General features: G+C 38.8%; 6 protein-coding genes and 1 long non-coding RNA gene across 20 annotated transcripts in view; 3 read left to right on the forward strand and 4 right to left on the reverse strand.

Annotated features, from left to right (window-relative positions):
• Positions 1–706: 706 nt before the first annotated feature.
• nrg1 (neuregulin 1) lies at positions 707–140,707 on the reverse strand. 9 transcript variants are annotated; one of them, XM_037547493.1, is made up of 11 exons: positions 140,248–140,707; positions 62,308–62,476; positions 58,331–58,455; positions 17,043–17,181; positions 13,649–13,716; positions 10,447–10,470; positions 7,331–7,433; positions 7,051–7,183; positions 5,540–5,670; positions 4,558–4,761; positions 707–3,898 (listed from the first exon to the last, which is right to left on the reverse strand). In XM_037547493.1, the coding sequence occupies exons 1-11, from the start codon at positions 140,588–140,590 to the stop codon at positions 3,217–3,219; spliced, it is 2,121 nt and encodes a 706-aa protein (XP_037403390.1). In that variant the 5' UTR covers positions 140,591–140,707; the 3' UTR covers positions 707–3,216. The 9 variants fall into 9 exon arrangements, with proteins under 9 accessions (XP_037403390.1, XP_017552769.2, XP_017552768.2 ...); XM_017697280.2 differs by lacking the exons at positions 13,649–13,716; positions 58,331–58,455; positions 62,308–62,476; positions 140,248–140,707 and adding exons at positions 12,967–13,025; positions 43,975–45,376 and having other exon boundaries at positions 7,331–7,430; XM_017697279.2 differs by lacking the exons at positions 13,649–13,716; positions 58,331–58,455; positions 62,308–62,476; positions 140,248–140,707 and adding exons at positions 12,967–13,025; positions 43,975–45,376.
• A 5,954-nt stretch (positions 140,708–146,661) lies between these two features.
• wrn (WRN RecQ like helicase) lies at positions 146,662–179,989 on the reverse strand. The gene is made up of 35 exons (XM_017697278.2): positions 179,498–179,989; positions 177,718–177,830; positions 177,231–177,376; positions 176,997–177,145; positions 173,804–173,953; positions 173,535–173,580; positions 173,335–173,440; positions 170,935–171,310; positions 170,541–170,621; positions 169,575–169,683; positions 167,429–167,504; positions 167,066–167,133; positions 165,965–166,073; positions 164,780–164,848; positions 164,611–164,693; positions 164,415–164,521; positions 163,703–163,890; positions 163,436–163,610; positions 162,051–162,232; positions 161,844–161,945; positions 161,334–161,426; positions 160,974–161,115; positions 159,698–159,868; positions 158,959–159,053; positions 157,325–157,385; positions 157,134–157,210; positions 156,944–157,022; positions 156,715–156,827; positions 155,376–155,490; positions 155,013–155,147; positions 154,352–154,514; positions 153,416–153,573; positions 151,448–151,591; positions 150,588–150,743; positions 146,662–146,897 (listed from the first exon to the last, which is right to left on the reverse strand). Exons 1-35 carry the CDS (start codon positions 179,564–179,566, stop codon positions 146,772–146,774), a joined length of 4,332 nt encoding a protein of 1,443 aa, XP_017552767.1. The 5' UTR covers positions 179,567–179,989; the 3' UTR covers positions 146,662–146,771.
• On the forward strand, positions 173,435–219,033 carry LOC108410412 (testis expressed 15, meiosis and synapsis associated). 5 transcript variants are annotated; one of them, XM_037547365.1, is made up of 11 exons: positions 173,435–173,641; positions 177,120–177,163; positions 177,318–177,422; positions 207,652–207,793; positions 208,012–208,177; positions 208,753–208,990; positions 209,109–209,252; positions 209,338–209,500; positions 211,311–216,634; positions 216,733–216,785; positions 217,719–219,033. In XM_037547365.1, exons 4-11 carry the CDS (start codon positions 207,676–207,678, stop codon positions 218,362–218,364), a joined length of 6,852 nt encoding a protein of 2,283 aa, XP_037403262.1. In that variant the 5' UTR covers positions 173,435–173,641; positions 177,120–177,163; positions 177,318–177,422; positions 207,652–207,675; the 3' UTR covers positions 218,365–219,033. The 5 variants fall into 5 exon arrangements, with proteins under 5 accessions (XP_037403262.1, XP_037403263.1, XP_017536957.2 ...); XM_017681469.2 differs by lacking the exons at positions 173,435–173,641; positions 177,120–177,163; positions 177,318–177,422 and adding exons at positions 206,315–206,363; positions 207,025–207,170; XM_037547366.1 differs by lacking the exons at positions 173,435–173,641; positions 177,120–177,163; positions 177,318–177,422 and adding an exon at positions 179,367–179,468.
• Positions 190,570–192,032, forward strand: purg (purine-rich element binding protein G). Its single transcript, XM_017681464.2, has one exon. The coding sequence runs from the start codon at positions 190,955–190,957 to the stop codon at positions 192,002–192,004; it is 1,050 nt and encodes a 349-aa protein (XP_017536953.1). The 5' UTR covers positions 190,570–190,954; the 3' UTR covers positions 192,005–192,032.
• A 4,122-nt stretch (positions 219,034–223,155) lies between the features above and the next one.
• Positions 223,156–228,837, forward strand: ppp2cb (protein phosphatase 2, catalytic subunit, beta isozyme). Its single transcript, XM_017681471.2, has 7 exons — positions 223,156–223,701; positions 226,488–226,697; positions 226,874–227,047; positions 227,183–227,272; positions 227,385–227,546; positions 227,673–227,791; positions 228,094–228,837. Exons 1-7 carry the CDS (start codon positions 223,600–223,602, stop codon positions 228,164–228,166), a joined length of 930 nt encoding a protein of 309 aa, XP_017536960.1. The 5' UTR covers positions 223,156–223,599; the 3' UTR covers positions 228,167–228,837.
• A 5,674-nt stretch (positions 228,838–234,511) lies between these two features.
• On the reverse strand, positions 234,512–242,839 carry ubxn8 (UBX domain protein 8). Of its 2 annotated transcripts, none has more exons than XM_017681477.2 (8): positions 242,743–242,839; positions 242,348–242,476; positions 241,131–241,207; positions 240,873–240,998; positions 239,858–239,989; positions 236,987–237,028; positions 236,808–236,882; positions 234,512–236,733 (listed from the first exon to the last, which is right to left on the reverse strand). In XM_017681477.2, the coding sequence occupies exons 1-8, from the start codon at positions 242,825–242,827 to the stop codon at positions 236,563–236,565; spliced, it is 837 nt and encodes a 278-aa protein (XP_017536966.1). In that variant the 5' UTR covers positions 242,828–242,839; the 3' UTR covers positions 234,512–236,562. The 2 variants fall into 2 exon arrangements, with proteins under 2 accessions (XP_017536966.1, XP_017536965.1); XM_017681476.2 differs by having other exon boundaries at positions 234,512–236,752.
• Positions 242,840–257,677: 14,838 nt separating this feature from the next.
• LOC108410410 overlaps positions 257,678–258,597 on the reverse strand; it is a 3,909-nt gene continuing 2,989 nt past the window's right edge. Inside the window, exon 7 of the long non-coding RNA XR_001856484.2 lies at positions 257,678–258,566. This is a non-coding gene — a long non-coding RNA (uncharacterized LOC108410410). The remainder of the gene's footprint in view (positions 258,567–258,597) is intronic.

Consider the following 258,597-nt stretch of genomic DNA (forward strand, 5'->3'; position numbering starts at 1 on the left):
GGGAAATACAGGGGACATTAATGCTCTTCCCTTAGCACGAACACAGCTGATTCTCATTAGAGAACACTCTTAATTACTAGATATTATGCAGTTTGGATAAATCTGAAACTTGTTGGAGACAGAGAAGCTTGAGGTGGAATGATTTTCTCTGACTGTCAGTGAATCTGAATTGCTTAAAGTAAAAGCGAGTGGTAGAAAAGCTCCTAATTGGCCCTCTTCACTGTCCCCACTGTCCACTCTACTGCACAAGCCTCAGTGTTCAGCAGGCAGACTAAAAGGAGTAGAGCTAATGGAGTGGATATCAAGATTATTTCTGCAGTGCATGTTTGTCTCATTTTTCTTTTTCATTATATAATTGTTAAAAACTTTCATATTTAAAATATCCAAGCAAATTTTCGTACAATGATTATGAAGTTGAAATATTCTACTTCTTCTACCTGACTGTTATTGCTGTCCCAAGAAAATGGCTATTCTGCAATGGTACATTTATAGGAAAAGAAACTTTTTTTTCACTTACACTAAAGAGTTTTTTCTACTTGTTTCTAGTTGTGCTATATTCATGAATTTTTCACACAATGTAGAGGGTAGCCAGATTTTCAAATGGTGTAAAAAAAAAAAGAAGAAGTAAAAAATAGTTTTTTTTTATATTCCAGTGACAATATACTTACATAATTGAATACTATTAAATATATCAGACAGTAGTGGATTGAAATGAATAGTTCTTTAATGAAACTCATGAAAGTGAGCTGTGACTGATGTGATGGGCTAGACTGATCAGTGCATGCCAGCATTTTTCATTGTGTGTGCCCAGGAAGCTACTGGAACCCCCCTTTTTTGCATTGTTTCATTGCTTTCAGTTGCTTTTCTTCCTTACTCCTGTAATCTCAAACAGTGTTCAAGCTAGCTATGGCCACACAGAGACCCAGCAAAATTTTCTTTTTTATCAAAACCTTGATTTTTGTATGTAATTAGATATTGTTAATGTCACAAAAGTGCCATTATTGAGAAACAATAATAAAACAAGGTATTAAAGTGGGCCCTGGAAACACAAATCCTGTTTAATTTAAAGAACTGTATTTTGGAGGCATATTTACAGAGGCTGGATGACACTCCTTGGTTTGAAAGCAATGCATCATGGGGTATTTTCAAGATGGATTCCACAGACAACTGTATCTCTAGCTGTAACAATGTAGTATGATATAACTGTACACGCATGACATTCATCAGTTGTAAATTTATTTATGTTGCATGATAGACTAGGCCTCACACAAAACAACGTGTAGGAATATAATGGAACGGTGAAAAAGTGAAACAAATCTTAAATGTCTTGATGTTTTTTATATATTTAATTATTTGTATTTGACGCTATTAAAATATAGATTGTAGCAGAGATTATAGGAGGCCAAAACAATAAATAAATAAATAAATAATAAATAGACAAAATAAATACTATAAAATGACAGAGAATGTGAATTTTAGATTATCAGAGTTAGAAACCTGAAGGAAAAAAAAAGGCTTTTCACCACAGAGCTAATCACTCGGCAACAAGCTGTCATTTTTTTTAAAGAATGCATTCTTGGTTTATCTTTCCAGCAAGCTAAATAGATAGTTAAACATTTATTTTCCAGGATTCAACAGCATTTTCTGAGTTATTCTGCTTAAATGAATGAGCTTTCATTCTGCATCTTTTGTCCAACTCCCAAATATATCATTTGAATGTAACAAAATACTGTACAAGAAAAGTTACATTATCTGTACATATACACAAGGATCTGGATAAGGCAATGCAAACTCAAAGACTTGTTTAACGGACATCTTTCTTGTAAAAAAATATAGACCAATTGAACTACAACAATACAATCTGAGCTGCATTAATATCACAAGTTCTTTCCTTCACCAAACTCTACCTGTGTTGACCTATAAAATGCTTAATATGTACAGTACAATTATGTATGAACTGAGTGCTCACAAGCATTTTAACACAGAATCAATATTGATAAATTTAGTGTCTGGATTCCTGTCTTTCTTCAAGGACCAGTGAAACATGGCTGCATTTGCATGATTTGTTTGTCTTGCAACTGTTACGGAGAACAGAGAAAAAGTGGAGTGATGGGATCCGTTAAACAAGTATTCATATTTGTATGGCCTGAACGGAAATAACACATCACACCAAGGAACACTTTGGAGTTCAGGTAACGTTCTAAATGGACAGTGAAGGACAAATGCTTGGTTTTGGACATAACTAAAATGTTTAAAAAAAGAAAAATGTATTTACTGTACAATGTGGAGTCCAGGTGATAATTATACTTTCCCCACAATGCATTACTTGTGAAGCCAATGGATGTGTTACTGACAGTGAGCCATATATTCAGTCATTCATACAGTATGAAAAATATAATAATAACCAAATGATTTAACAGTCAAACATGACATGAATAATTAAATGCACACATTGGCATTTTGTTTACGTGTCACTATTATTTTAAATTTTGCTTTGTAGCTTTATTTTTTTAATTTTCAAACTTTCACCCTAAAGTGACTGAGAAAAAAACAACAATAATGTTAACATTAATATGGTTATAGTTCATATTATTGTTGACACTATCATTAATTAATTACATAATAGTCTTTATAATTGTATTCATATTATATTTTTGTAACTATACTATAAATACCATAATAATGAATTTATATTTTTAATATTGCAGACAGTATAAATACACAGTTAAGGATCGATTTTTTTTCCTATAGTTCAAGGATAATTTTCCTATGGTTTGCACAACAGCTGGCTTTTATTGTTCATATGCCAATTATAATAATATATATCAATGCTGGATTCTAGTTGAGTCCCAGTAAATCTTTTGCTGTCTGAAAGGCATGAATATATGGCCCTTTGTAATAATGCAGTTTCCTTTAGTTTTCCATGCTGAAATTAAAGGCACCATTGATATTTTTTTCCGCCCTTGAAATACTGTGACCAGTGCTACATAGTGAATGGCACTTTCTTTCATGATGCAAACACATTTTATACACATTTAATTTATAAAAGACTTTGTTTCACTACATCACTAAAATAAAAGTTATAGTTTATTTAATTATTTCCCTCAAATACTTAATTTATAGAAAATAAAGGTTTAGTGTTGGCTCTGTATATTTTTTAGTATCTGATGTTTTTTTTTTTCATTCTTTTTTAAGCATTGGTTGGTATGTTCACTTTTACACAGCAATAGGATTTTGGTTGGCCATTACGCTGGCTAGTCTGGTCTGCAGGTCATCTTGTGGGGAGAGGTGGAGGGCGGGGTTAGTCCTGCTGCTGTCCAAGCCGTCTAGGCTAAGTGGCCCCGTGCTTGTGGCCCCAGGGTTCTGTATGCTGAGGAAGGGTGTGTCCTCGCTCACTCGCTCATCCTCTGTCTCACTCTCAAGGCTGTTGCCCTGTGAACTGCCTCCACTGGCTGGCTCCTGCTCTGGCTGGCTGGCCTGGGCTGCGGGCTTTGTTCTTTTAGAGCCGTGGCTGGCTGCAGGGCTTTGAGAGTCAGAGGCAGGTGCAGCAGCAGGTGTGCTGTTACACTCCTGTGTACTCTCATATTGGTCATCCTCAATAATGTGCAGTGGGCTGGGTGGGGGGCTGGGGGACTCCAGACCGTGGTTATAGTGGGCGGAGTTACGCAACTGCTGGGACCTATTGGGCTCCTGCTCTGCCTTCTCACGGAGCCGTGGGGGTGTGAGGAACAGCAGGGGGCGCTCTTCCTCACCCGAAGGGCTGGTTGCCATGGAAGGGACGGAGGTTGCTAGACTAGAGAGAGGTGCCGACATCTCAGAGGGAGGAGAGGAGGGCGTTGCTGGGGAGAGCAGTTTCACAGGCGACAAGTGGGTCGGTGTTGTCATGGTCGAGACATACCTAACATAAAGAGAATAGATTTTTGTCTTTTTGTGTGTCGTCTTTGAGTATGGGGAAATGTCTACTTCAAGTATTAGCAGCTTTTATACTTTGTTTTTTTAAAGGGCCCATGTTGTACATTTTGCTATTTTACTTTTTTCTCTTGCTTTCTTTTAAATGACCAGTTTCTAGCTTGTCCTTTCAGCTGACTGCTTCAAACATTCAAAAGAGCAGCTCCGTTGGAATTTTACAGAACAGCTCATTTCAGACGGACTTCCTCAGTGAGGAAAAATAAACTTCAGCCATTCGTTCCAGATGTCTGGATCTTTAGCATGGTTGCACTGACACATTTGTTTCCCAAAAGTCAGGCATAACATTTAATTTTACCCACATCTTCTACTCCAGTAACTCTGCTGCAGACTGTAAACTGTTCGCCTTTTTCACTTGAATGTATGGGCTAAACTGCTGTAGTTGAATGAGCATTTATACGTATATGTGTGCATGCTTGTGACACTGCATAATTTGGACTGTATGCACTGGAGAGTGAACATTTAAAAATCTTTATATACTCCATCCAGCTTATATTTGAAAAAGGCGTACATTTTAATTTCCTATGCGATGGGCCCTTTAAACACTGTGTTTTTAATGACAAATCACAAAACATCAAGATATTACTGTACCTCTCACTGTATGGAGAGTCTTTGCAGGAATCCACTGTTTCTCTTGAATTTTTCAGGTAGTTTTTCAGGAGTTCTTGGGCTCCACCAGTGGCATTCAGACGTCCACGCTGAGTAGGTGTACCATTCTGGCTGTTCTGGACCCGTAACATTACTAGGGCAGCATGACTGTCTGACATGATGCTGTCCGTCTTTCCATTACTCCAGCTGTGACATTAGAGCACAATACTCAGAGGGACTACCAGTACAGCAGTACAAACAAGTTTCATAAAAATATATTATTTACAAGCTACTATTACTATTTATTAGCAGCTATTATTATTATTAAGAAAACAAAAAGTGTACACTAGTGTATTTTGTAATTCAAAGAAAAATCACAGTCATATTGAACACTCCTGTTGAAGTTTGCACTAGCTTCTATGACTCAGGCTTATTATGCAAGCTCCTCTGTTGGACATGAAGGACATCCCCTAAACCACAGTTTATCTCTTCAAATCATTCATGTGCTCATTGTCCTCCGCTTGGAATCTCTACTAGTGCATTTCTTATGCCAGCCATCATCACACTGCTTCTTTCTATATAAAATACTTTTGTTAGTATTCAATAATTGGAGCATCAGAGGAATTCCCAGAATTTCTCCACAACCATGAAGTGTTTGCTGCCAAGCTCATCATCAATGAAGTGAGCAGACATAACTAATCAGCTATTGTAAACCCAGCCTTTGATGATGTTGGTAAGAGAAAGATGTGTGGGATGACAGCAAGAAAACAACTTTAATCCCAAAAGTGATGCCTAGCAAAACAGTGACGCATTCTGCCAACTCTGACTCGTGAAGCAGGAAAGGAATGTATTATATAATTGGCTGTTGCTTTGACTGTGCTAAAGCTCTAGTATTAAGCTATGTTTTGCACTGCCTGTGCAGTGATCCTGGCCGAGCAGTTTTGACCATCCAGGAGCTGTAGGAGAAAGGAAAAAGATGCTGTACCAGTGGCTGGAGGTGTGTGTAACTGCAGTGGATGGTTGAGTGGACGATGTGTACTGGCTTGTGGAAAATGATGTTTCTGTTTCCTTCTCGATAACATGCTGAGCAGGGAGGGCATTTTTCAGTGCATACTGCTGAAATCAGAAGAAACCAATAGAGCATTAACACAGGGCGAAAACTTCCTCGTACATGCTTCCTGAGTTATGGGTTTACTTACTTACAAATTACATTTCTTACATATTACATACAAATGACATACCCTCAAGAAATTGTGTTAATTCACAACACTTTTGTTTTTGATCTAGAATTTTCAGCTGCTAACAGCTTGATACTGATAGGGAAAGCCTACTTACTTTGGTTCTTGTTGCATTATTGTGATTAATTTTGTATATAAATTTTACATGAAATGCTGAATGAACTATATTTTCAGAGTCCTTACAGGAAAAAAAAGCTAAGCACTTTATGAGGACCACTACTAATACTGGGTAGGGCCTCCCTTTGCTCTCAAAACAGCCTCAGTTCTTCATGGCATAGATTCCGCAAGATCTTGGACACATTCCTTTGAGATTCTATTGCATGATGACAGGACTGCATCATGTACCTCCAGCAAATTTTTCAGCTGCACTTTCATGCTGTGAATCTCCCATTCTGTCACATCCCAAAGATGTTCTATTGGATTCAAATCCAGTGACTGGGAAAACCACTGAAGAAAACTGAATTCATTATCATGTTCATGAAACAGTTTGAGATGACTTTTGCTTTGTGATATGGTGCATTGTCACCCTGGAAGTAGCCATTGGATGATGGGTAAATTGTGGCCTTGAAGAGATGCACATTGTCAGCAACAGTAGGCTGTGGCACTCAAGCAATGATTGGTATTAACACGCCAAAAGTGCACCAAGAAAACACTCCCCCCACCATTATATGACTTGTCAAAACACGGCAGGTTGGGTCCATGGAATCATGCTGTTGGCAGCAAACAATGACACGTCACCAGGCTATGGTTTTTCAAACATCACCTATCCAGTTTTTGTGAGTCTAGACACTTGTGTGAAAAAATCCCAGGAGATCAGGAGTTATTAGGTATCAGGAGTTACAGGAAATATTGATGCACAATATTGATATTGATGGTTGATTTGAACATTAACTGAAGCTGCTGGCCTTTATTTACATGATTTTATGCAGTTCACTGCTGCCACACAATTGGCTAATTAGGTAATTGCATGATTGAGTAGGTATACAGATGTTCCTAATAAAGTGTTTAGTGAGTGTATTTCTAGTTATTTAATGGTGTTTTGGACATAAAATATTGGATGAATGATATGCATTAAGCAGGTACACACATATTAACTTTCTTTTGGGACAGAATATAGTTTGCTTGTTATCTAAACTCAATAGATGTTTGATGTCACCTTGAAAAATACTGTTCTGAGAACTGACTGACTAGATTGAAATGATGTTCTGCCTTTTGTTAAATCAGCAGTCACTTACATTAACCTAATGCAGTCACTTACATTAACGAGCTGCAGGTTTTCCGGCGGTGGATGTGAGTTTTGGGGGTGCAGCGGACCATTGGCCATACTGGCCATGGCATTGCGCTCTCGTAAACTCTGCCTCAAGCGATCATGCAGCTTTTTCCTCTGCTTCCTGTATACACAAAAAACAGTGCTGTATAAAGCCATGTTCACTCATGCCTTTCATCTCGTAAGAATCATTTGTGCATAGTTTAGTTTGGTTCACAAAGTGCCAACAAATATTTTGTGACATTAAAAACAGAAAAAATAGGGGAATTACTTTGTTTTGCAGTAGGCCACCACACACATGATGCCCACAACTAGGAGAGCAATGCAGATGCCTGTTATTGTTATTACGCGTTTCTGATACAGCTCCTCAGCTTCTGGAAAAGAGGACAGGACACTTTTTTACCACTCTGCAAAAAACACATTTTAGCAACACAAAGCTGTATTCAACCTTGAGTACTTGGGCAAATGATTAGAGGTAATATTGGGTCGTTAACAATATTTTCACTTGCACAAATCTTCAAGATTGAACAGGATCATTTTATAGCACATTTCCAGTCAAGCTGCTTTTTATTAGCGGGTATTTTCTGTTACTGGGAAAACAGAGATGCATCTTGATGTATATTGATCTCAGGATGCAGTTTTGCTGAGTAGGGAGGGAACACAAGGCGGTGTTAATTCAAGGTCGGTTTTGAAATCATGTCATAACAAACGACTATAAATGCATCCTTTGCAATGCATTCAAACCAGTCCATAGACTACCACTACAAGTGACAATCTTTAACATACTATATGTACATGCATTTAGGTTATTTCATTACACTGTTAAGATTAAGACATTAGGTGACATTTTTAAGTTTGACCTCCAGTATGTGAAATACTTTTGAACCTCTGAAAAACCAAGAGCGCAGTAGTAAAGTGTTTTAGTATTTACTCGCCAAATTGTTTTGGCTTGCAGGTGCTCCAGTCTTGCACATACCTGAGGCTTTAGGGAATGGGCCTGAAAACACACCAACACTTGGTCACAGGGCCTAAAGTATCGATATTTGATTCATGTAAACATGCCAGCCTTTACAGCATGTGATAGAATATTCATGTTCACGTCAGGTTAGTAGTAAAAGGAAATTGGAACTACTGCATGTATTGAAAATATTAGATGTCCTGTGAGCAAATGCTGTTGCAATATTGTTTTTACCCTGGTTGAATGATTTAGATCAGTTTAGGGCTGTCACTATTGATTATATCAGTAATTAAGTACATGATTAGTTAAAGTAATGAAAGGTTTTATAAAAGGTCAAACAATAAAAATAGCTTGACTAGGCCTGGGCGATATAATTGGATATCACTGATGTCTGACATATAACCAGATGGGGCTGCGTGAAAGACGATAATCACCTTGTTGGAAGGAGAACCAGGTAGCCGTAAAGTAAAGAGGACTTATTTATTATTACTATATTTCCAAAAGTATTCACTCACCCATCCAAATCATTGAATTCAGGTGAATTATAACAAAGTGGAGGTGATTGGGAACAAAAGCAACTCGGCCAAGAAAGTGGTAGGCTATGTAAAATGTCAGAGTGGGATCAGCGGATGCTGAGGCACATAGTGCGCAGAGATCGCCAACTTGTTGCAGAGTCAATTGCTTCAGACCTCCAAACCTCATGTGGCCTTCAGATTGGCTCAAGAATGTAGAGAGCTTCATAGAATGGGTTTCCATGGCCGAGCAGCTGCATCCAAGCCTTATATCACCAAGCGCAATGCAAAGCGTCAAATGCAGTGGTGTAAAGTGCTGAGACTGGACTCTAGAGCAGCGATGATGTGTTCTCTTGAGTTACGAAATGCACTTCTCCGCCTCGAGTCTGTGTTTGGCGGTTACCAGGAGAACGGCACTTGTCTGACTGCATTGTGCCAAGGGTAAATTTTGATGGAGGGCGGATTATGGTGTGGGGTTGTTTTTCAGGAGCTGGGCTCGGCCCCTTAATGCTTAAGCAGACCAAAAGATTTTGGACAGTTTCATGCTCCGATCTTTGTGGGAACACTTTGGGGACGGCCCCTTCCTGTTCCAACATGACTACACACCAGTGCACAAAGCAAGGTCCATAAAGAGATGGATGAGCAATTAATTAGAGCGGAGACTGCGAGCCAGACCTTCTCATCCAACATCAGTGTCTGACCTTACAAACGTGTTTCTTGGAAGAATGGTCAAAAATGCCCATAAACACACCCCTAAACCTGGTGGAAAGCCTTCCCGGAAGAGCTGTTATAGCTGCAAAGGGTGGGCCGACATCGTATTAAACCCTATGGATTAAGAATGGGATGTCACAAGTTCATATGCATGGGAAGGCAGATGAGCGAATACGGGGTTAACAGATAGGACTTTTTTTTAAAACTAGAAGGTATTAGATATCGCTCAGGCCTAGTCTTAACTGAAAAATAATGCCAACCATATCCTTTCAAAGATTCCAAAATGCTTTAATGGAAAGAGTAAAGGAATACTTATATATATATATATATATATATATATATATATATATATATATATATAAATAATTCACTATGTGAATATGGTAAAAATAAATGTCGACAAAGCTCCTTCTCACTCTAAAAGAGACCAGTATGATCATTTAAAATACACATTTTATGGTGAAAACTGCCAACTAGTTGTTGCCTATTTGCTGAAAAGGCATTGAGTTTAATCAAGTAATCGTGACAGCCCTAGTTCAGTTTAAAGATAATAAACATCCTCTCAAACAGGAACACAACACAACTGCCACTGTAATGTAGAGAAAAACATAAAAGACATTGAGTAAGGAAGAGAGGACTGATGGAAGACAAAAAATGAACAAGAAACAGGAGGAAAGAGATGAACTGATGTAAGGATGACAGAAAGTGATCAGGATAACTGGCGCAGCATGCTAAAGGATGAAGGGATGCAGAGGAGGAGAGCAAAGCAAAGACTGAAGGGATCAACACATACAGCATAACTGCTGAACAATCCGGCTAATACTGGAAGGCTAATGTGTAGGTCTGATTGTGCTTTGTGTAGCTGTGGGTGTGTGCTTTGAATGGAACATGTTAGAGGTCCACATACATAATTGAGGACATCCTTCACTGCCATACAGGCTGTTGTGCCAAGGTGTGTTGCAGTGTTTTAAGCTTTAAACAATGAAAATGTCCAGAGAAATTGGACTGAAAAGGCCTCATTCTTTAAACAACTGGACTGGAGTAAAAATACTTGATTCAATAAAGCTGTGTGGAACGAAATCACATTGTTATGGCTGTATGATCCCTTCATTAGCAAAAGGAAACCGGCTTGAGTTGAAGGAAAAAAGGCTCAAGCTACTAGTCCTACAAAAAGTCTGCAAACTAGGAGGAAGGAACAATTCATACCCATAAATTCAATCCCATGATGTTCTGCCGAGGCAGAAAAGATGACAAAAAGAAAGAAAGTACAGTTGGTTGGAGGTTTGAGCGATAACTAAGCAAACATTTTATGACCACGTCATTGCAAAGCACTACTGTGTATGAAAAAGCAACTAAATAACGAAATAAACCATACATCTGAGTATCTCTGTTCTTAGCTGGTGATAACAATACATTTAAAAAGGCACACATCAATGAGTATTAGTTTAGTTCAGTACATTTCATGGCTGCCTAACATTATGGTAATACAGTAGCATGCACATGCAAACATCACTGTGCTTGCATCATTAGGCAGACTGACCCTATTGTTTGAAACACGAGCAGAACCCGTGATATTCAACCGGCAACACCACCACATATGTTTCAGATAAACATGCTGTTAGGGACATGCACCTGTCACTCAGCTACACTGTTTCAACACCTGAGTGAGCTGACACCACAATTTATGCCAAAATCAAACCCCAAAGCTCCCTGCTAACAGCCATGCTAGCTAAATACATTAACATATAGGGCTACATACAGACCACACAGCAAGTATTTATTAGTGCCATGTATGTACATACCATTTTGTTATCAAAAAGTGAATGCTGCATCTACAACAAGACTTGGTAATTATCGGAAGTAACTAAATAAATTTAAATAACTATATAACTTGTGTCATACTGTTTCAGTAGTTTAATAAAAATGTTCCATTAGATATGTCAGATGGGTTGGGAAAAAGCAGTTTTTGGAAATGGTCATTAAAAAAAATAAAAAAATAAAAAATATTGTTGCAGTCTTTCTGCAACAGAAATCTACGTGTTTTGTGTACATTTTTATTTCAATTATGAGATGTAATAAAGTGTCTAAAATAATATAGTTTTTGAACAATGGGGAAATGAGCCTCTAAGCATTCTTAGAGGTTTTGTTTTCTGTTAATTTGCTCCTTTTTTCCCATATGTCCTCTTTACATAAAGTTTTTCTTTGAAATAACATTAGAAAAAAGCAATGAAACTCAGGCAACTTAAATATCAGTGCACTATCAGCAGGATTTTTGCTGACAATGTTGAATCAGTAAAATCTTCGGTAGATTATATTGGCCAACCCAATATCAGTTGGGCCCTGTTGCCGAGTATCTCGGTAGTTTTGCAGCAAGCTGCTTTACTGGATTATTGCACTGTCCTCCAGCAGAGTCCCTGAAGTCACTAGTGTAAATAACATTTAAGAGATGTTAATTGATAACCACTCCAATCTTACTGATGTTTATTGACATCAAAGTCCTCATTTCTAAATGATACCTTTTTGTGTACAGTGTCTGTTGACCTGACTAAGTCAGTGAACTTCTGATGGTGAGTCAAAGACATGGAGCTAATACAGCACTAAGAGTTGCTGAGAGTGACCCGTCTAGGCAGATAGTAAATAAATCTCTACTGCCATGCTGATGCAGCAGATCTGTCTGTCCCCTATGGCCTGTATCTCATTCTCAGGGTGGTAAAGAGAAAGGAAAATTTATGCTCTAGCTGTGGGAGAGGCACAACATAAAAAAAAAATTAAAAAGTTTTTGCTCCTTGTGGGAGAAAAGACAATAGCTGCATGTTAAAAAATCAACTGACAGAACATGGAAGTGTGTAATGTCCACCAAGTGATTTATTTGCTAGGTGATGGATGTGATGTCACAGAACTACAAAGCTCTTGGAATCTGTTCACAATACTACACACTTAATCATTTACTTTTGGGAAATGAAGCTTGGCTTAGTATTAAAAAAAGACTTTCTGGCTCCCCAGAGCAAAAGCCACATGTAACCTATCTCAGATTCATACCACCCCTGCCCCCCACCCCACCCTCCCCACATTGTGTGAAGTTGTTTGCCTGGTGAGAAAGCTCACTAGGAATCCTGCTTTGTAGAGTCCCTCTCTGATCTCTATAGAAACAATGTAAAATATCTGTTCTATTATTTGTGTTCTGACTCTTTTACAATGTTTCCAGTAGAATTTTTTAGTTCTAGTTGTTAATATTGGAAGGGGTTATGTTGCTGGACCTCCAGCAATGTTTCAGTGGACACTAGACTACAGAAGCCACTGAAAGTTGCTAAACTGTCGTCAAGCTACAGCTGGAGATAGGACTGTTGTCTTATACACCATGTAGTTGGGCCTGTTGGATTCATACGAAAAGTCAGTTCCTGCACCACAACACCCTGTGAAATGGCATAATTTATTTAAAATGTATTCAAATTATTTTCTGAAAATAGTCAATATTTCTTCATCTGTGTCCAATGAATATTTCTGTCCACTGTCTATCCAGATCAATAATCCAGTATAACAAAACTAGATAAAAAAATGCTAAACATGCGAGGAGTAGGCATGGTAAAAGATGCACAACAGAACCCCAAAAGGGCACAGAAAACTCCCTGATCTGCCTACAAAGAAAACAAAAACGAAGCAATAGGAAGTAGCGCTGATTGAGCATGCTCCAATCCAAGCACAGACAGGAAAAGGAAATAGACGTACTGTAGAAACTGGGCGTAACGTAGGTTTGGCAGCGATCACCAGTAAAGTCATTTGGGCACCTGAGAGGGAAACAAAAAAGTCACAGAGAGAAGAGAGAAGAGAGAGAGAGAGAGAGGAAGTGAGTTGATACCCATAAGTTTCCCCGTGCCCATGAGCATCTCTGGTGTTGTCTGCAAAACGTCTCACAAACATTGACCATGTTTGTTAAATCACACTCCTCCCAGCTAGCATCTAAATCACAGTCACAAAGTAACAATTTTATAGGGTGGGATTAATTTCCAAGCAATTGGATTAAATTTCAGGCAGTTGGAACCCACTCCCCCACCCCCAAACAAAAAACACTCAATTGTAGGATTAAACAAATTAGAATGCAGTGTCATCACCATGCGGACAAAATTGTGCAATCATCAACTGTTCCGAATCTCCATTGACAGCATCCCAGCTTTGAAGAGCTTTAATGTTCACTTCAATTTAGCAAGAGCAGTGATTAGTGGCTTGGACAGCCTTGTGCCACACACATTCTCACACCTGTCCACATCTAATGGGAGGGACAGATGGAGAAGCCTGGTGGGTTTGGACCTATGGAGACTGTGATTAGGGAAACGAGCGGGAAGAGAGAGGGAAAGCGGAAAACACCAGCTATGCAGCATGCGCTTGGGGGATTTTCAGTGACTGCACATACGTTTTTGGTCTATGAGTCTCACAGGCTCTGTGTTTTGACAGCGGTCCCCTGAGAATCCTGCGGGGCACCTGAGAAAGGGGGTGGGAAGTGGTAGAGGGATGAGCACAGGACACAAACGCACACTGAACACATATCACAACACAAACACATTTAACAGCACAACATGACAATACAACAATTAGGATCGTAGTGTATGGCTGTTATTTATTTTATACATGTTGTTAATTCATGTTAATTAATTTTACTATTATTCATATTTAGCCTTTCATGGACAATTCAGTATTAGCCATAATTGTGTTACTTACACTACACTTTTTGGAAGGACCCTGAAGAACCTTTCAATAGATTATTCTTTAAAGGGTAAGTTATGCAAGTGAAATGCACGTGTTAGGAACCCTTATTTTTGATAGTATGGCACAGATTTTGACAACAACAAACCTTAAGTAGTCACTCTTCATAATGACAACACTTTTGATTTTGTAATACATCAAAGGGCCCTTTAATATAAGCTGTTTCTGTGCAACATGATTTTCCTCAGACACTTTCAGGATTCACCCAGGCTTATTGTCTGACTTCCTCTGTCTTTTTAAGCTCCAGCTGACCACTGGCTCAATTTGGCGTGCATTGGCCTTTCTTGTCCAGCTATTACATTACCATGTTCATAAGAGGGTCATTTTTGTGCATGATCTGAAAGCCTAAAGAACAGGACATGGTTGGTATTGAGGGAATAGTTGTAGTTCCAGGTCTGTGGTCCTCTTTTAAGTTTTAGTGGGCATTAAAGAAGAAAGTTTGGGGCCAAGAATGACTTGTTCTGATCCGGAGCTTTCAACAGGCCATCTGCTTTCCGATGACAGAGGACGGGGGCTTTCTAAAGCTCCAATGAAGTGGATCTAGTGGCGTGACAGGCATGGCCTCCGAGCCTTTACAGCTGTGGCTCTTAGAGGGTTATAACAGCTGGGACAGCTGAGTCTCTCTACAGAGAGAAAGAATATAAAGGTTGAGAGCTGAGAGAGAATGCGTTAAGATCTGAGTGACTTAAAGTCATCACTTAGGTGGGATGGAACATATGCAACATAAATGTTGAACACTGAAAGAGACAAGACTTCTTGATCTTTCTTATGAAAATACTTCAAGATGTTTGTGATGACACAATCACAGCCACACAAAGGCGGTTCACTGTCTGGGTAAGAGGAGTGTGCCTTTCTCTACACATCCTGTGTGTCAGGGTTCATCTCCAGACATGTCTGTTTCAGACTACTGATATACTCTCAGCTCTCTTTCTGATCCCTGGAGACCCAGTCAGCCTGCCTGCTGCTTCCGTACAGTATAGACACACAGGGGGGAGAGAGAAAGGGAGAGCAAGAGAGAGAGAATATGGATGGGCAATATGGCAAACATACAAGTATCACAACATTTAGTTTTTCATAGGTTCATGAACATAGAAGAACAAACCAGAAAATAGCAGTAGTACCATGGTTAAAAAACAGGCATATAATAATTTTTAAATATTTTTTTGTTAATCAATTTAAAAAGCTCCAGGATAATGGTATAATCAATTACTTGTTACTATGCCATTTCTGTAGTTACTCTACACTGCCTGTTCTTCATAAGTTCCTTATCTATATATCTATTCTTTTTCTGGTCAAATATGAAACCATTTACATCAAATCAGATTTTGTTGGAATTTATAAGTTGTAACCACTACGACAGATAATTTGATGGTGTTCTACAGTATGAAGTTTTCTAATATCAATCTACAAATTCCTTACATAAATGAATGTGTTAAGTAAGCTGGCAAAACAGTGAGCCTTAACAGTACCTAATGACATTATCTAGTTTAGATGACATTAGGGTAGACCAGCTTGGTTGGGGCAGAGGCCACCACAATCATAACCTCGATGTTCTTTATTGTAAAGAATTTCCATTCTCAAAGCAACACCTGACTTTTTATTGTACATGCAATATATTTAACAAGCATTACTATGGCCACAAATTTTAAGTTTTGGTCACAAGATTGATTAGTTTGGTGGCCTGAGTGGCCAGTACAAATGTTTATATCTCTTCTCCCCCTGCATGCAATTTTTCAGTGTTCTGGGAGTACATGTGATATACTAAGAAAAGCAAACTGTTTCATGATCAATATGTTCATTAGTTTTAACAGAAGAAAACAGTTTGATTTTACCATGATAATGGTAATTTATCACCACCCCTAGGAAGGAATGACAAGGAAAGGCACATTTCCCTGGTGTGGTTATGTCCTGCAGTGCTTGCGGAATTGTAGCACAGACAGCAGCAGTGCTTTTCTGCTTAGTCACTGAAGTATTTAAGACGAAACTCAATCTCTCTGTGGATGCTAAAAGTCCATTTTATGTATTGGTTGGCTCTGAGCCAAAGTGTCTCCTTGGCAATGTCAGTAGAGGTGCTGTACAGGGCTGCAGTCATCAAAGCTTTTCCTTAATGATGCTAATGGCCCCACTCTTCTGCAGATTACTGATAAAGCAGAATGTGCGAAAAGCTGAGGAATCAGTCTCGCGTACCTCCATGTGCAAGATATTCTACGTGATGAATCATGTTTGGATCAGATAGTCTTAGTTCCATGGTATGGTTCTTGAAGCTTCTTGATACAGTAGACACAATTAGGTGGCCTTAACAGATATCACAAACAGTTTGGTGTTCAGAGGACTTGCATCTGTTATGGATGCAGTATTTTTTCCTGACTAAAGCTGCGAAAGAGACTGACAGGCACTGCTAATGAAACTATGTTCCACCTGTTCACTTCCTTTTATTATTCACCCATTCACAGACTTTCACCTTTCATTTTACTGCAGAGCTTTCACTTTGTTGTTAACAGTCTTATGTCTGTACTCTCAAACACAGCATGCCACATTTCTACAACCGTGATGATCTCTCAGCTTAGTGGGGTGCTTTTGTTAAAGAGATGTTTTGTTTGGAAAAAAAAGCCAACCAGCAGCTGGGCTCTGAATACTCCACTTCCGAGTGATTTGCGCAAAGACGGTGCTTTTGCTTCTGCCGGATGCTATAATTCTCTGCAGAGGAGGGTATCTAAGATTACATGTTGAGCTTTGAAAGAGCTCAATGATATTAGGCTTCACAAAATATTTGTTACTGAAATCACAGAGGATAATAGTATGAAGAGTAATAACTCATTTCATTCTAACTTGATTTTAAATAAGTGAGAAATCTCTAAGCAAGCTATTTCTAACACACCTAAACCCTTGAACTCATGGCTTATTATTCGACTTTTAAGCTACAGTTAAACTGCTATGAATTATTTAGTAGTAACTATTAAACTAATTTGTTAGTCTTATAGTTATGAGTGTGAAACTTTCGCAGCTTATTACAGTTTAATGGGTTGCTGTTTGTAATATCCTACCTGCAGAGGCGTTTGATGCTGTTGGGTGTAACCTCCAAAGTAAAGCACTCTCCTCCATTCACACAGTAGGCTCTCTCCTCTTCACTGCAGGGGGTCACGTGACTGGATGTCTTGGCCGAGGGTGTGGTGCTGGTGGCAGCTGAGGGAAGAAACAGGGTAGATTAGTGTATAACGAACAATTCAGATCAATTTAAAGTGGATATACAGAAGCTTACAGTAACTTTTTAACAAAGAAAATTTGCACTAGCAAACCGATTGAGGAATAACTTCTGGAATGTTGTGCTTTGCTCTCCATTGTTCAATTCAGTACTGAAGTAAGCTAAGGCCAGTCTGGGGCCTGGAGCACTAGTTTTATGGGATATATTTATACAGAGGCTGATGTCCTACACACTTCTACACCAGACCTGCTGTCTCCTCTGCAGCGACATTGCACAGTTGATACCCACTCTCTGTTTGATCCCAGTGTCCTTCATTGTTGCTAAATACCAGTGGACTATCAGAGAAATATGAGACAGCACACGCCACATGGACAAGGCATTTTGGTTTGTTGATGGAGCCAGAATCAATGCACACTGCTCACCTTGAATCCTAAAGCCCTGCCTGGAATAATGTATTATTTCTATCCTAAGTTGAAAAGCTAGCAACTGGGAAACAACAAAGCACATTATGACTGCATGGCAGAACCTATGTCAAATGTTGCACAGAATGCACAAAAAATACTAAATCAGATGCTGTCATAACAGCAATACACAAAGCTAATCAGCAGGAATGAGCTGAAATTATCTTTGACTTTCCAGAAAGTCATCTCAGAAGACTTATTTTACATAGGAAAACAGTTAGAAAGCACTGAGAAATGCATATAAAACTCATATAAAATGACTCTACCACAGCAGGTAACTTCATACTATACTTTAAAGTTTATGCCAGTCTAAACACACAAGAAATATTTAAAGCCTGCCGGTCTAAACACACAAGAAATATTTAAAGCCTGCCGGTCTAAACACACAAGAAATATTTAAAGCCAAGAGAAAGAAAATCAGAATTATGGCACTACCTGTGATGTTTCGATTATGTCTGGACATGTGGAGCCGCATGTCTCTGCTGCCCACTGCTATGCGGTCAGGATCAATAGTCCAGCGCACTCTGTCTTCTTCACTGCTACCTGCCCTCGCCCAGTGCAAACTCGATGCTCATCAACATTTTTAAACAAGCCCTTTCTGCCTCTGGCTCTCCACCTCACTTCACACGTCACACCTTGCACGCTGAAACACCGCCAGTGCAGCTGTGCGCCAGCAGAGACGTCACAGAGTGCATCCCAGGGAAATGAGTTTGCACCTCAGCCATTAAAAAGGACAAATATTTATGCATGGAGCAACAGTGCTGGACATCTGGCCTTTGATTTCCAAGCCCACTTCCTGTCATGATACACACGCACATACACGTTCCTTCTCAAAATGGACATGATTAGGGACTAGAAAATGACACGCTGCAGCCGTAAGCAGATGTTGAATCCACCCACTTGATCATCAGCTGTGTGACTCCACATAGTAATTGATCGATTAAGCACTGTTTTTAAGATGGGACTAATTCCAGTAGGATCTGGGAGTGAGAACATTGATACCCATCAGTAAGGGTCTCTTTCATCATGTTCTGTCCATCCATTGCATGCGACCACATCTGACAACCCATGGCCCTGTCTTCCATTTCCCAATCATTAGAGATTCGTGACCTGAAATTCAGTGGTTTAGATTGCAGACAGTAGGGGTGGACAAAGCAACAATATGTATATATTAACAAATATATATGTATGAATATGAAATATGAAAGTAATATGAAAAATTATATTACAATAGGGTTGTAATAATTCATATTTTTCATGTTAAAGTCACAATTTGAAAGGTGCGATTTTCAAATTGGAAGAGCTGCAATTTTAATGATTCAATGTTGTCTAATTTTAAATGAGGAGATTAACCTAAAAGAGTGAACTGTGAACTGTCAGTCTGGCACACTGCATTCAGCATTCTAAGCCGCAAGTCTGAAAAATGGGTATGCTACTTGAAATTCGATAATGTCTGCAAATCATTCAGACCTACATCACAATATGTTTCTCTGAGCATATTGTGGGTATTGTAAGTGTTTAATGAATGCTGACCCTCTACAGGTTTCATTTAAAATAGATTTAAAATAGATTACATTTAAATTTCATTTAAATATGAGAGATTCCCAAGGAGTATTGCTGTCTAAGGCTTCGTCCCTATCTGGAAATTACAAGTTTGTCCCTTCTAACTTTTTTGTAAACCTCAGAAAAACTGAATAATGTGAATCAGACACCATGGTACATTTTGCCATACTGCCCACCTACACTTTGTGTAGATGCCTGGTAAGCGGAACACCGTAAGAGCCAATTCGATTCGCTCAGAGAATACTATTGCAGTGCTGCAGTGAAACAATAGGTCAGGGACCCCATCAGGTAACTGGTGAGGTGGGAAAGACATGGCCATTCAGTCCAAAGAAATTCAATCTCTATGGTCCACACCGCTGTTTTGCTAGACAATCAACGTTTAGTTGAATAATTGACAGTGCAACTGATTGCTTTTGTCTCCATAACCTAATTATTGTGTTTCTCTCCCATTAAACCTACTGGATCAGAGATCAGAGGCTGTCATGGATCATCAGTCAGGGCCCAACAGCTTTCTATGGCTCCAGAAGAAAAAAAGACTCGAAATAGATTAGCATATGGCCAAATCAAAACAACACACAAAAAGAGAGCCCACAATAAGACTGCTTACAAACAGCATTGAAGTAACGGGTGGAGTGACAAGCTAAGAAGTCTAAAACAAAGACTATTCAGTTCATGCTATGCTTTTGGCAACTCATCTCTCAACTGATAGACACTTAAACAAAGTCAAACTGCCACCATAACAGCAGGGGATGTGGAGTCTTTTCAAGGTGAGGGACAGAGCATCCAAACCATTCATCTCACATATGAATGTGTCTCAATGCGGTCAAAGCAAAACCGCCTCCCCTGAAGATGCCACTGCTACATATGAGTGATGGCTCAAAAGGAGAAAGGTGAAACATCAGATTCCACTGTTAAACTCTTACTTATTTGGCCAGTTCTTTATAAATGTTGTCTGTACAAGTTTAACTATGGCCAGTAAAGCAGAAGATAAAGATATTTTTCACCTGAGTAAGTACACTGTATATAATTTTAACTGGTTTTAAGAATGAACATTTGTGAACCAACACTAGAATCAAAACAGACTTTAATTCAAAGATGAGGAGAGATGTTTGTGGGAGGTAGGTCCAGGCTAAATTTGAGGCAGGTTTTGGATTTCAGTGCAGCAGAGCTGAGCTCCACTCTTTTTTTTCCCCAAATTCTAGATGGAGGTTGCTGGCTAGTTTGATCGATTTGGGTCCATTTCATTTTTTTGCTGGTGGAAAGAAACACAAGAGCAGACAGCGCATGATGGTGCAAAGCCAACAGTCTCTGGCTTCCTCCTCCTCCTCTCCCACGTTTGCTAGGGCAGCATTTTCCTGCAGTGTTCTGCTTGTGCAAACGCAGCCTGGCCTGAGAGCACTCAAGGGCAAAGCCAGCACTGCGGCGGATGACTGAGTACCAGACTCACTCCACTGGGACAGAAATCCATCACTGAACAGCCAGACCATGTTCAGCCTAACAGAGCCAAGACTGGGGTAGTGCATTCACTTCAAGTCACTGTGGGACTGGGACCAAGACAACACCATTAGATCAAAACTAGTGAAAAAATGGCTCCAGCAGTAGGAGGGCATGAAATGCTACAACTAGGCCTGTAGACAGCAGTGGAGATGAATTACAAGCCAAATTCTTAATTAAATCCTAATATTCAAATTCTTTTTTCAAGCCAAAAAGTATAGAAAAAAGATTTTATAGATAAAAGTAAGACTACTTTCAATATTAAATTGAAAATAAAATCTGCACAATAACCACATATATCACTGGCCATTGTGAATAAGCTGTAAAGGGAGCTTGGTTTTATAACCAATAGTTAACTCAATAATAGTTGTTTTTTATATACTAGTTTAATACACTAGTTGACAGGTTAGGATTAATTGTGCTGCCTTAACTGCAGCTACACATTTTCTGAAAACTAGAATAAAAAAACCAATCAGGAGAAAAAAAAGGAAGTAGGTCTGTTTTTTTGTACATAGTAACCTAAGTTGAATATAAACCTGAGAATTTATGTTGTTGAGCTTGGTGCATCACACATTACTATTCTATTCACAACCATCCACCCAGAGTGGTGGCCTCATGTTGATCAATTATAATTCATTTTGCTCCTTTAAGATTGCCTCTAAGCTAAAAACGTACTGCAATATTGTCCAAGTATCATACTGAATCATTATACCATAAATCATTAGTGCTGCTGTTTTTGCAGTTCTGCACCCAACAGTGTTGTAAGTTTTAATGATGACTCATGGCAAATTGAAAATATTGCTGACAAATGTGACACTGATAACGTACATTATATAAAGCAATTGGCAGGATGCAGACAAAAGTGACTGCTTCATCACTAAATACAGCTTATCTTATGGACCTGGAGAAACTGAAAAGATTAGTGTGAATCTCTTTGACACAAATATAGTCATCTTATTTGCAAGCTGAAATGATCAGTGAACAGTTTTTAAACAATCTTATTAAAGGTAAAACAGGTAAATTGGTAAGTATAAGTAAATAAAAAAGTATTTTTAGGTACTACTTCATCTTACAACACCATGTATGTTCCTCTTTAAGTAATAGCTTTCAGTGAGGTAGTTTTTAGAGGCAAACACTTCAGATATCTGGTTCCTATCACCAAGGTTCATCAGTTGGGAGAGCTGCTCTGCAGACCAGCCACTACTATGCAGCCAGCCAGGGACGTCAGATGATTAATTTCACACGTCTGCAGGAAGAGTCCACAGCATCTGTTTGTGTGCGAAACCATGGAGACTAAGTACGCCCTCTTCCCAGTACAGCCACCAGGTGGGAAAGGTGTGCTTCGCACAGCTCTTGAGCAATTGCAGGCACGTGTCAGGAACTGCACCACAGGCTGCAGGCCGTAGAATGAGTGGGCACTGCTCAGTGGAAAGGCGTGCTTGTTTTCAAAGCCAAGTAAGGAAGTAACTTCCTGTAGAGCCGGTGGGCCTGGAGGCTACATCCTCCATTTCACTAAATTGCTCCAATAAGCAATATAATTCTGTGTTGGCTTGCATTTGGAAGTGCAACCACGGGAAGCAAACCACAGTCACTTTTGATCCTCGTAAAAAGGCACTTCAAACACCCAGGGCGTCCTCTGATTATGCTAAAAAATCCCTAAAACTATTCCAGACTTTGTTTGCATATGCTTATTCTCCACAAGTCTCATACCATAAATAGTGGTGACATGGAAAGACTAAATGCCAAATGCTACCTGCCTAGCTAGATTAGCATTAAAAGTATTCCTAAGTATGTTTAAATAGAGGTTGGGTGACTTGGCAAAAATGTAATACTGTGGTAACTGAAAACATCATTCATGATATATATGCACTAAGATGTTTAGTTTTTTCTGAGGTTTGCTAATAAGTTGTAGCATACAAAATTCACCAGCAAAACAGTAGTGTCAAATCTGAAAACGTTTTTTTCTTTAACGGAATAGGAAGAGGAAATACAAACAAAAAAAAATCTTGTCACTATGCTTTTTTTAATTTGAGACCACTGGTTTTTGATTACAAGGTTCCTACAACTGGTCCAAATCTCTATTTTCCAGTGTGGAAATTTTCATTATTGTGATAGTGAGATCATATTGCCTACCTCTAAATGTAATGGCAAATGGCCTGCCATTTCACTGCATATGGCCTCAGCACCAGGCCATGAGTAGAGTAGCATGACTAACATGTATATTTATCGATTTAGTAGGTAATTTCATAACTTCTTTACAACAAAATGTAGGACTCCCATCAGTCTTAACAACAACCCCACAAGTATTTCTTAACTAGATAACAGGAAAACTTTAGTAGGACAAGCTATGGCACATAACAGAATATATCTTTACAAGCTTTAAATGTTATCAGCTTCCACATGAAGCAGATAAAAGTGCAAAAAGCACATGATTTTATACTAGAGGGACAGAGTCTGGGCCCTGGAGTGCTTCAACCCCAATTACATGCTTGCTAGAGTAGGCAAAGAGAGAGTGCGTTTGATCCCACATTCTGACAGGGGATACTGGAGGGTACAGGTTATAACCAGAGGGGAGGCAGGCGGAGGAAGCATCTGTTTTAATCAGGACACTCATATAAACTGCTAATTAGTCTCCCCAGTCTGCTCCGTGTACCATGGTCACAGTGGACGCACAATGCAGCACTGGACTGCTGGGGGGACCCTGTGACAGTTGGTGTCAGGGAATTGCTTGTCCACAGTATCTACTCTTATTTATTTATTTGCTCAGGGGGGAGTAATTTAATAATCCAAGTTCATGTACAATAATAGTTCAGTCTGGATGTATATGATGTGCTAATGTGCTTAAAAATAAAAACAATTTAGTAAGTAACAGAAACTTTGTTACAGAAATTTGCTGAATTTAACATGTCTGAAAAAATAACACACAAAATGAGGCCTGTGCAAAAACCTTTGCATATGACTGTACCATTAGGGCTGCATCGTTACTTGCAGTTGTGTAATAATGGCCTTTGTAAAACCAATATTGTAATACAATATCATTGTTGTATCTCTAACACTTAGAGTGCACCTTGACCAATCACTGTTCCAGATGAGTGGTTCTGTCAGTGTTCAAACTCTTCCTGCAATCCAAAAAATGTAATTATTTCAGTTAAAATAATGCAGGCTGTTCTTCAATGACGGCACATTATTCATTCAACCCATACTTTTATTTTAATATATTGCTAAATCTTCATTAAAATATTAGCATTTTGTCCATATTATGCAGCTTTATCTAGCACAGACAAACAAAATGTTCTCAAAATTTACTTTTTTCCATTTCCACCGAGACTGATGGTTTGGCAACGCTGCCATCCCCCTGGCCAGAGGAGGAGCCTCCAGAGCCAGCTCTCCCTACAGCAATCTGCTTTGTCATTAGTGATGAATTGAACTGCTCTCCCTAGTTCCGCCTTCAGGTAGCCTTCAGCACTCTCCTTCCTGCTCTGAAATCATACTGATATGCCAGTTTGTGCACAACTTTCAGATGCTGAGTTGTCTGTGCTCTGTGCTTATGTGAGCAAAGCTTGAACTTTGAATTAACACCTGGAATATATTTCATTAACCTATGAACATTTACTATTCAGTTAATAATCTGTCTACCTTTTTTGATATTGTCAAAGATTGTCAAAGATTTTGTGAAGTGAACTTGAGTTTCCAAAAGGCGATGTGAATTAAACACATTATTATTATGATGACAAATAAATGCTTTGAAACTAATAGGCGAGTGTGGGGTTAAGCAGATATTGAGAACTTTTAAAACAAACAAACCAACCAAACCAAGTCATAATATTCCACTTCACCAATTGCTAGCCTTCAGCCTAGGCTTGAGCTAATAATTGATCATATGAAAAATTATGATGCTTTAAATAAGTGCTTATATTATGCAAATGTTCTTTTGTTCTCTTTCACTTGCCACACGATTTCTTTTATTGCTTACCCTTTATTTAACCATTCCTGTTGAACAACTGTTCTAATCTACGGTACGTCTAAAAAACGTAAACATTTGAAAAGATTGAATTTAATCAGTGGCAACTCCTGATTCATTTTCTTCTCTCTCACTGAACACAGCTACAGATGCTTTCCTTTCTTCACTCTCATCTACAATTAACTTTCTGTTTCCTCTCTCCTAAAAGGCCAGCAATATCTTCCCCACCTGCCCCCTGGCTGACAGATGTTCTGCACAGTAAATGGCAAGAACTAAGGAAGACTGAGAGAAGGTGGAGGAAATCCCAACTCGACTTGGATCTTCACTCCTACCAATCTCTGCTTTCCAAGTTCTCACTCTAAGTCACTGCTGCAAAGTCATCTTTCTACAGAGGGAAACTGGAAGCATTAGAATCTGATCCATGCAAGCTCTTCAGCACTCTCCTCTCTCCTCAACCCTCTTCTCTCACCCCTGAGGACTTTGTCACCTTCTTTGAGAAGGTTGATAGAATCCATCAGTCTTTTCCCTCTGTCCCCACTCCTTCCACTAGACCTCCTCCTCTCGTTCTCAATCCCTTAAACTGTTTTTCTTCTCTTTACATAGATGCTATCCTCCAACTGATCAATTCCAGTAACCCAACCACCTGCCCACTGGATCCAGTCAATCTCCAAGGACCTACTGCCCTTCATCACTTTTCAAATTAACAAGTCCTTGTCATCAGGTGAAGTTCCATGAACTTTCAAGACTGCAAGAGTACTTCTCATCCTGAAGAAACCCATGCTTGACAGCTCTGATATCAACAATTTCCTTTAAAAAATTCTTGAGCATGCAGTCTATAATCAACTGTCTCACACAGACCCAGCTCCAGGACCCCAACCAGTCTGGCTTCAAACCAGCACACTCAACAGAAACTGCTCTTATAGCAGTGACCAAGAAGCTCCAGTCAGTGAGATCAGCTAAACTGTCATTTGTTCTGATTCTTCTTGACCTCTCAACAGCTTTTGACACCATCAACCATATAATCCTTTGCTATTCATCCCTGCAACTACAAGTCCTCATCATGATCTTGCCATCTCATTCAAGAACTCTCTGATTGTTCTGTCTGTAGAGGCAAGAAGTCTTGGTGTTATTCTGGATGGCCAGTTATTGTCCTCGACTCACATCACAAGCATAACTCGGTCAAGCAGATTTCTACTGTACAAAATCAGGAGGATCCGACCCTTTCTCACTCCAGAGACCGTCCAGGTGCTAGTGCAGTCTCTTGTCATCTCATCTTGTTTCTAATAGTATCTGAGCTCAGGACTAGCAAATATACTTTCTCTAGATAGACAAAGCACTTCTTGTAAGTCGCTCTGGATAGGAGCGTCTGCTACATGCGGTAAATGTAAATCTTCTCTCTGGTAGACAATAAAATGGACAAGCTTGTACAGAAGAAGGATGTCAACACACCAGTTTGACAATATTTAAGTTACTAACCATACAAACATGAAGAAGCAACTTGATGTTAACAGTGCCATCTATGCAGAATATAGTTATTATATGTCGTTAAGTGTCATTATATGACACTGGCCAGCTGGTAATTGTAAGGTAAAAATATAAAAACATCAGGGAAAATGCAGGCTATAGAGTAAGACTGAAATATTCACATGTGGTACTTCATAACTTAATTCAGGTCACAATTATATATTTTACTGTGATACTCCTGCAGATGATAATTATCCACATGTACATTATTCAAGATTACATTAGCCATTAATTTAATTAACAGTTTTTTTTCCAACCATAAATGATGATAGATAGCCTGTAGACTGATGTATTCATTTGTAAGAACAGAAGATAGACCTGCACTACAGTCAACTGCATAATTATAGTCCTGTGGTAAATTACACAGCAGTGTAGCGGTAAGTGTTCTGTCATTTCACAAAGCAGCAAAATAAAGAACTCTTTGAAGATCTAATAATTAAAATGTGTGCAGCAAAAAAGCTAGCCCTTTGATGTGTATTGATTAACCTTAAAATATTCCTTCCTTATTGGTGTGAGTGAGCAACTTTGCAGCATAAATGAATCAAAGTAGTCGACGCAGACAAAAAGAGCATATCCATTACGGCAAAAATCACTAATGCACTGCAAATGGAAATCCGTGCTGTCACTTTAGTCTGGCTCTTTCTATCTCCGCCTGCCATTTGAGTCGTGGCCACTGCAGTGTTCAATCCCCTGCGCAGAGCGAAGAGGATTGTGGGAAATCGCTCTGAGACAGCTGCTCGGAGGCGCACAGTGAGCTTGCCGGCGGGAAGTGGGTGAATGGCTCTAACCCGATCAGGTGAGAGACGGAGACACACGCTCTGGTTATCTGCCTCTGCTGCTGCTGCCTCATATTCACAATCTCAGCCCACAGCCTCGGGTACCTTCAGACGGCTTATGCTGAAGAGAAGCCCTGAGAGGCCTGGGCTGTTGTTAACCTCGTAGATTAAAGAGGCATGCGGCAGGATCTAAGGGTTTGCACTCAACAGGATTTGCTCTTTTCCTGCCCATTTTCACCCACACTCTGACTGACAGCTCTTCTGATCACACAGGGGCAAAGAGGGTAACCAGCACATGCTTAGAAGCAGCATCAGATAAAACAAAGATACAATCCCACTTTATGATGGTCCATTGAATTGGCCTACCCATGGTCTGCCCACAAATGTATTTTTGCTTAAGCACTGTTGGCAAAACGCTAATTTAAACAAACGAGAAATTATAGTTGTTGTATAGTACTCAAAATGCATAAAACATTCACAATAGACAAGTATGATGTTTGTTTACAGTCACCACATAATGCTGGGTTTCCAGTATAGTATGCTACTCTTCCAAGCTGCATTATATTACTGTAGATTTAATCAAAACTTAGCAGGTTGAAAACAATAGCCTCACAAGCCTTCAAACTATCATTAGAAAGTCTGATGCATTTCATCCATTAAAGTGGCCAAAAAACATACTTCAACAAGAACAGGCAATTTGGCTAATGCACAAAATAATCAACTAAATATCACTGTAAAACTGGGTAGTATAACAGTATGTATCATTATCAGGATAAATCAAGGTGTTGATATCATCAGTATGTTTAGAACACAGGCCAACTGCATGGTTCATTACAAGAGCATAATTAGTCCTGTTAAATTAAATGTTGTGCAGGTCAGTATGTGTACATTAAAAATATTTGTACTTAATGGTTTTGATAGTATTTTCTAAATGTAGTGCTACTGCACTACACCACTTTGCCTGTTACTACATACCACATCAGAAAAAAAACAAGTACTGTGACATATTGTATATTCTAAACACTTCCTGAAATGCTACGCTCTGAAACTTCCAAACTTCAGCAGCTATCTTGCACCTAAAGCTCAATCGGAACAGGTTACTGCTTGTAAACTTAATCAGAGCAATAAAACTTGCTGCATGAAAATGCCCATACATGGGATCTGCAGAGAGCCAACACATGGCTGGCTTAACACAAAACGTCAGACACTCCATGTGGGTCTGGATGGAGCATCTGAGGCTGAGACTAGAAACAACATGTAGAACTTGCTACCACGCTAATGTTAGCTTGATCCCTTAAGAGAAAACTACATCTGGTCTGTTATAGCAGTGTGACCTTTCTACATGTACAAAATAAACATTTCAAATGAAAAATGACTCTAAATTTACAGATTTAGACAAAACTTTGTCAGCTACAATTGCTCATAAGGTTGAATAGGATTTTTTGCCATTCTACACAGCAACTAGGCAGATTCTACAGAAGATCACATCTAAGAGTGGATAGATTAATCAGTTGTTGTGGTCAAATGATCTTTCACTACTTCAATTTTAACAGTTTATAGTTATGGGACACTGCAGAAATGCTCTTGTTAGGTGAAAGCTGGCTTATGTATGTAAGGTTAACCAAAGATAACTGACCAAATAAACCAAATAAAGCTCATGCAGTTGCTAACCTTTTAATGTCAAACAGCTGGTTTCAGATGGAATATATACTAGTCCTGGACTAAGCTGCAATGCCAATGGCCATTCACAATTTAAAATTCTTTTTCATCCAGGTCTGGAAAATGGGTCTGTGTGTACACACTTTAATTCCTCACTCTCATATCTGTTAGTTACTGAATAATTCATAGTAGGCATTGAATAAATCTCTCAAGATTGTAAGGGCATTCAAGACCTCCATTAGTAACATCCCATAAAAGGCGCTTTAGGTCCATTTATTTTAGGATTAAAACTAATCTAAGCCCTCATTAACACATAACACTTAATACATATTTAATGCTCAACTCCAAAGAAACAGGAGGAAAGAAAGGGGAAAGTGTGACACTGAGAAAGGATTAGTTGATGAAAGAGTTCCAAACAATGGAGATTAAATCACTGCATGCGCTGAACTGCACTAGTAGCACCACATTAATGGAGCCGAGCCTTCAGCAGAGAGGAGTCTCCAGAACATCTTGAACAACACAAAGCTCTGGCATAGGTTGGATACCGATGCGTATAAAGGCGTTGAACTCACTGGGCATGCCATGTATGCTATTTAAGAAAGCATGAAAGGAAAATTTGTTTATAGGCAGGATTGAATGTGGAAGATCAACATAATCTGAGGGATAATACAGCAGGAGAGCATAAGAACATTATCTAAGAATGACACAGCAAGTAGAACTAAATATGGAAACAGTCAGTGGCCTGCTGCTTTCAGCTCCAGCAGTAGAGGTACAATCACACGCCTTGACCTGAAACTGTCATCAGTGTCATTACACTCACTGGAGTAACGAACATTTTTCCATCCAGAGGTTTTATCCATCCCAAATACTGCAAGCTTTAGTCTTAAGTGCATGTAACATTATTCTGTATTATAATATGATGCGTAACAGGTCACAATAATTTTTCAGCTATATAAATCCTATATATAATCCTTTTTTTCATACGCTCATCTCTGAGTCTAATGCAATTATTATACACTGCTATTGTAGGCAGGCAGCTGAATTCAATATGTCAACCATGACAGTAAACAGATATGAATGCAACGTTTGTCAAAAGTGTTAGCTTGTATGAGAAACAATGCTAAATTAGTCCTCTGGCAATTTTTCTATCCAAGCTCCACCCACAAATGTGTACTTTCATAAATACAGTTTTAGGTTGAATGAGCTTTAAAGAATCCTGGTCAACGTCCTATTAAATAAAATAAGAAAATGCCAATCGTGCATCATGGTATATTTGCCATATTGCCCACACCTACATGGAAGTCTTTGTCATAATTTCCAGCCCGTCCTGTTTTGATTATCTCCAACACAGGATTGTTGATTCTATGGGGGGTGGAGGCCTAGGGGGTCTAGGTCAATTCACTTGAAAGCATTCCAAAATTTCAGCTCAGAAAAAGAACCCAAGGGCCAATGAAAATGTTACAAAATGTAATTCATTTTGTGCTCTTGTAAGTTCTTGCGCGCTCTTGCCCGTCTTCTGCTTTAAGTGAATATGAGAATAACAAAGCTCAAAAGTCATCAACAAATTTTCTGTGGATGCTATGACCATGGGAAGGTATACACAGGTGCATGGTGCCATTGATCACCATCAATCATTTACACCACTACCAGCATGTAGCAACTCCAATAAAGGATTATTACACCTGTAATTATTACACTACAATTTGCCAACATAATTTTTTTGCTAAAAAAGAACACAGAAGGTGGTGTACTGTATGCTCTCCACTTCATGACATTCATGACTTCATAAAAATTCATTCTGAGGATATTTTAAGCTACTCTGTAATGGAGTAGCCGCATTAATTCTGTAATGTGAAACTTTAACTGTGAATATGGCCCAGATGTGTGTGTTCTAATGTGTGTGTGTGTGTGTGATTCAGACAGAGAAGTTGGGGCGTGGAGGTCTTTTGGGGCCCAGTTTCTCACTCAGACTCATTGAGGCAGAAAGGACAAACAGAAACGCCACAGAAACCCATCTATAATGACCACCTGAATGCCACTCACTTCAATCCCCATGAGCTGTACTGGTCCATCACTGGAACACACAATGATAATTGCCTTCTTTCCCAAACAGCAAGTAAACATCTCTCTTCCACTCCACTGAAGACTGTGCCAAGTACTTCTTAAAGAATTTCAACAGCAAAAAACAACAACAAAAACCTCACAGAAATTTCTCAGAGTCCTCAAACAGAAACAATAAATACATAGTTTATCTAGTTTAATCCATTGTGCATTAGTTTCTGTCAACCTTAAAAAAAATCAAATAAACATAAGAAAATAAATAAAAATATTTTAAAAATCATTAAAGCAAGTGGCATATCACATCTTTTCCATCTGGTGTTCTGCTCTGGGTATGGTATGACTAAGCATGACGCACTGTAGCTTTCCACATTTCAAAAGAGAGCCACATTGTCAGACAGCCCTCTCTTATATTATGCCTGCAAAGGGCCCTGAGTTGCATGCCAGCCTGTCTCTCCTTATTAGAACATTATTAAAGATCCATAAAGGATCAGGAGGCACAGACAAATGTGTTGTTCAGAGCTGGCACAGAGCCCTCCTTTCAAATGAGGCAGGAAGTTTGAGTGAAGAATAAAATATAAATCACAAATTTGTGCTGTAAGCGGCAAGTGGGTTTAAAACTCGAGCGCACTGAATCAGGCCATGGTTATATTCAGATCGATGTGTATCAACAGTAGCAAACAGAAAAGAGTGATGCATTCCCGTCATTTCATGATTACTGTTTCTGTTATTACAAAATTTCATAATACTTTTGATATTTTTATCTTTTTATACAATTTAAAAACAGCCGCAGCTCTTTAAATTTGTGTTATCATTTCATAATGAGTGGGCTGATAGAAATGAACTGAAATTACTCTGAATAACGTTGTGTTACAAGACTTTATTCAGAATAATTAGCTGTTGTAACAATGTGCAGTTAGTCTTAATAGTTAAGCTGCCAAATGATGTTGTGTTAGGGGCAGTTTAAAAATGGCTCTGAGAAAGTAAGTGCTAGCCTTTAGCCTTCCAGCTGGTTCCAGCTCCTCCTGGTGATTTAGGAGACTAGCAGGTGAAACAGGACATGACTAAATTGGGGATAAAAATGTAGGATTACAAAACCCAAACCAAAGCATTAAATATGCTTTCACTGTGTAATGAAAGACGATGATTAAACAAAGCATAGAGCAAATACTGCTGCGACTCACAACAAATAAGTGTAGCTGTGCGCACTGAGAGGAGAAAACCAGCACAAATGAGCTCATGCCTAAACTAGCGCACGTCCTCAGGCCCTCAGGACAATAAAATGTTCGATTTGCCAACTGAGTAAAAAACGCAAACATGCACAGGAAACCAAAAGAGGAAAAAAAGGAGATAACAACAAAAGGAAAGGCTCAAAGGAGGCACTGAGGGGAAGTCCTTTATCTTCATGTTTTCTAAGCAGGTGCTGTACGTACTGAGCCAGTCCGGTGTGGGGAAATTAAACAAGAACTCATCGCATTCCCTGGGGGAAACCACACACAGCGCAATCCAGAGAGATGGGCAGACAGCGTGGGCGGACTGCGCTGAGCCTACAGGATTAACCTTGACTGGACGTCCTGTCCCACAGGAGCCCAAACAACAGCAGCATATAAAAACTACTGCAGTGCAGTGACCTGTTACAGAGAAACCTACAGCAGAGAAGGTGAAAGACGGTGGTGAAAGACTGAAAGGATATACAGCAAGAGGGTGAGATAAGCCAAGTAGTTTATCATTGATGCGACAAGAGACGAGGAATAGTGCAAAGAGGTAAATGCATACCCTGCTAGGTGTGGCAGAGAGAGAGAGAGATGGATAGATCAGAGAAGGAAAGAGCAAAAGAAGAGAATGAATGAACAGAAGGGTGAGAGAGGGCTAGAAAGAGAGGGAGAGGGAAGGACACTGAATGAAATAGCATGGATGGGGAGAGAGAATAAAAAGAAAAAAACTGAGACAGAAAGAGGGAGAGGGAAAAACAGTGAATAAAAGTTTTGGATGGAGAGAGATACCAAGTAAGACAGAGAGACATATACAGGAGTCTATGGAAGAAGAGAAGAGAAGATTAAAAAGTCAGAAAAGAGAGGGAATCAGAAACAAGAAGAGAGAGTAAGAATGTGATAAGGAAAGATAAGTGAGTGAAGGATGAGAAAGAGAATGAACAGAGAGAGAAAAGATAGTAAGAGTGAGCTGCACTGAAGGTGTCTGCTTCCACTGCTGCACTGTAATCACTGCTAATGTTCCTGTGCATGCTGCCTCTGCCCATGCATACTTATTGGCATTTTAACATGCTGCCTTTTTCACGGTGGATGAGGCAGCAGATGCATGCTCATTGATATTTTAACAACTCTTTTGTCAGCCAGAGCTTTTCCTGGCCCTGAGAGAGATTTTCTCGCGGAAGCAGAGTGGAGGCTCTGGTTAGGCTGAGTGCTCTGTGCTTCACCAAATACAACACTCCACTGTGGCCCAACAGTCCAGGAGCAGCGCTAAAACCACTCGTGCTCTTTACTGAGAGGAAGATCACCTGTATGAGCAAAAAAACCTGACATGATGGAATAGACCAGAGTCCAGAATAAAACAAAGCACACAGCACTCTGAGTTACTGGACCACAGCAGACACAATGAGCAGGAGCGCAACTCTATTTATATAGTGCCTTTTGTACTATGAAAGAATAACTAGGCAGCTTTATGTAATATTAAACATCAAAGAAACATCTTAACAGACAAAAGACAATAATTGTGTATGTCACTGTCATATCAAAATATGGGTCCCACCTTATGTGGATAGCCCGCTATAGATCATCTACAAATGTTCAGATTGTTACCAAACTAATGTGGTGAAATTTAACAGCATTAGGGTTAGGATTAGGATTAGCATCAAGGTAAGGTTTTAGTGTTAGAGTGAGAGAATGTGATAAAGGTCTAAAGGAAATTTAGTGAAATGTAAAATAAGCATTTATAAAGAATCTAAACGGGATATCCAATTAAAGTCTTACCAGAATATGCCCTTTTAGTGGTGTGAACACTTTGTGTTGAATCAGCCAACAGAAATAAATGGTCCAAAATACATGGAATAAAACCTTCTTACATAAATATAAAGACATTAAGTTCTAATTTCAGAGGTTTGGTTATGACTGATCATGTATGTAAAAAACTAAAAATAAAATAAAGATATAAAAATGAAAGATACCCAGTAATTAAATGATACCATACTAAAGGGTATGTTTTAGCCTAAACTGAAACCATATTACAGTATCTGAATTTCAAACACTAGTAAATTGGTAACTGGTAAATAAAATCATTTATACCATATTTGAAGATGTCTGGATGAAAATGCCTTTTCTATTGCTCTAGTTATTACAGAATGATTTCCCAATATATTGCTCATATCCAGATTTATGATATGAGATTTTGCACTACAAAATGACCTGAAAACATTTTATATAATAACAGTGTACAGTTTTTTTTAAGAATAAAACAATTTGGTCACAATAACAATTAATCCTAACATTATCCAAAGCACAGATGTTTTCTTTTAATTTAGTGTCAAATATGCAAATAGATAATGTCTTATTTGCATATCTAAATGCAGTTGTTTCCAAACCTTCCTGTACAAAAATATTATAGTAATTAGCCATCAAAAGGTTTCATCGAGATAGCTATTGTTTAAAAAATGACCTTATTCACCTTAAGTAGATACTAAACCATGTATTACTTTCTCTGTCAGCAGCAGAACTTTGTTATCAATACAAAATACATCAACGGAGCCGGTGCAGGTTGCGCAAAACAGGTTCTAGAACCTAGAAAAGAAAACAGGGCTGCTGAACCAGAATGCTTACAGTGACCACTTCATACCAGCGCCATTTGTCATTCAAGTGTAACGTGGAGCATTTGGGAATGAGAATGAAAACAAAAGAGACTTTAACGGGCACTAGGGCGTCACCCTGCTTAAAGGTGTGCCTCAGCCGTTGTAGCGCATGCTGCCTGAGCTCGGCCAGGGGTGGCAGACACACATATGCTCTACACACCATCATGTCTCTTTACAGTTGCAATGATAAGAGTTACAATCCACTTAACGTGCTGCCTTTTTCATTTGTCTTATTGACTAATGTGAAATGCAGATGCCAGGTAAATATGTACTGGTAAATGTATGGTAAATATATGTACTAAAACTTGTTAAGCTACTAATGCATGAATAAGTAAAGCTGATTTGTGTGACTGATTACCGCAGTATTGCAGCATACTGAAAGCAGGGACTTGCATTAGAATATTAAGGGCACATTCACACATAGGAAACGTGCTGAGGCAGTGCATCTCATCTCTGGTGACCTTGCCTGCCTGTGCTGTAATATAAGACTGATGTGCATCCCGACAATATCACTGCACAGCAAAAGCTCTAGGGGATCTGCTTTTCCGGTGCAGTATCATATAATCACTCTGAACAATTTGCACCCTTATCATTCTGTTCAAATAAAGAATTTTGCAAAAAAAGAAAAAAAGGCACAAAGAGAATTCATTCATATAATGGCAAAACAGGATGCTCTGTTATTTATATGTTTTAGGGGTGTGAATTCTGGCAAACTTTTACACTGAAGCCTTCATAAGAGGAATACATTTGAAAACATTTTATTATTCATAAATAACCAAGGAAAATCAGTTGTTGGTGAGTAGGCTGAGCTGGCTTTTCAAATGAGCTTATATAACCAGCATAAAGAATGCTGATGCATATCGTCTTCTAGGTCTTTCCTCCTCAGTGGACAATGTGCCAACGTGTTGGTTCATCAGAGCAATACCTTTTCAATGTTTCTGAACCTAGCTGACTTCAGCTAAAGTAGTTAGCTCAGTTAGCAAATATATAGCCGTGCTACCTCTGACTTCACAATCACGCCCCTAACAACACATCCTTGACAACCTGCTAACGTTAAGGTAGTTTCATAGTAGAAAATTATAATACATTAAACGTACTTGCAAATATGAGGAAACGTATCACATTTCACAGTCCTGTTAAAACATAAAATCTGAATTAAATCCTCCATATTTAAATAACCCTAAAGCCATAAGTAATCTATATTATTACAAAGACAGCAATATCAGTCTCTATAATTTTGACTTCAGACTGTCTGCATGTATATACCGTTCAATGTGGAAGAATAAGGCAGAATAAGGATATTCAGGGTTAAAAGGTGATCATTTTTACACTTTTTCAATTTCAAATGTGATAATCAAGGCATCTCCACCCGTAGGGGGCCTGCATAAAGGGGTAAATCAACAAAAACTTTTAACTGATGAAATAGTGTGATGAGACCAGTAAATCCACTACAGACACAAAAAAGAACAAGAACAATGTTGGGTAAAGTACAGGTATTTTGTATAACAGGGCTAAATAATGTGACACTCCTCTATTGCTCCTATTCTTAGGGAGGCCGAATGGACACGTCCTTCACATAATGGGCTTTTCCTGTCAGACACTGTCGATTCTTATCTCTAACTTCTCTGTAGATTAATCATTGCATGGAGAGACAGGCACATTTTTCATCCTAAGCCATGGAGAATAAAAAGATTCTAAATCTCATGGCCAAAAAGACAAGCAACCTCGGCGCCTTATGTGAGACACAGTATATCATTAGGTAATGGGCTTTATCTGACAAATAGCGCAGAAGCACTTTCATCATCAACTAAACATATTCAATTCATCTCAGCATCACAGGCTAAATGAATAAAAAAAGAATTACTCAAGAGGATGATGAATGAGGAAAATCTTTTGTTCTTAAAAATAATATTAAGGATTTTCTAAGATTGCACCAAAAGCCTTTTGGTAAAATACTATGATGGATGGATGACAAGAGAAGGAAAAGGTTAATCATATATTATTGCAAAGACTTAGAGAAAGGACTGCCTGCACCGCTGACTCACTAGTGCAAGACAAAAGATTGAACACAAAGAGCCATTAGAGTAATCCACTTTGAATGGCAAAGATCTAACGGCATCTACCTTCAGCGATGGCATAACTGCCAGATGTCACTTTGTTGCAATCTAATTAAATTAGAGACGCTCGCCTCAGCTGGCCTTTCCCCATAAGGATAATGAATTCGTTAACCCACTGCCCTCATCTGGGGGTCTGACCCCTCCAAACATTTGAAGTGCTAATCCTGTTGACTCATGCTCATGCCACCTTAACTCCATGAATTCCATGCTCATCATTAGTTATGTGGGTCAAAGGATTGTAATCAAAAAGCACAGCAAATTCCCTCCAAATAAAATTGCTTCTGTCAGAACAAAGCCCAGAGAGGCGAACAGTTTCAAAAAGGTGCCAGAAAAGACGGCTCGTCATCTTGATCAGGAGTCTTGATCAGTGGACGACTTCTTCTTCTAGTCATTCAATTTGCATTTGCATTGAATGCACCTGTCAGCGGCACAATACGTCACCATCTGATCAAAGGTGTGGAAGCTAATCTGCACTTCAGATTCACAAACATGTGTGGCTTGTGCTTCTAGCACACGACTGGGGTCCCTCTCAGTGAGGTGACAGTGAGATCAAGGGAGATGGGAACTATTCTGGTCAGATGTTTAGAATGCCTCAAAGGCATAATGTAGCATGATGTAAGTTATGGTGCTGGCAGCTAATTGGCAAGACAGATGGGGGTTGCGTTAGGCAGCCAGATGAGGTGGGCAGGAGCCATACTGATGAAGACAGTGGCTGCTGGACCACATGTACAGTGAGAGGGACTTTATGGGCAATAAAGCAGCTCAGGCACACACACCCAGACAGAAAGCCAGTGAGCGAAAGAGGGAGACAGAGAGAGAGAGAGCACGGGGACAGCTCATAAACCATGATCTATGCAAACATCAAATAGCATACATGCCTTTAGCATACACAGCAATTGGTTACTTAACCACTTTGTTCTTTGTGTGTTCTAACAAATGTACAAACAATATACATGCAATGAAAGGCACATTCTGGCTCAAATTTGTAAATTAATGCCATTCAGACCTCTTCAGCATGTACCTGTCATGGTGTTTTGCACTTAAATTGTGTTTTCCTTTTATAATTAATTCCAAGGTTCAGAACTGCTGTGACTGATTTGAAGAATACAAGCTCCAGTTAGCCTGCAGAAATCAACTTAACTGGCCCTAGCGTGACAAATTATGGAGACCAGCATTAATTAAATAATGAGAAATATGCCACATTGGTTTACTTCACGTGAAAGAAATGGTATGCTATTCCCAAGCTGCACAGAATCAAACCATAAACAGCCCTAAGATTTGATGCACCTTGTAAAAGAGTATTATAGGTGAGAGGTGGCTGTGATGGCCAATTCTCATTTGCTAAGTATGTGACATGACCTCTTCTTGAACCTAATTATCTCAGAACAACAGCTGAACGAACAAGAGAGAGAAGAAGGGGGGAAGAGTGCTGGATGAATATATCATTTACAGGACCAGGCATAACTTCAAAGATAATTTGGCTAAAAAGATAAAAAGGAATTGACAAGCATGTCTAAAGCCCTTTTGGAGCTAGATGACTTTTACCTGGGGAGGCGCTGTAATGTGAGTGATTACCAAAGAGATCTGTGTATAATGTCGGAATCTGCCATGTCTGCAGTTTTTACAAGTCAGCTAAGCGATAATTCTGGAGTGAATTACCTTTTGTAATTTGCCCAACTTTAAGCTCCCTTGGTAACAGTAGCGCTGTTCAAACTGACATCATGGTAAAACCTGCTAATAGACAACAGGACCTCTGTGTTTTTGGCATGACAATGTTAACCGCTCTTTTATCCTCAAGGCCATATCTGGACTATTATAATCTACAACATTTTTGCTGATGGCCTATTCAGAAGAATAAAAATGAAATATCTTGAAAGGACCTTTAACAGGGGAGTAAACTTTCTGTCTGTTGGCATTTGTTGAATGAGCCTCCTTTACTGGCCTAATGCTATTCAATATGACATTCAAACTCAAAGTTAGCATTTGTTGTTTTGTTTCATTTTAGTCCAAATGTTGAAGTGAACGTCTGACATTTCAATCTGGGCTGCCTGAGGTAAGTCTAGGGAAATTCCACAGATTCTTCATCATATGGTAGTTGTTCCATCAAAACCATTATAAATGACATTACTAGACCTCTGGTTAAACTAATCCACCTCAAATTGGGGCTTAAGATACAAAATCAGTTATTACCATTACAACATTAAAAATATTAATGCACTTGAACCTACACAATTCAATGGAAGAAAGTTTGAAGTGTGGACTGACAAGGAGACACCTTTGGGAGGCTTGTGAGACAGACTGTGGCAATCAATAAAGCCATCAGCACAGCAGTGTATGGGAAGTCGTGTATACATTATTAAGTATGTGTATAGGCTCTTACAGTTAAATAACTCCATGCTGTGAGATAGTGACCTACAGGATTACCATTATGGATTGTACGGGCAGTTTTTAAAGTTGTGATAAATATTTCAACATGATTTGCCAAAGGCAGTCATCTGTTCCCACAAAACAGGTTGTGATGAATATATTTTGATATACACTGCAATTTTAATGAAAAAGGTGATTCACTGCAAGGTTTCTGGATCTTCCCGTCTAACAGGTATTAGAAATGTTTACTTGGAACAGATAAACTAAAACAAATCAATAACTGAGCAGCATTCACTGGGGAACTGTCTATAAGCAAGGCCCAGCAGAATCACATCAAAGGAAGTATTGTTCATAAATCCTAAGTTGGAGGGAAAACCGGAGAAGGAAGAGTCAAGAGGAAGAAGATCAATACAGCTATGAGGGCAATAACAGCTCCATCTCAAGTACTCAACACAAACCCAGCTCCCCAAAGAGCTTGCAAGAGTCGTGCCATAAAAGGAGCAGAATGAAAAATGACTGAGATAACTGCAGTTAGCTGAGCTAAAGCACATGACAGCCTTTTCCCTGCGTAGGTCAATGTATTAATGCCCGAATCTACATAACAGGTCTGAGACAGAGAAGCAGTTTATTATTATTTTTAGTTTTCACACCAGAAAGAGGCCATTTTTTGTTAGATGGATAAACTCTTTCACTTACTACCATCTGTTTTTTTTTTTAAAGTCAACCATAACTAGGTCCACGTGTTGAAAGTAGAGATGGCACCAACCCACTATCAATATCAATACCTGCATAAGATCAGAGGAATCTGGTTTGATTTTAAAAATCTAGCCTGAGATAACTGAAGAAAGTAAGAAAAAGTGGGAGAGCACAGTAGCATGGCAAATGGCAATGAAATACCTGAACCTGGAAACAAACAATGGCATCCTACTTTTTCAGCAACTGGGAGACAAGGCTAACTGCTAAATTGCACATTACAAAAAGTAATCTGAATCTCTGTTGAGACAGAAATCAGAAACACTACTAAGATATACCAGTAAGAGTCACTAGGCAAGACTCTGAAAATTACATTCACCATTGTACAATGCTGTTGGTAAAAGGAAAAAGCCTATTCTGAATGATTTATTGTTTCTCACCTCTACGTCTGGCTGCTACCAATAAGATCTTCTGTATCTGTATCAGTATCGGAAAAGAAAAAGTGGTATTTTACCATCTCTGGCTAAAAGTGTCCTTAACTCTTCTTAGCTTTAACTTTAAGCTCACATAAGGCCTACCGTATCCACCCTAAGTAATGTCATCATAACATCACTGTCTGAAAATTATTGCTCAAAAGAGGCCGCTGAACCACAGAGAACTGAAGCCCTACTTATGACATAACCATAATCTCACACTTAACCAGCTGTAAATTATGGCCTCCAACTCGTTCCTATGACGAGCAAGAAGCAATCCCATTCAACAAAGACTGATGCTTTAAAAAAGCTTTAAACACTAAAAAATGTCTCTGTCGCTCAAATCACTGTGATTTGGCCTTGTACAGAGCGGCATGTGGTGCGTTGCTAGTGTGGCAGTCCCTCAGCCAGGCAGAAATAAATGTTTTTTTGACTAATGGAGCTGTGTTGACAGTGTTGCCTGAAGACAGGTAGAATGCAAGTGTACCATTAGTTGAAAAACTGTGTGTGTGTGTGTGTGTGTGTGTGTGTGTGTGTGCACATATGTATTATTAGGCAAAACCAGACTTTAGGCTACTCTACATGGTGACTTCACTCTGAAGCAAACTTGCTGAGACAAGAATAAGGGTCCTAAAATATCAGTAATTAAGCTTATTTTGTTATAAAATAGTTTAGACCAACTGCCATGGGAAATACAAGAACAAATGAAACAGGTAAGCGGACACTTTTTATTACTGCATTTGAAATTAATATAGAAGAACAGGCATGGAGGTGAATTAGAATGTAGATTTTATTAAGAAATTAATGAAGCAGGTCTGAACAATTTTCAGATTTTGAAAAGTACTCACATACTCATTCTCTCCTTTAAAACAACAATATTTAAAGTGTTTTAGTTGCTGACAAAACAAATATGCTTCCAGTTTAGTCTATATTTCAGCTCACATCAGCTACACTAGATGCACATCTGTTCATCAAAACGCAAATGTATGATTTTCACGTTTGTGCAAGTGAAGAGCAGACGTCCAGTAAAATCAGACACTTTCAACTATACTTAAATTATAAATGTACTTAAATGTGAAATTATTCATGTAGTAATTGCAGAGCAGCTCCTGTGCTGTACTAATACTGTGTGGAGGCTCACTGTGTACTCTGATCAGATTCAGTGGTAAAAACTTGTGATTAGGATTTAGTCAAAATAAATCATTCTGCTGTTTTTGCTGTTAAGATTTAAACCTGCTTAAGACTGTTTAATTGGAAAAGAAGGGAAGAAAATGCTGACATTCCTGCCAAAATTGATGATGGAGCTGAGTCTGAGGATGTATGGATTGGACGCATGCCGGAACTTGGATAAGGCTCACTATACATACATATATGAGATGGTTTTTCAAACTTGTCATGTCTCCACGGTATACCAATCTCTTTTCACAATATGTAATGTAATGTAATTAGCCAATAAGATTAAGTGCTCCCACAAATGTAATTCTTTGTCATCTTTGTTCTTGCAGCTTCAATGGCCATGCATGTGTGGATTCTTGGTATGAATTTATTATTCAACAAAGCCAGCTATAATTTATTTATTTTAAACATTTTCCATATAATGGTTCTATCTAAAGGCATTTGCTGATGTAATGTATTTTAGGCTGCAATTTTTGTGGCTTAAAACAAGACAATGTGTCTGTATATCACATAAATGAATACTCAAGTATTCACATTATTTAGGCCAGCTGTAATAGAAAAAATTATGTTGCAGAAAACAGCTCCACATATGTTGACACCGGTTCTCTGGTTACACTGGTTTTCCAATACACAAATTTATGCAATGCTTAAATCCTTATCAAGTTTTTATGTGGCAGAGTGTCAGAACATACGTATGAAATAACATACGCAAATCTTATTGACGTATTTGCTTTTGTGAGTACTTGTGTTCAGTTCTCTTGTCTCTGATAATTAGTCAGTGCGTGTCCAGCAAGATCAGGATCACTATCGCTTTCACTGGGCTTCCTGCTGTAGCAGCTGACCTGCTCTCTGCATGTATTGATTTAGACTGAGATTACCGACGAAAGCGATCGCATTTCCATTCCGGACCTGGACAATTGATCACACTGCTCAAAAAGGGAAGGGCTTTTAGCTTTGCAGCAGCCTCTGATTCAGGTAATATATGCATATGCACGTGAACTGAACCGGCATACTGATAAATCTTTTTAACTGAATCCGGTTGGCCAGGGAATGAGCTGACCATCAGATGCAGATTAAGATTGTGGAACCACACTTTAAACTTGCCAGGATTACTTACTTTAAGAAACAGGATATGTTATATTGTAGGATCCTGCTGTGCAATAAGCACAAATCAAGGCTCTCCATTATCTTGGTCCAAACGCTTAGCTCTCTCTGTTCCACACTTTTACCTAATCTCTGTTCTCACCGAGGAATACAGCTAAGCTTCCCTGCACAACTGCTCAATGTGCTGCATATGCAACAGTCTCAGTCACCGTCTGAGTGTGAGCAAGAATGATATGATCTAGTCTCTTTTCAGAAGGGTTTAAGCAAACAATGTAACTTCAAACTGAGACTGGAAGGGAATGAATAATAATACATGAACAGTACATCTGCTTCGTTTCAGAGGAATACACAGAAGGAAGCAGTGATAAGCAGGGTGCTGGAACAGCTATTGAGGTCTTTAAAAACTCTTTCTTGGCCTATCTCTTTGTCTCTGACAGGACAGCTGGCTCCACACACTGCACCACCCCACATTGCAACCATGCTTCATAGGTGGAAACCATGGGGGAAAAAAAGGAAAAGGAAATGTGGAGGTGGGTGAGGGAGGGAACGGAGGTAGGGACCACAGCAATAAAGAGTTTGGCAGCCCTCCAGCCGTTATAATTCTTTCAGCTTTCAAAGTCATGGAGGAGAGCAGTTAGGCAGGCAGATAGCATTACTGGTATAGTCTTTCTGTGTGGCTGGGCGATGGATGGGAATCAATTAGCCCTCTGTAGACTGACCTTGAAATGGAGCAGAACACCCAGAGGAGGACGTCTCCTCACGCCACAGCATGTGGATTAGAGGAAACTGTGCTGTTACAGAAATGAATCCCAAATGAATGCAAATGAATCAGTGAGCTAGCAAATTCTTCACTCTCGCTAAAAGGATGTTAGCGTGGTGTTTTATAGCTGCCTACTGAGGAGTGAAGTAATTTATGTGGTATGGTGTCTGCTAATCCTGTTTAGGTTAAAGAGTAGTAACTGTCTGTTGCGGTCACAAAGGGGGGTGTGCATTATACTCAATCTTCAGGTAAAGTTGTCCATTCTTGGGAGGCTTAGTCACAGCTGTTTGTGACACTGCTGACAAGATACAACACGTCTGCTACAAGGCAGAGTATGCAAGCAAGAGGAACTTCCTTCTAGTGCAGTTTCCCAATATGACACTGGAATAGTGCAAGCAAATTAAACCAAACCATGGAAATAATATTAATTTATTATGTTGATGTTTGTTAAAATTAATTATTGAATATATCTAAGTGGAATATGCCATAGGATTTTCACTTAAAGTCAAGCATTTGGATGCATATTTTTCTAAAAAAATCATACTAAACAGAAGTAAAAAGATGCAAAAGCAAATATACTAAAGAACTACCATAATAATATTATATACACAGGAAAACTGTGAGAGGATACATTCCCCTCCTCTCCATAAGGGCACTTCCAAGCCAAAAGTGTACAAACCAATCTGTGAGTCATAACTGAGGCTTTAAGTAAATGGCAAGTGTACTTACAGGTTTTAGTGATAATGTTGTTAGATTCCACACCGGGATGCTGACTAGGTGCGCTGTTCCTGTCAGGTTCAGGGGTGGTGCTGGGGAGGGGCTGAGAGGCAGGGATTTTGTAGATAGTCACTGTTGAGGTGGGGGTAAAGAGGGACACTTTGGGTGAGGCAGGGGCAAAAGGACCAGCCGTAGAATCTCCCTCCACAAAAACAGCAGGCTGTCCAGGGTTAGCAGTAGTAGCGGTAGTTGGTGGGAGAATGGCAGGTGGTGAGTTGGGTTGTGAAAATGATATAGGTAGTCCCAATGTAGGGTCTGCGTCAATAATGATGGGGTCCTGGCCTATACGCTTGGGATCCAGGTGGGTGGGTGGCTCGTACTCAAAGATCTTGTCCACAAAGACCCACTTGAGTCCGGCAGTACAGAGCGCTAAACTCAGCAAGCAAGCTAAAATGGGTAAGATGCAAATCTTTTCAGAGCGCACACAGTTGCGTACCTGCTCCAGCTCAACACACACGCAACAGGAAGCGGCAGCCAAGCCCAGGCATCGCAGAGGTCCACGCTCTTCCTCACTCTCCCCAACCACCTCCTCCTCTTCTTCAGGTGTTTCTTCTTCAGGTGACTCCTCGGGGCCAGTTTCTGCAGGACCTTCAGAAGACTGGCCCAAGGGAGATGAGGATCCAGGAGTCTTGCAGAATCCTACTGAAGAATCCTCCACTCCTGCCGACTCCATTCCCCCCTTTATTTGTCTCTTCTTTCCGTCCTTTTCCTGTTGCTCTCCTTCTTGGTTCGTACAGGAGGGTGTCCTCGGATGCCTGGCTTCTAGCTCAGAGTATTACACAGGCTGAAGAAGCACCAGTTTTTTCAGCATCACGCACTCTGGCTTGTAAAGTGCGTTGTCCATTATCGGATCACTGGGGGGGAAGGGAGCAAGAGAACAGAGATGGTCTTCGGTACTGGCAGAGTAACCTTGTTAACATCTGGGAAGCAGCTCAGACTTCCGTGCCAAAAAGGACTTTTTTTCAAGGCATCCTCCCTTAGTAGAGTGAAGGGAAAAACACGCAACAACAGAAAAGTCTATAAATAACGGCCTCAGAAGGCAGAAGCAGAGCGGGGCGGCCCAGAGGCGGATCACTCCCTCACGAGACTCTGTTGCGGCGTGGCTCAGAGAACTCCAGCGGCAGGGCAGTGTGTACCTGAGGGAAGGGCAGGGGGAGGAGGAGGCTGGAATTGCAGCAGAGGCAGGGGCTCGGCCAACGGGAGAGCCATGCTGTTATGCTCCAGCGGCTGAGAGTGGCTGAATCATCTTGGAGCAGCAGGTGCCCGTCCACTCCTGAGAGCCGGCGAACAAGAGCAGGAGCTGATCGCTAACGCCTCGCAACACAACACGGAAGGATGGGCAACTGAGGATTACACACACACACCCCCTCCCTCACTCTTACCCCTCCTCTTCTCTCTCTCTCTCTCTCTCTCTCTCTCTCTCCAGTACACATGCGTAGCTGCTTTCTCCCTCTTTCTCTCACTCTTATAATCTTTTTCTTCCTCCCTCTCCTTTTCTTTTCATTTTCATGCACACACAACCATTATTTTGCTCTGTTTTTGTCTCTCTAACCCCTTTGCTTTCTCTCTTTTCCTGTTTGGTATGTCCACAATCCCCTCTCTGGCTGCTCTGGCTCTGCCCTCTGAACACAATGCGTGAAGCTAGGCAAGTCTGCACTTGATCCAATTAGGCAGGATGGCAACGAATGAAAGGCGAGCAAGGCAGACGGTCCCAGCCTCTCTCTCTCTCTCGCTCTCTCTCTCACTTTTTCATTCACTCATTCACTTGTCCACCTCCTCTAGACCACTGATTATGCTAATACAAAAGGGGTTTTTTTATGAGCGGGAAGAGCTACACCAGTGATGGCGACACATGATACTCCTCATGGGACTTATGCTATTGTTTTAAATGGGCTCAGGCAGCTAACAGAATACCACCTATATTGGCCACCATGCAAGAGAAGGATAAAACATGAATGAAAACATCTGATTATCCCAGATGAGGATTGATACCATAAACCTGATTTGTAAAGAGTAAATAGATTTTGCTCTCATTTATGTCCCTTTCTCCTTGGCTGACACTTACTATGCATGCAGTCCCCCCTTTCGCGTTCCATAATCACATTTGTCTGTACCTGGTACTATATCGCTGACTCAGGGGATGGGGGGAGGGGGGAGGCAGTCCGGAAGCTCCAGCACTGCACATAAATACTGGATGAAGAACAGACTCCTTTTGGAGTATCACAGTCACTCCAGACGCCTGGCCATTTAATAACAAAATACGCGGTCCCAATCACACTTGTCGTCTATTACCAAGTAATGGACTGACTTTTATTAGCACAGTAATCAGTGTTAGCGGCAGACTTAAATTAACATTCTGAACCAAATCTATGATATAATTAATCAGAGCTAACGGACAGAGTAAGAACAAAGGCATTTTTCACCAGTAGGGGGATGAAGGACCAGTAAGCATAGCACTTAGCACTGCAAGTACAACACTGCTACAGCACTCACTTTATGCACTTCACTAATTGATCTCAGGTTGTACAGCATGACATGTTTATATGAACTGTATCATCTTAGTGCGATTTAATATATATTCAAGTATATGTTCCACGCAATATTGATGGCTTTAAACAGTTGAAAAACATTTCCAAACTAGTTTGTGTTCAATGTGAGATTAAATATTCTCTATAGGGTTTAATGAACAGGTGAAAGCCATCAGTAAAAACATTATATTTTGTATACTACAAAATCACTAAAGCATTGATAAATGCAACATGGTTACACCTGAATCTAAGCATGTGAATAAACACTTGTACTTAATTCAGTTTAATGACTAATGTGTTCACTGTGTTCACAGTAAAATCCTAACTAAAAGTTCAGTGCAGGTTTAACTCCTTTAGACACTAGACATCTGCTTATCAGATTAGTCAGCCATATCCACTGTCATTGTCTGTGCATGTGTAATGGAAAAGGATGTGGATTTGAATGGCTGCTTAAACAATTCCACAAAAAGTTTGATATAAGTGAAACTGGTGACTAATTAAAAAACCTTAATCTTAGACAATGTGAATCATTGTAAGGTAATACACATTATTGATGGTGTAAAACATAAAACCAGGGGGTTTTGCGAGTGCACTCATTCCAGCAGATAAAGTACTTCAGTTTTCTATAATAATCTTTAACAAACTCAGGTTTCTCTAATAACCTAAAAACTGAAACCAAAAAATAGATTCATAACAGAGGGGATGGACTTTGATATGCTGCTTGAGTCATGATAGCCTTTATTCTGTTCATTTTCACACTGATACAAAAATCCTTAATCTTAGATACATAATACATGATACATAATCATTTGAGTAAAATAATCAAGTTTGCGATGAATAATCCAGTTCACTTTGAGGCACACCTTCCCTCAAACTTGTCTCTGCAGCCATGCTACAGCAGCACAGTAACACATATCCACCTTTGATTTCTCCCAAGCTTGGGCTATTCCATCTAGTCTGCCCCAACATTACAGGAGCTGAGATTACCAGCCCCAAAATCTGTGCTCCGCATGGCCGGCTTTGAGCAAAAGCTCCTTGCTGAAATGAGTGAGACAGATAGCAGGTGTTAAGCTCTTCCCCGCCTGGTGCTAATGGGCTGGAAGTCAAATCCGGACCAGGCCAGAATGTACATGAGGTAAAAAACACAGGAGTGGGGTCTTAGGGTCAGGTCAGTGGGAGTAACATGCTGACCCACCCACCCAACCCCACTTATGCAATCCTATCTGCTAGAGTTAATGCAATGCGTTTAAAGCAGAGAGGGATACAAACTGGGCTGCCTGTGAGTCCCATTGTGTTTAATCACTGTAGGATAATCCATATATAGAGGGTGTACTACATAAGACCAGGGGGCACTGCAGATGCACTCCATCCAGTCTAAAAAGTACTTTAGTTTTCTACATCAATCTTTAACAAACTCAGATTTTCTCTAATAACCTAAAAACTGGAATAGATTCATAACAGAGGGGATGAGCATAGATACTTTGCTTGAGCCATGATAGTCTTTATTCACAGGTTTTGGAAGGACAACACACATGACAACTATAATGATTACCAGTGTTAATATTTTTGGCAGTTTATTTTATGTAGGGGTGCTCATTTCACCATGACTGAATCTTATTCATCTTAAGTCTGACATTATAGCTCTTCAGGTAATGGTCTCTATAGACACATTATGATTAAAATCTTAAAAATGTAAAGCGATCAGACAGATTTTCTCCAGCAATATTTTCTCCAAAAATTTGAAAAAAGTGTTGAAAAGTCTACTACATTGTTCAGCACTTCTCAAGTCAACCAATGGAAAGCCTATTTTAAGTGAACATACAGTGAAAATAATAGGATATCCACTGGAGAAAGGCTTCCATAGGTGCCATATGAAAAATACAGAAGAGAAGCTTTAATTGCTGAATACTGATCACAAGGACTATACAAAGCACCTTAAATACAGTAGAAGTAGGCTAGTTGTCGTAAGTAACTACTTTCAGCCTACTGAAGACTGTTGAAAAACCTTTAAATTTATAGGAACAGCACTGAGAGTGGATTAATGAATTGGACTGACTCCTGTTATTGAAGGTCGTTGGCTCTTACATGCAGGAGAGGATGCCAAAAACATTGCCAAAGCCAGTCAATGTCTGAGACTAATACACTATGCAGGTTTGTCACAGACACAGCAATGACAAAGAGCCTTTTCAGGTCATTGAGCGTTCTGCCTTCCTTCAAAAAGTCACTATGCTACAGCCTGTCAAGTATGAACTTCACAGGAGATCCACAACTGAAATGCTCAGAACGACTTCACCTGCAGCTCTCTGGACACGTATAGAATTACATCACAGATACATCACATCCATGACCTGGTTGAAGCCATCTTGCTAGGAAACATGATGAAGGAGTTTGATCCCTATGAAGTAAACACAGAATAAAAGGATACGCTTGTGGTAATTATTTGACTAGCAAAATGGGAAAAAATTAATTTGCTTATTGCATATCTGCAGCCCTTTTATAGCAAGTCAAAGGAATTAATTATGGTCGAGAAAGACAAAAAGGTTGAGAGAGAGAGAGAATGAAGGAGAGAGAAGAGAAAGAGAGTGGGTCTGTCTAAGGGACCTGACCTAGAAAAATGTGCAGAGTCTAAATGTGAGCAGGAAAGGCTGCCTATTGGCAGACAGAAGGTTATTGGTGCATTAGAAGATGAGGCGCATTTTTGTGCCAAAAAGTACCAATACGGTATGAGGTCTGAAAAAGGCAGGCTCGAATTCAATAATGTTGCAATTCTCTGCTGATGTATGGACAATGAGAGGCTTTTAGAGAAATAAGAGGAGCCCTTTTCATCCTTCTTAAGCGCAAGATCTTTGCCAGGACAGGACAGCATTTGTGAGTAAAGCTCTCCCTCCTGCTGGCAGTATGGGGAGGGGGTGAGGCGACTGGTGCTTCAGCCTGTATTCCAATCTACAGACTCTATTCCAGGCTTTGGCTGTGACTGAAGAAAAGTGGTACAGTCATTGTCCATGCCGTACAGAATTAAGTGGCCAGTCTTGTGTGTATCTATGTGTGTGCCAGTGCTCTCACCTCTGTCGGCCCGCCTGGCTGGTGCCTGCACCACAGGCTCATCCATCTCCTGCAAAGACTCTTGCTGACACACACACATAGGCATACAGGCTGTGGCTGGTGTCCCAGTTGTGTATGTAATGGAGATTTGGGCAGGGAGCAAGTTGTTCAGCTGATGAAAGAGTGTGTGTGCGTGTTGGAGGAAGGTTTAGAAAGAACACCCCCACTATCATTTAGGCTAGGTGCTTACTAGCTCATTCTTTAGTTCTTTCAGTGGTGGTTTTAAGCAGCGCAGGAGAGAAGAAAGGGGGGTGGCGGGGTGTCTGGGTTCAGCACCACTATGCTGGACAGCTCCTGTCTGATACATATGAATTTGCCTCAGGACATAACGTGTTTCAGCAGAATGTTTTTCACTTACCCAGCTCCAGCACAAAGAGATAGCACAAATTTGAAGCCTATAGGAGCTACGTCCTTCACTCGAGGTTATCTGTCCAAAAGCTAAATTAAGAGCCACAGTGCCACCATGAAAGAGTATATAGTATGTAGGACATGACTCAATACCAGTTCAACCCATGTCCTCTAGGGCTGAACAAAGGCATATCAAAGATAATGGAAAGCAGAAAGAGAGGACAACATGTTTACTCATCCTGTTAGTGGATCTACAATAATCTAGACTGGGATGCGTCAGTTTTGTGTAAGTTTATATTTAAGTTTGGGCTTAGTCCTTAGTTACACTAATTAGTTTCAAACTTATACTAAAATTGGTTGTCCACAAGTCATGTCTAAACTAGTAACAAGCAACTAATGCATACATCACTTTAACATCACAAAAGCGTATTCAGAACAGATCCACGGAAACCACAGAAACACAACAGCAGCTTGCTCTGACTGTTCCAGTGGAAAAAATATCCAGCGTAGATGTGTACAAGTTAAGATGAGTAAAGCTGGTTATCTATAGTCATTGTCTGTTCATTCTTTAATATTTCCTTAAGACAACTAAATATTCAGCTTTTTAAATGATGGTTTCTTGCTAACAGATACAACAGCAGCCTCAGTTTAGATGTCTGGGCAGAGTCTCACTGAGCTGGAGCTGCAGGAGTTAAAATGTGGGTGATAATTAGAGCTATAAGTACAATCACAGCACACAGTGCTAAGAATTTTTAGCTTAGTTAACAAAAAAAGTCATGATTTTGGTCTTTTTGTGCTTTCTATGTGGTTTCTAGTGGTTTCCCCAAAACTTACACCTAAGCTCAATGTTAAAACTACTTGGTTTGATTTAGCAATCCATAAACCTCAACGTAGTAAACACTTAAGTCACAGCATTTGAACATATGCTGGATGGTATTAATACAATTAAAAATTACAATATTTTGCAGATATATCACAGCATTATATTTACATTTATGCGTTTGTTACATTCTTACCAAGGAAGTTAGCAGAGGTAAAATGTTACAGTGTTTTGGAATGTTTTGTTAGGAGTCTTGCCAGTGAACCATATTGGTGTAGTGTGCTCACCTTCCTTCCTGGGCTGGGATTCGAACATCAGCCTGCAACGTGGTGGGACCATGTTGCAAACCATGCTTCCAGAGTACTGCTACTCTATGCTAAAACATATGTATTATAAGCCTGAAATAGCTTTTTTTGATTGGACTGTTTTATTAAAATTATACAGAATTATTATTTAGACAGAAACCAGATTTAATGAAAGGAAAATTATTCCTCAGTTTGTTCTTTCAAAACAATCTGAGGCAACCAGCAAATGGCATCCACTGCAGTTAACTGTGTTTTTATCAATAACACTAATACTAAAATATCTGTGTACTGCTACAGATGATACACTGCCCACTAATATTGTAGGGTAACAGTAAAACATATTAAGAAAGAGAGCTTGGAAGCTTTGTGCAGTTTTTAGAATTTTTACTAAAATTATTGAAGACACAAATGAAGACCATGAAAGCTCAAGAAAAGGTTATAATATCCTTATTCTTGCTCACTCATAGTGATAGTGATCCATTTCCTTAGATCCTCTTCGTGTTCATCCCTAGTGGCAGGTTAAAGGTGCATTAGGAAGTTTCTCATTGTAAAAGTGAGGGCCTCTGAAATCTAAGATATTATAATCTGGCTCTTAATGGCGCTCTGCTGGAGGTGCAGGGCTGAAAGTGCCACATGCTCACTCAGAGTGCTGTAATAATTAATGCTGTGGCAGAGGTACAGTGTGTTCTCTGCTTCAGAGCCTTTTCCCAAATGGCTCCCGTACGGAAGTCAGTGGCGTGTCTAGGAATATGCTGAACTTGAGTATGAGGCCATGAGGAAGGAATTTTACAATTTATACTCTGCCTGCAGCTATGAAAGCCCTTTATATTAAAGGAGCGGAAGTAAAAGTTTTCGAAAAGAGATGCTGGAATAATTTCTCTCAGTAATATCCATCACAATGAACTGCGGATCACAAAAAGCAACTCTAAATGTTTCCTTCCTAGTAATGTCACTGTCAAGATGAAAGAAGTATCCAGTGGCACTAAAGTAAACAGCAAGTTGGGCTTTACTGAAAGGCTCAGGTTAGGGAAATGTTCCCCAAATGACTTCCCCTACTGTCACATCTCATCATCTAAATCAGAAGAATAAATCTAAATCTAAAAATCTTTCACAGCAGCACAGGCCACTAATGTCTTGCAAAGGCAAATTAAATCCCTGATGAAAGATAATACAATCTGTCAAAAGAGAGCCCCCCGGATCCCTGCATGACGTAAGCAGAATATCGCTCTGTTAGAGAAAAAAAAAGCAAAGAAGAGCCTTTAGAGTTTTTCCATGTACTTCAGGCAGTTCTTTGGATCTGCATAAGCCTATTGTAACATTGACAATCTAGGCGAAGAGAACTGCACCCCAGTTTGGCAGCAAAGGCTCACTCGGGCATGTACAGCAGGAGAGCCCATCACATTAAAGAAGAGAAACATAAACAAACAAATAAATAAATAAAAGCAGAAGGCTAAGCTGGGAAGTGTAAAGCTGCTGGCCCCAGATCTTAAAGAACAAATGAAAACAAAGAAGATGTATACGCTGCTAGTGGGATTTGCAGCTTCAAAGTGCAAATTCCTATGGTGAATACTCACAGGCACTGATGTGAAAAATAGATCAAAAACAAGAAAGGAAAACTCTAAATATCTTAGCCAGTTTTCCTGGTATAACTAAGGGCTATTAAGAGCGTTTCTGGAAGCTCTTCAACTTTCTACTGTCTCTCTCAGAAGAAAACGAGGAGAGACAAAACATTGTCAACTGTAGCCATAACATGCAGCCATATTAGGCTCACAAGTAAAAGATGTAAAGATCCAGTCACTTTTCTCTTTTTCTGACCGGGTTAATATTTACCCATGAGAATCCCAGAGCCAATGTATATTATCTTATGGGTTCTGCAAAAACAAACACCATATTCCATAGCATTTCTTTAAAATAAGTGTTGGTAAAAACTAAAATAGACTAAACTGAATCCCGAGCTCCGGGATTTGATAGCCCTTTCACATGGTCAGAGGAAGCACAGTTACCAGATTCAGATCATGTTCCCCAGCAGACATTATTCTTGTCTAGACATTTATTCATGTTCTCCACTTGAAATGGAGCCAATTCAGATAACAGCTTATAAAAACAATTTGACATTTGCACGGAACTTAATTAATGGTATTAGGTCCAAATACCACACGTATTACATCTTGCCTTTGCCTTGCAGACAGGACCCAACACTGACATATTATCCTTCCCTACAGCTGGACATTTTTTACAGGCTGGAGGTACAAAAGCAGTTAAAAGTCCTGTCTAGGGTCCTGACCACTGGCCCCAATCCTAAGCACCACATGAGACATATCTGCTAGATGACCTCATGACTTCAGCTGGAATTCTGTGGAAGACATTACAAACTAATAATTCCTAAAAATGACTGAGTTTGTTCATGTGATGCATGAATAACTGCAGATGAATCAGCAGATCAGCACAAACACTCAACTGGGGAAATGGACTAAATACTTTTTGATTAAAGAAAATGCTCCCTTAACCTTTACTTCACCCTACTTTCAAAATAAGTTGACATTATTTTAGGGCTGTTAAGACGCAAATGACTCAAAGGGTGCAGGTAATTCTTAGGCCAGGGTAAGAAATGAACACACTCACTTAAGGGCCATCCATTTTCCACCCATTGCAATATCATCCTCCTTTAAAAGCTGCCCACCTCTTGGCAAAATGAAGCGCTGTGCTGGGAGAACTCAAATCAATAGCCATCAATTTTGTGGACATCTAGTTTTATGAAAGAGAGGCTCTTGATCTTAGTGTGAAGACATTGCTTGATACACTAACTGTATTATACTTATTACTGTTACAAAGAGCTTTTCTAGTGAAGTGAGGCTTTCAAGCACCAAACAGTAAAGGCACTTCAATGGCCAGTTTACATGACATCCTTAATCTACAAAAAAACACAGCCAGTTTTGGGACATTGTTGCATATTTTCCCTGCTTATTAAGTAATCACAGAAGTCTAAATACTACAGTGCGCATTTACCAAATCTCAATCCAACTAATTATTGGCTTAATTAAGGATACTTTAACTACTGAGTAAATAATGTACAAGTTTAGACCCTCTGCCTAAGCTGTTTGAACAATCGGGACACAGCAGGCCAATGCCGGTCATTACATCAATAGAATGGAGAGAAACGACTTCCCTTAAATGGATCAAATGAAAAGCTCTGATGAATATGGGGGAGGTCTTCATGGGGGAGCTAATGATTGCCTGTGGTCTCAAGTTGCAAGGAAATGCTACTTATATGGTGAACCTTGGGGGGAAACTACTCAGACAAAATACCACAAATCAATGAGAAGTGGTGGGCAATACGACAATGTGATCTCGTTTTCACAATAAATTATATTAGCATAATCTTTTTAGAGAATATTGTAGGTACTGTCAGTAAGTCCCTAGGATAATAAATATATTCTTATGCTGTCAATATATTTCAAAATATAAAAAGCACATTTCCAACATATTACTTGAGATGGTTGGTGTGAAAGTAGAGGAGGCAATGGATAGGGCCAGATGGAGGCAGATGATCTACTGTGGCGACCCCTAAAGGGAGCAGCCGAAAGAAGAAGAAGAAGAAAACACTGACCAAGTGTTTCATAAAACTTTGAAAATTTTGAAAACACTGTCAAGTGACACAGCTGGCTAGGGTTTTGCCTGTTGTCAGTGGGCTGTGCATTTGAATACTTAAGAGATGCCCGAGACCAAGAGTATTATTTGTCTTGTTAAACTGGATATACAGCACTGTTTGAAAGTTTTAGGCATCTAAGCAAATTTTTAAACAATTTATCTCAGCAGTGAGTTTATCACAATATACACTAGAATATAAAAAGTCATATTCAAGAATTTTTCCTTGACACCTTCACAGCCACCACAGAGACTTGTTAATATCATTAATTACATCATGAGCACAATTTACTGAAGCACTGATTGGTCAAACCAGGAGCTGCTTTTTAACTACATGTAATACTGGACTTCCTCGAGGAGAGGTTTGAAAATGGTTAAACAAACACACTAACATCCAGAAAATCACTATATATAAAAAATCATTATTAATATTGTATAAATTTTGTTTATTCAAATATTTACACTTTTCGCAGCAAATAAACACATACTACACAAATAAATAGATTTTGAAAATGTCCTGGGTACCTAAGACTTTTGCACAGTACTGTAGTGTCGCACGGTTAAACTATGAATATAAAGAATTTGTTGTACTATCACATCTAGCTAGGGCATTTTATAGTTTGATGTATTACTATTACTATTAATACTACTAGTATACTTGTGCATTATGTCAGTTCCAGAACAATGAATTATCATGACTTTACGTATTGTGATATTACACATTTTTGCCATATTGCACACCCTATAAATGAGGTGTTCAATCCAGATATTTTTAAAAACAGCAAAAGTAAACATATTCAGTCACACAGTTAGAAAAATGTAGAGCATTCATGGCATGTTTAGACCTGAAGACTGAAAGCTCCAATTAAAAAGCTGTCTCCCTCACACCCCACCATCTTTCTCTTTCCATATACAGCACATCAAGTTCATCCATAGTCACGAATGGTACCCACGGGAACTTGGCTGCTGACCACCATCGCAGCAGGCAGTTCCATTACACCACTGCACAACACCAGCTTCATCACTCACTGTGCCAGCAGTGTCCTCTCCTCCACAGCAGCCCTACAAATGCAGCATCATTACAGTGTCTACTGCTACAGCACCAAGGTTAGTCCTGAATAATGGAACATAAAACAGTCACCTTAAAATTAATGAATGGGGAAAACTATGCAAACCTGAAAATAACTAACGTCTCTTAGTAAAGCCCATGCTTCTGTTAAAGGCAAACAGGGTGTGTGCTTTATTATTTAATGCCCTTCACATGTAATATGTAATACCATGACGATATAAAGGTTAATGTTCACTAGGATCATTATTTTCCTTTCATGAAGTTACAGCTATGAGGTAATTTGAAAAAGCTAAAGTAACATAAGTAGCTTTGGGCAATGTTCATTTTGCATATGTACTAAGGCCCTACTATAAAATAAACTCATGCAAAAGTAAGCTACTTTAGCGCAGCCTGACTTGGAGAAAGAAAGAATGTAGGATTCATGCATGTCTGCAGTCACAATTTGATCACAATTTTTATGTATATGATATTTACGGCCTAAATCCATACTGAACATACCCTGTGTAAGAACATGGATTTGTTTAACAACCACCTTGTCTAACGGGTTAATCTTAAAGCTACATTATTCAAGTTTGGGAATTTGGACACCTCTCTGGTGGAAATGTAAAATTGCTTGCAAAGGTGTGGAAGAACATTTTGTAATGCTGGTTGTGTTTTAGACCCCTTCGCTCAGTGGATTAATTTGGGCTAAGATAACATGATAGATACTGGAAAACAAATCATAATGCATCCTGTAGAACAAGGCGCATGAATTGGTTTATAATCATGCCTAGAACAGTGGTTCTCAAACCGGTCCTAAGTATCCCAGACATTTTTGCTCAACTCACAATGCATAGCAAAAAATGTGGAACACCTGAGGACTCTAATGAGTACTATGCTTTAATTAAAGAAACCAGACTAGGGCCTTGTCTTTAACTATAACTGAGCTAATAACACCAAGGCCAACTCTGACTGGGTCAAGAGGCATGAAAGTGTAGTGAGGACTATCGGCAGTCCTTCAACACTGATGGAATCATGCCAGACCCTGAAGCATAAAAAAATCTCAAGTGAAAAAAAAAAACAGATCAGATCTTGACACTGTGCTCTGTCTGCGAAGTGTCAATACTGAGGCAGGGTAACCGATTCTATAGGGCAGAGCTCGTCCTTGCTATTCTAACAATGCCTGGGCAAAGATGTGGATGAAACAGCTTTTTTCTCTTTTGGCAGACATTCAGAGAGGTACTACTCTCTAATTGAAGAAGTGATTAAGTGGCCAGATTAAACAGCACAGGATACAGATTCCTCTTTCAGTGCTGCCTCAAGAGTACATAGTAGGCAAAAGGAACACCATATTCTTGTCTGGAATATTAATGGCCTGCAAAGTTTTTTGGAAACTCTTAGCCTGTGTATTCATCAACATCAGTACTCAGGTTGGGTTTTGCAGAGCAAAAGCATCCTGAGAAGCTGTGCCAACTAGAGCTGAGTATTGGTAGCAACTTCACAATACAATATGTACTGTCATACAAGCACGACTATACAATATTATATGACACAGAACAACATACAAAGCACGCAACACAACTGACGTCGTTTTATGCTCAGTTGACATAAGGGCTTGCAAAACTAATGATGAGAGCTTGCATGACTGGGATGATGCCTAGATATATAATCCTAAAGTCGCTGTGTCGCTGAAGCATTTTACCTGAGATCTCAGTTTTTTGCAGATGGTACCACAGTGTCAGCATTGGGCAGCTACTCCACCATGTTAAGGTGTTTTTAATTATTAAACTGTCAATTTATTAACATCTTACTCTCAGATTTAAATGCTTTTATTGGCAGAGAACATTTACTGCACATGAAAGGTATTGAAACCTAAGGTTTTTCACATCCTCATTTGCCCTTTACAAAAATCTGAAGAACCATTCACTGAAATGTTTCTCAGGGAAACATAGGTGGTTCTTCAATAGTCACTTCACCGAGATCTTTCTGGCATCTTTATTTTTAAGATTTTAAGAGTGTACATGCCCTGTGTAAAAGTACATCAACTGGTGTATCGCCAACAGTTCATTCATAATGCTTTACCCTACTGATATTTTGAACATGGCCTAAGGATGAAGGCATGTGTCATAACATAAGCTTAAAGTGGGAAAAGCTTTTGGTTTCAATAGATCTTTATAGCATTCAGGAAAGCAGTCTAGAAGGAGAGCTCAGAGAAATCTAAAGCTGAAAAACTCTGGAGATCCTCACAACATCCCAATTATTCTGATCAGTTCAATAATGAAACGACTTTCTTTATTTCTGACTTACCTGTTGAGCATACAGGACACAAGTATATGTGTATGTTACTGTACTACATGTGTTAGAAAGCTACAGTTCAGATCAGTGTCGGTCACCTTAACATAATAATCATTCCAAATGTCTATTATTCACCACATTTTACAAGCACTCCTAACTTCATATTTAATAGGTGGCTGGCAAAGTTGGTTTAAAGCATGGAGTTTTCTCATCTTACCTTTGTTGACAATCACATCGGCATGCGCGGAATCTTCACCTTGATCATTGACAGCCTTGCATGTGTATTTACCACCATCAGACTCTGTAGCTTTCATTAATGTAAGCTCTGATATAGTCCGTCTGCTAGAAACAGAAGACAATAGTTAATTCATTATAGTGCTTTTACAATCATTACAGCACAAAAGCTTGCATGCATTTCAGTAAATACATTATTTACTGAACACTATACTTAATAAGAACGCTGATAAATTCAAACTGTTTTAGCACCAGCAAAATCCACAGTGAAAATGTCAGCTGTGAGGAAATACTTCAAGGTTTCTACAAAGGACATTAGATAAGAGATGTCAAGTATCAATTGGGAGACTCACATCTCCATAACAGGAGAAGGCTTGACTTAACTTGAAAACATGACACCACACTCAAATACCTTAAATACAGCCAAATAGGAGTGGAAAGGAAAAGCCTCGTAAACTCCTTAATTCATACAAAAATTTTCCAATGTACTGATGGAATGTTTTTCTGCACTCCATTACACAGTAAATATAAAATAGAAATCTTATTAGAATATAAGATGCATATATGCTGTATTTTCCATATACTGCATGAATACATGTTTGCTGTTGTTACTAGTGAAAAATACTGAGCATCAGAAAAGAGGAAGTGTTTATTCTTTTTATCAATGATGGCACATATATAAAATATTTATAAAAATATTTTAGACATTTCCAGATATAGTTTACATTTAGCAACATTTGTATTGATGTGATATTTTATTTATGTACATATTTCAATCACTTGATTTCAATGCTTTTTTCCCAGTGTACTACCAGCCCTGTAGAATTTCTGGAAAATTTCTGTGAAGCACACTGCGTCACAGACATGCTTCTAAACATGCTTTGACACTCCTAGCTGGGTAGAAATCCTCGCTGAAGCTTTCAATTATGGGCAGGTCTTAGACAAAGTCTTACACAATCCAGAACCTGCCTGAGAAAGTGTGCAGCGTTATATTTAACTTAACAACAGCACAGACTTGATCAACAACACACTGTTGCCAATTAAACTTTACAAAAGGATCTCAAGTCAGCTCAAGTTCTGATATTTGATTTTATATGATGTGTAATTTAAAGTGGTTAAAAAGGCCTATACTGATGAGTAACATAAAAATTCCAAAGCTGTATTTTTCCCATAATGACAGACAAATAACTGCACATTAGGGGTGGCCAATATGAAAAGGTTTTCATTGTTGTGATAAATTACATCACAATGACTCTCTGAGTTTGTCATGGATGTTATCAGAACTTAAAAAATGAAGTCTTATTAAAAAGAGAACATAATCTGTCCTTTATAATAGGATTTAGTGCAGTGTATGCTGTGAAATGCTAAATAAAAAACATTATACTCAGTTTTTAACATTTTTAAGGGTCCACAACTGGGCCTTTCTGATACAAATCTTAGAAAAATAGAATGTCATGATGTGAGAAAAGTCAGACATCAGTTAATTTATGCATTAAATTCCCAATCAAAATGGCCTTTAGTTACAAGTTAATTTAGGTTAGAATTTAATCTCCTCAACAAAATAAGCAAAAGTAAAATAAATATGCAAAGACACCCCTCCCTAAAAACTGTGCAAGACCTGGTAGTCCAGCAAAACTGTCACCATCAGATAAACACAAGAGAGAGAGGAGAAAACCAAGCTCCACTCTTGCTTCAGATCTGAAAAAATCTCCATATGTTTCTGTCCATCCTTCCACTGTTAGAAGACGACTGAAAGGATGTTGTCAATAAGTCGTAACTGAGAAAAGAAAATGGATAAAAAAGAACTGCAAATCAAACAAAGAAACTGTTGGTGTTCTCAGGACAAATAAGTGGTCACCCATGAGTCTAGACATCACTGAATGATTGGGGTTACTTGAAAGATGAGAACTTTGAAGACTGAATTTTGTAGAAAAGATATGACTTTTTCCAAAAGTCATAAAAAGATTTGTTTTTCCAAAAACTGAGAGCACATTTCCCAAAAAGAATGTAAGCTGTAATAAGGACAAAATGTAGACAAACTAAAAAAGTGTTCTTTTTATTTAGTTGTTGAGGCTTCTGTGTAATGCTGTGTTAAATACATGTCTCCTACTTTTTTCCTGATGCTACTATTTGTACTTTATGGCAGTTTTGACTGGCCATTATGTAAGTGAACAGGGGTCTCTGACTTTTGTCCAGTAGAGATTATCATGCAAATGTTTGTAAATGTCATAATATTATATTTTTACTCACTTCTAGTAAATAATAACTCCAGCTGAGACATAATATGAATAGCAGGCATAGAACACTGAGTCATTTCCATTATGCATTAATGTTTATCCCACTGAAGAGAACATTATGTTTTTACTTGAGAAATAAAAATACCTAAACCAGTCATAGATTTAATCTCATCTGAATGTTTATGCCATTACTCAGCCCCAGTGAGGAAGACTTTGTCACTGCCAGAGCCCTGTATTGATATATTTTACATTTTGTGGCTTTTATGATTATGATCACTTTCTCTGTTCACATTAGGCTATTTTATTTCCTTTATGCATGGCGGAATGGAAAATCCCTTATTTGCTATTAGTCAATAATGTAAATATTAATGCAAAACTGGAATCTGCCAGTAATAGCTAGAGTGACAGTACTCCTCCCGGCAATATGATTCCAAAATTCCAGAGCTAAATAGGGTTAATAATGAGGTTTATTAGCCAGGCTACAAACCTTTGGGGTGGAAAGTATTCCAGGAACTGGAATTGCGGGACAGTAAATAAAGATGATAATGCAAATACATACAAATGGATTAAGTCATACAAGTACTTTACAACTGTTTTCCTTATGTTTTACATGTCAACATCAAGGCATGCAAAGAATAAGAGGCTTTTGACGAATGATGCACAGTGCTTAAGGTCCCACTGGATCTCTTCTTTATACTTTTTTCTGGCAAATATTATTTTAAAGTGGAAAAAAGTCTGCTAACCGATGTAGGTGTATTTTTTAGATTTTACATTTACATTTTTCATCACAGTAGTTTTATTTAACCAGTGCTGTACTGACTGATCTGATGTGAAATTTAACTGTCACATTTCCTAACTTCATAAATCTTAAATAATAGAAATATTATTGAAATAATATAAATGTGAAATAATATAAAGGTGTTTTGTATTCAAATTCACCAGATCAGACTATACTGCTCTCATGTTGTTAAAGAGGAGTGCCTTATATTAGACCTTCAGTGGCACAGCCTTTGTACATGAAATTCACAGGGGAATAAAAATGATCGCATGAAAAACAGCTGTATTTGAAATCATGTGAAATTATGTTCACATGTGAAAAACATGTGATTACATGTGGTTTTTGCATACTTCACTTTTCTGTAAGAGTATTATCGGGAGGTCACAAGTTCAAATCCCCAATCTAATTATTAACAATATTTTCCTGACACTAATACAACTGTGGTCATCTGTGCTGGTCAATATTGTCTGCCAACTAATATATTGGTCAGAATCTATACCAGACCAAGATAAACTGGAAGTATCTCATCAAACAAAGTTCATCCACTTCTTATATTCACTAGTCTAAAATGTCTTGTTTTATGATTTTAACAGTGTTAACTTACAGAATGTCATATATCTGCTTATTCAAATACATGATAATCGAGTAAGGTAAAGAATACAGCTCTACTAGTTCTAAAAGAATAGGTGACTGAGAAAAGTTCATGTCAAGTTGTAAACCTTGATAAGAATCAGCCCACACAGACTTGTAATGTGGACAAATGTTTAGAGTAGACCCTCATGCCTCAAGGTATTCAGCAGGCAGTGAAAATAACTTTTCCACCACTTTCAGCAGGCTGGATAAATCATTAACTCATGACTCAATGTTTCTTGGAGGCATCATTCCGCTTGAAGCAACAGAATCAACATGAAGACTTCTTTATAGTAGATGTTACATAATACTTGCCTTTTTTTCTTCATCTTGATCTGTCTGGTCGGATTATTGTCTATCTTTTTGCCATTTAAGTACCACTCGATTTTGGTCTGTTTGCCGCCAGCAAACAGCTCACACTTCAGTACGGTCTTCTGGCCCTCTGGCACAGTAATGTTCTTCAGTGCCTTTAATTTGGGCACAGCTGAAAAACAGACAAAATAAGCAGGTCAACCCTCACAAGCCAGGAGTTATTTCTTTCTAACATTCCTTCAATGGTTTCAATGTCAAGAAATGACAAAAATGTAAGGGTGTTTTTAAGGCTGAACGATTTGAAGAAAATGTATAACTGTGATTTTTCTTACCAATTTTATCACTGTTTCTATTGTCAGTATTGTCAGTTTTTTAATTATTTTCTATAAATTAGGATCCAGGCCTGTAATTTTCCCAAGGAGACCAACAGATCCCATTTTTTCTGAATGCTGAATATACCGTGCCAATCAATTTAATCAAACATCAGGTAAATCAATTTCAAATCAAAATAAATATTTTCTCTTCTACTTGAACACAGATGAGGTGACTGAACATTTGATACCGTAATCTATATATTTTTTTGACTCTCTTAAACTATTTGTGGTCTGTGTTTGTCTTATACAGTCTCACAACACAGACTCCTTTGAACTCTCCAGCCCCCCCATTGAAAAGAAACCATGACTGATTGCCAGGCTTAGTTGGAAGGAGAGAAAAAGAGAAATGGACATTTGTTCACTGTGTGCCAACAGACCTGCCTGAAGCTCTTTGCATTACTGTGCTGTGTTGTGAAACTCATTATACCCAACCGTCTTTTCAACAGAACCCAGCCATTACACAATCCCAGGAGAACACCCGACGCCTTCAGCCCCATCTCCCCCCCAAAAAAACACAGCTTCACTCCATGGAGGGTCGCAAATTCTCAAGAAAGTAGCTCCTCCAGTTACAGGCAAAGCAAGAATAATCACCCCCTCTTTCTCATTCGAGACAATCCACGTCGTCTCCATCAAACTGTCGAGTTAAATGCAAAGTTCTGCCTTTAACAGAGCACTTTGGAGGAAACTTTATTGTGCAAAACGGCAATCAGTACAGCACATCAACTGTTTCAACCTCTTACAGCAGAAGAACCTTATGGAGCACACTTATGGGGTTGGTAGGAGGGTATTCTCCATGAACAAACTCGGCTTCAAAGGCTTCGCATTCCCCACAGGCTCTTTTGCAGGCTGGGAATCAACAATAGCTACTGACAAGTAATGAATAGTGTGCACACAGATTCACACTGCCTGCATGCCACCCAGATATGTGATGACAGTTTGTCAGTTAACAAACATGGAAGCTCAATGACAAAGAAAGTTTGAGAAAGCCATTAGAGGCACATACACTGCTGAGGACAATCTGTGGCCTTATAAAATATGTATCAGAGGGTTGACTGACACACCACAGAAACATGCAAGGAAAGGCACATGTTGGGAGGAGAGAAAATGGAAGAGAAAACGAGAGAAAGAGAGAGAAAGAGAGACTTGCATTTGCTGCAATTTGCATTCAGGAGCTCATAAACATAATGCTGGCACATCACAAGTAGAAATACTTCTATTGCTGAAATGTGTATGAACTACTATGAATGTAACACCAATACCAAGTGTAGTATATAACCATGCTCAAGGCTTGTGAGCTGAAGGGGCTGCAGCACCCCCTCATTTTTAAACTGTTTAACTGCAACTGTTAAAATAATTTTAAAATATAAGTTTTTGTTTTTATGTTGTATTTATACATTTCCTATATCTGCTGTGGCTATGCAATGTTAACATTAGTTGACTGTTAACCGTAAAAGATAACTGAATTTTCGTTATAGAGCCAAACTGCTTCCCTCACCAACTGCTGGCTGATTTGAGAGCATGTCGCTAAAACACACGTGGGTTTAGGTGTCCACAATAAAAGTGGATATCAAGTTGTGGCCTAAAACAGCCTAATATTCTTTTCTAAACTAATGCAATAATGTTCCATGTTTTGAACATGTTATTTTGTTCCAACCATTTTATCTTGTGCTCGGTGTAAGTTTAAGGCTTGAATCTTAGCATGTATCTTGCCTATGGGCGTCACACAATCGGTTACAACACCACACATTAACAATCTGATTGGTCCCTGCTCAGCTCATTAGCATAACGTTTGTCCAGAAGGAAAGACAACAGGCAGAGCAGGGTGTACAGCAGCAGTTGATGTGTCAATTATATGTGTATGCTGTCATCTAGAGACTGATAATGGCAAATTATGACATACTGTATTTGATCAGTTTTATAAGGAATACAAATGGAAGAAGTACATTTCAATTTTCATGACGTGAAATGAGTACACAATATAGTCTAAACCTGTGTAAAACAAGCATAAATAAAGTATAAAAATAAACTTAATGAACTCTACTTTTCCTAATGATATACTAATGCCTGATCTTCTGCAATATATATATATATATATATAAAATGTATACCAATAAATTGTTCACCACAACGTAGTATTGAAAAAGTGTTGCACTACTGCTATATCATATGAATGTTACACAATGCACTTCAACGGCCAACAGAGCTCACTCAGAATTTAATATTCAAATAACCAAGAAAATGTAAAAGATCTAATATTTGGTATGCAGTTTATCCTCTTTATACATCCTCACATTTAAGAACCATGAGATGTCGTAACTTTATACTCTTTATACTCGCATCTTACCTGTTTAATCCAATGAAGCAAACACAGAATTACTACTGCAGAAGGCTACTGCGCACAGGGCAAGGAGCTTCGCACTGGCTATAAGATAGTACAAAGCACAGCTATAGCAGACCGATCACAGAAAAGCTCAAAATAAACAAGAAGCTCAACTTCATTGTACGTATTAAATGGAATAAAACTATCAACATCATTAGCAGGATTGGCATACACTGACTAATGTGTTGGTTTTGGGCTAAAAGGTAAGAAATACAATGTGACTAGGTTAGTAATGTTAGCTGAAGTGAAAACAGACGACTAGCAATTGTCCAGTCATCTTAAAAACGAAGTGACTCTGGTGTTAATTACATGCTAGGATAAGCCTACTATGGATCTGCGGTCTGTATTTTTTTGTTTTTTTTAGCATATTAAAGTTATAGTAAAATGCTGAATAATGTCTGCTCAAATGAGTAGCAGCTCGTAGCATCAAGAGTCCTATGTGAATGCCTTTTTTAATATTGTCTTAAAAATGTAAATATTAACATTTACCTGGAAAGCATTTCCCTAACAGATGCTTATTCTTGTTCATACATGACCAAATTGAGAAACGCCTCCCCTTGAAGCTGTTGATGACTGAAGAAACAAGAAATAAGGAGAAATGTCTCACCAGTAAAAGACCTGTGAAAAAACATTAAAACAAACAAATCTGGCAATTGGAATGCTGGGACTGGGGCGTGGGCATGTGAAATAGAGAGAAAGACAAGGTAATGAATGTGTTTTAATCATCACTGCTCATGTACGGTGAGAATGGTGGTTTTACCAAAAGTATGAAACTGATGATGATGGAGAGGAATGCATCTGCAGTTACTATACATGGGCTAGTGCTGAGGTATGTGATGAATGAATATGAGGATTTGTAGCTTACACAAGAGCTATGTCAATATTTAAACCAATGTAGAACATATGACGGTATTAGAGACACACCTCTGAAACAAATGCTGTGATTTCCATGGAAATCTGATATGATCAGCAAACTGGCAGTGCAAAAGACTAGAGAGAGTAACACTGGATAATCTGAGCTGTCTTGTTGCCTTAAGGAGCTGTAGTGGTTCCTTCAGTTCAGGCACCATGACTATGCACTTGTTGATTTAATAAACTACTAGCTTAAGTTAGCAAGATTTAGCTGGTGAAACGTGTTCATATACTGAATTTATGAATAGGACAATTGGCTACCAATACTAGGGCTGTCACTACTGATTATATTAGTAATAGAACAAACTACTAAATAGCTTGACAACTAAAATGAGTGCAATAAATACAGACTTAAGCAGACAATAACAAACCAAGCATAGCCTTTCAAATGATTTCAAAATGCTTTCTTTAAAAGAAACAAAACAATGAAGCCTTTAAAATGTTTATTTTATACTGTAAGAGAAACCAAAAAGCATTGCCATGTGTAGAATGGCAATTAATCACTGACAATTCACTGAGAAGCTGAATTTTAGTTGTTGATTTTGAGTAATCAATGATTCACGACAGCCCTATAGGATATAAATACAAATTTGACCCCTTAATGGCTATAACAATGACTATTTCTAGGTTTTAATCTAATCTTCTGTATTAGTAAAGTGGTTTCTCAATGCTGTTTTTGCATGTTTAAAGAGCATGAGCTGATTCATGCTTTTTGTTTTGTTGAAAACTACCATTTTGAACAAGCCCACAAATAAACAAGGATGTGCTTTACACTGAGGAAACAAATCAATAATAAGCCTTTGATGATCTAAATGTGTATGCACGCCAAAGGTTGTGAAGATGCACATAATTGTACCTATGTTCCACACAGTGAAGGGCTATCTACGGAAACGGGAAACGGGGCTCACAGAGACCAGAAAGCACATGTCTCCAGAATCTCATCATATGCATTATGCGAGTCTGTGGAGCTTGTGTCTAGTGAATGCTGAGTGGCTCTCCAGTTGTGTTGAGGACGGGGCGAGACCTAACTAATGCAAAATCAAATGCAGCAGTTTGAGTATTAGCTGGCAGACAAGGTGCAACATTACAAACATACCCAACACCACCCAACCATATCACAAAAACAGTGAAGTGCGTCTTCTTTCTTGTAGAAAGAGAGGCAATATACAAGACTTTCATCTTTGTTTTCTGTTCCTCTGGTTTGGACACTGCTCCCTAGTTCTCACGAGTAAGTATGGCGACAGACACCTTCGCAAACACCCGTACTCTTTCACAGATGACGCAGAAGTATAAGTCGGCCTATAATAGCACATCTAACAATAAAGGTAGTATTGTACTTCTTTTACACAGTGATACAAAACAGTGCCACAGGGAAAGCTCCAATTACACATGCTGGTCCATTTTAGTATGGCCACTGTGGGCATGCATGTTGCCCAACCATACTTGAGGCAGGCTTAAAGGAGTTAAATATTCTGAAAATATAGCTGACAAGATGTTAGGTTTGATGGGGTTAATCAATAAACACCCAGTAGAATTCCTTAAATAAGTAATTCAACAGTTTAAAGCACTCAAACTCCTCCATGTGGGCCAGAGGTGAGACTTATTGTGTCACAGACATGCTTCCATACTTGCAGGCCTCTTCTTTCAGTCTTTCATCTCTGGGCAGGTTTGGCATTACACAAAGCATTGTGAAATCCTGAACTCACAATACCTGAACAGGCAAAGCTTAGGAGAGTTGTGCACAGTTTTAGTTTGCCCTGAAAAGAAATGGGCTTATTCACAGCTGTTACTTTCACTCCTAATCACCTCAGGGGAATGGTGCCCAACCCAAACCGGAACACTTCTCTCTCATTCAGAAAAAAAGCAAGTATCTGATAAGAGGTTGAATTCCTTAGCTAAGTAGATGTAATTCAATGCTACTTTCAAAACAAGGGAATTGTTCTTTGACTGCTTCAACCCACAGATTCTGTGGGTTGCCATACGTTAACTCCAAATGACATTAGAGAACATTTTTCAGTCTTTAGTCAAATAAGAATGAACATATTATCAATGCAGATATGCCTGTGCTATTAAATTGCTGGGAAAATGTTAAAATTTAAAAACTGAACATATTTCAAAAATCTCAAAGGATGAAACAACCAGCTACTCTTAACTTATACAATTTTATTATGAATGGACAACTAGAACTGGTCCAAAATGACATGGAATAAAATCTTGTTACATTATCTTTAGTGATGGCATACTGGTGTCAACATAGTAGTGGATGGTATGGCCAAAAATGTATATTACAGTACAATTAAGATTTCTGATGGTTTCGCTATGTATCATGGTGTGGTGTATTTATGTGTAAATATGTCCATTTTGGATGGGGCCATTTTAAGTAAAGCTATTTTGTAGATTAACAATGGCATATTATTCAAGGATGTCCCTTCACTTTTAATAAGAACCATATTTAACAATTGATGTAAATCTAAAACATTTTTATTGGGCAAAATAAAACAGAATAAAAACAGAAACTGACAGTACATAGACAGATGCCAGTACTGCTTTCCATAGGTGATGTGCATGGAAACCAGTGAGCTAGTCGCTCTCAGGAGCTCAGTTAATTCCAGCATGGTACCGTGATAGGATGCTACCTGTGTAACAAGTACAGTCGTGAAATTTCCTCGCTACTAAATATTCCCAGTCAACTGCCAGTGGTATTATAACCAAGTGGAAGTGACTGGAAATGACAGCAACTCAGCCATTAAGTGGTATTTCACATAAAATGACAGAGCGGGGTCAGCGGATGCTGAGACGCATAGTGTGCAGAGGTTGCCTACTTTCTGTAGAGTCAATCGCAACAGACCTTCAAACTTCATGATTATGAAGATTATGAAATGGCCTTCAGATTACCTCAAGAACAGTGTAGAGAGCCTCATGGAATGGGTTTCCATGGCCCAGCAGCTGCATCCAAGCCTTACAACACCAGGCACAATGAAAGCATCGAATGCAGTGGTGTAAAATGCTGCCACTGGACTCTAGAGCATTGGAGACGTGTTCTCTGGAGTGAGGACTCACGCTTCTCCGTCTGGCAATCTGATGGATGAGTCTGGGTTTGGCGGTTGCCAGGAGAACGGTACTCATCTGACTGCATTGTGCCAAGGGTAAAGTTTGGTGGAGGTGGGATTATGGTGTGGGATTGCTTTTCAGGTGTTGGGCTTGGCACCTTAGTTCCAGTGAAAGGAACTCTTAATGCTTCAGCAGACCAAGAGATTTTGGACAATTTCATGCTCCCAACTTTGTGGGAACAGTTTGGGGACGGCCCCTTCCTGTTCCAACATGACCGCGCACCAGTGCACAAAGCAGGGTCCATAAAGACATAGATGAGCGAGTTTGGTGTGGAAGAACTTGACTGGCCTGCACAAAGTCCTGACCTCAACCCGACAGAACACCTTTGGGATGAATTAGAGCAGATACTGCGAGCTAGGTCTTCTCGTCCAATATCAGTGTCTGACCTCACAAATGCGCTTCTGGAAGAATGGTCAAAAATTCCCATAAACAAACTCTAAACCCTAAACCTGGTGGAAAGCCTTCCCAGAACAGCTGAAACTGTTATAGCTGTAAAGGGTGGGTCGACATTATAATAAACCCTATGAATTAAGCATGGAATCTCACTCAACTTTGATATGTTCTTACACATTATCAATCCCTTACTCTGTATTAACTTGGCAACATTGCAAATGAGACTAAATAAAGGTTAATTGATTGATTGATTGATATGCATGTGAAATACTAAATATAGTGTACATCCAAAGTTTAGAATATTTTTTCCATCTCCTCAGATATGAGGTTTGATTCAACTGTGACAATATACAAACAATGAGAGAGAATGTGTTTATCTGAGTAAGATTGTTAAGAGTGACTTTCATTTTCCCTTTCGACGAAGATGGCCTTCAGTACAAATGATGTAAGCAAGCAACTGAGCAACACCTTAAACATAAACTACTGCACTCATGACAATAAAATGGTGAAACCAATTCCAAACAACACTCCCATTAACCAAGTAAACTGATCAACAGTGGTACTGTCTCAACGACCCACCGCTACAGTATACAGATGTTCGCTATAGCATCGGATAGCGCTTCCAGAGTGTAGAGTGGACAGTCCGAACTATTTTCCATTCAGATCAGTTCACAGTGAATAGGGTGGCCATAAGGACAGTCCTAATGTAAGAGAGATAACTTCATTTACGGCTTATCTCTTTGTTTTCTCAGGGCCCACGGCGTCGGTGGGCCCAAGCTGCTTCACCAGCTGTTTCTTTGTGTCACGGAGGAGCTCCCTTTGGGGAAACTCCTACGCCGATTTTTCAGGCCACAAAATTTACACGGATCAGGGTCCACATTCCAGCCCTCACTGCTCTGCTGAGCGAGGAATTCCATGATCTAATACAGGGTCGAGACACAAGCGCATGGTCCAGCCATCTTCCGCCAATAGTCCCTGGACTCTGATGACTTGAATTGTAACTAATGGCAAATACCAGTTCCTCTACTCAATGACTGGCCTTGATATTGTCAATGGGGGACAAAATATCTCTCCAAAATCAGAGCTAGAATCATTCAATTTAAATCAACCCCTCCATTAAACTAAACCTACTATACTTAATTGCTATCTATAAGTACTTAATTCCCTCAATTATCTGTTTACACTTAATCCCTTAAAATCCCAGACATATTACATGCTAAGGCTTATTATTCAGTGACTACATGAACTACAATATGAACTGGTTGAGCTAGTCTTAGGTTGTAGAAGTGCGTAATAAAACCTTGGACCTGCTGACAGGTCCTGGTCGTTAAGGGGTAATGTCTTTCAAGAACTGACTCTGCATGGATGCCAAAAAATATTAGATCATTCAATAAAAAGAATCAGATGAGGAGAAACAAACATGTTCTCTTTCAGTTTCCAATATCTGCATATTTTCAGTACATGTCACTATTAGTGTGTATATTATACTATCAAAAAACATGTTAAAACCACCAAGATTAAAAGAAATTCAGAGTCCATCCTACAATAGACACCGACAATAGAGCAGGTTTTCAGGTTGGCTTAACTCAAATAAAGAATTCAGCAAATGAGACTTTGCCATTCACTGCAATCTGAACCCTTACAAAGCAAATGAACTTTGATCAACCCTTCTGTTTACAGCGGTCCACATCAAAACCCTCTCGGAATTCCCTGCTTATGACACTAGACTGACACCTGTCACTGATTCACTAAAACCCTTGAATGAATGAGCTCATCTTCCAACCAGAGTTATGAAATGACATATTTCACAAACACTTTCATTGTAATGTCTTCAGACAACAGTGTTCAGAAAGTTTCATTCCAAAATGATTTATATCCATAGTGTTTAAAAAGAATATTAACTGACGTAAAAAAGAAAACTATTTTTATTTCTTGGAAAAAAGGTGGTATTACTGATAATATGGCTTTGATATATCTTGTGCATACAGTCTGGTCCCAACAACATATATACCACAAAACTTGTTCTGCATATCTAAAACTCAATGTTTTATATTTTATAAGGTCATTTTTTAAATTAAATCTGGATTTTTATTATTTAGGAAAACATCAACAGTCTCAGTAAATTTACTAAGAAAATTTAGTAAGACTATGAGTAAATTAGCAAGATAATTTAAGTGATAACTCATTGTTTACCTATATAGGTTGATCAAACTGGAAAATATCCTCACTGGGACCAAAGAAAATGTAAAAATTCATATACGGACATTACTGAGTTAATTTTACACATCAGGTCAGCATGTATGCCTGTTTCAACATCTATAATTTACTGTTTCCCACTATTAGTCAAACGTAAAAATGAGAAACTACCGCCAATGTCACCTTCATTATTTGACTTCAGGGTCTTCAGCTTCAGCCAGAATTTAGTGTGAGCAGAGCTGAAACATCTCCTTAAACAGTACTTTAACCAGTTTTTGATTTCTATTTTATTATTATTATTATTAATAATATTATTATTCCTACCTTTTAAATGTAGTTTTTTTAATAAAGTGTAAAGAAAGTGGTGTGATATGAAATCGTTCTAGACAAACTTAAGTCAGAACTTGTGTGTCTAAAAGCTACCTCACATTCATGGTGGAGAGGTACATGCAGAGCGCTGTGAGGCTAAAAAGTACCCAAATGAACCTTTTTTGGAGGATTTATCAAAATTTTACCATTATCAAACAGAAAATTCATGGGGGTTCAATATTTATTCTGAAATATGAAGCAGCCATATTTGTGTTGTAGACGAGGCGACCCCTGGTTCCCATCAGCACCACTGTAAAGTTTCTCTACAGTGCACCATTTCATAACAAACCACTCTGAATGACTGTCTCAATTGAATCATGCAGACAATTTGAAATGTCGGTGGAGTTCCCCTTCAACTGTCACACTGAAATTTCTCGCTATTCAGCCAGAGGGCGCTCTATCAACTCCACGCAGTCCACCCCCATGGCCCCAACTTTCTGTCAGCTAGTTTAACTCGTCCGAAGAGCCGTCTCCCGTTCATCTTCTCTGAAAGCCCGACTCGCCTCGGGCAAAAAGAGCTTTTATTTACAGAAAGCTTGATTCATGAAGGTCCTCAACCGCCGAAACGCGCTGCTGAATGGAGGGCGCAGCGCTGTTAGCTCCTCTCACACTCAGTACACCTGTGCTCCACCAAACTGAGCCGAAACTCAGAAACTACATTCAGACACAAAACACACTCTTCCTCCAAAAACACACACACACACTTTTCCTCAGTAGTTTTGTCAGTCCTCCCTGTATTTAAGACAGTATAGTATTTTATGAAATCACCACACCTCACCAGCCACCTTGCCCTGATAAGTAACTCACTCACACACCTGGGGCATCGTTCTTTCCAGCTTTCTGTCCATTTTTTCCGCCTTTGCCGCCCTTTCCACCTTTTCCGCCTTTTCCAGACATCCTTAATTCCGTCCTCGTGTCTTCAGGTTCAGCTGGAGCTGTTTCAGTAGTAGCTGGCTGTGAGGGAGTTCCTCAGGGTGGGAGCTCTGCACTTACTCCGGCTAACTGCTCTCCGGCAGCCCTGCTCCCGCGGCATTTGTTTTACAGCCCAAAAAGAGAGGCGGGATCTCAGGAACCACTGCAACAGGTCAAATTACTTTATGCGGGAGCCCACACTGCCCACTGCCCACTCCACAAATGACCTACTCACAATTACAGATGAGCATTTTTAGACTGTGGCTCATAACTGAAGCAACTACACTGTAATTATTTCTAAGCGTCCGAGCAGCGCGTGGGTGAACAAACCTCTGAGGAGAAGCAGCTCACCAGCAATCAAAACCTCCCTATTACATCATAATAATAATAATAATAATAATAATAACACCAATGACAACAACTATTACTATACTATATAGTAATATACTATACTACTATACGATTATAGTAAGATAATAATTAATAATTATAATAATAATATCACACGTATGTATATATATATCCAAAAAAACCTAAATTTTTTGCCATTTTTAATTTCCTGCTTAATTAAAGTTATATATATATATACACACACATACTATAAGTGTATATATATATATAGGGTTAGTATATATATATATATATATATATATATATATATATATATATATATATATATATATATATATAAAAAAAACTTTAATTAAGCAGGAAATTAAAAATGGCAAAAAAATGTTTTTTGTTTGGTTTTTTTTTGGACAGCACATATATGTATAATTCATGCCTGAAAACATACAGTACAGTCTTCATTGCTACTATGTTATTTGTTTGCTTTTAATATTAAATCATATAAATTTGTCAGGGAACAATATTTTTCATTTCATGTTTTAATTCTTCTACTGCATATCTTATAATCAGCATGTGTCTAGAGTTTAATTATGTAGCTACTATACAAAGGCTCACTTCATTAGGACAAGTGGAAAAAACAATGTTATTTAATATGCAGATAACCTGTATGAATATGAATAATGAGTAAACCTTCAATATGTCAATGTTTTCTAAAATCTTTAGGTTTTATTTGGACATGTTGATACATGTCCCATATTTGAAAATGACCAATTCCAAGTAAGTTGACATGTATGTCCATATGTGACCAATATAAGTTGAATATAAGGGAAATCCATATATGATTGTATATGTCATATATTCGAAACCCATATATTGCCATATATCAGATTTCTGTATGGGTGCTATGACACAAATGCAATATTACTAAGAAACAGGTAACATTTTATTTAAAAGCTAAAAAGGAACAGCTTATGTTTTAGTATTGGTAAGATGACATCAGATGGTTTAGGAAGTAAAAAACACTTTACGGCCTTAATCTAAAGTGAGAGACATTTGTTCCATTTATTTAACACTTATCACTAATATCTAATACACAGCAAGGATTGTCAGTTCTATGAAATGGGAATTCATAGAAGTAATACAGTGCTGTACCACATTAGCTCTAGTTTTAGTTTGAAGAGGCAGGATCCTTTACTCACCCAACAAAAAAAAACTACCGACTATCAGTGGCCTTTTTCAATGCAAATGTATTTTAAATGTATTCCTCTACTCGTGATTCGATTTTTGTGCCTCTTAATGCCAGAGCTTTCATCTGAAAGAGCAACTCTCTAGTTCAAGCCTTACATTAATTTCACATTACATTCATACAGAAGAAAACCTCGTATCTCCATTTTTGTAATTTTTCAGTTTTTGACATAATTTCAAAGGACCTGTTGCCCTTTACATTGTGTGTAAATTTCATGATGAACGGAGCAAGATACGGCCCAAAATGACTTGGAAATATGTCTGGTTCTTTTGACTTACATTAAAACTACAGTATGTTTTTTCTTTCTCCTGTAAAGTTCTAATTTTGGAGATACAAGCTTTTCTTTGGACAACAGTGATTTACTTGCGGACACTCAAATATATTAGCCAGAATGTACATCCCAATTTGAAACCAACCTACCTTCTTTATTTATATACTGTTTTTTCTGTTTGGCCCGCCGTAAACTTTTGCACTTTGGCCCTCCAAAACAAAGTTTAGTCATCCCTACTTCTATAGGTATGTTCTCCATCAATGACCTTGACTCTTTAAACCACCTGCTCGATGTGTAAGGCACTGTCTTTGTAACAAAAAGCTGTATTAACGATCATGGCTTAGATGAAGACCAGATTCCTCAGAGCTTCATATGTACTGGGTTCTGTTTACTTACACAGGTATTTTACAGTACGTTGTGTAGTTCCCATCAACTACAGCTATCACAGAATGCCACTTTCAGCATAGTTCTACATGATCAAGATGTCCTTAGCCTGGCTGTCTAATCTCCCATTTCCCTTGTATTTCACAATGTAAAACTAGTGAAAAACTAGTGAAGCCATGAAAGTGGATGACATTGTTCTTTTTATGCTGAGATTGAGTTGTTGAGTCATATCCCTTTTTCCATTTGACGACAGCACTTAACAAGATCAGACCTGCTATCAGAAACCCAGGTAGTGATACCGGACACTTCATGTTTTCACTGAGATCACTAGGCTGTGCTGAACTGAACTCTATATTTTACAGTTTCCCAAACAGTTTTCTTCCATTTATCATACAAAAGGCTCAGGTGGGTTAAGGAGTGTCACAAACACTCAAAAAGACTAGCTGACTCCAAAAAAAAAGGTGCTGATTCATTATTTGTTCATCTAATTCAAGGCAGAGCACGAGCAGAGCACATAATCTGTGTTCACAAATGATTTATGTATGAATTCATGCATATTTTCACTATCAGTAATTCTGCACACAGTCGCCTAGCTTCAGATTTAACCCTCAGTCTTTTCATCGGAGCAAGCAGTGGCATGTTAGACAAAGTCATGAGAAAACAGCTACTCTTTCAAACTGCCTGCAATTCCTGGTTCTGCTTTAATCTTCCTGTTCAGTTTCACTCCGTGGGTGTTTACTGAAACCTGGAGCGAATGATAAACGAGGCGCTACCAGGTAGATTGTGGAAATGGACAACACATGGGGTGGGGGTGGGAGCAGGGGGTGGGAGGGGGGTGTAGGCTTGAGGAGATCCCAACCCCATTCAGAGAATCCTTCTTCTTTGGCAAACGGCGATGTGTCACAAAGGAACGTAGGTAGGTGATTTCAGAGTGAGCCAAGCCTCAGGAATGTGCGGGCTCACAGAGGGCGCTGGGGACGAGCGCGCAGCAGAGCTGGGCTCAGGCGTGAAGGGCAACAGGGCATGTGTTAACAAAACCAGAGCATGGTTGCCTCCCAAAGCCTACAAAGAGAGCGCAGGTTACATGGGAGGAAAGACTGTTACTGAAGGACACTGATGGGATTAAAGGAAAAGTCCTGCAATTTCTAACCTAATCTATACTGGCCATCTCTGTACTGTACATTACACGGACAAGTTTGTTCACAGTGGTGCTAATAAGTACCAGACTTTGTTTCATGCCTGTAATGGTGGTTTGTAACATGAAGTAGTCATGAATGTGTTGCCTGATGCGTCAGACAGTTTTTAGAATAATTTTGAGAAAATTTTGGCCTAAAACATGTTTTCTAAAAGCACTCATGTCGCACAGATATAGGCAAGGTGTTATAAGACCAAAAATAAAACTTTCTTACAATGACTATCAACAATACATGTAAAAATCTGGAAACTTTGTTGTTCTGAGGAATAGATGAAATGGCTATATTTGCATAGTATTTGCAACACTGGTTCCTGTCCCCATTTCTGTAATCTGAGTCAGTTCGTTTCTCTACAGTGCACTATTCACACCAAACCACGCAGATTGACTCTGTTTGCATCTCAATGATTGAACTAAAATTTGTAAGAATCAGTGGAAGTCTCCTTTAATTCCTTTTCTGGTAAATCAGCCTGTATATTAATGCTAAAGCACCATGACAAATGCATGAAGGTATACTGAAGGACAGTGATGGATTAATGTGGTAAACCACAGGAACTTAAAGGAATAACTGCTAACAAATGTAGGCTGCAGGTGGTCTGAAGCACCTTTTTCTTTGGTAAATTGACCCCTATGGTGAATGCATGAGGAAAGCTTCCTGAAGGATATGATGGGATTAATAAGGCAAAACTTCTAAAGGAACTTCTGACATCTAAAGGAAAACGATTGAGAAATGTAAGTTAAGGATGATCTGCAGCAACATGTTCACTCTTTCTTTTTGGTAAATAACCCCCTAAAGTACTGGCAAATGGATTCACTTAAAGTGCCATAACAAACGGAAAGCTGACCAAAGGATATTGATGCGATTAATGAGGCACAACATTCAAAGAATAAACTAAGTAGAAATGCAAGTTAACCCTATCGATCCTAACAAGTTAACCCTGCAAGTTAACCATATCGATCCTAACAAGTTAACCCTGCAAGTTAACCATATCGATCCTAACATCTTGCCAGCGATACATTCAGAGGCTTCATCTTTGTCTTCTTTAAATCTGCTAAGAGTTGCTATGAAGCATGCATATCCTGCTCGATCAATAAGCGTTTATTTTTTAATTAACATTATTAGTTTCATGAGAATAACAATGAAAAAGGGCAAAGTGACTGATGTGTGAAGTATCTTCCTATTCATACATTTCCTAGTGTAAAATTGCGGATTACAGTTTAGCTTGGTTTGATCACATAAATGCAACAACAGCACTAAAACGTCACAATAATTAACAGGAAAAGTAGACTAAATAGCAGAAATAGCTTTTTGTATCAACGAAGGCTTATTAAGAGTGATATGCCGTCATGTTTCTTTCTTCCCCTATTACTTCACTATATTACTATACTAACAGTATGAGGAAAGTTTACTGAATGGAAAAACTTTTTGGAAGGCACAACTTTAAATGTATGACATTTAAACAAATTAACTTAATGGTAGTTTATGTTAACATCATTCATTTTTTTCATAAATCAGCCACTATAGTACGGCAAGTGCAGGATGCAGGCTTTTCTTCCATATAGATTATGATATGTGACAGATAATGTTGGAGTGTGTGACACTGATCGAATTCTGTTTCATTTTGCTGTACTGTAAAAAACCAAACTCATTTAAAAACTTTACTTAGGCTTCCATTCATAGATGATGTTTACACCATGATGCTTTCAGTGAACATCCTAATTAAGTCCTTAAAGCACATGCTTATTCAGTTATTAATGTTAAGTCTTATTATGTAGTTACTCTTCTAAATAATTCAGTATCTCCTACAAGTTATTATTAAGTTACTTTTATAAATGGGTTGTTGTATTTTCTATTCACCAAGGTATTTTATCTCCTTTATCTTGTGCTTGTGTTTATTATCACTGTTTTATTGTATTGCTTTGAGTGGAGTAGAGAGACAAGGACGGGCCTTTAGGGAAAAGGGTGTAGGAAACCAAACAAGGAGCTGGCCTGTATTAGTTTATACTGTACTACGCTGTTATTGTTGAACATTACAAAATAAAAAAACAGAATGTTAAAAAAAAATAATAATAAATGGGTTGTTGTGGGAACAAAAGCTCATATCATCAAAAAAGTTACCGAAGTTACAGGAGAGAAAAAAACCCTGTAACCTTTAAAGTAAGTTAATGTAACAATTGTATTTTAAGTCATTTCCATTGCTTGTCATGAATTTTAATACAGTGTACATGGCAGCTGGTATTTTCAAATTACAGTAAAAAATTCTGACTATTAGAGGTGTACAAACGCATCAAAGCATCATGATGATCTGAAGGGAACGATCAACTTCAATTTTAAATAATTGTAATGAACATGTCAATATATCTGCTCAGAATAAAATCAGGCTTTTTTTTAAAGGAGGAGCTGAGTGCATTACTTTTAATAGAGATGCATGATGATTTCAGAGGCATATCTGACAGATTACTTAAAACAGATTATCAGTATCAGACAGATGTTTAGATTTGACCAATATTTCAACCAACATTTCAACTCGATATTTGATGTATTTATTTTATTATTATCATTTAGGTAATGATGGATTATTGTGCTAAAATATCAGCATTTTATATATTTAATTGTGTTTGTAGCCCTACTCAAATAAAAGTTATATTTCTCCATATTGCTAATCGATGTAGTCCCAATTTCTACGTTTTATAAACGTTCATGTATGAGTACTAATGTCAGCAGATATGCACATGAAAACTATTGGATGTTTGCATCAACCTACAATTTCCATATCGGTGCATCCCCGGTTTTTCATAGTTTGCTCCATTTCTTATGCTAATTCTGCAACTCAGGATTTTTCTACATTTCCCAAGACAGAAAATGTTCTTATGATCAGCCTTAATGGTAAGACAGTGAAACGTTCTATTTTGTTCCAATCAAGCCACTGTAAACATTTTCTCAAAACAGTAAACACTTTCTTCCTGTGCTACCTTAAAACGTCAGTGTTTGCATGAGAGCGAGCGAGTGAGACGGTTTAGTTACATGACATCAGTGGCCTTGTAAGATCTGCATTCAGGACGGTTCGACAGATCCCATCAGAGAAAGCAATTCAGAGGAAGCGCTGAAGGGGAAAAAGGGGGGGATTACTCTTTAAACTCACAGGATGAAGGAGGAAGTGAATGAATGTGCAGAATATGCATACAGGACTGACAACACTGGCAGAAACTGGCAGAGACACGGTGTAGACATAAGTGCTTAGAACTCAATCAGCACAAACAGCTGAGAAAGTGGTCTCACCCATTTTCACTGTTAATTAGGGATGCACGATAATAAAGTCGTGTGCAAGTGTATGTAAGTTTGGACACCCCAATGCAAATTCCATATTTTGTTGAATATAAATTCTCCATGCTCTACAGAGACATAGACCTCTGAATGTGGTATTTTCTGCAAATGTTCATGTGCAGTTTTTACTTATTTTCTGAGAAAGAAATTAAAATTTTTCACAGTCCACATTATTACTCTGTAATGCTGATGTAGGTGAATGTTCTGTCAATTTTGTACATTTTAGATAGATGGGTGGATGGATGGATGAATGGATGGATAGATACATAGATAGATAGTCAGGGAAAATACCTTGTATCTCCAAAATGGTAACTTTACAGGAGAAGGAAAAAACATACCTTACTTTTTAATGTAAGTCAATGAAACCAGAATGTTTACCGAGTCATTTTGGGATGTTTCATGATATTTAAATATAGAAATATATATATAAACTCAGCGAATAAACAGAAGTTATAAAATAAAATGAACAGGAAAATTTCATATTTCAATTTGTTCTCTGTGATTATAGGTATGCTGTATAATGTTTCTCTTGTCACCTGCGTCTAATATTTCTGTAGTACTGTCTTACAGTAGCCAAATCATTTTAAAAGTATTCAAGCAAAATGATGTGCTCAAGAACCCCTCACAGCTCTGCTGCAAATGAAAAGGTTGTTTTTTATTTATGTACCATTTGTGAATAATTTGTGAGCACTAATGTTACAGCTTACCCATGGGTGGGGTTACCTGTAACAGAGTGAGGGGCCACCAGTAACAGTTGGTAAAAAGTCTGGTGGTTCAGTGAAACAATTAACTCTGTACAGATCTATGTTGTTTAAACTAGACAAACTTTTCAAACTGAATACAAAATAAATACTTAGTATTAATTAATAAAACAAGTGTCTAATGTCACAAATGCATTTTTGACTACAAAGTAGAACAGCAAATAGCACAGTACAACTGAAATGTATTTTATTTCCACAGTGTGTCTTGGATGGATCTTGGATGGAAAATGTTATAAGACAGACAACAAGATGGTAATTGAATAAGATGGTATAACAACAGTCTTCAGATTGAATCTCAAGAAATACATGTTTGATTGCTGTAAATATTTGCAGAAGTAGTTATGAGGATACAAGAATATCACCAAAATCATGTCCTACTGGAACCTGTTTAACATGAAATATCTACTACATTTTACCACATATGACGTTATTCTCAGCTCTTCGCTATTACTACACATCTCCCTAATAACAATGTGAAAAGACCATATTGCTCTATTGGTCATTGTGTTTTAAAAGCTTCTTCAGAAAAAACTAAGAAAACTTTAGGCTGTATAGAGAAATGGATGTGTTGCTTATTGTCATCATTTCCTTCAGGCAATAATTGAACAGGATAGTGCGTAAATGGTGACTCTTTTTCAACTGCGCCGAGTCCTCTCATACAAACAGTTTATAATAGTGAGTTCAGGGCACTTAGGGGAACCTAAAGTTTCCAGAGGACTTTTCGGAGAAATTGCAGGCTTTTTAGGAGTGCAGATGGTACAAACATGACGCCTACATGTGGGGCCTACCACCCATCCCCATCACACAAAAAACAAGAGTTAACCTTAATTTCACTTGTATCTTTGACTGGGAACAGGTATCGACAACTCTCCAATGACTTTCCAATGACTTATTTTACAAAAGTGGGCAATAAGTGTACTGATTTATTAATGCATTGCATTCATGCAGAAATGATGTACACCTTTGAATCAAGTTTATTACATCTTTTCAATATGTATGTGTACTGTACTGTCCAACTGACACTCATCAATTCTTGCTTGTCTTTTAGAGGTGTTAACAATGATAAAATTACACAGGGTAAAATTAGACACTGACAGATTCATCTTTATGCTGTAGCCTTCATAAAACTGAATGTTATGTTTTGCTTCATCTTTTCCTGTAGTTTCTAGGAGGGGCAATTCTTTCATCTCCATTTAGACATTTCCTTCTCCATATAAAGCCTGTTTGAACTTGAACAGACAATAAGAGCCATATCCCTCTCAGACTACCTGCACTTATTTGACGTTGACTCCACCTTAACGTTTTAATTCCCCTGAAGTGGGATCATGCAGGGAATTCATTCAGAAGAGCACTGATGCACAAAAAAACCTGTGAGACACAAGCCGAAACAGAAGATGTCAAGTACCTTCCATTGAACTGCTATCAAAACTGGAAAAGATTCACTTCATTTTTTGGAATTTGTATCCAGATGTGCTGATTTTTGTGTTAGATAAAGGTTTATAATAAAGAATGAAACTAACGCTAATCCTACATTAGTTTACAATCCAATATAGTGCAATGTTTTCAAATGATTTTTAAAGCTCTTAACTGAAGACTATAGATTGTACAGACTGAGGTCTGTTTCTCTGCATACTTTCTTAGCCCCCTTTTACCCTGTTCTTCAGCGGTCAGGACCCCCACAGGTCCACCACAGAGCAGGTATTATTTGGGTGGTGGATCATTCTCAGCACTGTAGTAACACTGATGTGGTGGTGTGTTAGTCCGTGTTGCGCAGCTCTAAGTGGATCAGATACAGCAGTGCTGGTGGAGTTTTTAAACAAAAATATCCAAAAGTACGTTGGGCAGCGTCCTGTGACCACTGATGAAGGACTAGAGGATGACCAACACAAACTGTGCAGCAGCAGATGAGCTATTATCTACATCTACAAGGTGTACAAACAAGAGTGTGTAACAAGAGTGGACAGCGAGTGGACACAGTATTTAAAAACTCCAGCACTGCTGTGTGTAAGGGGGAGCGAGGAGGCGGACGCACACGCTGAGATAAGCGAGATTTATTATGGGCAAATCCAGGGTCACAGTCAAAGTGGTCCAAGGTCAAAGAGCCAACACGGACAGAACGAGGGTAAGACATGATAGACGGCAGAATACAACTGTTAACACAGACATACACATTCAACAGAGACCGGTATAATCATACAAAGACTGGCAAACACAAGGGGCAAACCCAGGGCTTAAATACATGGAACAATGAGGGACAGGTGAACACAATCAGGGGCGGAGCAACCAAAGAGGGGGCAGGACTTAAACCAAAACAAAAAGGCACATGGAGTGGGAGGAGCCAATCGTGACACTGTGTTTGATCCACTCGTACCAGCACAACACACACTAACACACCACCACCACATCAGAGTCACTGCAGTGCTGAGAATGATCCACCACCCAAATAATACCTGCTCTGTGGTGGTCCTGTGGGGGTCCTGACCACTGAAGAACAGGCTAAAAGGTGGCCAATAAAGTATGCAGAGAAATAGATGGACTACAGTCTGTAACTGTAGAACTACAAGGTGCTCCTATATATTAAGTGGAGCTGATAAAATGAACAATGAGTGTAGAAACAAGGAGGTGTACTTAATGAAATAGCTGACTGATGTGTATGTAGAATAATTTATTTGTAGTATTTAGTGTGTCCACACTTTACATTTATTAGAACAAGGGTTCACAACTCTGGTCCTGAAAGACACAATTTGGTAATTCCCTTCACAAGCACCCCACCCCTGTATTAGAGCTTCCATCCTTTTCTTGAGAGTTGCTTTCAGTTTTAGAGAAATCTGCAGGGATGTTTTACACCTACAAAGTTCAGTCTTAGAAGTTGGTTGCATTTTCAGCTTCTTACGATCCAAGTAATCCCGAGCACATGCAGTGATGTTGATGTCTGGGTTCTGGGGTTGTCAGTCTATTGTTCTGAGAATACCAGCACCTGATTTGAACATTTGATTTTCCCGCTTTCTTCAGTTTTGTATACTTCCTTTTCATTGTAACAGCTTCTTGACAGCTACACATGCTTTCAGACTTACAGTGTGAGGTAGCCATCATGAAACAAGAAGCATGATAAGAGCTTGTTATTCTCTCCAAGATGAAAGCTTTAAGCACTGTTTAGCTGATTGTGAGTTTTTGTGTTCTAACAGGTCTTGGATGGTTGTTTGGATTTGCATCTTCTCTGTATCCCTCGATCATTTTTTGAACTCCAGTTTTGGAAATTCCTGTTTTTTTCACATATTTCCTTAGACTTTCCACTTCCTTTCGTAAGTTGGTTGTTTTATATCCAATTTCCTCAGAAACATTTTACATGTACTCTGACTTTTGTACAGTACAGTATTACAGCATACAAAGCCAGCAGTAATGATGAGAATTTTAACAATGAAAGTAACGTTACTTTACAAACTCACAGCAAACTAAACTGGAATGAGGTTTCAACCACAGATGTTTACTTATATATAGTTACAGTTTTGTTTTAGATGTTGCACTGTGGTTTTGACAATGTATTTAAGGTCACTATCATGTATAGCAGTACAGAGAATTCTCAATCCCGCTGGTCAATTTACATGATTTGTGAAAACATGTTAACACATCCTCCACAGGGAACTTAAAAAATTACAAAGTTAACATATTGGCAAAAAAATTTATGTACAGAATGTGCCATAACCTTTCCATTTTTATGGTTTATTTTCTACAAAGTAATTGCATATTAAAATGTGCAAAAATGTATTTTGTGTGGATGTATTAACTTATTTTCAACCAATGGTGCCCAAGCTTTTGCATACAACTATGTGTGCTAAAAAAAGAGAACTTAACATGAAGAATAACTTCAATGTTACAGTTGGACCAGGATGAAGTTTAAAAGGATTGTATTAAGTGTGGAGAAACAGCCCAAATCATATATATTGACATTAATAAATCAAAACAGTTGCTATCTGTAGGCGACACACACATACTAATATTCAAATATAATATTTTTAATATTACATCTTTTGTTAAATTCTCTAAAAATTTCTTTGTTTTCTTTTTTAATTTTGATTTTGTGTATTTCTTTCTAAAGCACTTTGAGCTGTATAATATATATATATATATATATATATATATATATATATATATATATATTACAGTTATTTTAAAAAGACAGGCAGTTAATTTAAAAAGACCCTACATTGATCACGGTAGAAACTGCTCCATTTTATGGGTCGACTCATGATGAGCCCATTTTTGGATTACTCACTGTGTTATTTTGTTGCTGAAAAATACACCAGCTTTGATAAAGTAAATATTTTCCCAACCTTGCGGCCTGTGAGTGGGAGCTAAACCCAGTGAAAATGTTTCGCAGGTGTATGTTTTTATCTCCATAAAAGGTCAATGCGACCAAAAAATGAATGACAAAGACCACAATTAAAGTATCGTATTGTAAATATTATGAGCTGGATGGAGGATAGCATTAAACACAGCACGTCTGCTGCGCTGTGCTAGAGCATTTACTCAGATGAAAAGAGTGGACAGCACAGGCATCAAAGCTGCATGCTTTTTTTTTTCACACAAAAAGCCAGATGTCGAGCATGATGTGTGTACTTGCCGTAATGGACTGTTTTCACAAAACGTTGTTGAAAGTGAGGTTGTTTTAGATTGTTTAATAAACACAGTATAGTTTAAGGAAAAGCGTACTCAACAAAGCCTGTGACATATGGCGCTTTCGGCCAACGCACAATATGTGAGCTGCTGCGAAACATCTTCACATGTATAGTCTTGAGTAACTATGGGGTAGCGTTAAGGCCTGCCTGTCTCATGATGCAGGATTTATCACTTAGTCAGCTAACTTTAAACTTAGTTTGAATCTAAGCCAGAACTTTGCCTCATAATGATGCGTCACATTTTATCAGGTTACAACATCTTATTCTGCACACCTCTCAAGATCCACAGCAGGTTAAATTCGAAGTCACAGATCGACAACCGCTAGTGGACCAATCAGGACTGAGCTTCTGACGGTGGTGGACCCCTCCGTCCTTTCACATCATCAGATATTCATTTGCTTTATATAGATAAAATCAAGCCACTAAAAGAAGATTGGCACAGCAGCTTCTCATCTACCCCTCTGAACAGCCAAGGGCATGAAAAATGTAGAACAAAAAGATCTAAAAAATAAAGCATAAACAGCATAAAGCAGTGCTGTTGACAAGCTGGCAAAAGAGACTTTCTTCATGGAATTGCGTGTCACACATTTGGCTGTTCATTATAAATGTCATACAGACGGCTGGACAGATGGGCCACAGTGCAGATGGCCTCACAGTTCAGGATGGAAAAACCTACCAAAATTTGAACCTCAGATTAAAAAAAAAAAGATTATTATACAAGTTTAATGAAAAATGTGCAAATACAAAGCAGAGGTCATTTCAGAAAGAGAATGAAATAAATAACTTCCAGCTATCTGTTGTAACCGCAGTGAAATATGACTTAGCCTGCTCTGCACGTTCTGCCTTTGTTCCTTCATACATCTTTCTCAACTGATGTGTAGTGAAATGTGTTGTTCTTAGAATTTCACACCAACTCAAGCACATCAGAAACCCTCATTTTCTACAACTGGAAATGGATGTGCATATGAATAAAACTGTGAAAGTCTGTGAAACCGAAACTGTGCAAGGCACTATGTAAATAAAATCTATTATTATCTAATGTAATGCATCAACCTAGGTCTTTTGTTATGCTTAAGCACAGTCACAATTATAGAAGAACTGGAGGTACATCACATGCACCATTAGTCGAACCGTAGACTGCCGAACTACAGATTTCGGTTTCTGTTCAGAACCGTTACATCAGTAACAAAGAAACTGACAGACAGAGTTTCTCTCTTCAGTGTTTCTCGGCCTGGTTCCTGGAGGCCCACTGCCCTGTGCTTTTCAGTGTTTTCCCTGCTGCCAACACACCTGATCCAAATCAGCTCATTAACAGTCCATTAAGAAGATAAAGTGGGTGTGTTAAAGGAGTAAAAGCTGTAAAATGTGAAGGGCAATGGGCCTTCAGGATCACCAGAGCCTTGAGAAACACTGAGCTAGCTAAAACCTTCACATAATGTGAAGATTCTACACCACAATCTTTCCCACACACAGGCTATTAAAGTATATTAATAGTCAACCAAGTTTCCCATTTTTACCAATATTCAATTTCCATTTCTTACCATTTTAACAAATTAGAAACAAACAAATAAACAAGGGCACACAGTGTCACTGATGCAAAGCATCACTTTTTTCCATGTGGTTATTTCCATGACCTAAACCTTCACATCTAAAAACAAAAATCATGCCTTACTCAAATAACTGAATATGTAAACAAAAGCTATGATGAGTTTGGATTTCCATATAGTTAAATAACCTCCCTCATCCTCCCTGTTATGCCCCACTGAGACCTGCATGAAACACTGACACCAATGTAAGGGTTCTTCCTAGAACATTATGTGGAAATTTGCAAGGTTTTTCACACTCACATCTCATTTACAATAACAATTCTCTAAAGAATCGTTCATTGAAAAGGTCTTTAGAGAACCAAAAGTGGTTTTTGGGATCTTTTTTACAAAGTGGAGATACAGTTGTATCAGACAGAAACTACAAGTAACTTCAAGCTGTTTCAGTAGACAGACCCCAAGTTCAGACTGGAAATGTTTTGTTTACTGTGAGTAATGAATATGAACTTGCAATATTCAGGGTAAATTTCCAGTCCACACTTTTCCAGTAAAGTTCTACACAGGTTTGGAGAAATATTAATAAATTTCTTTCCGATGGAAATTCACATGGAGCATTTCCCAAGTCAGCAGGTGTACTGTCCTGCTGCAGTGCTCCTGAAACTTTGAGTTTATGAAGGAGAACAAAAGCAGCATGCAGGTCAGCCACTGCCTCATGTGCTTTCTGCTGCTCCACTAAATTCTAATGGCAGAATTATGATAATTGGTGCAATGAATCCAGTCATAATTCAGGGTCATAACCTCCCCCTCCCAATGGCATCAGCGTTTCTACTGGGCACTCAGCTGCCATGCACTACCAAGGCCTACAGGTCAGACACTGGCAGGTCTACACCAAGAGTGGATGCTCTTATTTTATGTTGTCCTTCTACATACAATCATCAACTGAATGCCCACAATACTAGCGTCACTATGGAGTGTCCATTTATCTGGAATAAATTTACACAAATAAACAGCAGCTCAGGAGTCACAGGGGAGTCAGCGAGCCATCAGCGTAAGCACAGATGAATCATCCGTTTGTGGCGTAATTCTGATCATATTCTCAAGGTAAAGTATAAACATGCATATACAGCACAGAACCTTTAACATTATACAAACCTGCTTTTTTACATCATGTCAGCACTTCACAAGGTGTAAACCTCTGATGAATAATTTATATGGAAAAGTAAAAATAATGCTGACAAAAAGGCTTTATTTTGGAGTGATGTCATAGAGCAACCACTTCTGCCTCCCTAAAGAATCTTCCAGTGGATGGTTCTTCAAAGATCTGTTTTTTGTAAATGAGATGTGAGAATAAGAGGAACCTCATTATGGTTATAAAAAACCTCCACATAATGCAAAGCCTCTATACCAATTAAAAGTTTTTCCATGTAGGAAGTTTTAAGAATGTATTTATACAACTCACACAGTATATCATGTATCAACACAGTATATGAGCAAAACCTTATATCTCCAAAATAGTAACTTTCCAGGAGAAGGAAAAAAAGGTTCTTTACTTATTATGGAATTTAATTTATCCACATATCAAGCGATTTTGGACAATTCATCATGAAATTTTAACACAAAGCAAAGAGAAACTAGACTTTTCCAATTATGCAGAAAAAAGAAAAGATGGAGATACAAGGACAGACACAATATACATCATATAGTGTCCCCAGAAATATTTGGACTAACAACTAACAGTTAATTTTTTTTCTATTTTAGCAAACCATCATTCCATATTTACACATTTACAAATATCCAGCGTTAATAAGAAAACAGCTGTTTCACTCTCCTGCAGGAGATCCAGAGCCTGCTGAGTCAGACAGGAAACTAACTGCATCAAATCAGATCAGAATTCACCAAATGTACCATTAACATTCCCACCATGATACCGTAGCTAATGTACCAGCATGTAACAACATATCTCTAGAGCATTTTTTCATAGCCTGCTACAATGGCTGCTTTATTAGTGTAGAGCAGTGTTTAACACCTTGGCCTTGTATGCTGTAGACCAGGGTTCAATCCACTGCTTGGTCCTACACTATACCAATAAGAGTCATTGGGCAAGACTCCTAACACTACCTTCGCCCACCTGTAGAAAATGATCAAATTGTAAGTCGCTCTGGATAAGAGTATCTGCCATTACATAAATGTACATGTATTAAAATAAAGTTTTACTGACAGTGGCAGCAGTGACAATGAAAAAGGGTCCGATAACAATGATGACTATTAAAAACAATTACTTTAAAAGTTCAAAGTCAGGTTTGAGAAAGAATTTGTATAGTTGGAGTTTTGTTGGGAGATTTTGAGAAGCATATGATGTTCTGTCATTTGATCAGTTTACTCAACAGGCAGACTAGAGGTGGGCAATATATTTTATCACTATTGTGATAATCTGTTTTCTGTGCATTTTGCACATATCATCACTGTTTAAAAAGACTGATCACATACAGTACTGTGAGAAAGTTTTTCTCTTTTTCAGACCATTCTCTGTAAACCCTAGAGATGGTTGTGCATGAAAATCCCCGTAGATCAGCAGTTTCTGAAATACACAGACCAGCCTGTCCGGCACCAACAACCATGCCACGCTCAAAGTCACTTAAATCACCTTTATTCCTCATTCTGATGCTCGGTCTGCACTTCAGCAAGTTGGCTTGACCACCTCTACATACCAAGCTGCGGCCATGTGATTGGCTGATTAGCTATTTGTGTTAACAAGCAATTGAACAGGTGTACCTAATAAAGTAGCCGGTGAGTGTGTGTGTGTGTGTATATGTATGTATACATATATATATATATATATATATATATATATATATATATATATATATATACATAAAAATCATTATTAATATTCTATGAATTTTGTTTAATCAAATATTAACACTTTTCTCAGCAAATAAACACATACTACACAAATAAATAGATTTTGAAAATGTGTCTTGGGTGCCTAAGACTTTCGCCCAGTACTATATATGCTCTATTACAAGGGAAGTAGTAACGTAGCATGTTCAAGCAATGTGTATATGTTTATTCTGGATTATTTGTTCTACAACTATTACAGTTATTCTCTGGGCTTATTCTGATAAAGGACTCTTATTGTGAAAGCGGGGCTAGCCTTCTTTGGGGAAATATATTTGTTAGAACAAGAAAAACTGGGTCAGACAGAGCTGAAAGCAAAAGAGCGGACGTGAGTTGAGTGTAGAGCCAACTGTTAGCTGAAAGCCTTGCTTACTGTGTAGCCGACTACTAGCTACGTGTAGCTGTTTCTATTTTTGAGGCAGCAAATTCTTAACTTTGGACACCAGATTCACTGGCTAGTTGGCCCAAGTGGCCAGTTCAAGTGTGTCAACACAAGCACTGTTACAGAGAAAATGAACGTCAGAGAGGCTGACTCATCAAAGTTTGATGATGATTAAGACATGTCAGTGAGATTAAATGATAAAAATCTTCAGTCTGGCTACCTATTGAGAAAAACAATCACACCATTCCCTGGTTTAACTGGTCTAATGAAAAACATATTGAGTGAATGTGGAGCAGCAACACCTAACTGGGTTTGGTACTGAAGTTGTTAAATGTAAATACAACATACAGGGTGAGTCAAAAGTCACAGGACACTGCTTTATTTTATTTTATTTTATTTTTTATGCTGTCACAAGCCTCCATGATGCGGTGCTGAAGGTGGTGTTTGTTGCAGATTTTCTCAGCATACACAGTTTGTTTGAGATGACCCCAGAGACAAAAGTCAATAATAAAATAAAAAATAAAATAAAATAAAACCTGTCCTGTGACCTTAGGCTCACCCTGTAAACATACACATGTGATAAACATGTTTCTATAATGGAGGCCACAAATTCTTAATTTTGGAGAGGAGATTCATTGGTTTGGCCAGTGCAAATGTTTATATGTATCTACCCCTGCATACAGTGACACAGGAAATAGAGGTGCTAAGGGGGCTGCAGCTGAAATTGATATAACCAATACCAGAAAAACAACATAATACGTTTTGAGAAAAGAGCCATGCATGCTTTCTATAATGTGGAGTTTGTATTTTCTTTTTGTCGTGTTTATCAACTGGTACAAATCAGGTTTCTTGCCTTATATGAACAATCTGTTGGGACTAAGTTTGTTCGGCATGAGGGAGCAGAGGCAGCAGGGTGTGCATCAGCTGGGGTCGGTGTGCTGGTTGTATGTGCACAGCATCTTGCACATCTTGACATTTCTCTTCAAATAATAATAAAAAAATATAGAAACAGAAAACACGCAGTATTTACCGTTACATCACCATGTTTATCATATATATGCTGCTAAAAAATTCAGCATTCGCTACTTAAAACAACTTTAAAACCTTTTGGTGCCACTGTGCATTTCAGAGTAGTAAGTGTATGATCATGAATAACTACATAGTATTTAAATATTTAACATTTTTGAAATCTGACTTTAATGGCTTGAACTAACTTGGTTTGGCTTATAAAACATTAATTAACTAAGTGTTTTTTGGATATCTTCATTATTAAGTATTAAGTATTATGAGTTTTCTTTTGAGTGACGGTTTAGTGACATTAGAGCCATTTCTGATTTTAATACCTGTCTGATTTGTGTTTAATGTCATAACAATAATGACTACACCACAGCAATTAGAATAGAGAGAACAGGGCACTAAAACATCACAGACACAATATAAATGGAGCATAAAGCAGGCGTCTGCTGAATTTCTCATCTCCTCCATTAGTGCCTTCAGAATTTATAGCTCAATAGAGTCTGCTGTACAGATTCACAGGATGAGATGGTTTCTACCTGCCAAGACAGCATCACTGTTTGTCAGTACCTCTTAATGTTTGGACACAAACAGCCCACAGGGTGAGTGATGTAGAAATACAACCTCTAGATACTTATAATGAAGCATGATTTTTTTTTTTCATATTTATTTTTCTGAGGTATGGCAACATGAATGAAAGAAAAAATATCATAGTAGTGACATATTTAAAGTATTTAAAGAATTCTCTGCAATGAATATACATATATATATATATATATATATATATATATATTCATGCATGCATTAGCTAGCTATGCCTGGATTGAATAGCATTGCTCAACTCTTAATTGAAAACAGAACAAAGAAGGGATATTTAATATTTTATCTTATCACTGTGATTGATTTTGATTCCATATTTGATGCCTGCAACAGGTTATAATCATAAATGCTTGTTTTGGAACTTTTCAAATGTGAACAGGTAAACAGGTAAAATTTAGGGATTTCACCATCTCAAGTCCATAACATTATTGAAAGATCCAAAATGTAGCAGCTATATAAGAACAACATCCAGAAACACCGCCGACTTCTCTGGGCTCAAGTTCAAGAAAAATGGAAATGTGTGCTGTTGTCTGACTAATCCACCTTTCAAAGTGTCTTTGGAAACAATTGATGCTGTGCTCTCTGGGCCAAAGAGGAAAATGCCAATGGCATGAGTAACTTACACATGTGTGAAAGAAGGGGTACATACTTGTTTCATCAAGACAATGCCAAGCCACACTCTGCACATGTCACAACAGCGTTGCTTCGTAGTAAAAGAGTAAAGGTGCTAGACTAGCTAGCCTGCAGTCCAGACTGCTTGGCACTGTAAATGTGTGGTGCATTATGAAATGCAATTTATGACAACAAAGACCCAGCACTGTTGAGCAGCTGAAGTGGGGACGGGAATAAAAGTCTATTTTCATTACAAAAATTGCTGTCCTCACACATATATATAAAACTTGAAATATGCCAAAACTCAAGTTCTATTTATTTGATGTTTAAAAAAAGCATAAAATATAAAATGTGCCCTTACATATGTTTAATTTTTACCAATTTATTACATTCGGCAAATTAACAGTTGTGCATAAAAACGTGCAGAAGTGTGTTCTGTAGAGGATGTGTACTTATATTCACTTCAAAGAAAATGAACAAAACATAATTTGATCAGGGACGCCCACACAGGGACTGTATGTATTTGAAACAGAGATTTAATAATGCTATGACGACCTACACTTACTGTGGATCCTGAATCCAGGACACAGTTTATAGTCTACATACATTACCTGCATATTAGTGTCAAGGAAACTAGTGCTCAGCAATAAAGCAGAGAGCAGGCCTAGAATAGACTGAGAAGTGTAAGCTTGAAAATGATGTCCGGATTACATTTAAATTACACAGTGCAGCACAATAATGGTACTACCATCACTGCCACACCACAGAACAGTGGAACAAGAACGATGTCTTATTATGAGCTCTAAAATGTGATCAGAAAGGCACTGCAGCCATAGTACATGTATATGTTATGTATACTGGCAGAACCAGTGACTCTGGCTTACATTATTAATGGTGGTGTAACCATTAGACCTGTCACAATTACTACATAATCGCCTGATTTGAGATGAGTGCAGTTATTTACACTGATACTGATTATTTCCCACAGTTGTTAGACTTCACTGTCCTGTGTTTATGTTGTAACAAACAAAATGTGAATTGGGTGCATTTTCAAACATTGCATCGAGGCAAATGCCAGTATATAAAAGAAGGCAGAACACATCATGAGATTAAGAAAACAATAAAAGTTCTTTAAAAGCAATCTTCTGACTGGTGCTGTAAAATATTTAGAGGATAACAGTGAGAAATGTTTTTATTTATTTAATGTTTATTATAACACATTTAGATAGCAGTGTTGAAAAATGGTTTTTGTTTGTTAATAACACCTTTAGAGGGCAGCAGTGAGTAAAATTTGTTTATTAGATATTCAAACCTTAATTTTCGTTTACGAGGTCAAGATTCAGTTCGTATTAAATGTATTTAAACATATGTATTTAAACAAACAAAATGGCACTAATTTTTCAACAACACTCCTTATCCCTTCAATGTGGATGGATTAACTAAAATTGTGTAGGCTGAATGGGTGGTCATATGGGACTGTTTCCCAAGGGACTGTTTTTACTGTTTAATTTTAGTTTGAATACTCTCTTACAAATTATGTTTTTTCATTTATTAAGTATCTCTGCAGGAAAAAAAATATATGGCATTTTTCTGCAAATTTCAGTTTACAGTTTCTATTTATTTTCCGAGTTCAACATATTTGAAAAGAACAAAACACAAAATATAAAATGTTCTGTAACTTTTGCAAAGTTTTTTCATCCCCAATCAGTTTAATTTAGTTTAATTTAATTTAGTAAACAAACAGTAGCTGTGCAGTAAAATGTGCAGAAGTGTGTCTCTGTAGAAGATGTTTTATTTTTTTCACTTAGAAAAGCAGCATAACATGCAATTTGCCCAGAGAAGCCCATATATACTGCTCAAAAAAATAAAGGGAACACTCAAATAACACATCCTAGATCTGAATGAATGAAATATTCTCATTGAATACTTTGTTCTGTACAAAGTTGAATGCGCTGACAACAAAATCACACAAAAATCATCAATGGAAATCAAATTTATTAACCAATGGAGGTCTGGATTTGGAGTCACACACAAAATTAAAGTGGAAAAACACACGACAGGCTGATCTAACTTTGATGTAATGTCTTTAAAACAAGTCAAAATGAGGCTCAGTATTGTGTGTGGCCTCCATGTGCCTGTATGACCTCCCTACAATGCCTGGTCATGCTCCTGATGGTGGCGGATGGTCTCCTGAGGGATCTCCTCCCAGACCTGGACTAAAGCATCCGCCAACTCCTGGACAGTCTGTGGTGCAACGTGGCTTTGGTGGATGGAGCGAGACATGATGTCCCAGATATGCTCAATCGGATTCAGGTCTGGGGAACGGGCGGGTCAGTCCATAGCTTCAATGCCTTCATCTTGCAGGAACTGCTGACACATTCCAGCCACATGAGGTCTAGCATTGTCCTGCATTAGGAGGAACCCAGGGCCAACCGCACCAGCATATGATCTCACAAGTGGTCTGAGGATCTCATCTCGGTACCTAATGACAGTCAGGCTACCTCTGGCGAGCACATGGAGGGCTGTGTGGCCCTCCAAATAAATGCCACCCCACACCATTACTGACCCACTGCCAAACCGGTCATGCTGAAGGATGTTGCAGGCAGCAGATCGCTCTCCACGGCGTCTCCAGACTCTGTCACGTCTGTCCCATGTGCTCAGTGTGAACCTGCTTTCATCTGTGAAGAGCACAGGGCGCCAGTGGCGAATTTGCCAATCCTGGTGTTCTCTGGCAAATGCCAAGCGTCCTGGACGGTGTTGGGCTGTGAGCACAACCCCCATCTGTGGACATCGGGCCCTCATACCATCCTCATGGAGTCGGTTTCTAACCGTTTGTGCAGACACGTGCACATTTGTGGCCTGCTGGAGGTCATTTTGCAGGGCTCTGGGAGTGCTCCTCCTGTACCTCCTTACACAAAGGCGAAGGTAGCGTTCCTGCTGCTGGGTTGTTGGCCTCCTACGGCCTCCCTCCACGTCTCCTGGTGTACTGGCCTGTCTCCTAGTAGCGCCTCCAGCCTCTGGACACTACGCTGACAGACACAGCAAACCTTCTTGTCACAACTCGCATTGATGTGCCATCCTGGATGAGCTGCACTACCTGAGCCACTTGTGTGGGTTGTAGAGTTCGTCTCATGCTACCACGAGTGTGAAAGCACCACCAACATTCAAAAGTGACCAATACATCAGCCAGAAATCAGAAAGGTACTGAGAAGTGGTCTGTGGTCCCCACCTGCAGAACCACTCCTTTATTGAGTGTGTCTTGCTAATTGGCAATAATTTCCACCTGTTGTCTGTTCCATTTGCACAACAGCTGTGAAATTGATTGTCAATCAGTGTTGCTTCCTAAGTGGACAGTTTGATTTCACAGAAGTTTGATTTACTTGGAGTTATATTGTGTTGTTTAAGTGTTCCCTTTATTTTTTTGAGCAATATATATATATATATATATATATATATATATATATATATGTGTGTGTGTGTGTGTGTGTGTGTGTGTGTGTGTGTGTGTATGTGCATTGACATCCTCTAAAACACATTCCATTTTATTAGATTTGTACACAGTGACGTCTAAATACCACTATTCATCAATACGTTTGGTCTACAAGTTTTTTAAATGTCAAGAAACGAGTATAACTGGGAGTTCTGTATATTGCTGTCTACTCCACTTAGACCCAAACCCATTTTTTATTTTTATCCCTACCCCTTGTTTTCGAGTGTCACTTTGCCCCTTCAAACTGAGTTATGAGGGGTAGTGGCTCAAATCATTCATTGTTCAGTTATTTATTATCGCAGTGATATGAAGCTGAAGTCAGCTTCTCACCAGCACAAAACAGAGCGGTAGGGTCTAAGTGGTAGGGACGAGGGGTGAAACAGGATTGGGCCTTAAACTCCAATGGGCAGAATTCCAGCATATCTACAGTTAGGACAAGTCTGTCATGGCAAGGATGCTAACATATCATCTAAGCCTAGACCACACTTGTTAGTCACTCATCCAAAAAGACCTGGAAGTTGTAATTACACTTAAAGTGCTCTTTATTCATTGTTACAGGAAAACCAACCGAATACTGAGGCAGTCAGCTTGTTTCAGTTAATAATTCTTTGAAAAGAGAATTACTCGCATGGAACAAATAATTCTTTGTTTAAGTTTGACCATGTGAGTTGCCCACAGATGAGCATGTGTCAACTGTAATACAGTGTAATATGGAAATGTTAAAGGAAATGATAAATGAAAATGTGTGAATATATTTGCAAATGACGGACATAAAAGTGTGTCAAGTAAAATGTTGTAAGAGTGTTTTTTATAGATGCAAATTCAACATAACACATGTTCATTCAACACCATAGATGTTTATTTACAACCGTAGATCTTCTTTAACCACAGCAGATGTTCATTAAGAACTGCAGACATTCATACACACTGTAGAAATGTATTAATTCAACAATTGCATATTTCCTTCAAACAGTGTTCATCTTCGTAAAAGACTGCAGATGTTTATTAAAGACTGCAGATGTTTATTAAAGACTGTAGATGTTCAATTTAATTCTTTAGATATTTCTTAAAAACTGCAGATGATCATCAAACACTGCAGATGTTCATTTAAAACTGCTCATATTCATTAAATATACTGGAAGTTAATTAATTCAACACTGTTGATGTTCATGAAAAACTATAGATGTTCATTAAACACCATAGGTGTTAACTGAGCACTGGAAATGTCTATTTAATAATCTAGATGTGTTAATTCAACACTGTATTCATTAAATAGTGCTGATGTTCATTAAACACCACAGATGTTCATTAATCACAGTAGATGTTAATTAAACACACAGATGTTCATTAAAATATGTAGAGGATTCAAACACACTGCAGAAACTCATCAACACTACTATATATATTCATTATACAGCGTTGATGTTCACTAAACAATTAGATGTCATTAAACACTAGATGTTAACACAGTAGATGTTAATTAGTCTAGATGTTAATTCACACTGTTAACCTTCATGCTTAAGTTCATGCTTAAGTATCACAACAGTATAATAGTTTATAATATAGTTTAACTTTTTTGTCATTCAAATAGCACACTCTTTGTCAATTACTGGCTCAAACACTTTAGACTGTCTTTAAATCTTGTGTATAAATAAGTGTATGAGGCAGCTATTAAAAAAAAACATCTGGATAACAGACTGGAGTTTCAGGTCTTGTGACACAGTTTCATCAGAACCCCAAAATGGTTCTCCAACTCTACCCTTTGCTGAATCATTTTGCAGTCAAAAAGACTCACTCTACGTTCTCTTACGAAACACAGCAAAGCAGAACATAAACAGCTTGGAGAGCCAAAGAGACTAGAGCTGACCACCTGCACTTCCTCTCCATTAGATGGCAAAGTGTGTGTCACAGAGGATAGAGGAGGCGGACCAGTGACTTACAACAGGATGCGTCCATCAAACAAACCCACTCACCCCTGAGGAAATGCTGCTGCTTGACTCGTCCTCCCTCAGTTAACGCGTGTGTCCTGAGTCAGTGCATAAACACCAAGAGGAGCCCACTCGAGGCCCTAGAAAGCCATCGGGGGAAAAGCAGCACTAGAAGAGCTTCACTACTGCACAAACACTAAAGTTCATGTTTTCTCAGTGGAACAGGCCTGCTGTTCATCCAGAACAGCAGTGTTTCAGGCTTTGTCAAAGCATTCATATTTAATATTTCAGAGCAGCAATTATTGCTCAAAGAGTGTAAAATATGAATGCTGAAAAATTTGTTAAAATGAGAATACAAGTGCTTTTCTTGAAAGACTGCTGTTTGGATAAGTAGAACTTATCTGCTAAATTGTTTTGAATTTGGCTGGACTAAAATCTCTGGAGAACACCAGGTAGAGAGCCTTCAGTGTCTGTTTAAAGAAAAAAACTACAGGAACGATGAGGTAAAGTTTGAACACGCTGACCAAGGAACGACACAATTCATTCACATAAAAATAATACGATAATAATGTACATGTACATTTATATGTAAATGTTATTACTAATACTGATATATTGAGCTGTTTATTATGATTCTACCTTTAGTTGTTTCATGAGTTGTGACTGAAATGAATCCCTACTCTCTTATTAGTTTTGCGCTCTAAGGGGGAACTATTCACTTATATGTACAATAATGGTAAAAAACATATGAATAAGTATAATATTATAATCATAAGGGGCAGTCATGGGCTGGAGGTTAGGGAACCAACCCTTTGACCGGAAGGTCGCCAGTTCGATCTCCTCGGCTGACAGTCCATGACTGAAGTGACCTTGTGCAAGGTACCTAACCCCCAATTGCTCCCACGGTGCCCACCGCTCTGGGCAAGTGTGCTCACTGCCCACTAGTGTGTGTTCACTAATGTGCATGTGGGTGTTTCAGTGCACGGATGGGTTAAATGTGGAGGTCTAATTCCACAGTGTGCAAACACAGTTGGCAAATGGTTCTAAACTCTAATATTTTGGACACTTTCGTTTCTCAGCAAGGTTAAAACTTGTTTTTTATTTGTAACCATTTCATATTATGTCAAAAACATTTTTAAAAAATGCAGGGATGAGGAAAAAGCTACACACTGAATTTTCAGTCCATGATTACAGTAACGGGCAGTTCATTGGCTTAGTGGCCATGTGAGCTAATATCCTCTGTCTGTTGAGTAGTAACAAGAGACTCACAACGCACTTTGCTCCACATTCATCTGATGCAGTGATCTAAGATGTTCTCAAGCAACTATGACTGGATTTTACTCTGGAATTCCACTGTATTTTTCAGACACTGCAAGAAATAATGCTAACATACAAAATAGTGCCCTAAAATGCAATAATAGGGATCCATTATTGTCGTAGTTATTTTGTACACCAGCAACTTTTTAAATTTTTTAAAAAGATTCACACAATAATCCACAAATAATGTGCAGTGAACATTTAAACTTTAAAGATGCTAACTGCTAATGCTATTTTTAGGCTATATACAGTACTGTGCGAAAGTTTTTGGCATCTAAGCAAATGTTTTAACAATTTACCTCAGCAGTGAGTTTATCACAATATACATTAGAATAAAATCATATTCATAATTCAAATAAACATAAAAACAATAAAAAGTAATGAAACAATTTACTGAAGCACTGATTGGTTGAACCAGGAGTTGCTTTTTAACAATATAATACTGGGCTTCCTCGAGGAGAGGTTTGAAAATGGTTAAACAAACACACTAACATCCAGAAAATCACTGTGTATATATATATATATATATATATATATATATATATATATATATAAATCATTATTAATTCATATTCTATACATTTTGTTTATTCAAATATTAACACTTTTCTCAGCAAATAAACACAAGCTACACAAATAAATTGATTTTGAAAATGTGTCTTGGGTGCTTTCGCACAGTACTGTAGATCACTGAAGTGATGAGATTTCGAATCGCTGATCAGTGTGGGCCAAGTTACCGATTCTAATTCCATCCATCCATCCATTTTCTAAGCCGCTTCTCCGTCAGGGTCGCGGGGTGAAGCTGGAGCCTATCCCAGCAGTCTTCGGGCGGAAGGCAGGATACACCCTGGACAGGTCGCCAGTCCATCGCAGGGCAGACAGACAGACACAGACAGTCACTCACACACTCACACCTAGGGGCAATTTAACACATCCAATTGGCCTGACTGCATGTCTTTGGACTGTGGGAGGAAACCGGAGAACCCGGAGGAAACCCACACAGACACGGGGAGAACATGCAAACTCCACACAGAGAGGACCCTGGTCGCCCGGCCAGGGAATCGAACCCAGGCCCTCCTCGCTGTGAGGCGACAGCGCTACCCACCACGCCACCGTGCCGCCCCCGATTCTAATTATAATCCTGAATTCCAACAGAACTGATATTAAAAATCAAAATTTCCCATTTATCAGTGAATAATATCATACAAAGCTATGGGTGACAACTGTGACTTTACAATGCAATCATTTACAGTTTTGAAACTGTAGAGCCTTAGTCACGCTGAACTTCAGTAAAATTGGTCTGTTGTGAAGCCCTTTTGAATAGGAAAGAACACAGAAACACGAAATAGCAATCTGCTTCCAGTAGCATTTAATTTCACTTAATAAAAACAAACAAGAGTCGAGTCTTCTCTCTGAAAAAAGTGACCAGAGGAACTGCTCCTCCAACAACATAATGACGCTTTTCACTCGCAGTTAACTAGGTAGGTTGGGTAGCAGGATGGGTTCCCCTTTTTGAGTCTTGGTTCCTCTTGATTTTAGGGAGTTTTTTTGCTTGCCACTGTCACCATTGGGGCTTGGACCTGTATTTTTCTGTAAAGCTGCTTTGCCACAACGCGTATTGTAAAATAAACCTTGACTTGACTAGTTACATCTAAAACCACATCACATCAGCCTGACTTTAGTTCCAACCCAGCAAAGAAAATAACAAGGCTAATAAATTCATTAATAAATAAAATCAGTCTTGGTTTAAAGTATGACGTAAGACATACATTTTGTATCTTATGTGCAGACAAATACAGCCTACTTATATCATAGTCACACCATTCACACTCCTAAAATGGAAATCACTCATTTCCCAAAGTACTTCTCTCAAATCCCTTAAAAAACCCGGGCCATCTTACATCTATTTTTAGTATCAGAGGAAAACAGGTTCCTGGTGACAGGGCTGAAAAAGTCCATTGCTTACATAAAGGGCATTGCCCTGTTGAGGGTGAAGCTAAAGATTAGATGCATTCACTTGGCATTCCTCCTCCAACTTCCTCTCTTTAAAACAGAAACATTCTTATCCCAGGAACAATAAAATTTTCCATGTGTTCATGTGGATTGCCAATGGCACTGACCACTGCCCTGGTGGAAATGTACACTTTTAGTGACACTGATTTGTTATGGAATCATCACTAGTTACTGAAGTACCGCAAACTGCGGTCCTACACTAAAAGTTAAGTAAATTCAGACCATAGACTTTTACATGGATTGCAATATGATCTCTTTAAACCCAATGCATTCACTGAGGCAATAATAAGTTAAATATATAATCATGCTTTATAGTGTGCTTTCTATTGGGAAGTGACTGTCAAGAGCCCTAATCCTACTTTGTAACTGTCACTGTGTAACATTAAGAATTCTTGCTAATAAACATTTTTTTTCTGCCATGAAGTAAACTTTTGTGTGTTTTAATGAAAAATAGTATGACTTTATGCAGATGCACCTGTTCACAGCTGTGTTTTCTACTTATGTCCTGGCTAGTGTTTCCGAGTTACACTTAAAAATGAGCTAAAACTGTTACTACCAAGGGTGGAGAGCCCTCTCTGGGTCAGGGATGAGCTCTTGCCTCAAGTGGAGGAGTTTAAGCATCTCGAGGTCTTGTTCATGAGTGATGGTACAAGGGAGCGGGAGATTGACAGGCGGATTGGTGCTGGGTCAGCAGTGATGCGGGCTCTTTATCAGTCTGTTGTGGTAAAGAAAGAGCTGAGCCATAAGGCAAGGCTCTCGATTTACTGGTCGATCTGCGTTCCCACCCTCACCTATGGTCATGAGCTTTGGGTAATGACCGAAAGAACGAGATCGCGAATACAAGCAGCCGAAATGAGTTTCCTCCGCAGGGTGTCTGGACTCTCCCTTAAAGATAGGGTGAGAAGTTCAGTCATCCGGGAGGGACTCGGCCGCTGCTTCTCCACGTCGAGAGGAGCCAGTTGAGGTTCGGGCATCTTGTTAGGATGCCTCCTGGACGCCTCCTTTGGGAGGTGTCACAGGCAAGTCCACCCGGGAGGAGACCCCAAGATAGATCGGGCATCTTGTTAGGATGCCTCCTGGACGCCTCCTTTGGGAGGTGTCACAGGCAAGTCCACCCGGGAGCAGACCCCAAGATAGAATATTCAGTTGTATGGTTTAATAAAATAAACATTATGAAGATGTAAACTTATTCAGACCAAAAGGATAAGATTTCGTCTAATGTCCAAGTCAGTTAAAAGTCCAAAACTTCTTACTTTGAGCCAATTCGACCAACAGGCCTCTAAGGTCAGCGCTTATGTCTCCACCATTTAAAACAGTAAAAAGATACAGAGTTTCATGGTAGAATTCAAGACCATGCCATCATCTCTGGCAAAGCATTGCTCACCATACACATTATATCTAGATATGGGTATTAAAAATAAACATCATTATGGTATAGACACATTAAAAAAATCCATGTTACAAATTTCTAAGAAGTCAGTCTTGCAGGCATGCTTGTTCCAAACTCTGCATTCTGTAAGCATGCTATTAACGTCAATGCTTGTTTGGTCTGCAACCTATCACTGTCAATAAATACAAGCACTTCCAGTACCTCATACCTGTCTCTGGTTTAAACCCCGCCCCTTTTAAAAAGAAGGTTTTGAAAAAGTATCATTCAGGAATTGGTATTAAACTCAAGATACTGGTGTCAGAAACTGTAATGACATCCAGCATTTTTGATAAAGCACCATGTTTAGTGCCCTGTTTTATATTGGAATGAACAGACACCTCTGATGCATCCAGACCTAACCTTCAGTTGTAGGATAGCCTGTTTTTCCATGAAGAGAACTGTTGAATAATGTTGAATAATATGCTAAACAATTAAACCAACACGAAGAATTCTGAGGAGCTCTGCCCCAGCATGACAATATTTATATTATATAAGATATAGAACCATGAGAATTAAGTATTGACAATCACATATGACATTTAACAACTGTCAGTGGAATTTTTAGCTATACATCACGGCTAAAACAGTGTAACAGTTGCATCAGAAACATTGACGGTAACAAGAATTCGTCACAGAAGAACTTGAGGTCATCTGTCTTCAACTAAACCTGAATTAGTGCTGGTTGACAGAGTAAGACAATAAGCCAAAACAAATAAGTAAGTCTGTCAGAACTGGAATGATTCAGAGAGAATAAACTAAAAGTTTAGATCTGAAGCCCTCAAAAAGACTCAAAAACAAACAGTGCTTTCCTCAATAACCCACAAACACACAGAATTAAACTGTCTCTGCATGGTAGAAAAAATGATTGCTACTAAACTGTAATTGCTAATAAAAGTCCTTTAACCAGCCATTGAGGGGACCATTATTTCTTCACACAGGTCACAGGATGCTGCAAAAAGAGTTCTTACAAAAATGACTTAACAAATAAATGAAGGGAATGTGCAAACACAGAGTTTTCCTTTTATGAATAGCCTGTTTTGGAACTAACGGAGGCAGAAAACTAAGGAAGCAGAAAATGAAGCAAAGCACAAATGGCTTTTTCTTTTTTCACAGCTCTCTTTCCCTGTATACTTTTATATAAGACATTTCAGCTGTGGGAATGCTGAGGAAAGAAGCCTCATACACGTCACAAGTAAAGTAGAGGAGCATTATTTATTGATTAATTAACCTGTCAAATCAGTTCATCTTAAGCACTGGCCTCCATAGCAGAAACACTCTGGCATATCAACCTGCACAGTAAGCAAAGCGCAGTAAACAGCGCCCTCTGCTGGAAGCAAATAAGCCCAAATAAAGAGAAAATCATGCTGATTTTAGATTAAAATTCCTCTGTGAGTGAAAAACGAATATATGAATGATTCTTTATTAGGTAGTTTCTTAATGATTAGACAGAACTAGAAAACCAGGGAAAAAGAGTTAAAAAAGAGTTTTTTATTCAAAAAACGAAAAAAGGCTTCAGAATGTTATTAAAGCTATAGATTGCCAAAAAATCTATGTCATATCTTCATAGCAGTTTACTAACCAAGACACACTTGGTGTCTGAAGTTACGTTTAAGTTTAATTTAGCAATGGAGCTACAAGAGTCTCACAAATAGACTTGTTTATGAAGTTTCTGACACTGTATGACTTACTGTTATCTATAAAAAGGGACACAAATATGGAGAAAACACAGAGGTCAACATGGCTGCTACCACAGTTTTTAGCTATAAGACATAATTTTGTCCACTTTCACAGATAAAATTATACCACATATTACCACATAACCACTTCTATTTAAAGTGAAGCTGAAATCTTTTTCACTGTTAGTTCATGTTACTCATTATATTAAGCCCAATTACTCCTATCATGTAGCATATCTAAAAGACAAAGTTCTTGCTCCACCTTAAAAATGTCTTGATTTTTGATTGCATCAAATAATGTTAATCAATAATCTCATGCTTCACCTCATTTGAAACACCTGTCTAAAGGATCTACATATGTTTGTGTGTTTTCTTCTGCTGTGAGAAGATAACTCAACACTATGAGTCTGAAAGGATGTGCAGCTGTCAAGATGTTGTTACTGAGAAAAGAGAACAGACATCTGCACCAGAACACCGAAACTGGACATTTGAGATGTGGAGTAAGGTTACTTCCAAATTTGGAAGTAACAGAAGACAGTATATACGCCACCACTCCACTCATTAGTCAACCATCATGACACATCAGTACTAGTTTGGGGATGAAGAGCATCTGGAGGTGATGGTTTGTTATTGGATAGATGCGTCATGAGTGCTGATCAATACAAATTTGAACACATCAAGCCTTTCCCCTCCAGAAAATGTTCACACTTCTGAGAGGATGTTTGTGCTGTCATAACACTTGACTAGCCCCACTAGAGTCCAGAACTCAGCATCACTGAGTATGTTTGGGATTACTTGGAGTGTAAAAAATGCAACCAGCTTCTAAGACTGAACTGTGGAGGTGAGGAAAATATGCCTCTGAAATAAGTGCTCAAAATCTGACAATTTATTTATTGTTGAGGTTTCAGTGTAAATTTTGAGATAAATTTAGACCAAAACCTCAACAATAAATATACTGTTTTCTGCATTTTTCTCTCATGCAAAAAACATTTTGACTGGAAATCAAATAAATAAATGGTTGTCTTTGCCTTCTGCACAGTCACAGCCTGCTCTAGCTCTTTGGGGCTCTAAGCAGGATTACTTAACAATATCTACCACAAATTTATTTACAACTGCAGTATTTCCTGCTTACCCAGCTAACTTTAAGCTTAGTTATGTTTAACACTGGTGGCACAGCATTGCTTTCTCCCGGTTAAAAATACCTCCTTACATTCCATGCAATTGGCCGCTCATCAGAAACTGACTTTCATTGCATGCACACAAGGAATAATCACAGTCCGCGTACCTAAACCTGGATTACGTTGGAGTACGTTGTTAACTGCTGTTGTGAAACAAGTTAACAGTCACTATATTTACGGTTGTGAAGCTAAAACTTAATCAGAAAGCTTGTCTAAGTTTGAACCTCCTTCATTAAACAGACTCCAGGTCGACTGCTTCGTTGATGTCTAACTACAACCCAAATTGAATGCCATAATGTAATCACAAGGTAATGGTCTATGTTCTTTTTGAGAAATAATTAACCAATTGCTTTTTTCTCCTCACTTGAACATCTTAAACAATATATTACTACAACAATCCAGAAGTTGTTAAGGGGCTCCCTGGTGGCCACGCTGGCCTAAAAAGCTGCTTATGTTGCAAAGGTGATTTGTTCTGTTGCAGAAAGAAAAAGGTCTATACATTATACATTAACATATCAAATATCTGTTGTGGTGCTATTAGTTTAGTTTCAGCCGTAACCCCTGCAGCAGTGTGCAGCACTAACAGCTGCTCAGCGCCCACCTCATGGTCCCTGTGTGTACGAAGTCAGGGAGGCTGTTTTAGAGCTCCCACGCAGCGCGACCTTTCCACAGCTGGTGCGCGCGGAGGGAGAAGTGGTTTGTTGATAAAAGGCCCTGTTTTGGACTGGAGAGCTAGCACGTGGGGCCAGGCCTCGCTGACCTCTCAGAAAAGGAACACATCCATTAGGACCTGGGCTCAGGCCTGGCCTTATCATAATCCTGCTGCTGTTGCGCCCACCGCCCCCGGGCCTGACTCACATGTGCCACATGCGCCCAGCCGTACAGAACATTTCCACAAAATCTTCCCTGAAACAGGCACGTTATGCATATAAAAAAACTTCATTCCTGAACCTTAGATGGAGACAATTACCATTCACAAGTCTGGAATCAGCTGTTATATGAATCATTCATGATGGGCAAAACAATGCAGATACAAATACCATAAACTAGACATTTATGCAGTTTTATTTAGTATTTTTAGAATCAGAATCAAGCTGTATTGGCCAGGTATGCTACGCATACAAGGAATTTGTTTTTTGTTACAGGAGCTCACAGAGCACAGTATCAGACAGACATTCACATGTAGTATAAGATAAATGTTAGAAAATATAAAATATAACTAAATAAAATAAAATAAAACATGCATTCCTACCATCACTCACTCACACACACACACACAGTCATACCTGTAAACCTTACAATGTGCAAAGCATGGGTCTAAAGAGGACTAAATAAATAGTATTTGGAAACAGCAATAGACTATGAAATGATAAATAATATACTGCCACGACCTTCGTGACAGTAAGAGATTTAATCACCACATTTGAAATACTAGGCATTAAACATATTCTTTTATTATTAGAACTTTATTCTTGATGCTATACAGCTTTGTTCATCATTCTGGACACATCTCAGTCCTAGTTTCCTACAAAAAATTAGAAAAATATGTTTTCATATTACAATTACTTCATACATTAATCTGCAACTATAGTTTCATAGTTTTATATTTATAGTTTTATGTTACTGAAAATGTTGATTTCAAACAGTGAAATGGTAGTGTATCCAGGGCTGGCCTGAACAGCATTTTAAGAAAGCTTTGAAATTTGCTGGTATTTTTGAACATGTACTCAAACGCTCTTTCTCTGAATTAAGAAATCAAAATTATATTATTACAGTAACATTTACATTTCATTACATGTTTATTAAGCATGTTAGACATGCTTATTGCTGTAGTTAAAAAATAGTAAAAATATATCCAGTAGGCAACACCAATGCTGAAACAATCAGGCTGAAGCTCAGCTGCTTGCATGCTGAATGTTACTACAGAAGCTGTGATTGTAGCTCTCTCTATGAAATACAGCTTATATGAGTCCTGTATGTAGGGTGTAACAACCTATTGTTTTATTTATTGCCATCCCAGTTGTACTTTTAGATGCATTAATACATTTTTTGGCTAGTTTGACATTTTTATCATGGAAAAAAGCTGTAGGCAGATGCAGGCAGATTTGAGCCCAATCAGAGTCATGCTAGTGGGTGGAGCGGAGAGTGGAGCAAAGGACTGAAAAGGTTTTGGACCTGCAGGCCTGTATGAACATAAGAAGAACAACCTGGAAGCAAAGGCAGCAGCTCCCGTAATTCTCTCCTCATATTTTTCCAATAAGTAAAAACAGGTTTGAGGCTCTGAGCTCCTGGTTTTAGTATCACCTTCTTCAGAGATAGTGGTACTCTAATAACTATACACACACACACACACACACGCATTTTCTAAGCCACTTCTCCCTCAGGGTCACGGGTAATAACTATACATTATTTTATAATTATACATAAATATTTGAGACGATTCATCAAACTTGTCATGCCTTCGGACCAATCAAAAGTGTTTCGATGCATTCCCAAATATGACTTCTTAGGCATCTTTTATTTTTTAGCTTCAATGGCCACATGGATAGAACTAAACACACTAGTATTTACTTAATTTTTAAAAATTTTCCATATCATTGCTGTCCAAAGAAAAGCATCTCCAAAATACTAGCTTTACAGGAGAAGGCCAAAACCACCTTAACTTTTAGTGCAAGTTAATGTAAGAAGATTTTATATAAAAAACAGCTCCTTCACATGATGAAAAATAAAAATAGACAAAAATGTTTTTTCTTTTTTTGACAATGATGATATAGTAGCAGTCATTGCGCTTTTTAAAGCCTTTTGCTGATGAAATGTGTTGTAGTGGAGGCTCGCAAAAAAATAACGAAAGCTTTAAAATACAAAATATAGAACATGAAACAAGTGCTTATTTGAATATTTGGATTAGTGGGACCACCCCTGGTTGCAACCTATCCAAAGATCATAAAAGGTTTGTAGGCCAGAAAACAGTAAAATTCTACCAAAATGCCACCTAAATTTTCACAAGTGATCCCTTAAGAAATTATACTTCAGATGCAAAGTCAGTGGAGTAAGCTTTCAGGACTGTTCTCACAGCAAAAATTTGGGACTATACTATCTTACAGCAAAAATTCGGGACTGTACTATCTTACAGCAAAAATTCAGGACTGTTACTGTCTTACAGCAAAAATTCGGGACTGTACTATCTCACAGCAAAAAGTCAGCAGCGAAAATATGTCCTCGAGATGGACAAAAAGTACTCGAGCATCCAATCCAAATATGGAGAGGAGCTGAGTGGATAATGCAGTCCAGCATCCTAAATTGGTTTACAGTGGTGTGAGTGAGGCTGTTCCATCAGGAAGAGGCTTATCTAGGTGTGCAGGCCTGATGGAAAGCCTAATCGTGCTCTGGTGAGATCACTGTTTACATGGGGAACTAAGAGGGGCTGTTTAACATTTCCTGTTGATATCCACCACCGGCCGTTTTAACATGTGCTCTGCTAATTCCAGTCAGAATCAGTGACAGTTCTGAACTGCTCAAAAGTGACCGGATGCATTTAGAATAGTGAAAGGTGGCCAACTGAGGTGTCACCCTCTGGTTAGAATAATTAGTTCACTAATAATTCAACACTAGTAACTTGCTTAAGAACATACTTACAAAGTATTTATGTGGAATTTGTGTAGAAAATTAAATTGACAATTGATGTAACAGATAGTGTTGATGTGTTTGAACTGATTCAAAAGTATATAAACTCAACAGTATATGAATATAATTGGTATATTTTGTAGCTTTTTTGAGTTAAAACTAAAAGGTAACACTTAGAGGTAATGCTACCTCAATCAAACCTTCAATCAAAGGTAACATATGACCTTATGCTCAGGGTTTTAAAAATGCAGTGGATCAATTAAGACACATCCTGCCTATTGATAAAACTCAACAATAGTCTTGTCTTCATGTCTCAGCATCTACAGTATTAAAAGATGCAGATAAAGCTTGATGCTGCCATCTACAGAACAGTATGTGCACATACACCAAACCAAATGAGAGACAAGACGATTGCAAAGCGATTCCAAGACTTCTGTATAGATTTATGCTCCAAACTCCAGCAATAAATAATGTAGTTTTCTTAACAAACAATTTCTAGAAATTCAATTCCTGAGAGAACCACTGGAGCAGGGATGGGACTGTAGGAACATTTGCTATCATCATATCAGCGACCAATATTATCGTAGCTTTTGTTATAGTATCAGAGTACTGTAGTTTTCAGTTTTACCTGTATTACTGCAGTGATGTTAAAATACTGAAATAAATTCAGCACAGCTATTATATTATACACTGTTTTAAATCATTTATTTACCTGAAGGGTTCTTATGAGAGACCCCAACAGCGCAAGTATTATTTGTGTGGTCGATCATTCTAAGCACTGCCGTGACACTGACATGGTGGTGGCGTGATAGTGTGTGTTGTGTTGGTACGAGTGGATCAGACTGGAGTTCTTGATGAAGAGCTGGAGTTTTTAAACACTGTGTCCACTCACTGTGCACTCTTTTAGACACACCTACCTTGCTGACCAACATCTGTTGCTGCACAGTTTGTGTTGGTCATCCTCTAGTCCTTCATCAGTGGCCACAAGACGCTGCCCACAGGACGCTGTTGGCTGAATATTTTTGGTCGGTAAACTAGACCAGTCCAGAAATGCCAGGTGAGGTGTTTAAAAACTCTTGCAGCACTACTGTGTCTCATCCATTTGTACCAGTGCAACACACCCTAACACACCACCACCACATCAGCGTCACTGCAGTGCTGAGAATGATCCACCATGCAAATAATACCTGCTCTGTGGTGGTCCTGTGAGGATCATGATCACTGAAGAACAGGGTAAAAGGGGGCTAACAAAGTATGCAGAGAAACTGATGGAATACAGTCTGTAAATGTAGAACTTACATTTACATAACATAAAATGGGCAAAGAATGTAAATACCAGGTAGATATACTATATCATCAAGTGGCCAGGGGTTCACAGGGGTTGTGAGGTTCACAAAAACAAGTTGAAATAGACAAAATGCACTAGCATAACAGTATTATCATGTTGGCAGTATGTTGAGGAGTCCACTTATGTTGAGTTAGCAGTAATTCGAAAATGTGGTAGTTTTTTACATGTTAGAGGAAGCACATGCACGCCTTCCGCCTCCCAACTTGACAGCACTGTGTCAGATATGTAGCCATGGGACTCATCACAGGCCTACCCAATGAAAGTGAGGAAAGAATTTTTATTAAGTTGAAAGATAATAAACATTATTTATTTATTGTAAGTGCTGTCGTTGTATCATGGCCAATCAAAATCATTATGATCTCTGCATATGTGCAAGGCATAGTCTAAATGACCAATCCCAAGCTCTGTCTTAGTTTTATCAGAGTTCTGATCAACACATAGCAGCCATTGCTATCCACTATTGCCTCCAGCCTTCAGGTTTTATCAGGGTACCAGTGGTTGAATTTGAACACTCCAGCTATGGTCAAAAGATGTACCTGTGGAACCTGTAAAAGCGGCATCCCATCACTGTGTGAGGAGAGTATGTCATTTTCTGTGAAGTTGGTACTTACAGTGCTCTTTTACTGTGAAAGCTAAAATAGGCTGGCAAAAGATCCAAGCAAATATCCACTTCAAAGCATCAGGTCATCAAATAGTGTACATTGTTCAAGCCTGCAGTGGCAGTATGCTTAGTCTAGAATGATTAGGTTAAGGCTTTATGTTGCTAAGTGTTATTTTTCCTTACCTCCACTGTCTGATTAACATAACTCTGTTATGACGTCTTCATTGAACAAAAGTTGTGCCAGATGGATACTTTATAGTGAAGGGTGCTGTTGATTGGTTAAGTGAGGTGTTGGCACTTATGGCATTCTGGCTGACATGTACACAGTCTTACATTTGTATTGTATCACCAAAGGGGTTAAAACATTGGAATAGGCAGAATGAAGACTGCACTGTTGCCAGCTATATTTAGCCTGATCTTCTTACACTGTGCGACATGAAAAAGTATCTACCAAGTTGGCCTATTCAGTTTTTTACAGGCCTACCCAAAAATGTATTTCTGCTTACACCACTGCATTGTGTGAAGGTGGTGAATAAAGTAATGGGTGAGAATTGGATATGTAACTCAAATTTTGGAAAGGAACATAAGGAAGAATCAAACAATCTGTAAAAATAAACCAAATATAGGGTGATATCATAATGCACCACATCCAATCTGTTACTTATTACAATGGAGATTGTGCAGTTACTTTATTCTGGTTATTGTTATAATACATGCAGTTATTTGGTGTTCTGAATATATCTGACTCAGTAAAAGTGTGATTTGAGAAATCTTGTTCTTTGGAGATTCTCATTGTACATTTAAATAGACCATTGTGTACTGACAAACCCTTAGATTTATATGTAAAAGGTAGCCTCTACAGAGCTACAGACATTCAAAACAACTGCGCATCCAGGTACTGAGCAAACTAGCTAAGAAACTGAGCAGCTAACACTGTGCACTGAAGGTAAAACCCAGGCCTAGTGTACACACCAGGACAATATAGTCTCTCTACAGTGTCTCTGTTTTAAGTAAAGTCAGCACAGAGTGTCATTCGTAGGAAATAAAACAGGCTAAAATCACACAATGTGAGAGCAGTATCAGACCAATACCTGATACCAGTTGCATCCCTCCAATAAAGTAACAATAGCATATTATCATTTTGTCCACCCCTACGCTGAAAATAAGCTTATAATTCCTGTGCATAACAAACGGAAGCAGGTCATGTCCAAAAGACCACAGGTTGCAGCCTTGGCTGGGGTGGTGAAATGTGCTGATAGAAGGGCCAGTGCTAAACACAATGGCTGCTTGTGTGTGCAATACAGGGACAAGCCTTGCAGCAGCTGTCACTATCCATTTAACTCAACAGAAACCTCTCTCTCAGAGAGTCTGCAGCCCACTGCTGCCCCGCAGCCAAAGAAGCCAAGTCTAACTCTAATGGGCCGTACAGTCATGCATGCACACACACAGTAATTGATCTATCATCCATACACATTCTGCATGTGGGCAGTCTAAGCCCTCTTCATATACATGTGCCCACACACATGCACACCAAGTTGAGGTTTTCTCAGATCCCCTAAGGCATCCTTACATATTATTATACACACAAACAGATAACTCATCCATGCATTCCATGACTCACCACATGGCAGAGATGCCACACACTCCTATGGGACTCCACACATTAATAATACCATGCAATGCCACACACGCACAACAAAACACACACAGTGCATCTCGTCTAAACCTTCCCACACTTCCACTGAACACGTCCACAAGGGAAAATCCATGTTGTAAAAGTGTACAGCTGTTATTAAAGTGATTCCACTTTTCCTAATTCCAGATAAGGCCTCTCAATTTAAAAAGCCTCATTTATTATTTTCTTTTGGAATCAGGCCACAGACATACAGTACTGCGCAAAAGTCAATGATGGTGCTTCTTTTAGTTCAATCTCCAGTCAAAAATTTGTTCATTTTTCAGGAGATATTTCTGAGGAGATTACCAAAACTGTCATCAGATAGACAGTGCTCAATGCTTTCATCTTTGAGAGAGAGGGGAGAAAATCATATACTTCAGATCTGAAAGATCCACAGGTGTTTCTGTCCATCCTTCCACTGGGAGAAGACAACTCAACACTATGAGTCTGAAAGGATATGCAGCTGTCAAGAAGCCCTCACTGAGAAAAGAAAACAGATGTATGCTAATAAATACTAGTTGACACAATCTGTACTCCAAAACACACAAGCACACTTTGCGGGGTGTCTAAAGTAACATAAAATAAAAAAATGTAAAAACTTTAGACTTTTACATTTTTGGATCCTTGGGTTTAGACATCTGCTACATATGATCCTACATTTGCTTCCTGACAGCCAAGAATGATCAGAGTCGAACAGTCAGAGCCAAGTGGAGCAGAAGTGTAGAATGAAACGGTGGTCGTCAGTACAGTGAACTATTCAAGCAGTTTTAGCAAGTGGTAATAAGTGAACTGGATTAGCTTAGCACAACGTGAAGGGGCTGGGTTGACCTTATTTTGCAATGTTGCTAAATTCAGTTTTACATTTTGTGGACTTTTGTGGACAGTGGTAGTCTGAAATATGAAGAAGCTGGGTCAAAAGTAACTATTTATCTGGCCTTCCGAAGCTGCTGAAGAAATCCTAGAGGAAACACTGAAATGTGTTCATTGCTGTGACATCACAACCATGAAAAAACTGAAAACAGGGTGTTTTTGAAGCTTATTTATATATAGGCTATACAAACTATGAATGTATAGCTGTGAATGGTACATTTTCAGACTTAAAAAATGTTTGCATTGCACAGCAAATATGGTTTTCATGTTATGGAGCCTTAAGGTAAAGTCTCATACAGTATCAATGTATTTGAGCACAATGCTGAACGTTCAGGTTTGACCATTTATCCCTGTATCACAAGAGTAGTTTTATATGCAATCAGAGTCTAAGTATTAGGCCTAAACGGTGATCAATAAAGCCTATTGGCCAACAAGCCTAATTATCATTCATGGCAAAAGTGACCACCAACTAACAACAAAGGTTGGTTCCTGAGTTGCTTAACCTGGGTGACATCATTACCACTCACTGTAATGCTGGACAGAGAAAATATGATCAATGTCAGTAAAAAGTTCAGAGTAAGTGATGGTCTTCTGCTTCTAGCTCTTCTTTAAGTGCACTTGGAGTGCAACTGTTACAGGTTCATTTGCTTCTGATTTATTTTGATTTATGTTTACTTACACAGACAGTACGTTTTCTGTCTTTTGCTTGTTTGCTTTAGGCATTCAGCTTTAACACATCATGTTCAGATGATTGTACAACATTGTTCTGCACCTTTCGTCTGCGATGGGCCTAACAGATAGTCCAACAGAAAGTCAGTATGTAGGAATAATATAATGATGTTCTCACAGTCATCTTTGTTCTCTTCTGAAACGGCTCACTGTTCTCTTTGATCACTCTTCTGTGGTAATAAATAACTAAGTCAGAATTACAAATGGGCTTATACTGAACCTTTCGCATCATTTGCAGAGAGCCTACATCTCATTTACATTGGCTTTCTATATTAAAAAACTCACATAAGTGACTGCAGTGTTAGACAGTTTTACGAAGAACATGTATGTATCATTCTCTTCATGGATCCATAGTATCACATGCATTTGAGATTGTAGTTCAATCATTGCTATTGACTGCTGGATAAAATCAAACTAGCTTTAATATCGTCATCCTCATCACATGACTCATTTTTCACATAGGACTCATAGGCAGACAGTGTGTACTCTGTGGGGCACTAAAGAAAGGTGTGCCTCAGGGTTCTATTTTAGCACCTTTTTAATTTACAAAAATGTTTTAATTTACAAAAATTTCCACAAAGTATTTACACACTTTTTCTTCCAATAATTTTGTGAGAGTTCCTATCAGTGAAGCAGACATGGAAGCAAACAGTGATAGCGTTTAAAAAAAACAAAAAAAAAACAAACAAAAAAAAAACTGTTTAGTCACTGGGCTACAATGTACCAGTACCAGGTTCTATATTTCATATATGTTTATGTACAGGTGTCAGCATCAGCCGATATGTACACGAAAAATCTTGGATATCTGCATCAGCCCACAATTCCCATATTGCATAAATACAAGAAAAATGCAGGATATTGGCCCTTTAATGTACTGTATCCCAGGTCCCAATACCACTGTACATAACCTGATGAGTGATTTTCCATGTGCAGGATGCCAGTCAATGGAAAGAGACCAATGACGTGACTGCTCAGCGTATTAGTGTGTTGTGGGCGTCAGTGATGTGCGCTTCATTGATCTGTTTAAATCAGCCTCTTCCTGCCACCTTTGACCCCGTTCCATTTACCACACACTAATAAATTCAGCTCACTTCTAGCTGACAGAAATTACCCTTTTTGCAGCGTCATCCTCAAACTCAGGACCCTCCTTCATAAAGCAGCTGTATCCACAATGGGAGTACAGCTAACACACAAACTGTGGATAAAGACCTCCAAAGGATGAAAGAGAGCGATAGCAATTAGTCGTGGGCAATATGACAACGTTTACATTTATTGTGATATATTCTGTCACAACTGGCCTTAAGGAGCATATGGTGAGTATCATCAATACACTGGCCAACTGCATGTGTCATTACAGAGAGAGCACAGTTAGTCCTGTTGAGTGCATTAATGAAATGTTGAATAAAAATTAGGTAGATTTTTACTTGATCCCTGATACATAACACTGACATAACCGTGCTATAAACATGTGACTGCAGATGCTGATTTGAGCCATCACGACAGATTTTGCTCAGTAATATAACAGTGGCATGTTATATTGTATGTCACACACTAATTTGCTGTGTACTCTACTTAGCTGTCATTGATGTCAGCAAACATCATCACATTTGTCATGACAGTTAACAATAACAGATAAATAACAGAAAAAATATAATTAACAGAAAATCACACAGTGCCTTGATACTGAATATATTACAGTGGAATAAATTGAAAGAGCAAATTGTCATCATAGCTCTAAAATATCAATTTAATTGAATAGAGTTACCCAACAGCTGCGGTGAAGCAAGAGATAAACACTGAGAAGTAATCTCACCTAGAACACTGTTCTCGGTATTATCAGGCAAGATTTAACCCTTAAATGTATCGGTGTTCAAAACTGGCATTTATATCCAACACAAATTGATCAGCTGAGTTAAATCACGCGTGTTTGAACCAGGAAATCAACAAACTGTGCTGGACATCGGTCTTTTAGGACACCCTGTATTAAAGCTTCCATTCTTTTCAGTAGATTTGCTTTCAGTTTTTCAAAGAAATCTGCAGGGATATTTTTCCACACCTCCAAAGTTCAGTCTTGGCTTCGTTTTCTGCTTCTCACCATCCAAGAAATGCCAATTATGAACTTAGACTCATCCATTTCTAAAACCTCACTTCACATCTCAGATGTTCAGTTTCTGTGTGCTGTATTTTCTTTTCTCAGTAACAGCTTCTTCACAGCCACACATTCTTTAAGATACAAATCAGGTCAAATGAGTTACTTTGCTTGATACAAATATAATTAGTAAAATAGCACATTGCATTTGTTTACCTTCAACAGTTTTGTGACTTGTGATTGGGCAAATCTGAAGATCTACTACGAAATGTATATGATGTATGAAATGAATTAGTATTTTATTAGTATAACAGCCATGAAACGTGGAATTTGTGTTTGGATGCTTTAACTACCTTTCTTTATTCTTCGTTCGATTTCTTTTTTTCTTTACGGAGGTTTTCACAGTTGTATTTTGGTGTATGGTGCATGCTGGATGCCTACTGTCTTAATGTCTGGGACACTCTTCTGCTCTGCTTGTGGAGCCTGAGCACCTGATCATAACAGCCCAGAAATGAAAGCATGGTGCACACAGCTGACACATGACAATGTATAATGTTAAGTATGACAGTTTGCTTAGCCCAACTCTCTCCTCAGGAAAAGTGGAAGAAGACAACAAAACTACACATTTATATTCTCAGTAGAACAAACAACACTTGTTCCAGTGACTGTACGGACAATTAGCTATACTGCCAATGATAAAGCAGCTGTTTGGGTGCAGAGTCTTCAGTCTGATGAACTGCTCACTGCTCCAGGCTTTCCACTCTAATATAGAACCATACAAGGCGTCTCCTGCAGATCAGCTCTTATAGACACATAACAACTTCCATACCCATGGATTTGAGGGATTAGGGATTAGCAAAATCTGATTCTATGCTATTACTATGGCTAAGTCCTGATTAATGCACTAATATACCACAAATAACACATACATGTTTAAGCCTTAATCAAAATGTTTGTAGTCAAACTGAACATAAATACATTTAGAACGAATGACTGATAGACAAATATGGGCCATTTTTAATTAGAAAATGTTTAAACCAATATTGTTTCTATAAGGGCATCTCCTGTCTATATATCCATTAACACTGCTGTAATGACAAAAAATGGTTTAAACTCTTACAAACACTACTTTAGTCACTAATTACAACAAAACAAGGACTCTCTCACTTCACAACCATCATGCCTCCACTAGGGGGTGATCTTCTCATTTTATGCAAATTACACACAAATCTTCATTACACTTTAACTGTACAAATCCATGATTACATTCAAAGAGTGAAACATCGCATTAAATATTAATTCAACATGAACTAAATGTGTTGTCTAATACCTGAACTGAAACAAGAGATAAACACTAAGGAAAAATTTAGTCCTTAAACAAATGAGTGTTCAAAACTGTTCAACCCTTGTGTCGTCAGCAACCTGGCATATACATCCAACACAAATTGATGCACACACTGCCATGAAAGTGTCAAAGAACTGTCCAAAGATTTTATAGATAATACACACACACTTTCTAAGCCGCTTCTCCTTCTGAGTCGTGGGGGGTGCTGGAGCCTATCCCAGCAGTCTTTATAGATAATAAAAAACATTCAAATTAAATACAGTATAGAAGAAAAGTCAGAGACCACCATATTACTTTCCAATCCACTTCGCCATTAAGTACAAACTATACATTTTTCAACATCAGGAAAATATACAATTAACACAAAATTAGGCTGGAGACTTAACAGTGAATATACTATTGTGTGCACTCTTTGCTTATTACAGCTTCCATTCTTTTCAGGAAACTTGCTTTCAGGTTTTCAAACAAAACAAAAAAGCAGGGATATTTTTCCACACTTTCAAAGCTCAGTCGTAGATGTTGGTCACTTTCTGCTTCTCACAATCCAAGTAATCCCAATGATAAATTTAGACTTTTACTTGTACTTACATTTACATTTACAGCATTTAGCAGACGCTCTATCCAGAGCGACTTACAAGAAGTGCTTTGTCTATCTAGAGAAAGTATCTTTGCTAGTTACCAATAGCATAGAGAAAAGACAGTGCTGAGCTCAGATACTGCTCGAAACAAAAAGTCACTGTAGATACCAAGAGAAAAAGGAACAGAGTTAAACACAGAACTCTGTACCATTCAATGCAATGCAATACAATAAACCTTAACTTAACGGTCATTTTCACTGGAATTTAATAAACAAAAGATTGACCTCAGATTTTTGCACAGTACTGTACTTAATAAGTTTATATATTTTGTTTTTTATTTGTCCAAAACAATTGACCAAGGCTGGGGGTGGAGGTCACGGGTTGCTAGCGACCCAAGGGTTAACCCCTTGAATTCCCAGGCTTATTACATCCTAAGGCTTATGATAAGCCTCAGTAATTATATGGAAAATAATGCAAATTGACTGAGCTGTTCCTAGGTTATAGCAGTAAGGAATAAGAGCCTGAACCAGAATATTTAAGGGTTAAGCAAGTTTCACATCTATTGCCTCTGCATTCATAAGTTCATTTAGTATAACACAATAGAAGCTCAGACATTGTGCTTTTGCTTAAACCAAGTGCATCTTACAGAACAACAGAGACAATGAGCTCATTCAGAGCCACCGGGGCTAAAAGATAACACTCATGATAGGTTCTTGTATTATCAGATCTGGACTATACTTCTTGGAGGGCTTGTTAAAGGAAATGCATGCACTGCATGACAAGCTGGTCATGTAGGTCTGATGAACATGCAGACATTATGAAAAAGCAGCCTAATTCAGTAAGTCTAAGAGCATTCTCATCTGTCAAAACAGGGACAGTTTGCTCACTTGGTTGGTTTTGCATGACAACTACTGACCTGGAAACATGCCAGCAGCCCCTGATGCCTGCAGGAGGACCCTAATATATAGAACAGGACCCTGACTTCAGTGCTTAATCAACTGTGCAATTCATGGTAAATATAGCTCCAGTCAAACGGGCCACTGAAATTGCAATGATGAACAAATATATGGCATATTTGGCCTAAAAATAAACAGAGCATAAATTTACATGTGGCTAGACTTGTTGGTGATGGTTACTGTTGACTTCAGCATTTTGTAAATTAACCAGACTGAAAAGTGCATTTTTGTGGATAAATGCAAGCCAAGTTCTATTAAAAGGGGATATACATGATGGCACTGCTACAACTTTCGGGAATTCAAAGAACATGCAGTGAATTACCAAGACAAAGTGCCTCAATGAGTAAGCAGATGTTGGGGAAACTTCTGTCTACAGTTGCAGTGCCTATTATCCAAGAAGCATTAATTCAGATGCAGCCCTTTTGCGCTATTGGAGTTCAATAAGAAGTTTCTTTTTTCATTCCGTCATTTGGACACACATTAATAACTGGGTTTCCTCCAGAGTTAAATGGAAAAGCACAAAGACATTTGCTTTCCTGCTGTAGATTTTGATGTCTGAACTCAAGGTCAGCCACTATTAAGTAACAATCTGCTACCAGTGCAATGTTAACTCCTTTTCACTCTAGTCCTAAAATGCAACTTCCACCTGTCTTCTCCATGGTCTCTCAGTGGAACTACCCATATATTTTATTATTATAATATTATAATATTTAATATTATATCTTAATAATATAATAGTGTTGTTTTTTTAATATCACAAGTTTAAATGTATATAACAAAAACTTTATAATCAAATAATGCTGCCTCATATTTTCATGTCATTACTGAAACACAAAGAATTTTTGTCAATAGACGGAACCTTACTTTAGCCACACGACTGCATTTTAGAGCAGGCAGTGAGACTGCACCCCCGTCCCTCATGGCCATATGGTGAGCAGTGAGATTCCATTGTTTTGAACTAAATATGTCCCAAAATCGGAACATCAGTGTGGAGCATTAAAAATTGAATGTTCAATCAGTTGTTTTAATAAAAAAAAGCATAATGAAGGTATAGAGTCCCTCAAAGAGAAAGGATTTTAGTCTAAAGTCAGTTAAAAGTCCGAAATGTGTTTTCAACTCTGACTTTTAACTAATTTGGTGAAATGGTCCATATACAGCTCTATTTCTCAGCTGTTGTCCTTTTAAAGCTTTGTATATTGCAATGATCAAGATGTCAGAGTGCTGGACTATTTAATGAATGGAGCAATAACAAGTGAAACAAGCATTTAATGACTTGGCCTGGTTCTTGAGGACATGCTTTATTCTCTTCACTTCACTGAGAGGCTATAATTTAAGGCACAGTCTGAGGTCAAACAAGACATGAACACCTCTACTCCCATCCATTATCACAAAATGCACATCTACACATGATTCAGTACACACAGTTATTTAGTATACTGAATAAAAATCCAGGAAATGCTAGTTTCAACCTATGAACTACCCTTAGTCTATATTTTCCTTTGTCCACTTTTAATGGTTGAGTGCTATTACATATTACAGTCACAGTTCATATTATATGACCATTTTACAACCTCTCTTCTTTCTTTCACTGTGTCTGTGTGAGAGATAAACACTATATTGCCAAAAGTATTCAGTCACCCATCCAAATCATTGACTTCAGGGATTCCAATCACTTCCATGGCCAAGGGTGTATAAAACCAAGCACCGAGGCATTCAGACTGCTTCTACAAACATTAGTGAAAGAATGTCTCAGGAGCTCAGTGAATTCCAGTGTGGTACCATGATTGGATGCCACCTGCACATCCAGTTGTGAAATTTCCTCACTACTAAATATTCCTCAGTCAACTGTCAGTGGTGTTATAACAAAGTGGAAGCGATTGGGAACAAAAGCAACTCAGCCAAGAAGTGGTAGACCACGTAAAATGACAGAGGGGGTTAGCAGATGCTGAGGCACATAGTGCGCAGAGGTCGCCAACTTTCTGCAGAGTCAACCTCCAAACTTCATGTGGCCTTCAGATTAGCTGAAGAACAGCGTAGAGAGCTTCATGGAATGGGTTTCCATGGCCGGGCAGCTGCATCCAAGCCTTACATTACCAAGGGCAATGCAGAGCGTCGAATGCAGTGGTGTAAAGCGCCGCTACTGGACTCTAGAACATTGGAGACGTGTTCTCTGGAGTGACGAATCACGTTTCTCCATTAGGCAATCCAATGAATCAGTCTGAGTTTGGTGGTTTCCAAGAGAACGGTACTTGTCTGACTGCATTGTGCCAAGGGTAAAGTTTGGTGGAGGGGGGATTATGGAATGGGGTTGTTTTTCAGGAGTTGGGCTCGGCCCCTTAGTTCCAGTGAAAGGACCAGCAGACCAAGAGATTTTGGACAATTTCATGCTCCCAACTTAGTGGGAACAATTTGAGGACGGACCCTTCCTGTTCCGACATGACAGCGCACCAGTGCACAAAGCAAGGTGCATAAAGACATAGATGAGTTTTGTGTGGAAGAACTTGATTGGCCTGCACAGAGTCCTGACCTCAACTCGATAGAACACGTTTGGAATGAATTAGAGCAGAGACTGCGAGCCAGGCCTTCTCGTCCAACATCAGTGTCTGACCTCACAAATGTGTTTCTGGAAGAATGGTCAAAAATTCCCATAAACACACTCCTAAACCTTGTGGAAAGCCTTCCCAGAAGAGTTGAAGCTGTTAGAGCTGCACAGGATGGGCCGACATAATATTAAAACCTAGGGATTAAGAATGGGATCTCACTCAAGTTCATATGCATGTGAAGGCAGACGAGTGAATAATTTTGGCGAATATCGAGCAAATATCTATGTATCTAAATGGCTTCTTGCTCAGATTTTTTTAAGTTAAATAAGTTAACACAAATATGACGTTTATCTGACATTTCTATTCATTTGCTCAGTTTAACAGATTAGAAAAAATAAAAACAAAAAATGAAAGGTGCCATAACTCAGGTCATATTTCATGTTTTTTTTTCAGTCTGATATGTTAAATATAATGCAGAATATTAGAGAGGATGTGTTTTTGTTTTCACTTAGAAAATCAACAAAACGTGTCATGTGAGCAGGGGTGCCCAAACTTTTGCATATGACTATATTTAATGATGAAAAATGACTTCTTTTTTTATAGTGTAGGCCCCATTAAAGCAAATGCCCTCGATCTACAACCAAGAACATATCCCACTCAAGAGCCAGTGCTCAAGCACCTGGGCCTTTTCCGTGTGACAGCTAATAAGCGTGGTGTTCCCGTAGTAAGAAGAGGAAGAGGAGCAGAGAACAGAGAACATCTGCAGTGTGTTGGGCATGGCTCCCTGTTCATGGGCAGCTGCCATGCGTGTGTTTGCCAACTTGTTTCATGTTTTATGTCCGCTGACTCTGAAACACACAGGACAAGCCGATCCTTCCTACTATACGAAACAGCTGTCTGGGGATTATGGCCAGATTAGGATCACTTCTGTTAAAGGTCTTTGGGGTGCTGTCTGTGCTGGAGCACATGCACACAAAGCTCTGGATCAGCGACGGTGAAGTTATGCAGAACATTTCCCAAAGCACGGAAACTTGGGGAAACACAGCTTATACTTAATTTAGTATTTTATCAGCCTTTTTATTCTTTTTTTACTTTTTTCTATTTATTGAGAATTTTACTTTCTTTGGATTTCTTTATCAGTTCTTTTGACTTTTTTTACTGTTATTAAACAGTAAACAGACACATTCACTTGTTTTCACTGTTGCACAGTTTTATTTAAATATACTGTGAAGCATTTTAAACTGCATTTCTATGCATGAAACATTTTAATACTATAATAATAAAATTATAATACTACCTTTGTAAATACTTCACTTAATGTAAGTACAATTTAATATATGTTTTATTATATGTATTATTAATAAGTATTTTCAAGCATGTTCAATTTCTTCTTTAATGTCAAAAATTCAGAAATGGAGAAAAATCTTTAATCTCTAATTCTGCTTCAGCCAGTCACTTCATAAACTTGTCACAGCTCTATATCTTTACATACTTTATTGCTTTATTCCCTTTGAACAATCATTCTAACCTATGACTAGTAAATGTAATCATTAGAAAAGACTGCACTTGATAATACATATACAATAACAGCAGAACAGAACAAAACATCAGCTAATTAACTTTACACACAAACTTAAAGTTAACATATTTTTTGATCTGTTGAAGAATCCTGGGAAATATGCAAATTAAACAAAAAAATAATAAGTAGAAGTACATGAGACTCACGCTCTGGTAGACAGTGAAATGCAAGTTATACAGTAAGGCTCCATAATGCTCACAAGTGGTACTTCCTAACTGAATTTGAATCACGCCTATACGGTTCATCATTATAATTCTTCAGACGATAATCACTTGTCTAAATTATTGTCCAAGCTTAGTAGGTAGTTCATTAACAGTGGGCTACGGATGATAAGCAATTGAACAGTTCTTTAAATCTCTATGCACATTTATACCACATTATAAAACAGTATTTATTCTAATTCTGTACCAATGTGTCAGTAATGCTAATAAGATGAAAATTGAGATTTGTTAACACACAGTACAGGTAATACTATATATAAACAATCTGAGTCAATTAACAATTTCTCTAATTGCAGGAAGAAACAGCTTGAGCAACAACAAACTAGCAGTGAAATGAACTAATATACTGACTGCAATTCTTCCTCAGGTGTGTGTTTAGTCAGAGCTGGTTTACCCGTACGCCACAAATAAGCAAAACTAAAGCAATATGCAAACAGTGCAAACCACGCTCACAATCACCCGTTTAGCTGAATGGCTGAGAGATGGATGTTTCAGTCACGTTTCAAATGAAAGCGTAAATGAATGTTCAGCCGTTTGGAGTTAACCTTAGCTCAACATGGACACCAGAGTGATTGCTGTGCTTCTGTTTTCTCTCGTACTGCATTGGAAGCCAATTTTCCAAATTCAGGCAGTATCTGATGCTTGAAGACATGCGCGTATGTTTTGGACAAATGACTTGAGAAATTCAGCGGTTTTTATTTTGGTGTATGTATGGGCTGTTGCATTTAAAGTGGAACAGAAAAATGATGCTAAATAAGAAATATTTTATATGGGAAACAACATTAAGCATTACTTTTGCCAGACCTGCAGAGCAATACCGGGTGCATCCACTCCTGCCTTGTTTGACCAGGACCTTCAGACTTTTCAGTTTCGTCCAAACCAAAACAGCAGGTATAAAAGGTGTCCTGAGTTACAGTCCAGATTAAAATGAACCACATTTCTGTTCATTTACAGTGTGAAAATATTTTTTGTCACCCACTACAACAGAAGAAGAAACAGATCCAGAAGAGGAGTAAAATGATACATAGAGAGGAAGTGAAATATTTTCCAAACTGTGATTTACATCTGTCTACATATTGTTTTGTTTGCCTAATGAAAATATTTTGAAATTAGTGTAGTTGTTAAGCATGGTCCTTTTTAAACTGTTAAGGAACATTCCAGAATAACATGTCATGGTTAACCTACAAACATAGACATATTTTAGCATCAAAAATGCCTCGATATATCAAAACAGCCAGAGATTTTAATTATACCATGAAATAAATTGCCGGCCATACCCGCCAACTACTAAGGCAAACTCAACAGTCATTAGCTGCTTTTCCTCACTAATTCTAATCCTGACAACTGTTTTAGTAATTATATTAAGTGCTTAAACTCTTCTAACTTCACAATGTATATGTTTGTTTCACAGCATTTACTGAGTAATACAAAAAAGGTTACTGTATAATACACTTTAAGAGTAATAACAGAACAACACAGCGAACGTCCAAACAGTTAACAAGCTAAAATCCTCAATAACTTCTTAAACTGCAAGAAGAAACAGCTTTAAAAACAGCCAACCCAACACAATTCCGTCAACCATGTTTCCTCACTCTATCGTCAAGGCCTAAGCTGCATAAAGCTTGGCAATATTTTGCTGCCAACATTGGCATTCTGCAGGGCTTTCTCTAGGATAAACTAACGGTTATGTGAACGCCTCAGCCTTTTACAACGGGAAATTTCAGGACATAAAACTCCTGAAATATGAACATGGCAGCAACAATGGAGTTCTTATAGTAGAGTACAGTGAGCATTGAGAGGGGAAGCCTGATCCTCAGCTCCTGCAGTTGTCTCAAGCAGCTGAGGAAGTGTGGGGAGGGGTGTGTGGAGTGGGCACGTGCCAAACATAGACAGGTGTGTCTACTGTACATGCTACTGAGCTCTCTTTCTACATAAAGACTTTGGTCCACTGCGCTTTATGCTTGGTGATATCTTAAGGGTGGATTTACAGATTAGCGTTTTATTTTTGGTTAACTGCATTTTGATTCATGGTGTTTGAGCAGGACTGGAACTAGGGCTCCATGAAATGCCCTAATAGGATGCCATATTTTTGAGCCATTATTTCAAATGCTTTAGATTTGTATTTTCATCAGTTTCTGAGACATACAAAGTATGTACAGTAGGCACAGCCTTAATTTACAAACCTAATATTGATAAACACTAGAAGTCAATAGTCACCCAAATCTTATTCACAAATGCATCTCCAAAACCTCTCTCGAACCCATTAAAACGCATCCTGATTTTCATTAAGGTTGCACAGACTTCGCGATGTGGGTTAGGGCATGGAATGGGTTACACAGGCTAGTCAACTTTATTGCTTGGTAATGACTTAAGATTGATGTTGAGTTGATCAGCTAGTTGCTGATTAAGTGATTGACACTAACACCACAGATGCCTCAGGGAAGACAAGAGGCCTGGTGATTCTGGGCTCTGTATCTCTGGTTTCCTGAGGACAAGCAATGCGATCCACAGAAAGGGCACAAAATGCTCTACTGACCTGTCAAGTTTGGCTTCGCTGATCCACAGCAGCAGCATTTTCGAAAATCTCTCCATCCACATGAAAACGCAAGAACATAGGCAGTAATAATAACTCCAAAACTTGGCCTTGAGAAGACCACTGACAGCTTGTGTACTGCACAAAAGACGCAAACATTTTCTACAAACGGGATGGCAGTTTGTTGCAAACTAAGTATACTTCATCTTGCAGAACCATAATTCGATATTTCATACAGATTCAGAGTCTGATTCCTACCAGAAAATAAAAGCTTAAAAAAGTGAAAGACTGCTTGTTGCCATGGGGGATTTTTACTTTGCCCTTAGCATTTCACTCCATTTAAATTATGAAGTTACATTTTTATTACAGATCTGACAGGTTAATGACCATCAAGTCAAACATCTTTAGAATTACTAAGATATTTCTAATATTTGCAAATGAGTTGGTAGTACGTTTGGACACGTCTGCATAACTACGATAATGACAGTAATGAAGAAGTAAAACTAAAGCCAACTTCTATTACAAACATTATCAAGCCCCAGTCACGCCCAAATTGCTGAGCAAACCAGTAGTCAGTCACATTTCACACATAATTATGCATATTTAATAAATTAAACAAACCACAGGCTTGTGCAAGTTAACGCTATGATGTCAGTGTTTACATAAAGCTGTGTTTTTCCTGTCCACTCTGGTTTTCAGTGACCAAAAGTGTTTTTGTGTGGACAGAATAAAGTACTTTTTTTTAAAAAACACATTACATGTAGACAGGGCCCGAGATTACAACTTAACTTTGAGCTGACCACAAAGTCAATGTTTATGAGTGCTATACAGCTGGTGCCTTCACTTTACTGCTGTTAAAGATTCCAAACTTGGCACCAAAAATGGTGCCTTCACTTTACTGCTGTTAAAGCTTCCAAACTACAAAGTCTTATATAAACAGTACGGGTCAAAAAACAACATACAATGTTACTTGGTTATGCAAGTTATGGTTATAATTGAGACTCTGAAATTGTAAAATGGTGATAATTCACTGTGTCCCAATATGCTGTGGTCATGAAATGCCAGTTGCAAGAAAAATGTCTTCTTATTACAGCAGTTTGTTCCCCAATTTAACACCCTGACAGGTGCTCTCAGTAGGAGGAATGAGGCTTGAATCCTGCAGAAACACAAAAGGGGGCTTGTGAATAGAGCAGAAACTGTGATCCCGGTGGTATTATGAGCTCTCATTCATCACCTGCACACCATTCTAGAGCTAAGCACCTCATGTGTACTGGGGCCTTTACCTTAGAGTTCAACACATTCCCTCCTTACATCTGCTGCGCTCATCAGTCAAGCCTCTTCTTCTTCTTCCTCATTCACTCCTAAATTTACTCTCACTGAGGAATTCGCCAGAGCAGCACATCACATTTTCCACCCCATCCAGAGGAACAGTGATGTATGTGGATGAGGTGCTGATTTATGAGACAAAAAGAGGGATGCTTAAGAAAGAAAAAAAAACAAAGATGGGTGAGTAGCAGAGAACAGAGGAGGAATTTCCTTCAGGAAGTCTACAGATTAACTGCAACAGTTGTATCATCCTCTGATGTTCATGCCAATATCACACCACAGCATTTTTAGTGCTTTACTTTTGATATCTTGAAAAGCTTGTCTAGAATACAGTCCTATGCAAAAGTTTAAAACCATGATCAAATAAGTTGTTAAAAAGTGCCTCTACAATCAAACACTTAAATTTGGAATTTTTCTGTGAAGTGTATTGCACAATTTCTATTTATTTGAGTTAAACATATTGGATAAAAAAACATAATACAAAATGTATATAACTTGCACAGGCCACATTTTCTTTTTCCAGTATGTCAAATTCAGCATTAAAATGTGCAGAAGTGTGTTCTCTGTAAAGGATGTGTACGTTTTTCACTTTGACCAGGGCTACATTTCCTATGTGTACACCAGCATGTAGGGATGCAATGACACTGGAGCTGTGGGCCAATGCAGATTTCCAGTGTTTTTGATATAGGTATCTGCCAATGCTGATACCAAGCTGATCCATAAACATTTCTAAAATGGAAAAACTCAGACCTGGATTAGCTCAGCAGAAAAATATAACATGCATTTCTGTGGTATAGTAAAATACCATAAAATAAGAAATAAATGTAGATAATTTAGCATAGTATACCAGCCTAAACATTCTGCTCTTCCAGAGTACTATAAATATGTTAAATAATCAAATATAATCTAGAATTTGGTGATATTATAATAATCAGATCAAGTATAAATCATACATCTGCTGATATTAACACGACAATGACAATGTTGGGTATAAACAGTTTGTAAAAAGAACATATATCTTCCAGAAGAGCATTTGTGAGGTCAGACACTGATGTTGGATGAGAAGGCCTGGCTCACAGTCTCCACTCCAATTCATCCCAAAGGTGTTCTATTGGGTTGAGGCCAGTCAAGTTCTTCCACACCAAACTTTCTCATCCATGTTTATATGGATCTTGCTTTGAGCACTGGTGCACAGTCAAGTTGGAACAGGAAGGGGCCGAGCCCAACTCCTGAAAAACAACCCCACACCATTATCCCTCCTCCACCAAACTTTACACTTGGCACAATGCAGTCAAACAAGTACCGTTCTCCTGGTAACCACCAAGCCCAGACTCATCCATTGGATTACCAGATGGAGAAGCGTGATTGGTCACTCCAGAGAACACGTCTCCACTGCTCTAGAGCCCAGTGGCGGCGCTTTACACCACTGCATTCGACGCTTTGCATTTTCCTTGGTGATGTAAGGCTTGGATGCAGCTGCTCGGGTGTGGAAACCCATTTCATGAAGCTCTCTATGCTGTTTTTGAGCTAATCTGAAGGCTGTATGAAATTTGAAGGTCTGTATCGATTGACTCTGCAGAAAGTTGGCGCCTCTGCGCACTATGCGCCTGAGCATCCGCTGACCCCACTGTCATTTTACGTGGCCTACTACTTTGTGGTTCAGTTGCTGTCATTCCCAATCACTTCCACTTTGTTATAATACCACTGACAGTTGGCTTTGGAATATTTAGTAGTGAGGAATTTTCACGACGGGACTTGTTGCACAGATGGCATCCTATCACAGTACCACACTGGAATTCACTGAGCTCCTGAGAGCAACCCATTGTTTCACTAATGTTTGTAGAAGCAGTCACCAGGCCTAGGTGCTTGGTTTTATACACCTGTAGCCATGGAAGTGATTGGAACACCTGAATTCAATGACTGAATGAATATGACAACATATAAAGTTGTTTATAAAAAAAGGGTGTTTATAATGCCTTCATATATGCACAACGTTAGGCAAAATTTTAGGACCCCTGGTCAAATGATATTTGGTTGATTTTCTAAGTAAAACATGATCTGAACAGAATCCTCTACAGAGAACACTCTTCTGCACATTTTAAGGCACAATCACTGTTTATTTGCTGTTTCATATCTGGTGATTTTTGCCTGAATGCAACATTCACAGTTAGCATGCAAAGAAGCTTTTCATGGCTAATGTTTGGTCGCTCTTTTCTTATACAGTACAGGTTTTTTAATGGATTACTGCGCAAAGCCTTAGACCTCCAAATCAGTGACCGACTGTGATATGTTCTAGGGCTGTCACAATTAATAATAATCAATCAAACCTGATTACTTGATTTAAGAAAAAATATTGATTAAAATGCACCTTCTCAATTAATCACCAATGACAGTTTGCATGATGATACTTATGGGTATGCAATGATATCAGAATCTTATCCATCCATGACCGTTGACCGCTAGTCCAGACAGGGTCGCAGTAGCAGTTGGGAGAGCAGAGAATCCCAGATGACCCTGTCCCCCGCAACTTCCTCCAGCTCATTCCCGGGGACCCCAAGCCGCTCCCAGGCCAACTTGGAGACATAATCCCTCCAGCGGGTCCTAGGACGACCCCGGGATCTTGTCCTGGTAGGCCGTGCCTGGAGCACCCCCACCGGGAGGCATCCAGGGGGCATCCGGATCAGATGCCCGAACCACCTCAGCTGGCTCCTCTCAATGCGGAGGAGTAGCGGCTCTACTTTTGGCTCAACTCCCTCTTCACCACTAGTCCGGTACAGTGACCGCATTACTGCTGCCGCCTGTCCCAGTCTACGGCCAACCTCATGATCCCTCTTCCCGTCCCTCGTGAACAAGACCCCAAGATACTTAAACTCCTCCACCTGGGGCAGGTCCTTTCCCCTTTCCACCAGGCGCAAGCCGTGGAACACTACCCCCATGCCTGGCTCCAGGAGTAGGTCCCGGTGACCCTTTCCCGGGCAGGGTACACGATTTTTTGTGCACAACATGCATGGGGAACTTTGGATCGTGTTAGTCTGGGTCTTCACTCCAGACCTGCTTGCCCTGGGTGACCCTACCATGAGCATATTGCTCCTGACGACTTAGCTCTGAAGATCCCTAGACCACACAAGCACTTCCGCCACGACAAGGCCCCAATCCAGGAATGATCGGGGCCTTGTCAGATCAGAATCTTAGTGGTGTAAAAAGACAATCAGATAAATGTTTGAATTTGATGGATATTTTAAACCAGTATTTAATGACATATTGTTTCCTGGATGAGCAGAATGTCCAGGCAATTCTGGATTTTATTCATTTTACTTTTCAAAACTACTAAGTTTTAAAATTAGCTCATTTTAATTAAAGCACTTCCTTTAAGATGTGCCCATAAAAGTGCTCATGCTTAAACTCTCAAACACTCTACTACCCCACAGGGAGAAGTACATAGCTAATAATATCACGCTGCACAATGTGAGTGTGTCTACTTCAGCTCACATTTGCTCAGATTCATTCTTTTTCCTTCTGACATCCGATCCAGCATTATCTGCTAAAACTGGCCTGATACCAATACCTGGAATCAGATCAGTGGCATCTCTATTGGAATTCTTGCCCTTAAGCATCAAAATAATGCACAGATTCCTCGATTCCAGATTCCTGACATAACTGATAGTGACACGCTACTATACTTCTAAGGTGCCTCAGGTCTCAGACCTGTTGGAGACCAATGAGGTTAAACAAAGGAACACACATGACCACTCAATGCTTTTCTTCATGCTGTCCTAGAAAGATTCAGATCTCTAGAGATAAAAAAAAACAAAGCTCACTTTCTTACAGTACCATGTACTGCAAATTCAAAGTTCCTGGGAAGCATAACCACACCGATCTTTCCCAAGGCTACGTGGAGAGTCCAAGACATGCTACCAAAGGGTTTCTAGGTCAAAAGAGCTCAATCCATGCCAGATACATTGGCCAGGTCAGGCTCATACCTTTCCATTAGCTAATGATTTACCCCTCTAACTCAATTTGAAGCTGATGGAGGCTTTAAAGCACTTATATGTATGTACTTCCTCCACCAAATGACACAAAAGAAGGCCTCCCGCAGACCTTCAAAAATGTTCATGTTTCACTTACGTCTTCTACTAAACATAACATTTTACATTATTTAATCCATTTACAAATAACAGTACTAAAGTAGTGAGGAGAAATTGATGCTACACTACAAATAGGCTGAACACCAGCTCAGCAGAAATTCAGGACTCTGAAAATATTGATTGTTTTCCAAATTGGATTCATTTCATTTAATCTATTGCTTCTCTCTGTGAAATGGAATGGTTTCATCCCATTAATGTTTAACCACATATATAGCCTCAGTTAACCCTTATTTCTCTTTCCTGTATGCAAGCCTATCTTAGACATAGAAAACATAAATAAACATATTTAAGGCTACATAAACATTGGTACATTTTTTCTAGTGTATACACAGTACTGTGCAAATGTCATCATTTGTTTAATTTCCTGTCAAAAAAGGCCATTAATTACAACATTTTATGGAAATATTTATGAAGATTTGATATAAGATAATCCACTCAAATAAGAAAGAAGAAAGTCAAAGGACAGCAACTGAAATAACAAGTCATCATCAACATTGTCATCATCACCATTGTCATCATCAGATAAACAGCACTTAAAGCTCTTTTTTAAATCTTTGAAACAGAGAAGAAATCCAAGCTCAACTCTTATTCAGATCTGAAAACATCCACTGGTGTTTCTGTCCATCCTTCCACTGTGAGAAGACAACTCAACACTGAAAAGATGTGCAGCTGCCAAAAATCTCTCACTGAGAAAAAGCATTAGACAAAAAAAGAGAGAAGAATACCTACAAATTAAACAAAGAAGCTGCATGTGTTCTCAGAACAATGAACTGGCCACCCCAGAGTCCAGAACTCAACATCAGTGAATGGGATTACTTGGATCATGAGAAGCAGAAAATGCTAAACAAACTCCTAAGACTGAACTTTGGAGAAAAACATATCCCTGCAGATGGTAAATATTGGTAAATACATGTTTTCTGCATTTTTTAGCCCACTGAAAACTTATTGGTCATCTTCACTGGAAATCAAATGAATGAAGTGTGGTCTTTGACAGAAGTGTATGGAAATAGAACTGCAAAAACACAGTACTTTGAATCCATTGATGCCACATAAACTGGTGCATTTAACAAACATCTGGCTATTCAGCCTATAGCAGTTTAAATGGACCAAAATACCAAAAATAATTTTTACTACAATAATGTCACACCGGCGGCACGGAGGCGCGGTGGGTAGCGCTGTCGCCTCACAGCGAGGAGGGCCTGGGTTCGATTCCCTGACCGGGTAACCAGGGTCCTCTCTGTGTGGAGTTTGCATGTTCTCCCCGTGTCTGTGTGGGTTTCCTCCGGGTTCTCCGGTTTCCTCCCACAGTCCAAAGACATGCCGTCAGGCCAATTGGACATGCTAAATTACCCCTAGGTGTGAGTGTGTGAGTGACTGTCTGTGTCTGTCTGTCTGCCCTGCGATGGACTGGCGACCTGTCCAGGGTGTATCCTGCCTTCCGCCCGAAGACTGCTGGGATAGGCTCCAGCACCCCCCCACGACCCTGACGGAGAAGCGGCTTAGAAAATGGATGGATGGATGGATAATGTCACACCACCAATTATATAACATGAATGACAGGAAAAAGAGTTATGCCATTCTTCCCCAGACGCTCATATTAAATATAGGACATTTGCTTTTGAGAGAAGCATGAATATAGAATTCTAGGAGAATCTGTGAGTGAACAGGGGTTATGACTTGAACTATTTCTGTAAATTGTGTTATGGTGTGCACTTTCACTTATGTCCAAATCACTCCATCAACTATAAAACAGGACAAGAGTGCACTCTGTAACTAACCATTAGCTGTCAGACAGATTTATGACCATGCAATTAATCAGGGACATCCTTTTACTGTGTTTAAAGAGTAATGAGTGAACTGTGGCTTGATGGCATGGTAAATTTCTCTGAATATCTCTTTAGAAAAAGAATAACATTCAGTCCTTCACACTGCAGAAACTGGTATTTTCTCCTTGAACACAAAAAGACAAATAGCTGGCAAAACTGCAAGTATTTAAAAAGAAAAGCTTACTACTCTAACATGATGGACCCTGATTTCTTCATTCATTTAGGATTTGCGTTTCAGTGATATTATTCCCTGTAATAGAACAATGAAAACATGACTGAGCACAAGGCACAACAGACTGACAATCTGGCTATGCAACAACTGGGTCCAATCACCTTAACAGTGAATACCTACAGAAAGAGTCCTGTGACAATACTGCATATATGAATCATTGTTTATGGCAAAAACTCTATTTATCTCACACACAATATTTTCCTATATATTTATCCAGAAAATGCACTGCATAAAATACAGCTGTATGTAAGTTTGTACAACTCTGGTTAAATGACATAACAAGTGAAAATAAATTAAACTCATCTTCTAAAGGGAGCAAACTTAAATGTGGCATTTTCAGCATATTTTGATGCACTATTTATATGAATCTGAGTTTAACACATAGCAAAACTTTTGCACAGGCCACATTTTATTCAACTGTTAAATAGTAACTGTGCATTAAAAGTGTGTTCTCTGTGTACTTATTGTCAACTAGAAAAGCAAGAAAACTTAACCTGACTTCTGTGTACAACTGTAAAAACCATTTACAATTACCAAGCAAACTCTCTCTATATATCACTATCCAGCTACAATACACAATGTGCAGATTATCATGTGCTAAATGCTTTCATAAGTCTAGCATTAAAGCGCTGCGCTAAAGTGCACTCCACAATGCGTCACACAGACCCATGATCTATTCAGTGACATTTTCCCTGAGGGGCAATAGTAAATCAATACTCTTCAATCAGTCAAATGAACTAACACTGTTATCTGTCAGGACCATCAAAACGAGTTGTTCTCTCGAGGATCCCACGTCATTACAACAAATCTGTTTCCTGGCCATTATGTAAGACAACAGATTTTTTTGGAACACGATATTATATTATTATAAAATGAAGGACTAAAAAGTTCAGTTTTAGATGTGAATATATTATAGAATATCTGATTCAGTTATCTTCATGTTTTGCTGACCCAGTCCTGTGATAATGATTCTGTCAGTTTAAAAGAAGACAGAGCAAATCAGACCTGCAGTGTAGTTAATGGTAGGTTATATGGCAAAAAAACAACGACATGAAGACATTTTCAAGCTTCACAATAGGGGTGGGAATCTCTTGGCACCTCACGATTCGCTTCAATTATGATTTAGAGGGCCGGGATGCGATTATAAAATGATTATTGATGCATCTTGATGCCTTTTATATTTCTCACTGTGACGACTTGGTACTTTTAAAGCAAAGTATTTGTAATGATCTATAATGAATTTACTTCCAATATCTTATATTAACAAAATAAATGGAAGTGATAAATGGTAAGTGAACTGGAAGGCTCTAATTCACTGCTTTTGCTTGGAGCTTATTAGACGCTGCTGCCACTCATCTGTGATAAAATGCACAGTTATGGTGAAATAAGATCCAGCGGTAATGGATGTCCATGCAGCACATGTTAAAGCTGTCCTGCCCATTTTCTTTAGTGATTTTATAACTCCGGATTTGGTCATGTTGTAAAGAATCAGGGGTCACTGTGTCAGTAAAATATCTGAGAGACTGGACGTGTGCAACACAGCGCAAAAGCCCCGTCTCTCAACGAGGTCACTCAGCAACACAGTCTCTCCTGGCTAGTAGCGAACGAAAACAGAGAGATTTAGTGAAGACGAACATTTGGAAACTTACTGGCATTCATAAGCAACGCAGTTGGTTTCCTGGAACGTTAAATCAGGAATGAGAGACTGTCAAACACTAAAAAGTTGTGAAGTCGCTTCTCTTTCAAACTTTCCCGTTCCACCTTAAATGGTGCCACATTTACATTTGGCGCCTCAATCACAATTTAAGGTGGAATGGAAAAATTCGAACAAGAAGCTGGAGAACAAGAAGCGACTTCAGCCTAGGTAAAACAGCCAAACGATGAGAGACATTTTACAATAAGCTGCTCTACTCCTGAGGAAAAGTTTTCTGGCAGAGATGGGAGGAAAGCAGAGATAGCTGAGCTAAAGCTTAAAGCAGAGCAAAGTTAAGTCTGCACTCTCGTTTAAAACTTTTTAGTTATACTAGCACACATTGAGACATACTGGGTATTAAATGTTGTGGCTCCCAAGGTGGTTTGATTTTTGTTAAAAGGACAAAATGTCTCTTCTTAACATTTGGGTTGTGACTCCTGATCTAACCTGGCTTTAATGCACAGTGTGCCAGTCAGATTTCTCACTCATCCAGTTGTATTTTTATGTGTCACCACAGACTTTTTGGGCGCTGCACTTACCCACTACCAAGTTCTGCCCTTTGCATTCCATCAAAATTTAAATCTAGAAAATCGATTTTTGACTTTTGTGAATCGAATCAGAATCGTTCAGGTCCGCATCGCAATGCATCTAAAAATCTACTACACAATGTTTCATGATACAAACACAATTACAGTGCGACAACATATTGTTTTGGTGCCCACAGAGTTGTCACAAAGAGAGTTGCGACAGTTATTTGATAACACTGTGACAACGTAGTGGCAACACTGTCAGTCTGTTATCACAACTGAATGAGTTTGTGACAACCATGTTCAGACAACGTAAGCAGCACCACCTTTGCACAACATTAGCCAACGCTGGAAGAAAGTAGACAACATTGCGACAACATTAGCTGGGAAGCCATACTTGGCCTCTCCCCTTCACTTAGCACAACATTAGCCAACATGAGCGGCTGTTAGCAGATGTGCTATAATTACCAGTTAGTGTTCTCTGCCCGCCCTGCTTGGCACCATCATGTTATGGAACTGGTGCTACAATGTGCCCTGGGTACAACTGGGTAAAATATATCTCAATTGTTACATGTTTCCGCTACCCACTCAGAACAGGATTCAGTGACTTAATTTATCCCTATTATGACAATACTGTCTCATTTTGACTATGTTCTTGACCATAACATGCAACAGCAACCACTGAAATACACAGGGGACAATGACCTCTTACAGAGTGACCAGACAAAACTAATGACAATACAAATGAAACCTGATACCTGATAAAAAGACAGCATGTAATTAAAGCCTTACACAAGACTTTATTCAGAGGTTAAAAGCCAAAAGATAAAATTGTAAATGCAAAAGAGCAGCAGTACAATTTCACTTAAACAGAAAGAAAGTAAAGAGTTTATTTAAATGCCCAGTGCATCTCTTCTCCTAGATGTCCTATGTGGAACCTCCAACAATTAATTTGGAACATTTTGAACATTTCAAGAGCTTGTAAAAGTGGAAAAATGACATGCTGGTATGTAAAAACGCGTAATAATGAGTGAGCCTCTATATGCTGAGCGATTAACTCATCTCAAACCTCCTTAAACAGTTAGAGCTCCACTAGAATGACCGTTCGGCCCAGGAATGTTTAAGACAATCATGTTGCATGTAGGTAATTAATGCCATTGTCCCACTTGTAGGTGACAACACAAAGCAACATTCAGCTCATGAACACCGCAAAGCTCATTACTGAATTATTTGCGAGGCCATGTTCAATGAAGCAATCCTGAGAAATCGAGGATTTGGCAGCAGCTGCAGATGCCAAGTTCAAACAAAGGGGCTCGATCACAAAGTGGATATAAAAGTTATCTAACCGCTGTATTAAGTGCAATACATGCATTTAAAAACACTATCATGAATGCTGTGACAGTGCAGCATTATAAGCAGTCTAAAGATCTTGTCTCATCATCCCATTTCTGCTGTTCTTAGCTCACCCTGGTAGATCTTTCAGACGTTATCACTGACTCACGCATAGTTCAGCAAGTTCAACCAGGGATTTGCAGTGTAATTCACAAGAATCTGCTGGCAATAGTACATGTTCTTTCTGTGGACACTTTGCCAGAAACACAACCTTTAGTCAATGACAGCTAAGCCTTTGAAATGACTTTGTTGCCTTAAGAGAAGGTTCAGAAAGCAACCCCTTTACTGCTTCACTGCAATGTTGAGATGAGCCAGAATACGCAAACTCCATTTAAACCATGTGACCTGAAGGTGGATGCACAATATATTATTCACTAGGGTCCAATCCCACTTCCTATTTTTCCCCAAGAATTGAGTTACAAGGGGTACCTCAGTGGTTGAAATCTTCCCTACGAAATGGGACCATCAAATAAAAAAAGAGCATTGCTTCATTAACAGGCTACTAGCACTCCTCTACTAGCACAGGTGGGTAAAGTTGAGCAACCTCACTGCTGGGCTTTAGTTAAATTTAGGGCATCATATGCCTTCAAAGAGCTAAGTGGTAGGGGCGAGGGGTGAAATGAGATTGGGCCTAAATCTTCATGGACTATTATCATAATACTGATGTTGCAATTAGGGATGTGCATGAATAATACTTAACTACATGTAGTAAACATGTAAACCTGGGGCATGTCTAAAAATAATTAGCATGATGTGTTCTAGTTTGCCCTGTGATGGACTGGCAACCTGTCCAGGGTGTATCCTGCCTTCTGCCCGATGACTGCAGGGATAGGCTCCAGCACCACCCCGTGACCCTGAGGAAGAAGCGGCTTAGAAAATGTGTGTGTGTGTGTGTTCTAGTTTAAAAATCACAATTATCAATGATATCACCTCCGTTCAAACCAATACACTCTCCTGCAGCTTTAACCTACTTTCTATGCTACTCGTTTATACAATTTTTCGACATGAACTGTTTTAATGAAAATCTTTCATATTAAATAATAACACAATACTGAGTGACCCAACAACTTTTGAAAAACTCCTTTTGAAAAATATGGGTCCTCAATGAAATGTCACATCACAACCTGGATGTAGTTTTGACATAACAAAGTGTTTTTAATGTATTGCACGGCACACTGCAATCACATATATCGATTTATTTGCAACATGGTACTCTGTCCATATCTGTAGTTCGCTACAGCAACTGTAGTTTGGAGTAGTGTAAGGGCTCATCTCTGGCATGTCCAGCATGTCATCATCTGCAAGAGCATATGGTAAAGCCATGAACACTTAATGTTCTCCTCTGAGGACAGTGAAGCCCTTGACAATGCAGCATCTACTCCGGTGACGTAGCTGCTTCATACAAAGCAGACACATCTGCGTTTACCCTTCAAACTCTAAGGAACCTGTGGGACCTCAATCTTAACTACATAACTGACATAAGTTTCATAACATTTAGTACTAACTATAATACGATGGAGTTTAAAGGGGTTAAAGCACTAAACTTGTCTTTTTGTTGTATGCCAGTGGAGAAATGTCGCTAATAAACATGAAGAAAATCAAAACTCCCTTTTAATAAAGTTTTAAAAAGGCATACTGACATACATCCAGTCACAGGTCTCAGACAGATGTGCTTAATAATGATGAAGTGTCTTAGAACAGCTTAGCATTCTGAAACATGACGAAAGTGTTTTAAAAAACAGACAATCATGGCCTACAAATTATTTCTGGCAACTTACAGTATTCAGAGGTTCTTAGAAATCCATACGCAAAGAGAGAATCTGCAGACTGCAATGGTAAGCCAAACCTCTCTTTATTTCAAAAAATGTCTCTCCACAGCCGGGATCCCCTAACAAACCTCCTCAAAGCTAAAGCAGACACACGAAAGGTTGAGGTTCAGCACCACAGAGCGTAGAGAGCTCCTTCCCTCGGCAGCAGCTCTGTTTAGTCCGACTCAGAAGAACAGGAGGGATCTAGAAGAGTTCACCACTCAAACTCGTTTAACACACCCGATCCAACTCTTTCTCAAAGCCTTGCAGATTTCATTTCACATGTCAGATAAGGAGAGAGCCCATACTGTAAAAACATCCTGTAAAAATACAGTTAAAGAGGATGGACAGCAAGCCTACCAGTGTAAAACTAATAAGTAACAGAATATAGAACAGAAATTTGTATTTGTAAACAATTTGAATTGTTTCACACCAATTCACCATTTTTAATGATCCCATTCCAGCTTTACCCACTGGAACACACTTATTGGCATATACACATTCTGTTTTTTCTCTTATGAACTTTGAGCTGTATTTTAATGTATGAAAGAGGCTATGTGAATAATGGTTCTTCTTCTTATTATTATAATAAGGAAAAACACTTTTTATGGCTTTAATAAAAATATGCCCTCCATGACTACTATTTCCCTGCAAACGCAATTTCCCAGATGAAACATCATTACAGCAAAAATGATACATTAACAGTTTATTGTTTATGAATTATGAAACATTTCAGTTTTACAGGACAAACTGACCTTTTCTGTAATTTCACTTAATAGGGTTGGTTCCGTGAGCATAGATAAGGTCTGGTCTTACTAAATTTCACACCTTGAGTAAACTGTCATGGCAGTGGAGAGTCACCACTGAAAATCAGTCTGTCACTCTGTCATTACAACTGTAATGTCACAGAGGAATCAATGCAGTCATGACTGCCGTGCTATAGGACCTGAGTGAGAGCGCCTGATAACCACCTAGTGTTTCTCAACCTTGGTCCTGGAGGCCCACTGTCCTGCATGCTTTTGTGTTTTCCTTCCCCCCAATACGCCCCCCTTAACTCAGTAGGGGCATCTTAATGAGCTGATTAGTTGGATCAGGTGTGTTGTGAGCAGAGGAAACATAGTGTGCGGCTTTGGACGCAGCCAACCACACTAAATAGCATGCCAAAAGTATTGTACCACGCATAGAAGTCCATTCATTAGAGTACTCTGTGAAGTATACCAGAACTGAGAAACACTGTCCCACCCCTCAGTATAGCTGGCAGGGCACTGCCAAAGCAGAGAAGGAGGGCACACTGCTCTGTCCAGCAGGTAGAGTTACCTTACTATGTAAACTCAAACCAGCAAACCCCGCACACTGTAAGCCAGGTTCTTACCGTAGTTCGGCCCCAGCACTTTGTTCACGTCCTTTCTCACGCCCCTCCTGGTCTCCACGGGTGGAGAAAGCGCCCTGAACACGGCGCTGTCGTTGGTGGCCTCCATAAAGAACACATAGCGGGTTCCTGCGCTCGGCCTGAAGCACTCGTCCGCTTCGCTCCACACCAGAGACACGACAGCATCCTTCTGCAGCCCCGCCGCCTTCACCTCCCACACCTGATGCACCCGCACCCTCGCGTGCTTTCTCGGAGCTTCCACGGTCTCGTTCAACTCCACTTCCACCTCCACAGTCCTGTTAAACGCCTCTCTCACCTTTTTCAACTGCCTTTCCCTTTCATTCATGTCCCCCCGCAGTTCCTCGTATAGTCTGCCCTCGAACACGACCCCGGCGCGGTGCGCCAAGTCCCGCACGGAGCCCCGGGACGCGCAACTCGGGCTGCCCGAGGCCAGGACCCCGCACAGCACAGCCAGGGCCAGCCAGGGCCAGCCCGGGGACAGCAGAGGCATCGTTAGCCGCGCTTTAGTGCTGCTGGTGAGGGTTTGTGCTAACTGAACGGTCCAGGAGCGCACCGGAGTTACTCCTCTACACTCAATCCACTCGGCTCTCAATCCACTCTCCCCGCTACGAGAGTGGGCGGAGCCGCCTGAGGAGAGAAAAGTCCTCCATGTGGGTGTGTGAGGATTTCCAGTACCACCGCTAACACCTCGAGTTAGCTTACTGAGCTCACCTTAACGCCTTTAACTAACAGGTGGGGCGAGGAGCCTAAAACACACTGAAGCAGTGTTGCTGCCTCAGTGAAAGGCTGATTCGGGTAGTTAAAAGTAGGTCAGCTACCAAAAGACAACTTTTATAAACCAGTGTCAGGTCCAGAAACGGGGGCCAGTTTCACTGAAATATATAGGTTACCACTCTGTTTCCAGCGTTTTTATAATTATGGAACCAGCTCTATTTCCTCAGTCCCAAATTCCCAGGGACATTTGTTTGCACATTGAAATGTAGGAGACACTCCTATGTCTAATCCCCAAGTCGCCTAAATCATGTTTCCTCAAGTTCCTCAGGAGCAGAACTTACCCACATATCATTGTGATTTGAGGCAAGATTAATTTGGTCTAGTTAGTATTTCAAAACCATTTAATTTGCCACTTTTAAACTGGGCTTAATACTCTGTTATACGTTCCTGCTGTTGTACAAATGCCACTTTACTTGCTAGCTAGCAAGTCTACACAAAAGCAAAAAAGAGAAAATAATGGAAATGCACCTTACTAAAGTCATATAGAGCAATTAAAAGTATATCGTCACGGTCCAAAAAAGTGCCTGCACTTTTTGTGGTATTTAGTCTTCTGCTTAATTTAAGCTGAGCGGCTCTCCTGTAAACTGTGTGCAAATTCCATGAAGATTGGATCAAAATAACGCTCTAAATGCTTAAAATGACATTGAAAGTGAAGCAGATTTTTGCCTCCTGTAAAGTTATCATTTTGTATGACAAAGTTTGCCTAGCTAGCTAATTAGCTCACCGAAGCTAGCCTAGCCGAGAGCAATTGCATTGGAAAATCAGTTCCTCGCTGTTCCCTGTATAAACTTTGGCAAACCCCAAGACCCATATGTTTCAGAACTGCAGTGGAGCATATTAGTACATTCAGTATCTCTCAGGACAGGAATTTGAGGTTTTTAGGTGCTAATCTTCTCTTTTTGAGCTAAAGAATGAAGGTATACCCAAAACAGGAATGCGTAACTAAACATTAATGGCTAAATGTAACTGAGTAAAAGTACATCTTAATGGAACTATTAACAGTCTTATTTGCAACTACCTAGAAACACACAAATGCTTGCTGTGCTCGCTTAACGCCTGTAGTCACCAGAGGTGGACAGAGGCGCTTAAATACTCCGAAAAATGAAAATGATCTGCAGTGTCACATGTAAAAAGATGATGGAATAATTTTTAGACAATTATCATGAATGATAAATGTAATGTAGTAACATGGCAAGAAAGCGACAAGATTCTTAAGGAAATAATAATGTTGGTTCTTCAACCAGAACAACAAAATAATTGTGAAAAAACACAGTTGGACGGAGCCTCAAGGGAACTGATCCTAGATTACGTGATTTGAACTCCAGCTGGCCTCAGACTGGCTGACAGATTACCCAAACTCAGAATTTTAAAGGAACGTTAGTCAAAGAGATTAAGATTTGTGTGACTGTTTCCTTTAGATATGGGGAAAAAAACAGCAATGGAATGGAAGACATGAGGGCAGCAAACAAAGCAGTTGTTTTAAACCTAGACATTACTAATTCATGTAATAAGGCCATCAGTAGTGTGTCTCCTTCACTGAAGGTCATGAGAAGTAGACATGGTGTCTAAATGTGACTCAGTTATAACGTGCTAATATCATATTGGCCTGAAACAGTGGCACCAAGTCCAAGAATTTTTACTGTCTGGAAGTCTTCCGGGAAGTGTTGCTGAGCAAGCTTAGTGGACTGGCAGTGTGATCAGGTAAACCCACTGCAATGACAAAATATGAACTGAAATCCTGGGTTTTTAAAGATACCAACAAGAATAAGTGATGCCTAACGTTGCCATTCTTGAGAGTGAATCGCCTGAATGCTTTCAAGAATGCTGAAATTAATTTTTATTTTACACAATTTATTTTAAATTATTTTACTACTTTAAATGCAGCTCTTTTAACAGTGGCCTTGAATTTGAACAGACTGTACCTGCAAACTGTGCTCTTTCACTAAAGCAGCTTTTATTGCTGCAAATCTGAAGCACTTTCGCGGCCATCCTCTCGCAAACTCTTCCTTTCAGTATGAATCACCTTCCTTCAATTTCTGGGCAAACTTGAAATAAATCAATTCTTTGAGAATATGTTCAAATCAATCTCCACTTGTCCACATCAATCGTGGCCTTGAAATTCTCTACTTCTTTTTAATAAAATTGTCAAAATAAATGACACGAACATCATTCAAACGAATTTGTTTTCTTCTTCTCCTCTGGGCAGCTTCATTTTATGAGAATCGAATTACAATAACAAGTAAACAGATGGTCAAAAGTCCCCCATCAGCTGCCCTGAACATCCTGCTGTTTGTCCCAGCAGGCGTTCATGTCCTAGCTTGTACATTATTACAGAGAGGGCCCTGATGCCAAGCCTAGTAGCTGACACCTGTAGCACCAAGCACATGTTTAGCCCAAACCCACCACAGCACTTAATCTCGGCCCATGCCTGGGTGCGGCACGGCCAATCACACTGCACATCACATCCCAGGGACTGACCACAACAGCCTGTGGCCTGGGCAGCTGCGCATGGGAGTGGCGCCGAGGATGGCTGGGCTGCTGCACACCTGCTGGAAAAAACAGCCTGCACTTTGCTTCCAAGGAGGACCATGAACACTGGCATGACTAGCACAGCTGTGTGGGCTTCCCCTAAAGCCACAACTACACTGTTTCCTCATGACCTACAAACAGAAATCCCTGCTAATGATGGATAGGCTCTCAATTCCATTACAATTATTTAGGAAACAACAACAACAACAACAACAACAACAAAATAATAACAATAATAAATAATATATAATAAATTATATATATATATATATATATATATATTATATATATATATATATATATATATATATATATATATATATATAAATAATGAATAGAATACATTTATAAGCATGCTGTATATGCAGCCTATACATATGGAGGCCTTTGTATTTTTTTTGTAGTACCTACATACATGATTTTATTGTAGTACACATATTTAATATGTCAGGAAGTGGTGTCTAACATATATCCCATAAGTACTTAGTACCTATATGTATTAGTATGTCTCACGTATACACATATTTCCATTCAACACAATCATTAAGTACAAGTTATTAATTGTGAAGCATCAGGGAAACAAGGACAGTATCGAAGACTTCTCTTATAAAGCCTCAAAAGCTATTTGACTCTTAATGGCTCCCCCTTGTGGAGAATATTTAGCCTGCTAAATGTGAGTGAGTTAAATGCCAGTTCTGGAAGTTCCTTCACATCTAAAAAGTGGTATACTTATACTGCAAAAATCATAGGCATCTAAGCATTTTTATGTGAGGAATAAGTATGTTTTGCTTGTAAATTCAGTCCATCATTATATAATACAGTAAAGCGTAATGTCTTATTTTCAAAAACAGAGGTGAATCTCTTGTGAGCCAGTATAGAACAATATTTGGTTCTCAATTTCTTCTCAACTCTCCGAGCCATTGCAAAGATTTGTTCAAATCCACCACCACACAAACTACAAATACTACTATTTTTGTTCCTTTTCCTTTGGCATGCCTCTGCATTATGCAAATGGATTATCTTACATCTACTCCTAAACATCTCATAAATACAATCATATTAAGTACCTAAATGCCATGATATGTCTCATTAAAAATAATTTATATATGTGCATGTGTGTGCATCCTGAACATGAATTAGGTCTAATTTCAGACTAAATAGAATTTGATGGAGAAATGCGGTGGATACATTTATAACAATTTTGGATATGAAGAGTTTTTAAAATAAATAAAAGAAATAATGCGAAACGTGTATTTCTCTAATAAAAGTGGTATTAACCATAATATTATTAATATTTCTTGTACGTGTAAAAATCCACTGCCAGAAACTTAAGCATTGTCAAAATCATCAAAAATTCTCCAACTGCATTTTGAAACAAAACCCTTCAATTACAGTTAGAAGTCCTTTTCACTCCTTTTCACTCAAGCCTAACCTGCAAAACTGACTATAAATGTAATAAGAATTCTCTAAACCTAACAGGCACCTCAGCAATCAAAAGAATCTGCAGTTAAATACCAGATAAACTGAGCACATATCACAACAATATCAATATGCAAAGATGAAAAAACGTGGGTTGCAAAAATGAATCAATCACATTAGAGGCCAAATCATGCTCTGGAGAAGAGGAAGCTTGGAGTGGCATTCATTTCAGTCATCATCTGCAATGTGCAGCTCTCTCACATGAAATAGATCAATGCAGAAATGAGTAGCTGGACTTTTGTAGAGAAAATTCAGCCTGAGCCTCAGAAATCATGCCTAGTGTTAGTACAACATATTAATATATGCCAAATTGTAAGCCATTTTAACTAATCTGTATTCCAGGAGTTACAAAGTTGCTTGCGTTACTCAACAGTAAATTTATATACTTCCCTCCTCCTTTTTGATGCTGCCTCTTGCCTCTAAAAGATGCTTTATAGTCCCTCCTTCTAAGGTTTTACTGAAAAGCAGCTAAGTGTGAGGATGCAGGGGCTGCAAAGGGAGGAGTTCCTATGAAGATGAACTATCTCTGCTGTCTACCAGGCTGATTCACCATGTGTGCAAAACAGCAAACTTCAAAATGGATCCACAAACAAAAGAGGCTCCTTTGATGAGAATGAAAAAAAAAAATCAGAAAAGGTCAGAAGCTGTTAGTCTTTCTGCTCCCTGAGGATAAGACACTATCTTTGACAAGTAATCCAGAGACTCCTTAATCTGCAAAGACATCAGTGTAGATAGAAGGGCTTTACCTCACACAGGATTAGCTTTGCACACAGGAACTCATTTCTACTCCCTCTGCTGCCTTCCACTCTGCTGGGTATAACACATCCAATACTGTATCACATAATACAAACAAAAAAAAAATTCATGTACATATTTATACATATAATCCAATGCAGAGGCCCTTCATTTATTTGAATTCCAGGTAGAAGTTCTTTCATTTTACAGCGTGAGAGTGAAAAAAAAAGAAATATATTTAGCACAAAATTGTTTCAGATCTGAAACGAGAGTGGAGCTTGATTTTCTCTGTTTATATGATGTTTTACATCATAGTCTACCTGGTCTACCAGGTCTTGCTTGTTCACATTTCTGTTTTAATCATTTTTTGAACTTCAGTTTTAAAACCTCATGTTTTTTTTAGCTATTTTCTTAGACTTTTTTTAACTTTAGCTGTCTTCTTTCCATTTTTTGACTTGCTTGGATCAATATAATCCAACTGATCTCCTCAGATATATCGCCTGAAAAATTAATAACTTGTACTTAATGGCCGTTTAAGGGCAGTCATGGGCTGGAGGTTAGGGAAACCGGTTCGATCCCTAGAACTGACAGTACATGACTGAGGCGTCCTTGAGCAAGACACCTAACCCCCAACCGGTCCCTGGGTACTGTGGATAGGGCTATGCACCACTCCGGGCAAGTGTGCTCACTAGTGTGTATGTGGTGTTTCACTGCACGGATGGGTTAAATGCGGAGGTGAAATTTCCTGTTGTGGTACTAATAAGGGTCATTTAATCTTGACTGTAAATTAAATAAATAAAGGGTGATCTCTGATCTTATATCTATACATGCACACTCCCACCCCCAACCATCCAATGAATTAGAGGTGGACAACATCAATAACTTGGGAGTGGCAGTTTTCAATGCCACATAATACTTTTATTAGACAAAATACACAAAATATATAAACATGGCATATTATTCAAATATAATGCAAGTTTCACTGAAAATCACATGAACAGTCCTTTCTTTTTTTTGTTTTTCTTTGTTGCAGCAGCAGCAGCAGCAGCAGCAACTGAACCCTTTGGCTTTTCTGCCCAATCAGGGAGCTTCCTCTTAGGCGTCTGGCTTACAGTCTGCAGTAATAAGAGATCACGTTAAAACCCCTGTGAGAATGCAAAGTTAGAGACTATTTAATCCAATAATGTAATAAACCAGTGAAAAGTGATGTGACAAATGACGACATACATTTAATTTCATCAAACACACATTTTGAACATTTCCGTTCTGATAACTCAGTTGTCATTATACCACCACTGGTCATGCGGTCATAAACCGCTGATTACAAACCAAACATAAAACATACATGAACTACTTTACAAATATTTTACGCTCTGCAATAATATTCTGCTCTTTTTTATCAGAAGACTGCACATGGACTTTTGAGCTGAGGATCCACTTGTTTTCTGTACAAATAGATCCTCAGCTCAAGATAAGGCTCAGAGGAAAAAGCATTACGCTCTACCCTTTCAAGATAGCTGTTTGACCCCCCACTCTATCGATAGGCAATGGCAATGTAAACAATGTAGTATAGACAATGTCACAGGTGAAAGGCTTAATGTGAACCTGGAATCAAAACAAACCTTTTTTACCTTGTTAGTTCATTTACTTGGTAAAATTTAACATTTTATCCAAAAGCTAAAAAAATCATTGCCGTAATGTCTTATGAATACATGATGGTGTACTGAAAAGAACAAGTAAATTGCACCAACCTCTTATTTAACAAGTTAGTCGAGTCTTTTTAACCCAATATCACAAATAGCACACTTTGAATACAAGTGACAGGGCAGCTGTTCAATTCCTTTTGAAAGACAGGACTGCCTAACAAAAATCTGAAGTACAACCAAGACACTAACAATACAGTTCTACAGATGATACAGATGTGAAAGAATATCTTAACAAAACTGTTCTTACGAAGCTTTGCCTAACTTTCAAACTCTGGAGTAAGGTATAAAAGCAGATCCAGTCACTTTCACTTTAACTAAAGTCTCTTTTACATGCACAATCAGACTTTGACATATAGCGTACCTCTGACTGAATTCATGAAAGCGTTTTACTAAATGGGTTAATACATGTAAATACCTTTACTGCCTGCCTACTGGCTTTGATTAGAAGTGGGCGAATTAGCTTTCAAATGCAGCAGATATAAACTAGATTGAAAAACACTGGAAAACTTCTTTAAGCTATCGCCAGACAGCAGTGAATGTGCTTTTGGTTGACTGCCACAGTGCTGAAAAGAACACTGTACGTCACAAAAAGCTACAGTCAGAGATTTTCCTCTCTGGGTTGAACTGTCCTGCCCCAGCCTCCCCCTCCACAACACACACAGCTGCATCAACGCAGGACGTCTACCATCAGATTACCATCCATCACAATTCCACGAAAGCCATTTATCTGTCTCTCCAAATTTAATTTCCTTCAAGTATCCGTGTTTTTTCTGTCTGTCTTGTTCCATCTCACTGGTGCTAAATTGTTAGTGACCTCAGCACCGCCGCTTCCGCTGGGAGCAGTTTGAGGAGTTTATCTGTTTAGAAATGGACCCTAATACTCATATTGATCCACAGATTTGTGTCGATTTAGTACAAAAGAATGTTGATGAATGCTCTCTTAAATACACTTTCATCACCATAAATGTCCAGGTCAGGATATACTGTGAGCTCCTATATACATTTTCAATAACAACAGTGTCTATGGTGGCATTAGAAAAGTGCAGATTTAAAGGGTTTATTTAATCATTTCTATTTAAATTCAACCTTTTCAAGTTGTTTCAGTGCGTCTTTGAAATTATCTTCAACAACAAATTCCAGTAAGAAATGAGTCAAAAAAATAGGCAACAACCATCAGGAAAGGAGCTGAGACTTACTCACTATGGACGACTCCAAATTTTTAAACATTTGAAGTCGTGAAAGTTTAAAGGGTAACATTTAAATATGACAGTCCACTATAGAGGCTTTGCAGGCGTTCAGTCTGTCTTTCACTAACTTTCAACTAAATGTCTATTAAATGCAATGGAGCTGGAGGCTGAGTGTAACAGTGTCTATTAAACGTAATCCTAATCTTAAATTCAACACAAAACCTACACCTACTCCTAAACATAACCCTTACCTTATTGTTCTTTATAATCACCATTACATGTGCCCAGATTTTTAAATATGTATGAATTAATCAGCTTCTCTCTAATATTAGGTTTTGATCTGATTTCTCCAAGAAAGACAACACAAAAAGATGACTACAGCTGGCTAAAGGCTATCGCACACAGGAGGAGAAGCTCTGTTGTGCTGAAGGCTCCCTGGCGGCAGGGAGCAGACAGTACAAAGCGGAACTACAGTCAATGCAGAAAAACACATATACAAGCTCAGCTTCAATTTACAGCCTACTTGTACTCTTGTACCATATAATGGAATAAAATATCCAACATTATGCAGAGATTTCATCAGATTTTGCATCAGCTAATTTACTCCTCATAAATGTTAGCTAAGATGAAAACATATGATTAGCATTTGTCTATGAAGAAAATTTTCAACTGACTGCCTTTCTCTACATAAATGTCCCCTACTTTGGATCTTTTTGGGGTGGTTAAACATAGTACAGTAATAGCAAGAGGTGGAGTGGCATCACCGTCTCTGGTCGCCTTTGTCCAACCCTACCGGAGTCCAACTCAACCCTTCTGAGTACAAAGGGTTGAGCATTTCAGTCAGACTTGAAATTAATTTATTAGGCATTATTCAAGTATTTTAAAACAATGCCTTAAAAAATTAGGCTATCAAATCTGAACAAAAGCCCAACCCTACTAATAACTTTCACCAGAAAATAATTAGGGTTGGGTGTGATTATTCAAATATACATAGTATCCGAAAACATCTTCATATTCTTTTCTTCATTGGGTATTCGAATAAGGCACTTCCATTATCTTATTATTTTTTAAAAAGATGTGACTCTGGCAGTATGTCAAATTAAAAGTAGAGATCACCTTTTATGTTAGATGAAGGCAATAAATGAATTTAAAAATATGAAATAAATAAACTTTCCACATTTTCATTTTTACACAGAATAATAAACATTACTTTCATGTTGAGATATCTGAATACTGTTCATTGTAAATTTGGAAATTCACACAGTAAAAGTGGTTAAAATGCCCATTCCTAAAGACAATAGATGTTGCTTTTATGACTAGCTAAACTGAAAATCCCTAGACTACCGAGGGAATTTATGGCAGGCTTGTTCAAATGCCCAGATGTGGCGGCAGGAAGACTGTGTGAGTGTGAGGGCAGGCAAGGGTCAAACGTAAGTCTGGCACACCCCCCCGGCTAAGCCACTCCACAGCACTCATCTCATTAGAGCTCGCTGTCACGCGCCTATCGATCCCGCCACCTGTGATTAGCTCCGGGTCAAAGGTCGGGTCCCATTTGCCTCGGTCACAAGTAAACAAAGCACTTCATGCTGGCCAGCCATTAGGCTTGCATTAGCTAGACTGCTGTTGCATTGACATGCTTGCTTTAAAAGTTGTCCTTTAAAGAGAGGACATGCAAAAGGTCCTTTAAACCATAAAACATGAAACAAAACCCAAACATAAACCAGAAAATAAAAGAATGTATTAGGGCAGCTGTGCATTATTTATAAGCAATTAATTGTTAATTACTGGCACACTGAGCCGTCTGCATTGAGCATTATATTCTTTAAAGCCTCCCAGTAAATTTTGTTCTTGATATGTAGTGATCAGTGCATTTGTTCTTTAAATGTTAAAAAGTTTGCTATTTAAGAAATACCTTGACTGGTGACTCGCTGAACAGATCATATGTGTCTTTGTCCAGATTCTCCTGATTCCAGGAGGCCAGCTTCATTCCACTGGTGTAGGAGACAGTTTTAGACGGCCCAACAGGCTCCCCAAAACACTGGGCACCACCGTCAGTTGGACCCAGATCCTAAAAGAGGGAGACAAAGATAGTGTATCATAGAAGGTCCCTGTGTGCTGTGATGTGCAAGAATTTTTGTACACCTGTGCAAATGGAATTGCTGAACAACATGCAGATAATAATACATAATGATGTTACAATTTGGTTGATTTTGTTATTGAAAATAAAACACATCCTCTACAGATAACACACCTGCACATTTTAGCACACAAGTAAGTTTTATTTTATTATAAACATACTGGATAAGAGAACAAAACGTAAAATAACCCGTTATAGCTGATATAATTTTGCCAACAAATCGATTATGGCACCACATTTTTGCTTGTGCATGTACTGGCACTGTAAGGTCATGTTCTGATGCTGCAGAATGAAAGGTTCTATATGTTCTATATTCTATATCTATATGATTCTATATGAAAATATCATATGGGATGTCAGGCAAGGAAACTCAAGGGAAGAAACTCACTCACTTCCTGCACTTCATATTTGGTGTGAGCTCATTTTAAAATGCAGACAAGTAGATTGATCTGTACTAATCAGTTATTGTTATGGTTCAGAAATTCCATATCTGTGCAACCCTAATCTAATTTAAAAATCAATGCAAATGCATGGTGTGGAATATCTGCAGATAACAGTATCTTGATTATTGTGTGTTAAGTGAATAGACAAACGAACGTGTGAATGAAAAACAGAAGGGAAGTAGAGGGGTTAACCTCAGGCATAGGCAGTTCACTGAAAAGCTCATCCTCACTCATGTCCATGCTGTCCGGCTCTGGCTCAGGCTCAGGCTCAGGCTGCTGTGGTTGAAGCGCTGAAGTGAGAGAGGGTTTGACACCATCCACCTCAACATGCTTAGCCTGAATGGAATGAAAGCAAACTTTTATTCATCCTCAATCTCAATGTACATTAGCATTAAGAAAAAATTTAATTAAGAAAAAAAAGGTACATCTTTGAAGTATGACACCATTATGAAAGGCATGTGAATGGACTAATGTTAATTTATTAATGGTTTTAAGGTCACAAACATCTTGAGTGCTAGTGTATGTGGATCTTTTCTCATGATTGACACCTTTGTGAAAAATGCTGTTTATATAGGTTGCATATACATGACTGTTGCTTATCATAAAAGTAGACCACATAATCTCTGATCTGTGCCAACTGGGACAGTAAACTCAAGTTTAAACATGGAAAAAAAAAGAAAAAAAAAAAACAGTTGGGGGCTCACATCTGGACCAAGGCTCTCGGCAAAACAGATCTGCAGTAATCAGTCTCAGAGAAGGCACCAGATGTCAGCCACCGTCTAACTGCCCCTCCCCTGTCTTAATGGAGGTTTTATGAGGTGACAAGGCTGAGAGATTGGGCTCAAAGAAGCAGAGCTCTAAGAAGCATTGTGCATGCACGACTCCTCTGCTCAGCACAGGCTTTCACTTTCCGAAAGGACGTGCTGTGCAAATGGTACAGGCCATGTGCTATAAAGTGTGTACATAACACTGCATTCATTCAATTTAACTTTTGAGATTTAGAGATGGCATTAAATTGAATACGAAATGGGAAAAAAAACATAAATGAAAGCTTTTGGTGTTTGTCCTTTATTCCAGGGTATGACAGATTATCTTAAAAGAACTAAAATGTCTCTTAATCAATGCATGTCTTAGGTTAACATATAATACTAACTATACTGTAATAAACCATCTTAAAGACCTGGAGTTTATGTGTACTGATATGGTATATGCTGAAGTCAAGACAGAGAGAGAGAGCGAGAGAGAGAAAGCGAGAGAGAAAGCGAGAGAGAAAGCGAGAGAGAGAGAGAGAGAGAGAGAGAGAGAGAGAGAGAGAGAGAGAGAGAGAGAGAGAGACAGAGACAGAGACAGAGACAGAGACAGAGACATTCTTAAGATTTAAGCTTAGGGAGCAGATGTACACTAAGAAGATGGCACTGTGCTGCCCTCTGTTGGTAGCTCCAGGATAGCACAGCCTGGAATCCGGTGCAATGCTTTGTCTGAAGGGGCATTAGAAATTTTAAAAAATAGTAGACACAACTCACTTGCTTAGATATCTACAGCACAAACATTTTACTTACTATCCAAAACCACCAGTGAACCTACACATGTCTGAGTTTTAAATGTAATGTTAATGATTGTAAATTATTGGTAAATCTGGAAAAAAAAAAGTTTTCTTTGGTGACTATTCTGCCCTACAACATCCTGCATGTATGCCTCTATTCTAAACTAATAAATAAATAAATAAATAAAATCTTACAGCCAAACACCACCACAAAACTATCATAAAGCAATGTCTCAGACATCAAGCAGTGTATTTGTAATCATATAATGCAACAACTTTCTTTCAGGGAGCTTAGAGACATTTAGCTATTTAGGTGTCTGGTTCCCATCAACTCCAGTGCAAACTATTTTGACTGTAAATTTCTAGAACAGAGCATTTCACATCAAACCACTCTGAATGACCTTGCTTTATATCTTAACAATTTACTTATACAAGACGCTTGAAAAATCGATGGACTTGTTCTTTAAAATAAATAAATAAAATAAAGGAATGAATGAACTTTGTAAAATAACCTGCTACATATACCATTCTAGCAAACATGGCTAACTAGTGTCTGCAAGACACTAAACTGGGCAGGTAGCTTGATCAGCATGTACACAGAGCATTCACTAACTAACCTGAAGCTCAATCCAGGTAATGTTGTGCTGTGCTGATGGTGGACTGGGCAGACATTTGGGAAAACCTTCTCTCTGAAGCTTAGCAATGCAAAGTTGGAGTTGAAAAGTGCCGATTTCCTCCGGCACCAAGGTGCGAATGCTCTTAAAGTCACTGAGGTCTAAATGAACAATGAAGAAAAAGAAATTATAAAAAAAAAAAAAAAAAAAGAAAAGAAAAAAATCTTTAATTGCCTAAAGTACATAATACAGTTTCACACATGTTGCTGTCCTGGTTTGTGATATTTATTGAGGAATTTACCTGGTTATTTAAACACAGATTTTAGCATCTGTTTACTTAAGCAGGTATTCAAAAAAAAAATAAAAAATAGGAGTGGACAATATATACTGTGTGGATATATTTTATTATATATATATATATATATATATATATATATATATATATATATATATATATATATATATATAAAATTCAAATATATACATTTGCATTCAGATTACTGCAGAGTGAATCAAACACACCTGGTTCAGTTCATAAGCTAATTATCAGGTTTTGCTGGTGTGCTAGAGCAAGGAGATCACCAAGCTGTGCTGGACACTGGCCCTCAGTTCTCTCCACAGACTGCAGTAAAGTGCAAAGGAAGGCACTCAAGAGCACTGAAGCTTGTGAAATTCTAGACAACCCAGTAGCTTCCTTCCTGGGCTGAGGCTGAACCATGCCTCACTGAAACTTCTATTTAGCAATGGCTGGGGCCAGTTTTTTTCATTTCATTAAAATATAAGATCTTTTCTATTTGGTATATTCAAATAACATTAATTTAACATGAATATTACATATTCATACATATACATATAATATAATAATATTGGCAAAAAATAGACAAAATGCCGATCCCAAGCAAACGTCTTTGAGAACCCAGTAACAGAACAGTATGTTACCTGAGCTGAGAGGTTGGGAGGCCACGATACGAGTAATAGTGTTGAATAAGGAAGTGGAGAGTCCAGCTTTCTCTGTGTCCAGCGGATGGTTGGCCTTCTGAGCCTGTAACAGATGGGACTCCACCACTGCCATAGGCAGGCTACGAGCATCAGCTACCTGCCGCTGTACAAAACACAACACATATTACAATGTACACCTTAACACAAAACACACCTACTTCAACTTCATCTGGCTTGTTGTGCTGATGTTTAAAATGGGACATTTTGGCTGTTTTAACATTTTAACACGATAAGTTAAAAAAAGGAATTAGCTCATAAATTTAAAGGGAAATTCCATTGATTTTTCAAAATGTCTGCATAATTCAGTCGCTCAGATGAAAAAGTAATTCAGAAAGTTCAGAGAAAACAACTCAGATTTCTTTACAGTGGTAGTGACAAGAATCAGGGACTGCAAAGTCTACAAACATAAATGAAGCCATTTTATTTACTATCCTGAACTACCAGTGAAGTGAAGTGTCTTCAGACTTTTTACATGCAAATGTCAAAACCAGCTAAATCGTGGTAAATCAGAAAAAAAAGCTTAATAACTGTATAGTTTAAGGAGTTTCATTTAACTGGTTTGGTTCAGTCACTGAAGAACAAAAACTATAGTGAACTCTACCAGGCTTTTGCCCTCAGTCTGGAAGAGTTTGTAGGAGACAGCGACACTGTCGGTTAAAGGCACAGCTGAGGCTCTTCCTGCCTGGGTGCTGGGTGGCTGCACAGGGCAGGGAGCAGCAGAGCTGGCTACAGCCTCCTGCAGAAACAAAGAGAGATACAAGAGGAGATATTTTATTGTTATTTGCTATTTTGTTATTTTTCAATTGTCTTTTTTCTCATGGAAACAAATACCACGCTTTACTTTTTGCCATGTTTTTGAAACATCAAATGTAATAATGCAATTTATTATGTAATAACTTTAAATAGTGTAGTGAAAATGATAACAATAACTATAAACTTCTAAGAGATACGCAGCGAAGTCTACCTGCAGACTGTGCATCTGGCAGAACTTCAGAATGGTCTGCAGCAGTGGAGACAGCATGTTCGCTTTGGCCTCAGATACGCCCTCCACCTGTTTTAGTCTGGCAACCGTACAGGGCCTGCAGCACACACACACACACACACACACACACACACACACACACACACACACACACACACACACACACACACACACACACACACATCACCACACAATTACTACCGTCTCAAACAGCTGTGGGTCATATGGCAAAATACAATCATGGTAGTTCTGTGGAAGACATTTTCATTAAAGAGTATGAATCACAAAATAAGGTTTTACTGAGGTTGGTTAAGTAAAAACAATTAAAAAAACAGTGATGCCACATTTAAAAATACAAGAAAAGGCTTCGCTGAAATATTCCATGTCAAACATCATCACTGCGCATTACCTATAGCTTTCTATGTAGCACAAAACACATATACTTGCAATGAAAGCTGTGAAAGCACTTACATGATTCACATGTTTAGTGAAGGAACAATGCAATGATTTGACAAAATTGCGAGCTCTTTTATTCACTTTATTCATTGTTTTACATGCTGCACTGCACATAATCTAATTAAACAGAAATAATAATGCTCTCTTTGTAACGGAAAATACAGTTGGTCAGTGTTCTTTAAAGACTGACGATAAGCACAGTATGCAGAGAACTACACTGCTCAAAAAAATAAAGGGAACACTTAAACAACACAATATCTCCAAGTAAATCAAACTTCTGTGAAATCAAACTGTCCACTTAGGAAGCAACACGGATTGACAATCAATTTCACAGCTGTTGTGCAAATGGAATAGACAACAGGTGGAAATTATTGGCAATTAGCAAGACACACTCAATAAAGGAGTGGTTCTGCAGGTGGGGACCACAGACCACTTCTCAGTACCTTTCTGCTTTCTGGCTGATGTTTTGGTCACTTTTGAATGTTGGTGGTGCTTTCACACTCGTGGTAGCATGAGAATATTTCATTCATTCAGATCTAGGATGTGTTATTTGAGTGTTCCCTTTAATTTTTTGAGCAGTGTATATTGTGATATAATGTGATCATTTGAAAATGAAAAAAGGTATGATCCTTAAGCTTATGTGGTTTAGAAGTGTTTATTCTTGTTTATTTATATGTACTTGCCTCAACCCAACTCAAGAAAAAAAACCCTATTTCTTCTTGTTTATTGCGATGACTGTAAAAGCTAATAACTGCGAAAAATAACTAGGCAGCTGAAATAGCTGCGATCAGGTGATTATATAATAACTGTGACAAGCCTGACTCTGTGTTCATGTGTTAAATTGAAAAGTGTCATCACACAATACCTTAGCTTTGCCATATCCAGGAGGATTTTGTTGGTGGCCAGTATGGCTGGAGGGACATCTTTTATGCTAGCCAGTTTCTGTCTCTCAGCTACCAGCTTGCCATAAAGCTCAGCCTTAAACAGAGCACAAGACAGAGAGACGAGCTGGACTGAGAGAAGAAAAGATTACGGCATGGACATCAGACCTGCACAAATTAGTGGAAAGTCATCTTCTGTTCTGTGAGGGATACCTGTAACTCCAGCTCTCTAGCAGATATAGCAGGAGGCTGAGGTTTGGCTGGAGGAGCTTGTGAACACCCAGAATCTGACCTGAATGATGAGAAAGACTTTAATGTGTAGCTCATATTACTAAAATAAAATAAATTTTAACTTTAGCTTCACACATGAACAGTATTTAAACAGCAAATGAATGAGTGAAACCTGAAATCTGATGGCCCACCCTTCTTGACCACTTCACTGACATCTGCTTGAGAGCGGAGATTTGCTCTCTGCAATAACTACAGAGAGAAGATGGCAGATTAGCAAACCAAATGCTTATCCATATTGTTTAAAAGAAATATCACCAAAAAAGTGAGTAAGCAGGGCAAAGCTGCAATGATTAGCATACTAACCTGAGCTGTGCCCGGCGGAGAGCCTTGAACTCTCACTACAGGTGGTCTTGTATCTTGGTTTCTGTTTAAGACAAAATGTTAAGAACTCAAATTGAACACACACACACACACACACACACACACACACACACACACACACACACACACACACTATGGTATCTTATATATCTTTTAATTTAAACTTTTCAAGCTGGATTTTTTTTTCCAATTTCATTATCATACAAATATTTTCCATATTTTAAATGATGTCCCCCATGACTTTAAATGTACCACTGGCACTGGCATTTAAAGGCACAAGTTCAAAACTAGACTAGGCCTTATGTTGTATGTAACTGATTCAGAATTACGGCCTTCAGATATTTAAAAAAAATCTACAGTGTAAACATACAAGAGACCTCAGTAAACCACCAAGACAAAAAAGGTTCTTCTATGTCTTAATAACAAACACAATTTAGTACAACTCTTTAAAAATGCAAAATAATCTCTCAAAAACATCAATGGCTTTAGTTCAAATCAGGCTGTGAAAGCTAACAGGTTATGGAGATGCCCAGCAACAGCTGAGGTACTTGACAAGATGCCAAGCAGAAGCTGCCAATACTCAACATTATCTGAACACTGAGACAGAAGTATACAGGAAAATTACATGGAAGAAGCAAAAGAAATCCAGGGAAATAAATGTGTCATGAAGCATCAGTGGCTTCCCATGAACTTCAAAGTGCGTGTTTTGAGTTAATGCTACATGCCTCAACTCACTTTCACATCTACTCTCTGCCCTGCGCTTACAGGCTTTGATGTTACAGCTGCCTGGTCTCAAGTTTGTCACTTCCTTTAACTGATATCAAAGAGGCTCTTCTGTGCCTCATCCAAAACAAGACATTGAGTGAATTACAGAAAGCAAATGTGTAAGTGAATGTGTGAGAGTCTATCAGAATGAATGAGGGAGTGAACTGCAGTGCATCAGAGTGAGGAAAGAGTGTCCATCAAAGAGTGAACGAGTGAGTGAGGAGTGAATGAGTGAGTGAGTCACAGAGTAAGAGCGTGTAAGTGAATGAGTGAGTGAATTAGAAAATAAGAAAGTAAGTCAGAGTGACAATGCATTAGGTTAATGAGTGAGTAAGAATATCACAGAGTGAGTGAGTGAGTGAATGAGTCATAGAGTGAGAGTATATCAGGTTACTGTGTGGGTGAGAGAATCAGTGAAAGTGCCAGAGTGAGAGTGCATCAGAGTGAAATGAATGAGTGAGAGTCAGAGTGAGTGACTGACACTCATTAAAGAGTGAGCGAGTAAGCGAATGAGAATAAGTTAGAGTTAATACGTGAGTCAGCAAATGAGAGTGCAGAGTGAATGAGTGAGTGAATGAATGAGAGTTCACTATAGAGTGAGTAATTGAGAGTGAGTGATTGAGTGAGTGAGTCAGAGTGCATCAGTTAATGAGTCAGAGAATCACAGAGTGAGAGAGGCAGTGAATGAATAAATGAGAGTCCACCAAAAAGTAAGTGAGCGAGTGAGACAGTGAGTGAGCAAGTCACAGATTGTGCAGTGAGTGAGTATGAGAGAAGGAATAAGTTAATTACTGAATAAATGAGTCAGTGAGTGAGCGAGTGAGTGAACTTTAGGAGTGTTTCATTCATACCTTGGCACATAAGCTCTTGGACACAGATCTCTGTTGGGCTGCAGAAGGAGGGTCCTGTGCCTCTCGTCCTGAGCTTTGTTTAACCATGTTCTGCCCTGTGTGAGTACACAAGCAGGAGCATTTTCAAATACCATATCACTGCTGTAGCAATGCCATAATAAAAATGTTTTATCTCAATCACCCAAAAATATAATATGCAAATTGTACATTGAGTATAAGATCATGTATTAGATTTATATTACAGAACTGTATATTAATGAGTTTGATCTGATGTTCCACAAATCTTGAAAATATAACACATATAACTTGTTTTCTTCTCAAAAATATTCATAGGCTACATTCACATTACAAGCCGAGCAAAATGAGCCTTCACTGTGAAGGTAACTAACTCTGAACAGCTCTCAGCTGTTCATTATTAGAGCGAGACGAAAGCGAATAAGGTGATGTGCTTTTCCAGCACACAAATTCCAATCTGAGCGTTCACATTAAGTTTACAGCACTGTGAATCGGCTGCATATCCGATCTAGGACCACATATGAAAGTGGCTCAGGTTGGATTTGAGGAGATCAGATTTGCGTGGCCACACAGCCCTGAAAACATCAGATCTGAGTCACATTACGGCAAAAAAATAATCGAATTTGTACCACTTCGACATGGTCATTTGAACGTTGTTCTTCAGTTCGACTGGTTTGTTGGTGTTCCTGATATTAATGACTGTGTGTGCTTCAGTGAACAGTACCTGGGGGGTGAGTTTGCAGAGGGTGCTGAACTTGTTGTAGCCAGTGCTTTCCATCAGATACTTCTCAGAAATAAGTTCACGCCCCAGAGCCCTCCACCAGGCTTCAGACACACTCCTCTCTGCTCCATATAAAGGGTGCTTTCGAAAGCGTTCAGGAACTTTCTGAGAGTTCTGCAAGCAAGAGAGAAGAAGGAAGAGAGAGAGAGAGAGAGAGAGAGAGAGAGAGAGAGAGAGAGAGAGAGAGAGAGAGAGAGAGAGAGAAGAAGGAAGAGAGAGAGAGAGAGAGAGAGAGAGAAGGAAGAGAGAGAGAGAGAGAGAGAGAGAGAGAGAGAGAGAGAGAGAGAGAGAGAGAGAGAGAGAGAGAGAGAGAAAGAGAAAGGAAGAGAGAGAGAGAGAGAGAGAGAGAGAGAGAGAGAGAAAGGAAGAGAGAGAGAGAGAGAGAGAGAGAGAGAGAGAGAGAGAGAGAGAGAGAGAGAGAGTGAGAGAGAAAGAAAATAAACATGTGGTGAGGGAGACAAACTAAACAAAAAAAAAAAGTTCATGCAAATTATCTGGGTAAGCAGTTTTTAACAAGTTAAATTTGTCACAGTACAAAAAAAATTGCCATTTCAACTCGACAACTTTGTCCTACTGTCAGGACACTGGCAGTTAGATCTCTGCCAATGGCACACCCATCTGTGGCTGGGAGTCCAAGAGAGCACAGCTGGCTTTGCTCTGGCTGGGTGGGGAGGATGGCCCTCTCTCCCCTCATCACTCAGTGAGATGCTAGCCAAGCTGAGCTAACAAAATTGGCGGTTAGTTTTCTCCTCCAAGCACTGAGCTGTCAAATGCTGTTGCGTTAGCGGTGGTTTGAAAACATGTGGTGGGACTTCACATGGCGCTGAGGAAGCCTACATCCTTCCAGCTTGGTACCATCATGCAATAAGGGGAAACCTAGCTGACGAGTAGGCACTGCTGATGTCAAAGTATAGGGAAAAACTTGCAGTCATTCCGACAGATTACTATACACTACATAATGTGTTAGTAGCAATACAGTTTTTACTGTTTCACTTCACCATTTAAGATGAAATTGTTGTCTGCAGAGTCAGAATTTTGATAGCAAAGCTGTGACAGGAGCAAAGTGAGAGGAAAAAGCAGAGCTCCATAGTTGACTAATTAAATAATGGTCACTTTTTTACTTTTAATTATTAGTTGCAACCCTAACCACGGTTGTGATAAACATGGCTAGTGATTGTTCTCAGAGTGGTTGCTTTGTAGTTGAGATCTTGAGCCTTACTGAGCCACGCAGCAGGAGTATCGGAGCAGTGATCCCAAACTTCTCCCCCATGGCACTCACTGCTCCCATCAGTTGGAAGGCACAGGGTCCAAAGTCCTTAAGGTCCTGGTCTGAAGAGCCTTTCCAAGTGCTGAGTGTGGTCCTGAGGAAGTGCAAGCAACACAACTTACAGAAGCACAGACTATTATTTATTATGGGGGAACACAGCAGATTCAGATTCAGCAGATTCTGTGACATTGGTGATGCATGATGTTTGAATGTTGAGCTGTCAGATCAGTGTGAGTACACAACCAAACTACCAAAATTTACTAAGTAAATTTTAAATCTAATATTTGGAGACAGTGGTTATATGACTCTTACCCAAATTTACAGTTGTCACAGCATTTGCTGGTGCCCAGTATACCTGAAGTGACCTTACGGAGTTGCTTATCCTCGAAATGTGACAAAATTGACCTGCAATGGTTAAGATTGTTATTAATTGGAATAAAAGACAAATGACATGTGTGGCACTGCAGAAGTGGTTTATAGTGATAGAGAGAGAGAGTAGTAGTAAGACAATAAAAAAGAGGAGAAGAGAGAGAAGAAGTCTAGTTAAGAAACTCTATCTCTCTTAGTGCACCTGCCTTGTATGTCACATACCACAAACTTTTTAGATGCAGTAGTGAGACTAGATTTAAAAACATGATAAATAAGAAACACACACACACACACACACACACACACACACACACACACACACACACACACACACACACACACACACACACACACACACACACACACACACACACACACACACACACAGACAGACGTATAAAGCTGATATGAAAATAAAGTTGCATAATGTTCCCAACCACGCAGTGTACTTACTTCCTTCTGCATTTGGTAGAATTCAAATATTTCTCCATCTTGGCCATCATTTCCAGTTTGTAGCCCCTGAATCGGTCACTCTTTGTCTGGTTGAGAAGGAATCTAACAAAAGTTGAAATATTGTTCAGATATGCTTTGTTTAGATTTAACACCAAGCTCTGAAATGATTCTTATAGAAGCATTCTAGTAAAGGCTTCTGAGAATCACCTGTTGAGCGCCATGTCTGTAGGCATCCATAAGACATGACAAGCACTGGGCAGTCCGTCCCTGCCTGCTCGGCCAATCTCCTGGTAGTAGGACTCCATCTCTTTAGGCGCGCCATAATGAATGACTTTTCTAATATCAGGCTTATTAATTCCCATCCCAAAGGCTACAGTAGCCACAACACACTGCGAATGACAACAAATAATTTAATTATGAAATTAACCAAATCAATTACCTGGTTTCATCATATTTCTGCAGGGCTGTGTGATATTTTACTTTACAAATGAAAAAGTAAGCCAAGAAAATGTGCTAGTACTAACATGCAATTTGTAGCACATATATAAGTTTTGTTTTATACTCTAGTATAAGAAAAGTTTGAAATTCAACTTCAGACACTTCTAGTACACATGAAAGTGTTTGACTGTTGCTTTTAAAATACAAACAACATCCTGCCACAAAATAAAAACATGGCAGGTACTACAAAAATTTCTGACAGCTTCTCTAAATACATCACTGTGTATTTATTTCAAACAAAATCGTTTAGATCCTTAAGTAAAAAGGTTTTTTTAAGTTAATGTTTTAAGTTAAGATTTGCTTATTGTTGGGATGCTCCTTGACTTTAATAAGAACCATTTATATTAAACAAAGTAAATCTGAAATATTTTTATTGCACAAAAAGTAAAAATGAACCTGAATGGTATGTACATAAACCTATGTCAATACTGATTTTTAACACTAGCCCCACAGGCCCAGCAAAAATGGTGCTAAATGTTTCACATCTGAATTTCTACAAGGCTTCTTTCTTGGCAGTTTGAATTATATGTGTACATTCTGGTACGTGTCAGTCTGGTGTCCATGTTAGGCTAAACCCAAAAGACTGGCTATATCTATATTGTGTGCTCCTGCGAAAACAAAGCAGATTAATACAGATGCAACAGACTAGACACCAGGAGATAATCAAGGGACTGCTGTCTTTTCATTTTCATTTAAAACATCATTCAAACATCCATAACTCTACTGAGCTCAGCCACTAGGCTAAACGGGTTAATGTTGCTGTGGTTTGCACTGTTTACACTTAATTGTGACACACCAATATAAATGTTTATGACAAAACTCATGAGGAAGAATCTCGGGATACTGCCCTCTACTAATTAGTATCAGCAGATATTTGCTTAAAAAAAATTATAGCTCATTATGGTTAGATGATCTGATCTAAAATGTATTAAGGGGCTCAAATCTGATTTGAAAAGATGAGATCTCTGTGTTCACTCAACTCTGAGGGGCGGGAGGGGCATCTGTGTTACATCTAGGTAAAAAGAATAATTTGTGTCACTTCAAGCCTGTAATGTGAATGTAGCCTTAGAGTAGTATCAAAGAAAGACCCTCACCTGGATCTCATCTCTCATAAACTGGTACTGGGTTTCCCTCCTCTGCTTGATACCTAGGCCTGCATGGTAAACCCCGCACCGGACACCGAGCTTGTACAGAGCAGCCGTCACTCTCTCTGCCTCCTTCTTAGATTGGCAGTACACAATGGTTGCTCCCTCAAATTCGTAGTCACCTCTGGCAAAGACATTTCAAATTAGAGCAAATTAGAGGGAATTAGTAACAGCATTGACAATAATGATGATGATTTATAAAGAAAAACAGCCTACCCATTCTTTTTCACCAGGAAACGCTTAAGGTCTTTAATGATATCGCCAGATTTGCGATCCACATCCAGATAGAGATTGGGACGGTCAAAAGATGTGCATGTGATGAGAGGGTTCACCAAGCGGAGGCTCCTCACTATGTCATCACGTATAGAGGGGCTTGCAGTGGCTGTGAGTGCCACAATGGGAACCTACAGAATTGATGAATGAAATGATCACAGATAAACATATAAAGCTAGAAACTTCCCTTAGTCTGAAAATGTGAGTGTGGTGGGACTTAAGTGATCAGAACAGATTAACTGAACTCAATTATAAACTGAAGTCTTATTCGAACAACTGAAATAAAATAAAATACTATGCCAAAAGCTACAACCAAGCTCACCACTATTTATGTTTTACATTGAGCTCTTTAGTCAATGTAGCCTTTTCAGCCTTAATTAATTCTATACATCAACAAGCAGCTACCTGATGACTCTCAAAAAGTAGGTGATTGGATAATAAACTATCCTGCTTGCAGACAAATTGTAATGCTGAAATGCCCTGTTTTGACAGCTGAACATACTTGGTTAAAATGCACCCAAAAGAAAATCCCTCACAAGGGTTGCTGCTGCTTAATGTGGCTTTGAAAAACAGCTGAAAATTCAGGAATGCGTGAGAACTTTTAGCCCTGATATTCCCATTGTTTAATTTGTGTAATTGTTAAAAATGAGCTTACATCTGGGAGACATCTCTTCAATACGCCAAGGTCTCTGTAAGCACCTCTAAAGTCATGCCCCCAATGTGAAATACAGTGAGCTTCATCCACTGCAATCAGTGAAAGCCCTAAAATCACAGCAGATTTTAACAAATTAAGTGGTGGATGTATCAAATTTGTAAAGCTGTTCTATGGATAATTTTCTGATTTGTCTCACCAATTGATCTATTCAGCTGCTCAAGCAGAGATATATTTCCTGAACAGAACTCTGGTGTCATATATACAACTCTGAAAATCCCCCTAGACATGAAACAAAAATACACATGAGAAAGGGCACAGTACAACACAGCAATAATTAGTCAAGGCTGTAGCATGAGTTAACCTACTTTTTCAAGTCAGCAAACACATTTTGGGTCTGAGCCGATCCAAGGAAACAAGCCGGTATGTTATACATGCTGGAAAGCACAGAGATAAACATTTTACTTTTGATTACTTCCATGGAACATATGGCTTGAATAACTGAGGCCTATGTTCATTATCTCAGGCTCCCTGTCTGTTTGGTCAACTTTTTTTCTTTTTTGGGGGGGGGGGGGGGCGGGGGATTGGTAATGAAACATGCAGTTGGCCAGTGTTCTTATGTTCAAACACACTCTACTATAGAGAAAAGAGCATTGTGACATACTGTACATAGTTTTTCACCATAACAATAAATATTAGAATATTGCAACCCTAACATTAATTCTAGCTGATCGGAATATTCAATAAAGCATGTGCTGATTTTCAAATGCATATAAAGTTGATTGAAAAAGTGGTTGCCCCCTTCCTGATTTCTTATTCCTTTGCATGTTTGTCACACCTCAATGTTTCAGATCACCAAACAAATTTAACTATAGGACAAAGATAACACAACTAAACACAAAATGCAGTTCATAAATGAAGGTCTTTATTATTAAGGGAAGAAGGTTCACCACTGTTCCATGTTTTCACCATTTGTGGATAGTGGCAAGTCCACCTCTGCATAAGAAAAACAAAATTAAGACTTGGAAGTGGCCTAACCTTAAAAAGGCGGCTCATGCTCGGTTCATGCTTTCACACAGGCCCCTGTAGGTTTGGATTTCTTTTTCCCTGAATAAAGACCTCCATTTATAAACTGCATTTTGTGTTAACTTGTGTTATTTTTGTCTAATATTTAAATTTGTTTGGTGATCTGAAACATTTAAATCAGGAAATCAGGAAGGGGGCAAACACTTTTTCACACCACTGTACAGAAAAAGATCTTGTTCTGCTGCTTTTAATGATTCCTAATAGTTACTTTAGTCACATTTGTGTATTAACTGTACTGTAACTGTAAAAATATTAAAAGTGTATGAAAACAATCAAGCTGAATCAAATCATAGTGAAATCTGAGATTTCATGAAACACTGAATAGCTTTCTAAAGAACTTTAACTGATTCATGAGGTTAGAGATCCACAAAAGACCTAAAACTCTATGTGACAGCCACATCAAACTGTTTCACTCTTGAAAATGTACTGTAGTGCTGGTAAAGGGGAGTCCTCTCCGAGTTACCCACTTGAGCTGCAGCACTTGGTCCTCCATTAAAGCGATCAGAGGTGAGATAACCACACTGATGTTCAGACAGTAAACTGGAGGGAACTGGAAGCACAAGCTCTTTCCATAACCTGTAAAAACAGACACACAGCAATAAGGAAGAAACTTCACTGTTACTGGCCGTAAAAACAATGGCAAATATCTACAGTTAGAAAAGCACATAGATAACAGCAGAACACACTTAACTAACCATTCACAGTCACAATACAAAGACATACTGCATTTATATACACTCAAACCAACTTGGCAGGCTTGGTTACAATGCACCTTCTTAAATTAAATATGTTGTAAATAAACAAATATACAGGCAGATGCAAAAGTTTGAACACACAGTGAAATTACATGTTTGTTCATTTTTAAAGTGAAAAGTTTACACACCCACTAAAGCATAAACTTAAATTGCACCGGCCTGGGCCATTTCCAGCACATTCAATTCAGCAAAAAACGGTGACTGTGTATTAAAAGGTGCATAAGTGTGTTCATTGCAGAGGATATGTTAACATGTAAAAAAACTTCTGCATACAACTGTAAGTCAAAGTATTGATTTATTTTCTTAAGACACACTGAAATAATGACTTGGATTCTCAAGATTGTAAATTTTTTTTTAAACATATGATTTATTACATTTTGAAAATGTCAGTAATGTTCTGAATAGTAAGTCATTATTTTGAAAGAATAAGTGCAAGAAAATAAGCCATTACTTTGCCATACCAAGTAATTTTCAAAATTATTATTTTGAACAAAAAAAATACTAAACTTTCAACACAAGTCAAAACTTTTCCATACTGCTGAAAGAAACAGAAACGGATTTCTTCCCTCCTCTACCTGGCAGATAAGGGCTTGGACTTGGTAGGCTTAGGTATGATGCATATTTCTTTTATTAAATCTGTAGTGCATGAGCCAGCAAAGGAATAAGAATGAGTTGAAAAGGGATAATTGTCAAGGCCAGTACCATGACTAATTAATCATTTGTCCACTCACACACGGTGAGAAGTCTAAATATCAGGACTTCCATCAGTGAACACATCAGCCCCTTTCCAAGACAAGAAGAAAAAAACCTTACCAGTTGCCATGACAACAAGGTTATCCCTCCTCTCTTGAATAACGGATTGAATCACTTTCCACTGTACCCTGCAGAGGAGGGCCATGCACTAAATTAGCCTGAATATTCTTGGCTGCAGTACAACTTCTTCAAAAACTGTTAGTCGCTTCAATAAAGTGTGTCTTACACTGAAAGATCTTTTCCAGAACAATGTTGACAATCACAGACAAAGCAAAAATGAAAATTCATTCACCAAATTAAAGTCTGTACAAGTGTGAATTCTTACGTAATTGATTTACTCGGTATATTTAAAAATCAATGTAAATCAAACTGAATTCAAAGATACAAGAGAAATGTTATTAACATGAAAAAAGAGACACATACGGTTTAAAATTGTGATGTCCAAAAAACATTTTCAGACATTTAATCTGTTCAGGACCTGGTTCTGGAAGACTTGGATCTGCACATGGGAGAGGAAATGACAACAGCTGACACAAATGACAACAGCAGCTGTCAAAAATGCCACTCTACATGATAAATCCATAGCTTGCATAGGGCAGATTCACAAATCTCCTTTCATGGGGTGTACATAGAGGTGGGCGACATGCCCAAAATATAGTATCACTATACAAGATATTTTCATGATACACAATGTCCTGATAAATGTTGTCATATTGCCTAGACCTAGGTATACATGCTTATGAGCTCTGCTAAGTCAGAACATGTATATTCCATAATAAATCACTAACACTTCTAATATTCTAAAGTGCTACTAAGTCACTAATTAGAGGGTAAACACACTCAAAAAGTTCTCAATAAGTTCACTTGAGCCCCATATTCTAAAGCAAAGACTTCATGGAAGCTTGGAATATTTTAAGTTATTGTCAACCCATTTTAACAACCGAATTCTGATAATTGAACTCTAATATGAAATCTTTTTTCAGCAAAAATATCATGGATAAGCACTGAACTAGTGATGTACATTGAATTTACACACTAATAGGACGAAACCTACACTCTTAAAAAACAATATGGTTCTTTATGCGTTTAGTAAAGAAAATGATTCTATATAGAAGCATGGCCATTCAAAGAATTCTCTGCATGATTAAAGGGTTATTTACATCATGAAATTGTTTTTCAGACTGATAGAGAATGTGTTGTATATGGCAAAATATAGGACCTTTTTAAAAGTTCTATATAGTACCAGAAAGGGTTCTTCTGTTGTTACAATGTTAAGCTATATAAAACCATCTAAAGCACATGCTCCATTAATCTGAAGAAAAATTTTGTAAAGAACCCTTTAATCATACAGAGTTCTTTAAATCTTCATGGTTCTATACAAATATATATCAATTTTCTTTACTAAAGAACCAAAGAACTCAAAGAACCATCTTTTTCCAAGTGTGAAGGTGATTAATTCTAGTAATATGCATAAGAGTCTAACTAAGTGTTTATTGTGCATAATAATGTGATTATTAGCCTCAGGCCTCACTAGTAAAGATCTCAAATTATGTACTAACAGAGACAATGAACAAAGCTTAATGAAAAATAAACTAAACCATTTAAAAACATAAAATTTATGCTTTACTAAAGAATGTTAATTAAATTAAAATGTTACCTAATTAATACATTAATATAATACTTTACATCAGAGGTCACCAATCCTGTTCCTGGAGATTGAGCTTCCTGCAGGTTTACCTCCAAATGAAATTTACACACCTGAGTCAGTCAAGGACTCCTGAAGGTAATAATCAGATGGATGAAGTAAGCTGGATTACGGTTAGAGCTAAAGTCTGCAGGAAGGTAGATCTCCAGGAGCAGGGTACGTGACCACTGTTCTACAGTAATAATTTAGAAAATGGTCTGCTGTCTAAATCCAAATAAAAGATTATTTTCTCTTATTATATTCACAAATACATTTTGGGTGATAATGAATTGTACACTCACCGGCCACTTTATTAGGTACACTTTACTAGTAAACGGCTGGATCCCCTTTTGCCTTCAGAACTGCTTTAATTCTTCGTGGCACACTTTCCACTTTCAACAAGAAAGTGACAAAATGACAATATTCGTCAGAGATTTTGTTCATTTATTTGAGTTACTGTGGCCTTTTTATCATCTCTAACCTGTCTGCCCATTCTCCTCTGACCTCTCACATCAACAAGGCATTTTCGTCCACACAACTGCTTTCTATAAACTCTAGAGATGGTTGCGTGTGAAAATCCCAGCAGATCAGCAGTTTCTGAAATACTCAGACCAGCCCATCTGGCCCCAACAACCACGCCACGTTTAAAGTCACTTAAATCACCTTTCTTCCCCATTCTGATGCTCGGTCTGCACTTCAGCAAGTTGTCTTGACCACCTCTACATGCCTAAATGCATTGAGTTGCAGCCATGTGATTGGCTGATTAGCTACTTGTGTTAACAAGCAATCGAACGTAATAAAGTGGCCGATGAGTGTAGCTGTTGCTAAAAAGTGTTTGTATTTTTCTTCAACAGCATGTGCAGATTAAACCAAAGAGACCATTACCAAGTCCTTCCTCCTTATCCTCCTCAACATCCTCATCTTCATCCTCTGGCTGGGGTTCATCAGGCTGTTTATCGAAACTATCATTCAGCTTCTCCATTTCTTCAGCACACTGTTGAAAAAGCAAGGGTGGATAGAGATATTCAGGTTTATGCAAATATTCAGGTTTAAAAGAGGAGATTTGACTCATTCATTTATTTTCCCACCACGACAGCTTTATTTTAATATCATATAGAACAAAATTGTGTCAATTATCTAATCACCCTTCTACCAGGAGGGCATCAGAAATTAAGCTTTATCATAAATCTTATAAGTGTGGAACTTTGACAATATTCAGTAGCCTGCACTCACCAGGAGGGTTCTAGGCAGCTTGAAATCCACTGTGATAATTATTAACAACTACATACAATTTTTCTTGTACTTAGTGTGTCAACCATTTGCCGTTATTACAGCTTACATTCTTTCAGGAGACTTGCTTTCAGTTTTTTAAAGAAATCTGCAGGTGTATTTTTCCACATTTCCACAAGTTCAGCCTTTTTTCTCTCGTTTTTTCAGTAACGGCATCTTGACAGCTACGCATTCTTTTAAACCTGTAGCGTTGAGCTGTCTTCTCACAGTGGAAGGAACAGATTTTTTTCAGACCTGAAGCAAGAGCAGAGCTTTATTGTCGGTTTTCTCTCAAAGATTAAATATTTCAATACCGCTTATCTGATGGTGACACTTTTATTGGTCTACCAGGTCTTGTATGGTTGATAGGAGCCCAACTTTTTCTACATAAAAAATTGTTTAACTGCAAGTTTTGAAAACACTTATTGTCCCCTCCCCCACTCATTTTCCTTCAACCCTTCCCTTCCCTATGCAAATGGGGTCTCTCATATCTCTTTATCTCAGAAATAAAAAAATAAAAAAAAGGTGTGGTCTCTGACTTTTGCACAGTACTGTATATGTAGAATCGTAACACAGATTTACCTGAATCATTTGGCTGTCAAACTCCTCATCACTCTCAGCTTCGTACGACAAGTCAGCAGAGCTCTCCAGGGCTGCTTTCTCCTTGATTAGAAAGAAGTCATTATAGCGGAGAGCTTTGTCCCTAAACTGCACATTTACCAGATGAAAAATCTAAAAATAACCTTTAAAATGTTTTAATTATACATCATATTTGACAAAATCAAGGTTGCTTTACTCTAGCACTTATTAAGTGTTGTCAAATTGTTTCCGACTCCTGCTGACCGTATGGATGTTGTTTCTCCAGAATATACAGTCTTCCACACTAGCATTAGTAAATAAATAAATAAACAAATAAATAAATAAATAAACAAACAAACAAACAAACAAACAAACAAACAATCTAAGCTTTGAATACCTGGAAAGCCAAAATTGACTGTTCCTCCTTCTCCTCCTCTCTGGCCTGCATCTCCAGCATCTGAAGCTCATACTCAGAAATATGGGACATGATGCATTCTCTGTGAACTGATGGAACACTGGGCCTTTCATCTTTTTCCAATAACACGGAGTCCTTCCAAGGTTCTTTAAATGGGACATAAGCATCTCTGCCTTCAGAAGATTCTTGAATAGCTTCATGATCCATTGTGTCACTCTTAACATTCTGAGGGGTTTGGTTCTCACTGGTGTTTGGAGAATGTTCTCCTACTGCATCCTCAGCCACATCTGCACTGCTCTTCAGAAGATCTCTCAAAGATGCAACCCGCTCAGATAATTCTTCCAGTATTGCTTCAGTGCTGCAGGATCAAAACATGGTTGATGTTCTTTAGTTTATATTCATCAAAGTAATGATATTGCACAAACATTTTAAGAAAGCACTGATCGATATTTTCATGTAGGGATCTGCCAATATGACCATTTTTATTTACTATGAGAGAGCAAAGACGTAAATGTATTTAGCAGATCTATGATGAAAGTAAACATGTTTATATTTCAAACTTAAGTTTGAAGCTTGAAGTTTAAAGTCACTGTGAACTGGACATCATCAGGGACCACTTCCATCCCAGCCACATAGTATAACACACAGTATAACCCTCTTGCATCCAGAACCAGTTGGGAACTAGAACTTATTGCACTGCAGTAACACTGACATGTGGTGGTGGTGGGTTAATATGTGTTGTTCTGGTCTGTTCTGGAGTTTTTAAACATCTCACTGTCACTGCTGGCCCACCACCACATCAGTGTTACTGCAATGCTCAGAATGATCCATTGTGGTCATAATGTTATGCCTGATCGGTATTTATATTGTGTTTCTGTGGACTCTTTATGCGAAATAACCATTTTATAGTGTTGTGAATTCCCTATGACTTCTTGCTGTAATGTCTATACAGTAGCCACTCCTTTTTGGATGCGCTGTCTCTTCAACTCTGGTTTAAAAGCAGAAGTAGCATTGTGGGGCCAGTGAGGCAAAACATTTCTGTGATAGTTTCATTTTCGACCACTTGCAACTCCCAAGAGTGTATTTTCTGCATGGTTTTGGTGGCACATCACTCTTTCACTAGCGAAAGGTGGTTAATTCAAACACAGTACAGGCACTTCACATGTAACGAACTTTCATTTTCCACCTGAAAGCACTTTCAAACTGTAGGCGGTTAGACCTACTTTGTTAATTTCCTCACTGATGAGATTGTGGATGATATTTGTTTATGGCCCCTCTACAAAAACAGAGTAAACAGAGCACACAAACAAAACAAAGGAGCAGTTTTATTTTAGCCAAAACATGATCCATTAAAATATGCTGGGATCAGAAATGCCTAAACTGATTACCTCTTTAAAAAGGTAAAAAAATAAAATGCTAAATGTTTTATTGCCATAATATTTTTTATGGTGTTGAGAACCCTGGATAACAGGTGTACGTTGATGCATAACTAGGTAATATTTTTCCTGTTCTCCTGGTGCAGTGACACATCAAAAATCATTTTAGAGGAGGGCAAAAGTCTTTACATTATGATTAGTGTGAAGTTCTAGGCAAATAGCAGATATAAAAAAGCAGCTTGTTATGGTGTACGTTTTAGGCCATCAGACACCAGACAAAATGTCTTTGTGTCACATGGAAATTATGACTCAGCTCTTGAACAACTGGTCAACCCAAAGGTACAGCCTCAGACAAAACAGGCTAAAGAGACACAGACTGTAAAGTTTGTGACTTTCACAATTATGTTCTTTCTAATGATCTTAAGTTTTGTGGCCACATAAAATATGACAAGATACCACAACTTTTGCTGAGTTGTGTTTCTTTCATGTTCTTTTATTTAACAAAGTTTCAACTCAGATGCCGTTTGCTTTGGCATCCGCTTCAGCGTTAGGAACCATCTCAAAATTACCAAAAGAACAAGAGTGAAAACACTTATTAATTACAGGATGACTTCAACGAGTGATAGAAAATGTGGAGCAGAACACGAGATCATTTTTGGAGCATCATACCAGCACTGGATCTTAATAATCCAAACACTTAAATGTTAACCACATAAATGTAAGCAAATATTTGAAAGTATCAAAGAGGTAGGAATACTATTGTTCACGAACAACAAATTTCTACTACAAGCTTTGGTAAATGGCTGCACACTATAATTATGATTTTAGATTTTGCAGTGCAAGTTTGTTTTCATGCAAATACAATGCAAATCCACTGTATTGGAGGAGGAAAAGAAGGAAACAGAACTCCAGCCTCACAACCAGTACTCAAAATATTTTGACTGCAAAATCTCTATGAAAGCCACTGTGTCTTTAAATAAACGGAAACAGCTAAAACCTGACAAACCTGCTTGTGCAGTTGAGTCCATCGGGAACGCGACTAGTAAGGTCCTGAAGTTCTCTGCCAATTTGAGAAAGCCTCTGTTTTAAACAAGCCGGAGTCTTTAACGCACCTGTACAGTTGTAACACAAATACATTTGAAGACTTGAACAGCAGCAGGCTGACAACCATGGATACTTCAAGAAGGAAAGCAAAACTCTACTCACATGTGCTCACCAGTCTCTCTAGTGTTTGATGAATTATCAATCCAGCCTAAAAGATGAAGAAACTGAGAAATCACTAAAACACTGCTGGCTAATGTGAAGATGAAGTGGTAAGTAGCCTTTCTGCTCAGTAATATTAAGTAATATTTCTGCTCATCTGCTCAGATGAACAGACAGTCCTTCACTTCTCATAATGAACCTAGTATCTTTAATAGGATTTGATCGGTCACTAAAAGGCATTAAATGTGTAATATATTGCTGACCACACTCACATAGGCGTCTGTTGCAGCATATCGTTTCTGCTCCTCTGTTAGCTCAAAGTTATCCCAGTGGCTACAGCGTACATTCTTATCTTTGAAGAGTTGTTTGTTGAATAAGTGCTTAACCAGTCCATCCAAGCTCCATTTCTCCACACACCTCAGCTGATTTCAAACAGAAAAAAAAAAAAACAGAACACAAGATCTAAAAGTGGCTTACCATTCTCAATATCACATTGCAATTATATAACAATAATTGTTTAAGCACTGTTAATGCATTTTTTTTATCTGTGATAGTCCAGGATGAAGCCTAGCTGCTTGTCTACATTATGTTGCTATGACAAGGTCCATGAGTGTAGCCTTCTTCTCATTCTTAAATGGCTTTTAAATACTGGACAGGACTCGTGGGAGACCTACAGAAAAATCTACAAGCAGAAAACTAACAAAAGCTACATAAAAAATCTACAGCTCCTCGAAAGCATCCAGTGTAAGAAGAGTCCAAGAGATGTATGAACGAGAAGGAGAGGGCTGCAATCGCAAGAGCTGGAACCACTGACTGCTTGTGTGATATTGAGTACAGGGCAAAAATAATTCATTTTTAAGCATCAGGGAAAAAAAACAAACAAAACATATATTCACCAGACAATTACATAAATCCTCCAACATTCTGTACATCAACCCTATCTGTATTTCATTTGTACACTCTTTATTTTTGTGTACTCTAATAGCAAAAAATATCATAACACAATACTAAAAGACATTTTATGATATTTAATATGCATCTCAATATTTTGACACAGACTCATTTAAAAACAGCCATCTGGGTGCAATGATTTTTATTTAAAATTTCACATACTGCTCTACTCATTTCAATTAAACAGGGCTGTTTGTGCTCCACATGTAATAAAACATGTAGGTCAGCATTCTTAAATACTGATATACTCAGAAAGCATATTGTTAGGGATTCACCGATACCATTTTTTTTTCAGTCCGATTGCCAATATGAGCACATTTTTAGCACTTGCTGATACCCATTCTGATACCCTATTGAGTAACCTAGCACTTGTAAATGTAAATGAGTATAATGTACTTCGACAGTTAAATCCTTCAAATATTTTACATGATTTTAAATCTTCCTCTTCTTTTGGCTGCTCCCTTTAGGGGTCGCCACAGCGGATCATCTGACTCCATCTTGCCCTATCCACTGCCTCCTCTACTTTTCCACCAAATTGTACATGATTTTAAATGATGTGCATTATCTAGCTATCCTACATAAGTTACTTTGGACTGAGCAGCGTTGCGGAAGGGCAGGGTGGGGTTTTTTTTTTCTACAATTCTATACAGCTAAGAATGTTTCATAGTTTTGATCCCCACTCCTTTTTCAACGTCAGTCTTTGTACCACACTGAAAGCAGGAATCTTATTTGAGGCTAATCTAAGGAGGTTATGGTTTGACTAATGCCTTTTTGGAGTCTATTTGGCTGCTTGAACTATAGTTGAATGTCCTCTGAAGCCAGGCATTCACTGTGCAATTTCAGACATGTTGTTCCTTGGTGAATCACACTGTACGGTTAAATCTGTACAGACAAAGCCTACAATTTTAATAGCCTACTCACATTATATTAAAATGCTCAGTCCAACTGACGTGCTACGGGAAATGCAGCCAGCAGCAATTTACAATGAAGCTGTTTCATTCCAAAAAACATGCAATGCACCAGAACACTGGGCAAATTCGCTGAGAAACTGAGCTAAAGCAGTTTTGTGATACACAAGGTAGGACAATGATCTCTTTCTCAACCTATTTTACAAAGACCAAAATAAATAAAAATGCCACAATAATGATTATACCTTGCAACTCTGTTCAGTCAAACAGGGTAAACTAGGCATTACAGACTTTGGTACCCCAAATGTTGATGTATTTGCCTCTGTTTTTTTTAGCTGTGTGTCCACTATAATGTAGTGGAAGTGGTTGTGTTTGTTGTGCTCAAAACAGGCTGAAATCACACAGTGTATGTGTGACAGGAATTTGCTAAAGCAGAAAGTTTAAAGTGACTAAGGCCTTTGTGTCTAACTGCCACGGTGTCAGCAACACTTCTCCGTGCTAACAGCCTCACAGCCAGCCGAAGCCACTTGATTATTAGTGTGGTAGTGCAACCTAGGCTTAAACTATCAAGTGGTATCGGATGTCGGTACTGGTGCATTTTTCTGAGCAAGTTTGAGTAAATAAGAGCTGTATCAAATCCTCCATCCATCAATCTGTCCTTCCTATCTCAAAACCAACAAGTTACAGCTGTGCCCTCCTAGAGGATATTAGAAGAAATGAATTCTGCATCAAGATAAAAAAAAAAACCCAAGCACACTGATCAAGATGTATTTATCAAATAAAGAACTTGCTAAGAATGACAGACTGTCTACACCATTTGGATCCTGTGAAGCAGATTATGCAAGCAAATTTCAAGAGCGAAATAGCTCCTGAAAAGCAAATAATGTGTACTTGGCTGTTTTGACTGAAAATAAAATAAATGAAAGGGTGGTCTGCACCCTATATATATATATATATATATATATATATATATATATATATATATATATATATATATATATACACATATACACACACACACACACACACACATATATACACACACACACACATTTTTGCATTCACAAAAATGAATAAACCACTCACAAAGCTATAACAAAATGCACTGCTATTTTAACTGAAAAAACATTTTTATGGTTAAATTAGAGCAAAGGGACTAAGGCAATAAAATAACATGAATAATCAGTAAAAATTGTTTTATTGCTACACATTAGTAACTGATCAATAAACCTTTCATGTGGCATTATTAAAAATATCAGCAATATTTTTTGTCCAAACTTGTCTGATTACATGAATGCCTTTATCAAAGCACTTATGGATGTTTACCGGGAATGTCTGAGGCATGATCAGGATATCAAAGTACATGATAAAAACCCCATCATTTATTAGATATATCAATACTGCCAGGCTTTTATGGTAATGATTAACAAACGATGTACAGCATTTGTACATCACAAATGTGTCTAAGCAGTGTAAACAACATGTCTCTATCCTAGATACTAAACTAGAGAAAAATGTTTTACCAAAATATTTTTCAATTGTTGATATTAGAACAAAAGCTGTAACACTGACTTTATAATGCAAAGCAGAAATCAAAAAGACTCACCTTCTTGTTTGCCAAATCAGAGAGCTCTATGCAATTCTTCAGTTTAATTTCATAATCAGACATTAGCTTCCACATGTCTCCTTCAATGCCCACACCAACCTTCTTGATGTTTTCATCTTCTAGAAACATCTTAAGGCCAGGAGGGAATCCTGAAACAGCACTGAGAGGTGAGCAGAAGGCTGGGAAAGAAATTTGTGCTTCATGATAAAGCACGTACTCTGCAGCTCACCATACCTGACATTGGGGAGAGGTGAAAGAGGTAGCACTTCTCCTCTGAGGCACAAACCTGGACCAAAGCCACTTTCTTGCTCTTTCCTTTAGTGAAAGATGGAGGCCATTCTAAATCAAAGCCCACAGCTGAGCCAGGTGCAAGAGAGGACCTGAGAGAAGTACAGACAACCACAGGAACAAGATTACATCTACATGGTATATGTTGTGTCACTGAAAAGAATGTGGGGTGATTATGTTACTCACTGTACTATTTGACTTCTTAATGTGTCCAATTAATATTTGAGGTTTTCATTTTCCTAAGTACACTTAACACTCTCATTGCTAGACAAAGTCAATACATCACCCAGCCATAACGGTGGGCTGACTAAGGCTGTCTTTAAATCCTTAACAGAGCTCTTCTCTAATAATGATCATACATATACATTCCTACCTACACACACACACATTTCTATAATTTATATATACATATTTTGTAGCTAACAAAGATTACCTTAAATCTTCTGATAAAAAAGAGCAATCATTTTTCTCCTTGCTGTACATAACTATGCCACCAAATTCCAAGTATGGAAGATCATCTTCTAGGACATTCTTTTTGTAGAGACCCTGTAACAACGCATGAGTAACATCACGGTTAGAAGTATCTATTACTGCATAGAAAAATCAAGCTCAAGATATGGATGCACCACTGTAAAAGCAATGAACAAGAGAATTCAAAGATGACTATTTTCACATTTATTGATTTCAAAATGGCATCAGTATAGGCTCAATATCAGTATCGGAAAAAAGTTTTCCACATGTGCTCCGAGGCATATAAGCAGCAGTCTTTCCCTGTTGATGATTTACATTAACTACATTTAGATGCAAAGCACATTCTTTTCCACATTCTGTTTTTAGAAACATATACTCCTAACCACTGGTAATCAACAGGGATGTACAGAGATGTTAGAGCATCAGGGCGCACCCTCATTCATTTCCAAGGGAAAGTTTCTAAAGTAGACTTTGCCCTCGTCAATAAAAATCAGATAGCATGCTTTGATGTCCTGATCACCTGGTTTATGTTAAGATGATTTGAGACCAACAGAATCAATTACATGCTAAAGTTTATATGATATTAACTACAGAGATTTCAATGCTACTAATGGAACTTGTCTTAGGTTACAGAAGTGTGTAATAAAACTTTGGACTGGCTGGCAAGCCCACGGCTTGGGAAGGGGTTAAAGGAGAACTGCCTTAGGAATAAACTGTAAGCCAAATGATCCTTAAAATTTAATGTGTTAAACAGGCTGTCATATCTGATAAAATAAGCCCTTTAGTTGAACACTGTAATGTATTCCAGAGTGCCAGAGCAGACATTGTGCTAACAATCCAGGCTCTATATACACTATCAATCATACAGGTTAGTGCACCAAATGAACAGCAATAACATACAGAAGTGAACACAAGCCTTTTTACAATGTCTAAAACACTACTGGCAGTTTATATTTACTAAGACAGACAAAACCCCCAGCGATAGTCAAATTAGAGACAAGAAGAGATAGAAGCTAAAATTCTACTTAAGTCTGGAAGTCTGCCATACAGGTTTTCATCCTATGCAAATAAAGAATACAGTGTAGCTTTTACCACCAGCATACTAATCAAAACTCAGAGAGAAGAGTAAAAACAAAAGAATGACAGCATTGCACGTTACACAAAACGTATGATGAACAGGGTTCACTAGTCATTAGATCTACTTTTAATTGGTAGATGCTGTGAAATTACAGACTTACTTTTACTTATTTCAATAACTGTTATAAAGTAGTACACATCTCTTAACAGTGTTGTAAACATAAGGCTGTCACAGTACAATCCCATTCTCTCATTCATCACAAAAACATATTAAAGACTGTGAACTACTGCTTTACTCTGATGACAGAAGGAGACTCTTGATTGTGGTAAAGCTGGAGGTGGTTAATTCACTGAAATGGTGGTTCAGTCTTCCCACCAGAAATTGATTTGAATATGGCCACAGTCATGTACAGGTACCTGCAAAAAATATATGCAAATAAGCGACTGTGTCGACCAATAGAAAGCCCCCACCTTACTCTAAACTGCCAGCAAAAAGGGAACTAAACACGCAACCCAGGGGAAACTGGAGTAAACTGAAGACTGGAATTATAGCTCTGTATACAAACACAAATAAGGCCACACCACAACTACACCATGAGGGATTCGTCTAGTAATATTCAACGACTTCGACAGCAGGTCAGTGGATTTTATGCTTTGTCTCGTACCTGGGAGCGCACATGGTCTTCTTGGTTAAGTCTGTTTGCCATCCATGAGGGCAGCGTCCTGTCACCCATAGCTGCAGCTCGTTTTATGCTACTTTAAGAGACTTAGCTTGACCGTTCACGAGAAGCAGGCACTGGTGCCATTACCGCAGCCAGTCGGGATGTTCAAGTCTGGCGTGAAAGCTCCCTGTTTGGTCGCCACACTGACCGCGTTCATGCGGACACCAGGAGCGTTGAGTCCCTCGGCTTCTGCTAATCCAGCCGCGACTCCACTGCTGTCTGTCTGAGCTCAACACAAACGGGAATATTATCGCCGTTTCGTTGCTCTGACACTTACGATTAACTGGACAGGACTAGATTCAAACTGCAGATGTGATCTCTGTAGGTCCACTCAGCTGTCTCTTCGGTAAACATAATGTTTTAAGGATTTTTTTTCAGATGTGTAAACTGAAGTTATCAGCCCCAAACTCTCCCGCCGTCTTCAGTACTTGTTTGTGTTTAGGGGGTTTTAGTATGAATATGAGTCGACGCCCCCTACAGGCATGGAGGCATAGCGACGAGCTTTAACCGCTGTGTGTCTGTTTTAGGAAAGGACAGTAGCCAGACGAGTGATTATAATAACATTAATGTGACACACATTTGTGTGATGTGCAGGGCTGGGGTATGGGGAACACGTATTCAGTCCATGTTACATTTTGAAAAGGTAGCATTCAGAATACAGTTACTTTTTTATTTTAATAGAAAAAATACTTACCAAATAAATTTAAAAAATCAATCTGCAAAAGAAACGCCACCAGCACTTGTTTATGAACAATTTTAGATCAGTGCATGGCATGTAGCAAACATGCTTTTTAGACGAAGAGGACCTCAATTAACAGCTTCATTACCAACACTGAAGTTCCTGTTAAAGCCTGAGTAGGCAACATAATATCATAAATAAATCAGTGTAATGATTAGTTATTAATGTCAGTGTTACTGAGCTCTGCTAAAGGGCAGTCGTGGGCTGGAGGTTAGGGAACTGGCCCTGTGACCGGAAGGTTGCCGGTTCAATCCCTAGCCATGACTGAGGTGTCCTTGAGCAAGACACCTAACCCCCAATTGCTCCCTGGGCGCCGTGGATAGGGCTGCCCACCGCTCCGGGCAAGTGTGCTCACTGCCCCCTAGTGTGTGTGTGGTGTTTCACTTGCATGGATGGGTTAAATGCGAAGATGGAATTTCCCCGGTTGTGGGATCAAAACAGTATCACTTAAAGCCTGAGTAGACTGATAAATCAATGTGAGCATCGGTTATTAATCTCAGTGTTACTGAGCTCTGCTAAAGCCTGAGTAGACTGATCAATGTGAGCATCGGTTATTAATCTCAGTGTTACTGAGCTCTGCTAAAGCCTGAGTAGACTGATCAATGTGAGCATCGGTTATTAATCTCAGTGTTACTGACCTCTGCTAAAGCCTGAGTAGACTGATCAATGTGAGCATCAGTTATTAATGTCAGTGTTACTGAGCTCTGCTAAAGCCTGAGTAGACTGATCAATCAATGTGAGTCAGTTATTAATCTCAGTGTTACTGAGCTCTGCTAAAGCCTGAGTAGACTGATCAATCAATGTGAGTCAGTTATTAATCTCAGTGTTACTGACCTCTGCTAAAGCCTGAGTAGACTGATCAATGTGAGCATCGGTTATTAATCTCAGTGTTACTGACCTCTGCTAAAGCCTGAGTAGACTGATCAATGTGAGCATCGGTTATTAATGTCAGTGTTACTGAGCTCTGCTAAAGCCTGAGTAGACTGATCAATGTGAGCATCGGTTATTAATCTCAGTGTTACTGACCTCTGCTAAAGCCTGAGTAGACTGATCAATGTGAGCATCGGTTATTAATCTCAGTGTTACTGACCTCTGCTAAAGCCTGAGTAGACTGATCAATCAATGTGAGCATCGGTTATTAATCTCAGTGTTACTGACCTCTGCTAAAGCCTGAGTAGACTGATCAATCAATGTGAGCATCGGTTATTAATCTCAGTGTTACTGACCTCTGCTAAAGCCTGAGTAGACTGATCAATGTGAGCATCGGTTATTAATCTCAGTGTTACTGAGCTCTGCTAAAGCCTGAGTAGACTGATCAATCAATGTGAGTCAGTTATTAATCTCAGTGTTACTGAGCTCTGCTAAAGCCTGAGTAGACTGATCAATCAATGTGATGATCAGTTATTAATCTCAGTGTTACTGACCTCTGCTAAAGCCTGAGTAGACTGATCAATCAATGTGAGCATCGGTTATTAATCTCAGTGTTACTGACCTCTGCTAAAGCCTGAGTAGACTGATCAATGTGAGCATCGGTTATTAATCTCAGTGTTACTGAGCTCTGCTAAAGCCTGAGTAGACTGATCAATCAATGTGAGTCAGTTATTAATGTCAGTGTTACTGAGCTCTGCTGAAGCCTGAATAGACTGATAAATCAATGTGAGCATCGGTTATTAATCTCAGTGTTACTGACCTCTGCTAAAGCCTGAGTAGACTGATCAATGTGAGCATCGGTTATTAATCTCAGTGTTACTGAGCTCTGCTAAAGCCTGAGTAGACTGATCAATGTGAGCATCGGTTATTAATCTCAGTGTTACTGAGCTCTGCTGAAGCCTTAGTAGACTGATAAATCAATGTGAGCATCGGTTATTAATCTCAGTGTTACTGACCTCTGCTAAAGCCTGAGTAGACTGATCAATCATTGTGAGCATCGGTTATTAATCTCAGTGTTACTGACCTCTGCTAAAGCCTGAGTAGACTGATCAATGTGAGCATCGGTTATTAATCTCAGTGTTACTGAGCTCTGCTAAAGCCTGAGTAGACAGATCAATCAATGTGAGTCAGTTATTAATCTCAGTGTTACTGAGCTCTGCTAAAGCCTGAGTAGACTGATCAATCAATGTGAGTCAGTTATTAATCTCAGTGTTACTGACCTCTGCTAAAGCCTGAGTAGACTGATCAATGTGAGCATCGGTTATTAATCTCAGTGTTACTGAGCTCTGCTGAAGCCTGAGTAGACTGATCAATCAATGTGAGCATCGGTTATTAATCTCAGTGTTACTGACCTCTGCTAAAGCCTGAGTAGACTGATCAATGTGAGCATCGGTTATTAATCTCAGTGTTACTGAGCTCTGCTAAAGCCTGAGTAGACTGATAAATCAATGTGAGTCAGTTATTAATGTCAGTGTTACTGAGCTCTGCTGAAGCCTGAATAGACTGATAAATCAATGTGAGCATCGGTTATTAATCTCAGTGTTACTGACCTCTGCTAAAGCCTGAGTAGACTGATCAATCAATGTGAGTCAGTTATAAATGTCAGTGTTACTGAGTTCTGCTAAAGCCTGAGTAGACTGATCAATGTGAGCATCGGTTATTAATCTCAGTGTTACTGAGCTCTGCTAAAGCCTGAGTAGACTGATCAATCAATGTGAGCATCAGTTATTAATCTCAGTGTTACTGAGCTCTGCTAAAGCCTGAGTAGACTGATAAATCAATGTGAATCAGTTATTAATGTCAGTGTTACTGAGCTCTGCTAAAGCCTGAGTAGACTGATCAATCAATGTGAGCATCCGTTATTAATCTCAGTGTTACTGAGCTCTGCTAAAGCCTGAGTAGACTGATCAATGTGAGCATCGGTTATTAATCTCAGTGTTACTGAGCTCTGCTAAAGCCTGAGTAGACTGATCAATCAATGTGATGATCAGTTATTAATCTCAGTGTTACTGAGCTCTGCTAAAGCCTGAGTAGACTGATCAATGTGAGCATCGGTTATTAATCTCAGTGTTACTGAGCTCTGCTAAAGCCTGAGTAGACTGATCAATGTGAGCATCAGTTATTAATCTCAGTGTTACTGAGCTCTGCTAAAGCCTGAGTAGACTGATCAATCAATGTGAGTCCGTTATTAATGTCAGTGTTACTGAGCTCTGCTGAAGCCTGAGTAGACTGATAAATCAATGTGAGCTTCGGTTATTAATCTCAGTGTTACTGACCTCTGCTAAAGCCTGAGTAGACTGATAAATCAATGTGAGCATCGGTTATTAATCTCAGTGTTACTGAGCTCTGCTAAAGCCTGAGTAGACTGATCAATCAATGTGAGCATCGGTTATTAATCTCAGTGTTACTGACCTCTGCTAAAGCCTGAGTAGACTGATCAATGTGAGCATTGGTTATTAATATCAGTGTTACTGAGCTCTGCTAAAGCCTGAGTAGACTGATCAATCAATGTGAGTCACTTATTAATCTCAGTGTTACTGAGCTCTGCTAAAGCCTGAGTAGACTGATCAATCAATGTGAAGATCAGTTATTAATCTCAGTGTTACTGAGCTCTGCTAAAGCCTGAGTAGACTGATCAATCAATGTGAGCATCGGTTATTAATCTCAGTGTTACTGACCTCTGCTAAAGCCTGAGTAGACTGATCAATGTGAGCATCGGTTATTAATCTCAGTGTTACTGAGCTCTGCTAAAGCCTGAGTAGACTGATAAATCAATGTGAGTCAGTTATTAATGTCAGTGTTACTGAGCTCTGCTAAAGCCTGAGTAGACTGATAAATCAATGTGAGCATCGGTTATTAATCTCAGTGTTACTGAGCTCTGCTAAAGCCTGAGTAGACTGATAAATCAATGTGAGTCAGTTATTAATGTCAGTGTTACTGAGCTCTGCTAAAGCCTGAGTAGACTGATAAATCAATGTGAGCATCAGTTATTAATCTCAGTGTTACTGAGCTCTGCTAAAGCCTGAGTAGACTGATCAATCAATGTGAAGATCAGTTATTAATCTCAGTGTTACTGAGCTCTGCTAAAGCCTGAGTAGACTGATAAATCAATGTGAGCATCGGTTATTAATCTCAGTGTTACTGAGCTCTGCTAAAGCCTGAGTAGACTGATCAATGTGAGCATCGGTTATTAATCTCAGTGTTACTGAGCTCTGCTAAAGCCTGAGTAGACTGATAAATCAATGTGAGTCAGTTATTAATGTCAGTGTTACTGAGCTCTGCTAAAGCCTGAGTAGACTGATAAATCAATGTGAGCATCGGTTATTAATCTCAGTGTTACTGAGCTCTGCTAAAGCCTGAGTAGACTGATAAATCAATGTGAGTCAGTTATTAATGTCAGTGTTACTGAGCTCTGCTAAAGCCTGAGTAGACTGATAAATCAATGTGAGCATCGGTTATTAATCTCAGTGTTACTGAGCTCTGCTAAAGCCTGAGTAGACTGATAAATCAATGTGAGTCAGTTATTAATGTCAGTGTTACTGAGCTCTGCTAAAGCCTGAGTAGACTGATAAATCAATGTGAGCATCAGTTATTAATCTCAGTGTTACTGAGCTCTGCTAAAGCCTGAGTAGACTGATCAATCAATGTGAAGATCAGTTATTAATCTCAGTGTTACTGAGCTCTGCTAAAGCCTGAGTAGACTGATCAATCAATGTGAGCATCAGTTATTAATCTCAGTGTTACTGAGCTCTGCTAAAGCCTGAGTAGACTGATAAATCAATGTGAATCAGTTATTAATGTCAGTGTTACTGAGCTCTGCTAAAGCCTGAGTAGACTGATCAATCAATGTGAGCATCCGTTATTAATCTCAGTGTTACTGAGCTCTGCTGAAGCCTGAGTAGACTGATCAATGTGAGCATCGGTTATTAATCTCAGTGTTACTGACCTCTGCTAAAGCCTGAGTAGACTGATCAATCAATGTGATGATCAGTTATTAATCTCAGTGTTACTGAGCTCTGCTAAAGCCTGAGTAGACTGATCAATCAATGTGAGCATCAGTTATTAATGTCAGTGTTACTGAGCTCTGCTAAAGCCTGAGTAGACTGATCAATGTGAGCATCGGTTATTAATCTCAGTGTTACTGAGCTCTGCTAAAGCCTGAGTAGACTGATCAATGTGAGCATCAGTTATTAATCTCAGTGTTACTGAGCTCTGCTAAAGCCTGAGTAGACTGATCAATCAATGTGAGTCCGTTATTAATGTCAGTGTTACTGAGCTCTGCTGAAGCCTGAGTAGACTGATAAATCAATGTGAGCTTCGGTTATTAATCTCAGTGTTACTGACCTCTGCTAAAGCCTGAGTAGACTGATAAATCAATGTGAGCATCGGTTATTAATCTCAGTGTTACTGAGCTCTGCTAAAGCCTGAGTAGACTGATCAATCAATGTGAGCATCGGTTATTAATCTCAGTGTTACTGACCTCTGCTAAAGCCTGAGTAGACTGATCAATGTGAGCATTGGTTATTAATATCAGTGTTACTGAGCTCTGCTAAAGCCTGAGTAGACTGATCAATCAATGTGAGTCACTTATTAATCTCAGTGTTACTGAGCTCTGCTAAAGCCTGAGTAGACTGATAAATCAATGTGAGTCAGTTATTAATGTCAGTGTTACTGAGCTCTGCTAAAGCCTGAGTAGACTGATAAATCAATGTGAGCATCAGTTATTAATCTCAGTGTTACTGAGCTCTGCTAAAGCCTGAGTAGACTGATCAATCAATGTGAAGATCAGTTATTAATCTCAGTGTTACTGAGCTCTGCTAAAGCCTGAGTAGACTGATAAATCAATGTGAGCATCGGTTATTAATCTCAGTGTTACTGAGCTCTGCTAAAGCCTGAGTAGACTGATAAATCAATGTGAGCATCAGTTATTAATGTCAGTGTTACTGAGCTCTGCTAAAGCCTGAGTAGACTGATCAATCAATGTGATGATCAGTTATTAATCTCAGTGTTACTGAGCTCTGCTAAAGCCAGAGTAGACTGATAAATCAATATGATGATCAGTTATTAAACATAAAGAAGCTGTAACGATGTCCCAAGCTTTGAATACATTCATTTATCAGCTGTATTTCCTGCTTGCAGTATCTTTGAGTGTGTGACTGTGAGTTACACAACTGGTTATCATAACAGGGTTCTTGAGGGTTCCCTAATTAACCTCTTGGACCCCTGAATGTCTTATCAATAATCAAAGTTGTAAAATAAACTGAAAATAAACTTACTTTGACCTGTCTGACGCCTAAATATAAATTTACTGTTTAGCTGATTCACCCATATATTTTGGTATCTTCCTCAGGGAGGAGCCGTAGCAAACTGGTTCACCCATTTGGTCCTTCATAGCCTTGCAACTGTAACTATTGTAAAAGCTTTACAACAAGCCATAGCACTTATGTTAATCTGAATCTTGCCCAATTTCCCAAGACATCATTAGCCTATTTTTTAAACCAAAAAAAAAGGGTTTACATTAATGTGTGAATGCATTACAAAGCCTGAAAGAGTATTTCCAGAAGAAGAATTGTTAAACCAACCAGTTTGTTGTCATTAAAGCTAGCATCAGCTCTGCTGTGGTAAGTGAGTAAAGGCCACCACATACGTTGTGTAGTGCGTACCTCTATTAAAAACAATGGTTTCTAATTCTGGGATGCTGCGCAACACAATGCAGCACGTCCAATGTGCTGTGGCAATAAGAGTAGCCAAACAACATGGGGTCCCCGAATACCAAAGGATATTTTGCACACTGACCGTGCCAAACTTCAACAATCTGAATGGACACAGCTCAACTTATTTGAAAAAATTTTGTCCAGAAGGAAAGAAAGCAGATGCCCGATGGGTCATTTATATGGGCATATTCTGGTCTCTTGCCACATTGTGGCACATGCTCTGATTGACATAAATTATCAAAATTATTTAAACGAAAAAAGGCATATCATTTTGATGTCACTGTTTACATTCCATACCCCCAACATAAAACACCTTTCCATGTCCCTGCAGGCTGCAGTCACTGGTGAGTACACTACAGTTTTCAGCATGTCTGGAAGTCATTTTGCTGTAATAGGATGTTCAAACAACCCCCATACTCAGATTGTTAGATCACATTACCAGGGTTTAGCAAAATAATTTGAAAAAGTAGTGAGGGTTGAAACACTGAATACACTGTCCTAAATCAGTAACATATACTATAATAATGCATAAAAAGTAACATATAAAGAATACATTCAGAATAGACATTTACTGAGATCATTAGTTTGATCGTCCATCAAAAGAGCTCAGTAACACTAAGGTGACTGATCATCACATGGATAAATCAGTGTACTCAGGTTTTAGTAGAGCTCAGTAACACTAATTAAAATAAGAATTAAAAAAGGCATGGTCTGGGTTCAGAAATGGTCTACAGCTGTGCACTTTCCCCCTTTGCACCTCAACCTGTGTGTGTTTTAGCGATGCACCCCTAAAGTGGCCAAAAGTGGACAAAGGAAACAGCTCTCTTCAGTGAAAACACATTAACAAAAACAGTGTGTGGCTACTGCAGGTTTTGAAAATCTATAATTAAACATAAAATACACTCTAAAACAAGCAGATATTCACTATATATAGATATTCACTTTTACTTTCAGATCTTTTTAAAATTATTTTTGGCTGTTGCAGTTAATCAACCTTAAACTCAGCACGCCTACTTACCATGTCCATGGCTGCCTGTGTGCAATCATTCACACACATGGGCAAGTGTTTCATAGCTGTGAGCAATTAGTGTGTGTGTGTGTGCTTAAATGTTTATGGTTGTGTGCCAATAACGTGTGTTTGCTAGTGTTTCAGTGTATTTCACCCTAAACAGCCACACAGTTTCTCTTTGTCTCTATCTCTTCATACTCTCTCTCTCTCTCTCTCTCTCTCTTTCACCCTTGAAACCAACACTGTGATTGGCTACTTGAATCCTGCCCTCTGATTGGCTGCCTGAATCATGTGCTCTAACTGGCTTACTGAATGCATATTGTGCTCTGATTGGCTATCTGAATGCTGCACTCTGATCACTTACCTGAATCCTTTCCTCTGATTAGCTATACTCTAAGCTCTAACTGGCTACATGAATGCTGTGTTTTGATTGGCTACCTCAGGGGTGCCCTAACACCCTGCAGAGTTTTGCTTCAACCCTAATCTAATGTACCTGATTCATGAAGGCCTTCAGTGGCATCTGAGTATTAGAGCCAAGTGTGTGGGATCTGGATTCTCCAGGGTAGTAGATCTCTGGGATCAGGACTGAGCGCCCCTGGGCTACCTTGATGCTGTGCACTGTAGTTGAATTCTGCTCTTTGATTGCTGTACACTGACTGGCTAGTTAAATCCTGCAATGTGTTTGGCTAATTGAATCCTACACTTTGTTTGGCTGTTTGAGTCAATGTGTTGGATGCTGTGCTGTGAATGGTTAGTTAAAATCTTCAGTCTGATTGGCTAGTTGAAGTTAATCCAGCATTCTGATTGGCTACCTGAATGCTGTATTCTGAATGGCTAATTGAATCCAATGCTCTTAATTGCTACCTGAATAGTGCATTTTGATTGGCTAGATTAATAATGCATTCTGATTGATTACCTGAATCCTTTTCAACTGCCATAATTGCAATGCTAGAATAACACAACACATTGTGTTCGACACATCACCATTTCCGTTTAAATAAATGTTCTGCTATGTTTTGTCGGGGCTCAATGCAGCTCTGATCTGCAATCTCATGGCTAGTAGAATCCTGCAATCTGATTAGCTATTAACTCTCATCGACTGCTCTCCTGAGGGAAGCGCTACTCAGGGTCACAGACTACAGCTGCGCAAAGCCACAGACCCACATACTAGAACAATTGTGGCCAATCCATATATTATCCATGTTTTCAAACCAGCAAATAAGGGCAGCTGGAGGAAATTCATGCGGACACTGTGAGAAACTCACAGGCGGCATTCAATACTGTAACTCCTGTATTTATATTTAGCATCCTTACGAATACTAGCATGTAACTATAATGTATTGATAGTAAATAGGTTACAAAGCTAAGTATTGCTTGGAAGCACCTTAGGGGACATGGAGGCACAGTGGTCATCCAGGATAGGCCTGGCCTCCTGAAGCCTGCCCATTGTTCCTGGGGTGAGCATAGCTACAGTTTCTGAACTTTGGAACCACAAACCTTCTACTTTAAACACGTTTCAAATGGAATATTGTGTGCTTCACCTCATGCAGCTTGATAATCAGTTTGCCTGCACAGCTGATGACGGACGTCCACTGAGAGTGTCCGATATCTCGAGAAATTTTGTGTATCACACTAGATTTTCTGAAGCAGGTTTTCTGTTAGGTGTTCTGGATGCAGAAATTCATGCTTCATATATATATATATATATATATATATATATATATATATATATATATATATATATATGACCATCTAAACCGCCAGACTAAGATCATTAAGATCATCTGAGATGAGCACTGCATTTTGTTTACAAACTTGAAATCGACCCATTACAGGCCTTTTGTTACATGCAGTGTTAAAAGGCATCCATTACATTATTAGAGGTCTGCTAGACCTACATTACATTGTATTTAACAGATACTCTTACCCAGAAAATGATGCATGGAGAGGCTTAATTACCATCAGCTTTCATATTCAGTGGGAGCAGGGGGCATCTGAGGACATCTCCCTTCCTCCCTACGACACGAGCTGTACGCCGCAGCCTTGTCAGCATTCAGCTTGCAATCTCATCCCATGTCCTCAGATGCCAATTGTGTTGTCAGAAATAGCTTTTTAAAAAGGCTAATCTATACTATGGGCTTTCAGGACCCTTGTGTTAAATAACCTTGTGCTTCAAAGCCTCTACCTAGAGCTTAAAGCTGACACAGAGAGGCCTAAATAGGAGAGGGAGGGAAAAACAGGAGACCTATCAATAGACAGTAACATCAGCTAAGGGCATGTGAGGTGAAATGGTGTCTTAAATCCATCTGAGAACTAGCACCGGCTACATAAAGGTAGGGAATGAAGGGAGGAACGTATAGACGTGGAAGCTGAAAGATGTGCGTGCAAACGAGCGTAAGAGCCTCTGTACGCAACCTCAGCTAATCATTTATCGTTCTGGTGGCAGAACAGGCGAAGAAAATGAGGTTCATTTGAACGTGAACTTGAACGTTGGGCTTCAATTCACTGTCTGTGTCTTTAAGCCGCTGGAGAGTAAGTGTGAGGGGGAGGGGGGAGGGTCATTGAGTTCATTTGCGCTGTGCTGTTGCAGCGCCCTCTAGTGGCTTCCAGGATTGGACGGTTCCCTTCTTTCTCCCTATCTCTCTCCCTCTCTCCCTCGTTTCAGCAGACTCGCTGGTGTTTCCAGCAGCCTCGGATAAGTGTCAGGTTTGCAGTGAGGAGAAAAGACAGCGCGAGCGGTAGAACGAAAAAGGCACCCATGGTTAGTTGATGAGTCTCCGTGCGGTTCGCTTGACCTTTCCTACCGGGGGACTCGAGCGCGAGCCGATGTCTCCGCTTAGCCGGCTCAGCTGCCATTTTCAGGTCAAGCGAGGTTACTCGTCGAGCACGCGCTGAAACAAACCCGAACGACGACGACGAGGACGAGGAGCGAGAGGAGCTCGAGCCGCATGGAGAGAGCCAGGAGCCGGGTCCGCGAGGGATGTGACTGACTGAGTGAGCAAGTGAGGATGATGATGATGGCTGACGGCAGCAGAGGCCGAGGGAGGGTAGCAGAATGTCCGCGCGGCGCGTTCCCGCCGCCGCCGCCGCCGTGCGTGGATGTGCAGGAACTGGCCTCGAAGCGCGTGGATGTGCAGAAGAAGCGGTTCTACCTGGACGTGAAGCAGAGCGCGAGGGGCCGCTTCCTCAAGATCGCCGAGGTGTGGCTGGGCCGCGGGCGCGGAGGAGCAGGAGGGGGCGGCGGCAGCGGCGGCCGGGGCAGAGGCGACGGCGTGCGTAAGAGCAAGCTCACGCTGTCCATGGCGCTCGCGCCCGAGCTCCGCTGCAGCCTGGGCGGCTTCATCGACTGCTACGCGCGCGCTGGACTTCGCCAGGCTCAGCAGGGTAGGCACGAGGACGAGCAAGACGACGACGAGCGCGAGGCTGGCTCCGGTTCGCCGACACCGTCCGACGAGCACGCGGCGGCGGCAGCGCAGCGCGTGCTGAAGAGCGAGCTGATCGAACGCGACAACCGCAAGTATTACCTGGACCTGAAGGAGAACCAGCGCGGGCGGTTCCTCCGGATCAGGCAGGCGGTCAGCAGTGGCACTGGTAGGATGGCCAGTGGAGGCGTGGGCTACTACGGGACGGGCGCCGCAGGAGCAACGGCCGAGCAGACGGTGGTGCTGCCCGCGCAGGGGCTTATCGAGTTCCGCGACGCGCTCTCGCAGCTCATCGACGACTTCGGCGACGCGGACGCCGAGGAGGCCGGAGAGCGCGCGCTCGCAGGAGACCGGGGCCGCGGAGAGGGGGCGCGCGCGCTTCTGCCCGAGGCCGCGTCCTTCCGCGTGGACAACAAGCGCTTCTACTTCGACGTGGGCGCGAACCGGCGCGGCGTCTTCCTGAAGGTGAGCGAGGTGCGGCAGCCTCACCGCAGCGCCATCACCGTTCCGCTGAAGGCGTGGGCGCGCTTCGGTGAGAGCTTCATGCGCTACGAGGAGGAGATGCGCCGCATACTGGCGTGCCGAGCGGACAGGAGGACGGAGAGGCGCGCGGACGCCGACGAGAACGAGGACTGACGACGGCTCGCCCTTGTGTGTGTGTTGTGCCGGGGAAAGAGGGGGGAAAGAGGGGGGGGGGGGGGGGGGGGGGGGTAGTGCAAATCGAGTCACCATGGTGTGTGTATATGTGTGTGTGTGCGCGCGCACGTGAGTGTGTGGTGTGTGTGTGTATGGGTTTGTGTGGACACCAGTCCTGGCGTCAAGGGGAAATGCCCGACCACCTAGCCATTACCCCGCTGAGCCCACTATTTTGCACGTGCTGCTCATTGGCAAAAAAGTGCAACTAAACGTTTGTGGAGTTTTCCAGTTTAAAAGGCTACGTTGTTTAACGTAGAAGAGATGTCTGTATCACTTCGTATAGGATGCATTTTAAGAATGCATTGTATGCTTTGGGAGGATAAACCCCGACCCCCACCCCAGCTCCTCAGTGGTTTTAGGATGCCCCACTCATGATTTACTTCTGGCACCAGGCTTGTGGCTTACCAGGATGTGTGTGTGTGTGTGTGTGTGTGTGTGTGTGTGTGTGTGTGTGTGTGTGTGTGTGTGTGTGTGTAAAACGGTGCACGCCATGGTGAGTATGTGAGTGTGTGTGTCAGATGCTTCACACCTAGCAGAAGTGATCGGCTCCAGTGTTCTAATTTCTAAGCCTGTTTTCCACACGGTGTACCTCTATAGCCTGTTACTGTACTGTACGACTCTGGTCAACTACAATAGCACTTTTACATTTAGCCTAGCAGCATTGCTCTTTTTTTTTCTTTTTAATATACGGATGATTGGTGCCAGTTCGAAAGCAGGTTGGCAGGATATGAAGGAGCTACGCTTAGGTTAAGAGGCTTTGCTAGAGGTTAGGTACAGTTTAAAGTAGGGATGGGCATTTCAGTCAAATTTGATATTCCAATTTGTACGGCATTATTTGGGAAATATTCAAATGTCCCCCCCACACCCACACACAGAAGAATAATAGACTTTTAAGGCTATAGGCTACTGCACACCAAACAGATAGGGCAGACACCACCAGAGACAGTGATTCCACTCAACATCTGTTACTGTGCTGTTTTAAACCCAGCCGCAGACAGCAAATCTGTAATAGGTGACAAATTTACACTGAGAACTAGGCCTGTCACAATTACCACAAAATCAGTTGATTGCAATTATTTAAGCTGCTCGCAATTATTTTCCACTAACTTTCATAATCACGCAGCAAAGGTGTGTCATTTCCGGTGTCGTTTTACAATGTTCTTGCACATGCATAGTCCAAATCGGGTTTCCGGCTCAAATCAGGTAGTGACAGCCAAAACTACATGATGATTTGAATATCAAAAATGACAATCAAAAAAGCCCAAATTCACTGTTTTTAAAAAATTCATGACTGTTCATGACTCATCCCTAGGATAAAGTTTCAGAGGACAAACATTTCATTACACATTCTTCAGCCATGCTGAAACCCTTGTGTGTGTGTGTGTGTGTGTGTGTGTGTGTGTGGGTGGGTGTGGGTCTGGGTGTGTGTGGGTGTGTCCAAGCGAATGCACTTGCGTGATTAGTTGAATCAAGTAGCAATTTAAAATGCCTGTTTTACACATCCAGAATTGGTGGTAGTAATACACATTTCTGTGGACAGACCATTTGCACCCAGGCAGAGTGAACAAGCTTTGAAGGATGAATACAAAAATGCTTCTTGCTGGGCGGAAGGTCAGATTAAATTAGAAGAATATATAAATGAATTAACTAGGGAAGAGGTTCGCATGTCAGAGATGTAGTACTGTACATGGAAGAGTTTTGCAAAGTGACCATTTACAAACTTTTAGGTTAAGGAAGTAAAAGTTTACAATAACTCAAATAAAAGATCAAGAGAAAAAACAACAATGTAGTGTAAAGATGCATGAGGAAATTCTGGCTTTATTTTTCTCCTGTTACACATTTTCTACAAAACAGAAAGAAATGTTCTGTTAAAATAACAAGAGCAAGGCAACATATGTCTATAACTTGATCATGTAATGATTCCAGTTGATTTTGTATGTCGAGATTCACCAATCATGAATTTTTTATGGCTCTTACCAATTTCTTGACAACCTAATTGGCCAGCTTTTTGGGCAGATTTTTAATCTTTTTTTAAATCCGAAGCTCACACTGTGTGGGCTAAATGAAACACACTAGCCCAATTTCAGCACTTTCTGTTAGCCAAAATTGTAAGATAAATATCATATTTACTTTTTAGTTTGTTAATGAAAATGGAGTCTTTTATTTAATAGGAACATTCTAAAAAAGCTTCAAAGCAAGAGGCAATTGGCTATTTAGCACAATGAGTCATGTATAATTATGCTATGACAGTGGTACAGGTGTAGCAGCAGCATTCAAATGCAGTGCACCTACTTATCTCACACTATTGAGGTCATAAAATAATAATAAAAATAAATAATTGTCTTGAGCAAGGCACCTAACCCCCAACTGCTCCCTGGGCACTGCGGATAGGGCTGCCCACCGCTCCAGGCAAGTGTGCTCACTGCCCCCTAGTGTGTATGTGGTGTTTCATTCACGGATGGGTTAAATGCAGAGGTGAAATTTCCCTGTTATGGGACTAATAAGGGTCACTTAATCTTAATCTTAAATCAGCCAATTGCATATTTGGAGCAAAAATCTTGGCCTGTTGTACTCACACGAGGCTTAATGCAATTGCAACACCTTTGCACAGTTTTCCATATAAAATGTAAGAAAAAGTAAATCTGTATTAAAATTCTTAATACAGGAAAACAATTTCATAGAATTAAATATTATGCCTCTTCTCATCATACACAGATGATATGGAGCGATATACAGTCATGTGCAAATGTTTGGGCATAATTACTGGTAAAATTCCACGCTTTGTTGATTTTTAAAGTTCTACAGAGGACACACTCCTGTGCAAACATTCTAGCATATTTAAACTTAAATGTTTTATTTTTATTCCAGCACATTTAGCAAATACATAGAAATAGTGCAATAAAATTTGCATATTTAATGCTTTGATTAACTGGTGTTCTCATCTCTGTGCTCAGAGTTTGATGTCAAATCAGTGTACCAGCTTTCTATATTAAAATCATATTTGCCTTAGGTTGGACAACATCTGAAACATTGGCCATAGCATTCACTGTTTTGAGAAGCTAAAAACATAATTCATTAGCAAAGGCTGTTGCTATAATACTGGCTTTCTTGGAGAGCAATTCTGAGCTCTGACTTCCCACTTACAAGCCTAGTCAAATGCAGTATAACTCTACTGTTGGAACAAAACCTTGTATCTCCATTTTTGTTGTTTTTCAGTTTTTGACATTATTTGGAAATATCTGTTGCCCTTTACATTGTGTGTAGATTTCATAAGGAATAGACTAAAAGAAATGGCCCAGAGTGGTTTGGAAAAACATCTGGTTCCATTGACTTACATTAAAAGTAAAGTACATATTTCACTTTCTCCTGTAAATTTACCATTTTGGAGATTTTTTTGTTTTTTGACAGCAGCTATAAGTAGAGGATGTGTTTACTTATTCTCACTGAGAAAATCAACAAAACGCCATTTGACTGACCATGTTCAATGTTTGCATATGGCTAATAGTTCATTATGAAAGACTAATATCAAAAAATACCATTGTTTACATATAAACAAGCCCTTTCCTTCTCTCTGCACCATTAGACAGGGATAGAAACACTAGCAGCTAGTTAAAATGACAATAGACAGATTGAGGATTTAACTGAAGGTGGATTAGTGGCCTGTTGTTTGACCTGTTTAAATATATTCCCCTCTTACATTTATATAGCAGTTGGTAAATGGAAAAACATAAAGGAGTGCTGTTCAGATACTGGTCATTATCATAGTCATCATCACCATTGGTTTAGCATGCTAGGACCTGCTTCACGGCAAGCGTACCTAATACTGAGATGGCTTTTGATGTAATTGCTTAAGAGCATTTGCGCTGACCGGTGTTCACAGACCCACTTTTTATAAATTAGAGCAAAGCTAGCTACACATTTGCTATGGGTTTTCCTAATTAAAAATTCAACGTCCCTCATCCCTGCACAGAGTTTAATTAAAACAAATTCACATTAAGGTCACATTGTTTATTGAATTGTGAAAATGTGTAGATTCAAAATATAGTAGCGCTTATTTATATGTGCAAGAAGACCTGGTTATTGTTTCACTGTTTGGCATGCTCGCGACATTCTTAATAGAGTCGTAATCTTTAGCGAGTGACCAATGGGTAGTCACATCGTATCTTAACAAGCTATAGTATATAAAAGAACATACATACCTGACCGGTATGTTAAGGGCTTTAACTGCTTTCATACTTAAAACAGGGCTTCATGTCATAACTGACTATACAGTTTAACTGTTATGAGGTCTTCTCAAAGGCTTAAACTAATGGAAGCCGTTTTTGTGGCGCTGTCTTGGCATTGCCATTCATCCTGAGGACAGCACAAATACTTAAAGCACTCTTATGTAATGTTCATAAGGCTAAATCTGCATTTTAGTACCTGCTTAAATTCCAGTCAAATGTATTAAAGGGGGTTGTGCAATTGCAGTGTGAGCGTAGAAGGAGAAAAAGTAAATCTTTTTAAAAAAAAAAAAACAAAAGAAAGGTCTGTGGAAATATAGTCGTCGTAGGAAAGAGGTGTTTACGAGACGCTTGACATTTGACATTCAAACAGCAGCACTCAGCAAGCAGTGTCTCAAGTCATATGCCAGCCTCATAACTGACTGGCAGCAGCCCTTCAAATGCCTTTTCTGTGGGGACAAATTTGTGCTACTGGACATTTGTTCACGCCTCAGAGCACAATAAAAGCTAAAAGGTCAATTCAGAGGTTACTGTTGAAACATCACTTCCCCCTTATTTCTTGTTAGAGTTAATGTGTGGTCTGAGAGATGTACTTGAGCTTGTTCACGTATGCAAATAATGTCCAGCTGACAAAAAAGCAATCCGTTTGCCCATTCCTATTGGTTCTTAGTGCTTTAAATGACTTTGATATAACGGTAGAGTTATTAACTAGCTATATGATGCATTTTTGACCATTAGCAATTTATAGAGCTATCTGTTTTACAGTTCTGTTTCTCTTATATGTGATAGTGGAACATGAAGAAGGTGTCATGTGAGCTTAGCTCACATGGCTGACCCATTAAAAACGGCCTAAGACATAAGACGTAAGCAGCACTTCCCACAAGCACTTTATTAAAACAGCACTTTTAGCTGCTGCTGCTGCTTCTACTATTTGAACTTACAAGAAGGGACTACTTCTCACCCATGTGACTCCAAGGAGGGATCTGTTTCTCACGCATGTGAGATTTAAGACAATCGTGCACATTAAGACCGTCTCACAAGGAAATTACAGCACATTTAGCCTCTATAGAGTACTTATAAGTATTTGGACCAGTTTTAGCTGTATCATGTGACCTGTCATCGTTTCAGCTCTGTTTTGTCACCGTTAAGGTCTCGTAAAGCAAGAGAGCAGCAGAATACGATATAGAGACATGACCAAGAAACATTGCGTGTGATTGGCAGTATCTTTCATTGTAATGTTTGCATAGAGGTTCCTCATTTTAGTATGACTGACTGTATGCATATTGTATGATGAAAGCTGCCTCAAGGGGCCGCACCTGTTATGGAACATTTCTGCTAGCTGCAAATTTTTTGGGTTCATTTTCCGGACGTGGATTACACCTAGTCTCGAAATAAATTACACAAAAAGTGGAAATTCTAGTCTAGGAGTAATCTGGAAATTCAGAGTCCAGAAAACTGGCCCATAGTAGTCTTTGAAATTTTAGCTTATTCTTTTTTTTTTATTGTTGTTTATTAATCTTTTCAAGAACTGTGGTTGATTACCTCTTATGAATGCTCTTTTCTCCTATTCATTTATTATATTTCAGGGCTCATGAATACTGGGCATTGACATCAACTATAGATTCTATTGTTAAAGCCAGTTAATAGACATTAGAATATTAAATTGATTTCTATGGGAAAAAGCTGTACCCTTGAAAAGTGATAAAGAAAGGAGTGAAGGCCATAAAGGATGTTACCTCTGATTTTCAGAACTGTGCAGATGTCAGAGACCACCCTTCTTTCATTTAATTTCTCGTCAAAATGGCAATTTATGAGTATGAGTGATTAATTTTTTAGGCATCAAGAAAAAAAAACTGAAAATGTGCAGTACTGTGCAAATGTTTTAGGCAAATCCGCTAGTGTTCTCAGAACAATGGACTGACCACTCCAGGCTTTAACATCACTGAATGGGTTTGGGATCATTGGATTGTAAAAATCAGAAAATTAAACCAACTTCTAAGACTGAACTTTGGAATTGTGGAAAATAATCCCTACAGATTCTGAAAACTAAAAGTATGGAAGCTGTAATAATAGCAGTGGGTGCACCAAGTCCTGACATTTATGAAATTATATTTTTTTGTTACGGCTTCTGTGTAGTATGTAGTATAGTATAAGTAACTGTATATTCAGCATATTATTGAAAACTGTTTATAGTAGCAATAAGGGTGTTTTTGCCAGGAAAAACATCATATATAGTTAAAATAGATTCAAACAAACATAAATGCATTTAAAAGTAACATGAAATTCATATTTAGAAATACAGTAGTTGATATCTGCTGAGTTAGTTTGAAGAGTGAAGTTTGGTTCCAGATTTCTCCTTGATGCCCCAAGATGCTGCATGGATTTGATCAATTTCACATTTGATTTAACATGATGAAAAACCAACCAGCTAAACCAGGTATTGGAAAATAACCACAGGCAATACTGGGTAAACAAACACTGCTGTCAGAACAAAACCTTGTATTTCCATTTTTGACATGATCTGAAAATGCCTGTTGCCCATTCCTTTACGTGTGTATTTCATGATGAATGGACCAAAAGAAATGCTCAAAAATGACTTGTAAAAAACTCCATGGTTCCACTGACTTGATTTAAAGGTATGTTTGTTCCTTCTCCTGTAAAGGTATCATTTTGGAGATATAAGGTTTTGTTCTGACAGCAGCAACATGTACTACTGTTATTTGTATTTACTCTTAATGTTTTTCTTTGCGAATGAACACTTACTGCCCTGATAAACCGCTTTTATTTTAACTTTCTAAGGTGACTAAATCTTCTAATCTTCTGCACTGCAAAGCACATTTTCTGTTTTCTTGAGGCAGAAAAGCAGATGACTTGTGCTTAATGAACATCTTGACTGGAAATGAAATAATAAAGGGTGATCTCTGACTATTGCAGAGTACTGTGTAGTAGTACAGATAGTACATATAAAACATGAAAAAAGATGCACTTTGTATTTATACACGTTTGTTTTCTTTGACCTCAGAGAAACAAAGTATGTTGTGGATGTATAGTTTATGACAGATGATCACAATGTTATAACATGTTGTTTGGTACCATTTTATTCAAAGTGGTATGCAAATACTGCATTTATCATTAGTTTACATCGTTTAGTTCCTAGTGAAGGATTCCAGGCAGTTCAGGGTGAGGTTGCTAGATTGGAAGATCAGGAGAAAATTTATGAGCTGCTCTACATTAAGTGCATACTTAGTATCTATCTGTGAGGCCGTGTTGAAAAGTTATATCACAGCTATCGTAGTTTATCATAAAACTTGAATTCATAGAATTGGACTGTTATAATGCATAGCCTAACTTGTATTCAAGTAACACTTTTTAACCCATAAGCCTTAAAATCATTACAATGTGATTGTAATGATTTAGGTTAGGTTTATGATTTGTTGTTAAACATTTTATTTGCCTTTATCACCAAAATGTAATGTAGATGTTCTTATGGTATTTTTTTGAGGCACAAGTCGAAAGAAATAAAAAATTTCTTGAACTAAAAAGCAAAAGTTAGACAATTTTGAATGGGGTAACTGAGCATTCTTAACAGTAGGACAAGAACGAGTAATTAAGAGAAACCAGTTTGAAAATAGCGGCCAAAGTGCATAGGCCTCTTTATGTGTTAATAACTGATAGTCGTGTAGGTAATGTGCTGTAAAGGTGTGGATATCGAAGCTTTGTTGGTTTGTTTCTTTTTCTTTGTGTTGATCATGGCATCTGTGCTGCAGTTGGAATTTAGAAGTATACGTGTTTGATAAAGACTACAAAAGAAACGGTGAAATAAAAATGTTTTGGTGTATCTTTTGATAATGTAATCTACATCATTAGTGTGTCCTCCTATAGTCCTATAGAATATTATAAGACTCAAAACAAGAAAAGCAATTGTTCTGTATTGTAGCACTTTCTTTAACGTGTGTACTGTATTAGTTCACGTTTAACATGTATGGTACTGTATGAATATTCATTAATTGCCTTGTAATGTTTGTAAAAGGTTGCAACATGTAGGATACGTACGATCGAAGGATACATAAAGTTTTTAAAGTTCATGCATGCCAACAGCTGGGTCCTGACTGACTTTTAAAAAAAATGGTGCTATATTACGATATATAAAGGTGCTCATACGGACCCCAGGTGCATGCATGTCGAGTGAAAAATTGATAAAGTAGAGTAAACTTGAAGTTATTGGTCAATCACAAACCGAATGACAAGATATCCTCCCTTAAAAACACAAGTGGTTTTGTGTAACTGTAAATTGCACACTCAGTCAGCCTTACCTTTACCAACATGGCTGACCAAGGTCAGGACAAGGCAAGCTGTTTAGGTTTGCACCAACAGAAGGATGGATGACTTGAAAAGTATCAGAGAGAATACAACTGTAGCTTATCCAGGATCATTCTCATTGTTCTAAGCAGTTGAGGACACTCGCACCAAAGTAAACGATGAGATATGATGAGATGCCTATTTACAGTTACCCGACCTCTGTGTGGATAAACTCCTAAAGATCCATAGACAATCTAATTCAAATAAAATCTTTTTTTAAAGCTTATGTTTAAACTGTTTGTCTTTTTTATTAACTTGTAATGTGTCACAGAGTATAAGAAAAGAGATAGATATATATATATATATGAATATATATTGCAGATTGTTAAGTGGGAAGATGTGTAAGCCTATGCTTCTAAAACAAAGGAGAATGTGGATATGTTGGTTGTATCTTTGTTTCTTTTATTTTATTGTTAAATAAAAATGAAAGAACGGAAATCTGATCTATAGTATGTGGTACATCAGTCGTGTTTTCATTTACACAATAAATAAATTTATTTGAAAATTGCAAAACAAAAATACACTTTATTCTAAATGAGGTAGGTGGTAATTAGTTCACTAGGTTCCATGTACTTGAGTAAATTTTTAGGAATTAGTATTTTTATGAGTATTTTCAAATAAAACTTTTATTTATACTGAAGTTGTAGCAAAGGATCTACTTTTTCCTCATTTTAGCCTTGGATATTTATTTACTAATTCTTTTTATGTTGGTGATCGCATGTGTACTGCTGTGTAATTGGTCACATCTTTTTAATGGATAGACCAAAAATTCCAGTGCATTTCTATAAGTCAATCAGTATTTAAAGCTGCATTTCATAAAATTTTTGTTAACATTGAAAGAAGTAGCATTACTGAGTCAAGAGAAAGTCACCGTGTTAAACCTGAAATAATAATTACATTTTTTTGTACCATGTCACACTTCATGTCATTTTTTAATGTCACATGCACAGATTCAAGAAGAACCTCAAAATGCAAAATCAACATTATACTGATGAAATAGTTCATTTTCTTATGTCCTCAGCAGAAATGTCCTTCCCAGACATGTTTTGACAGGGTTTTCTTTGAATTCTCCTTCAATGTGGTTGCAAGGTCAGATTCATCCACTCATTGAAGGGATCTGAAACACAGCTTCCATATGTTATATGAAATTACATATTTACACCAGAGAGGTCTCCAAATACCTCAAATGTATATAGCGCAGCTCTAACTTGTTTTTTTTTTTTTTTTTTGATACTTTTGAACTGCTACACAAGTTGTTTTTTCTACTTCTACTTCTATTTGAGTCATTTCACTGAGGTAATAATACTTTTGTTATGTTATGGGTTTTGGCTGCTCCTAACCACCAACCTTAAAGTCACCACTAATGATTTGTAGCCATTTCTGAATATAAATGTAATATAAATGTAATTATATTGCCAAAAGTATTCACTCACCCATCCAAATCATTGAATGTAGGTGTTCCAATCACTTCCATTGCCACAGGTGTCTTAAACCAAGCTCCTAGGCCTGTAGACTGCTTCTACAAACATTAGTGAAAGAATGGGTTGCTTTCAGGAGCTCAGTGAATTCCAGTGTGGTACAGTGATAGGATGCCATCTGTGCAACAAGTCCAGTCGTGAAATTTTCTCGCTACTAAATAATCCACAGTCAACTGTCAGTGGTATTATAACAAAGTGGAAGTGATTGGGAATGACAACTGAACCACAAATTAGTAGGCCACGTAAAATGACAGTGGGGTCAGCGGATGCTCAGGCGCATAGTGCGCAGAGGCGCCAACTTTCTGCAGAGTCAATCGATACAGACCTTCAAATTTCATACAGCCTTCAGATTAGCTCAAGAACAGTGTGTAGAGAGCTTCATGGAATGGGTTCCCATGGCAGGGCAGCTGCATCCAAGACTTACATCACCAAGTGCAATGCAAAACATCAAATGTAGTGGTGTAAAGCGCCACCTCTGGATTCTAAAGCAGACCAGGTTGATGCATTGTGCAGCATATGGTCTGACCACTGATAGGCTGACCTCCCACTTCTTCAACCTCTGCAGCAGTGCTGGCAGCATTCATCTGTCTATTTTTTGAAGCCAACCTCTGGATATGACACTGAACACATAGACTCAACTTCTTTGGTCGACCCTGGCAAGGCCTGTTCCGAGTGGAATCTGTCCTGGTAAACTGCTGTATGACCTTGGCCACCGTGCTATAGCTCAGTTTCAGGGTGATGGCAATCTTCTTATAGCCAAGGCCATCTTTGTGGAGAGCAACAATTCTATTTCCCACATCTTCAGAGAGTTCTTTGCCATGAGGTGCCATGTTGAATATCCAGTGGCCAGTATGACAGAATTGTACCCAAAACACCAAATTTAACAGCCCTGCTCCCCATTCACACCTGGAACCTTGGAACGACACAATTGGACACAATTTGGACATGCTCACTATGAGGTGTATTCACTTGTGTTGCCAGCTGTTTAGACATTAGTGGCTGTGTGTTATTTTCAGAGGACAGTAAATCTACACTACTATACAAGCTGTACACTGACTACTTTAAGTTATAGCCAAGTTTAATTTCTATACTGTTGAACCATGAAAAGATATAAAAAATATTTGCAGAAATGTGAGGGGTGTACTAATTTTTGTGAGACACTATAAATATATATATGAAAAATGATTGAGTCGGCAGTCCTAAATTATTCACAAATCTGTATGTGTTTACATTACACATTAAAGAAACTACAGATATTCAATAACAAGAAATACTGTGATAATCGACACAAGATGCTATAGTGCATACTTTGAAATACCGTCACCACACTAGTGACTTTTAGATATGCAGAGTAGCTCAGTGTTCACAAACTCCCACTTCACTGTCACACTGATCTCATGCTGTTTTGATGTTTCTTCAGCTGTTTTAGTGTGTTATTAATCTAAGCAGCTTCACAGCTCATGATAAAGGCTGCAGTGATGACCTTTCTTACATGTGCTAGGTAAAGGGTCAACTAACTGGCCTGAAAAAAGAATCCAGGGGAGAACAAAGACATGATGTTCAATATGACTGACAAAAAAGATAAAAAGCATTTTAGGTGGAAATTAATGAAGACTGCCAAGAGTCATCAGGGAAGTTTGTTTTAAAGACAGAAATACCCAAAATATCCAACAACCAATGCATTACTGTTATTGAAAATGAAATTGAGGACACTAAATGTATTGTGTTAAACATGTTGTTTATTTTTGTCTTCATAGAATGTTGAACCAGTACAGTAACCTATGATAAAGGGTTATGTAGTCATGTGACATCGATTTGTGTATCAGCACTTGCCTAATTTACATAGAGAATACAGAATACAGACTTGACTGAAATTCCTATGGCTAATCCAGGACCTCTAAGTTTGGAGAATGCATGGAAAATCCTATTTTAAGTACAAGCCAAATTATTAATATTTTTTGCTTCACTTTATTTAATATAACTTATCTCAGTCTTCCATTTACTGTGCCAGCCTGTTTACACAAAGATCATTTTTACTGGCAATGATGGCAGAAAAAGTGCAAGTCACGTTTTGACTGTGGAGGAGTTACAAACCGAGAAGTAGGAGCTGTAGTCTATCATGAATAGTTTTCTCATATAATTAGTACATCTCACATTTCCTGTATGCACTACTGGCTATTTCCATGCAATTATTTTATAGTATGACTTTAAGGGCAGCTTTAGAGTCTTTCTTCTGTTTCTTGTGAACCTCTAATTAAGGGTAAGCAGAAAAAGGAAGTGGTTAAAACAGAACTGCTGCTTTAGATTGTGTAAAGATTAAAAAAAGAAAAAAAAAGCCCCTGCTATTAGCCTCTCTCCTCCCAATGGTCAGTTGAGGCAACTATCTCACCATTTCCTGTTACACTGCTGCTGTTCACAAGGGCAACACAGACATTAGAGATCTTATAGTCAGCGTATCACAGCATCGTATATATGCAGTGTATATATTAGCGCTCTAACAATATACTGTATAATACTGTACTGTATTATAATGTGTCATATTGTATCTTGTGGTGTCGTTGTACTGTGGCTGGCACTAACTGCACACTGCTAAGAAACCAGAATTCTAAAGTCTCGAATGTGCTGTTCCTATAATGTTGAATGCTCTAGCCAAATGAAAATGGAAACATTAACATATCAACATAAGGCTTGTTTATGAACTCAAAATATTTGTGTATCCAAAAATGCACCACCACATCACATGAAACTGAATTCTATGACATTTTGTGAATTGTCACACCTCACCCTGAATTTTTTTTTACTCACTTTCACTCACGTTTTTTACTCACTTCTTTATAGTCTTTAAACTTTTGTCAGACTAAATATCCATCCATCCATCCATCATCTTCCGCTTCTCCAGGGTTCGGGTCGCGGGGGCAGCATCCTAAGCAATGAGGCCCAGACCTCCCTTTCCCCAGCCACTTCCACTAGCTCTCCAAGGGGGATTCCGAGGCGCTCCCAGGCCAGCTGGGCGATTTAGTCACGCAAGTGTGTCCTGGGTCTTCCCCGGGGTCTCCTCCCAGGTGGACTTGCCTGTGACACCTCCCGAGGGAGGCGTCCAGGAGGCATCCTAACCAGATGCCCGAACCACCTCAGCTGACTCCGAGTCACTCCCGGATGACCGAACCTCTCACCCTATGTTTTATTTCATTATTGCAACACACTGACAGCCACTGTGGTTCTTCTTTGTACTTGTGCCACTGAACATTTTGTTGTTTTGGTTCACTTTTTAAATATTTATAGTGAAAACATTTCAGTAAAAAGATTACAGTTAAATTTAATATAAACCCTTTATTTAAAAAAAAGAGAGGGAGAGGGGGAGGGAGGGGAGGAGAGAACAAGCTTCTGAACTTTTTAATGCACAGTTACAGTTTATTTGCTGAATTTAACGAATTGAAAAAACCTTCAGTTGCAGCCTGTGCAAAAGGTACAGCACATTTTATGTATCTATCTATCTATCTATCTATCTATCTATCTATCTATCTATCTATCTATCTATCTATCTATCCGTCTGTCTGTCTCTCTATCTGTCTGTCTATCTGTCTGCAGATATATACACACACACTCAAGTATTGTACAAAAGTATCAAGTCAAAAAAAGAGCTTAAGTACTGAGTGACTAACAGAACTGCGGTGGATCTCTCAAACTTTTACTTGAGTACATGTAACTGAGTAATTGCTAGTTATGAGATGTTCAATAAAAAGTCGGAAAGGCATTTTGATTAAAAACTGAAGTTTGCTTTTTGCTTAACATGTGAGTAGTTTAATGCTTTTACATCACATGATCTTGAGCACACAAGGAGCATGTTTGAGAAAGACAATGTCCGTCGGGTCTGCTGCTGCATTAGTCACCTCACATCCTCAAACTGTTTTTCACTTACCATTTAATGATATTAATTGAAAAAATAATTTTAATAATTAAACGGTAGATTTTCCATGGTCCCTAGGGGCTGTCATGTAGCTGATTCTGTTAAAGTTCATGCTGTGGTTGGACTAAAGAAGCACAACCTATGGTTTTACCGCTAGCAGTGCTGGGTAATTTCCTGTGCCTTTGCACTTCAGAGTTTGAGGTCAAGCGATTTCCTTTTTGGTATGTCTCACTTGATGTTCCTCAAACTGAAGTGACAAACTGCACAGTTCCCTACAAACACAGGTCACACAGCCCTTGCTCAGAAAAGCTTAAGCAGCCTTTGTCGTAATGGTAAGTACATACAGATTTTATCTGAATAACTAAATCGACGGTGATTAATGAAATGTCTTTAAACTAAAAACACATCAGTGGCCGTTAGAACAGGTGTGAACGGTCGAAGTAGGTTTCATTATACATACGTGGTAGAAATAAATATATTCTATTTTCTAGCCATGCTTTTCTATGTGATGCATTTCTGTTATCTAGCAACACTGTACAACAACATTAATTGCTCTACTGCCTGCAAATGACACTGTAATATTTTTGAATGTGCATTATATGTATGCTTACCACATGGAAATCAACTTTACCTCTGAACTATGAAAGACAGAGAGATGAACCGCTATCTCTTCTTCCTACAGTAGATCAATGAGAAGTTCTTCTAACTCTCTCAAACTCGTGTTTAGCACCATAAAGTTACGTAATATTGTCAGTTTCCACAGGATATCTCACGCACAGATCTGTATCTCTGTTATTTCCACATTTATCTGCCGCTTTGCAGAGAGCAGTAGAAACGTACGGTGCATAAACATACTTCTCCTTTCAACATTTTTCTCCTGGTTGCACCCTTTTCCGCTATGTATACAGCTGTATGTTTGGCTCAGGTGATTAGCGTATGCCAGTTGAGGATAGTGTGTTTAAAGTATTTCAGTGTGTTTTCATGGTCATACAGTCACATGGTTGAAACAGAACAAATGGAGGATCAAATGCTTATCTGCGGAGAGTAGACAAAGGTCGATTTAAAGAGGACTGCAACATTAGAAACATGTCATAATCAGGACAACTCAGCAGCGAGGCCCTCCGCCGACATGAAACTGGGTGAGATTTGTTTTCGAGTACATAGCTGTGTGTTAGAACTTAATCGTGTTTCATCAAAGGGGTCAGGAACCAGCAGGCTACACAGTTTAGAAGAGGCATTGAACTAGAAATTCAAACATGGTCAAACTGACAATGGTCATCGAAGCTAGTAGCAATGAGGCGATACATTGGAATATTGTGTTATTTCTGTAAGAATTTGTAATGGTGCTATGCCGGAAGCGGTAAAGGCTATGAGCAACGTGTGTTGTTAAAAATAATATGGCTGGTCATTTCAGATGGCTACACACGTTGTGTTGTGGTCAGCTGCTGTGACAGAGCTTTCTAACACTTCTACAACTGAAACGGTTGGGTCCTCGCACATTAGCACAAGAGCTTTTTCCAGATGTTCAAGGCTTAGGCCATCCAAGGTGGAGTATAGAAATAAATTAGCATGCTAATGTTCAGTTTTCATGGAGTTCAAATGAGACATTATTGTTTGCAGGGTGAGATTCTGTAGTAAACCGACATGGAGGGACGAGGGAGGGAAGGAGTCCAGCTCTCCTCAACGAACCCCACTAAGCCTGCGGGCACCCTGGCATTGAGGAACTTCACCATACCCCGGAAGAAGCGGGTGTCTGGACAAGGTTCCTCCAATTAACCCACTACCTCAAAATACATAACATGTATTAAGCCATCTCACTGAGACACGGAAAGATAGCCACTTTGCTTTTTCAGTCAGAATAGAAAACATCATAGGAAACTTTGGCGAACAGCCTGAATTTCATCCTAAGCTCTAGATTTCTTTGCATATCTGGTCCTGTGGGTTTTAACCATGCTCTCTAACTTGTACTCTGCTGAACAGTACTCCTGGAGCCTTGCCCCGAGGAAAGCCGGGATTACAGTCTTATTCAGTCCAAGTTGAGAGAGGCCAGATTAGACATGAGGAAGGACCATCCTAATGCCTGGCTGTGGAAAGATGTAAAGTTAGTGCACAATGAGGAGTTCCTCAAGGAATTCTCTGAAAAAAGGTAAGTTGATCATCACACACTAGGAGATGGGATCTTTATGCGGGCCCCCTAGTGGCCATTCTGCAAGCGGAATGGAAATCGGAATGGAATTTTTCCCTATAACTCTGTTCTCAGACTAGCTAACTTACTGTTGGCACACTGTGTGAAATGTTGTGAGTGTGTGATCAGCTGATAACGAGCAATGAGTGGAAAGGGAACCCCCTGCTGTGAAAACTATACACCACATACTTCACCACAAAATGGCTGTGCCGAGATAAAATGGACTACTACAGCTTTCTCAATATCCCAAAAATTATGTACAACTGCCATAATAAAAAAGAACATTTAAATACAATAAATAAATAAATTAATGTTGACTCCAGTTCGCTTCCAGTTTTGTGTATAATACACATTTGTATCCAAATATATTCCATCTATGTTTTTGAATGAAAAATGCCTAGTTTAACTCAAAAACAAGCAGAAATAGCATAAACTCATAAATAAATAAAATAGCATAAATAGATGCGAAAAACCATTGTGTATGAACCATTTTTACTTTGTTCACCTTGATTAACTTAATGATTCACCAATTGCAGGTCAGAGATGCGTACAAAAGGTAGACATGGGAGAGAAATGGAAGAAAGATTTTGCTTTTTGGCTGCATCTCATAAAACGACGACTCAGATTTACCAGCTTGGTCTAAGGACTGAGACTCAGGAGCAGTATTTTTTGGGAAAGCCATCACATGGGGTTTATTTGTTCAGGCATGTTGATGTGGCCCTGAAGCAGGCGGCCACCAGCACATTAAGTGGGAAAACCCTGATTGTGTTCAAGGTTAGTTGAACTACACTTGCTACTGTACTTGTAATAAATCTTCCATATGTATATTCATCTCAATATTCACAATATTTAATCATTTAAAATGATTTCATTTTTCGGTTTTGTTCTCAAGGTCCTCTTTGGAAAGGTGAAAAAAGTAACACCAAGTTTGGATTGGAACAGAACACCAGATCCTATGGTTGCTTTTGACTGTCACATGTCTAAGGATGTAGTGTCACATCGAGAATGCCTTTCTCAGCAGGTTTTGGGATCATCTGTAAGTCAATAATGGCACAAAATGACATAGGACATTTTTTATTGACAAGCTTTTTGATTGAACCATTGCGATGTTATGCTTGCAGTTGTTTCTCTTTGACTACAATGAAAACCAGGAGCTTAACAAAAGGCCGAGGCAGTGCTTGCCCTATGCTGTGGTTTCGTTTGTTCCAGCCATTAACGCCACACCACCCACATCTATAAGCCCACCAGCTTCACCTGTTAAGCATCCTACTAATCTTTCACATGGTATGGTAAAATATTCTTCAAACCCAATTCAAAATATGTGAAATGATAATAAAAACAGAAAGCAGTGATTCGTAAATTCTCTGTGACCCTCCATTAAATTAAAAACAGAACAAAAACATAATATTTCATATTTCACCCTATGGACTTCAATGTGTTTTGTAAATATATGCTTATTCCATGCCTTGCAAACATGTTGGGGTCGAAGCATGTTTACTACAGTGTCAGATTACCTTTCCGTTTAACAGCACTTACAAACCAGTTGGGAACTGAAGACACCAATTGATCCAGTTTTGAATGTAGAATTTTTTGCCATTCTTCTGTTACACAGGTCTTCAGCTGTGCAACTATACACGTCTTTCATGTTTTACGTCTTTTTATGGTTTGCCCACGTTTTCAGTTTGAGACGGTTCTGGACTCTGATTACTCCATGCAGAATTTGGCTTGGTGTTTTCATGTAGAAATAAGCATGGACATCCCTGAAAAAGACGTTGTTTAGAAGGCAGCATATGTTGCTCCAAGGTGTATTCATTGTTAAAGGTGCCTTCACAGATGTGCAAGTTACCCACCACAAGTAATACCGTCACCCCCTCCATTCCATGATAAGACACTGGCATTTAAACTTCACTCTGGTAACAATCTGGATGCTCCTTTTCTACGTTGGTCCACAGAACATGACATCCATTACTTCCATGAAAGGGAGCATTTCAGGTCAGCAGCATTTCTGGAGTTGGCAGCATTTCTGTGATATCCATCAGAGAAGGATGTCAGTTTTTTAAAGCAGTGCTGTCGGAGGGGTTGAAGGTCATGGACAATTAGTTGTGGTTTTCAGCCTTACCCTTTACACACAGAGTTTTCTCCAGATTCCCTGAAACCTTTGATGTTATATTCCACTGTAGGCGATGAAATACCAAAAATGATTGCAGTTGCTAGCTGAGGAACATAATTCTTAAACTACTGGATTGTTTCGTTTTTGGTAAACCAATCTTACTCATAAACGATGCAGTCACTCCTGGATGTTCCTTCTACACCCAAGAATGATTGAATCACCTGTTTAAGATTTTTTTTGAACAATTCACTAAATTCTTAGCCTTCAATGGCCCACGTCTCATCTTTCTTGGAATGTGACAGTTTCAGAATGAAAATATATTTACAAATAACAAAGAAGTTGGTAAGGTAAAACATTACATAACTTGTCTTTGTACAGTTTTCGTTTAAGTACGGGTCATGGTAGATTTATGAATCTCTGCTTTACTATCCCAAGTTTTTTATAATTGAAGCTTGTATAACAGACTTAATAAACTAGCCAGTAAGATTGCCACCCATCTTGGATTTTCCTGGATTATCTTGGATTTTAGAAACCCATTCCTGAATTCCATTCTGGGACTCAAAATGTCTGGATTCCAAGCATTTTTTATGTTTCTCATTATAAAATAAAACTATTTGCATACAAAGAATGGGTTTGATTAGATTACCTTCAACATGGGAAAAAGCTCTGTTTTTGACACATTTAGGCAATAGGCAGCACTTCAATTTAGTAACTGAGAGGATTAGGTTGAACTGACATCTATCTAGTCTAGACTGCATCAGAAGTGTAGCTACTCATCGACTGATTCAATTAAAAACTAAGCCACTGACTGAGTGTCCAGGAGTGTTACAGGGCTGAGTTAGCAACTCATATATTCAATTCATATATGTTATTCAGTTAGCAATTCATATATTCCCTCATATATTAAACAAGAATTATTTCATTTGTATAGTCAGCTGTGATGATGCACATCTTAAATGTAACGTTTTTTTCCAATCTACCCAGCAGGCCCTCTGGAACATTTGAGAGGATGCACTGTGGCTAAGAGAAGAGGAAAAGGAGAGAATGCTACAGTGACATTCAAACACTTTGCCACACAAAGCTGCCCAGGGCCAGATTACACATCCCAAACTGGAGTAGATCCTTCGATTCAATACAATGAACTGCAAAACCCTCTCCTTTTCTTTCCTTCACAGCTATATATGCCTCTTTTTCATACAGCTGGATATTTCGATCCGTCACTACCATATGTTGATAGCAATCCTTTCCAAAACAGTGTTCTCTTCCAGAACTATCCAGACGAATCCACATTTCCTCCAACCACGAGCGTTTATGGAGGCAACACAGAAAATTGTGGTGTAACACCTCAAACTTCAACAAAAAAAATTTCCACCATTGTCTATTCCTCTCGATTGGTCAAAGACCCAAGGTTGTCCAGACAAGAGACAAATACAGAAAAGAAAAGCTCAGAACAAGAGACAGAAAGCAGTGTCTCAGAGTGTGATGAACAGCCACACCTGCAAAACAAAGAAAGGAAGAATGAATTCACTAGAACTGTATCATGTGAGAAAGAGTCACTGGACGTGGCTGAGCAGCAGAGCAGGGGCTATTGCCTCAAACTCCCACAAGATGATCAGCCAGAACCTGATTCAAATCCACGGCCAGCAACTGAAAATATGCCTTCAATTAAGCTATTAAAAATGAAGTTTCAGAAATATGCTGCATATTTAAAGATGTCAGAGGAGGAGAGACACAAAGTTATATGGTCCAAAGAAGACCTGACACCAGAGCAAAAACAATCACTGATTGACCGTGTACATTTCTATGAGGTGTACTACCAGAAATATAAACAAGGACTGCTCTTTCAGAAAGACACTGAAACGGAAAATGTACTGGGTTTGTCTAATTCTGAGCCTAAAAACAATGAAACATGTCTGTCCACACTGAACAAGTCTCATTTAAAATTACAAGATAGCACAGTTGGACATTCAATATGCTCTGAGGTTTCTAATTTGACACCCACCACAGATTTGCTATTTGCTGAGAGTCTTAAAGTAGACGTGTTCAACACAGCCAATGATAAGGTCAGACATAATGGTACTGAATCAACGGCAAAAACCTTGAAGGAAAAAGAACAGAGTCATCCACCAGACTGTCCTGATTACTTAGCAGAGCCACCAGATGGAAGTGTGGTTCAATCTGAAGGAGAACTCAGTGCTTTAGAGCTAGGTGTGTTGCTGTTAAATACTTCAGAGAACAGAGAAGCCATAGAAAATGCAGCAGATTTTGAAGAACCTTTGTGTCCAAGCTGTCCGTCAGAACAAATCAATGTAAATTCCCAAGCTGTCGGTGAAAGGAAAAGTTCCACAATTCCAAGTGAATCTACACTAAGTAATAACGTGGAAGAAAATCTGGAATTCCACAGCATCACAGGCATAGATGTGGCAAACTGTGTTGACATCTCAGAAGGTAATGATCTTCTCTCTGCTACTGCAATGAGGCCAGATCAAAAGAGTCAAAGGAGCACTAAAAATGAAGACAGGGAACCACTGACCCATTCTGAATCTGGTGACAGCTCTGAGATGTCCATAGAAGTCAAGAGGGTAGAATTACGACAAGACAACACTATTCACAGCGCATTATACAAGAGATTACAGATGGATCAGCTGCTGCCAAATTTAAACGGAGTAAACACTTTCTCCAACAAATCTTACCTCTGGCCTAAAGACCCTTGCAACAGTCAACTATACAGTCATCTTAATGAAACAGTACCAAAAGAAGACAGCAACAAAGCTAAGATACAGAACCAGGAGTGTGGAGAAGACCTTCAGGACATTGTTATGAAGAAGTCCAATGAGGTATCTGGTACAACAGAAAGGTTAACTCTTTCTGAACGATTCTCACAATTGAGAGGCCTTCAAAAAAAGCTAATGGTCTTTGTTCACAAGAAACCCAATAGCAGCACAGTTTATTCCGCTGGTGATGTGAAGTCTAATCCAGAAGGTCTATACCCAAGCAGTGATGGAGAAAAAGAAACTGGAAGCAAAAACATTGAATTGATTCAACTGTTGGCACAGAGGTTCAGTGAGACTAGGTCACTGACCAACTGTAGATGCCTTAAAAGGAAATGCTCAAGGGTGTTAAGCAGGGGAAAGACAAATTTCAGTGTATGGTCTTTAAAACATTCATCTCAATCACCAGCCCATTTTGTAAGGAGGGCACTGCATCTGAGGAAAAGACACTTGTGGAAAGCGATGAAAAAACGGAAGACAAAACTGCGTCAAAACTGTGTTTTGTCTAGCAAATCCACGTTAAATCCATCAACTTGTGCACCACATACTACTGAGACACCTGATAAAGATTTCAATTCACGCCTTAACTTGAATGCAGAATCTCAATCTTCTGGCCCTCAAAGTCACAACCAGCTTGAAGCTAATCAGGAGTATACGATCACTAGTGTTTCTACTAAAGATGACTCTTGTCTAAATACATCTATTGGTGGAAATACGTCAAGTCATGATAATGAGTTTGTGCACATCTCTCAATCCAAAGAACAATCCACAGATGTCTCTGAGACTCTTTTAAGGACTTCAAGCAACTGTGGTATCAAGAAATCACTGGGAGACATTCCTTTAGATGTCAAAGATCAAGTAATGACAGCTGAAATGGAACCAGAAAGAGGAACAAACAACAGCAGCTTCAGTCATCAGGAAAAATCTTCCCCAATCACATGTTCTGGTGGCAATGAGTCAAACAACGATGGTGAGATTGCAAAAGAAAAACACAAGGAAGAGGCCATATCTCAGAAAAACCTTTCACAGGCCAACACAAAGGAAGTAGAGAAGGAGAAGTGTGACACAGAAGAGGTATCCACTGATTACAACACTGGAGCTTATGCAGACAAGAATAACCCTGTTCAGTCAGTTTCAAGTATCTCTAGTGATATATCCTCAGGTAATACGATCACCATCTGCACTGCCAAAGCACAGACAGCTATGACTCCACATTTACCCAGATTAAAGAATAATGATGAGGCGGACAGAGTGACAGTGACAGAGACACAGACTCTTTATGACAGTGCTGTGGATGGTGCCAGGAGTGCTGTAATCAAATCAGTTGTAGATCTCACAACTAATGTATCAAGTACCGGAAAAATAAGAGCAATGAAGGCTAACAGCAACATTCACAACAGTGATGCATGCAGTCTTGCAAACAGGACTGACGTAAATGCTGAATTGTTTTCAAGAGCGGAGACATCAGCTGTTGACCAGAGCAGTTTAAAAACAGTTAAAAGTGCCAAAGATGATTTTAGCTCATGTCAGGACAAAACAGATCATCCTTTTGAGCTAGCTTCAAGGTCAAAGCCTCTTGTAAAGCATGTGAACAGCAGCGGGATAATCAACTCACATGTGGAGACTACAGCAGATTTGCACAACAGAGTCATTAGAGATGCGAAAGAAGCCAGCATTGTTGCAATGACAGGCAATCTACATTCAGCCTGGCAAGGACAAGACAAAAATAATCTTCCTAGCACTAGCACAGAAACCCAGCTCATTTCTAAACTGAGAGATTATCTGACCAAATTTGAATGCACTGTCAAGCGACAGGAATCAGTAAATGTGAACAACCCAGTAAAGGATGGTCACGTGCCAATAGCTTGGATAACTTTAGATAGCACTGTCCATAAACAGCAGTTATTTGACGCAAGACACTACAACAGACTGGATTTGGCTAATCTCAGACATCAACAGAGTGACCTCTTTTCAAACAAAAAAGACCATTCCATTAACTATATGCTGCACTCAATAACAAAAGAGGATGTCACTGGAAGGGCCAATGTTCAAGATGAAACCGCCAACGTGTCAGTAGCCCTTACCAAACGCAAAGGCTGCAAACAACCCAAAAGCTATACACCAAAAAGGACAAGAAGGAACAAACTGACAAGGGTTAGTCCAGACAGTACCAGCATGCTGGAAACAGTCCAAAAGGATTCTCCTTCACTTCTTGTAGTAAACAAAGACACAGAACAACCGCAGATTTCCACTAGCATACACACCATGCAGCAATGGATGCAAAATCATGGAAATGTAGTGCAGCAAAATCAGACTGTCCATTCCCAAAGCTCAGAAAACCTGCATGGATCAAGTCCACAGCAATCTCAAGTGAATCAATCAGCTGAGAAAGCAACTAAAGTCAATGAACAAATCATTTATGACAAAAAAGTACACACATATGTCCAAAAGGAGTACAGTGTCACAGACATCTCAAGCACTCTGAAGTTAGCTGACCATGCAGTTTCTGTGGCAGAGCTCAGCTCTCTGCAGTTGAAGTGCAAAGCCATGCTGCAACATTTCATCTTAAACTTTGAACGAGATCACAAGGTTTTTTTCATCGAGTCCTGTATTTCAAGGTATCTAATCTTGGAAAAATATCTAGACCACCCTCCTGTACCAGTGGAACTAAAATTTGAGGGCTTGAATTCTTTCTTGGAGCTGCAGATGATGCTGGAAGCTTCACAGTTTGTGGAAAACAAAATTAACTTTCTGAGCAGAAAACCAACCTTCAGGAGTTTGCTTTGGTACGATCCTTCTCTCTATGGTGAACTCTACAAGGGGGCTGTCGGGTTTCAGCAGCAGTCATCACTGTTTTCCTCATTCCAACAATCCCTTGGCAGCGAAGGTTATAGCAAGTTGCAGGAGTACTACGCTGCAGTATCCACACTGCACCAGCAGCTCCAAGATGCCCCTGACACATCATACTACATGTACTTGAAGAGCAAACGAGAGAGACTTGAAATAGAAGCTGCACTCAGAAATCCCCCAGATATTAACAGCTTCTTTTTATCTGTACCAACTGCTCTCATGATGAACTTTGGAGACAGCTTGGAAAGCTTGGAAAAGGCACATAGCATCGTGATGACTTTTGTTGAGACACCCTCAGATCAGTTGCCGGGGACATTTGACATAGGGAAGGCAGAGCATCTTTCCATTATATGCCGATATCTCCAAGAAAAAGTAATCTTTATAAAATCCCATGAAGAGATTAGTAAAGTGTCATGGTTTGGCTTGGAGCATCTTCTTTATGATGCATCTAAGCTTCTTGTGTGGAGAGAATCGGAGCACGGAATATCAAATGAAGTGCTGCGCCAATACAAAAGGTCTAACCCACAGATTGTCTATGGAGTGACGGAGGCTGGTGTAGCGTTGGTTAACAAAGTGGAGCAGCCTGTGGAAACAGCACGAATCACAGCACAGCAGCAAATGGAAGGTGTCAGGAATTACAGGAGCATACAGCCAGGGATCTCTGCTGAGAGGACACAGAATGCACTGGTAAGATTTGGGAATTAACTCACAGTTCTAAAACTTTGTGATGGATTAATTTTTACAAGAAAACATAGTTTTAAACTTTTGTTTTTGTCATGATTTAGGATCTTCAAACTGAAGACGGAGTGAAAGAAACCTATCAACCAGCCAAAAGAAGGTAAGAAAACATCTATAATTAGGCCCTAGAATGACTGAAGTACAAATGTAGGGGCTAATGTAGCCCTGAAACTTGCATTGTACAATCTTGCCCATTTTTTATGCTTTTACACAGCGATTATAAAGTTTTTTTTATGTACATTTAAATACAGTGTTAGTCTGTGAGTAACAGGACAGTTTTGGCTCTGTATACCAACATTTTAGATTTGACATGAAACAATAACTATGAGTAACAATCACAGATATAATCTTATCTTGGGCTCAGCTGATGTCGTTGACGATGCTCTGCCAAGAATGTATTGGTTAGTCTATTTTGTAGCCCTGATAAACTTGTCAGATATGGCACTATACATCACAAGTCTGTTCTGAAACACACACTTTAAACCTAGAGCTCTTGAGGTGGACTTGAAGAAAGACTGCAGGGCTTAGGGCACCTTTTGTGATAGGCCCTTATCCTCTGAAAAGAGTGCATTCTGAATGGCTACTCCTTAAATCCTGCAACAGAATTGGTTTCTTGAATCTTGCACTCTGATTTGTCATTTTAATCCTGCAGTCTAATTGGCTCCCAAGTTTTTGTAATATTTTACATCACTAAATGATCTGGTGAAATGGAATAAAACTGTGTAAAAAGGACTTTATTTAGTATAGAGGTAATAAGTTGCTTTAGGGAAACCCAGCCCAGCACATTAACAGGGTTGCAGTGGGTATGTCTAATCAGGGAAAAGACTAAAATGTGCAGGGTAGGGGTGCCTCCAGGAGCAGGGTTGGGACAAAACAACAGACAATGTCACGATCTACTGACTATAAAATTACTTATAAACTACGCTGTTGTAGTGGTGGCAATATGAGACTGAGAAGTGATTCACATTTCTATTGAGCACCATCACTGAACAGTGAAACATTTGTTGTAACACTTATTCTTTGTCATCTTCAGGGCAACTCATCCACCCCTGGGATGTAACTTGAACGATGGTGGTGTTACCCCACTCATTCAGCCAATTGTGCCAGCCCAGCTTGGAAAACCATCTCCTTTCACTGCCTTCTCTCAGCAAAGCAGTGTAGTGCATTGGAAGATGCCTGGAACTGCTTGGGACTGGAACCCATCAGGTGTAGGCCAGACCTCAAAACCACACTCTGAAATAAGGGCTCTGCTTTTGTCAAAGAGGAGGGCAACTGTACCAGGTGCAGAACCAAGAACAGACATCCAGAACAGCCATGCAGTCAGACAGCAACAATGGCCTTCACCCCTCATGGTGAATCCCAGGGCTGTTGAGAGAATCAGCCATCAGCCGACAATCATCGAACATCATTCTGAACATCGAAAAGAGCAAGCAAGTGATGCTACCGTGCCTCTGATACAGCCTTATTCTTTTCCAACAAGTTCTATAGTACCTCCACCTCTTTCACTGCTGCCATTCTCAAATACTTCAAACCAGGTCCCATCACATGAGATCTCGACACCAATAAACTATCCTTACTTTCTTTTCAATGGGCGAACGTATTCTACTGCGGCCCCCTCTGTGCCTCTGCCTGGACCAGCCCTTCATAACGAAGCTCGATACCATCCCCACCCAGTTTAAAAGGTCGCACATGGTATCTGCTACTGTTATCAAACTGTACTATAAACTAATATACTTTTACTAATTTCCTTTTTATAAAATAGGCATATCCAGAGAATTCTAGACTCTCTTCTTAGGTTGTTACTCACATCCTTCTCCTATCGAATGTTTTCTTGACCTGTTATGCATTATTTGTTTTTTCAAATTCATGTAAATAGAATAACACAGTATGTCTATTTATATTGTAAAATAATAAGCTTGTAAAGAGATGTTACGCTTGCTTCGTTTTGTATTTATAATGCAATGCATCTTAACATTAAATAGTCATTTTTAATGGCAAAAATACATTTACTGTGACGTAGCTTCAAAACAGTTGGTCAAAGATATGTACCTATGAAGACATTGGATCCTTTTTATTATTATTCTAATTATTATTGTGGGTGTTTAAACTGCTATGTGTCTTTCTGTCCGTCCCCCCAAATGAACACAGGTCTTCCGGTGAAAGGAACTCTCACTGACAGGCCATTGCTACAGTGACATGGGGTCCATTATAGGAACTTTATTTAAGATAGTGGTCAGATCACTAAGAATGGACTTTCTGAAAGTACTTCTGCAACCTAAGATGTTAAGTCTGTTATTTTTTTATATTTATAATGTGGTGCATCTTACATTAAATCATTTATACAATAATGAGTATCACAGATTGCACTTCCTGATCATTCCTTCAGGACTTTTTGTTAAATACATGCACTAGCGGTGGCATACAATGCTGGACTGGATATTTGGGGTAAAAAAAGAATGAATCCAATCCAATCTTGTAACAGATACAACACTCAAAATGTGTGATGTTGTTAGCTCAGAATTTTGTCCTCTGGAGTCGTAAACTGTTTGAGTAGTTTGGGTATAATAGCCAACTTTTAGAAGCTCAACTTAAAAGGGAATTGAGAAGTTTAAAAAGTCATTCGTTGTTTAGGTTAAACTCTTGTTTCAAACAATTTTTCAATCATAAAACCAATGTATCCAGCATGAGGCAGCGTATTCATAACTATTTTGTGTAATAACAATTTGTGACATAGCATTAAACTCTTCAGGCTGAATACATGAGATATTTACTCTTATTATAATTCTGATATGTTTGATGTGAGGAATAAAATGATCCTTCAATTACCAACACATGAATCAGCACATACTTCACATTTAGGTTCATGGGTGACAAAAATCTCCTATTGCTCAGTGTGTAAATGGACATTCTGGAAAAAGGTATGCCACTGGTATCAGATGTAGGTAGCCTAACCCCTTACTCCAGTATAAGTACAGAATGAGACAAAAGTCACTGGACACCGTTTTATGTAAACAATATAACTAAAAAAATAAAACTAGATGCGCAATTCCTTCAGGAAATGCAAGAGTGCTTGAAAAGAGCTGCAAGTGTGTGTGTGTTTGTGTGTGTTTCTGTGTAGGTGAACAACACCTCCTTAGGTATATATGTGTGTGTGTGTGTGTGTGTGTGTGTGTGTGTGTGTATGTCTGTGTGGTGTGTGTTTGGGGCGGGGGGGGGGGGGGGTCATTCAAATGAACTGTCACTCTGTTATTATGTAGCTTTTAGTGGAGTAGCCTTGTTTAAGTCCAATTTGCACCCTCTGAACAAACAGTCATAACTCTGGAAATCCTTACTCTATCGCTTAGCCGGATAGATAGCGTGAGATAAGAGCCCTTGAGGATTAGTTTGGTGTAATGTTGTGTGTATTGAGAAGAAAATGTTTAAGTTATGACAAGTTAAACAGAGAGAAAATCTTGAAATAAGCAGATTCTGATTTTGAGAAATTTACATGGGCGTGAAAGGGGCAGTTTTCTGTGCCTAGTGCTAAACAAATGCTCATAAGTCTAACGTTTATCGATAAAATTATGAGATATTTTGAGGTTTCGGAAAGGACAGGTTTCTCTACCATTTAAAACTGAAATGGAGTTTCTGGGTGAACGTTTAAGGATTTTAAAGCAGATTCTCTGCGTGATCAGCTGTGTCTGTGAGACTGAGTGGCCTGCTGTGACGTCATCAATGTCAGTTAGAATGTGAAGTTCTGAACAATCCGCCGTTCATTCTTATGGGAGGTTTTTCATTTTTAAACTTAAATTTTATTAAAAACTCCCAAACCGATCGACTCCAAAAACACAGCACAAGTCACAGCGCTGAGACCTTTGAAACACAGTTTGAACAGAGTCTGTACATTAAGCGGTTCGGGCTGCATTACGTGTGGAAGAAGAATAAGAAGAAGTATGAGAGATAACAATTGGAGGCAGATGATCCGCTGTGGCGACCCCTAAAGGGAACAGCCGAAAGAAGAAGATGAGAGATAACGGTAGAGCACTCTAATAAAATAAAACGGTGTCCTGTGACTTTTGACTCACCCTGTGTATTTAAGTATTGTTGCTTCAGTGACCCAAGTACCTTTCCAAAGAACAACCTAAAGTACAAAAAATACTACTTACTAAGAACTGCTGACTTTAACTACTTACATAAAAACAAAGCACCGAGCTTCCCAGAGAACTGCAGTAGAACTACTTAGTGTATCCAGCATCTTTTATGTGCCAAAATATATTTCAGAATTATTATCACTGTATCCTAGTACCAGATCACTAAGGTCATCTAGTCAGGGGCTCTTAGTGGTCCCTAGGACAAAACGGAAACGAAAGGGAGATTGTGCTTTTTCTGTGTATGCCCCCAAGTTGTGGAATGCTCTGCCTTTGGATGTTAGACTAGCTGAATCAAAGGACATTTTTAAAGGAAGACTCAAAACGTATCTCTATTCATTAGCTTTTGGTCACAGGTGATGCTTTTGTTATTTATTGGATAGTGCTGCATTGTTTTTATGGTTTTATGTCAGTTTTATGTTGTTTATGAATGTAGCTGTACTGTTTTTATAGTTATATGTATCTGTTTTGTTTTATCATTCTATTTTTAGTACTTGTTGTTTGTGAAGCACTTTGTAGCTGTGCTTAGAAAAGGGCTATATAAATAAATGTTTACTTACTTACTTACTTACTTTTAAAAGAAGAACTGAAGTTTATTTGGCTTGTTCTCTTTATGATGCACTCTCAGTCTAAAAGAAAGTTTGACAATGTGTGAGCAGTATCAAAGCAGTCCAGGTTCTGTCACCAACAAAGTAGAAATATATTAAATGCAGAATAGGAATTAGTACCTTAATGTTAAAGTGGACTTCACCCATTTTTTTTTTTAATCTTGTAAAGTTCAGTCACAGTTATATTTACAAATTTGAAACTGTTCACAGTGGTGGACAGGAACCAGGCTAATGCCTCTAAAAGCTACATCACAAAAAGTTATTACAAGTAGGTAGTTCTGAATATGAGCCTGGTGCTCAGATGTTGTTATATGATCGTTTAAAGTTAAGGCTTTGGCCTAAAACATATATTTAAAACACATTCATGGTGGAGAGGTAAACGCAGTGTGTTATATGGCACTTTTTTAACATAATGAACATGACGTATATAAAATCTCATAGGACATGTGACATTTTGGGTAGTAAATGAAATGGCTAGATTTGCATTGTGGATATCTGTTGACTATCACCACCTCTGTGAAGAATTCCCCTTTAAAAAAGTAGGAAAAGTAGGACTTTTTTAAAAATTAACTCTCACTGTAGGCGTTTGCAGCTAAGCTAAACAGAAAGAAAAACAAAAGCTTTAGAGAAAAAAGATAGACAGATAGATAAGGTTCCTCTTCAAGTAGCAAAAATAGGTCGAGAGTACAGAGAGCGAACACACCAGACTTTCATGTCTCAGATTACAGAAGAGGTTGGCACGCAACCCAGTGGGCTTGTTTAGGAGTATCTGTTATAGTAAACAACCAAACTGTCTGTAATCATGAATAAACTGTTAGAGATCAACATAGTTACACTACCAGGGCAGACTACGAGCCGTTAGCTCGTGAAACCAACTCTCAGAACAGATGCAGTGTACAGGTCTGTGATGTATAAGGCCAAGTGAAGTCATGGCCATCATCGTGTAGACCAAGTTACCAGTTATAATCATGCAGGCACCCAGCAAGGCAAGCTTTAAAAAACAGCTCAAAAATACACCCATAATGCAATTTAATGTGTTGTGATATTTTGTTGTTTTTTTGTTTGTTTTTTAATAAGATACCCTTATTAGTCCCACAATTGTTCTGAATTTGTTGTTTAGACATTCTACATTTGTTATGACTTGCTATACATGTGTTGTTGGATCATAGGAAGAGTTTCTAGCTGCTACCTTATTTGCAGCTAAAGGGTATCCGTATACAGAACAAAGAATAAAACTAATGAAATTGCTCCAAATATTTTTCCAAATATGAAATATTGGCGTCAGTCTAACAGCACACCTACATCTACGTGTGAAATAGCACAACACAAAGTGAGCAACAACCAGGCCTAAGGAAACAAGCCCACAAATCCACATTGCGCCATTGCTGGTCCATAAAAAATACTTTTCTGTGAAGATTTTATATATATATATATATATATATATATATATATATATGTGTGTGTGTGTGTGTGTGTGTGTGTGTGTGTGTGTGTGTGTGTGTGTGTGTGCATAAACGAACTCTTCCCAGCTACACTTCAGAAACAAGCCCCAAAAAGCTCTGTTTGTAAGCGAATTTATAGATAAAAATCCATAGTCGCGTATAATAAGCGGACTGGTCTACTGGGGGTTAAGCGACCTCTTTAGTCCTCTTGTCCACTGGAGGGCGGCACTACATTTGCACTGTAAATTCAGCCGAAACGACGCGTATCCTCCGCGAATGCCTTTGCGATGACGCTGATATGAGGCAAACGCAGAGCGGCCATTACACAGCGAGTTTCCCTGGGAAGGTCGGTAGAGCGGGGAGCCACCAAAATAGATCAACGACAACGTGCTGGTCCCTTCGAGGCGCCCTCGATCAGTACGCCGTCATCGGAAACCGTAGATACAGATGAACGCTCGGAGTCGTCTGAATCACAGCTGTAACCAACCCATTTCGACGCGTTAATTAAATAATACCGGAAAAAACAGTTTCGGTTCGCTAAGCTAGCCGGAGCGGCCGCCTGCACTGCTAAGCGAAAATCTAGCTGGCTGGTTAGCGAGCGGAGCAGCTAGACGCAAATATCAGCACCGGTCCGGAGGGGGATATTAGGTTAGCTAACGGTGCTGAATCACAAACTAACGTCCAGCCTCTAAAAGCCATAGGGAAAAGCCTGCTTCACCTTTCAAGACGAGCTCGGAATGGATGATAAAGCCTTCACTAAAGAATTAGACCAATGGGTCGAACAGCTGAACGAATGCAAGCAGCTCACAGAGAACCAAGTGCGGACCCTGTGCGAGAAGGTACGTTAAAGACGCTAATCTGCTAGCTAGCTGTGAGTTACGGCTGATGCCATTTCATTAAGGATATAAAATCAATATCGCGATGTAATGTCGGCCAGTCTCAAACAGTCATCGAATTTCGCTCAATTTCTGCGAACACGACTGGCTAACGTTAGCTGTTGCGATTTATAGCGGTGTATCTGGGGGTTTGAGCTAACGTTATGCTAGCATCTAACCCTAGCTAGCTAGCTAAACAGCGCAGTTGCCTCTCTTGTTATTTCCAGTCAGAAAAGTACACAGGAGCACTAAATATAACATTAGCTGTCAAATTTGGCTACGTACATGGTTCGTTTGGACGGTTAGAAGTCTGAATTTTGTGGGTTTTATGTAGGTTACATACGTATCGTACAGGTTATTTTATTTGAACGGAGTGTTCATCCATGTGTTGCTTAAGTATCTTTTTTTAAACTAACTTAAAACATTTATTTTTTGTCTTTCAGATTCACAAGTTTTATTCGTCTTAAAACGAATTCGTCTTAAAACTGTTAGTGTGCCGGTTTGCTAACATCTTGCTAATAGCTCTCTCAACACGATAGTTGTGTTATACACATACATAGTAGGTTCTTAGCTTTTACGGTTGTTATTGTTATTTTAATCTGGACTTGATGTTGAATGTGATATGCAGTGGTTACATTAGCCGTGATTGAATCAATACCGAGTTAATCATCCACCTGATTACTGAAGGTGTAATATGATCAAGTCGTTCCAAGACAGTTGTTGGGCTTGTCACATTTCTGTACTCTCAGCAGGAACAATCCTGAGAGCTGACTTGAGGTTGATAATTAGCTACAGTACTTTGATGCTGTTTTATAGCTATTATGTACGTATGTGTGTTTCTTCTTGCATCAGCTGTTTTGATACTTGCACGTTCCAGTATGGACTTCCTGGCCAGATATAATTAGTAAAAGTACTAGTTATCAAACGTAGATAGGAGTAACATGCAAAATTAAGACAGACTAGTAGAAGGTGCTTCAACCTGTTGTGAGGTGCACCTAAAAAAATATCTAGGGGGGGGCGGGGTAGCATTCAGTCTGTATCATAGCAAAACAAGCACTTTGAGTTAAAAACATGAGTATTTAGGACACAAACAAAGCCTACATACATAACATTAAATGGAGCCATACCATTAGTTTTTGACTAAATAAAGTGCAAAAAGTAAGCATCTCCTCTGATACTGCGGAGTTTTTGTATGCAGACTACTCCTTATGCCATTATAGCTTCGCTATTATTTCTGATAATGCTTTCATGTGTTTTGAAGGCCCAGTCTGCAAGCTACGCTTTTGTCCAAGTCAGACACCACTGCAGTTTACATCGTTTCTTTGAAATGGCATGTACTGTATATGATGAATGTGTGCATATCATATTTTTCTGAAATTTCAGAAGTTGGAACAACAGTGCACCAGCAAACCAAGAGTTGTACATTTAGAAATTCAATAAAAATATTTATTATTAATATTAATATTCAAAGTTTCTCAACAGGATTAGATCCAGTTAAAGAGGACCACCTGTGCTTTGTCAGACTCCCAGCATTGTTATTTTCAAACTTGAAGCCAAAAAACCTGGGCATGTACACCACTTGAGAACATTTCATCAGACGTGTAGGTAGTCTGTGTTGTTAAAGTACTGACAGTATCCTCAGAGAAGCTTATATCATGGTGTTTTCCATGTGAATGAGTGTCATGAAAATATGTTGTCCACATGTGCTTTCTTCTGTTTTGGTTAACAAGGTTCAGGAGCTAAATCCTGTATCCAGTACTCAAAGAACACTGAACAGACGTCAGTCTGTCTATATCGGTTTTATACAGTGATGATTTGTTGTGGGTTTTTTTTAAGGAATAATCTTTGGATTTCCAGACTTGCTTGTCAGGATATTTCTGCTTTTGGTCATGTCTGTTTGAGGAAAGGGAAGGTCCATACTTGGACCTTACTCTGCAGAGTGGTTCTCTTAGGCCAAGCTTACTCCTGTCTGTGGCACCCGATCAAGAAGGCAATGTAATGTCCTGTTTACTATGTTAAATGAAAGGGAAAAGACAGTAATCTACGTAGTCCCCCTACTGTGCTAAAGAGGAATGGGACTGCAGTGAAGAGGTCTCCATGGAAACACTCTCATTGTCTCCATGGTGATACCGGGGGTAGTACTTACAGCTGATATTGATTTGATTTCAGAGTTTTACAAGGGTCATTTAGGCTCAAGAATAGGCAGAGGGCAGAGTTTCTACCTTGTTTTGATTGTTTTATTTCACTCTTGTTTAAAAATGGACACACTAACCATGAAAGAAAAAAACAAAAACGCTGGGCCTATTTATAGTCAGTGGCTGATTTGAATTGATCATGCGCTGTATTTGCCTTTGCCTGCGCTATGGACAGTAGAGGCTGTGTTTTGGAAACAAGGTCTTTGATTCATATATACACTGATTAGGCATGCTTCAAACTTTTAGGATCTCTCTTTCTTTGTATTTCAACATGTCTGTTATTGAACCTTCTTAATACATACAATTATTTATCAATTTCTTTTGGGCCATTTATCCAGGTTACAGTTATAACCACATGTAGGCTAGATTTTACAGACTGTAGGAAAAGTAAACACAGATTCTTGCTTATTTTAAGATTTAATTTATATACACATTATAGACTGAAACATTTGATTTAGACCTTCATTGAAATACTAATGGTTTACTAAATCTCATTAAGTTCATTACGTTTTGCCACAAATAACTAACTGATGCTGCTTTCTGATATCCACGCAGGCTAAAGAAATCCTAACTAAGGAGTCAAATGTGCAGGAGGTGCGCTGCCCCGTCACAGTCTGTGGCGATGTGCATGGGCAGTTCCACGACCTCATGGAGCTGTTCAGAATTGGAGGGAAGTCACCCGACACCAACTACCTGTTTATGGGTGACTATGTAGACAGAGGCTACTACTCAGTGGAAACGGTCACACTTCTTGTTGCGCTTAAGGTAAAATAATAAACAGTGGATTTGTAGTGAGCAAGAAATCAAGGGTATTATTCAAATCTTGTAGGAAACTTATGCTTTACCTTTAAACATCAGTTTATCTTTGCTTTTGCTTTGGTCAGCTCAGTTGAGTATACTTGTTAAGCACTACTCATAATCATGCGCTGTGTCTTCAACAGGTCCGTTTTCCTGAGCGCATCACGATATTGCGTGGCAATCATGAGAGCAGACAGATTACACAGGTGTATGGATTCTATGATGAGTGCTTGAGGAAATACGGCAACGCAAACGTCTGGAAGTACTTCACAGACCTCTTTGACTACCTACCCCTAACAGCCCTGGTTGATGGACAGGTGACGCCATTCTCCTTATTTAAAAAATAACACTTCCACAATTTCTACTGAAATCCAGTACAGTTTTAGCTGTTTTATCTGGCTTTTGTTAACTGACAAACTATTTGCAAGCTAATATTTTCTTTTCTTCTTCAGATCTTCTGTCTCCATGGTGGGTTGTCTCCATCAATAGACACACTGGATCACATTCGTGCTCTAGACCGTCTCCAAGAGGTGCCTCATGAGGTTAGTGCAAACATTGAATTAAATATGTCAGCATGATATTCTTCTCTGTTGACCCAAAGCAGTGCTAAAAGAAAAAAGGGTTGTAACTAATACAGCTATTGGTCCATTTCAGGGCCCCATGTGCGATCTGCTGTGGTCAGATCCCGATGACCGTGGAGGCTGGGGGATCTCTCCTAGGGGTGCTGGTTACACTTTTGGACAAGACATTTCTGAAACTTTCAATCATGCCAATGGTCTTACTCTGGTCTCTCGTGCCCATCAACTTGTCATGGAGGTGAGATATTGACTTCACATCTAAGACTAATTTAGGAGAAAGAAAAAATGCATTTTTATTTTATGAAACTTGTTTCGAGATGTTAAAGTACTTGTGTCAACAAGTTGTTCTTTTCTTCACCCTTAGGGATACAACTGGTGTCATGATAGAAATGTTGTCACTATATTCAGTGCGCCAAACTACTGCTATCGCTGTGGCAACCAGGCTGCCATAATGGAACTGGATGATACTCTTAAATATTCCTTGTAAGTATTCATTATTGATGTTTTGTAATCTGCATTCTCATAAGCTAAATTGGGAATCTTGGCTAACAGTAATCTAAAATATCTCTAATCTCAAAGAACAAAAGTGGCTGTGGCTTTTGAAACATTTATCATGCTCTCTAGTAGTTTGGAGCGACTCCCAGTGTCACCATGGTGCTGTTTCAACCATTCCTGATTGGATCTTTGAAACTCTAGAATGATGTTGGCAAGTGACATGAAATGTTTGTGTGCAGCTATAGTTTGCTGTTAGCCCTGCTCTCACCATTGTGTCTGTTTTTCCACAGCCTTCAGTTTGATCCTGCACCTCGGCGCGGAGAGCCTCACGTCACCCGCCGCACCCCCGATTATTTCTTATAAACGCACACACTGGCCTGACGTAGGAACACGACCTCTAAAGCAAACAACAAAACAACAACAAATCCCGACATATATACATATTCATCCCACCGCGTGTATATATATGGGGATGTGTTACGACATGACATGAAAGCACTAACATGGACCAAAATGTGCCATACAAGCATTTAATGCAGAAATACAAATTGCCCTGTGTCTCAGTACTGCTACACAGTGTCCCGTTTAGCCTATAGTGCAATTGCCTGCTGTATACTATGGATAGTAATGTTCTCTTTGTTCTTGAATTGTACATTACTCTGAGCAAAAAAGTGATATTTAGCTTTTCCCCCTTCAGTATCACTGGACAAAATTATGTACTTTAAGTTGGCAATGCCAGGCATGTGAAATAAGGTAACATTTTATACAAGTGCACAAGCTTACATCCTTTCCTGTCTTCACCAAAAAGAAACACTATGCTATTGGGAATGAATGCTAAATCTGAGGGAGAAGCCTCTTCCTTTTTGGGAGTGTATGCTTTCATGTATATGAAGCCCTATCTTAACTCAACTGTTCCCCCTTTGTCTAATCTTACCATTTTTTTGTGTTTACTGTCTTTTCTGTGTATTTGTCATGAAGTGATTGCCTCTTCTTTGGTGTATTTGAACTAATAAAGTACTTTTAATCGCAACCTACTTTGTGTTACGTTTAATGCTGAATGCTCTTTGTGTAAAAACACATCTTCAGTAGAAAAGAGGTGTAATGTTGACAGCTAGGTAAACAAAGCCATGGATTACAATCTTAATTTGACCTCTAGTGGATTGTCTTTGTTACTACAATCTAAAGGGCTTTCTTGTATCTTGGTGCCACACGGTGGGGACAAAAGCTCGAAGTCATGATACAGAAAATATCTTTGCTGACCCAGGATGAGTCTGCTAGTTTGTCTTACAACACGTAGGTTAGGGGTTTGGATAAGGGTCGCAAGACCGAGGGTCCTGTGGGTTCAGGACCCCTTATTTAACCTCTTGGATCCACAGAATGTCTCCATTTCAAACCTGGTGGGTTATGAAGTGGGGTATGTTGATGTTATACTGCAAATTCAAGGAAAGCTCATTACTTAGCCGCTTCATGTACAATCCTTGAGCTTGTCTTTGATGTGCTTAACTAAGTAGAGATGCAGCACAGGTCTGCCTCAGGGTGGCGCTGTAGCAAATTGGTTCAAGCGGTTGATCTTTCCTAGCCTAGCAACTTTACACCGACGCATACTTATTTGTAAATCGAAAAACTGAGGGCAAGAGTGAAACATTACTTATTTCTGAAACTGAAAGCCAAAGAGCAGCTGTGTAAGATCTCCGTTAATGTGTAGAAGGACGCACTATCAACTAGAAAACAGCATTTCGCGTGAGTTAGCAGCCAAACCAACATCTATTCCAATTTCCCCGTTATAATAACATGACTGCAAATTGGGAGCGAGTCATCAATGAGTCGAGCTATACGACTAAATAATTCCTGCCCAGAACGTTTATTTCATTTTAGAAAGCAGAAGGATGTATTTTACTACAAGAAAGCAAACTTAGCTGTGTGTTTACTTTCTTCAGAGCCCGTTTATGAGGAGCCTGACCATTTCCTATTTCCTTCCGTTATAACAAAATCAGGACTGCTGGACGCCAGAGGGCGCCCGCGAGCGAGTCCGATAAACTGCTAAAAACTAAAAATTAAAATCGTTTCTAATCACTCGCCCTTTTTAGAAAGTACAAGAATGTATTTCACGAAAAAGCGTTGAAACAGGGGTGTTCTGTGCTCAGGAAACCAATATAATCTTTTAAATTTAGAAACTAATTTTACTCAGATGCTCCACCTTAACCCTTTCATTTGGGGCTCCCTCGGGAGCGCCCTCTAGCGCTTCAGAAACCCGGAGGGCATTACAGAGCTTGAGACAGACCATGAGCGAAAACGGAGATGGTACCGGAGTCGGTTTATGAGGAGCCCGGCTTCCTCCTGTCTGCCTGCTAAACGCCCGACTGCGCCCCCGAGCGAGTATATATATATATATATATATATATATATATATATTTTTTTTTTTACTGAAAAATATTTTATAATCACTCGTCCAGAACTTTCCGTTAATCTAGAAAGCAGAAGAGTGTATTTCACTAAAATCCTACCTATGAGGCCTGTTCAAACGCCCATAAACGTTCAAAGGTTACAGGTGTTGACGTGTTTTATGCGAGTCCATGTTCAGAAAATGAAGGTATTTTTATATTGAAAATGTTTAAGCATTTATAAACGGTATATTTTACTCAAATGCTTCATCTTAATCCATTCAGTCTGGACTCGCTCGGGAGCGCCCTCTAGCGTTTGAGAAAGCCGATAACATTACAGTGGTGATTCTCCTCTCTACAAGTTCTCTAATAGTATCATATAAATTTGATTAAGAATCATATTTACGTCTGTGTAAAAGTATGCCAAATGCAGTGGGGCTGGCGTTTATCATAATGTCTGTTATTTTTCATCATATGAAGAAACAAGAAAAATGTCAGAATCTGCTGTTTTACAAGCTGAAAATTCTAGGAAAGCCTGCGAGTGGGAGAGAGAGAGATGGAGGAGAGTATGGCTCATTCTGTCTTATCTAAAATCACATTTTACTAGTAAATGCAATTACAGATATCTACAATTACATTGGTACTAGTTGAGATTCTAATTACAGATAACAACATTTTAATTCTGACTAGTGACAAACCCAGGTCTACATGTCTTTAACTGAGTTTTGACTAGCAGAAATGTAGTTATGACTAGTTATAATAAGTATTAGAAAAATGTAGTTTCAGATCTCTGAAATGCAGCTGTAGATGTCTTGAATTCTCTTTTTGACAAGTAAGAACAATATTATTGATATCTAAAGGTAGAATTGTAAAGTCAGAATGCACTTCTGAAATAGAAAAGACAATTTTTTAAAACTCTGTATATGTTAGAAACTTATCTTTAATTATGACAATACTTATTTGACTTGTATGAATTACATTAGAATTGGTGGTAATTAAAAATATCATGAGCTATCATGCAGCTGTACTGCACCATATCAGTTTAAATGTAGGTTAACTTGTGACCTGACCTGTTATTATGTGTGCCTGGATGTGCCAGTGTAAATAAACAGCATGGTACTGTTGAGACTAGTTATTGCAGGTTGATTATTTTTCTTCCTCCAGTTTAAGTGAAAACTAGGCTTATACAAAGTACTTTTTTCTGGCCTAGTTCAGATTAAAATCTATATGTTCTGCAGCCAATGAATTTAAAAATGAGATGGTTGACCTGAATGTAACAAAATGAGCTAAATATGCATTAGCAGGTATATAATTTTGCAAGCCATGAAAAATACAGTATTATATTAATTAACAGATCAACATGAAAGTCAAAGTGTCTCCCACCTCCTGCCAAATGAAGGTAAATGTTGGTGAGAGGTCTGCCTCATCCACCAGATATGTGCACTGTGCAAACACCACAGTTACTGAGTGCAAAGGTGGACATATGGGATATGGGATAGGAGGCTTTAACCCTACACAGTGAGCAGCCATTGTTATGAATTCATTCAGCACTTCATGGCAATGATGGCAATAATCTGACGTACACCATGAGTGACATTTAGATTAAAATACAGTCTAATAGTGTTGTCTTCTACAAATTAGCATATACTGAACTTGAGTTCTGACTAATAAGAAGTCAGTTCTAGATCTGAAATTGACTTTACAATTTATCAGAACACCAGTTTGACTAATCATAATTATCTATCTATGTTTTTTGAATGGAGATCTGTAATATTTACAGTTACTAGTAAAGATGTAAGTTGATACACTATATTGCCAAAAGTATTCACTCTCCCATTCAAATTATTGAATTCAGATGTTCCAATCACTTCCATGGCCACAGGTGTATAAAGCCAAGCACCTAGGCCTGCAGACTGCTTCTACAATCATTTGTGAAAGAATGGGTCGCTCTCAGGAGCTCAGTGAATTCCAGCATGGTACTGTGATAGGATGCCACCTGTGCAACAAGTCCAGTCATTCAATTTTCTCGCTACTAAATATTCCACAGTCAACTGTCAGTGGTATTATAACAAAGTGGAAGTGATTGGGAATGACAGCAACTGAAGTGATAGGCCATGTAAAATGACAGCGCGGGGTCAGCGGATGCTGAGGGGCATAGTGCACAGAGGTCACCAACTTTCTGCAGAGTCAATAGCTACAGACCTCCAAACTTCATGTGGCCTTCAGATTAGCTGAAGAACAGCATAGAGAGCTTCATGGAATGAGTTTCCATGGCTGAGCAGCTGCATCCAAGCCTGTAAAGCGCCACCACTGGGCTCTAGAGCAGTGGAGATGTGTTCTCTGGAGTGAGGAATCACGGTTCTCCGTCTGGCAATCCGATGGACGAGTCTGGGTTTGGCGGTTGCCAGGAGAATGTTACTTGTCTGACTGCATTGGACTAAGAATAAAGTTTGGTAGAGGGGGGATTTATGGTGTGGAGTTGTTCTTCAGGAGTTAGGCTCGGCCCCTTAGTTCCAGTGAAAATAACTCAATGCTCTAGCAGACAAAGACATTTTGGACAATTTCATGCTCCCAAATTTGTGGGAACAGTTTGGGGAATGGCCCCTTCCTGCTCCAACATGACTATACACCAGTGCACAAAGCAAGGTCCATCAAGACATGGATGAGCGAGTTTGGTGTGGAAGAACTTGACTGGCCTGCACAGAGTCCTGACCTCAACCCAATAGAACACCATTGTGATGAATTAGAGCAGAGACTGGCGACTGTCCAGGGTGTATCCTGCCTTTGACCCAATGGGATAGGCTCCGCCACCCCCCGCGACCCAGAAGGAGAAGAAGCTTAGAAGATGTATTTGGTATTGAGGAAATTAATGAGTCATCTTTTTTTTTTTTTACAGACGATGGCTAGGTGAAAAACTTCTTATAAATATTTTAAGTTGCCAACTTTCAAGGCTGACTTGGCATGATAATCTGCAAAATTGACAATGATTGACCAAAACAGGTGCATTTTTGGCATAAGATGCACTGAAATATTTTATTGTCATGGTAGTGTGAGAAAGACATAAAAACATGTTTCTCATGCAAAAAGCATGAACGCTATTTGTTTTGACTTGCTTATTACTCTCTTTGTAATATATGTACAGTGTAGCTATCTGTACATATTTTAGATAGTGGCCAGTAACATCTACAACCCCAACGAGCACACATAGGTCTACATGGAAGGAGCGTGGGAAGAGGGATCAACCCGCTCAAGATCTCCAGAGGCCAGCCACATGACAGCTCTGAGCCCTGGAACACAGAGAATGATTCTGATTCTGCCCCACAAACCAAGTGATTTATGCCTTGCAGAGCACCAGGAGCCCAGGTGAATGCATATTCCACACATTCACCAATAGATCTTTTCAGTTGTTTTTCTCCACTGATACAATGAGGACAGTCTCCAAAAACACCAACAAACATGCAGAAAAAAGCAAGAAAATGGACAAGAAGTACAACTGGGCTGACGCTGAAGTTGGGAAACTACAAATTCCTTGGTCTCATCATATATAAGGCATTTGTGTCATTGCCAAGTGTCCAAGACTACTAGAGACATAACCACTTGTCTGTGACGTTTCCAACCACTGTCATGACAAGAGACAGATTCAGGGCGTTATTATAAAACATCCACTTCAGTGATTCAGAGGAGGATGCCAAAAATCAAGCCTCTTATTGATGATACACATTACCCTCCAAGGAAAGAATTGGCAGTGAAAGACATTCCTTGCCTCCCTTCATTGTTGCCTATAATAAGAACATGGGTCGGGTTGACCTGTCAGACCAACTCATCCAGTATTACTCCACCCGTAGCAAAACTGCTCACTGGTGTTTTACCTTGTTCCTGCACAACAAACGCAAACATCCTGCGCTGTGAGATCAGCAACACACAACAAATGCAGCATGTGATGCACAAGAACTTCCTGGTTGAACTGGTGTCTGAGCTGTGTGGAGTGGACAAGACAGGAGACATTGCCACCATTACAGGTGTCAGCGAGAAAGCCAAACAAGAGTGCTGGACCTGCCCACGCTGCCACCAAGTGGACAAAAAATGGACACTCACACCATAAAAATGCAAGTCCTGTGATGTAGCCTTCTGTGTCAGTGTTGTTTTAAGGAGTGGCTCAGGAAAAAAAAAGTTTCATTAAGCATGTTTGTTATTTTAATATAATTTAAAAAAAAATATTTAATGTGTTTGTATGTTTTTGGGTCCAATATGTTGATTCAGAATGTCAAAGTGAAAAAATTATTGTCAGGTCATATAGGTGGCATTGTGCTGAAAAAGATACCAAACATTGTCATCATAAACCGTTTTTAATGTTCCATTATAAAGGCAAAATCAGTAGCATTCAAAAAAGGCCAAAATAGCCCAAGAATCACAAGGCTAAAGGAATCGTTCAGGCATGCAACATTAATGCATTAATGATGTTTTTTACAACTGTACTTTCACAAAATGAAAGTAACCTTAAAAATTCAGGTATGTACTCTTCCTACTCTTCCTAGGGGTGTTTTACCCATCCAGGATTGTGATACAGTGTGCAAAAATATCTGCACAATTTAGGATAAGGCACAAATCTGACCAAAAGCTGTCTAAATGGCCCATACATAAAAAGAAATGTACATGTACATATATTAAATCCAAGACACAGACAAATGACAAATTACAAAAACAACAGAGTGCCTTCCTAAGATATTGGGCCGCCATCAACCACCTGAACAAAAGTCTTTTTCATACAAAAAAAAAAAAAGAAATGATGTATTTGTGCACATTTATACAAAAAGCTTGCTGTCTCAGCATGAAATCCCAACATCCCTAAAAGTGGAATAATGACAGTGTAAATACAGACGATAAAAGAGAAAATTAAAGTGGTGTATTTCTTTATAAAAGAAATAAAAAGAAATTCTTTATAAAATACATTTTTTATAAAAGCATCCGATTATCTACATGAAATGACAGCACATAAACAAAGGGAGAAAATGGGCAGAGGTGTACTTGGCCCAGGTTAGCCTGACAAATCTTTCTAATCTGGATTTATATGTTATGCAGCTTGCATTCCTAACATTCTCTGTAATTTGAGAGCTACACAAAACTATGATCTTCCGTGTTACAGCACAGTGAGTCAGTGAGATGAGCCACTGCAAGGCCATTAAAAGTTTTAAATGTCATAAGCAAGACCTTGCTGTCATCAGAAAGCCAGCGTAGTGTAATACTGAACAGACGAGCTTACCAGGTCGAGGGGTGTGTCCAGTGTCAGGTCCAGTGGCAATTCTGTTGGCAGGTCTAGTGATAAGATTTTTGCTTATTTATAAGGCATGTAATGTGCGCAGCTGGCTGCAGGTTCGTTTCTTTTCTTTTGTTTAGATCAACATTTGTGTATTGGGTTGGATTTTTTGTAATAAGTACTAACAAACATATTGTGTATATAGTGCTAGTACAAAACTATTAACCATTAACCACCAGTTTGCAAACAATTTCTTCTTAATGTCTGTGGATTTGGAGACTGAGGGTCAATGTTTTTAAAACTCAATATTATAAATGTTTAAAATAAACCAATTAAATAAAATAATAAAAATGATACATTTGTTATAATAATAAAGAAAGTGTTGGGTGGAAAAGAATTTTTTTATTCATACACTTCAGGCCAAAAATATGAGAATAAGCAGTATTTTTGTTTGTTTTACAATTAAGTCAATTTGACAACGTTTGACATCTAGCTCCACAATTTTTTTCCAGAAATGTAATTGTTTTGCATTCATGTACTCTTACTGTAAGTTATTACTATGCTTTCATAGTCTTTGTTAAGTCCCTTATACTGATCATTTGTTAACCGTTTACACGTCTAATTTAACACTCCTAATTTATTTCAAGCCTTTAGGAGCTATATATAAATGAAGCTTTAATAGCAATAAGAACTGATTGGTTGTACTCAAGTCACTAGGCCGTCTCAGAATTATAAGTCTTATGTTTTCATGTTTTGGTCTGTATATACAGACTCTATATAACGCTTGAGGGCTCTTATTTTGACAGGATTGGATCGTAGGCATGGTGGAACTCCTTAGCTCCCCCATGCCATGGCACTTCCCTTTACTGACTGTTTGCCTGCTCACTGTAGCCATGGCAAAAAAGCAGGATTGCTGGCAGCTGCCTCAAATGAGACGTGTCCATTAGCAGGTCTTGCGGCAGGTCCACTGGCACGTCTAGTGGCACATCAGGTCCAGTGGCAGATCAGATGGCAGGTTATGGAGCAGGTCAGGTGGTGGATTAACAATGTCATGGGGAGAAATGCTGAATGTACTGTTTGGCAATAGAGATGGCACAAACCATATAAATCCATTTAGAAGATTATTAGGTTGTGGAAGGGTCTTTTTCCTCCACATTGAGGACAGTGTTTGTAACGATCCCAACATCCTCCATAGTGAGGTCTGAATGTGTGAGAAGGGGCATTCGGGGGTAGGAGGTGTACAGGGCATATATTGCAGGAGAGTATCCAGACTTGTGCAGCCAGTCTAAAAGAACCTAAGCAGACAGATGCATGCTGTATTTATAGAAGTTAATATTTTATCAACTAGTATGAACAATGAAGTACTTACTGAAGAACTGCAGGCTTTGAAGAACCTCCTTTGTAATGTTCTTCCACTCGGACATCGCAGTGCAATCCTCAAAACCTGCAGATCAGTTCTTATATTAGACAGTGGACAACTGAAGAATTAGGCATTCATTATAGCCACTGTTAAACAAAGCAAGCTCATAGAGAATGAACACAACTCACCCCCTCAGTGTTTTCTGGAGGCTCATCTGGTAAGATTATGATCTTATATAGGAGAAGAAATGGAAAAAAGCTCATGAAACATGTGCCATGTACAAACTGAAGAAAAAAAAGTTGGGACAGTAGATAAAATGCAAATAAAAAGAGAAAGGAATGATTTCCAAGGCCCAATTCCATTTCTCCCCCTTGCCCCTACCACTTAGACCTAAGTCCTCTGTTCTCACATCTAGAGTTAGGACGTCCTGATTTTTGTTAAGAGTGGGGTAGGGCGAAGTGTTAGGGCACATTGCCCTGCAAGTTATGAGGCAAAAAAAAAAAGAAAAACTGGCAAGGTGGCTACATAAGCGATCAAAGAAACCCACAAATGTATTTTCTCTGTTAAAAATTATGATAATCATTGTATTACCTTAGTTTCATGTAATTTCAGTGTATTATCGTGGTTTTCTTCATAACAAGCATGAAAAAAAATTGCTAATAGCATGCTAATGTCTCTAGTAGCTAACTTTCCCGTTCCAACTTAAATAGTCCAGCAGTATTGACTCCTGAAGCGCCAGAATTCTACTGCTGCACCACTTAAGGTGGAAAGAGAACATTCAAACAAGATGCTGGTGAATAGGTGACTTCAGCTTTGTATCACCAAAGAATTAGCAGCAATTACAAATAATTGCCGTATCCCCAAAGAGGGCTTTGAAGGCATATGATACCCTTAATGTAACTAAAGCCCAGCAGTGAGGTTGCTGAACTTTTCCCTTCTCTGCTATCACTGCAGATGGGCCGGGTCACCTACAGAGCACCGCTAGTAGCCTGTTAATGAAGCAATGTTATATATATTTTTTTATTTGAGGGTTGTCACATTTCGTAGGGCAGGATTTCAACCACTACCCCTTGTAACTCAGTTCTAAGGGATTAGGATGACACTTGAAAACAAGGCAGAAGAAACAAAGAAGAAATGGCACTGGGCCTAAATCTACTTTGACCGTATTTAAACAAACCTGATACAATGTGATGTCTGTAACACATTCCAACAAAAAGTTGAAACAGAGACACTTTGTAAAACAGTAAAAAAAAAAAAAAAAAAAAACTTTTTTCTTTTTATCCCTATCCCTTGTTTTCCAGTGTCACCCTAACCCCTTGGAGTTACAAGGGGTAGTGGTTGAAATCTTGCCCTACGAAATGGGACAACCCCAAAAAAAAAAAAAAAAACAAAACAAAAAAAAAAACACATTGCTTCATTAACAGCTACTAGCGCTGCTCTGTAGGTGACCCTGCCCGTCTGCAGTGATAGCAGAGAAGGGAAAGGTTCAGCAACCTCGCTGCTGGGCTTTACTTACATTAAGGGTACCATATTCCTTCAAAGAGGGGGGGATACGACAATTATTCATGATCACCCACTCCTAATTCTTTGGTGATACAAAGCTGAAGTCACCTATTTGTCAGCTTCTTTTTCAAATTTTCCCGTTCCACCTTAAATAGTGCAGCAGTTACATTCTGGCGCTTCAGGCGTCAATACTGCCGGACTATTTAAGGTGGAACGGGATAGTAGGCTAGCTAGCTACTAGAGACGTTGGCATGTTATTCGCGATTTTTGTGCTTGTTTCAAAGAAAACGACCATAATAAATTGAAATGGCATTAAATTAAGATAATACACTGGTTATCGTAATTTTTAACAGAGAAAATACTTACATTTGTGGGTTTGGTTGATCGCCCAGCCATCTTGCCAGTTTTTCTTTTTTGTCTCATAACACTCCGTCTGGGGGTCATCGGTTCTGACCTCTGAAAAGCCTGCGTTCAGAGGGCCATGTAGCCCTAACACTTCACCCTTCCCCTCTATCTCAACAAAAGAAGTACAGGTATTTAAGGAGAAGGCTGAGTACTGTAACTGAATGCCCATAACCTTCAACCCTTTCGACATTTGACTACGTTTAAAACCCGGCATGCTTTTGTGATGGATATCACCACATGGGCTTAGGAATACTGACAACTTCTAGATTTGGATGTTGTACTTTGAAAAGGGGAAGCCATACATCAACAGTGTCCAGAAGTGCTGCCGACTGCTCTGGGCTCAAACTCATCTGACTGAAATGGACTGATGCACAGTAGAAACGTGTGCTGGTGTCAGACGAGTCAACCTTTCATATTATTTCCTGCAGCCTGGACTGTCTCCTATTGAGAATGTCCGTCTTATTAAGCTCAAAATACGTCTACAAGCACCCTGTACAGCTGCACAGCTATAGACTTTATAGCTATAGAAAATTTTGAAAGAAGACTGGAAAAATATTCTGCATTTAAAACGGGATCAGTATGTGTCTTAAGTCCCCCCAAAACAATTATTAAGTTCCATGAAAAGAAATGTAACACAGTATTATACATGCTCCTGTCACAACTATTCTTGGCACATGTTGTAGGTGTCACCTTTGGAATCAATGTATTTTTACAAAAAGCAATAAAGTTCATAATTAAAACATCAAATATTGTGTTTTGTATAGTTTTCATTCAGGTCAAACAGAATTGCATTTTTTTGGCTTTATTAGTATTTCATACTCTTTTCCAACCTTTTTGGAATTGGGGTTGTAGTAATAAAACAGGAAATCTATTATTGGCTCCAGCATCACCACTGCTGATGACAACACAAGCTAAATTTTTCATATGATAATGTCTGACTATGCAAGGGGTCATTGGTTCTGGTCTTGAATGGCAAGAGCCCAGCACAGCTTGGTGAATTCTGTGCTCTAACACATCTACTAAATATAGATGATAAGTGATTAATCTATGAATTCACCCTTCTGATCCCTTACCTTACAGGTTGGTGCAGCCATAGCAGTGTCAAAATAATGATTTTGTCTCAAGACCTAAATATTAATAAAATGAATTACCTTTTTCTCCTTAGGGAGTTCTTTCTGAACAGGAGCTTGATGTGGCGTCTCTAGCTGCTTTCGTCTCCTTGCTGCCTTCTGGTTGGGGGTCTTGTTATCATCCTCCTCTGTGTTTGCCTCAGTCTCTTCCTCCTGTAGCCACAGATGAAATTAGTGGAGGAAACTCAAATGCCAGTGTGATGATATAATGGTAACTCAGAGAGTCAACCAATGCATTCAGTCTATGACTGTGGTATGAGTCTTGATTAAGGAACTACATAAATGGAGAAAATTCCAAGAACTAAGGCTGGAGATTGAGGTGGCATCTGCTAATAACTTTATTAAACCATAAATCCATAAAGTAGACCCAACTTTAATTTTCTAAGTAATTGTTTGCTTGCTAGCATTAGTGCCTCTTGATCACAAGATACCAATAACAGTACATACAGTCGTCTGCAAAAGATTGGGGCGCCCTACGGAGACCACAATTCTGCACATTTTAATGCACAATTATTGTTTATTGTTGCACAATTATTGTTGAATTTAACATACTGGGGAAAAAGAATAAAACGCAAAATGCGGCCCGCACAAAATTTACAGCACATTTTATATCTAACTCAGCACATAAATAAAAAATGTGCACTAAAATGTGCAGAAAATGTCATTTTTGTGTGTTCTCTGTAGAGGATGCATACATTTTTACCTAGAAAATCATCAAAACATGTAATTTGACCATGGGGTGTTCAAAAAATTTGTATAAAACTATATTTATATATTTATACTGTTTAACTGTTATTTTGTTTATTTTTCTCTTAATCATAATTGTGCTTTGGATTTCTTTTTAGGTGATCATTGAACAATGAGAAGTAGGCACAGATATCAAAAAGAATACCAAGGAGACAAGAAATACTGGGATGTAAAATCTTCATCAAATGAAGCAAGACATAGAAAATGCAATGGGAGAGAGGAGGACATGGTGAGAATTCTAATGTATGGATGTTAAAAGGTATTCGAAAATGGTATACAAGTGTCTTACCCCTCCCAGTGTGGAACCCTGGCTAAGCTTCCATGTCTGTCCAGTCATACGATAGAAGTCTTCCTCTTTCTTCCTACGCACTGCTTCCTGTCGAGGCTTCAACACAGCTTCATGATAAGCACTGGACTGTATTTTTTGAAGAAAATACAAAATCAGTCTATGCAGTAACAAAAGCAGTTTAAAGGAATAGCTTGAAAACCAAGTCTTAATTAGTTCATATTTGCACCATGTCTGTAAAAGAATGTTGGCCGGTCAGACCTTAACAACATGGTGCTCCTGCTGCTCTCTTCTCGCTTGCTCCTGCTTTACTCTGCTAGATGCTTCATCAACTGGATCTGCAAAAACAGATCAAACGAATTTTCATCCATACTGGGGTGACACACTGTGACACTGCTTTTCGGTTCCAGATATTTCTGCCATTTCTTCTTCTTCTTCTTTCAGTTGCTCCCTTTAGGGGTCACCACAGCGGATCATCTGCCTCCATCTTGCCCTCTCCACTGCCTCCTCTACTTTCACACCAACCATCTCCATGTCCACCGTCACTACATCCATAAACCTTCTCTGAGGTCTACCTCTTCTCCTTCTATATTTCTGCCATATAATTAGAAATATAATTGATCGATAATGAGCAACCACAATATGAAAGCGACCCTATTACCAGGCTTGTTCTTAGTTATTTAGATTCTGTTTTGGATATATTACACAGGGTGTTTGTAAAGGACCTGACATTGTTCCGGACTGTATATAATTTGCTTGGTGCGTCAGATTGTTCAGAAGAGAACAGTTCAAAATCCAGGTTTCCTTCCTGGAAATGTAATTCCTGCCTGGTTAACATTTACAATACTGTGTATGATTTAACTTGGTGTCATTTTAAGAGAAGAACACCAAACAAATCCAAACAAAAGATCACACAGGTTTGGAAGACATTCTTCTGGCAGGAAATACAGTTTTCTTAACTTTACTATTGCTATCTTAAGTATCATTTGATATTGTGATGCTATAATATATTTGGAAAGTACTATAAGCAATATAACCAGTACACAACACAATTCAAAATATCTACAGAAAGACCACATCTCTGTTACAGTCATATGCACCCCTGGTCAACAGACTTGTTTTGTCCAAAGTGAAAATAAATAAAAACATTCTCTACAGAAAACACACTTCTGCACGTTTTAATGCACAATTACTGTTTATTTGCTAAATGTAATAATGCGGCCTTCGCAAAAAGATATAGCACAGTTTATACCTTATGCTTCTCCCTGTATGTGAAACTGTTGACCAAATTTGCAGAAAAATGCCATATTTAAGTGTGTTCTCCATACAGAATGTGTCAACTTATTTTCAGTTAGAAAGCCAACAAAACATGTCATTTGACCATGGCAGTTCAAGCTTTTGCAAAGCTTTAAGTCCCCCGAACTGTGTAAATGAGCATAATAATAGAGGAGGGATTTCTAAAAGGTGTTGAAACATACTTTCCAGTTCTGCAGGACTCGCTGGAAACAAAAAAGACTTCAACTTTGGGTACAAAGAGGAGACCATCCATACTGCCAGAGCCAGAAACAGCAGTCCGCGTCCTGCCAACTGCAAGGCAGCTTGAACACCTGCAGACCAGAAAAGCAAACACGAGCTGCCGAGTCACACCAAACGACTTTTACACTTTACACTAAACGACTTTTACACTTTACACTAAACGACTTTTACACTTTACAGTAAAAGACTCGTTTTTCAGTATAAACAGCCATTTTCAGCTGAGGAACAGTGTTTCTGGTGAAGTCTACTAAAAGGAAATGACGACTGAGGAAACCGAGGTTCGTAAATACGAATGAAAATGATTATGTAGACAGGATATTTCTGAAAGAGAAGTTACCTATAACTGAATACTTCCATGAGAAAATACAAAACACAGACACACAGAAAACGCCAGGTAATATGAGCGCTCTCGCAGCAGCCATTTCCGTTATGAGTCGGTATGTTCCTACGGACCTGGCGTTTTCAAAATAAAAGCTTTGGCAAACGAAATCCAAAGATAAAAGTCACATCCTAACTCAATGTTCTAACGGGTTAAAATCTAAATGAAGACACACACACACACATACATATATATATATATATATATATATATATATATATATATATATATATATATATATATATATATATATATATATATATATATATATATATATATATACTCAAAACGGCCATTAAGTACAAGTTATTCATACACACACACACACACACACACACACACACATATATATATATATATATATATATATATGTGTGTGTGTGTGTTTGTGTGTGTGTGGGTGGGTGGGTGGTGATTATTGAGGCTTTGGGCTCCCAAGTGGTGTAAAATAACACAAGCAGTTTCTGCTTCCCAATTGCAAATTTGAATGAATTTGTCCATAAAATTTTTACCTTACATCTCAAATGTGCAGTTTGACTGTTCTTGTGCAAATGTTCTTCTTTTTTTTAATCTGTTTTCTTTTCTTAGTAACAGCGTCTTTACAGCTACACATCCTTTCAGACTGACATTGCAAGTAATTTTTGCCTTCTCCTGTAAACTTGCCATTTTAAAAAGCTTGTTTGTTTTGTACTCTATTGCATATATACCATAAGAAACAGCCCAGAATTACTTGGAAAAAAGTCTGGTTCCACTGTGTGTATATATACATATATATAGTTTATTCAATTTTCACTCAAAAGAGCCATTAAGTACAAGTTATTCATTCACTGATTCCAGAACAGCTGATAGTATTAGATGGAAAGGAGACGTGTTTGCCAGTAAGAACCTCTAGGGGGCAGCAGTACTGTTCAAAGCTCTTTGAATCTCTGTGCTTCTGGAGAAAAGAAAGAAAATTAAGTTTCCCTCCGACAGTTTACAGACTAGTTATCTAAATCAGTTGGTTAGTCATTATAGCTAGGACTAATACAGTGATCCAACTGCCATATAAGTCTGATCTTTGATTGTGTAGGTCTGGGAAAGCAAAAGCAGTGGCCAGAATAACTGATGACTGGTCTTAAAATAAAGTAATATTTTAAGCTCCCAGGTTGTACCTACTCTTTTTTTTAACACTGTTTCTGAACCTCACTAATGATCTTCGGCCCCTTCTTAACAAGGTCTACAGTCATTTTTGCTGCACTGATTTAGGCAGGGAAGCATGTTGCCCTTGAGCAAAACAATTCAGAACCAAGAAGAAAAGAGTGAAGAAGGATGCAGTGAGAAGAAGAAAGTGCATCACTGATTACCACATCAGAAACAAGCTGAAGAAACTGCTGCAGGTCTCGATAAAGACAATAGATAATGCAAATGAATAATGAAAGCGCTTTGTTTGCTTGGAGGAAGAGGAGTGAAAGGCTGCAGATCCTTGTCTGTGGGCCCGCAGCCATGTGTGTTTTCTCTAAGTTTGCTCTCTAAGCCAGGAGCTCTCTCTGTTTATTCTAATTTGCTTTCTTCAGCTGGAAGACTGGCAGGGCTGTTGGAGGGCCAACAGGATTAAGAGACTTTCGCTTGCCCTGACTACTTGCTGGAGATGTGGGAAAGAGGCCATTACCATGGAAATGTAATGTTTACACGCATGGGAGAAGTCTATTATCTGTGTTTTTGGGCAAGTAAAGAGGATGGCAGACGGCAGGCTGCCACCGCCCCCCCCTTATCTGGTTCCTCTCAGGCTTTCCTCTTGTTCACTTTTGTTTTCTTTCCTTCTTTCCTTCTTTTACCTACACAGAGGAAAAACAAATTGTTTAAATGTCCTTGTCCCTTATTACACACGTTCCCTGCACCGGCTGAATAACTTCAGGATCCTGGAGAGCAGCCTCACTCCCATTCTGCAGAACACCATCTGACTTGCCGCTTGTTCACCTCTAATGCATTTAAATCATCTGGGACAATAGGACAGTCTGAGATGTGACTGCCCAGTGGGTCAGCTGAAAAAACATTGAGAAGTCTTTGGTCAACAGTGTTAGTATCTAGAACAGTAGCCTATTCTTCACTTCCTCTTGTGAAAAGTACATGCTTGAAAATAAAGGTGCCAAAAAGGGTCACCTGGAGTGATGCTGCTTCCCTAAAGCAGGGTTTCTCATCTCTGGTCCTGGAGGCCTCCTACCATACATACTTTATTGCTTTTCCTTTAACACATCTATTTTAACCCCATAAATGGCCAGAGTGGGTCTCACCAACAGGACCAAAGTTATATTACACACTTCTATATCCTAAGAAGAGCTCAGCCAGTTTGCATTGAAGTCCTTGTAGCTACTGAATAATAACCCTTATTATGTAATAATGGGATTTTAATGGGTTACATTTACATTTTACATTTACAGCCTTTAGCAGATGCTCTCATCCAGAGCATCTTACAAAAGTGCTTTGTTGTCTTCTCAGAGAAAGTATCTTTGCTAATTACAAATAGGTTAGAAAAGGCTAGTCCTGAGCTCAGATATTGCTTGTAACAAAAGCTCATGTTGATACCCAGAGACAAGGGACAGAATTAACATAGCAAAATACAATACATTTCATTAAATACTGAACTTAGTGCTCACATAAGTGCTGTGAAAAGAGATGTGTCTTCAGTCTGTTTTTGAAGGCCTCGTGAGACTGCTGTTCGAACAGCCAGTGGGAGTTTGTTCCACCACCTGGGTGCCAGGACAGAGAAAAGTCTTGACGCTTGTCTTCCATGCCTCTTGAAGGATGGATGTACTTGAAGCTCGAAGGGCTTAAGGTGCAGTTTGAGTTTTGACTATTGCCAGGGGACCAGAGGCTGGTCCATTTTTGGCTTTGTAGGCAAGAATCAGGGTTTTAAATCTGATGCATGCAGCTACAGGAAGCCAGTGAAGGGAGCACGGCAGTGAAGTGACGTGACTGAATTTAGGAAGACAAGACGAGCCATTCTGCTGCATTCTGGATGAGTTGCAGGGGCTTGATGGCCCACATAGGAAGACCAGACAAGAGAGAGTTGCAGTAGTCAAGCCTTGAGATGAGAAGAGACTGAATTTTCACCTGAATGGCCTCTTGAGTGAGAAAGAGTCGAATATTCTGGATGTTATAAAGAAGAAACCTGGTCATTCACAATCACACAGAGACTGTGAAGAACCTTTTAAAGTTTAAAGAACGTCCATGTAACATAAAGGTCCCATACCAATTAAGATTTTCCTAGAACTGAACCTCCAAGGCATTTTTCTTGTATTTTATTTTTTTCCTTGAGTTGCATTTACAAATATGTATGTGGTTTTGTGTACCTAAAACAGTCATAATTCATTTTTAATTCCTTTGGAATTAAACAGACTGTTTTTTTACTGATGTATGTAAATGAGCTATGTTCTGATTAGCTGTCCTGTATTCTGCCTTATTCAAAAAGCACCCAAGGAAAAAACATTCTTTAGAATTGCTGCATAAATGGTGGGGCTAAACTGCTGTAGGCTGGATAGAGGATATATTAACATAAGTTAGTTCTTGTGGCATCGCAGAAAAAATGAATTCCAAGCAGCCAGTGTATGCGGACTATGTGAACTGGGTAGTAAATGGTTTTGAAGCTCTGACACACTTTAAATTTGTTTAAAAAAGGGAGTCAAATTTGGCTTTCCATGAAACGGGTCCTTTAAATACAACACTTTTACATTAAGGTCTGAGTCACAATGATAGATGGGGCTCATGGACGGTGATGAAACACCATTCTTCCATTTCTGTGTTCAGAAATGCTGAGATGCACGCAGCTCAGATGGTGACACAAGCTTGGCAATACATGGTGTATCAATAGAAGATGAATCAGTTGGAGACATCATGTCACTCGACCTCAGGATAGAGAGAAATATGTCATACATTCAAGGTCATTCACGAGAATAACCATTTCAGAAGTTCATCCCGTCTTGATTTTCTTCTTTATCTGTTGAAAAATACTTCAGTATCACTATAATAGAACGATGAAGTAACCTTGTTGATGAACTCCTGGCAATAACAACAAGCTCTGCTATCAGGCAAGATACGTTTCATTCAGATGAACGTATGTCACAGTGATGTTCGCTGGTTATGAATAGCAGGATTGCTTTGGTAAAATCCTAAAATGCAGCTGTGATGAAACAGTGAGTGACATTTTCCCCAGTAAAACATGCTGTTTCATTTAATGGCACAAAAGAACTCATTAAATTTATCGGCTCTTAAATCACTTTTCTACTTGCAACATCGTGTCACATTTTGACCTTTGCCACAGAAGAGCAGCTCTGGCTCTGCACTGTTATGTGTACGCTTACATAAACGGAGGAATAGACAGGAATGGTCTGATCCTATATTTATCCTATAATTACTTTCTAGCTCATTTTTTCTTTGGAGTTAACCCAGACTGGCCCACTTGAAGCGCCTCTTCTAATAGCAGCAGATATTACGTGGTATTTTGAATACTACGAAAATGCTTCTGTCATTGTTTAACATTATAAAGTGTCAGAAAGGCAGACTCAAACCTCTCAATGCAAGGCTGATTCCACAACTGGGGTGCTATTTGTGTCAAACTGAAGGTCAGCAGATATACAGCTTACAACATTAATGAAAATTAATTACAAATCAGCACAGAATTTTACACTTTATCCTGACATACAGTTATTAAAATACTTAAAACCTAAATTAATTTAGCATGAATCAGTGAACCCATTAAACACTCACACTTAAAACATCCTTTCTTCTGAGTTTTCCATTAATGGTTGACTCCTGAATATTCCATCAACACAGTGACATGAACACATTCACCTTTATGAAATACCAGGAACATTCCTGTGACATATTTAACAGGAATTTGCACCATCTGAATTTCTTGAGGATCATGGGAAGAAGAAAAGTGTTCTCTTTCTTTTTCTTTATTTTCAGGAAAGTCAGTCAGTGTGACATTTTGGTCTGTTTGTTTTTTTTATTTTCTTTAATTTTTATTTCTTTTTTTTATACAAGTACTTGAATTTTGCTTTCACTATTGTCCTTATTGTGCAAATAGTAAAAAATTGTTTTAAGCAAATCATTAGAATGTTGTCATGCCATTAGCATGGATGCTAGCGAATCATATTTTGTATATGTGCTCATTTTTATGTAAAAAAACCTTTATAACTCATTTAGGCAATGTCAGCAAAAAATAAGTAATACAATGAATTAATATTGAATAATAATTAAAAATGTTTTAAATAATATTGTTCCTCAGGTTAAGAGGTTATAGGTTAAGTCTTTATAGGAAAGTCTGTTAACTTGATGGCCATCTTTGCATCGCAGCTGGGCAGTTATTTCCAGCCATACAAGACCAGACTCTTTCTATCTCTTTAAATGTGGAGAGACCTAAAATCTCAAAAATGAAGGTCAAATTATTGTTTAAAAACATTTTAGAATCTGGCAAAGAGCACAAAAATAGTTGGTAATATTTGGCTTAATAATGCATAAAGAGAATGGTATTTTTCGACGTGTTCTGGCTACGTGCACTTGCGCAGATTGGTGTGGCTGGGGGCTTTTTGTGCTAGTGCCACAATATCACATATAACATAAAATATACAATTTCATACTTTGCATAGGCCACATTTTTTTTTCACAATTTTCAATTTCAGCAAAAAACTGTAAATATATATTAAAATATGCAGACATTTGTTCCTTGTAGTTGATGTGTTAGAAAATCAACAGAACTTGTGTGAAAACTTTTGCACACGGCTGCATATAAAATTCAGACAGGCTGGTCTTGAGGACACACAAATGCATGTTTACTGATAATGACAACATATGACCAACATTTATCCGGTAGGGAGCATTTCCAAACACAGCTTATGTAATCAAATATGTAACTGCCTTTGCATAATCATGTAATTTAAATGCATAGACACACATATTTTAGACCTCTAAAGCTTAATATGTTGACCAATAAAGGCACAAATAAATGCTGCTGTTCTCACACGGATCTGTCTGGATGTTTTAACAGATGTTCCTAGCGGAGCAGTGGGTGCTGCTGAAGCTGTTGTGAGCTGCATGGCTGGGGACACGCGTCCACTCTCACTAGAGCAGTTTGACTGGACCGTGGCACGACGGCCCCATCACCAGGACCATCTGTTCCCACTAACGCGCCCTCAATGGACAAACACAGCCATGAAGCTCTAATGGTGCGCGCAGCGAAGGCTGTGACCTTGACACTGCTGAAGTGTGTTCCAGAGAGATGGGCGAGAGATGGATGATGGGTAGGACTGAGCGTGAATTTGTTCTGTCAGTTCAAAACACTCGCACGGGTTGCCTGGCAACACTTTTACGTTAGTGATTGAGGGAGACAGGTTGGTAGATGGAGTACGGGGACAACTATGACAGATTCTAATGTGGACAGCGGAAAAACAGGCGGGGGTCTCTCAGGCTTGTATTAACGTAAATGGGCCTCATTGAAAGGCACGAGCAGAACAAATCTGTGCATAAATTGCTTGTAAAAAAACACCATCTTTCCAAAATTTCCACATTTGCAACGTTTCTGTGGCTGTTGTTTCAGAAACGTACACCTGCTGTAGTCCATGCATAATGCATGCCAATTAGGAAACGCGGCAAGCTGTTACTTCTCATCACATTGATTGCTGTTAGACTATTTCTGGAAGTACTACATGGATGCCAAATGAACTCACACTGCAGAGGACAATTCCAAACTTTTACACTGATTTGTCTGTCAATCAAAGTGAAGTGATTAATACTATAACTCTTTAATTGGACATGCATTTAATAGAGCCTACGCAACTTACCCAGTCATGATTACTGTAAGCAAACGTGTCCTTACAAAACTTCTTATAACCCATCATGCTTCAAGCATCAGGACAGAGCGCTCCACTCAATCTTCAAACATTTGTGCAAAATGAAATGGTTATGATGTAAACAGTCATTCAGGGTGATTTGATGAGAAATGCTCAGCTCCAGAGAAATCTAGAGTCAGAATCGTTCAGTGGTGGTGATAGGAACCAGATGTCTAAAGAGTTTAGTGTCTCTAAAAGCTCCCTCAAAGAAAGTCATTTTATGAAATTGCCACAGATAAGCTGCTTGATATGTTTATTTTCTTTAAATGTAGCTTTTTAAATACATTTATGGCAGAGGGCTAAGCGCAGGACATGGTATGTCAAAATAGTCCCCAAAGAAAGCACGTTTTTTAGATTAACCACTACTTTGCCATTATCAAACATTATACATAAAACCACTCTGAATGGCTTTGTTTACATTTCACTGAATTATGAAAATATTGAGAAGTCCTCTTTAAAGCAAATTGCAACCCTAGAAGTGGCAAACATGCTCCTACATCAACACAGTTTTGCTTTTCAGTTTCATTTGGTGATGACTGTCCTGAGGCAACAGATTTTATTTGTGTGGAAACTGGAATCTAGTATCACATTCAATTAATCATTTTTTTCAGTGTCAGAAAAAGAAAAAAAAAGATCCCCTTAGTTCCAGTGAAGGCAAATCTTGCTTCAGCAAACCAAGACATTTTGAACAACTGTATGCTTCCAACATTGTGGGAACAGTTTGGGGAAGAACCTTTTTTGTTCCAGCATGACTGAGCCCCACTGCACAAAGCTCCATAAAGGTCCATAAAGGCATGTTTGGGTGAGTTTGGTGTGGAAGAACTTATCAAGTCTGCAAAGAGCTCTGACCTCAACCATATCAAACACCTTTAGGACAAACTAGAATGGAGATTGCGAGCCACACCCTCTTGTCCAGTGTCAGTGTCTGACCTCAAAAATGCTCTTCTGGATGAATGGGCCTAATTCCCACAGACACACTTCAAAACCTTGTTGAAAGCTTCCCAGAAGAATGGAATCTGTTAGAGCTGCAAAGGGGGACCAACTTCATGTTAATGCCTAAAAATGTCATAAAAGCTCCTGTAGGTGTCCCAATACTTTTGTCCATTTAGTGTAATTACAGACCATTTCTATTGGGGCATTCATCACGAAATGTTTGCATTTAATTCAACTTACAGGACAGCTGCCATTTTCAAATGGTGTAAGAAAACTAAGTTCAATCTGAAAAATGTGATTTAACAGCAATGATTGCAATAAACTGTACTGAGGGAAAAGGAAACAACTCGTGGAGTGACTCTAGCTGTGGAGTCAGCAACAGAATGCAAGACGGAGGCAACAAAATTCAGACTGTCAGCAGCAGACAACTTCACGCAACCTCCAGCAGCTGATACACAGCAAAGAAGACAAGAAGAGATGATCAGTGGCAGTGTGTCCACACAGGGCACTAGATCAGCTTATCTCAGAGTGATCCACCTGGACATCATAAAGCAACAGCGGCTTTTATTCGAGCATATCACCAAAGTGTAAGAAGAATACCAATGTAAATGATACCTTTTACATTCTGGAACACTGAAAATAGTGTTCGACATTTACATTGAAGTGTATGTCCATATCATCATTACATACTGGTTTTAGCTTTATCTCAACATTAATACAGTGCACTCTGCCACTAAACAATAAGATGCATCCAAAGTATCCAAAAGATTAGTGGACCTACATACCCCGATCAGGCATACCATTATGACCACTTCCTTGTTTCTACGCTCATTGTCCATTTTATCAGCTCCACTGCTGTGTCTGATCCACTCATACCAGCACAACACACACAAACACACCACCACCACGTCAGTGCTACTGCAGTGCTGAGAATGATCCACCAGCCAAATAGTACCTGCTCTGTGAGGGTCCATGTGGGTCCTGACCACAGAAGAACAAGGTTAAAGGGGGCTTACAAAGTATCAGAGAAACAGATGGACTACAGTCTGTAACTGTAGAACTACAAAGTGCACCTATATAGTAAGTGGAGCTGATAAAATGGACTATGACTGAAGAAAGAAGAAGTTGGTCAGAATGTTATGCCCGATCAGTGTAAGTCTAATTGTTTTATATGTAATGTTGATAACGGTAAACATTTTCTTTGGGTATTATTTTTTCCATATAATGCAAATGTAATTAAAAATATGCTTAAGGCCAAACTAATCTTAAAACTACACTGTAAAAGTTCCTGTAATTTCTGCCATAATGTCCTCTGCTCAATCTAGTATGATACTTTAACTGTAGGTTGCCATTGTATACAGCATCCTGTGTTGAACAATCACAGTACAGGTAGATTAAACTGTGTTTTAGCTGTGCATATGTCACAGAATTCACACCTGCATTGTTTTAATCACTTTTGGTGGCTGTGATGTCACACCATTCTGAAGCATATCAATAACAGTGTGAGCTAACCAGGCTAGCCTCCACATATTCTCTTCTACTTTGTAGCCATGTTTGTCTCTCTCTTTTTGTGAATCAAATTTATTGTGTCAAAGCTGATTTGGATTATACAACATAAAATTTTATTGAATTAATTATGTTCATTTAATCCCCTCAGTCCATTGCAGTTACCGTCACCTACATGGTCAGCTGTATTATATTATATGTATAAATTATTATTAATCTTCCCCAAAAACTTTGAAAACCCTCTAGCCTTGTTAGCTTATCTAGTGGTCTAAAGACTCAAACACCAGAGTGCAGGTTTGAATCTGTCTGCTCTGCTGTTACGAGTGTACACAATAAAAGTTTTAAGAGTTGTAGCCAAGGCTAAGCTAACATTAGCGCAACATGAGTTAGTAGGCTAAAGGATCCACCCACCACAGTACAGGCCCTGGTTCCAGCTAACTGACAAGGAGGATAAAGACACTGAAAGGACAAAACTGGGTGACTGGTGTAGTTTTCAGTCTGTTGGTGATTTGCTAAAGTATTTGTATTTAGTTTTCCTCAGTATTGCTGGTTCTGATTTAACAGCTCAGTGGATGGAAAAAGAAACTGAATCCAGTTTCACCAGCACAAAACAACACAGTACAGCCTTTTGGTACAACCATTCAGCTCTACAGTGGAAAAGAGACCTTCCCGTACTAGGAATAATCCACTCGAGCAAAGCAATAGTGTGATCTACTTTACTATCCGATCACTACTAGAATTTACTGGATACGTACAGAAGATGACAGGACAAAAGAACAGTAACATCTCATGTTTCTACATTAAGTCATACTTTTGGATTTATATTTGATAATCCATTTGATAATCTCCAGTTTGTGTTTAATGACTTCATCTGACTTGGCCAATTAAACAAAAATGAAAAAAAAAACTGTGACCCCTTGTGACAAGATTGGGGTGAATAAGAATTCAGCACAATACCAAAAAGAAGAGTTATTAATACATGATTAGACAAGTCAATAAAAAATGTATGCACAATGACTGGCCTGGTAGTTTAATGTAGATGAAATATATAATAACTTAGTTCCTAAAAGGAATACGTCATAGAAAGGTAGTCAAAACATCACTGACTATTACACTGTTTTTAAAATGATCAAGATGTTTTGCTGTTTTCAAAAAGTTGAATAGATGAAAAAAAACGCCCAGCAGGCATTTATCACGATCAATAGTTCTTTATTTATTTGATTTGTTTTTATTTAAAGCTCATTATGTTTGTTCTGGTGGAGTGATGGTGTAATAAAAAAAAGAATTGAATAACGCAAAGTAAGTCCAATAAGGTTAAACCTTTTTAATATATAAACAGTAGAATAATATATTAATATCTGTTAGTACACTGCTAAATATTAATTGTTAATATATTTTTTCTCAATACACTGTTAATTAGTCTTATATTCTGGGGTGGCTGGTATAAATGGCCTGGCAGGGCTAAGACCTCCTCTCTCACAGAAAAACAGCATCAAATATGGCTTAATTATTGGTATATAGTTGTCTTAATTGCTATTAATAAAAGCCTAGAAGCTGATTATTCTGGAATTTTGTGGATCTAAGAACAGCACCAGCAATAGCCATAAGAAATGTATGAACTGGTTAAGACCAGGTTGGTTTACATCTACGCATCACATTTGAACAGCCTAGTCAAGTCCTGTAAATGTCCTACAGATGTAAGCTGTGTTTTAATCCTGCGATGCGCAGCTCTGACATCCAGACAAATACAGCGATAAAATTATGTTCTATGGCTCTGTTCATCATTTTGGGCACATTTAAAATCTCATACGTTTTACTTACAGTTCCTTTTTCTCCTAGTAATTATTTGAATCCTGTGAAGTTGCACCGCAATCGCATATTAAAATTATTTTATACTCTTTTCTGCAATCAAATTGGTTTTATGTTGTTAAAAAGATTGATTTCAAAGTCTTTTTTTATTATTATTTAAAAAATTTTTTCTTTGTATGTCGCTGTGTTACAAACTACTTCAGTAAAGATATGAACCTAAAAACTGTCTTTAAACATTATTAGGAAACCATGTTAGTGATCTGCTGATCTGGTCATCCTTGTGCCTCCCAAAACAGATGAATTTTAGATAATTTGCTATAGGGCTCTTCTCATAACATCATAGCTGTAACTAGGAAGGGACCTATCTATATATAAGATATTGCTAAGATGTTCTTCTTTAGTGTTTCCATTCAATATTGTAATATTTATCACTGCTTATATTCAGTGTGTATTTGGGTGGGGTGATTCAGGCAGGTGTCAAATGCTGGTGAAAAGAATAAAAAGAAAAACTAAAGAAGTTTCTCGATTAGTCAGGGAATATATGTATTCATATAGTGAATACAACTGTTTCTAGTAATGGAGTTCAAATCAAACTGTCTTGCGAAGCAGCTTACACTGTCTCCAATGCTGATATTAGAGGAATGAGTCTTTTTGCTGTTCTTGAGGTTGTTCCTGAGGCTGTGCCTGAAAAAACAGGCAGACACATGCTGTTTTTGAAGTGTGGCGCTGGCTTCTAACTGTATGAATGAATACATGGAAACTCAAGCAGTGAAAGCCAAAAAGATGTGTTGTGTTTTGTTACCTTGTCACTCCTGTCAAACTTGAAAGCTTCTGTTTGGCTGTCAGTGCGACTCAATGTGATCTGTACATGTCTGTGTGGTGAGACTCCAAAAAGACAGAAATGTAAAATCAAATGGACTATATTTATCTTTGTCACTTTAAAACTGAAAGTGGTCAAAAATGGAATATTTACAGGAAAATGTACTTGCGGGAAGGTGTGGTGGGCACCAGTCAGTCCAGCAGAGATGATACACTACTGGACTGAATGGTGTCTGCTAATAGATGGTGTGATCATATGGCAACTGGCAATCCCTGCAAACACAGGAACAAGAAGATGAGGTTCTGGACAAACATGCTATACCTGTGCTGTAGCATTTACAGCCATAAAGTACAAACAAATATGAAGAAAATATTCTCACCTTCACAGCAAACATCAGACTGAAGGCAAAATTCATACGTTTCCATAGACGGTATCAGACGGTATCCCTGTATCAGTTTTGAACAGAGAGAGTTTTCAACCAAACACTTTTTAATTACTTTTACATCCTGTCAGTCTTCATAATATCACCTCTGTGGTACCTGTCTTTATTTTACAGTTCCATAATATCTCATAACACATACAGTGCTTTTCCAGTCGATTTTTAAACTGAAGTCTAATACTTACAGCATGTGTAGCACCACAACGAAGACTTCAGATCCAGTGGAAACCTGGGAAAGAGACACAGAAGGAGAAAAGACATTAATTTTGTAATTCATCACGCAAATATTTAAAACACCTCTTAATGAAAATGAAACTTAAAAACAAAAACTGAAATAAAACTTACCTTATCAAATATAGGAAAAATACAGAAACAAAACTAAACAATGCTAACAATATGAGTTGCCAGTGTATTAACCAGTCCTACCTTTTATCTACTATCCATTTATCAGGTACACCTTCCATATACGTGGACACTGTATGTTTACAATTATGGACTGTAGCCCATTTGTTGCTGCAGACACCCTCAACGGAAAGAAACCACCAGAGAACCACCACTGACAAGATTTGGGTGAAGGACCATTCTCAACAATTACTGGACAATTTATTACATACATCTACCTTGTTGGTGCCCCTTTAAGGTGTATAGTTAAGAGACTATAACTATGATTAAATCATGTGCAATAATTTGTGCGAGTCATTCTCTAGTCTCTTCTCATCTTAGGACCATCGTTCTATAGACAATGTTGTGCCTGATACACTCTGCACACTGCAACACCCACAATATACTGCTATTGGTGTCGCTGCTGTACTGAGAATGGTCTCCCACCCAAAAATATTAGGTCAGCAGTGATCCTATGATAGTCCATTGATGGACAAGACAGAGAGAAGCTGGCACGGCAGCAGATGTACTAACAGTACCTGATAAAATGTATCCACAATGTAGATGTCTAACTAATAAAGCAGTAACTAAGTATAGATGCTAGTATTATAGTAATGTAGATACTCAGATATTGTAACTAATGTTAACAGTAAACATGCTAAAATGAAACATTATTATTGAAGTCATGAAAAGTAGAAGAGATGGTACACTGTAAAAAATGGAACTGTGATTGGAATGGAAACTCATTTAGAGGGTTAGTAAGATTTTGAATTGTTATTGTTAACTGTTACAGTGCCCTCCACAATTATTGGCACCCCTTGTTAAGATGTATTCTTAGGCTTCTAATATAGGACAACAATGCAAAAAAAGCAAAAATCCAACCTTTAATTCAAGTGAATTTATTCAGTGGGAAAAAAATCCGACATTAAGAAATAATTCTTTTACATGAAATCATCTGTGCCACAATTATTCACACCCCTGATGTTAATACTTTGTATAACCCCCTTTTGCCAACAAGACAACACTTAATCTTCTCCTATAACATAAGTTGGGAGAATAAAGAGAGCAATCTTCGACCATTCCTCTTTGCACAATCTCTCTAAATTGTCCAGAGTCTGGAGTCCTCTCCTATGCACTCTCCTCCTCAGCTCACCCTACAGGTTTTCAATTGGGATGAGGTTTGGGGACTGAGATGCTTGTGGACATGGGAGAAGCTTGATTTTATGTCTGGTAAACCATTTTTGTGTAGATTTGGCCACATGTTTAGGGTCATTATCTTGCTGAAAGACCCAGCGACGCCCCATCTTCAGCTTTGGGGCAGAGGCCACCAGATTTTGATTTAAAGTGTCCTGGTTTTTCAAAGAATTCATGATACCATACACCCTAACAAGGTTCCCAGGGCTCTTGGAAGAGAAACAGGCCCACTGCATCACCAATCCTCCCCCATACTTCACAGTGGACATAAGGTGCTTTTCCGCATACTCATCTTTTGTGTTACGCCAGACCCACTTAGAGTGTTTGTTGCCAAAAAGCTCTATCTTGGGCTCATCTGACCAAAGCACACTGTGCCAGCTGAAGTCCCAGTACCACTTAGCAAACTCCAGATGTTTACGTTAGCGCTTTTGAGCATGTAGGCAAGTGACTATTTTCTTGTAGCCATTGCCTGACTTATGAAGGTCAACACACACCTGCCTTACTTGAATGGTGTGTTCTCTTGTCTCTCCCATGTTGAAGAGTGGATAAGAGAAATAGGCCTCTGTATCACATATTTATACCCCAGGGAAACAGGAAGTGATGGATTACTAATTAAAGGTTTCTAGATACTCTGATCAACTTTATAAACTACAGTAGAAATGACAGAAATGCTTCAATCACATTTTAAGGGTGCCAATAATTGTGGAACAGGTGATTCTTTTTTTTTTAAATCAGGGTTTATTTATTTTGTTTTCATATATCACAGAAAAAAGAAAAACACATTGTATGGAAATAATAATAGTAGTAGTAGTTACAGAGGGTAAATTAATAGAATAAATAAATAAAAAGATAAATAAATTAATACATTAATGAAATAATCATTCAAAAAGTTACATTACACCATCTGCATTGAAATCTTCAACAAAAGATAAAAAAGGTCACCAAATATCAAAAAACTTCCCAGTGGATCCTCTCAAAGTATATCTAATCTTTTCCAATTTAAGATGGTACAAGACCTCTCTGACCCAGTGATTGTAAGTTGGAGGATTAGTGTCTTTCCATTTAAACAAAATTAATCTCCTGGCAAGGAGAGAACAGAAAGCAAACATTTATATCCCGTCTGTTAGGAGCAGGACTGAACAATGCTATGAATGGTGATGGCTCCACAGCTTTCCCAGAGACCTTTGAAAAAGTCTCGAAGATAGAGTTCCAAAAGGTATACAGTTTTGAGCATGTGAAGCAGGAGCTAGCCCACATCAGTCACATGTAGGGTCTAAACCAGCCTTGATCTTCAAAAGCCTAACTTTAGACCAATGTAAACGGTGTACAATCTTAAACTGAATGACAGCATGCAGATAGAAGATGAAAAGATTCCTTGTATTATTTTGCACCATGTTTCTTCTAATATTGTTCCACCCAGATCCATTTCCCATTTACTTTTAAGAAGCTCTAATGAGGTATAGTTATGTGAATTAAGTAGTCCATAAATTATACTAATTGCCTGCGTATTAATTGCTTTATGCTTAAAGATTGATTCTAACAAAGAGATTATTTTTCAGAAAATCACCTGTTTAATGATTTAATAATGATTTTAATCAGGGATTTTTTTTATTCACTTGAGTTAAAGGTTACATTTTTCTACAATTTTCAGTGTGAGATTACGCTTCTGAAATAACTGAATTTGAACTGTTGGATGTTCAGATGTCCTCCAGCCTGTTTAGAAGACCCTCTGTGTGGTCCTCAAGAATCTCTCACACAGTAGTTGCCACAGACTCAGGAGCTTCATACATGGACTCCTCCAGAGTAAAGATGCTTTCCAGAAAGACCAGCATCACTTTGAGAAACAGAGTTAGAGGCTATTATCA

This window comes from Pygocentrus nattereri, chromosome 18 (assembly GCF_015220715.1).
Source record: "Pygocentrus nattereri isolate fPygNat1 chromosome 18, fPygNat1.pri, whole genome shotgun sequence".
NCBI classification, from domain to species: Eukaryota; Metazoa; Chordata; class Actinopteri; order Characiformes; family Serrasalmidae; genus Pygocentrus; species Pygocentrus nattereri.

Excerpts from the sequence above, each read along its gene's own strand:
- purg (XM_017681464.2), top strand. The coding sequence starts at position 190,955 with ATGATGATGATGGCTGACGGCAGCAGAGGCCGAGGGAGGGTAGCAGAA.
- ppp2cb (XM_017681471.2), top strand. The coding sequence starts at position 223,600 with ATGGATGATAAAGCCTTCACTAAAGAATTAGACCAATGGGTCGAACAG. Across the intron at positions 226,698-226,873 it reads CACTTCTTGTTGCGCTTAAG|GTCCGTTTTCCTGAGCGCAT; the intron begins GTAAAATAATAA and ends TGTCTTCAACAG. Across the intron at positions 227,547-227,672 it reads CCCATCAACTTGTCATGGAG|GGATACAACTGGTGTCATGA; the intron begins GTGAGATATTGA and ends CTTCACCCTTAG.
- LOC108410412 (XM_037547365.1), top strand. The coding sequence starts at position 207,676 with ATGGAGGGACGAGGGAGGGAAGGAGTCCAGCTCTCCTCAACGAACCCC. Across the intron at positions 208,178-208,752 it reads AAGGAATTCTCTGAAAAAAG|GTCAGAGATGCGTACAAAAG; the intron begins GTAAGTTGATCA and ends CACCAATTGCAG. Across the intron at positions 208,991-209,108 it reads AAACCCTGATTGTGTTCAAG|GTCCTCTTTGGAAAGGTGAA; the intron begins GTTAGTTGAACT and ends TTTGTTCTCAAG.
- ubxn8 (XM_017681476.2), bottom strand. The coding sequence starts at position 242,827 with ATGGCTGCTGCGAGAGCGCTCATATTACCTGGCGTTTTCTGTGTGTCT. Across the intron at positions 239,990-240,872 it reads AGGGTTCCACACTGGGAGGG|GAGGAAGAGACTGAGGCAAA; the intron begins GTAAGACACTTG and ends CTGTGGCTACAG. Across the intron at positions 236,883-236,986 it reads CTCCAGAAAACACTGAGGGG|GTTTTGAGGATTGCACTGCG; the intron begins GTGAGTTGTGTT and ends ACTGATCTGCAG.
- wrn (XM_017697278.2), bottom strand. The coding sequence starts at position 179,566 with ATGGGTGACAGGACGCTGCCCTCATGGATGGCAAACAGACTTAACCAA. Across the intron at positions 167,505-169,574 it reads GGATAAGGAGGAAGGACTTG|ATCCAAGTCTTCCAGAACCA; the intron begins GTAATGGTCTCT and ends TCCCATGTGCAG. Across the intron at positions 157,023-157,133 it reads GGTGGGCCATCAGATTTCAG|GTCAGATTCTGGGTGTTCAC; the intron begins GTTTCACTCATT and ends CTCATCATTCAG.
- nrg1 (XM_037547490.1), bottom strand. The coding sequence starts at position 44,695 with ATGGAGTCGGCAGGAGTGGAGGATTCTTCAGTAGGATTCTGCAAGACT. Across the intron at positions 7,184-7,330 it reads GTGGCCTACTGCAAAACAAA|GAAGCAGAGGAAAAAGCTGC; the intron begins GTAATTCCCCTA and ends TTGTGTATACAG. Across the intron at positions 5,671-7,050 it reads AAAACCTGCAGCTCGTTAAT|CAGTATGCACTGAAAAATGC; the intron begins GTAAGTGACTGC and ends TTCTGATTTCAG.